Raw genomic sequence first — 288358 nt, 5'->3', positions numbered from 1 at the left:
ACCTTTGAAGAAACTATTAAAGAGGAAAGCTTTAAAGAGGAAACTTTCATTTATTCTTATTTCCTAAACTTACATACTTTTTTTTAAACGGAGTCTTGCTCTGTCACCCAGGCTGGAGTGCAGTGGTACAATCTCAGCTCATTGCAACCTCCACCTCCCATGTTCCAGCTAGTCTTCTGCCTCAACCTCCTGAGTAGCTGGGATTACAGGCCCATGCCACCTCTCCTGACAAATTTTTGTATTTTTAGTAGAGACAGGGTTTCACCATGTTGGCCAGGCTGGCCTTGAACTCCTGAACTCAAGTGATCCACCTGCTTCAGCCTCCCAAAGTGCTGAGATTACAGGTGTGAGCCACTGTGCCCGGCCCATACTCTTTTAAATTAAAAGACTTTTTTTTTTTATATTTAAGAAAAATTATTGTAAAATCACCTTTCTTCCCCCCAAATATTGAATTGCATTGATTTTAACTTTTACAAGTTCATAAAGAAATGAAATGTATAAGCTGGGTATGGTGGCTCACACGGCCTATAATTACCTGGTGACTTGTAATCCCAGCACTTTGGGAGGCCAAGGCAGGTGGATCACCTGAGGTTGGGAGTTCGAGACCAGCCTGACCAACATGGAAAAATCCTGTCTCTACTGAAAATACAAAATTAGCCAGGCATGGTGGTGCATGCCTGTAATCCCAGCTACTTGGGAGATTGAGGCAGGAGAATCACTTGAACTCGGGAGGTTGGAGGTTGCAGTGAGCCGAGATCTCACTATTGCACTCCAGCCTGGGCAGCAAGAGTTAAACTCTGTCTCGGAAAAGAAAAAAAAAGAAATAAAATGTATATTCATGAATACCTGAGTGACTTTTCTATCAATTTTTTTTTTGAGATAGGATCTCCCTGTGTTGCCCAGGTTGGAGTATAGTGGTGCGATCAGGCCCACTGCAGCCTTGATCTCCCAGGCCCAAGTGATCTTCCCACCTAAGCCTCCTGAGTGGCTGGGACTACAGGTGTATGCTGTCACACCTGGCTAATTTTTTTTTTTTTTTTTTTTTGAGACAGAGTCTCGCTCTGTTGCCAGGCACCAGGCTGGAGTGCAGTGACGTGATCTCGGCTCACTGCAACCTCCACTTCCCGGGTTCAAGTAAGTCTCCTGCCTCAGCCTCCCAAGTAGCTGGGACCACAGGTGTGCGCCAACATGCCCAGCTAATTTTTGTATTTTTTAATAGAGATGGGGTTTACCATGGTCTTGATCTCTTGACCTCATGATCCGCCTGCCTCAGCCTCCCAAAGTTCTGGGATTACAGGCTTGAGCTACCGCTCCCGGCGATTTTTGTATTTTTTGTAGAAACCACCACTGTACTCCAGCCTGGGCAACAGAAAAAGATCCTGTCACTATGTTGCCCAGGCTGGTCTCAAACTCCTGGGCTCAAGCAATCATCTTACCTTGGCCTTTCAAAGTGCTGAGATTCTAGGGACGAGCCACCATGACAGGCCCCTTGTATCCTAATGTAAACCAAAAACTGTCTGAGATGGATCTCAATTGATTTTGAGGTTTATTTTGCCAAGATTAAGGATGTGCCTGGGAAGAAGAAACACAAATTCAGTAGTATTTGTGGCCTGTGCTTTTTCCAGAGGGTTTTGAGAACTTCATTATTTAATGGGGAAAGAGTGAGCAGGAGGGGAAGATGGGGGGAAAAAATGGGAAAGGGCAGATAATGAGGTGAATCTTCATTTTTGTAAGGCTTTGAATAGTGCTCACTGAATCCAAGTTTTACATATGAAAGAAGGGAATAGAGGAACAGTCAATTATGCATTTGTCTCTGCTCAGTAAATCTGCATTTTACATAACATAAAGCAAACAGAGTAGAGGAAGAAGTCAAATATTCATTTGTCTCAGGGTAGGCAACAGGATGATTTCTAGTCTTGCATTTGTCTTGCACCTGTGAAGATAAGCTGTTAATTTACATTGTCAGGGTAAGACTCAAACAGAACTCTGTTTTTTGTTTTCAGATGGAGTCTTACTCTGTCATCCAGGCTGGAGTGCAGTGGTGTGGTCTCGGCTCACTGCAACCTCCACCTCCAGGATTCAAGCGGTTCTCCTGCCTCAGCCTCCCAAGTAGCTGGGACTACAGGTGCACATCACCACACCTGGCTAAGTTTTTTGTATTTTTAATTGAGACAGGGTTTCACTATGTTGGCCAGACTGGTCTTGACCTCCTGACCTAGTGATCTGCCTGCCTCGGCCTCCCAAAGTGCTGGGATTACAGGTGTGAGCCACTGCACCCGCAAATTTTTTGTGTGTGTGTGTGTGTTTTTGAGACAGAGTCTCACTCTGTCACACAGGCTGGAGTGCAGTGGTGCAATCTCAGCTCACTGCAACCTCTGTCTCCAGCTGGGTTCAAGTGATTCTCCTGCCTTGGCCTCCCAAGTAGCTGGGATACAGGCGTGTGCCACCATGCCTAGCTAGACTAGTCTTAAAGCTTGTTGTTGTTGTTTTGAGACGGAGTCTTGCTCTTGTTGCCCAGGCTGGAGTGCAGTGGCGCGATCTTGGCTCACTGCAACCTCCCTCTCCTGGTTTCAAGCAATTCTCCTGCCTCAGCCTCCCAAGTAGCTGGGATTACAGGCATGCACCACCATGCCTGGACAATTTTTGTATTTTTAATAGAGACAGGGTTTCTCTATGTTGATCAGGTTGGTCTCAAACTCTCAACCTCAGGTGATCCACCTGCCTCAACCTCCCAAAGTGCTGGGATTACAGGTGTGAGCCACCATGCTCAGCCTAGTCTTAAAGTTTAAAAGGAGATATTACAGTCCTCAGACCCTCATCTTCACAGTGTCCATGGACCTTGTGGACAGAGTGAGAGTGGATCAATTCTCACCAAAAACAGAAGTGCTATTTCTAGAAAAAAAGGAAAATGTTAAGAGGGAAAAAAAATGTTCAATAAAGTTTGTTCCTTGGCTGCACGCCCCCTCTGCCATCACCCATACTCATAAGCATACCCTTTATCCCATACATACAGTTTCAAAAATGTCCTTGTCTAGTGACCATGTGGACACCTATATTCTTGTCCCAGCTCCAGAATCTTTATGTCATGTCAATTCATGGTGAGGATGGATGAATTTCCTTACTTCCTTACAACCTACAAAGAAACAGTAAATCTGAATATCCTCAATGCACCAACATATACAATGCTGGAGAAAAAAATAAGCATTACTTAAAAAGGAATGTCCAAAAGGGGAAAACGGAAAGCTGCACTGAGAGTGTAGACCACTTCTTTCTGGAGAGGGATAGCATGTATTTTGTACACTCACTCAGAGCACTCAACCTTCGAGATAATTTTGTAGAGGGTACGTAGAGGGTACGATTAAGGTTCTAAATGTCTACAAATATCCCAGTTGAATGGGAAGAATCACAAATTTATAAATAGGTTACAGCTGCTGCAGTTTCCATGTGGTGACTTTTTGAGCTCCAAATTTTTCAGAGGCTGCTTGGACATTACTAAATCCAGTGTCATTTAAATTAAGTGGAGATTAGAAAAGTAAAGGAAAAAAGTGAAGGAAAGAAAGAAGACAGGAAGAAAAGACAGATCCAAAAAAGGAAACAATAACAATCACTTGTTATCTTTTACAATGGGCATCTTGACTTTTTTAATAACAAAGTATGCAATATTTTAAGCAAAGTTAAGTACAGGGTAAATAAACTTCTATTTTATGTATTTAGTTCTTAATTTGCTTTGCTAAAGTGGAGTCTCACTCTGTTGCCCAGGCTGCTGTGGAACTCCTAGGCTCAAGCAATCCTCCCACCTCCACCTTCCAAAGTGCTGGGATTACAAGCATGAGCCACTGCACCCGGCCTAAAGAAACTTCTAAAAGAAAAATAGGAAATATTTTTTATCAAGGAAATTCCTTTGTATTCTTTATTTTTTATGAAGTAACAAATATAAAAAATTGTTAGTATGAATATTGACCAAAAAAAAAAACACAAATCCTTGAAATAGTCATTATCTAAAGAGCATCTTGAAGAAAAGGAGACAGGTTAAGGTGGCAGCAAAGGCAAGCAGATGAACATCACAGTCTATTATTTCTTTCTAGACTGGCCCCTTTGGTTTTTAGATATAAGTTCAGTGGGTTCATTCCAAGCCAGAGCAACCAGCTGAAGGGGTGTTGGACCATACTTAACCCAGAGATTCCTGCCGTTAGAGAAGTATCTGTCCAAACTAAAGAACTGGGGTAGAGGGAGGGGACTGGAAACAACTACCCAAGTGTCCTCAGTAAACAAGCATGTTGAGTAATTTCTTATTTAGAATTCCAGGGTCAATGGATTCATAAATCATAGTAACTTGCACAGAGCATCATGAGATGGCAAACCTATTACATAAAATTCAAAAATACTAAAATTTTATGAAAGTTAACTTTATATAACTCAGAAAATACTTTGTTTTTCAAATAAAGTTGAATACTATATTATTCACATATAATTCATTCAAATTGGCCAGGTGCAGTAGCTCACGCCTGTAATCCTGGCACTTTGGGAGGCCAAGGTGGGCGGATCACCTGAGGTCAGGGGTTTGAGACCAGTCTGGCCAACATAGCAAAACCCCATCTCTACTAAAAATACAAAAATTAGTCGGGTGTGGTGGTGCATGCCTGTAATCCCGCCTACTCGGGAAGACTGAGGCAGGAGAATCGCTGGAACCCTGGAGGCGGAGATTGCAGTGAGCTGAGGTTGCGTCACTGCACTCCAGCCTGGGTGACAGAGTAAGACTTCATTTCAAATAATAATAATCTGGCTGGACACGGTGGCTTACGCCTGTAATCCCAGCTCTTTGGGAGGCTGGGGTGGGCGGATCACCTAAGGTCAGGAGTTTGAGACCAGCCTGACCAACATGGAGAAACCCCATCTCTACTAAAAATACAAAATTAGCCAGGTGTGATGGTGCATGCCTGTAATCCCAGCTACTCGGGAGGCTGAGGAGGAGAATCACTTGAACCTGGGAGGTGGAGGTTATGATGAGCCAAGATCGAGCCATTGCACTCCAGCCTGGGCAACAAGAGCGAAACTCCATCTCAGAAAAACAACAACAACAATAAAACAAATAATAATAATGATCCATTCAATTCTGGGCATTAAATTGTAGTGAAAATTAAAAATTTGGGCCGGGCGCAGTGGCTCAAGCCTACAATCCCAGCACTTTGGGAGGTCGAGGTGGGTGGATCACGAGGTCAAGAGATCGAGACCATCCTGGTCAACAAGGTGAAACCCCGTCTCTACTAAAAATACAAAAATTATCTGGGCATGGTGGTGCATGCCTGTAGTCCCAGCTACTCGGGAGACTGAGGCAGGAGAATTGCTTCAACCCAGGAGGCGGAGGTTGCGGTGAGCCGAGATCGCGCCGTTGCACTCCAGTCTGGGTAACAACAGCGAAACTCCGCCTCAAAAAAAAAAGTAAAAATTTAATTGGATTTATTTTTAAAAGTTTACTGGAATGTTGGTGCCAATTTTTTTTAATTGCATTTTAGGTTTTGGGGTACATGTGAAGAACATGCAAGATTGTTGCATAGGTACACACATAGCAGCGCGCCAATTTTTAAAAGTCTGACTATTGTAGCCTCATTTGTATTTATTTATTTATTTAAGAAGAGAAGAATGTAACCAAATGCAAGTCGGTTGCTCACCACTTAGAAGTCAATACACAAGAAGTAAGATAAATTGAAAGGAAATCAGCTTTATTATCCATATGCCAGCAGATGAGAAACGGCCAGGCTGATGCCTCTGAATGACCATTTCAAGTGTTAGGCTGAGGGAATGGGTTAAACAGGCAAGCCTTCATATGGGAAACATTCGAGAGTAATACAGGATACACGTCGGCATGTCTTATTCTAATGGCTATCCTGAGTTGTGGTCTACCTGGAGCCATCTCCACGTGACCAGACTGTAGATTACCCATCTTGTGAGGCAGTCGTTTTTTTTTTTTTTTTCCACCTTCACTCCTCTCCGTGAAGCAGTCTTTAAGTGGGAGCAAATTCCGCAGCTGGGCCTTCATGCCAGCTTCATTTAAAAATTTTTAAATTTCTTTTTTTTTTTTTTGAGACGGAGTTTCGCTCTTGTTACCCAGGCTGGAGTGCAATGGCGCGATCTCGGCTCACCGCAACCTCCGCCTCCTGGGTTCAGGCAATTCTCCTGCCTCAGCCTCCTGAGTAGCTGGGATTACAGGCACGCACCACCATGCCCAGCTAATTTTTTGTATTTTTAGTAGAGGCGGGGTTTCACCGTGCTGACCAGGATGGTCTCGATCTCTTGACCTCGAGATCCACCCGCCTCGGCCTCCCAAAGTGCTGGGATTACAGGCGTGAGCCACCGCGCCCGGCCAAAAATTTTTAAATTTCTTAACAAGCATACAGTTAGATAAGTGTACACAGTACAAGGGAATGTATGCGGGCAAAGGGAGGGACGTGGAACTTCAAAGTACACTTTATCTATAAATCTATTTATCTACCTATCTATCTATGTGTGTGTGTGTGTGTGTATATATATATATATATATATATATTTTTTTTTTTTTTTTTTGAGACAGAGTTTCGCTCTCGTTACCCAGGCTGGAGTGCAATGGCGCGATCTCGGCTCACCGCAACCTCTGCCTCCTGGGTTCAAGGAATTCTCCTGCCTCAGTCTCCTGAGTAGCTGGGATTACAGGCACGCACCACCATGCCCAGCTAATTTTTGTATTTTTAGTGGAGACGGGGTTCTCGATCTCTTGACCTCGTGATCCACCCGCCTCGGCCTCCCAAAGTGCTGGGATTATAGGCGTGAGCCACCGCGCCCAGCCTCTATGTATATTTTTAAACAGAGTCTTGCTCTGTTGCCCAGGCTAAAATGCAGTGGAGTGATTGCTGCTCAATACAACCTCCACCTCCAGGTTCAAGCAATTCTCCTGCCTCAGCCTCCTGAGTAACTGGGATTACAGGAATGCACCAACATGCCCTGCTAATTTTTGTATTTTTAGTAGAGACGAGGTTTCACCATGTTGGCCATGCTGGTCTCGAACTCCTGACCTCAAATGATCTTCCTCCCTTGGCCTCGCAAAGTGCTGGGATTACAGGCATGAGCCACTGTGCCTGGCTTTTTTCTTTTCACTTCTTTTCCTTTTTTTTTTTTTTTTTGAGATAGAGTCTCACTCTGTCACCCAGGCTGGAGTGCAGAGGTGCAATCTTGGCTCACTGCAACCTCAGCCTCCTAGTCTCAAGCAATTCTCATGCCTCAGCCTCCAGAGTAGCTGGGATTACAGGCAGGTACTACCACGCCTGGCTAATTTTTGTATTTTTAGTAGAGACGGGATTTCTCCTTGTTGGCCAGGCTGGTCTCAAGTCCTGGCCTCAAATGAGCCGCCCACCTCAGCCTCCCAAAGTGCTGGGATTACAGGCATGAGCCACTGTACCCGGACTTTATGGCTATATTTTCAGACTAAGGGAAAAAAGTTTCCATAGTTTGCTTCAAGGTTACATCTTGAGACTAGAGAGAAAGGAACAATAATTTTAAATGGATTTTGAAGCTATGCTACTAGGTTACTAGAATAGAGAAAACTGTAGCAGGTAAAAGAAAATTTGCAGCATTATGTTGATCTTTATGGAGAAATGTGCATTATAGCATTGTCACTATAAAATATGTTTAATATTTATAAAATTAATGTAAATCACTTATAATTTTTTTCTTGTACTTCTGTTTTTGGTCTATAAAACAACTGCTATTCCTCAGACACCAACCAGCCTCTCAGATTTTTACTCTTAGAGCTTTTGAATATTATGTCTATTGCAATTCTTAAAGACACTGTACAAATGACTTCCCTGATCTCCAAATATACATATCAAAAGTAGTTTAGTGATTTTGTTGAAAATGAAAATAAAATTACTTTCACGTTGAAACTTTCCTTTCTTATTCTTATATTCAAAGGCCGGTAGGGGTGGGGAATCTGTAAAAATTCGGAGTAGAAAGGATATTCAGTAATTTTAGTAACTGTTAAATTATTTTAAAAGTTAACATAAAATTGGGATTATTTAAATTAGATGGCTGCGCAGCTTAGACATATGATTAAATTTGCCACTTAACTGGTTGCATATTTTTCCATGACCAAAAAATAATGTTCTGGACCCGTGATGTCCACTGGCAACTTAGCCATATGTGGCTTCTGAGCACTTTCAATGTAGCTTGTTCAAATTGAGATGTGCTGTAAGAGTAAAATACTCCATATTTCAAAGACTTAGTACTAAAAAAGAAGGTAAAATAACTTAATAATAACTGTTCATTGATAACTTGATATCAGGTAATTTTTTTTTTTTTTTTTTGAGGCAGAGTCTCGCTCTATCACCCAGGTTGGAGCACAGTGGTGCGATCTTGGCTCACTACAATCTCCGCCTCCTGGATGCAAGGGATTCTCCTGCCTCAGCCTCCCGAGTAGCTGGGACTACAGGTGCACGCCACCACACTGAGCTAATTTTCATATTTTTAGTAGAGACAGGGTTTCACCGTGTTGGCCAGGCTGGTCTGGAACTCCTGACCTTGTGATCTGCCCACCTCGGCCTCCCAAAGTGCTGGGATTACAGGCATGAGCCACTGCGCCCGGCTGATATCAAGAAATGTCTTGAATTACTGAGTAAAGTAAAATACATTTTAAAAGTTAATTTCATCTCTTTCTTTTTACAAATGTAAAAAATGTTTTAAAAAATGTAGGCCAGGTGCAGTGGCTCACACCTGTAATCCCAACACTTTGGGAAACCGAGGCAGGCAGATCATGGGGTCAGGAGTTCAAGACCAGCCTGGCCAACATAGTGAAACCCCATCTCTACTAAAAATACAATAAATTAGCTGGGCATAGTGGTGCACACCTGTAATCCCAGCTACTTAAGAGGCTGAGGCAGCAGAACCATTGGAAACCAGGAGGCGGAGGTTGCAGTTAGCCGAGATCACACCATTGCACTCCAGCCCAGGCAACAGTGCAAGACTCCATCTCAAAAAAATAAAAAATAAAACATGTGACGACTAAAACATTGAAAATTACCCACAGAGTTGGCACTCTATTTCTGCTGGACAGTGCTGCTCTGAACAGGCTTTCTTACAGTAGGAAGAGCTTAGCCTTTGTTCAAATGTCCTGCAATGGGGAACAGTGTGGGCAGTTCACTCAGAGAAGGAAAATCTCAGGTGTAAAAATAAAATTATTTTTACAGTAGGATATTGAAATATTTGTTTTGAACTGTATGACCCTAAAATTTGTTCCGTCATTTTATGAAGTTTTACTTGATAGATTTAACCAGAAAAACTAAATTCCCTGACCCTCCTCCCAATAATTTACCTACAATATTTGAAAAGTAATTTTCCAATGTAGAAACATAAATAAACTACGATATTTTTCCTTCTAGAATTTTATAAAATTTATTGAAAGACTTTCATGTTAAAAAAAAATTAAGGACCGGGCGCGGTGGCTCACGCCTGTAATCCCAGCACTTTGGGAGGCCGAGGCAGGTGGATCACAAGGTCAAGAGATCGAGACCATCCTGGTCAACATCGTGAAACCCCGTCTCTACTAAAAATATAAAAAATTAGCTGGGCGTGGTGGCGCGTGCCTGTAATCCCAGCTACTCAGGAGGCTGAGGCAGGAGAATTGCCTGAACCCGGGAGGCGTAGGTTGAGGTGAGCTGAGATCGCGCCGTTGCACTCCAGCCTGGGTAACAACAGCGAGACTCCGTCTCAAAAAAAATAAAAAATAAAAAAATAAATAAATAAAAATAAAAAAATTAAAAAAAATTAAAATGGAAGGAAGTGTCAGTAAAACCAAAACTATTTGCTCCTCATAGTCCAGCCTTTTTGTCCATTTATTTAGAAAATGAAACACAGAGCTGGGTGCAGTGGCTCACACCTATAATCTCAGCACTTTGGGAGGCCAAGGCAGGTGGATCACTTGAGGTCAGGAGTTCGAGGCCAGACTGGCCAACATGGTAAAACCCCATCTCTACTAAAAATACAAAAATTAGCTGGGTGTGGTGATGTGCACCTGTAATGCCAGCTACTCAGGAGGCTGAGGCAGGAGAATCACTTGAACCCGAGAACCAGAGATTGTGTTGAGTGGAGATTGCACCACTGCATTGCAGCCTGGGCAACAAAGCAAGACTCCGTCTCAAAAAAAAGAAAGGAAGGAAGGAAAAGAAAGAAAAGAAACACAGAAAGGACCTTTTTCAATTACTTGTTTTCTTTGTTTACACTTGGCACGTATATTTGTGTACAGTCTACCTCTTTCAGCCCTCTCAAGTTGACCTCTCCTTTGCAACATCACTCACAAATTCTGAAACCCTCCCTTATGCAGCAAATCCCAGTTGCTTTCCAGCGTGGAAAGAGAAATCACACGAAAATTCACTTCCTGACTTGCAGTTTTCCGTTACAAATTACAATTGAGTTTGTTTGTAAATCCCCATCAATCAATTGTCCCTCTATCCTTTTGCTTCATTTTTCTCCCTCTCCCTCCCCTTCACTCCCGTCTTCTCTCTCCCTTCCCCTCCCTCTGGTGAGCTCCGTGTTTGAAGCTCTCTGACTTGGTGCCCTCTTCTGTTTAAATCTTTCAGTACACACCTAGGCAAGTTATTCTCAAGCAGCCTGAAAGAGCTTGAAACTGTGGGGGAAAAATCTGGTGGAATTCAAAAAGACTTCATTTTTATTACTCTGACAACAGCATGTCTGAAAATTAGATTTGTTACGGCCCGGGGCGGTGGCTCACGCCTGTAATCCTAGCACTTTGGGAGACCGAGGTGGGCAGATTGCCCAAGCTCAGGAGTTCGAGATCAGCCTGGGCAACACGGTGAAACCCTGTCTCTACCAAAATGCAAAAAATTACCTGGGCGTGGCGGCCTGTGCCTGTAGTCCCAGCTACTCGGGAGACTGAAGCAGAATTGCTTGAACCTGGGAGGCAGAGGTTTCAGTGAACTGAAATGGCGCCACTGCATTCCAGCCCAGGAGACAGAGTGAGACTTCGTTTCAAAAAAAAGAAAAAGAAAGGTTGGGCGCAGTGGCTCACACCTGTAATTCCAGCACTTTGGGAGGCCGAGGCAGGAGGATTGCCTGATTCAGGAGTTCGAGACCAGCCTGGTCAATGTGGTGAAACCCATCTCCACTAAAAATGGAAAAAATTAGGCGAGTGCGGTGGCGGGCGCCTGTAATCCCAGCTACTCTGGAGGCTGAGGCTGGAGAATCGGTTGAACCCGGAAGGCAGAGGTTGCAGTGAGCCCGGAGTGGAGATCACTGCCCTCCAGCCTGGGCAACAAGAGTGAAACTCCATCTCGAAAAAAAACAAAAAGAAAATATATATATATGTTTAAAAAAAAAAAAAAGACACGGCGTGGTGGTTCACGCTTGTAATCTCAGCACTTTGGGAAGCCGAGGGGAGTGGATCACCTGAGGTTGGGAGTTCAAGACCAGCCTGACCAACATGGAGAAACCCCGTCTCTGCTAAAAATACAAAAAATTAGCGGGCATGGTGGCACATGCCTGTAATCCCAGCTACTTAGGAGACTGAGGCAGGAGAATTCACTTCAACCTGGGAGGCGGAGGTTGCAGTGATCCGAGATTGCGCCACTTCATTCCAGCCTGGGCAACAAGTATGAAACTCCATCTCAAAAAAAAAAAATTGATTTGTCTCATTCTCCTTTTCCAATACCTTTTAAATTCCTAATATTTCTGATTTAGTGACTATCAACACTCTTTTATAGGTCAACAAAACCAAGTTTGCTTGCTTTCTCATTAGACAGGGTGTACACTAATGTTGAAATTTTTAAAAGTTGTTCTGACAAAGGAGAATGCTTGATTAAATTTGTACTGTGTCTTTGATGACAGTCCCATTGCCTTCTCTGTTTATCTGTTGCAGTGGTGGAGAGGAACAGTGGAAAACATAGTTCCTTCTAATGGGACTATAACTGGGTGGGAAGGGGGAAAAGTGCTAGTTCAGAAACGTGGGGCAGAGACACTCATACAATAGGGAATAGAAGTGCTGTCAAGGACACACTGTGAATGGCCGCTCAGAGTTCCTTCCCCAGCATGCCCTTGACTTCACTTCTGTCCTCCATTACCCAGACTCAAATGGGCAAAGCTGACTCCCAGAAGAGACACTCTGTGCTGTGGAAGTGAAGGTAAAGTAGCCATCACTTTATAGGTTTCAGTTTGTAAAGTGTCCTTGACACTTGACCAAATTGAACTATGTTGCCAACAGTGGAACCAAGGTGTTATGTCTCATACCCAAAAAGTGGTGATTCCTATAGATAATGTCAACCTAAATAGCAGAGAGAAGCTCTCTAAAAGAAAATGATGTTTATTCAGGAATAGGACATTCCAGTGGGAATATGCATGCCATAGTAAACAATGTGCGTATTCATGGAAGTAAAGTATATTAGTCAGGTTCTCCAGAGGGGCAGAACAAATAGGATATATGTATGTATAAAAGGGAGTTTATTAGGGAGAACTGGCTCACACAATTAAAAGGCAAAGTCCCACAATAGGCCCTCTGTAAGCTGGGGAAAGAGGAAAGCTGGTAGTGTGGCTCAGTCCAAGTCTGAAAGCCTCAAAACCAGGGAAGCCAAGAGTGCAGCTCTCAGTCTGCAGCCTAAAAGGCCCAAGAGCCCCTGCGAGACCATTGGTGCAAGTCCCAGAGTCTAAAGGCGAAGAACTGTCCAAGGGTAGGAGGAGAGGAAGCAAATATCTGGCATGGGAAGGGAGAGAGAGAGAGAAACACAGAGAGAGAAACAGAGAGAGAGCTCAGCAAGTTGATATCCCTTCTCCTGCCTGCTTTGTTCTAGCCGTGCTGGCAGTGGATTGGATGGTGCCCACCCACATTGAGGGCGGGTGGGCGTGCACAACCCTCTGCCAGTTCACTGACTCACATGTCAATCTCCTCTGAAAACACCCTTACAGAAATAATGCTTTACCAGCCATTTAGGCATCTCTCAATCCAGTCAAGTTGACACCTAATATTAACCATCACATAAAGAAAAACAAAGGTTTTTAAAGAAAACATGAGAAGGATTACATAATTGTTTTGAGATGATTATCCTTGGCTACAAAGATCAATGACAAGGGTGACGTCAATCCAAGGTTGGACAGGCAGTTGCTGAGCAGATGTCCTCACAGAACATCTGCATGATGGCCTTTGTGCAAGATTGTGGTTTCTGCAGAGTCTTTTGTAATAGTTTCTATCATTCAGCATTTATTCATGAGAAAACACTCCCTTCATAGCCTTTCCCAGCTCTATTTGTCAGGGTTTGGTTTTTTTTTTTTTGGTGGTTGTTTTTATTGTTTTCCTTCCTTCCTTCCTTTCTTTTTTTCTTTCTTTCTTTTCTTCACAGTGACTCCATTTTGATTCTGACAGTTTTCACAATAGGATTCTCATGGTTAAGAGATAAGTTTGCGGGCCGGGTGAGGTGGCTCACGCCTGTAATCCCAACAGTTTGGGAGGCTGAGGTGATCATCCAAAGTCAGGAGTTTGGAGCACCCAAAGTCAGGAGTTCGAGACCAGCCTGGCCAACATGGCGAAACCCCGTCTCTACTAAAAATACAAAAAAAATTAGCCGGGTGTAGTGGCAGGCACCTGTAATCCCAGCTACTTGGGAGGCTGAGGCAGGAGAATTATTTGAACCCGGGAGGTGAAGGCTGCAGTGAGCCGAGATTGTGCCATTGCACTCTGCCTAAGACTCCTTCAAAAAACAAACAAACAAACAAACAGCGACAACAAAAAACCCTTCTGAAGACAATGCTTTCACTCAAAAGACTGGCTACACAATTTATAGTGCCTAAGGCAAAATGAAATGCAGGGCCCCTTGTGTACTAACTCAAAAATTATTAAGAATGTTAAGATGGCAACCGCAGAACACTAAACAAAGTACAGGGCCCTTCTAAGCATTGGGACATGAGCATCCACACAAGTTGCACATCTATGAGGCCAGTTCTGCTGAGGAGTGATGTCAAGTTGGAATGTCATGCAATATGGCAGGTCATTACAAAAGATGGTTTGGATGGGTAGTTCTTTTGCCATCTGTTAAATTATATCACATAGGCAAGTCTCTGTTTAAACAACTTATAAAACTGTTTATTGCCAGGCATGGTGGCTCACACCTGTAATCCCAGCACTTTGGGAGGCTTAGGCAGGCAGATCACCTGAGGTCAGGAGTTTGAGACTAGCCTTGCCAACTTGGTGAAACCCTATCTCTATCACTCTCTTTTTTTTTATTTTTATGGCCCAGCCCTCATGCCCGCCGCCGCTGGGAGAGCAGCGCACCAGGACCCAGCACCCTGTCTCTACTAAAAATACAAGAATCAGCCAGGTGTGGTGGTGGGCACCTGTAGTTACAGCTAATAGGGAGGCTGAGGCAGGAGAATCCCTTGAACCCAGGAGGTAGAGGTTGCAGTGAGCCGAGACTGCACCATTCATTGTACTCCGGCCTGGGTGACAGAGTGAGACTCTATCTCATGAAAAAAAAAAACAACCCTGTGTTTACCAGGGTAGAGAAAAGAGTATAACTCTCTGGAGATGACTACAATGTAGGATGAAAGAAGAATCAAACAATAATAGAACACAGAGAGGTTAACTTGCCCAAAGTTACATATTCAATATGTATTTGAGCTAAGACTACAGAACCCCTGTTCACTTTTCTCCACCTCCTGCCTGCCTCCAGCACTATAGTGTCCACAAGGCTTGAAAATACAAGGAAAATCTTACATTTATTTTGGTTTGTTCAGATTAATGTTTGTACCTATTGCTTTAAATGTAGAGGTCTTTTACCTGAAATGCTATCTGGAGGTTGAAAAACATATATTGAGTCCAGGCACAGTGGCTAACGCCTGTAATCCCAACACTTTGGGAAGCTGAGGCAGGTGGATCACAAGGTCAGGAGACTGAGATCATCCTGGCCAACATGGTGAAACCCTGTCTCTACTAAAAATACAAAAATTAGCTGGGTGTGGTGGTGCTCGCCTCTAATCCCAGCTACTTGGCTGAGGCAGGAGAATCCCTTGAATCCAGGAAGTAGAGGTTGCAGTGAGCCAAGATCTTGCCACTGCACTCCAGCCTGATGACAGAGTGACTCCGTCTCAGGGAAAAAAAATGAAAAAAATATATTGAGAATATTATTTGAAGATGTAAATTACCTGCTGGTCATTACAAAAGATGGTTTGGATGGGTAGTTCTTTTGCCATCTGTTAAATTGTATCACATAGGCAAGTCTCTGTTAAAACAACTTATAAAACTGTTTACCACCAGGTGTGGTGGCTTATTTAAAAATAAGTTGATCTTAGTGTTGATGGTTGCACAACATTATGAATGTACTGAATGAACTGTTTACCTAAAAAATGACTAAAATGATAAACTTTAGGTTATGAATATTTTACCACAGTTTTTAAAATAAAATAAATTTATTTCAGATTTCCTAACTTTTTAGACACCCAGTACATGTTTGACAGTGTAAGACATCCGATGTATGTTATTGCATGAAGAACCATATTATTTCAAACTGTGGATAGAATGTATCTTTTTTTTGAGATGGAGTTTTACTCTGTTGCCCAGGCTGGAGTGCAGTTGCAAGATCTCGGCTCGCTGCAATCATTGTGCCCTGGGTTCAAGTGATTTGCCTGCCTCAGCCTCCTGAGTAGCTGAGATTATAGGGACCCACCACCACACCTGGCTAATTTTTGTGTTTTTAGTAGAGAAAAGATTTCACCATGTTGGCTGGGCTGGTCTTGAGCTCCTGACCTCAAGTGATACGCCTGCCTTGGGCTCCCAAAGCTCTGGGATTACAGGCGTGAGCCACTGCGCCCAGCCAGAATGTATCATTTTTATGTAAGAATACTAAAACAGAGAGTAGAAAGGAGCAGATCATCTCTTTAGTTCAAATACTTTTGCATTATTTTAATTGTTTACAGGGAGCATATATACTACTTTAAAAATCATTTTTGAAAATATATTTCTATTTTGGAGGTGGAAAAAATGAATAAACAAATACATTAGAAACAGGTCTCATAGTTAGGAGACAGCCTGGATCAGTGGGTGTCAGGCTGCCTCACTGGCCGCTGTTGGCTACTCTGAGATCCGCTTCAGTATTGTGAACAGAGACCAACGCCCTGCATTCAAAGGCATGCTCTAACCAAAAAGTCAGGTTCTGGTGAAGGCTCTCTTCCTGGCTTATAGATGTCTGCCTGCTTGGTGTGTCCTCATATGGCCTTGTCTCTGGGTGCATGGGAAGAAGCAGAGCTCAGGTTTCTCTTCCTCTTTTTATAAGGACACCAGTCCCATCAGATTAGGGCCCCACCTTCCGACCTCATCTAACCTTATTTACCTCTTTAAAGGCCCTGTCTCCAAATATAGTCACACTGGGGGTTAGGGCTGCAACAAATGAATTTATGAGGGGTGGTAGGGGGACGCAATTCCGTTCACAGCAATACCTTTTATCAAATTGTCTTTCAGAAAGATTTTACAAATTTATACTTCCTTTAACAGTGTTTGAGAGTGGCTATCCTGCACTCTCAACAAAGATTTTAACATTTTAAAATTCTGATTATTTTGAAAATGGATTTTGAGGACCTCCAAAATTGGACAAATGTTCATAGCTGTACAAATAGGAGGCCTGGCTAAGTGACTTGGGTCAGAATAAACATTTCAATATTAAATACTTCAGAGACTCTCAGATTCATTTCCCTGCCTGTGAGTTACATAACACTAAGAACCTTGGTTCATCTTTGAGCCTAGGAGGTACCCATGCCTTATAACTTGGAGAAAGCTTACCTGTGCACCTACATACTTTGCTAAAACCTGTTGGAAGCAGTGCCCTAGTGCAAGGTTTAGAGAAAATGGAAATGAGTGGCTGAGAAAGGAACTAAAAAGTGTTCTGGTAAATGAATTGGGTGGAATGTTGAAAAAATGTGAAGGGAGAAGTCATCTTGAGTACTGGGATCAAGAGGAATTCTTTGATATTGAGTTCCATAGCCTTTGGGTACTTATTTGATCACAGCTGCTTTTCTAATCCCTAGTGGTAGCTGAGCCCTAGGGAAACATTATTTTACTCAAATCAACCAGGGAAATGATGACCCCTTTCTCTGTGTATCTCCCTGTTAGGCAGGAATAGGCCACATCTTCCAAACTTCCAAACAAGAAGAAAACATTAGATTTTTTTAATGTGTGTGTATAGTAAAGTCCTACTACAGACTGCAGAAGCTCAACTGTTTGCAAAAGAGGAAGACGTACAACCATGCTCTGGTCTTGTCTTGCCTTCTAGGTGCAATGATTTCATAAACTTCTTTGCTAATAGACAGAGTCCAGGGGGAATTAGAACAAAAAAGAGCTTGATTTTTTTTTATCATTTATGTCAAAGCATAGCTTTAGTTTTGTTTGTTTGTTTGGTTTTTAATGATACATGCCCATTTAAACCAATCTAAATACAGAAAAGTATAAAGTACAAAGCAAAAATCACCTAGAGTATTATAACTCAGAGACAGTCATGGTCATAACCGCAGATACAGTAAAATGATTTTATATAAATGAGCTCATATATACATTCTGTAACCAATTTTACTCAACCACAAGCATGAAATTTTTCTGCCAATAAATATGAAGGAATATCATTATTCATGATTTCATAGAATAACTCTAAATCTGTGTATCATAATTCACTTAGCCAGTCCTCAATTAGGTCATTTGCAATTTGTGAAGCTACTATAAGCAACGCTGAGATAAACATCTTTCTGAATATATTTTTTACCACTTTTAGAAATATTTGTATAAGCATGTCTAATGTCTTTGGGACTAACAAGACATTAAAAATCATGAAGTCACACTTAGAAATTGAAAATATCTCAGATGAAAGCATGAAATTTTGAAAAAGGAAATATGTATAGCTTCTTTATTTCTACCTCTAAAAAGTAGTTATCACTACCCCTCTTGTAGAATATAGGGCCTTGAAATTCACTAACTTGACCATCCTTCTTCCTCTCTCCTGTCTTATAAGATATTGTGTTCAGAATTTGAGGTTTATATTGTTGTCATTTTTGTTGCTGTTTTACTTTGATTTTATTTGAAAAATTTCAAGCCCACAAGAAAGTGAAAGACTAGTTTAAAGAACACTTGTTTACACCTCATTTAATTTTAACAATTTTCAATTGTTAATATTCAATTTTCAATTATTATTAACAATCCAAATTGTTAATAATAATTTTCTTCTTCTTTTTTTTTTTTTTTTGAGACAGAGTTTCACTCTTGCTGCTCAGGCTGGAGTGCAATGGCACAATCTAGGCTCACCGCAACCTTCACCTTCTGGTTTAAGTGATTCTTCTGTGTCAGCCTCTGGAGTAGCTGGGATTACAAGCATGCACCGCCATGCCTGGCTAAGTTTGTATTTTTTTAGTAGAGACAGGGTTTCTCCATGTTGGTGAGGCTGGTCTTGAACTCCCAACCTCAGGTGATCCCCCCGCCTTGGCCTCCCAAAGTGCTGGAATTACAGGCATGAGCCACTGTACCTGGCCAATAATAATAATTTTCAATTGTTAATGTTCTCTCTTCTTTCTCTTACACCTCCTTTCCCTTACAGATATTTCTTTCTTTTGCAAAAGTTCAGCTATATATTTTTTAAAAAGTTGGCTGAATGCAGTGGCTCATGTCTGCAGTCCCAACACTTTGGGAAGTTAAGGAGGGAGGAATGCTTGAGCCCAGGAGTTCAAGACCAGCCTGGGCAACATGGCAAAACTCCATCTCTACAAAAATTTAAAAATACTAGCCAGGCGTAGTGGCACATATCTGTGGTCCCAGCTACCCAGGAGATTGAGGAAGGAGGATCACTTGAACCCAGTAGGTTGAGGCTGCAGTCAGCTGTGTTCATTCACACCACTGCACTCCAGCCTGGATGACAGAGCAAGACCTTGTCTCAAAAAACAAACAAGCAAATAAAAACTCCACCACATGTATTATATTTTCTAGATTTTTTAAAATTTTAAAGTTTTTAATTTTTTTTTTAAAACAGAGTTTCACTCTTGTTACCCAGGCTAGAGTGCAATGGTGCGATCTCGGCTCACCGCAACCTCCGCCTCCTGGGTTCAGGCAATTCTCCTGCCTCAGCCTCCTGAGTAGCTGTGATTACAGGCACACGCCACCATGCCCAGCTAATTTTTTGTATTTTTAGTAGAGACGGGGTTTCACCATGTTGACCAGGATGGTCTCGATCTCTTGACCTCGTGATCCACCCGCCTCGGCCTCCCCAAGTGCTGGGATTACAGGTGTGAGCCACCGCGCCCGACAACTACATGGAAAAGCAGAGCAGATTGTGTACCCTGCAGACAGGCAATACTCAAAGAGAAAAGGAGGAAGAACCTGAGTGTGCCCAGCTCCTTCTCCCAAACTCTCCATTCAAATCCTTTATGGACCAGTAAGTGAAGGAGGTGGAGAAAGGCCAGGAATATTAGACACGGAGCCAGGGGAAAGGAGATTTCTCTGTTCCCCAAATGGTATGCAACAGTCAGTGTCAAGGCTAATAATTGCTACTCAGGGTATATGAAAACATCGATTTCCTCAATACAGCCAACCCTGTTAATCTTCTTCACTCTATCATTCCTTTCTTGACAGAACCTGGACAATGAGTCCACTTGCAGTATCAGCTTTAGGCCCAGGTAAGTGGTGGCCTCTGCCTTGGGCCCTGCACTTTAGACAGTCACATATATCACATATCACAGACACGTGTATTTGTTAAAGAACCCAAGAGTACCTCTGGCACTTGGGATCCAGTGTTCACTGCACTAGAACCCAGGCCCTAAATATCCATTCTTCTGACCAACAGCGTTCAGGCCACAGGACCCATTCTGGCCCTATTCTGCATCTCTTGTACCATGTCCTTAAAACAAGACAACTGCCTCTAAATGCTGACAGATTGGCTGGCTGTGGTGGCTCATGCCTGTAATCCCAGCACTTTGGGAGGCCGAGGCAGGAAGATCACAAAGTCAAAAGATCGAGACCATCTTGGCCAACATGGTGAAATCCTGTCTCTACTAAAAATACAAAAATTAGCTGGGAGTGGTGGCGAGCACCTGTAGTTCCAGCTACTCAGGAGACTGAGGCAGGAGAATCGCTTGAACTCGGGAGTCAGAGGTTGCAGTGAGCTGAGATTGTGTCACTACACTCCAGCCTGGTGACAGAGCAAGACTCTATCTCAAAGAAAAAAAAAATACTGACAGATTTATGTGGTTCTGCTGCTGACATTGGAGAGAAATGATGCTCTGTAGTGTGGGGAGGATTTGAGTGACAAAAGTTTTTAAGTAGAAGAAAAGAAAAATTAATTTACTTTTCAGATATTTTTTCTCAACAGCATGAATGCAGTAAATTCTTTCACTAAAAAAGCATTGGTTCTCAATAGAATAAAAATGTATTTTTCATTTTACTCATGTTTCAGTGTGTGGCTCTGGAGCTATTCATGAATTGGTGTTTTTTTGCAGTAGTTGCAATGGCAGCTGAGAAACATTTTGCAATGAAAAGAAATTCATTTTACTCTTATATATGAATATGTGTGAGTTATGTTCACTATCTAATGTTGCATAACAAAATCATCCTGTAACCTAGTGTCCTAAAACATCAATAATCATTTATTATCTCTCACCATTTCTGATCATCAGAAATTCAGGAGTCGTTTGGCTGCACTATTCTGGTTTTAAATGTCTCATGAGGTTGTAATCAGATGTCAACTAAGTCTACAGTTATCTGAAAGTTTGAGGCTGGAAAATCTACTTCCAAAATCACTCACTGACATATCTGGCAAGTTGGTGCTGGGTGTTGGCAGGAAGCCTCTTTTCCTCTCCATGTGGGCCTCTCTTCCTGAGCTATTTGAATATTTCATGTCATGCTTGCCAGCTTCCTACAAAGCAGGCAATCTCAGATTAAGAGAGAAGCTTCAATGAGTTCTATGATCTTGATCTGGAAGTCATGCAGCATCTTTTCCACCATATTCTTACTGGTCATACAGAACAGCTCTGATTCAATATGGCAGTAGACTACACAATGGTAGGAATACCAGGAGGTAAGGACAATTAGAAGCCATCTTAGAAGCTGGTGTATTAGTCGGAGTTCTCTAGAGGGACAGAACTAATAGGATAGATGTATATATGAAGGGGAGTTTATTAAGGAGTTACTATTGACTCATGATCACAAGATGAAGTTTCACAATAGGCCACCTGCAAGCTGAGCAGAAAGGAAGCCAGTCGGAGTCCCAAAACATCAAAAGTAAGGAAGCCAACAGTGCAGCCTTCAGTCTTTGGCTAAAGGCCCGAGAGCCCCTGGAAAACCACTGTTGTCAGTCCGAGAGTCCAAGAGCTGAAGAACTTGGACTCTGAGGGCAGGAAGCATCCAGCACGGGAGAAAGATGGAGGCCAGAAGGCTCAGCAAGTCAAGTCCTTCCAGCTTCTGCCTGCTTTATCCTAGCTGCACTGGCAGCTGATTAGATGGTGCCCACACAGATTGAGGGTGGGTCTGCCTATCCCAGCCCACTGACTCAATGTTAATCTCCTTTGGCAACACCCTCACAGACACACCCAGAAACAATACTCTTCATCCTTCAATCCAATCAAGTTGATATGCAGTGTTAACCATCATAGCTGGCTACTGCATAGGTTTAGATACAATGCATATTAACCATGACGATTTTTAAAAAATCTTTTAGAGATGGGGTCTTGCCATATTGCCCAGGCTGGAATGCAGTGGCTATTCACAAGTGCAATCATAATGCACTACAGCCTCAAATTCCTAGCTTCAAGTGATCCTCCATCTTCAGCCTACCAAGCAGCTAAGACTATAGGTGCATGCCACTATGCCTGGCCTGACATCAATTTTTTTATATGGGAAAATAGATATTGCATACAATAATGCAAAATATTAGCTGAGCCTGGTGCATGCACCTGTAGTCTCTGCTACTCTAGAGGCTGAGGTAGGAGGATTGCTTGAGCCCTGGATTTTGAGGCTGCATGAGCTGTGATTGTGCCACTGAAGTCCAGCCTGGGTGACAGAGCAAGACTCTGACTAAAACAACAACGATAATAATAAATAATTGATGATTTGCTGAAATGAACACCAGAAAATAAATATATAAAATATATGAATTATTATTGTTTTTATTATATCACTCCTGGATTCAAGTGATCATCCTGCCTCACCCTCCCAAAGTGCTGGGATGAGCACTTTGAGTGCATGAGATTGCCTGTACTTGAAGTTGTATTTGTATATTTAATTTATAACTGTTGATTCAAATATACTCAAATTTTGTATACTTTCAATGCAGTTACATTTTATTTTGAATCTTTTTTTTTTTGAGACCGAGTCTTGCTCTGTCTCCCAAGCTGCAATGATGTGATCTCGGCTCATCGCAACTTCCACTTCCTAGGTTCATGTGATTCTTCTGCCTCAGCCTCCCGAGTAGCTGGTCCTACAGGTGTGTGCCACCACACCCAGCTAATTTTTTTTTTCTGTCTTTAGTAGAGACAGGGTTTCACCGTGTTAGCCAGGATGGTCATTATAAAATGATTTTTTTTTTCTTTTTAGAGGCAGGGTTTCACCATGTTAGCCAGGATGTTCTCAATCTCTTGACCTCGTGATCCACTCACCTCGGCCTCCCAAAGTGCTGAGATTACAGTCGTGAGTCACCGTGCCCAGCCTTTTTTTTTTTTTCCCTCGAAACAGGGTCTTGCTCTGTCACCCAGGGTGGAGTGCAGTGGTGCAATCTTGGCTCACTGCAACCTCTGCCTCCTGGGTTCAAGTGATTCTCATGCCTCAGCCTCCATAGTAGCTGGGATTATAGGCACTCACCACCACGCCTGGCTTATTTTTATATTTTTAGTAGAGACAGGTTTTCACCATATTGGCCAGGCAGGTCTTGATTTCCTGACCTCAGGTGATCCGCCCGCCTCAGCCTCCTAAAGTGCTCGGATTACAGGCATGTGCCATCGTGCCCGGCCTTATTTTTGAATATTTTAGATCATGGTTATCATTAGTACACAAATTTTTAAAAATCTTGATTATAACAACATAATTGGCTGGGCACAGTGACTGATGCCTGTAATCCTAACACATTGGGAGGCTTAAGCAGGAAGATTGCTTGAGACCAGGAGTTCAAGACCAGTCTAGGCAACACAGAAAGACCCCATCTCTATAAAAAATACAAAATATTACCTGGGTATGGTAGCATGTGCCTGTAGTCTCTGCTTCTCAGGAAGCTGAGGCAAGAGGATTGCTTAAGCATGGGAGTTTGAGGCTACAGTCAAGTGAGCTATGATTGTGCCACTGCACTCCAGCTTAGGTGACAGAGCAAGACCCTGTCTCTAAATAAAACAATGAAAAATAATTGGTGATTTGCTGAAATGAATCTCACGAAATTAATGTATAAAAATGTATGCATTATTATTGTCTTTATTATATCACTCATCAATAGAATACCCAGACAATAGCAATTAAATGACAAATGTGCAATAATAACTAAATTCAGTCATCTTTAATAATTTGCCAATCTGTGCTCTTATGAAAAACCACAACTTTACATACATTTTCATTTTATTGCTCTGAAGGTCTATTTTTCTTTTTTTTTATTTAAAAAAATTTTTTTAATTCTTCTTTTTTTTTTTAAACAAGATGGGGTTTCACCATGATGGCCAGGCTGGTCTTGAACTCCTAACCACAGGTGATCCACCCACCTCGGCCTCCTAAAGTGCTAGGATTACAGGCATGAGCCACCGTGCCTGGCGAAGGTCTATTTTTTATGGAAGAAGGATAGAATAGATTTTATTAAACAGTCTGTTACCTTGCTTTATAATTTACGCATATGTAGATAAATAGTATGTGGGCATATGTTTGAATTCTTGTGCTGCTTATGTGACTTGGAGCCCTCTTGGGGTAAGGGATGGAGGATTAGAGCCTTTTCTGGACAGTTTACCATGTGTGAACACTTGTGGAAGTAGAGGGCTAGGAGAGGAAATAGACGTATTACCTGTTTTTGTGGCAAAATAAAATTTGCTCCATGGAATTTGGCCAATCGCATATGTCTAAATTGAGGGAGCATAAGCCCCCACAATTCCCAAGGAATTTTAGTCTGACAGGCAGGGCATATCAACAGGCGTCTCCTGGCAGGAAGATGTTATTCAGAGTTAGGTAAATGGCAGTACTGGGTGGTCTATCTAGCTCCAACAGAACGCAGATAAATTATACAGGATGAAGACTCAGTCCAACAGCAGGGATAGAAAAGTAGCAAAACTTAAGCATATAATGAATATCCACATTCGATTAAGTTCAGAGTCAGGAAAGATTCTACTTCCTGCAGAGGATCCTGGTGCCTAAAGTAGACACTGCAGCAAAAGTCTAGGGACAGACAGACCTGTGCATGCACAGCAGGTTATGAGAAGGATGAAGCTTAGAGAGGTGGGGATACCAGGGTCCGAAAGCTAGCACAAAAATGTAGAAGTGGCGGAAGTATAGGGCTGCTAGTCGATTTAATCTCAGACACCACCTGTGGGTAAAAATAGGTTCTTGGTGAGGGCTGTCTCCAAAACTGGGGAGCAGTGGTTACAGGGCTCTGGAAACGCAGACTGTCAAGCTTCAATAGTTGCCTAGGAAGGAGCTATTTTTGAGTAGAAAGTCTTTCAGCACCCATCACATACAGCATCCGAATAACCCACTCACACAAAATACTAATTTTTGTTTTTGTTTTTTGAGACAGGGACTTGCTCTGTTGCCCAAGCCTAGAGTGCAGTGGTGCCATCATGGCTCACTGCAGCCTCAACCTCCCAGGCTCAAGAAATCCTTCCACCTTAGCCTCCCAAGGAGCTGGGACAAAAGGTGTGCGCCACCGTGTCACATTACTTTTTTTATTTTTTGTAGTGTAGTGATCTCACTCCATGTCCAGGCTGGTCTTCAATTCCTGAGTTCAAGAGATTCTCCCACCTCAGCTACCCAAAGTGCTGGGATTACAGGCATCAGCCTCTACACCTGGCCAAAACATTAGTTTTAAGCAGAAACAAATTCTGGTTTGTGTTTTTAGAATACAAATTTTTTAAATACTAAGATTGCTGAATGACAGTATGCTGTAGGGGTAGCAGTGGTACTGTTCTGGGAGTTCCATGTATCTTAAAGTATTTAATGCTCACAACAACCCCATAAAACAGATATTATTATCATCCTCATCTTACAAAAGACACTTACCTGCTGAGTAAGGCCCATAACTAGCAAGTAACAGAATTAAGATTTGAATGTGGGCAATTTGGTATCATATCTTGAGCTCTTAACCACTATTTTAAATCCCTCTATATGGAGCGGCTGGTGGATTCCGCAGCGGGAAGAATCACAGAGAATGATAAATTATGCCTCCCAAAAAATTTACTTTATTAAAGGCTTCCAATAATCAGAAAGGAAATATCTTTCATGTAAAAACTCCAAGTGTAATGCCTCTCAGTAGCACTTGAAGAATCTGGGATGCTTTCTAACATAATATACGGTGCTCTTTTTGTCCTGGCCACTAGGGGGAAGAGTGGGATGTCAAAAAATTTAAATCTCCTCCACAGATTCACAATAGTTGATAACTGGTTTTAGTTCTTTCTCTATACCAGAATATAAGTTATTTTGTAATTTTTGTGAGAGATTATTTCAGATCAATTTGTTAAGTATCAATAAACATTTCCTCTAGTTTCTTTTTAAAAATAAGTGGATTATGCTGAGGGAAAGAAGGCAGACAAGAAATCTCTACTGTATGATTTCACTTATATGAAATGTTCAGAAAAGACAAATCTAAAGAGACAAAAAAAAATTTAGTAATTGTCTAGGGGAGAGGCTTAAGAGAACAGGGGTTCATAGTAAATGTGTATGAAGGATCTTACTGAGTGACAAAAATATTCTAAACTGATTTGGCAATGGTTGCACATGTAAAATAGAATAAATGTACTAAAAATTGTTGAATTGTACACTTGAAACAGCAAATTATATGATATGTAAAATAAGCCTCAATAACGTTGTCAAAAAACAAGAAATTTAATATTTTATTAATCAAACAAAAAGTCTATTTATTCAAAAAGAGAGAAAATATGTTTAATAGATATGTAAAACTGTCTAGAGGATAGTCTCTATTACCAGTGATTAACTCTCAGAAATGCTACTGTGGGGGAAACTGGGAAACTTTCTACACTATATATCTTTCTATATGATTATTTTGGCGATAATGAAAAATTAAAAATGTAATCAAAAACTAATTTTTGGCCCAGTGTGGTGGCTTACTCCTGTAATCCCAGCACTTTGGGAGGCCAAGGCGGGCAGACCACGAAGTCAGGAGTTTGAGACAATGCCTGACCAATATAGTGAAACACTCTATCTTTACTAAAAATACAAAATTGGCAGGGCATGGTGTTACATGCCTGTAATCCCAACTACTTGGAAGGCTGAGGCAAGAGAATCGCTTGAATCCGGGAGGTGGAGGTTGCAGTGAGCCCCGATCACGCCATTGCACTCCAGCCTGGGTAACAAGAGTGAAACTCTATCTCAAAAACAAACAAAAACCCACTAATTCTTAACAGATGGGAAATTAAGACATGTAAAACGCAATGAGATTTGTAAGTATTACCTTTAGATGACAGAACATGGCTTATATTTTTTGTTTTTCTCAGTTTCTTTTTTTTCCCAATTTTATTTATTTTTTTACTTTAAAAAATTTTAAATTGACACATGATAAACTTATGGGATACACAGTGATGTTGTCACACATGTATGTATAGTAGTTAGCATATCCACCATCTCAAACACTTACATTTCTTTGTGTTGAAACTTTCAATACCCTCCATCTAGCTGTTTGAAACTGTATAATATATAACTGTTTTTTTTGTTTGTTTTGTTTTTTTTTTTTTTTTTTTTTTTTTTTTTTTTTTTTTTTTGAGACGGAGTTTCACTCTTGTTACCCAGGCTGGAGTGCAATGGCGCGATCTCGGCTCACCGCAACCTCTGCCTCCTGGGTTCAGGCAATTCTCCTGCCTCAGCCTCCTGAGTAGCTGGGATTACAGGCACGCGCCACCATGCCCAGCTAATTTTTTTGTATTAGTAGAGACGGGGTTTCACAATGTTGACCAGGATGGTCTCGATCTCTTGACCTCGTGATCCACCCGCCCCGGCCTCCCAAAGTGCTGGGATTACAGGCTTGAGCCACCGCGCCCGGCCCAATATATAACTGTTAACTATAGTCATCCTATAGTGCTACAGGAAAATATGGAAGACTTCACAAATTGGCACGTCATTCATACTAATCTTCTCTGTATCATTCCAATTTTAGTGTTTGTGCTGCTGAAGTGAGCACATTTGCCAATTTAAAAATGATTATATATTACTTTTCCAACTGAATGGGTTGAATTTAAAATAGAAGTTCAGGAAACATTTGAAAAGGTTTTTGTTTTTGTTTTGTTTGAGACAGTCTCTCTCTGTTGCCCAGGCTGGAGTGCAGTGGCTCAATCATGACTCCCTGAAGCCTCAATTTCCCAGGCTTAAGCAATCCTCCCACCTTAGCCTCCCCAGTAGCTAGTGCCCACCATAAAGCCCAGTTCTTTTTGTATTTTTTGTAGAGACAAGTTTTTGTCATGTTGCTCAGGCTGGTCTCGAATTCTTAGGTTCAAGTGATCTGTTTGTCTCAGCCTCCCAAAATACCGAGATTACAGGAATGAGCTACCACGCCCGGCCTTGAATCATTTTATTTTTGAGACAAAGTCTTGCCTTGTATCATTTTTAAAAAGTCAACTTTAGCACAATATTTATGGTATTTCACAGATAATAGAACTTTTTTTTGAGGAGGAGTCTCTCTCATGCCCACAGTGGCAAGGAGATCTCAGCTCAAGCAATTCTCCTGCCTCAGTTCTCCCAGGTTCAAGCAATTCTCCTGCCTCAGCCTTCCAAGTAGCTGGAACTATAGGCATGCACCACCACAGATGGCTAATTTTTGTATTTTTAGTAGAAACTGGGTTTCACCATGTTACCCAGGTTGGTCTCAAATTCCTAAGCTCAAAGGGATCCACCTGCCTTGGCCCTACAGGTATGAGCCACCAGCCCAGCCAACAGCTGGACCTTTTTTTTTTTTTTTTTTTTTTACCTCAAGAAAGACCTGTGGCTTAGACACTTAGACAAAAAGAAGTAACATCTACTGGCATTTAATCTTAAATGCTGTCTAGTGAAGCTGGAGGGTATTTCTTTTTTTTTCTGAGACAGGGTCTCACTCTGTTGCCCAGCCTGGAGTACAGTGGTCTGATCACAGCTCACTGTAGCCTCAACCTCCCAGGCTCAAGGGATCCTCCTACCTCAGCCTCTGGAGTAGCTGGGACTACAGGTGCATGCCATTACGCCCGGTTAAGTTTTTGTATTTCCTGTAGAGACAGGATTTCACTATATTGCCCAGGCTGGTCTCACACTCCTGGGCTCAAGTGATTCACCCACCTGGGCCTCTCAAAGTGCTGAAATTGCAGGCCTGAGCCACTGAACCTGGCCAGGTATTTTTTTTCTCATTTTCATTTGCATCTACAAATTTATACAGGATGGGAGGGAAAAAATTGATGAGATTAGAAACTGGGATCTTTATTTTAAGATTCAAGTTCATTAGCACATGTCTGATGACAAATGTGGCCAAAGAGAGCCTGGTAGGAACAAGATCGTTAAAATGATAATGGAGATGGAGTAGGGGTGAAATACCTAACAGGAAATTTACCCTAAGGGAGGGATCTGAATGGATGACCCAGACCTTTCTGCAGGACCTGAATCATTGAAGGCAGATGTTACCTTGAGGTGCAACATGTAGTTGAACTAGAAATTTCTCCCTACTTAGATACTATACAACGTCTTGAAGAAAATGTCTGTATTTGATGAGTTCGAAGTGCTGTACTGAGAAAGCCACTTCTAAGAGTGACACTGGAGCAAGTACCTGAAAGAAATGCTGAGCCCCAGCTGTACTGGCAGAGACCTGTTTCAACTGCCCTAAAAACAGAGAGCAAGGCACCAGTGTTAAGGGTGAAGGGTCTCCAGGTTCTTGGCATCTTGAACAAAGAATTGGGCAAAATGCATAAAACAAGGAAGAAATAAAGGATTTATTGAAAATGAAAGTATGTTCCACAGTGTGGGAGCAGGCCAGAACATAGGGGCTCAAGGGCCCCATTACAGAATTTTGGGGAGCTGAAATACCTCTACTTGGGATACACTCTATGTAAATGGAGAGGATGAAGTAAAGCCCCATGGAGAGGATATTTCCTGTCATAGCGGAAGTATGAATTGGCCTTATGTTCCCTGCCTCCAGACCCTGTTTTCCTGCCTCATCTTCCCACTGAGAGATGCGATCCTCATAAATCTTTATGGGAGGCAGAGGGACCTGTGGTCTTTTTTCTGTAAGTGCTTTATGCTGACTTGGGGCATAGTTCCTACCTATTGGGGATTATGGAATTCTTACCCTGCTCTGTTCAGTGGAGGCAAGGTAGCTTCTTGATGGTGAGGGGTGGTGTCTTCACCTGGAACTGGCTGAAACCCTTGTTGCATGATCATCTGGAGCTTGATGGTCTCTAGGCGAGAGAAAATGAATTTGGTTAAAAGATTTAATGGGTCGGGCATGGTGACTCACACCTGTAATCCCAGCACTTTGGGAGGCTGAGGTGGGTGGATCACGAGGTCAAGAGATTGAGACCATCCTGGCTAACATGGTGAAACCCCGACTCTACTAAAAAATACAAAAATTAGCTGGGCGTGGTGGCGCATGCCTGTAGTCCCAGCTACACAGGAGGCTGAGGCAGGAGAATTGCTTGAACCCGGGAGGTGGAAGTTGCAGTGAGCCGAGATTGAGCCACTGCACTCCAGCCTGGCAACATAGCGAGACTCCGTCTCAATTAAAAAAAAAAAAAAGATTTAATGAAAATCTGTTATATGTAAATTTTTGGTGTTGCAAAAGAAGTAGCACTTGAATATAAATTTTCTCTCAGCAGGGTAACAAGGCAACTTTACTTTCTGCAGAAAGGGTACACTTGCTGGTCGTTTGCCACGAGAGTACAAAGAAAAGGTAGACATATTTATCCCTTACAAACTGGCCCCTACTGCTGTGCCCTGCCTCCATTGGCTGGAACTGGGCCTCACAATCTAAACTATGTTGATTGGCTAATAACTCAAAACTTTTCCTAAAAGGGTAAAGGCAAGAGAGAACAAAGGAAAAGAGGAAGTCATTATGAAAGACTTAAAGAAGCAGTAACACTTCCAAATAAGGAAGGAGAATTAACTATGGGCTGAGGTCTCCCTGGGCTTGTCCAGACATGTCAGGGCAGATATCTGGCCTACAGTATAAGAACTAGAAACACAGAACATACCTATTTCTTTATTATAACTAACAGCTACTTAGGATTATTAACAAAAGGCTTTAGAGTAAACCAACCTTTGAAGAAGCTATTATTCATCCTTAATAAGCTAAGAAGAAAGCTTTGAAGAGGAACGTCTATTTACTTTTATTTTCTACGAACCTCTCTCAGGGGGTGGATACCTATGCTATCAAGAATGTTTGTTATAGAGATTTGCAAAAGAAAAAACAAAACCTGATCTGTTCCAGAATTCATGTGTTTCCTTAAAGTCTTAGCACAAATGACTTCATTTTTATTTGGTTTAGTCCGTTGGGGCCTAGTGCATGAGCTTAGTCCAAAACGATGGCCTCCCAGAAGTTTGTTTACCAAAATTCCTCCTTTTTGGTCACGTTCTCACTTAGGTGAGAGTGTGACCAAAAGTTAAGGCCTCAGTGCCACTCTCAGTTACCATCATTTTGGGTTTCCAGTTGCAGCACGTCATTTATAGGTTACAGTGTCCTCATGGTTGCACATTTCCTTCAGCTCCAGTTATTCCAGTTGAAGAGAGACCATATGACATTCTAGAGATGGCTGCATGCAAGCGTGTAAAACCTTTGAGAATACAGTGCACCAGGGAGACTATTTTTATAACTGTTGACTATTGGGAGGGCAATAGCAAGAGTTGGAGTAAGCTCCTTACCCAAGGTCCTCCATAAACCAAACCTCCAAAAATCAAATAGATCAAAGAATGAGCTACAGAAAGAGTTTACTCACTTAACTAGGCAGTCTCTTTGTTAATCCCCTACCACTGGATTTCTGTAATCTTCATTCGATATATTTCCCCATAGGCCATAAGTGCCAGCAGCTGCACAGATACTTCTTTGTTCAGCCAATTCTATCATGACTTTCACAAAAGAATTTTAAGTCTGTTGTGTAACTGTAGCCTTTACAGTAGAGTTTGCTATATAGCCTATCTGAGGGATACATTTCTTTTTTTTTTTTTTGAGACAGAGTCTCACTCTATTGCCCAGGGTGGAGTGCAGTGGCACAATCTTGGCTCACTGCAAGCTTTGCCTCCCAGGTTCAAGTGATTCTCCTGCCTCAGTCTCTGAAGTAGCTGGGATTATAGGCTCCCATCATGACACCTGACTAATTTTTGTATTTTTAGTAGAGATGGGGTTTCACTATGTTGGCCAGGCTGGTCTTGAACTCCTGACCTCAGGTGATCCGCCCACCTCAGACTCGCAAAATGCTGTGATTATAAGCATGACCCACTGTACCCAGCCTGAGGGATACGTTTCTAATCATTGGTTCTTTTACTTTAACCCACAGAAAAAGGACCTAACAAATGATGCCCTGTTAGAAGAGAGAAGGCCTTCTGGCAGTGTTTTCTTTAACCCACAATGTGGGTTAAAAGGAGTGAACAAACGTCTTGTTTTTGACTGATTAGGAGGCAATGTATGTATAATTAAAGTTTCTTACCTACATTGGGCCTTCATCTTTTATCTATCAAAGTGTACCCTTATACTGTATAAGGCTGTCTGCAAACTCCTTCACAATAAAAGTATATCCCATTAAGGCACATAACAGACCCGTTTTCCACTTCTATTGTTCATAGAGTCATACGAAAAAATATTCAAAGATAAGAGTTTCATGACAGTTGAAGTCTTATCTGTGAATTTGGGAAAAGCTGTTCATATTATGAATGCCGTCTGCTTCTTGGGAGACATTTCCCTGGTTAGCCTTACCTCAAGGGCTCCAATGAGCACACAGTTCCAAAAGTGTGGAGGGATCCAGGACCCTTCTCAGTTGTGTGAGACCGTGATCCCAAAGCCCTGGGTTCTGAAGTTTTCTTGTAGTGTGGATGACAAGGATAGTCTTTCTCTGATGTTTCTATAAGATCCAAACCATAAAAAAGCTTGTTTTCACCTGGTGAAAATACACTGTAGCATGATAATCTACTGTCACAAGATCCGCTCTCTTGCATGGGAAAGTTTTTATACAACCAGAAAACATACATTGAAAATAACAATTGAATGAATCCCTTTATAAAATGTTTAAATGGCCCACCAGGTGGCCAGATTTAATTGTCTTCCCAGGAATATGGAACCAAGCATGGGTTATAAAATGTTTGTTGTTATTGTTGTTGTTGTTTGTTTTGAAATGGAGTTTCTCTCTTTTTGCCCAGGCTGGAGTGCAATGGCACAATCTTGGCTCACTGCAACCTCCGCTTCCCAGGTTCAAGCTGTTCTCCTGCCTCAGCCTCTCCTATAGCTAGGATTATAGGCGCGCGTTACCACACCCAGCTAATTTTGTATTTTTAGTAGAGATGGGGTTTCACCATGTTGACCAGGCTGGTCTTGAACTCCTAACCTCCAGTAATCCACCCGCCTTGGCCCCCCAAAGTGCTGGGATTATAGGCGTGAGCCACCGCACCTGGCTGGTTATAAGATGTTTTAAACAATTTTAGTATCAGCTGATTTAATATGAAAATCTGACAGTATTTTCTTGGTATTTAATTAATTTTTGTTCTACTCAGGTTAGTAGCTTTTTACAAGGAAATTTGGTTATTTCTGTGGTTTACAATAACAATGTAATAACCATAATTATATTTGATAGCATATACTATTTTAGAAATCTCATACAATTTTGGAACATATGTTCATATTATTCACAAAAATATAACCTAAAGAAAACTGAACATTATTTTGGCAATCCCATTTACCTAAACATGTCAAATAATCCTGTTTACCTCTTTTCTGAATGTTTTCAGGACCCTTTTATCCATTCAAAAATCCAGGGATTAGGAAAAACAATTTTGAAACTGAAGTTTGATTTTAGAATTCCAGATTAGCATAAATTATTTATTTTGCCAAAATGATGACTCAGAAATTTTAAACTAGTAAAAACCTTTCATAACTTTTACAAACACACACACTTGACTGTTCTTACACACTTTGTATGTAAAACTTTCCAGTAGTCTTTTTTTTTTTTTTTTTGCGACAGAGTCTCGCTCTTGTTGCCCAGGCTGGAGTGCAATGGCACGATCTCGGCTCACTGCAACCTCTGCCTACTTGGTTCAAGCAATTCTCCTGCCTCAGTCTTCTGAGTAGCTGGGATTACAGGTGCCCACTACCATGCCTGGCAAATTTTTGTATTTTTAGTAGAGATGGGGTTTTGCCATGTTGGCCAGGCTGGTCTCAAACTCCTGACTTCATGATCTGCCCACCTCAGCCTCCCAAAGTACTGGGATTACAGGCATGAGCCACTGTGCCCGGTCTCTAGTAGTCTCAATTGCATGTTACAATGGCAACTCTTAGCAATTTTAACTTTAATGTAAAACCTGGTAAGTTATGTTCTAATAAGGTTTGACTATTTCTAGCATAGTTAGGGCGTGGCTAATTCCACACATCCCCAGGCCTTACCTAGTATAGGGTCCAGCCCTAAAGGGTCCTGTGAGCCCCTCCCTGCTGGTGTGGAGATGAGAAACTGTGAAAATAAAGACACAAGACACAGAGATAGAGAAAAGAGAGTTTGGACCCAGGGGTCCACTGCCAACCAAAATGTGGAGTCCAGCAGTGGCCCTGAGTGCCTGGACACTCTGACCTTTATTGAGTACAAAGCAGGGGGAAGGGTAGACAGGGTGAGGTAATGGTGGTCAGTGATAGGGTCAGGTAAATCACGTGTCTTGGTGACAGGGGCTCAGGATTTTCAAGAAGCCAAGGCAAGGAGAAAACAAGGCATTAGCACTTTTTTCATACTTGTCAAGAAATAACAAGGTCACTTAGATTTATGTTACTATTACTAATTCTCATCTTTTGAGAAAGAAAGGAACCAGGTGCAGAAGCAGAACATGAAAGTAGACATGGAACATGACGGCTGAAGCACAGCATCACAGAGACAATTAACCCCCAGATGTCTGCAGGCCTCCCTGACAGCTGCCAGGCCTACGATAAGAATTTGGAAGAGCGGAGTTTTCTCTTAATTCCCCCAAGGAAGGAGACATCTCGGCCATCTTGGACGTCTCCTTCCCTAGCTGGCTAAACAGCAGGTGCTTTCACAGCGCTGGTGCTGCTGCACAACTGAGGTGTCCTCCAGCAGCCCTTATGTGGGCGTGACAGAGGACTTAGAGCATCTTGCCTTAGGGTTACCTCTTTTTCCAATGCCACTTCAGTCCCATGCTTCTTGACCTGAGACTTATTAGTAAGATTAAAGATTATATGATTATGTATATGTATATATTTATGATTACCTGTGAATAGCTATGTGATTATTTATGATTAGATATAGGAATAACTACGTAACTATATCTCTAATTCTTTTCTAATTTTATATTTACATGAGAGCAGACTGAGGCCTCAGACCCTTGCCTCGGCTCCTGTGGGGTTTCCTCCCACACCTAGCTGGAAAGCAGGCAAGTTAAAGAATTTTCAAAAACCAAAGAAGCAGCTTATGACCTTAAAGCATTTAGCAAACCTAATATTTGAACATAACTTAGACCACGTTTGCATTTTGAAAACATTGTATTTTACCAATAATCTTTAAAACCATCTTTATTTCCCAAAGATTGCTAAAGTCATGTGAACTAAAAGGCATTACACTTTCTACTTTTCTGACAAAACACTTGATTTAAGTTCTTCTTATTATTACTGTCATTTTGTTTGAGAGAGTCTGGCTCTGTAGTTCAGGCTGGAGTGCTATGGCTCAATCTTGGCTCACTGCAACCTCCACCTCAGGGCTCAAGTGATTCTCTTGCCTCAGCTTCCCAAGTGGTTGGGATTACAGGTGCCTGTCACCACACCCAACTAATTTTTGTATTTTTAGTGGAGACGGGGTTTCACCATGCTGGCCAGGCTGGTCTTGAACTCCCAATCTCAGGCTATCTATCTGCCCACCTCAGACTCCCAAAGTTCTGGGATTATAGAGGTGAGCCACTTCGCCTGGTCTAATCTCTTATTATTATTAAACCAATTAATTAAAAACTTTACGTGGGAGATAAACAGTGACTTCTACTTTATGCACTTTCTCTCAGTTTGCAGAGAGAGAGAGACTAGAGACTGACTGGTAAGAAATTCTTGCCCTTTTGCCAGCCTGCCAGGTTTCTGGGTTCCCTCTTCCTGAGAGGCCCTAGCCACCCTGTTTGACTGTATGCAAACAGACACATTGCTATGAATTAAGAATATTCATAGGTAGTTTACATATTTTGGAGAAACTAGGAAGAGAGAGAAATATGACTCAAATTCTATTTGGGAGTGTATATACAACAAACTTAAAATATCAGGCAGCCTAAAATCCAAAAAGTTAGTCTAAGGATAGAATGCTGGTGTTCTCCATTACATCAATTCCTGCAGGCCCGACAAAGGTAGCTTAGGAATTCCAGATAAATGGAACCAATGATGACTTGTTAAAAATGCATAGGAAACAAAATAACTATTCACAGAACCTAATAAAAGCCTTCCACTAAAAACTAAAAAGCATCATGGTTTTATATATGTGGATATGCAGCAAAGTCAGAGGTGCATTAACAGCAAATGAATTAAAAACTAGAAGTAAAAACAAACAAACAGGAAACCAACTCTAAATTTTCCCACTTGATTTACCTTGGAAGCTGCAGTGTTACCTAGGGCCCCCCAAAACCCACATAATGAATGTTTTATTTCTGATACACAATTCAATATCCCTACATTCACCAATATTATTTTACACTCTGTGCAGTCAAGAAATCCACTTCAGGCATATGACGAATAAGTCCTCTAGCACTATCCACACAAAACAGTAAACATACAGTGAAGCAATGCAAGCATGTATGTGAAATTTGGCTTTATGCTAAATACAGCTTCATGTTTAACTATATTAAAAAAAAAAGTGGAGAGAGATCCAAGATGGCTGATGATTAGCAGCTCGGGCATGTACCTCCCAGTGAAAGCGCAAAGAACGAGAGGACGCCACACTTTCAGACGAATATTTGTTGCTCACGGACCAGGAGATTCCCAGTGGAGGAGCCCCACGGGTCGCCAGGGCGACTCTTGTGGCCGGCGTGGTGGTTTTGCTGGTGCCTTAGCACGCCAGTTCTTGGTGCAGAGTCCGGAGATTCCCGGGCAGAAAAGCACCATCAATCTTAACACCACTGTTTTGGCCGGCTCAGTGGATTGCTCAGATCTCGGCGCAGGGAATCAACAAGTTGGACGTCAGAGACCCAGTTAGAAAGCCGGTAATTATAAAGACGACAGACGGACAAATATATAATGAAGGGAAGAAACCAGCGTAAAAAGGTAGAGAATACTCAAAATCAGAATGCCTCTCCCTCTACAGGGGATTGCAATTCCTCATCAGTAATGGAACAAGGCTTAATAGATTACACGTGTGTTCCAATAACAGAAGCAGGTTTCAAAACGTGGGTGATAAGAAACTTCTGTGAATTAAAAGAACTTGTTCTAACCCAATGCAAAGAAACTAAGAACCTTGAAAAAAGGTTTGACGAACTGTTAACGAGAATGGACAATTTAGAGAAGAATATAAGTGAATTGATGGAGCTGAAAAACACAACACGAGAACTTCGCGAAGCATGCACAAGTTTAAACAGTCGAATTGATCAAGCAGAAGGAAGGATATCAGAAGTCGAGGACCAGCTCAGTGAAATGAAACGAGAAGACAAGAATGCAGAAAAAAGGATGAAAAGGAATGAGCAAAGTCTCCAGGAAATATGGGACTATGTGAAAAGACCTAATTTACGTTTGATAGGTGTACCTGAATGTGATGAAGAGAATGAATCCAAGTTGGAAAATACTCTTCAGGATATCATTCAGGAAAATTTTCCCGACCTGGCAAGGCAGGGTAATATTCAACTCCAGGTAATACAGAGAACACCACAAAGATATTATTCAAGAAGACCAACCCCAAGACACATAATCGCCAGATTTATTAGGGTTGAAATGAAGGAGAAAATACTAAGGGCAGTCAGAGAGAAAGGTCAGGTTACCCATAAAGGGAAACCTATCAGACTTACAGCAGATCTCTCAGCAGAAACCCTACAAGCCAGAAAAGAGTGGGGACCAATATTTAACATCCTTAAAGAAAAGAACTTTCAACCCAGAATTTCCTATCCAGCCAAACTAATCTTTATGAGCGAAGGAAAAATTAAATCTTTTGCGAACAAACAAGTACTTAGAGAGTTCACCACCACCAGGCCTGCTTTACAAGAGCTTCTGAAAGAAGCACTATACATATAAAGGAACAACCAATATCAGCCTTTCCAAAAATATATCAAAAAGCAAAGAACTTTAACACAATAAAAAATTTACATCAACTAATGGGCAAAACAGCCAGCTAGCATCAAACGCTGGTATTAAACCTATATATATTTTAATTGGATAAAAAGCCAAAACCCATCGGTATGCTGCATCCGGGCCCATCTTACATGCAACAATACACAAAGACTCAGAGAGAAGGAGGAAGATTTACCAATCAAACAGAGAGTAAAAATAAACTAATAAACAAAAAGCAGGAGATGCAATTCTCACCTCTGATAAAGTAGACTTTAAAGCAACAAAGAACAAAAGAGGCGAGGAATGACATTACATAATGGCAAAAGGATCAATGTAACAAGAAGAGCTAACGATTCTATAGATCAACGAGATAGAAAATTAACAAGGATATTCAGAACTTGAACTCAGACCCGGAACAAGTAAACTTAATAAACATTTATAGAACTCTCCACTTCAAATACACAAAACATACATTACCACCTCACACCTATTCCAAAGGTGACTATATAATTGGAAGTAAATCACTCCTCAGTAATCGCATAGCATTTCATAGGTTTAAATTAAATATTGGTTGGCTGTTTGTTTGTTATCTTCTTCCCTTATTCCTTCCTGACTACATCATTAAGTATAATTATCAGTATAAAAGAGGTTTTCAATACCCATTACTAAATTGCATTCTAGCCTGGGCAAGAAAGCAATACTCCCATTCTCTCTCCCTCTTTCTTTTCCTTCTCCCTCCTCCCCATTCTCTCTCTCTCTTTCTCTTCCTTTTTCCTCCTTCCTATTCTCTCTCAAAAAAAAAAAAAAAAAAAAAAAGAAATGTATTGCTCTTTCAAGCCCCATGTTCAGTCTAGGTGAATTGACGTTTCAGCTCCAGGTTTCCATTGACTGAGCTGTTACTAACTATACACTGCCGATTATCATGGCAGAATAGACAGAGCAGACAGACTACACAACAGTTCTTAAAAATCCCACCAGAAGTGACATAGGTCCATCCTGATCGTATTTCCCTAGCCAGAACCAGTCACTAGGTCAGATCCAGCTTCATGGGGTTAGGGAAGGGCAGTCCTACAAGACGCCTGGGAAGAGAATTGGAAATATTTGGCAATTAGCAATAATGACTGCCTCAAAGAAAAAAAAAAAAAAAAAAAAAAAAAAAAAAAAGTGGCCAGGCGCAGTGGCTCACACCTGTAATCTGAGCACTTTGGGAGGCTGAGGCGGGCAGATAACAAGGTCAGGAGATCGAGACCATCCTGGCTAACATGGTGAAACTCTGTTTCTACTAAAAATACAAAAATTGGCTGGGTGTGGTGGCACACACCTGTAGTCCCAGCTACTTGGGAAGCTGAGGCAGGAGAATTGCTTGAATCTGGGAGGAGGAGGTTTCAGTGAGCCGAGAAGCCACTGAACCCCAGTGTGGTGACAGAGTGAGACTCCATCTCAAAAAAAAAAAAAAGAATTGCCAAACTGCCAATGAATGTTTTACAACACTTCTTATTTTACTTTAATCCAGACTGAGAGCTTTAACTATAAAAATGCTAATTAGCCAAATATCTCCAATTATTTATCAAGTTTTAAACAATATTATTTAAACTTTTTCCACATCTTCCTCCTCTACTTAATGGTTCCTTACTACATTGTTTCATAAATAACTTTTTCAAATCTATAATTTGAACTAACTTTTAGATAACTTCTGAATTAGACAAAATTATTCTTTTTTCCACTAATAACTATTTCTGGCACATTTTGTATACAGAATTATGTGTTAACTAGAATTTTTATCTTTAGTAACCTAAAACTTTAGTGAAACCCTAAAAAGCAAGAAATCCTGAACTATCAGATATGGACACTTATAGATAAGAACAGTTCCACAATTTCAGAAACATATTTTCCTATATTACAATGCTTTCTTACTTGGAATGTTAGAAACAAGTGCCCAGTGCTGCAAAGAAAACAAGCAGGTAGGCAGAAAATTCTTCAGCATGGCATGTTTTCTTCTGCAGAAGGGTGCAGCTTGCACCAGTCACAATCACAAGAGAACACTGAATGGGAAAGGGCAGGGGTTTTTATCCCTAATGCAGTTACTAGCACTTCCGTGTCCTTTCCCCATTGGCTGGGGTTGGACCTCGAAATCTAAGCTAACTCAATTGGCTAAGGTTTAAAATTGAATAGGGGCTATTAGGCAGGAAGGAAGAGGGACTGTCTGTTACTAGGTTGGGAGGCATATTTGGACTTGTCTGGGTCTGGCAATGGCAGGAACGTTGTTTACAGAACAGGTATCTAGAAGACAAGGAAGTACAAGGAAGTTGGTCTTAAGAAACAAAGAACAGGAACTAAAGCTTTTTGAAGAGGAATTGATCATCTCTGACAGAAATGACTCAGATATTAAATGGGCATTAAAAACAACTTTAAGATTTTAATTTACTGGTAGGGTGCGGTGGCTCATGGCTGTAATATGCATTTATCTCAGTGATACTTTGAATAGAATGGGAGGCAGTCTTCACCCCAAGCAGCTCCCAGCTTGAATTAACACTGACATTTAAAAATATCTAGCAAAGACACACATAACCCCAGCCCTTCAGGAGGCCGAGGCAGGCGAATCACGAGGTCAGATTTGAGACCATCCTGGCCAACATGGTGAAACCCCATGTCTACTAAACATACAAAAATTAGCTGGGCGTGGTGATGCATGCCTGTAATCTCATCTACTTGGGAGGCTGAGGCAGGATAATCACTTGAACCAGGTGGTCGAAGGTTTTGGTTAGCTGAGTTCACACCACTGCACTCCAGCCTGGCAACAGAGCAGGACTCCGTCTCAAAAAAAATTAATTTACACAAAAACTATTGGTTTGGTCCAGAAAGGCAAGACAACTTGAGGTGAGGAGGGAGCTTGGGGGGTTTCAGATCACAGGCCAACAGTTGCATTCTTTTGAGTTTCTGATTAACCATTCCCAAGGAAGCAATCAGATATGCATTGATCTCAGTGAGACTTTGAATAGAATGGGAGGCAGGCTCTCCCCAAGCAGCTCCGGCTTGAATTAACACTGACATTTAAAAATATCTAGCAAAGACAAACATATAATTCAGACAAAATGTATGCTGACAATTCTAAAGGCATTTCTATTTTTATTCCACCAATAATTTTGAAGCTAGCTTGTTTAGTAAAGTTATACTTTAAATCATGTGAACTTGAAGACTGCTTAGACATATTTACTTAATTTATGAGCACTTTTTCACTTATAAGCCAATTTTGGTAGACACAAAATATAAGAACAAGTGTACATACAAATAAACACATCTAGACATGTATACACACACATAGATGAAGATCCAGTAGCTTGGAACCTTAGCCATGAGATAGCAGCAATACAAGCTTGCCCCAGTAGATCACTCAGTTAAGGCTGTGACCAATATTTCAGTTAAAGCAGTTTCCATGGCAGTTTGATTTTTAAAGGCCAAATCTTCCCCGACTCCAAAGAACACTGGGGCAAAACTGTACCAAAGGAGGGTGTCACACATTAACCAGGTGTGCTTAGAACCACAGCACAAAAGCCTGGATACATGCAGTGTCATTTCACTTTCCCATTAGACAGTAGACTGCAGATTCCCAACAATGTTGGGGCCAAACAGCATGGCAGCTGCCAGAGAAAATTCTAAGAACGGTTTAGTACTAGACCTCAGAGCCTCTGCCAAGAGCATCCCCTTTTGAGGAAAGAGACCCAAGCATCTAGGATCACCTCCCCCTTGACTTCCACACTGCATTTTAATAGAAGTAAAGGCTGGCTAACCAGCGCCTCCTTAATCGCCTTCCTATAGATAGCAGGCATAGGATGGGGGAATCTTTCCAGAAGGCACTGTTTTTACTTAAACAAGATCAAACCCCCACCCTGTAGCAGAATCGGCCTTGAGAAACAGAGCTCCCGAACACCAAATGGGAAAGGAAAGGTTTATTATCACAGCCGGGAGCTGAGGAAATGACCTGTCTAAATTCAGCTCATCTAACAAAGGAAGGTTCTGTCTTTATATAGGCTTATACTTCAGATATTACACGTGGAAGAATCTTAGGTTTATAGCTTTAGAAATCACATATGAAAAGGGTCTAGGTTTACAGCTTCAGGAATCACATATGAAAGGGTTCCGGTTTACAGTTTTAGGACTCACACGTGAAAAGGTTTCTGTTTACAGTTTCAGGAGTCACATATGAAAGGGTTCCAGTTCACAGTTTTAGGACTCATACGTGAAAAGGTTTCTGGTTTGATTTTGTTTTAAGTGAAAATAGTGCCTTCCGGAGAGTTTCCCAAGACCAGGCCTGCCACCTACAGGAAGGTGAAACAGGAGGCGCCAGTCGGTCAGCCTTTTCTTCTATTGAAATGCAGTGTGATAGTCAAAGGGAAATTTGATCTCAGATGCCTGGGTCTCCCTCTTCAAACCCACACCTACTCCATGGACCAAGACCCTTTCACATGTAATTTCTAAAACTATAAACCCAAGACCCTTTCACATGTAATTTCTAAGGCTATAAACCCAAGATCCTTTCACGTGTAATATCTAGAGTTGTAAGTCTATATAAAGGCAGAACTTCTCTTTGTTAGAGGAGCTTGGCTGTTAGACAACCATGTTGCTTGCTCCCAGCTGAATAAATCACCTCTTCCTTCCTAGTTTGGTGTCTAAGAGGTCTGTTTCTCATGGCCACTCCTGCTTCACTTTGGGCTGAGGTCCACAGGTGTTGGAAACAGGTTTATAATATCAGGAAAAATCCACTCTGAGACAATGGATGACTCAGCAAGGCTAGTTTACTTCCTGCAGGAAGGGTGCAACTCGCCGGCAATCTTGCCACCAGAGCACACCTGAACAAGGGAGACAGGGACATTTCTAACCTTCATAACCTGATGCAATTGCCTTACTGCTGAGTCCAGTTTCCATTGGTTAGAACAGGACCTCACAGTCTATGCTTGACCAGATTTGCTAAAAACTTGGAAATTTCCTGAAAAGATAAGGAGAAAGAAGACAAGGAAGAAGAGGAAGCTAGTCAGAAGAAGGTCAGGAGGGTTTCCAAATAAGGAATGGCATGCACCAGGGTTTGGAGCGTGCCCAGTTCTGTTCAGACATGCCAGAGCAAGTCAAGGTAGCTGATTGAAGATGTAGCTGATTTAGAGAATATACATGGGTATATGTTTATGCTAAAGGGGATAATGGCCCCGTTGCAGAGTCTTTGGGAGTTTAAATACCCTCTACTTGGGGTACACCCTATGTAAATAGAGAGGATGAAGTAAAGTTACAAGTCATTTACTTGTCCTGTGCCCTCTGGAGAGAGTATTTCCTGTCATAGCTGAAGTGTGATTCGGCCTTATGTTCCCTGCCTCCAGACCCTATTTTCCTGCCTCACCAAGGCTAATGGAAATGTACCTTAGAATAGAAGACTGTCGAAAACTAAGATTGTCTATTTTGGTGTCTGCTTAGAATAGTGCCTGGCTGGGAGGATCACGAGGTCAGGTGATGGAGACCATTCTGGCAACACAGTGAAACACCATCTCTACTAAAAATACAAAACACCAGGCATAGTGGCGGGCACCTGTAATCCCAACTACTCCAGAGGCTGAGGAAGGAGAATCGCTTGAACCCAGGAGGCGGAGGTTGCAGTGAGCTGAGATCGCACCACTGCACTCCAGCCTGAGAGCGAGACTCCAACTCAAAAAAAAAAAAAGAATAGTGCCTGACATGTACAAGGCACTCAATAAATACTTGTGGAGAGGATGAATGTATGAGTGAGAACCCAGCCAAGCCCTTGGTCTGTGGTTTTCTCTGGGTTTCAGCACCACAGCAGCTCTCCTGGCAGGTAGGCAGAGCCCCTGGGGCCACAGGGCAGGGCAGGCAAGATCTGGAAGTCAGTGATCAATGAGACTAGAATGATTTATTTACCCACAAAAGGAAAACTTTTCACTAACTCATTTAGAAAGTGAAGAGTGAGGGTGTTCTGTCACCCCACTGATGACCAAGAGTGATTTAACTGAGCCTCCTGCTCCATGTTTGCCAATCTGGAGCCGTGACTCTGGTCCAAGAGCGTGACCTTTCCACACACAAATAGAGAGTGTTCTAGACAGACCATATGCTGGGTTTCAGAAACAGAAATAATCACTTTGTGTGGTCCTGAAACACAGCGTAGTCTTGCTTAGAGTGGCTTTTTTTCTTTGTTTGCTTGTTTTGTTTTTCAGGGGGACAGGTGTCAGGAATTCGACTTTATAATAATGACATTAAAATTTTTTATTCTCTTAAATGGGTCATACTTAGAATCTAATGATTAGGCTGTAGATGTGTGGGTTATTCTTCCTGATAAATGAAGCTTCAAACTCAAAAACCTAACACAATTCCATATATATTTTTCTCTTATGAACCAAGAAAATGCCCAAGAATGTCATAATTGTCAGAATGTTTTATTACCTTAGAAAAAAAGCAATTGACTGGGAGTGGTGGCTCACACCTGTAATCCCAGCACTTTGGGAGGATGAGGCAGGCGGATTACCTGAGATCAGGAGTTCCAGACCAGCCTGACCAACATAGAGAAACCCCATCTCTACTAAAGATACAAAATTAGCCATATGTGGTGGCACAGGCCTGTAGTCCCAGCTACTCTGGAGGCTGAGGCAGGAGAATTGCTTGAACCCGGGATGCAGAGGTTGCAGTGAACTGAGATCGTGCCATTGCACTCCAGCCTGGGCAACAAGAGTGAAACTTCGTCTCAAAAAAAAGGGAGGGGGGGCAACTTGGCTGGGCCTGGTGGCTCACTCCTGTAATCCCAGCACTTTGGGAGGCTGAGGCGGGCAGATAACAAGGTCAAGACATCAAGACCATCCTGGCCAACATGGTGAAATCCCATCTCTCTACTAAAAATACAAAAATTAGCTGGGTGTGGTGGTGCATGCCTGTAGTCGCAGCTACTTGGGAGGCTGAGGCAGGAGAATCACTTGAATCCAGGAGGTGGAGGTTGCAGTGAGCTGAGATTGTGCCATTGCACTCCAGCCTGGCAACAGAGCGAGACTCCATCTCACACACACAAAAAAAAAAAGTAAAAGAAAAAGAAAAAAGAAAAAGGACAACTTTCCATGATTGCAAAGTAATACAATGCAATCCAGATGGGTTCCCTGAGACTAACAGTAGTCAATAAAATACTTGATTAATAGCATAAGAGTTGCCTCTGGGTACTGGTGCTCTGATTACATAATATCTACATTTAAAAAAAAATCTAGTTCATGTGAAAGCATGGAAATGCTTTAGGCACTGAGGCAGCAGTACCTGTAATAGGAACAGTAAGGCAATTGCCCTGTCCAAACATGTCCATACTCTGTGATTCATTATGGTTATGTTCCAAAGGGTTAGAGCTCTAGGTAGCACTGAAACTCAATCAGCAGAAACTCTCCAATAATCAGAAACTCTAATTTTTTGTTTGTTTAGATGTGGGTCTCACTGTCACCCAGGCTAGAGTGCAGTGACTCACTGCAGCCTCAAATTCCAGGCAATCCTCCAGGCTCCAGGCAATCCTCCTGCCTTGGCCTCTCAAACTGCTGGGATTACAGCCTTGAGCCACTGCATCCAGCCATGAAACTCTGATTAAAATAGCAGGCCAGGCACAGTGGCTCATGCTTGTAATCCTAACACCTAGGGAGACCAAGGCAGAAGGATTGCTTGGGCCCAGGACCTCAAGACCAGCCTGGGCAACATCACAGGACCCTGTCTCTACAAAAAATTCAAATTAGCTGGGCGTGGTGGCACTCACCTTCAGTCTTAGCTACTCATGAGGCTAAGGGAGGAGGATGGCTTGCGCACAGGACAGCGAGACTGCAGTGAGCCTTGAAATTTAAGATGTAGTTGATTTAGAGAATACATGGGTATTCTGGGTGACAGAGTGAGGCCTTGTCTTAAATAAAATAATTGTAGTAGTGTCCACAAGAATCACCTGCAGACCCCAAAGATCTTAGACTTTGAATGCTCACCCTGACTGTTCCCTTTACCTAGAATGTCCACTGATCTTACATCAGTCTAACTCCCACCTCTCCATTTGACTACCCCAAAACCCAGGTAAGATTTTCTCCTCAGCCAGGAGCCCTCTTTGATGATAATTCACGTCCTCACTTCTCCTATAAGCTCCCATAGCATCTTTCAAACTTCTGTGTACTTAACACATTACATGGCATATTTTGTTTGCCTTTCCCTCTGCCCAGAATGTAAGCTTCTCAGTCTATTCATGCACCTAGTATAATGCAATTACCATAGTAGGCAGCTCAACAAATGTACATTTAGAAATCTTATTCATCTCTCTCCGCTGCATGACTCCAAGATGACAAAGAAAAGAAGGAAGAAGGGTCATGTCAAAAAGGGCCGAGGTCGTGTTCAGCCTATTCACTGCACGAATTGTGTACTATGCATGCCCAAGGACAAGGCCATTAAGACATTTGTCATTCGAAACATAGTGGAGGCCACAGCAGTCAGGGACATTTCTGAAGCGAGCGTCCTTGATGCTTATGTACTTCCCAAGCTCTATGTGAAGCTACATTACTGTGTGAGTTGTGCAATTCACAGCAAAGTAGTCAGGAATTGAGCTCATGAAGTCCGCAAGGACCGAACACCCCGACTCCGATTTAGACCTGCGGGTGCTGCCCCACGACTCCCAACAAAACCCATGTAAGGAGCGGAGTCCTTAAAAGACTGAAGGCAACTATTCTCTGGAGAAAAATAAAATGGAAATTGTACTTAAAAAAAAAAAAAGAAATGTTATTCAGTCTTAAAAAGTGTGAATTGGCCAGGCACTGTGGCTCACGCCTGTAATCCCAGCAATTTGGGAGGCTGAGGCAGGCGGATCACCTGAGGTCAGGAGTTCGAAACCAGCCTGACCAACGTGGTGAAACCCCATCTCTACTAAAAATATAAAAAATTAGCTGGGTGCAGTGGCGCCCACCTGTAATCCCAGCTCCTCAGGAGGCTGAGGCAGGAGAATCGCTTGAACCAGGGAGGCGGAGGTTGCTGTGAGCCGAGATCATGCCACTGCACTCCAGCCTGGGCAACAGAGCAAGACTTCATCTCAAATAATAATAATAATAAAGAATGAATGATGCCTTTCTTTTTATGCTCAGAAAAATTTCAGAATGAAAACAATCACCTTTATTTTCATTTTCAGCACGGGTTCTTGTTGTGTGACTGTGAAAATGACTGACAGAGATTACAACCAGGCACTGACTACTCTTTACTCTGTCTTTCTCTTCCAGGTTCCAGATGGCACATTCCTAATTCCCTCTTGACCACAAAAAGTGAAGATGCGGCCTCAAATCTGCAACTCTTGTGTCTAAGAAAAAAAATTGTTTTAAAACTTCCATTTAACAGAAATACGGATGCAGAGCCATATAATCATTGGTCTTTGATCACTCAGCAAATCACAGAACAAGAAACAAATCCTAGAGGGGATGGATGACAGGGAAGTTCTTGACACTATAGCCCAGCAACCTCACCACGAAGCTGGAACCCTTTCCTACACTAATCGCAGGGCAAGCAAGTGACAGATTTTTACTTTTTTCTTTCTTTTTTTTTTTTTTTTTGAGACAAAGTTTCACTCTTGTTGCCCAGGCTTGAGTGCAATGGCACGATCTTGGTTCACTGCAGCCTCCACCTCCCATGTTCAAATGATTCTCCTGCCTCAGCCTCCCCAGTAGCTAGGATTACAGGCATTTGTCACCATGCCTGGCTAATTTTATATTTTTAGTAGAGATGGGGTTTCTGCATGTTGGTCAGGCTGGTCTCAAACTCCTGACCTCAGGTGATCCACCCACCTCAGCCTCCCAAAGTTCTGGGATTACAGACACAAGCCACCATGCCCGGCCTAGATTTTTACTTTTTAGTCCAATCTTTTTTAATCAATTATAAAAGATGACAAACATATACGTCTCTTAGGATACTTTAGATAGGGCCTTATGTAAGTATTATGTGTCCAAAAGTCAGGCAGATCCTTCTTTCTCTTTTTTGAGATGGAGTCTTGCTCTGCTGCCCAGGCTGGAGTGCAGTGGCACAATCTCAGCTCACTGCAACCTCCGCCTCCTGGGTTCAAGCGATTCTCCTGCCTCAGCCTCCTGAGTAGCTGGGAGTACAGGCGCACACCATCATGCCTGGCTAATTTTTGTATTTTTAGTAGAGGCGGGGTTTCACCACGTTGGTCAGGCTGGTTTTGAACTCCTGACCTTGTGATCTGCTTGCCTTGGCCTCCCAAAGTGCTGGGATTACAGGGGTAAGCCACCGCACCAGCCTGGCAGATCTTTCTTTATCTCCATTCCATATTTTGCATTTCTGAAAGCAAAATAGGAAATTACTTCAAGAAAATGACTGGAAGAAAGACAAATCTTTTCAAACTATTCACAAGAATGGAATTTTTCAAAAATTAAAACTTGCCAAAGGGAGCCAGGCATGGTGGGTCACACCTGGAACTTCAGTACTTTGAAGCCAGTGGTTTGAGACCAGCCTGGGCAACATAGCGAGACTCTGTCTCTATAAAAAATAAAAAAAATTAGCCGGGCCTGGTGGTGCATGCCTGCAGTCCCAGCCACTCCAAAGGCTGAGGTGGGAGGATCACTTGAGCCGAACAGTTTGAGGCTGAAGTGAGCTATAATCACGCCACTGCACTCCAGCCTGGACAACAGAGAGATCTCTTAAAAAGAAAAAAAAAGAAAAAAATTGCCAAAGGGGAAAAAAAAGCAAGTAATGTCTAATTATTTAAAAGCCAAAGGGAGGAAAAAAATAGCTGTTATTCCACTATTATACTCTCATATTTGGACACCCCATTCATTGGGTTATTACTATTCGTATCTGGGAATACACTCAGACCTTCTCTGATCGCCTGTGTACCAGCAGTCCAAAGGCGGGGGATAGCCAGCTGCTTCTCCTTGTCTGCATCGTCTGGCTATGGAGAATGCTTTGGCTGTCACCTGCAGCTCGGCTTCCAAGTCTGTAGTGAAAGTGTCTAGCTGGTTTTATCTTTTCTAGATGCAGAGGATGCAGCAGGGAACCAGAAATGCCTTTCTGAAAACGCCATTTGTTTGTATTATCTGGGTCTCTTACAGCGTCTCTGGATTCATGCAGAGACAGAAAAGGACACTCTCTTTCTCTCTATGACTTTTATTAAATCCTAAGATTTTGAAATGTAGTAACTGGGACTCATTAAGATCTTAGTTGAATGAATTCTTATTACTGTATTTCTTTTCCATGTTAAAGAAATTTAATATTTGTGCTTCCTTAAAACTAAAATTACAACTGAAATCAGTATAGTGAGTGGTTCACTTAACAGTGGAAGGTTTAAAACACTAGAATATTTATTTATTTTATATTTTATATTTATTTATTTTATATTTAATAAAATTACTCACTTGGCCCGGTGTGGTAATCCCAGCACTTTGGGAGGCTGAGGCAGGTGGATCACCTGAGATCAGGAGTTTGAGACCAGCCAGAGCAACATGGTAAAACCTGGTTTCTACTAAAAATGTAACAAAAATTAGCTAGGCATGGAGGCAGGTGCCTGTAATCCCAGCTACTTAGGAGGCTGAAGCAGGAGAATCACTTGAACTTGGGAGGCAGAGGTTGCAGTGAGCCAAGATTGTGCTATTGCACTCCAGCCTGGGCAACAGAGCAAGACTCCTTCTCAAAAAAAAAAAAAAAATACTCATAAAGAATTACTCATAATTGCCTCCTCCTTCTGCCTGGTTTTACATTTTCCTATATCCATTTTCACAGAGTGTGAATGTGATTTATTGCAAGTTACTGCCAATACCTTTTGAAGTCCAGATGGGTAAATATTATAAGTAAGTAACTAGTATAAAACATTTTTTTTTCTTTTTTAGAGATGGTGTCTTTCTCTGTCACCCAGGCTGGAGTACAGTGGTGTAATTACAGCTTGTAGCACCTTCAACCTCCTGGGCTCAAGCAATCTTCCTGCTTCCACCTCCCAAGTAGCTGAGACCACAGGCACATGTCACCATGCCTGGCTAAATTTTTTTTTTTTTTTAAGAAACAGGGTCTTACTCTGTTGCCCAGCCTGGTCTTGATCTCCTGGGCTTAAGTGATCCTCTTGCTTCAGTCTCCCAAAGTGCTGGAATTACATGCATGAGCCACCACGCCTGGCCTAAAACATTTTCTTAATCATCGCTAACTAACTCTGAGTGCTTATATGTTCTAGCACTGATCTGTACGCTGTGGAGAAAGGTTAACAAGATATTTTGGGTCCTTTATTTATTTATTTTTTATGCTGAAGCCAATTGTTCTGAATATTTTGGGTCCTTATGTAGATTGTAACCCAGAGGCCCAGATAAGGAGTGATACCTTATTTACACTATTTATCCACAAGTCAGACATTACCTTTGAAATATTTTTCTAGTAGTACTGATGATCTTATGCTGCACCAACCAGTTTCTTTTTAGTGGCCTCTTCTTTCACTCATGCATACATTTTCTAGAAGTCTTACAGTGGGGACTATAGGTTTTGTTCTTGAAACAAAACAGAGATAACCGGAACACACAGTTTCTAATTCCCAAGCCTGACCTGATTTCTATCATCCTCTAACCTGCTAATCACATTTCCACGAAGAAGGAAGCCAAGTGCAGAGAGGAACATGTTTCCCAGTTTTAATTGCGACAATTATGTATCAGCATGTGACACCAAGCTCTAATAAACTGACAAAAATAAAATCAACCAATACATGACATGATATATGATGATAAATGATAAATATATAATGCAAGTTTATTTTATTTCTCTTGGGATAATGCTGAAAGGAAGAACAGAGATAATTAAAGGGAGAAAGTAATTTGTTTGCAAATATTCAGAGCATCTTCTGAAAAGGCCAAGAGGCAAAAATGAAATGACTGTGGAAATGATCTATGAAAAATAAAGAAGCAAAAGTACCTGATGGACTTATAGACTGTAAATCAGCAAAGAAATGAAGAGTAATGAAGGCAGACACAACTAACGGGGCTGGGTGCGGTGGCTCACACCTGTAATCCCGGCACTTTGGGAGACCGAGGCAGGTGGATCATGAGGTCAGGAGTTTGAGACCAGCCTGGCCAACATGGTGAAACCCCATCTCTACCAAGATAGAAAAAATTAGCCAGGCATGGTAGCATGCCTGTAATTTCAGATATGTGGGAGGCTGAGGCAGGAGAGTCACTTGAACCCAGGAGGCAGAGGTTGCAGTGAGCCAAGATCGTGCCATTGCACTCCAGCCTCAAAAAGAAAACAAAAAGAAAGACAGAACTAACTGGTGGAAAGTGCTGGAGCCTGCAGTCAATATTTTTAACTTTATTTAGAAGGTTGCTGTAGAATTTTTGAAGCCTAATAGACCACAGAAGTGGCATTTGAGAGAAGGATTTTAAGATCATTAAGAGAACAAACAATCTAGAATCAGCCAGATTGATAAGGAAGGATAATGTTCTGTTTGTGGCAGAAGAGCGATGAGAAGTTCAGAGAAAAAAATAACAGTATAATTTAGATATTAACTATAGGGACAAGGGGCAGAAAATAAGACTCAACATTCCTAAAAGATGAAGTTCATGATGTGCCTCACTCTTTGGTAGGATTTATAGGCATTGCCGCATTACGGTTTTCACATCATAGCCAGCGTCTGCCTTCACGGCGAACACGGGTTCCCAAGTCTCCTGGCAGCTATTTAGCCTCAGAATAGGTCTCTTAATGGCAGCACAGATTTTTTTCTTCCATCCATTCTCACAGGTACAGTAGTAATCTCAACTTTTTAGAATCAAGGAAACTCAGAAGACACTCTAGTTCAACCTTCTCATTTTACAGGTTAGAGAGGATATGTGATGTGTTCAAGGTCTTACAGTTAGTTTAGTGCTGAAGGAGAGTAAAACTCAAGCCTTACAAGTTCTCAATAATGCTGCCAAATGTATTTTTTTCTATTTCAAATATGCCAAATACATGTTTCTTCTATTTTAAAAGGACCAGTTAGCTAATTATTATTCTAGTTTTTGAAAAAATTATGAAGTACCATATTAAACATAAAACAGTGATGTTATACCACTTTTTTTTTTAATTAAAAAAGATAGAAGTCAGGCACAGTGGCTCATGCCTGTAATCCCAGCACTTTGGGAGGCCAAGGTAGGTGAATCAATTGAGGTCAGGAGTTTGCGACCAGCCTGGCCAACATGATGAAACCCCGTCTCCACTAAAAAATACAGAAATTAGCTGGGCATGGTGTCAGGTGCCTGTAAATCCAGCTACTTGGGAGGCTAAGGCAGGAGGATTGCTTGAACCCAAGGCGTGGAGGTTGCAGTGAGCAGAGATCACACCACTGCACTCCAGCTTGGGCAACAGAGTGGGACTTCATCTCCAAAAAAAAAAAAAAGAGAGAGAGAGATGGGTCGCACTCCATTGTCCAGGCTGGTCTTGAACTCCCGGGCTCAGGCTATCCACCTGCCTCAGCCTCCCAAAGTGCTGGGATTATAGACGTGAGCCACTGAACTCCTGTCTCTCTCTCTCTCTTCTTTCCTTCCTTCTTTCTCTCTTTCTTTCTTTCCCTCCCTCCTTTCTTCTGTTCTTTCTTTCTTTCTTTCCTTCCTTCCTTCCTTCCCTTTCCTTCTTTCTTTCTCTTTCTTTCTCTCTCTCTTTTCTTTTCTCTCTCTCTCTCTTTTCTTTTCCTTCCTTCCTTCCTTTCTTTCCTGAGTCTCACTCCCTTGCCTAGGATGAGTGCAGTGGCATGATTACAGGCATGACCCATCATACCCAGCTTTATCTCACTTTTTTGTGTGTGTGAGATGGAGTTTCACTCTTGTTGCCTAGGCTGCAGTGCAATGGCATGTTCTGGGCTCACTGCAATGTCAACCTCTCTGGGTCAAGTGATTCTCCTGCCTCAGTCTCCTGAGTAGCTGGGATTACAGGCGCTTGCCACCACACCCAGCTAATTTTCTTTGTATTTTTAGTAGAGAAGGGGTTTCACCATGTTGGCCAGGCTAGTCTCAAACTCCTGACCTCAGGTGATCCACTGACCTCAGGTGATCTGCCGGCCTCGGCCTCCCAAAATGCTGGGATTATAGGTGTGAGCCACTTCACCTGGCCTAGCTCACTTTTATCTAACATTCTTATTTCAAAATATTTCAGACATACAGAAAAAGATATAGTATAATAAATACATATGTACATACCATCTTGCTTGAAAATATCCTAACATTTTGCTATTTTTTTGCTTCGCATCATCCAAAATAAATAATGCAATAAAAATACAGGCAAAGTTTCTCTGTATTCCTTCCCATCTCATTCCCCTCTCTTCCTTCCTTCTCAGAGGTAATCGCTATCCTAAAGTACATATCATTGCCCTGCATATTTTTATACTTTTATAATACACATAGGTATCTACAAACAACAGATAACATTTTTCTTATTTTTAAGTATAAGGCATCATACTCGACATATTTTTTCTTTTACAAGTTGCTTTTTCCATTCAACATTAAAATTTTGAGATTTATCCATGGGAAATAATTTTTCAGAAACAGTGAAGCTGAAGCAAAACTGAAATTGTAGGTCCTAAATTTCATTCCAATGACACAATGAAAAGTGTTAAGAAGTCATCAAAATGAGATTTTTAGAGTGTCAAACACAAGATTAACAATTATCTTTTGTTTATAAAGAACAACAAGGCTGAATATTATATTCGCATACCAGTTACCACAAAATTTAAGTGAAATCTATATGGTTTTTCTATCTCAGCAACAGGAAATTGCTTTTCTAAGCCTATTTATTAAAAACAAAACAAAACAATTTTTCTATAACCTCAAAAGTTTTATTTTAGTTCAACAAGAATAATTTTGTATTACAGGTAATTATATTGGTTATAATGATTGCCATTGCAAGTTTGTTAAGGCCGGGCGAAGTGGCTCATGCCTGTAATCCCAGCACTTTGGGAGGCCCAGATAGGCAGATCGCCTGAGGTTGGGAGTTTGAGACCGGCCTGACTGACATGGAGAAAACCCGTCTCTACTAAAAATATAAAATTAGCTTGGTGTAGTGGTGTATGCCTGTAATCCCAACTACTTGGAAGGTTGAGGCAGGAGAATCGCTTGAAATCTGGGAGGTGGAGGTTGCGGTGAGCAGAGATCACACCATTGTAATCCAGCCTGGGCAGCAAGAGCAAAACTCCATCTCAAAAAAAAAAAAAAAGAAAGAAAGAAAGAAAGTTTGTTTACTCTAAGTTTAAATTATAAACTGTGTGTCAGCACTATCCTTGGTACAAGAAGGAAAAAAATGTAGAAAAAAAATTATAGACTGTGTTTGACCTGAGAGGTTGGCTTTTCTCAGTAATGTTATTATAATTAAACCAAAAGTTTCTTATTAATTTAGATGTACAATTGATATATAGTGCTTATAAGAGTATTTAAGTAAGTTGCTTTCCTAGAAAAATAAATAAAAGATTTAAACAGATTAAAATCCATGCAGAATCTGACTTTTCCAGGACACAGTTGTATCAACAAACCATAAATTATTTCTCCATTTTCTATTGATATTAATTTCATTCATTTCTAATTTTTTGCTATTACAGTGTTTCCAGTGCTGTTCTGGTATATATCATCTTGAGCACATGTGACAGTCTCCATAGAGTACATACCTAGAAATGAAATGTTAGGTCATAGGGTATGTGTATCCTCATCTTTACTAGATATTGTCAAATTCCCTTTCAAATCAGCTCTACCAATAAGCACTATACATATGCATTGCTTGGCATTGTTAGATTTTTGAAATTTTTGTAAAGATAATGGGTATAAAATGTTTACATATTATTTTTTGTTTGCATTGTCCTGGTTACCAGCATAGTTGAAGATCTTTTCACATATATATATATTAGCTGTTCAGCATTCTTCTTGTATGAATTCTTATTCTTTGTGAATTTTCATTTAGAGTGTTTCTCTTTTCCTTGTCCATTGGTAGAAATAGTTCAAATATTCTGAATCTTAGTCTTTTGCTAGTTTTATATCTTGCATATATCTTCTACCTATGGCTTATTTTTTCACTTTTATTATGGTGACTTTTGTTGTATAAAAGTTGTTTACCAGCTGGATGCAGTGGCTCATGTCTGTAAAATCAGCATGCTGGGAGGTCAAAGAGGGCAGATCATGAGGTCAACAGATTAAGACCATCGTGGCCAACATGGTGAAACCCTGTCTCTACTAAAAATACAAAAATTAGCCGGGCATGGTGGCACGTGCCTGTAGTCCCAACTACTCTGGAGGCTGAGACAGGAGAATCACTTGAACCAGGGAAGTGGAGGTTGCAGTGAGCTGAGATTGCACCATTGCACTCCAGCCTGAGCAACAGAGCAAGAGGCCATCTAAAAAAACAAAACAAAACAAAAAAGTTGTTTACCTGTAATCCCAGTATTTTGGGGGCCGAGATAGGCAGATCACCTGAAGTGGGGAGTGTGAGGCCAGCCTGACCAACATGGAGAAACCCTGTCTCTAGTAAAAATGCAAAATTAGCCAGGTGCGGTGGCTCCCACCTGTAATCCCAGCTACTCTGGAGGCTGAGGCAGGAGAATCGCTTGAACCCAGGAGGCGGAGGTTGTGGTGAGCCGAGATTGCGCCATTGCACTTCAGCCTGGGCAACGAAAGAGAAACTCCGTCTCAAAAAAACCCAAAAGGTGTTTATATCTTTATACTTCAATTTATCAATTGGTTCCTTCTGTTTTGTAATTTTGTGTCTTGAGGTATCCCTCCTTATCTGAAGTCACTAAAGTATTTTCTTTCAAAAATTTTAGAATTTTTCTTTGTATTTTTAAATTGTTAATTCATTTGCAATTTTTTCAGCTTATATTATGAGGTAAGAGGCTAACTTTATTTTCTTTTTCCATATGGGTATCCAGTAGTTTCCACATCTCTTACTGAAGAGCCCATAATTTCCTCCCTGGTTTGTAAACAGTCAGATACTAATTTACAAATACGTGTGAGCATTTATCTCAGGGCCATATTCTTTTCTGTTAAGTATTTGTCCGCTACCAACTATCTTAATTGTTAATAGCTTTTAGTCTTTATATTTAGTAGGGTAAGTCACCCCCCTATACACACATCCTTTCCTTCCTTTTTTTTTTTTTTTTTTAATACGGAGTTTCACCCTTGTTGCCCAGGCTGGAGTGCAATGGCACATCTCAGCTCACTGCAACCTCCACCTCCCTGGTTCGAGTGATTCTTCTGCCTCAGCCTCCTGGGTAGCTGGGATTATAGGCATGTGCTACCATGACCAGCTAATTTTGTATTTTTAGTAGAGACAGGGTTTCTCCATTTTGGTCAGGCTGGTCTCGAACTCCGACCTCAGGTGATCCACCCACCTCGGCCTCCCAAAGTGCTGGGATTTCACTCATGAGACACCGTGCCTGGGTCCTTCAGTTTTTTTTTTTTTTTTTTTTTAAGCAAGATCTATGAGTATGAGAACAGGTCCTTCAGTTTTTAATGGTATATTTTTAGCACTATATTTTTATTAGACTTCAAACTATGGGAACTTGACTAGACAAAAAATTCATTCATGCGAAGAAATTGCAGACAGTCCAGATGATGGCCAACTATGTGTGCTGGCAAAAATATGAGAAACTCTGCCTCCAATTAATACTGAGTTCTGAGGAAACAGGAAATTGAACTGTAGGGAGAAGCAGGAAATATTACTGCAACCAAACAGCCAACAGGTAAAAGGGACTTAAGATGGTCCTGGAACCCTGCTTCATTACTATTGTTTCCTGAATAAGTCTTTTGAAGTGAGATATGATTGGACAAAAAATGTCTTTGCAAGAACTTATATAAGCTCTCATATCAACTTTATTTATTTTATTTTATTTTTATTATTTTAGAGAAAAAAGTTTATTGGCAGATGGCTGAGCAAGAAGACAGAAGATGGGTTCAAATCTGCTCCCCTCCTCAGCTCACAAGCATTATATTTAAGGACACCACTGTGTCCTTTTTAGAGCGCTCATATCAACTTTGTTATACCGACTTGATTCCTGAGTGGGTTTTAAGGAATACTGTGAGGATATTGAGTATTTGTTAACTTTCAGTTTAGGAGAAAGTTAGTTGCTCTTATATGAAGAGTCAGGTTTGAATACTTGGGAAACAATCTCTTCGGGAGCAGTGGAGCTAAAATAATGTGAGATGGCACATGTAATTGCACTGGAATCTGCCTGCAGCAACAGTTCTCTGATTGCTGCAGTTACAATCAGTAAACTGATTAATGTGGTGATGCTTGTTCCAAAGCTCAAAAGGCTTCCCAGAGCGATGTTAAACCCCAGTCCTATGCTTGGGCCTGTCTAGTTTGTTACGAAAGGCAACAGTCTAGAGGGAAACCTGAGCAAGATATCAATAAATAGGATGCTCCTTCCTCACCTCCCCACCACCACCTCCCCAGCAAAGAAAAAAAAGTACAAACGGAATGAACATTCTATTCAGCATTACAAGTGGGCTTTGTACTGAGAAATGAAAAACAGGCTGATTTTTTTTAGATGGGCGGCCTTACCGTGTTGCCCAGGCTGGCCTCAAACTCCTAGGCTCAACTGATCCTCTCACCTCAGTCTTCCTAGTAGCTGGGACTACAGTGTTCGTCACTGCATCCAGCTTAGCCTGATTGATTTTTTTTCCTTTTTTTTTTTTTGAGACAGAGTCTCGCACTGTCACCCAGGCTGTAGTGCAGTGGTGCAATCTCGCTCACTGCAATCTCCACCTCCTGGGTTCAAGCAACTCTCCTGCCTCAGCCTCCCTAGTAGCTGGGACTACAGGCGCACACCGCCACTCCCAGCTAATTTTTATTGTATTTTTAGTACAGATGGGGTTTCACCATGTTGGCCAGGATGGTTTTGATATCCTGACCTTGTGATCCGCCCGCCTTGGCCTCCCAAAGTGCTGGGATTACAGGATTGAGCCACGGCACCTGGCCCTAGCCTGATTTCTTTAAGGAAAAGAAATTCTATGTGAGAAATGTTTTAGCTGAGTTTCTATGTAATCTGAGAAATGTTCGCATTTATATCAGAAGTTATAATTATTATTTTATTTAATTAATTTATTTTTTTGAGACAGTCTCGATCTGTCGCCAGGCTGGAGTACAATGGCATGATCTCGGCTCACTGCAGCCTCTGCCTCCTGGGTTCAAGCAATTCTCCTGCCTCAGCCTCCCGAGTACCTGGGACTACAGGCACATGCTGCTATGCCCAGCTAATTTTTGTATTTTTAGTAGATATGAGTTCACCACATTGGCCAGGATGGGCATGGTCTCTTGACCTTGTGATCCACCCACCTTGGCTTCCCAAAGTGCTGCGATTACAAGCATGAACCACCGCACCCAGCCAGATGTTAGACTTATTTTAGTGAAGTTAAACAATCTGAACTTTTCTCAAGATTTGCCTTTTGGTTTTGTTTACCTCCGCCTACCCAGTTCAAGCAATTCTCCTGCCTCAGCCTCCCCAGTAGCTGGGATTACAAGTGCCCACCACCATGCCTGGCTAATTTTTGAATTTTTAGTAGAGACAGGGTTTCACCATGTGGACCAGGCTGGTCTTGAACTCCTGACCTCAGGTAATCCACCTGCCGTAAGTACTGGTGTTACAGGCATGAACCACCGCATCTGGCCAAGATTTACCTTTTGGAATATAGTTAGGTTGCAACCTATGAAATGGCTGTTTTGGTAGATCAGAAATGGCCAAATACCAGCAGATTCATAGGGTTCAGCTCTATAAAACAGGCCACAGCTCCACAAGCCTCACAGTTTCATTCAGCAAATTATCGAAGGCCCTAATGTATTCTTTGCTTTCAGGCAACATTCATTCCAGTGAGGGATTCCAAAATATAAACAAATAATTGCAAATCAGAATGATAAATGCAATAATAAAGGCACAGGATAGCACAGAGGAAGTTGTCATCAGGTCAGCTCAGTCAGACGAAGAAAGACTTTACAAAGCAGGTAATGTTTAGTTGAGTAATTAGAAAGGAGTTGGGTTGGTTGAGGGATGGATAGTGTCTTTCTAGATGGCGTGAATCACCTGTGTAAGATCTTTGAGGCACAAAACAGGATGACAAGTTCAAGGAATGCTGTTAAATCATTTAGGATGTCTGGATCTATAGGGGAGGGAAGGTAGCTGGAGGCTGTAGGAAAATAGGAGTAAGGACAGAAAATAAGTCTGGAGAGAGATTAAACAGGTATGGATTGTGGAATTAGCAGCTATAGGTTGCCTTCAATGTCATACTATAAGAATTTTGACTGTAAAGACATACAATTTTTTTTTTTTTTTTTGAGACAAAGTTTCACTCTTGTTGCCCAGGCTGGAGTGCAATGGCGCAACGTCAGCTCATTGCAACCTCCGCCTCCCAGGTTCAAGTGATTCTCCTGCCTCAGCCTCCTGAGTAGCTGGGATTATAAGTGTGCCACCATACCTGGCTAATTTTTGTATTTTTAGTAGAGATGGGGTTTCATTATGTTGGCCAGGCTGGTCTCAAACTCTTGATCTCAGGTGATCCACCTGCCTCGGGCCTCCCAAAGTTCTGGGGTTACAGGTTTGAGCCCCTGTGCTGGGAGGGATATAACAAATTAAATGTCTTCATTCAGATTATGGTAGGCTAGTGAAGTTTTAGCTGGGAGTTAACACGGTCAATTTACCATTTTAGAAGTTAAGTAATTCTGTGAACTTACTAGTAGGGAGACTTGCTTAGAGTTTATAGGTATGAAGAAGTGAACTAAGGTAACAATCTGGAGATTCAGGGAATGGGAAGGAATGAGAGATGTGAGAAGTAAAATTGAAAGGCTCAGAATACTTTGCTACTCCTTGAGTTCTTTTGAAAAATGTGACGTATTTTCTTTATCGAAAGTTCTGTATGACTAAAATATCTGCATTGTGACTTTAACACCTGTTATTCTGGACATTTTAATAACAATAAAATCACTGCATTGTGAATTTAATTAATTACCACCTAATCTCAAAATGAATTTTAAAACTTCAGTTAATTTTTCATTCTATTTGTTTTCTGTTAGAGACATTATAGATATAACCACAATCTTCATAGAATCTTCTACTGCAAAGGAACATTCCTTGTCCTAGTTCTGAATGAAAGCATTTCTGATATGTGAAGAATTCTCGTTCCTAAAGGAGAAGTAGTAATGCCCATAATCTTCTCATCATCTTGCCACTTGATAAAGGAAACAGCTAATTTAATTATTTTGTATTTTTAAAAACATAGAGTGTTTCACGAATTTGCCTGTCAACATCTTGCAGAGACTATGCTATTCTTTGTATCATTCCAATTTTAGTATATGTGCTGCCGAAGTGAGCCGCTAATATACTCTTAATCCATTTTTTCCCCTGGAAATCACTATCCATATGAAATAATGTCATAAAATAAGTTTTTTATTAATTATTAAACTGAGCAATGATTATTTAAAATTATATATCCATATGTGAAATTCAAATAATAATATTTAACTTTCATAATTCTTCCAACTTGTTCACTAAAATCTTACCCTAAAAGCTAAATTAAATACTTTTTTTTTCTAGAAATTTCTTTAGTGATTCTATTCGCTGGGGAAAAACATTATATAATGTGTTTTATTATACTGGACAGTGTTGTTTCTAGTCAATGAATGCTATCCAACAGGACAAATAGTTGGCACCAAAACCACTAACACATTCAGAATCTAATCTCCCCTGAATCCAGCTTGAACTCTCAAAAACTGGCTGGGGAGTATGCTGTACTTTGTAGAAAATTCATGCTTTAAAAAATGGACAAAAATAGTTATCTCTCCTCCATTGTTAAAGACTGCTTCATACATTTTTTTCACAATTAAGGTAATATTTATTTATTTATCTGTTTATTTGAGACAGGGTCTTGCTCTGTTTCCCAGGCCTGAGTAAAGTGATATGACCTATTCATGGTAGACTTGAATTCCTAGTTTCAAATGATCTTCCTGACTCAGCCTCCTGAGTAGCCAGGCATGGTGACATGTGCCTGTGGTCTCAGCTACTTAGGAGGCTGAAGCAGAAAGATTGCTTGAGCCCAGGAGGTTGAAGGTGCCACACTTGGCACTTTTTTTTTTTTTTTTTTTTTGGTAAAGACAGAGTCTTTGTTGCTCAAGCTGGTCTTGAACTCCTGGCCTCAAGCAATCCTCCCACCTCAGCCTTCCAAAGCACTGTTTTACAGGCATTTGCCACCATGCCCAGCCATTAATACATTAATATTTAAATTTTATGGTCATGTCAGTGCTTGGAAAATGTGTTACATTTTCTATTTTAGACTTCCATTATATCTCTTGTCTACATGGAAGAGAAGTAACTGAACTACTTGATTCTGTGTCAATTTTTATCTTTTGCAATAATTTCATATTCTATACCTCACACTCTATCTCACTTTGACTTTTTCAATATATAATACTTTTTATTATGTTAAGATCAATCAGGCCATGCACTGTTGCTCATGCCTGTAATTCCAGCACTTTGGGAGGCCAAGGCAGGTAGATCACCTAAGGTCAAGCTGGAGTTTGAGACCAGCCTGGCCAATATGGCAAAACCACGTCTCTACTGAAAATACAAAAGTTAGCCGGGCATGGTGGCGAGTGCCTGTAGTTCTAGCTACTCAGCAGGATAGGGCAAGAGAATCACTTAAGTCCAGGAGGTGGAGGTTGCAGTGAGCCAAGATCACACCACTGCACTCTAATCTGGGCAACAGAGCCAGACAGCATCTCAAAAAAAAAAAAAAGCAGTCAATGATATAATAGTAAAAATGCTTTTTATGGACTATTGTTGCTAAACCTTCATTATACTGGTTGTTAAACTCGAAAAAAAATCAATAAAACACAGGTTGTTTTTGGACTTGATAGCTGCTGTTTTAAAGGGTCATTTTATTTTATCTTATTTTATTTTAAGACAGGGTCTTGCTCTGTTGCCCAGGCTAGAGTGCAGTGGCACTATCATAGGTCACTACAGCCTCGAACTCCTGGTCTCAAGTGATCCTCTCACCTCAGCCTCCTGAGTAGCTGGAACTACAGCACATGCCACCATGCCTAGTTAATTTTTAATTTTTTTGTAGAGATGAGGTCTTGCTATGTTGCTCAGGCTGGTCTTGAACTCTTGGCCTTGAGTGATCCTCCTGCCTCAACGTTTTAAATAATACTGAATTTTAAAATGGAAAAAATAATTTTTCCGTATGCGGTCACATTTCAGCCTTTAGCAGCTCTGAAAAGAATTTCAGAAAAGGTACCAATTGGCTGGAAGGCTAAGTCAGACAAATTCTGTTTCTGGTAGGCACAGCTAGTTCTTTCTTCAGTCCCATTAAGCAATGTGAAAAGTCATAACACTAAATCTAAAAAAAGAAAAAAAGGTGTGAAATTCAAATTGTTTTATTTCCTAGTATTTTTTTTCTTTTTCTTTTTTTTTGAGATGGAGTTTTACTCTTGTCACCCAGGCTGGAATGCAATGACATGATCTGGGCTCACTGCAACCTCTGCCTCCTAGGTTCAAGCGATTCTCCTGCCTCAGCCTCCCTAGTAGCTGAGATTACAGGTGTCCGCCACCACGCCCAACTAATTTTTGCATTTCTAATAGAGACAAGGTTTTGCCATGTTGGCAGGCTGGTCTCAAACTCTTGACCTCAGTTAATCCACCTGCCTCGGCCTCCCAAAGTGCTGGGATTACAGGAGTGAGCCACCATGCCTAGTCTGTTTCCTAAGTATTTTAATTACATATTGCTACTTAACAAAGTAGCCCAACTTCATGGCTTAGAACATAACCATCTTATTTGCTCACAATTTAGCAGGTCAGCAATTTGGTCTGTGTTCAGCTGGGTGGTTCTTTTCTGGTCTCCGCTGTGGTCATTCATGTAACTACTGGAGTCATCTGGCATGGTGCTGGAGCTGGATGGTTTTGGATAGCCTCACGCATCTGGAATTAGTGTTAGCTGTAGGTGGGGCTTCTCTTTCCATATGATCTCTCATTCTCCTGGAGCATAGCTCAGGCTTCTCACATGGTAGTCTCAGGATTTCAAGAGGGTGAGAACTCAGAAAGCCACTTCCATAGCATTCTGTTGGTCAAAACAAAGTACAAGGGCAGCCAAAATTCAAGGGAATGAAGAAAGTCTCTATCTTTTTCTTTTCTTTTTTTTTTTTTTTTTTTTGAGACAGAGTCTCGCTCTGTTGCCAGGCGCCAGACTGGAGTGCAGTGACCGATCTCAGCTCACTGCAACCTCCGCCTCCCAGGTTCAAGCAATTCTCCTGCCTCAGTCTCCGGAGTAGCTGGGACTACAGGTGTGCACCACCATGCCCAGCTAATTTTTGTATTTTTTGGTAGAGATGGGGTTTCACTATGTTGGCCAAGATGATCTCAATCCCTTGACCTTGTGATCCGCCCACCTTGGCCTCCCAAAGTGCTGGGATTACAGGCGTAAGCCACCGCACTCAGCCCAGTCTCTATCTTTTGATAGGAAGAGATGTAAAGCCACACTTCTTTTTAATTTTTTATTAAAAAAAATTTTTTTTAAATAAGAAAAAAACATTTTTGAAGTAGAGACAAAGTCTTGCTGTATTGCCCAGGCTGGTCTCAAGTTCCTGGGCTCAAGTGATCCTCCCACCTTGGCCTCCCAAAGTGTTGTAACTACAGGCCTGAGCCACCATGCCTGGCCTAAAGTTACATTTAACAGGAGTGTATACAAAAGTGTGGGAAGAATTTATGACTTTTTTTTTCAATCTACTATGTTAACAATGGCTCAAAATTCAGAAACAATACATAAAACGATTGATCAATTTGATTACACTGAGATTTAAAAAAAATCTTATACTACAAAAATACCATAAGTAAAAAAGTAAAACAATAAATCACAAACTTGGAAGAATATTTGTAATTTATATTAGAGATAAAAGTTTAATGTCCATAGCATATAAACAGCTTCTAAAAAATGGAAGGAAGGACTGACACACTACAGGAAAATGCACTAGAGATATAAAAAGACAGTTTGCAGAAAAAGAAATGCATATGGTCCTTAACTTAAAAAAAAAAAAACTGTTCAGGCCAGGCATGGTAGCTCATTCCTGTAATCCCAGCCTTGTGGGAGGCTGAGGCGGGAGGATCTCTTGAGGCCAGGAGTTCGAGACCAGCCTAGGGAACATAGTGACACCCTGTAGCTACAAAAGAGTATATTAAAACATTTTTTTAAATCACGCCTGTAATCCCAGCACTTTGAGAGGCCAAGGCAGGTGGATCATGAGGTCAAAAGATTGAGACCATCCTGGCCATCATGGTGAAACTCTGTCTCTACTAAAATTTCAAATAAATTAGCTGGCTGTAGTGGTACACACCTGTAGTCCCATCTACTTGGGAGACTGAGCCAGGAGAATCACTTGAACCCGGAGGTTGCAGTGAGCCGAGATCATACCACTGCACTCTAGCCTGGCGACAGAGTGAGACTCCATCTCAAAAATAAAATAAAAAAAATTAATGTCCAACCTCACTCTTTTTTTCTGTTTTTTTTTTTTTTTTTTTTTTTTTTTGAAACAGGGACTCACTCTCACTCAAGCTGGAATGCAGTGATATGATCATGACTCACTGCAGCCTTGACCTCCCAGGCTTAAGCAATCCTCCCATCTCACCCTCCTGAGTAGCTGGGACTACAGGTGCACACCATCGTGCCCTGCTAATGTTTCATATTTTTTGTAGAGACATGGTTTCATCACATTGCCCAGGCTGGGCTCCAACTCCTGGGCTCAAATGATCTGCCAACCTCAGCCTCTCAGAGTTCTGGGATTATAGCCATGAGCCACTGGGCCCAGCCCGACCTCACTCTTAATAAGGTAAACACAAATTTAAACTCCACTGAGATATTTTTTCATCTATCAGATGAGCAAAAACCCAAACCCAAATGTTAGGGAACTCACATACATTGCTGTTTCTGCATGTAAAACAGGAAGCAGGCACTCAAACGTTGTTGTTTTGGGGATGTAAAATAGTAGCCCTCCTATGAAAGTACTTTTGTAATAGCAGCAAAATTACATATGTATTTGACCTAGTAATTCCTCTTTTAGAAATCTATGCCATTGATACAGTAGCAAAAATATATATGCATGAAATTGTTCATTGCAGCACTATTTGTAATAGCAAATACTAGAAACCAGCCAAATGTCCATCAACAGGGGACTGGTTGAATAAACTATCCATGGTACCCACACAATGTAGTTCTATGCAACCATGAAAAGCAATGAGAAATATTACTATCGGCTGGGCGCGGTGGCTCACACCTGTAATCCCAGCACTTTGGGAGGCCGAGGCGGGTGGATCACAAGGTCAAGAGATCGAGACCATCCTGGTCAACACGGTGAAACCCCGTCTCTACTAAAAGTACAAAAAATTAGCTGGGCATGGTGGCGCGTTCCTGTAATCCCAGCTACACAGGAGGCTGAGGCAGGAGAATTGCCTGAACCCAGGAAGCGGAGGTTGCAGTGAGCCGAGATCGCGCCATTGCACTCCAGCCTGGGTAACAAGAGTGAAACTCCGTCTCAAAGAAAAGAAAAAGAAAAAAGCAAGGTAAAAAAATGTACATGTATAGTATACTACTGCTTATCTAAGAAAAAAATAACAATATATATGTAATATATATAGGTTATGTATGTATAGGTTATATATTATACATATAAAAGCTGGGAAGAATTCGTGACTAAATTCTTATATATATGTATAAATAAATAAGCTCTGTCTATATGTAAAGCTAAGAAAGAAGGATTTAGGCTTATCTTTCTTTTCATTTTTTATTTGTATAAGCCACATATATATATATGCTGTATATAACATATATATTATATATGCTGTATATAACATATATACAGCATATATAAAGAAAAAGTGGAAAGAATGATAAGCCAGAATGAACCCATATTGGGAAGTGGAAGAAATAGTTGGAAGGAATATAGAGAAAGGGTATCACCATTTAACAACTCCTAATAAAATAATGAATCAATGACTTCTATCGTCACGAAGAGAAAAGCACCAAATATTATACACCTCCTGATGGATGTATGAACATGTCCTACAAATAATTCCTGCCAAAGCCAGGCACAGTGGCTCACCCCTGTAATCCCAGCACTTTTAGAGGCTGAGGTGGGAGAATCACTTGAAACCAGGAGTTCAAGGTCAGCCTGGGCAACATAGACAGACTTTATCCCTATAAAAAATTTTTAAAAATTAGTGTGTGCCTGTAGTCCCAGCCACCTGGGAGGCTGAGGTTGGAGGATTGCTTCAGCCCAGGAGTTGGAGGCTGCAGTGAGCTTTGGTAGTTCCACTGCACTCTTGCCTGGGCAACAGAGCAAGACCGTGTTCCTACAACAAATAAATAAATAGAAATTTGATCAAACCTCTAGATCTAAATACCAATTTATAGGCAGTATGGGGGAGAGGAACATGTTAAACAGAACAAACACATGTGGTTGCAATAAGCAAAGTCCAGACTGAAAAATTCTACAAATCAAATGAGTCACTTTATTAAAACCATAAATTGCAAAGAAAAGTAGAAGAGAGATAGAGGAGCAACCTATAGAAAAAGAGACTTAAAGATGTATTTACCATTTGTGGACTTTTTTTTTTTTTTGGAGTCTGGCTCTGTCGCCCAGGCTGGAGTGCAATGGCACGATTTCGGCTTACTGCAATTTCCACCTCCCGGATTCAAACAATTCTCCCTCCTCAGGCTCTCAAGTAGCTGGGATTATAGGCACCCACCATTATGACAGGATAATTTTTGTATTTTTGTAGAGCTCATGCCTGTACTCCCAGCCCTGTGGGAGGCTGAGGCGGGAGGATCTCTTGAGGCCAGGAGTTCGAGACCAGCCTAGGGAACATAGTGACACCCTGTAGCTACAAAAGAGTATATTAAAAAAAAATTTTAAATCACGCTTGTAATCCTCAGACGGGGTTTCTCTATGTTGGCCACTGAGGTGTGGGCCACCTCTCTATGTTGGCCAGGCTGGTCTTGAACTCCTAACCTCAGGTGATCTGCCTGCCTCAGCTTCCCAAAGGGCTGAGATTACAGGCATGAACCACAGTACCTGGCTGCCCACTCGTGGACTTTAATTGGATTCTGACTTAAGAAACAAACTGAAGGGAGAGAGAAATCCTTTATGAAGCAGTTGAGAAAAATTTGATCATTGACTAGATAATTAATAATGGTAAATAATTGTTATTATTATTTTACAGACATATATCCAGTATCATAGATTTGACTTCATAACCTTACTCACATGTCTTGGATTAGTGTTAGCTGTAGGTGGGCCCTCAGTTGTGGTGATTGAAGGTAATGGATAGGAATATGAATACAAGATTTGCCATTAGTTGATAATTCGTAAATCTGGGTGTAGCGCACATGAGGATTCATTATACTATTCTCTCTACTTGTGTTTGAAACTTTCTATAACAAAACATTAAAACAAAACAGAAGATTTTTTTAAGATAAGGAAATTCTTTTTTTTTTTTTAACACTCCTAGTAAGCTCTATAAAATACCTAGAGTTGTGGTGATTCATCCTGTAATTACGAGAGGGATAAAGCCAAAACATTATTTTTTTTATTGAGACAGGGTCTTGCTCTGTCTCCTAGGCTGGAGTGCAGTGGCATGAACATGACTCGCTGCAGCCTCGACTTCCTGGGTTCAAGTGATCTTCCTGCCTCAGCCTCCCGTGTGGCTGGGACCACAGGCATTCACCACCACACTTGGCTAATTTTTTAAAATTTTTTTGTAGAGATGGGGTTCTCACTTTGTTGCCCAGGCTGGTCTCAAACTCCTGGCTTCAAGTGATCCTCCCGCCTTGACCTCTCAAAGTGCTGCGAATACAGGTGTGGGCCACTGTGCCTGGCCCAAAACATTCTTGATAGAGCATGACAACAGGTACTACCAGGGTCTTGACGACTGAGCCACGGAATAAGCCAAGCTTGGATATCTAGTTATATAATAACTATCCATCCAGTTATATAATAACAATCTCTGTTGTTTAATCCCTTTTGAGTATGTTTCTGTTATTTATAGTAGAAAATGGAGGAAAATGCATTTGTATGTGTGTGCAAGGTCTCGTTGCCCTCTAGCTGAAGAGTGATACAACTCCAGAATCCTATTCTTAGAGCCTGTTTCCTAGGATCACATCCAGTACCAATGATCTAAAGTGACGTTCCCTAGAAACAGGGATTCTTCTGCAAGTCATTTATGAGAGGAGTGTTCCCAGGAGAAGAGAGGCAGGAAAGCAGAAAAGAACAGGGGGAAGAGCTAAGCAGGGAAGTCATCTCAGCTGCAGACCAGCTTCAATCTGCCCCTTGGGGTGGGCTGGAGCATGAGCTGTTCAGTTGTACCGCAGCGTCGGCGCCCCTTTTCTATGGCAGTCAGTTCTTGGTTGTGAACTGCCTATGGTGAAGGTGGGGTGTGGAGTGTAACGTTTACAGCAGCTGGGGATAAATTTACTCAGTTAAGGGGCCCAATTAATGGGATCTAGGCAGAGCATCAGCAATGTCCACTACAATTTCCCAACTTACTCCGTAGCCGAAACCTTACATGACAGTGCATGATCTAGCCCACCCCGCCTGCCTACTCCCTTTCTCTCTGAGACCATCTCTGGGTACTCTCCCTCTTTTTCACTCCACTTTAGCCACACTGGCCACCTCACAATTCCTTGAATTCCCAGCATATTCCTGTTTAAGATCCTTTGCCCTTTTCTGTTCCCTTACCTGGTTGATCCCCAATAACTCCAACCATGAGATGGTCCCTTATATATCTTTCAGGTCTCTATGCAAAAGACACCTTCCTAGTAAGGTCTCTTTTGGCCATCCCATCTAAAATTACAACTTCCACCTCGAACTAACACAATCTTTTTATTTTCATTACTTTATCCTTAGCACTTGTCAGTATCTAACATAGTATATCATTTTCTCATTTGTCTTATTACCCTGTTCCACTCTATAATATAAACTCGGGAGCACTTAAAACAATACGTATTATGTTGTAAGTGCTCAGCTAATACTTGCTGAACACGTGAATGAATGAATGAATGAATGATTCCTGGCACAAAGTGTTAATCTTCAATAAATATTGAACTGAACTGAAACCAAAAGGATCTCCACGTCCCCTATGTAAGTACTATAGATAGGAGAGGGTACACATATTGTTATATGCAGGCTTCTCCATAGATTATATGCTCTTTCTTCAATAATATTATGAAAGCTTAAATTTCTTTATGTGATGTTATGTATGTGTATGTTAATATATATTATTCGTACATGTAAATATTAGTGAAAAAAGTAGAAACACCAAAGTTTTTCTAATTTTATTTGACTCAAACTGTATTTTGGATCTACATACTATACTATAAAGTAAGCTGAAGGCATAGCAAAATTAAAGTGAATACAGGTTGTGTGGATAGCTCAATTTCTCTAATAAAAATATAAATTCAAAGACGACTGTGATAAAAGAAAAATGTCTAGGAAAAAAACCAAAGGTGAAACTATTTAAGCTCTTTACTGCAATGCCATATTCTGATCTCAGACAGTAGAAGAGTAATAAGAAATGTACAATCTCAAGTCTCTCAATCCTAAAATCTATTAGTGGATGCCAAAAATCTTCAAGACACATTAACGTTTTCTAGAAAATGTCTTTTTTTTTTTTTTTAAACTAAGTGTACTAAAAACGCAAAAGCACTTATCAGACACTCTATGGCATTTGTTGCTGAAACTTCTACTAGCAGATTAGCCTTGAGCTGAAGCAGCCTCGGAGCCAACACTGGCTTCCTCCTGTAAATCATCTCCAGCAGAGGACTCTGACTCAGCTGGAGAATTTTCTTCTTCTAGTTCAGCACATTCATCAGAGCTTCGATTCTCTGTTGTATCTTTATCATCATCGATGGTGACAGCTTCATCCAGAGCTGCATTTGTAACCTCGGGGGTTGTTTCAGGGTTGACTTCTGCGGTTTCCCCCGCGGCCGCTGCATCTGTGACCTCTGGCCCAGTTTCAGCGCTGACTGCTGTGGTCTCCGGAGCAGCCTCCACGTGACCTGGACAGGCAGATGTTTCTTTTATGACTACAGCTGTAGCACTTGGACTTTCTTCAGCATCCACCACCTCAGCTTCCACTATAAGTACTTCTGGGGCTTCTGAACTTGCTTTCTCAGTTTCTGCAACATTCTCCTTTTCGCCTTTAAGAATTAGTCATTAAGCAAGGTATTAATTTAAAGATAATGGGAAGGCAATGAAACACGGCAGTCATTTAAACACATAAGACAGATCTACATGCACTGATATGTGATAGTCTTCAAGGCAGACTCTCAATGAAACAGCAAAAAAGAACAACGTATATAGTATGCTACTATTGTGCTAGGACAAAATGGTGGGGGAGCGGAAAGGGGTAAGTTGTATGCCTAGATAATTGCATTTGCAAAAACTCTCCAGGAGGATTCAAAGAAACTGATTTTATTGGTTGCCTCTTGAAGGGAAAACGGGGGATCTGCTTTTCTGTAAACACTTTGAACTTAAAAAAAAAAAAAACGTGAATATATTACTTAGCCAAATATGAAGAATACCAAAATAAGTAGCTACCCTATTCATTTTCCATGAGATAGCATGGAAGAGTAGCCAAGTTCCTAGCTGATAACTCAGAAATCACTAATCCTCTCTCAAACTCATTTCTGTCATCTGTAAAATAGGGATATTGATACTATCTACTGTACAGGGCTATTTTAAAGATTAATCGAAATATTGTATATGAAAAGGGGATTAATATAAAAAGTTCTATGCAAATGCTTATTTTGTTAGCATTATAAACAACTACATGATTATATTCAATAATATGTATTGATGACATTCTGTTTTTTATTATTGTCATGACAGGTTAAAACTGGTTCATGAGCAGCTAATATCTCTGAGTAGTGATCATAGTAATTGATAATAATAGCATGGAAAAAAAGTATGGTTTAAAGCAAGAAGTGGCTAGGCATAATGGCTTATGCCTGTAATCCCAGCACTTTGGGAGGTTGAGGCAGGAGGGGATCATATGAGTCCAGGAGTTCAAGACCAGCATGGGCAACATAGTGAGACCCTGTCTCTGCAAAAAATAAAAAATAAATTTGCTGGGTGTAGTGGTGCATGCTTGCAGTTTAGCTGCTGAAATGGGAGGATTCCTGGAGTCCAGGAGTTCAAGGCTGCAGTAGGCTATGATTGCACGACTGCACTCCAGCCTGGTTGACAGAGAGAGAGCCCATAGAGGGAAAGGGGAAGGGAAGGGGGAAGGGAAGGAAGGAAAAGAGAAAGGGAGGAAGGGAGAGGGGGAGGAAGGGAGAAAGGGAGGAAGGGAGGGAGGGAGGGAGGGAGGAAGGAAGAAAGAAAGGAAGGAAGGGAGGGAGGAAGGGAGGGAAGGAAGAGAAGGAAGGAAAGAAGAAAAAGAAATGTAGGAAGGAAAGAAAGGCTGAAAAGATAAAGTTTCTGTTCCCATGGTCACTATTTGATCAACTGAAGGACTCGATATATACACAACTGATACTATTATGTCATATGTACCTTATTTGCACAAAAGCACACAAGTGGTCTTAGCCCAAACTGGAAGATAAATTAGTTTTATTATTATTTTTAAATAATGAGGAAAATGAAAGATCAACCTGCTGAGAGAGACAGATACTAAAATTATGCCTGAATGAGTGAATGTCTGAGTAGGGGAAAAATAATATTACCACACAAAGGAGTCAAAAGTCACTGGTCAGCAATATGAATGTAAAATGTTCATTTGTCAAATGCACTCATCCAAAAGGTATAAGAATATTCTTTAGGTTTCAGTTTAGCTTTTCCTTTCTAAATGAACTTCTACCCAGAGTCATTTTGGATTAAGCTAGAAAAGAAGCCAAAAGCAAATAGTGTTCATTGCTAGACTAAGTAGATGGAAATTAGTGCCTCAAAAAATAAATAAAAATAAAAAATTAATAAATTCATTTACCTTGAAATGGACGTATCTCCGCTTTTGTTTTTTCTTTCAAATTTGTTATCTGTTCCGTGTGTTTAGCTTGGTCTGATGTGATTGTCTTGTAAGCCTGAAAGTAAATGTATGCTTAGGTTTATTCTTGAGCTTTAAGATTCATCATGTCACATCCAAAGGTACACTCAATTCTCTGTGTAATCATCATTAGAAGTTTAAACCATAATCCCAATGTAGCAAAGAAGAGAAATCAATGCACACCACTTACTCTTTTACTTCCCTTTTGGAAACCTTGTTATTAAATAGAATGCTTTAAAAAGGAAGAAGGGTGAGAGGAGGGTAGGAAGAGAAAAACTCCCTATTGAGTACCATACTTACTACCTGGGTGACAAAACGATCTCTACATCAAACCCCCATGACACACAATTTACCTATTAACAAACCTGTACATGTACCCCTCAACCTAAAATAAATTTTTTTAAAAAGGGAAGGAAATAGATGCTCTATCTTAGCTAAAGATAACTAACAACAAGGAAGAAAAAAATAAATTATGCTACAACCAGAATATCCTGACAGGCATTTACAAATATTCTCTAGCATTTATCCTAGAGAAATGGAAATCTAGGTTCACATAAAAACCTGTACACAAATGTTCATGGTACCTTTATTTGTAATAGTCAAAAACAGAAATCAGGCCAGGTGTGGTGGCTCACACCTTTAATCCCAGCACTTTGGGAGGCCGAGGCAGGCAGATCACCTGAGGTCAGGAGTTTGAGACCAGCCTGGCCAACATGATGAAACCCTGTCTCTACTAAAAATACAAAAGAAGCCAGGTGAGGTGGCTCATGCCTGTAATCCCAGTACTTTGAGAGGCCGAGGCGGGCAGATTGTGAGGTTAGGTGTTCAAGAACAGCCTGACCAACATGGTGAAACCCCAACTCTACTAAAAATATAAAAATTAGCCAGGCATGTGGACATGCACCTGTAGTCCCAGCTACTCAGGAGACTGAGGCAGAAGAATTGCTTGAACCCGGGAGGCAGAGGTTGCAGTGAGCCGAGACTGCACCACTGCACTCCAGCCTGGGTGGTGGAGTGAGACTCCATCTCAAAAAAAAAAAAAAAATTTCCAGGCATGGTAGTGCACACCTGCAGTCCCAGCTACTCAGGAGGCTGAGGTGGGAGAATCGCTTGAACCTGGGAGGCGGAGGTTGCAGTGAGCCAAGATGGTGTCACTGCACTCCAGCCTGGGAGACAGAGGGAGACTCTGTCTCAAAAAAAAAAAAAAAGAAAAGACAAAAGAAAGAAAGAAACAGTATTGGCAGTATTGAAAAGAAAGCTATTTTAATCATAGAAAAATGTGCTGGCTTCCTTTTATTCTATATTTAAGTAGTCTTCTTTGGCCTGTATTCACATTAGAAAATGATATTAAAAAATGAAAATCTCATTATTTAGTTACTATTGTTTGTACTAATTTAGCTTTTAAGAAAATGTTGGTAGTGGTTTAACATTTATTTATTTATTTTTATACATTTTTTTTTTTTCTTTTGAAACAGAGTTTTGATCCTGTTGCCCAGGCTGGAGTTTAATGGCGGGATCTTGGCTCACTACAACCTCTGCCTCCTGGGTTCAAGTGATTCTCCTGCCTCAGCCTCCCGAGTAGCTGGGATTACAGAAGCCCACCACCACATCCAGCTAACTTTTTGTATTTTTAGTAGAGACGGGGTTTTACTATGTTGGCCAGGCTGATCTCAAACTCCTGACTTCAGGTGATCCACCCGCGTCAGCCTCCCAAAGTGCTGAGATTACAGGCATGAGCCACCATGCCTGGTCAGTAGTGATTTAACTTTTAATGATAAGATGATAGATTTATAAAATTTATTTATATATAGTGTCTTCTAAATTTTTAATAATCAGGAACCAAGCACATTATTTAAAAATTATGCTACTTAATTACAAACTATTTTACAGTATAAAAATTATGCTGTAAAAATAGAAAATCTGTAATGTTGGCGCCGGGCATGGTGGCTCATGCCTGTAATCCCAGCACTTTGGGAGGCCGAGGCGGGCAGATCACCTGAAGTCGAGACCAGCCTGATCAACGTGGAGAAATCCCATCTCTGCTGAAAATACAAAATCAGCCAGGTGTGCTGATGCATGCCTGTAATCCCAGCTACTCGGGAGGCTGGGGCAGGAGAATCAGTTGAACCCAGAAGGCAGAGGTTGTGGTGAGATTGCGCCATTGTACTCCAGCCTGGGCAACAACAGTGAAACTCCGTCTCAAAAAAAAAAAAAAGAAAAGAAAAGAAAGAAAATCTGTAATGTCAGGGTAGAAGTGATGCAAAGTAACCCTTTTATAACAAACTTCTCTTAGTGAACTCAAACCTGAATCATTTGGCTTTGAAACATACAGAGCAACTATGATATCATATCAGCAGGAATGATAATCAACATTTTCTTTATAAAAACAAGGAATATTTTCCATGTTGGGTGTATGCTCCTGACACCTTACAGGACCAATATGACAAATCAGTATCCTCAGTTCTCAGTACACTAAAATAAAACCGGTAAACATGTTCACATCCCTGAAATGATCATCCCAGAAACAACATTCCAAGGGGCATTAGTCTCATTGCTCAAGGGGCTGAAACACAAGGCAAGAAAAAAAGACTAACTTTAGGCATGACTGAAGAGATACAATGCTAGAATAATTCACCCTAATGTGTGGCCCAAAGACTCTAGGTTTTCCAAAACCAGCACAGCTAAGCACAAAGTAGAATAAAGGCCTATTAGAAGAGAGGGTCTCAAATTTAGATGTTGGCAGTTATTTACAAATGATATTAACTATTTATTAAGTATAAGCATTTAAATATACTCTAATTTTAATAAGCCAGTCTTGTACTACTTTTTAATTTTTTATTTTAAGACGGAGTCTCATTCTGTTGCCCAGGCCGGAGTGCAGTGGAGCAATCTCGGCTCAATGCAACCTCCACCTCCTCGGTTCAAGCAATTCTCCTGCCTCAGTCCCCCTGAGTAGCTGGGATTACAGGCATGTGCCACCGTGCCCAACTAATTTTTATATTTTTAGTGGAGATGGGGTTTCACCATATTGGTCAGGCTTGTCTTGAACTCCTGACCTCATGATCCACCTGCCTGGGTCTCCTAAAGTGCTGGGATTACAGGCATGAGCCACCACCACCTGGTCGGTACTACTTTTAAAGTATACCCAGACCCTCAAAAAACCTGAGGTGATCTGGGGCTCTTTCAGATTCCAATGACCCATAATAGAAGAGGATTTTGCTTGGAAATGGAAAACTGCTTTTGGCTACTAAGCATCTGTGGGGTCAATTCATAAAAATCTAATATAGAGATTATTTTGGTACAGGACATGGAAGGGAGGGAAGAACTAGTATACAGGTTTCGGAGTGCCTCACATTCAGCATTTCTTCCTGAAAGTAGCCTAAGATTCTTGGGAATTAAGACTTCCAACATTTGAGATAAAAATCACATAATCTTAGAAATGGAAGGGAACAACTTTCATCCTTATTGTGAGAGAATAAGGCCAAAAAGGTTCTCAGGGATAGCTGGTTTATAAGTTTATAAGGTTTTTTTGTTTGTTTGTTTGTTTGTTTTTGTTTTTTTCTTTTTGAGATGGAGTCTCATTCTGTTGCTAGACTGCAGTGCAGTGGTGCGATCTCAGCTCACTGCAACTTCCACCTCCCAGGTTCAAACGATTCTCCTGCCTAAGCCTCCCGAGCAGCTGAGGCTACAGGCGTGCACCACCAAGCCCAGCTTTTTTGTATTTTTAGTAGAGACGGGGTATCACCATGTTGGCCAGGATGAGCGCAATCTCTTGACCTTGTGCTCCACCAGCCTCAGCCTCCCGAAGTGCTGGAATTACAGGTGTGAGCCATCACGCCTGGCCTAACCTTTTAGTTTAAGATTCCTTTTTGCAAAAATGAGTTAGCAGTCTGGAAAGGTTTGTGCTTAGCACTGGTCAATATTAATATAATTAGGGATACAGTGATGTCCAAATGCAATTCAGTCTTCTAGCTTCCCAGCCCATCACATGGCCTAGTCTCAATCTCTGTTTTTTTTTTTTTTGGTGACCTACATACAACTAGAGTGGCTCTGAGCAATGAATTAAACATTAAGCAGTAGAAAAATGACAGAAACAAAGGAATCTGGGCATAAGTGAGAGCTAGCAGATCAGTAGAGGACAATATAAGTGACAGGTTTGCAGTTTCCTGACTACTTGAGGCTCTCAAAATTCTGAAGGTTATGACTAGCCTTAAAAAAATTTCTGAGGATTAGAATACGTATTTTGGTTTGGCCATCTTACATAGTCCTTTGAAACTGCTTCTAGTTATGACTAAACATCCCTTTATTCATATTTCTTTTCTTTTCTTTCTTTCTTTTTTTTTTTTTGACATGGAGGCTAGCTCTGTTGCCCAGGCTGGAGTGCAATGGCACGATCTCGGCTCACTGCAACCTCCACCTCCCAGGTTCAAGCGATTCTCCTGCCTCAGCCTCCCGAGTAGCTGGGATTACAGGCATGCGACACCACGCCTGGCTAATTTTGTACTTTTTTTGTTTTTTGAGATGGAATTTTGCTCTTATTGCCCAGGCTGGAGTGCAGTGGCACAATCTCAGCTCACTGCAACCTCCACCTCCTGGGTTCAAGCGATTCTCCTGCCTCGGCATCCCGGGTAGCTGGGATTATAGGTGCTTGCCACCACATCCAGCTAATTTTTGTATTTTTAGAAGAGACAGGGTTTCACCATCTTGGCCAGGCTGGTTTTGAACTCCTGACCTCATGATCCACCAGCCGCGGCCTTCCAAAGTGCTGGGATTACAGGTGTGAGCCACCGTTCCTGGCCCCCTTTATTCATATTTCTGTAGAGCTAAACCAAAATATAGTGACTGTGTACTCTTATAGTTTACAAAGAACTTCTGCTTATTCTACTTTTATTCTTTCTTAAAATTTTTTGTAGAGATGGGGTCTCACTATGTTGGCCAGGCTAGTCTCAAACTCCTGACCTCAAGCAATTTTCCTGCCTTGGCTTCCAAAGTGCTGTGATTACAGGTGTGAGCCACCACTCTAGGCTCTATTTTTTTTTTTTTTTTTTTTTGAGACAGGGTCTTATTCTGTTGCCCAGGCTGGAGTGCAGTGGTGCAGTCTCAGCTCACTGAAGCTTTAACCTCCCAGGCTAAAGTGATCCTCCCATCTCAGCCTCCCGAGTATCTAGAATCACAGGCACACACCACCTCACCAGGCTAATTTTTAAATTTTTTGGTGGAAATTAGGTCTCACTATGTTGCCCAGGCTGGTCTCAAGCTCCTGGACTCAAGCCTCCCAAAGTGTTGGGATTACAGGCATGAGTCACTGCTCTACTTTTATTCTTTTTTTGAGATGGAGCTTGGGTCTGTTGCCCAGGCTGGACTGCAGTGGCACAATCTCGACTCACTGTGACCTCCGTCTCCTGGGTTCAAGAGATTCCCCTGCCTCAGTCTCCCAAGTAGCTGGGATTATGGGTGCCTGTCACCACACCTGGCTAATTTTTGTATTTTAGTACAGATGAGGTTTTGCCATGTTGGCCAGGCTGGTCTTGAACTCCTGACCTCAGGCGATCCACCCACCTTGGCCTCCCAAAGTGCTGGGATTACAGGCGTGAGCCACTGTGCCCGGCCTACTTTTATTTTTAATAAAGATTAGATTTTGATTTAGAAACTTTATGACAAAATAGTGAATGTCTCAACAGGCTTATCTTACTCAACTCAAAAATGTCTGTTATTTTAGTCCCAAAATCTCACTATTAAAACTGTCTTACAGTGGTTACCTGGAGGGAATGGACATGGGGACTGGGAAGGAAAATACACTTTTCATCTTATATATGTCTATGTTGAATTTTTTAAAAACTTATGAACAAATACGACTTTTTCAAATAATAAAACTGTGAAAATGTAAAACTAATAATAATTATGGAGACAGTAAAAAGATTGGGAGAAGAGAGGGAGAAATGAGTAGGTGGAGTAGAGGGATTTTTAGGGTGATGCAACTACTTTGCATGATACTGTAATTTATTATGTATGATACCGTAATTTACTCTGTATGATACTGTATTTTATTCTGTATGATACTATAATTTATTCTGTATAATACTATAGTCTATTTATAAAAACAGATAGAACGATAGAACATACAACACAAAGAATGAATCCTAATGTAAACCCTGGACTTTAGTTAATAATAATATATTAATATTGGCTTGTCAATTTTAATTTTCCAGATCAATGCAAGATGTTAATAGGGGAAAGGAAGAGGGTGTGCAAGGGGGGTATATGGAATTTTCTGTACTTTCTGCTCATCATTCTGTAAACCTAAAACTGCTCCAAAAAAAGCAGTTTTAATTTTTTTTTTTTTTTTTTTTGAGATGGAGTTTCGCTCTTGATACCCAGGCTGGAGTGCAATGGCGCGATCTCGGCTCACCGCAACCTCCGCCTCCTGGGTTCAGGCAATTCTCCTGCCTCAGCCTCCTAGTTTTAATTTTTAAAATTAAAATAGTTTTTTAATTTTAAAAATTAAAAACTATTGATTTTTAAAATAGTTATATTATTATTATTTTTTGAGACAGAGTCTCACTTTGTTGCTCAGGCTTGGAGTGCCATGGCGCAATCTCAGTTTGCTGCAATCTCAGCCTCTCAGGTTCAAGCGATTCTCCTGCCTTAGCTTCCCAAGTAGCTGGGATTACAGGCTCGTAAAACCATGTCCAGCTAATGTTTGTATTTTTAGTAGAGATAGGGTTGCACCATGTTGGCTAGGCTGGTTTCGAATGCCTTACCTCAGGTGATCCACCTGCCTGAGCCTCCCAAAGTGCTAGGATTACAGGTGTGAGCCACTGAGCCCAGCACCTATATTAATTTTTAAGTTAATCTTTCAAAATAGTTCTTTTAAAATGTTAATAATAATGCCTACTTGATAGAATTGTTGTAATTATTAAATGATCCAGGAGTCTGGCATATGATAAACACTCAAGTATCAGCTCTCATTATTAGTATTTATAATAAAACTGTTTTACTAAAACCATCCATATTAATGGTATTAAGAAATGTTGAGTTTACACATACAAAATTCTTCATAATTTAGAAAGCTGGGATTCAAATGAAATGAAACTAAAAAATAAAGAAGAAAAATCTTCATAATAGTCTAGTTAATATATTCTTATGAAAACCCTGAATTTCTAATGATTGCAAGGTATTTTTCATATGTGTATGCTTAATGACACTTAAATCTATTGCTCTGTTTTATATTTAATTAATCCCATGTCCTGATATTGACATTGCTTTGAGCTTTACCACGAGTTGTAAAATACATGAATTCTTGAGCACTGCGGTTATATAATCACTTACATAATATCCACCAGCACTGACTGTGACGCCTACAACCAGATAATAAATCATATTCGATCCAGATGATCCAGGGAATCTGATAGACGACATCCGGCGCAGAGATGCTAGGAAAACAACGTGTAAACACAGTTAGCTTCACTACTTAAGCAAAACTATTTTAAATAATTACATCTTTTAAATTTTTTCTCTTCAGTGAACCTACAATCTATTAATATCAAGTGATTTTAGCTTAAGGGAATACAGTATTACAAGGCTGGGTAATAATTCCTCTTGACATTCTCCCAATATAATTTGATAAACACTCATGAAACCTGTCATCTTGATGCTGAGCATCATGCCTTCTTGCGAGGGGTGCAGGTGTGGGTAAGGAGAAATGACAAAAGCACTAAACAATTTTAACAGCCAAATGAAGTGCACATTAGCAAGAAAAAGCCACATACTCCACTACAGAATTCAAAGAAAATGATTATGTTTTAAGAAATGATTGTTTTAAAAAAATTGTTTTTTAAAAAATGAATTCAGTATGCTTATACTTAAAATGTAATAAAATTGTATTTATATGTTAAATCAAGCATTTATGTTGAAATCCAACATATTTCTATAACTCTATAATACAAATGTAGATATAGGAAGAAATCTCAATTTTTCTCTTATAAAGCAAAAATGGGCAGATAAAAGGCTTTTAAGCCAAGTGTTGCAATCAGGTTGTATCTGAAATAGAAGTACAATTCTGTATAAACTAATAGAAACATATAAAAGTACTATATTATTATGTTTAAATATATTTGTTTTGTAGTACTAAAATTTGTATATCCCATAATGCCCTGGAATTGAAATTTTTAAAATAAACTCAAAGTTGGAAGGAGCTTAAAGTATATACAACTCAAATTCTTTATTTTAAAGATGTAGAGACATTTATGTATGCTTTCAACTAACACAGCTGAGCATCTATTATGTATTTGGAATTGTTAGAAGCATTAAGAATACAACCGTGAACAAGACAGACAAGGTTCCTCGCCTCAAGCCACTCACAGTCTAGAAGGAGGGTATGAACATACAGACAAATAATTGTGATGCAGTATGACAAATGTAATAAGTGTTAAGCCAAGCTATATGCAGAGAAAAAACTCAGCTGGTTGGCCACGGTAGCTGCCCTAATAGAAGAGACCTGAGTTTTGAAGGAAAATAAGTTTGTCAGATAAGTAAGGGAAGGAGGAATGGCACTGGAGGCAGAAGGTGTAATGTGTAAAAGAATGAGAGTTTCGTGACCTTGAAGGTGCAAAGTACAGGTTGAATATCCCTTATCTTAAATGCTAGGGGTGGGTGTGGTGGTTCACGCCTGTAATCCCAACATTTTGGGAGGTAGAGATGGAAGGATCGCTTGAGTCCAGGATTTCAAGAGCAGCCTGGGCAATGTAGTGACCCTCATCTCTATACAATTTTTTTATAATATTAGCTGGGAGTGGTGGTATGTGCCTGTAGTCACAGCTACTTTGGGAGGCCAAGGAAGGAGGATAACTTGAGCCCTGCAGTGAGCTGTGATTGTACCACTGCACTCCAGCCTGGGAGACAGAATAAGATTCTGTCTCAAAAAAGTAATTAAAATAAAACAAAATGCTTGGGACCAGAAGTGTTTCGGGTTTTGGATATTTTTTATTTTGGAAATATGGATACATATAATGAGATATCTTGAGAATGGGACCCAAGTCTAAACACAAAATTAATTTATGTTTCATATACACTTTACATGCATAGACTGAAGGTAATTTTATACAATATTTTGAGTAATTTTGTGCATGAAACAAAGTTTGTGTTAAGTTCTTATGTGTGGAATTTTCTCCTTGTGGCATCATGTCAGTGCTCAAATTGTTCTAATTTTGGAGCATTTTGGATTTCAGTTTTTCAGATTAAGCATGTCCAACCTGTAGTTTGATGGGCCTAACATAAAGTGTAGGGGTGCAGGGACTAGTGGAAGATTATGATTTGCACAGGGAAAATCTTAAGACATTTGCACTGCTTACAAACCTTCACAGTAGCAAAATCACAACGATCTCTGTTTATGTTCTTAGTTTGGCTATAAATGACCATTTCTTGTAAAAACTTGTTTTCCTTCAAATGTGCCCAAAAGGTTATGAGAAGAGGTTACGGCCTTGACTTGTGGTGGGACTTCTGTTAGCTTAAAAATACCTCTGTGATCAAACAGGGAATACATAGCCTTCATATTTCTCAAACAGACAAAAATATCAGAAATATTTTTTAAATGAAAGAACTAAAATTATCAGAGATTTAAGTAGACTTGAATACAAATACAGTGATGGATAAGTTACTTAAAAAGACAATGAAATGAGAAATTTTCGGTAAGGATTAATTAGACCAATTTTAGCAGATTCATACAATGTGAAACAAATAGACATAACTTTTGCAGAACAATATTTACTTACAATGAGAAAATATTTACAATGTTTTAGGTGAAAAGTCATAGCAAAATACTCTGTATGCGACTATCCCAGATTTGTGAAAATAATGTGCATAAGGAAGGAATGAGAAACAAAAGGTCTGGAAAACTAAACATACTAAAATGCAATTAGTTGTGTTCATTGAGTGGTAGAATTACAGGTGAATTCTATTTTCTATTTTACCTGTTTTTCCCCAATTATCTATCATACACCTAAATTATTTATTCATTAAAAAGTTACCCTTTTAAGAACGGGTATGGTGGCTCACTGCCTGTAGTCTTAGCACTATAGGAGGCTGAGGCGGGTAGATTACCTGCGGTTGGGAGTTGGAGACCAGCCTGACTAATATGGAGAATCCCCATCTCTACCAAAAATACAAAATTAGCCGGGCGTGGTGGTGCATGCCTGTAATCCCAGCAACTCTAGAGGCTGAGGCAGGAGAATCACTTGAACCCGGGAGGCAGAGGTTGCGGTGAGCCGAGAGCACGCCATCGCACTCCAGCCTGGGCAACGAGAGCAAAAAAAAAAAAAAAAAAAAAGTTGCCCTTTTAAAAGCAAAAAAGAAGAGAACAAAATGTGATGAGACAGTTAAAAAATTTTCCTTCAATGAAACTGAAAAAATTTTATTTTTCATCAAAGTAGAAAATATCGACAAAAGGTTAATGTCCACGACTGAAGACAAATTTGTTTCCAGTCAATAATAGTTCTTAAATACATTTTAAGTGCTGGAAAAATAGTAGTTAGTTGAAAATTAGAGAAAGACCAGTACTTCTACAAGCAGCATTGCTAGATACGTATTTAAAATTTTTAAACTACTTCTATTTTGCCCCAAATTGGGAAGAAAAGTATTTGAAATTTGTTCAGCTACAAAAAGAGGTGCGTGTGTGTGCGCACGTGCACGTGCGCGTGATGTCGGTGGGGGATGCAGGCAAACAGATAAAGCGAAAGGCCACGGTCAGAGAACTAATCTTTCTCCCCATTCCCATCAGAACAGCTCGTTATCTTCAGAGGTTTAAAATAAATGGCTTCTCCCTGTTTCATCAATATATATATTTAAAAGTTCTATGTTATTTGGTATAAAGGTCTAGAAAAATAAAGACAATAAAGATATAGGAAAGCGAAGAAGTCTTATTGCTGATACTTGAGGGGTAACTTCCTCCCACCAGCATTTTAGAAGAAAAACAAAACGAGTTGATTAGACCTCCCTCCTTCCCTCCCACCACCACCAACAGAGGCCTAATAAATGTGAAAAAAAATCGGCCCATGGAATTTTCCGCGCGCGTCTTTCTCTCCCTCTGGAATCCACCCTCTGGGCTCGAAAGCCTCAGAAAATGAGGCGAAGTGAAGAGAGCATTAAGAACCCTTCAAGATGTGTCTAAGAGCCGTCCCCCAGTCCGGAGGGGAAGATGGGGACTAGGGAAGAGCGGCTGGGGCATAACCGCCCGGGAGCGCAAGCCTGGTCCTAGAGCCTCAGGCTGCTGGGAAGAAAAACAATCCTCCTTGCTCCCACCTATTAAGCACCTACTGTATTCCAGGCACTATACGAGGCACTTTCCCATACGTCCATTTTTATTTAATGAGCTTCCAGTTCACACTGGAACTCCCCCTTTAGTTAATTTCTGAGTATGCTGCTCTTCCTCGCGCACCACCAGATCCAAAGGTGTCGATATTTGGACGACAGAGCCAAGTTGGACGACCTGCAACCTCAAAGGAAAGTGCCTCGAAGGCCGCTTCTTTTTTGGAGGGTGTGGATCTCGGAGTCAGGCGCTCGCGGGGTTCAGGCTGCTGAGACCCGGCCAAGGGTTAGGTTTATTCACCCCACGAGCATTCGTCCAGCGTCCACTGAGCAGGCACTGCCTCTGCCTCCCATCGCTTGCCGGGGCCAGCTCGCTGATCGGCTCCCACCTTCCCACCCTTCCTCTGCTTCCTCAGGAGGTTGGAGAGCGAATGGTGCCTCTAACAATAAAAGTGGTAAGCTACAACTATGTCAGTCAGGTAAGTTTTAAGTGCTTTTAACCATGCATAACTCATTTAAACGCAAAACCATGATCGCCCTCATTTTACAGATGAGAAAACAGGTTAAGCCATTTGTCCAAGATTAGGATGCGAACCCAGATAGTCTGGACTCGGCGGCACATTGGAAAAGTTCCCTACTTCGGGACATCTTCTGGGGACTCTCCCCCATTATCCTCGACCTCCAATCCAGACTTCTGCTGCTCCGGGTCGGGTTTGGCCAACTAGGTGCCGGCCAGTACCCGGGCGCAGGCGAAATCTGCACCCGAGGCGCCTGTCCTCCCCTTCGGGCTAGACGTCTTTACTCACCGTCCTTCCCGAGCGGCGCGGGGTTGGGGGGCGCCCTCAGCGGCAGCGCCAGAGTCTTGGAGACCGCCCTGCGGAGATACATCGCGCCCGCCGTCTGCGGCGCTGCAGCCTCGGTACCCAGGCGCAGGCTGCCCTTCCACAGAGAGGCTGAGAGCCTGGCAGCGCCCCACCCGGAGGAGGCACGTAGACCTTCATCCAGCCCCGCCCCCGCGGTCCCCGGGAGGTGGGGAGACCTCTGTAGTCCTCGCCATCCTCCCCAAACCCATCTCCAACTCTGTTGCTTTCCCTGAGGTCTCTCAGAAAAGGGACGAGGGACCTAGAAGTCGCTGTCGCCTGCCTGACTCATTGTGTACCACTGAATGTAACTCCTCACAGTAGGTTGGAAATGTTTTGGGAATCGCACGAGATTAAGTCAAGGACACAGTTTATCATACTGGATGTAATCTGAACTACTTTATCTCATGCACTCTGTTCGCTTTCCGAGGAGAGGGAAGGATAGTGGGAAGTTTTTTACAAATGTAAAGAGCGGTCCGGATAACGACTACAGCTTCCGCTGTCGGTGCCGGCCTTCTTGGTGTAAGGGGATCTGCCGGACCCTTGCAAATTCAATTTCTTTCCCATTCCGGGCCCTTCTCTATCGTCGCCTCCTTCACCTTGGATCATATTCAAGAAATTTGATTAAAAAGAAAAGAATTTGATTAAAAAGAAAATGTGTCCAACTGCATCCAGTTGAAAACCTCAGTTATTAAGGGTATTAAGAATCAATTGATAGAGCAATTTCCAGGTATTGAACCTTGGCTTAATCAGATCATGCCTAAGAAAGAGCCTGTCAAAATAGTCCGATGTCATGAATATATAGAAATTCTTACAGTAAATGGAGAATTACTATTTTTTTGAGAATTACTATTTTTTAGACAAAGAGAAGGGCCTTTTTATCCAACCGTAAGGTTACTTCACAAATATCCTTTTATCCTGCCACACCGGCAGGTTGATAAAGTAGCCATCAGATTTGTACTCAATGGCTTAACTTCTCCTGGAGCTAAGCTTTACCCTGCTGCAGTAGATGCCATTGTTGCTACCATGGCAGAAGGAAAACAGCATGCTCTATGTCTTGGAGTCATGAAGATGTCTGCAGAAGATACTGAGAAAGTCAACAAAGGAGTTGGCATTGAAAATATCGCCTGTAATCCCAGCACTTTGATCACGAGGTCAGGAGTTCAAGACCAGCCTGGTCAACACGGTGAAACTCCGTCTCTACCAAAAATACAAAAACTAGCTGGGTGTGGTGGCCGCCACCGGTAATCCAAGTGACTTGGGAGGCTGAGGCAGGAGAATCGCTTAAACCCAGGAGGCAGAAGTTGCAGTGAGCCAAGATTGCACCACTGCACTCCAGCCTGGGCGACAGAGCCGGACTCTGTCTCAAAGAAAAAAAAATTCATTATTTAAATGATGGGCTGTGGCATATGAAGACATATAAGTGAACTTCAAAAGGAATGCACTTGGGCTAAATATGGATATTGTGCTGTGTCTGTGTTTATGTCTGTGTGTGAAAGCATAAAGATAATGCCTGTGGTTATGCTGAATAAATTCACCAGATGCTAAAAAAAAAAAAAAGTAAAGAGCAAAGGGGTAGCCTCAGCCTTCCATTAATGCACTGGAAGAAGCTCAGAATCGTAAGAAAATCTCCAGACAATGGTTGAATTTCTAGGTTGAATTTCTAGACATTCACTTTTACAATGACTTTAAAATATAAACTCCAAAAACACTGTATATTCCTCTATGGGATGTGAAATTAATATTTCCACATAATGTCCGGGCACAGCGGCTCACATCTATAATCCCAGCACTCTGGGAGGCTGAGGCAGGTGAATCACTTCAGGTCAAGAGTTGAAGACCAGCCTGAGCAACATGGTGATACCCCTTCTCTACTAAAAATACAAAAATTACCCAAATGGTAATGTATGCCTGTAGTCCCAGCTACTAGGGAGGCTGGGGCAGGAGAATCACTTCAACCGGGGAGGCGGAAGTTACAGCAAGCCGAAATGGCTTGTCACTGAGCCTGGGTGACAGAGCGAAACCCTGTCTCAAAACAAACAAATAAACAAACAAACAAAACCACATCAACTGAAAATTCTAAATTATTAGTTTCTTCTGCCTCATCATGGCTACAAAAACTTGTCATGGGTTGAATATGGAAACCAATAATTGATCACATTTATAACATTGTCTGAATGATTACTCTTTGGAAGACACCATTTCCTACTATAATAATCCCGTATGTGTGTTTGGCACTTGACAGATTATAAAGCACTTTCACATTTACTATCTCTTTTAATTTTCACTGCAACCCTCTGAGGGAGGTGGCAATTACTCCCTTTAGCAAATGACACTACCAGGTGGTAGGTGAGAATGTCCAAGGATTTACTGGTGGTCAAGAATTAAAAAAACAAAAAGGACATGAACATAATACTTCTAGCTTAAAGTTCTGTTGACATGTAACAGGCACAATATCTGTTCATTTGCTATGTAAATAAACATTTCTCAGAAGTTATAGTCCTGAACCCAATTATAATTATATTTAACATATATGAAGAATACAAGCCAATGATTCGATTGATTTTTTGATAGAAAGAGAGTTAACTATCCCTAGTGATTAAACACTTAACAAGGGCAATGAAGTGATCTGTAGTTAATGAAGGGTCAAGTTGAGACTTCCAAGCAGCACAAGAAGGGGCTAGATACCCAGACCCTTCACCAAGAAGTTGGTAGTCCTGGAAATAGCAAAACACAGATTATTTGAATGTTTGCTACATTTGACCAGCATCAAGTACACATCCTCTGGCAACTAACGATTAGCTATCCCACTGCTGATGTAGAGTGTTTAATGAACTACTAGCAGCTAGGACAAATTGACAAACTACATCTGTCTGCCTACTATGGCTCATTCTTTTTTTGGTGCACTTAGGACTTTTACTTGGTTGCCATGGACAGAAAATAGTCAAAGGCAGTAAATGTACTTAAATGAATGAATGGATGCATCATATTGTTATTTAATATGTTATAAGCATTACATTCTAAAGCAGGGTTAAAGAAAGTATTCTTTCTGAGTAAACACTTGTAAATGGTGATGGCTCCCAAAACACTGTTTTAGACATTCCTTCAGAATTCAGTTGTAGACTCAGGGCCTGGTATAGTCTGAGGTCTCTGGATCACCCTCAGGTTCCATAGCAGCCACCCAACCTCAGTCAAACTGTATAAGAATCTTAAAATGTTTACAAAGAGGCTGGACAAAACATACCTGTAATCCCAGCACTTTGGGAGGCTGAGGTGGGCAGACCACCTGAGGTCAGGAGTTTGAGACCAGCCTGGCCAACATAGTGAAACCCCATTTCTACTAAAAATACAAAAAAAATTATCCAGGCGTGCTGGTGGGCACCCATAATTCCAGGTACTAGGGAGGCTGAGGCAGGAGAATCACTTCAACTTGGGAGGTGGAGGTTGCAGTGAGCTGAGATTATGCCACTGCACTCCAACCTGGGCAACAGAGCGAGACCCTGTCTCAAAAAAAAAAAAAAAAATGCCGCACACAGTGGCTCACACCTGTAATCCCAGCACTTTGGGAGGTGGAGGCAGGAGGATTGCTTGAGCCCAGGAGTTTGAGACCACCCTGGCCAACATGGCAAAATCCTGTCTCTACAAAAAACAAAAATTAGCCAGGCATGGAGGTGCACACCTGTGGTCCCAGTACTTGGGAGGCTGAGGGGGAAAGATCACTTGAGCCCCGGAAGTCTAGGCTGCAGTAAGTGGATATTGTGCTATCACACTCCAGCCTGAGCGACACAGCAAATCCAGTCTCAAACAAAAAGGATAGAAACTGTGATAGATGATGGAGATTCATTATAATTTATCTCACAAATATGTATCAATATCTATTATGTGCTAGGCACTGTTTTAGAGGTTCTACAACGAGCAAAATCAGATTTCTGCTATCACAGAGGTTATAGTTTCAGGTTAAAGAGACATGGAACCAACATCTTTTCTCAGGTCTAGCTGGCAAGCCTGTCATTGAGGTTAGTGATCACAAATACATCTCTCATCAGATATAAATAATAAATGTAATAAGGGCTTTGGCCAAAATCAAATTGGTTTAATGTAAAAATAACATACATATATATAGGACTTTAAAAACTTTTCCCAAAGCATTGTCACTTTTCTTTACCAATTTTTTTTCTTTTTCTTTTTTTTTTTTGAGACAGAGTCTCTCTCTGTCACCCAGGCTGGAGTGCAGTGGTGCAACCTCTCGGCTCACTGCAACCTATGCCTCCTGGGTTCAAGTGATTCTCCTGCCTCAGCTTCCCAAGTAGCTGGGACTACAGACACCATGCCACCACACTTGGCTAATTTTTTGTATTTTTAGTAGAGATGGGGTTTCACTGTGTTAGCCAGGATGGTCTCCATTTCCTGACCTTGTGATATGCCAGCCTTGGCCTCTCAAAGTGCTGAGATTACAGGTGTGAGTCACTGCACCTGGCTACTTACCAGTTCTTAAGAGTAGGTGAATGGAATGCTGATTATCCCTATATTACATATGAAAAAAATTGACGTAGGAGAATACTGTGGTTAAGGGTATGCATCTGGAAATCATATACCTGATCTGATTTGCTGGACTGACTAAAATGTGAATAATTCATTTATTCATAGGGTAGATGAAACCTTTAAAGCACATTAGGAGCTGCCCATGGTGGCTCATGCCTGTAATCCCAACACTTTGGAAGGCTGAGGCAGGAAGATGGCTTGAGCCTAGGAGTTCAAGACCAGCATGGACAACATAGTGAAATCCCATCTCTACAAAAAAAAAAAGTTTAATTATCCAGGTATGGTGGCATGCACCTGTAGTCTCTGCCACTTGGAGGCTGAGGTGGGAAGATTGCTTGAGCCCAGGATTTCAAGGTTGCAGTGAGCTATGATAGAGCCACTGCATTCCAGCCTGGATGACAGAGTAAGACCCTGTCTCTCAAAAAGAAAAGGAAAAAAAAAAAAAAGGCTGGGTGTGGCGGCTCACACCTGTAATCCCAGCACTTTGGGAGGTGGAGGTGGGTGGATCACTTGAGATCAGGAGTTGGAGACCATCCTGGCCAACATGGTGAAATCCTGTTTCTACTAAAAACACAAAAATTGGCCGAGCGTGGTGGCTCACGCCTGTAATCCCAGCACTTTGGAAGGCCGAGGCGGGTGGATCACGAAGTCAAGAAATCGAGACCATCCTGGTCAACATGGTGAAACCCCGTCTCTACTAAAAATACAAAAAATTAGCTGGGCATGGTGGTGCGTGCCTGTAATCCCAGCTACTCAGGAGGCTGAGGCAGGAGAATTGCCTGAACCCAGGAGGTGGAGGTTGCGGTGAGCCGAGATGGCGCCATTGCACTCCAGCCTGGGTAACAAGAGCGAAACTCTGTCTCAAAAAAAAAAACAACAACAACAACAACAAAAAAAAAAACAAAAAAATTAGCCAGTTTTCATGGTGCATGCCTGTAGTCCCAGCTATTCCAGAGGCTGAGGCATGAGAACTGCTTAAACCCAGGAGGTGAGGGTTGCAATGAGCCAAGATCGCACCACTGCACTCCAGTCAGGGCAACAGAGCAAGACTCTGTCTCAAAAATAATAATAAAATCTGTTTCTTTTTTGAAAAAAAGAAGGCACATTAGATATGAAATGTAAAAAATAAAGTAAAACAATAAAAAGGATATGAAATGTGCTCAGCAAGTTGGAGGAGGCAGTGCTAGATTCTGACTTCCAGCCTAAGGTGAAGCTCAAGCCTCTCCTGATACACTCTGCTGCCTTTCAGTGTAGCACATGGTGAGATTCATTGTATCCCGCCATCTCTTATCAGACGGTAAGGTCCAGGGGGAGCTTATCACGCTCTCTAGGTTGAATGTGGCCATACCAGCTGGGATATAAAATAACTATGAGATAAATAGTGCCACTTCTCCAGATTATTTTCCTTAGTTAAAAGCTCGTGCCTTTCAAGTTGAAGAGAATTTCTATCTACTCATTTGCTCCTGTGGCTTTCCATTTGGATAGCAAATTCTTTTCAAATCTTGAGGAAATATTTTCCAAGAGAGGACATGCCCTTGAGTTGTCAAATTCACTCCATAGCAAGCTGTTTCTCCCAAACCCCAGATAAATTTAATGGATCTTTGCTATGGAATACTCTGTAAGGCTCAGCCAATAGTTTCCTATTAGTCATACTGTTCATAATGCTGCCCTTGAGCTCATCTTGAAATTTTTCTTCATTTTGTTGGAAAAACAAGAATTTAGGGTCAGAGATAACTCGGCTTACCTTAGATGACCTCCATCTAACTGTGATTATTGACAAAGATTATATTAGTCTTGAAAACATTATATTAATTATACTCTCAAGGCTTAAGTGCTATATAACTAAAATAAATTTTCAAAGTCTAAGTGGTTTCCTAGATTTCACAGAAAAATCAGCTCAGTTTTTCTGAGCACTCAGTTCTTAGGCTATTGTCTATACAGTTGAGAGATAAATACTGACACAAACTGAAACAATTTAGAGGAGTAATTAGGAGGACAAATTGGCAAGCGGTTAAGAAAGTCCTGATAAGCATCTTTTTCATAGCTTAAACTTCTTAACATGAAGGAGAAAAGATAATCAAGATAGCCATTTCTCAGGGTATTCTTGAAAGTCACTCAGTACTCTCCCCATCTATTAACTATCTCTTCCATAGCAAAATAAACATCAGATTTCCTAACACTTCTGTAATATTTTCCCAAGGATACAAACTTGGATGGTTTGAAACAATTTATTCTCTAACAGTTTTCTGGAGCGTAGAAGTCTGAAATGAAGATGTTGGCAGGGCCATTCCCTCTCTGAAACCCATAAGGGATAGAAACTAAAAATAAAATCCTGAGCTCCCTGCCAACTGAATAGAGCTCCTCTTGGCCAAGGGGACCCCAGAAAAATCTTAAAAACTGAGTTCCTGGCCATGATGGGATGGGACGTCAGATATCCCTGGTTATACCCACTCCCTTTTGCACTTTAGATATAGTAACTGGCCAGGATAAATGTTAAAATAGAGATCCTAAAACTGATGGAATAGACTTTTTGTGGCAATAAGATACCAAATTATAAACAGGAGTTAAGGTCATGCTAGGCAAGGGTTAAGTCACTCACGCTTACGCTTAAAAGAATAAGCTATGTTCTAACTTCCATAAGGTGTTTTTTTTTTTTCTCTAGCAGCTAAACAAGCACTGGTCTCCAGATAAGGAATATTAAAACAATTGTAGCTCATCACCAGACACTAACTGACCCCCTGTTTCACAAGCCATAACTACAGCTTTAATTGGATGAGAGACTGATTTCAATAACTTTCTCCTGATAAAATCACCAGGCTAGCACGGTGGCTCATGCCTGTAATCCCAGCACTTTGGGAGGCCAAGGCAGGAGGATCACTTGAGCCCAAAAGTTCAAGGCTAGCCTGGGCAAGATGTCAAGACTGCCTCTCTGTTGAAAAAAAAAAGAAGAAGAAGGCCGGGCATGGTGGTTCATGCCTGTAATCCCAGCACTTTGGGAGGCTGAGGCAGGCCGATCACGAGGTCAAGAGATCGAGACTATCCTGGCCAACATGGTGAAACCCTGTCTCTACTAAAATACAAAAAATTAGCCAGGCGTGGTGGTACGTGCCTGTAGTCCCAGCTATTCGGGAGGCTGAGGCAGGGGAATCGCTTGAACCTGGGAGGTGGAGATTGCAGTGAGCTAAGATCCTCCCATTGCACTCCAGCCTAGGCATCAGAGCAAGACTCTGTCAAAAAAAAAAAAAAAAAAGAAAGAAAAAAAGGAAAAGAAAAAGAAAAAAAATTGGCAGGGTGTGGTAGCACCCACCTGTAGTGAGTTAAGAATCCCTTGACCCCAGGAGTTCAAGGATGCAGTAAGCTGATTGCACCACTGCAATGCAAGGCCAAATTTCTTTGGAAGAAAAAAAAAAAGACCACCTAGCAAGGACTGGGTCTGGCCTGTTTACAGATGCTGAGCACCTCAGTGCGTTCATATCCTAAAAAGATCTTTTGACATTTAGGGCCTAATTATAATACATTTAAATGTTCTTTTTTTTTTTTTTTTAAACAGGGTTTCACCATGTTGGTCAGACTGGTCTTGAACTCCCGACCTCAGGTGATCCACCCGCCTTGGCCTCCAAAGTGCTTGGATTACAGGTGTGAGCCATCACACCCAGCAATACATTTAAATGTCAAGTCTCCACTCCAAAGTGAATGTAAGTTGTATGTTACATGCATGTTTGGTCAATATGCATGCATCAGGACTACTGATATCATTTGGCTCTGTGTCCCCACCCAAATCTCATGTTGAATTGTAATCTCCAATGTTGGGGAAGGGACCTGGTGGGAGGTGATTGTATCATGGGGGTGGGTTTCCCCCTTGCTGTTTTCATGATAGTGAGTTCTCACAAGATTTGGATGTTTGAAAGCCTGTAGCACCTTTCCCTTCTCTCTCTCTCTCTCTCTCTCTCTCTCCTGCTGGCCATGTAAAGAACTGCTTGTTTCCCCTTTGCCTTCCACCGTAATTGTTAAGTTTCTTGAGGCCTCTCTCGAAGCAGAATCATGTAGAGCCTGCAGAACTGTGAGCAGATTAAACTTCTTTTCTTTATAAATCACCCAGTCACAGGTAGCTTTTTTTTTTTTTTTTTTTTTTTGAGACAGAGGTTTGCTGTGTTGCCCAGGCTGGAGTGCAATGGCGTGATCTCGGCTCACTGCAACCTCTGCCTCCCAGGTTCAAGTGATTCTCTTGCCTCAGCCTCCTGAGTAGCTGAGACTACAGGCATATGCCATGACACCCGGCTAATTTTGTATTTTTCGTAGAGATGGGGTGTCACCATGTTGTTCAGGCTCGTCTCGAACTCCCAACCTCAGGTGATCTGCCTGTGTCAGCCCCGCAAAGTGCTAGGATTACAGGTGTGAGCCACCACAACCAGCCAACAGGTAGCTCTTTATAGCAATGTGAGAACAAACTAAAACAACTACCTTTGTGAATATTCATAGCTCCTCCTGTAACCTATTGAATATGAGTGCTTAGCCAACTGTTCATAAAGCTCTACCTCAATCCCTTCTCCTCCAAAGTGCCTGTCTCTGGACTCTGCTAGAGGCTGTACTTCCCAGCCTGCAGGATGGCCACCATGTAAGCAGTAATCCTTTAAAAGAAATAGTTTCCATTTCCAAACTTGTAGATCTTGTGATATTTAAGAACAGAGAATCCTTCTTTGCCTTTTCTAGCTTCTGCTGTTTGCTGGGAATCCTTGGTCATAGATTCATCCAATCTCTGCCTCTGTCATCACATGACCATCTTCTCCTTATGTGTCTCTTTTAAATAAACTAGTCATGCTGGATTAAGGGCCCACTCTACTCTAGCATGAACTCCTCTTAACTGATTACATCTGCAATGACTCTATTTTCAATTAAGTTCACTTTTTGAGGTACTGGGGGTTGGGATCTTTTTTTTTTTTTTTTTTTTTTTTTTTGGAGATGGAGTTTCACTCTTGTTGCCCAGGCTGGAGTGCAATGGTATTATCTCAATTCACCACAACCTCCGCTGGGTTCAAGCTTCCTCCTGCCTCAGCCTCCTCAGTAGCTGGGATTATAGGCATGTGCCACCAGGCCCAGCTAATTTTGTCTTTTTAGTAGAGACAGGGTTTCTCCATGTTTGTCAGGCTGGTCTTGATCTCTGGACCTCAGGTGATTGCCCGCCTCAGCCTCCCAAAGTGCTGGGATTATGGGCATGAGCCACTATGCCCAACCTCAGGGTTGAGATCTTAACATATCTATTTTGGGGGAAACAATTTAACCCGCAACTTCTTATGCCAGAAACTTAGTTTATACACAGCCTGTTTTTTCCAAGGCAATTTAAGTGTGACTACCTCATAGACACATTAAATCTGAAGAAAGGTTTACCTGATTTTGATCTATTAAACCGACTATACTTGAAATATGATTTTGTCTGCATCTTCCTTTATGTGGAAACTTTTTTTTTTTTTTTTAAGATGGAGTCTTGCTCTGTTGCCAGGCTGGAGTGCAGTGGAGCAATCCTGGCTCACTGCAACCTCTCCCTCCCAGGTTCAAGCGATTCTCCTCCCTCAGTCTCCTGAGTAGCTGGGACTACAGGTGTGTGCCACCACACCTGGCTAATTTTTATTTTTAGTAGAGATGGGGTTTCACTGTGTTAGCTAGGATGGTCTTGATCTCCTGACCTTGTGATCTACCCGCCTTGGCCTCCCAAAGTGCTGGGATTACAGGTGTGAGCCACCGTGTCCAGCCTGGAAACTCTTTTATTAATGAAAGAATCATCCCTTGACCAGAGGTAACTCTAAATTCCTTTGTGGATTTTAGAATCAGAATGATTCTTGCTCAGTCCAGTTACTCTCTTGAATTGAGAAGTAACTCAGGAAACATTTGCTGTGGCTATCTCTTTACAATGTGGATTGAGGAAGAGAAGGTCCATGTGCCAAAAAGATAAGGCAGATGCACAGGGAGCTGAGTCAAGAGCAAGAGTCTTAATGACATTTGGGTCCCAAGCTTCAATTATTCTTGGGCTCAGGTTCACTCCTATTCTTGGGGTGAGTTGTCTATACTCACAATTGTCTATATTCACAGTTTTTTAAAAAAATATATAGTTTGAGTTAGGTTTCAATTATTTAATTTAGGAAGCATTTTTACCAGGACTGCTGTGTGGCACAACACTAGGTGGTGCTGTTCATTACAGCAGCCACCAGCCCCATCTAGCTATTTAAATGAATTAAAGTTAGGCCAGGAGCAGTGGCTCACATCTGTTCATCCAGCATTTTGTGAGGCTGAGGCAGGAGGACTGCCTGAGCCCAGGAGTTTGAGAACCAGCCTGGGCAAGATAGTGAGACACTGTCTCTACAAAACATTTTTTTCTTAAATGTAGTAACATATATATATATATATATATATATTTTTTTTTTTTTTTGAGATGGAGTTTCGCTCGTTACCCAGGCTGGAGTGCAATGGCGCAATCTCGGCTCACCGCAACCTCAGCCTCCTGGGTTCAGGCAATTCTCCTGCCTCAGCCTCCCGAGTAGCTGGGATTACAGGCACGCGCCACCGTACCCAGCTATTTTTTTGTATTTTTAGTAGAGACGGGGTTTCACCATGTTGACCAGGATGGTCTCGATCTCTTGACCTCGTGATCCACCTGCCTCGGACTCCCAAAGTGCTGGGATTACAGGCGTGAGCCACCGCACCTGGCCCAACAAATATATATTTAAAATTAATTAAGTCCAGGCGCAGTGGCTTATACCGGTAACCCCAGCACTTTGGGAGGCCGAGGTGGTCAGATCACTTAAGATCAGGAGTTCGAGATCAGCCTGGTCAATGTGGTGAAACCCCATCTCTACTAAAAATGCAAAAAATTAGCCGGGCGTGGTGGTGGGCACTTATAATTCCAGCTATTCAGGAAGCTGAGATAGGAGAATTGCTTGAATGTAGGAGACACAGGATGCAGTGAGCCGAGATTATACCACTGCACTCCAGCCTGGGTGACAGAGTGAGACTCTGCCTCAACAACAACAATAAAACAAAAACAAAAACAAAACCCACTAAAATTAAATAATACTAATAATTCAGTCACACTAATCACATTCCAAATGCTTAATAGCCACAAGGGGCTAATGGCTACTGTACTGGACAGCACAGACAGAACATTTCCATCATTGGAAAGTTCTTTTGGATAGCCCTGGTCTTCCATGAATGGCTCCCTGGAGTTAAAGGTGCATAATCAAGAGGAAAGTCCATCCTCAGTTGTGCCAAGACAAGGAAAAGAAAAAAAAAAGAAGAGGAGGTCCACACAACACACGTAGCTATATTCTCAAAGCCCATTGTACACTAAGTTCTGTTTATTAAGGTGTACTTTATTTCCACCAACTAAGGCTGTAAGTTTCCAAAATTTCAAGTCTTCTATTCCCTTTAGAGATGTGAATTTTTAAGTTTTAGTGAAAAGAGCCCTGAATTCAGTTGGTACTTACTCTGTTACTATGTGACAAATCATGTTAGCTTCACATTGTTGCTATAACAAAACTTTTTTATTGCAACAACACAAACGTATTAACTTATAGTTTTGTAGGTGAGAAAACTGATACAGGTGGGCTAAAGTCAAGGTGCTAGCAGGGTTGTGTTCCTTGTTGCAGCCTCTAGTGGGGAATTTGTTTTCTTGAGATACCTTGGCTGTTAGCTTCATCTTCAAAGAAGCAATGATAAAGAAGATTTTCACATCACATCACTCTGACACATTGTTGTGCTCCCTCTCCCACTTATAGGGACTTTGTGATTACGCTGGGCCCAACTACGTAATTCAGGATAAATGCTGACATTACAAATTAATGAAGGCAGGCAGATTGCTTGAGCCCAAAAGTTTGAGACCAGTCTGGGCATCATGGCAAGACCCTATCTCTACCAAAAACTTTAAAAAATTAGCCAGATCTGGTTAATTAGCCAGATACGGGCCTGTAGTCCCAGCTACTTGGGAGGCTGAGATGAGAGGATCACTTGAGCCCAGGAGATCCAGGCGGCAGTGAGCTGTGATCGTATCACTACACTCGAGCCTGGGCAAGAGAAGATCCAGTCTCAAAAAAAGGGAAAAGGGCTTTTCTGAGGGTCAAATGAAGTACAGTTTGCCCTTGAACAACATGAGTTTCAACTGCATGGGTCCACTTATGCATGGATCCACTTATACAGAATTTTCTTCTTCCTCTTCCACACAAGACAGAAAGACCAACTCTTCCTCTTCCTCCTCAGCCTACTCAATGTGAAGATGACGAGGATGAAGACCTTTATGATGATCCATTTCCACTTCATGAATAGTAATTATATGTTTTCCTTAAGGAGTGCAGTGGTTTCTTGGCTCAATGCAACCTCTGCTTCCCAGGCTCAAGAGATTCTCGTCTCAGCCTCACAGGTAGCTGAGACTACAGGCATTAGCCACCACGCCTGACTAATTTTTGTATTAATTTTTTTGTAGAGATGGGATTTTGCCATGTTGCCCAGGTTGGTCTTGAACTGAGCTCAAGTAATCTGCCTGCCTCAGTGTCCCAAAGTGCTACGATTACAGGGTTGAGTCACCACGGCCTGGCCCCTCAAGGATTTTTTTTTAAAGAACAATTTATTTTCTCTAATTTACTTTATTTTAAGAATACTGTATATAACACATATAGCATACAAAATATGTGTTAATCAACTGTTACTGGTAAGTTTTCCAGTCAACAATAGGATATTAATAGTTTTTTTAATTTTTTAAATTTATTTATGAGACCCAATGGTTTATATATACATACACATTTTTTTTTTTTTTTCTAAAGAGATGAGGTCTTGCTATGTTGCTAAGGCTGGAGTGTAGTGACCATTCACAGGTGTGATCCCACTAACGATTGGCATGGGTGTTTTGACCAGCTGTTTCTGATCTGGGCGGGTTCACTCCTCCTTAGGCAGCCTGCTAGTCCCCTGTTCCTGGGAGGTCACCATATGGATATCAAAATTAGTGAGGAAGCCCAATCAGCATAGTGCACTATATCCCAGAACTCCTGAGCTCAAGAGATCCTCCTGCCTCAGGTTCCCAAGTAGTTGGGACTACAGGAACACACCACAGCATCTGGTAATAGTTAAGATTTTGGGGAGTCGAAAGTTACACATGGGTTTTTTTATTGCTCAAGGGGTTGGTGCTCCTACTGAGGAAGTCAAATGTATATTTAAAATTGTCTATTAATCCTCCACCCTCTTTTTAAAAATCAAGAGTCCGGGTGAGGTGGCTTGTGTTTGTAATCCCAGCACTTTGGGAGGCTGAAGTGGGAAGATCACTTGAGTTCAAGAGTTGGAGACCAGCCTGGGCAACATAGAGAGATCTTGTCTCTACTAAAACTAAAAAAAAAATTAGCTGGGCATGGTGGCACATCCCTGTAGTTCCAGCTACTGAGGAAGCTGAGGTGAGAGAATCACTTAACCCTGAGAGCAAGCCCCTGTCTCAAAAAGAAGCCCCAAACAAACAACTCCCCTAAAAACAATCAAGAGTTAAAGTTTGCTAAATCATAGGCTTAAAGTCCTATTAGCAAAAAAGACTACAAATTTTGTGTTGCCATAACAGTGAGTAAAAGTAGTCACCCACATGAAAATCATTCAAACTCAGAGAATTAGAAAAAACTCTAGTAACAGGATTCATCCTTCCTTTCTAACTTACCAAAATGACTCCTCTAGAGAAAATAATCTTTGTGATCCTATGTATTTTGAGTATTAAGGTAATTCTGTCCTCCTAATATACTAAATAAATGTTCGGATCAGAAATTAAAAGGTGATGACCAGGTGTGGTGGCTCATGCCTGTAATCCCAGCACTTTGGGAGGCAAAGGCGGGCGGATCACAAGGTCAGCAGTTCAAGACCAGCCTGGCTAATATGGTGAAACCTTATCTCTACTAAAAATACAAAAATTAGCTGGGACGTGGTGGCAAGTGCCTGTAGTCCCAGCTACTCAGGAGCTGAGGCAGAAGAATCACGTGAACTCGGGAGGTAAAGGTTGCAGTGAGCCAATATCATGCCACTGAACTCCACCCTGGGTGACAGAGCAAGACTCTGTCTTAAAAAAAAAAAATGTCATCACCTTTGACCATTAAAAAAAAAAAAGTAAAGGGGATACAAGAGTAAATCCTGATTTTTGAATCTATGTCCTTAATTACCACTGACCTTGTTATCAGATGGTACCTTCCATATTGAAATACTTCTATTAATGTACCTTAGAATGAACATTTTCTACAAGTTGTCACGATATGCTTTATCTGAAGAATACAGAAGCATTTTTTATTTATTTTCATTTAATGATGCAAAATACAAATGCTGACTTCGTATATAGTCACATATAATCTTTTTTCTCACATTTACAATTCAACAGATGGTAAATCCAGAGAAACAGCTACGGTCACTATATGGAGCATACCTATAATGAAGAAAGAAAAAAAAGTATAGCATTAGCCAGCAGAAATAATATTAAACTATTCTGAATAATTCATCTTAGAGCATCAGAAAAAGTCTAGAAAAGAAACCCACAAAGAGTAGCAATACCTTATTTTAACAAAAAATATTTTGCCTTAACTATGAAAGAATAGCAAAAACCATCTGGTTTGCATTTAAATGCCTATTTCATTTTTACTTCTTCTTTTTTTTTTTTTTTTTTTTGGTAGAGTTCCCTGAACTCCTGGGCATATGCTATCCCACTGCCTTGGCCTCCCAAAGTACTGAGATTACAGGAATAAGCCACCAAGTCCAGCCTCATTTTTATCTCTTTTTTTTTTTTTTTTTTAGGTTTTGGGGTACATGTGAAAAACATACAAGGTTGTTGCAAAAGTGCATCATTTTTATCTCTTGATTGACTGGTTGGAGTAGTAAAATGGGCAGGGTGCTTATAGAAAAAAGGCAAAAGATTTGGAAAATCAACCATAAAGAGCTGAGTTTCAGAGTCATAAAATATGGAAAACAAAGGATAGTTTGTTGATGACTATGCTTATTATACAGCAGATATAAGTTACTTAACGTTAATCAACCCAGTCACAAAAGCTGAGATTTTTAAGTGACTTTTCACTTATAAAAGAATATAGGATTTTAAAATAAGTGTTTCAAAATACACCATATATATATATATGTATATATATATATGTGTGTGTATATATACACACACACACATACACACTATGTATGGTGCACTTATATATATATTTGATACATAGCTATTAGATATACATATATAAATACATATATTTATTATTATTTTTTGAGATGGAGTTTCACTCTTGTTGCCCAGGCTGGAGTACAATGGCACAATCTCGGCTTACTGCAACCTCCGCCTTCTGGGTTCAAGCAATTCTCCTTCCTCAGCCTCCTGAGTAGCTGGGATTACAGGTGCCTGCCACCACACCCAGTTAATTTTTTGTATTTTTAGTAGAGATGGGGTTTCACCATGTTGGCCAGGCTCGTCTTGAAATCCTGACCTCAGGTGAGCCACTCACCTCAGCCTCCCAAAGTGCTGGGATTACAGGCGTGAGCCACCATGCCTGGCCAGGTGTATATACTTTTAAATTATTTATTTATTTTTGAGACAGAGTCTCATTCTGCCACCCAGGCTGGCTGGAGTGCAGCAGCCCAATCTTGGCTCACTGCAACCTCCCAACCTCCGCTTCCTGGGTTCAAGCAATTCTTGAGCCTCAGCCTCCCAAAGTAGCTGGGACTACAGGCGTGCACCACCATGCCCAGCTATTTTTTGTGTATTTTTAGTACAGATGGGGTTTCACCATGTTGGCCAGGCTGGTCTCAAACTCCTTGCCTCAAGGCCTCTGAAAGTGTTGGGATTACAGGCATGAGCCACTACACCCAGCCAGGTGTATATATTATATATATATAAACTTTCTCTTTTAAATCCTAGACCATGCAGAATATGCTATTTTGTTCATAACTAAGTTTCTACCAGGAACTGTCCAATTGGATATTAGTTGTAGTGACAATCATAATGAAATACTCATGCAGAAAAAAATTTAAAAATCGATTGCCCTTATACATTCATCACTTCTACAAATATATATATATTTTTTGAGATGGAGTTTCGCTCTTGTTACCCAGGCTGGAGTGCAATGGCGCGATCTCGGCTCACCGCAACCTTCGCCTCCTGGGTTCAGGCAATTCTCCTGCCTCAGCTTCCTGAGTAGCTGGGATTACAGGCACGCGCCACCATGCCCAGCTAAATTTTTTTGTATTTTTAGTAGAGACGTGGTTTCACCATGTTGACCAGGATGGTCTCGATCTCTTGACCTCGTGATTCACCCGCCTCGGCCTCCCAAAGTGCTGGGATTCCAGGCGTGAGCCACTGCACCTGGCACTTCTACAAATATTAAACTCTAAATGGACAAGATGAGTAAGTTGCTGAATAAACAACAATTAATAAAACAGGTTTCTGTTCTCATAGAATTCACACTGGAGTGTGGGATATACCAAACAGATGTTAAGTAATACACACACAAAGAATAATAATTTGTTGTAAGTGCCATGAAAACAAGGTGTAAAGCACTATTAGATTTAGGAAAATAATGTGATTTTGGTTTCGTTCTTAAACATATCTTTCTTTGAACAGAGTCAAAGACTAATGATTAAAAATGATTCTGCTCTGGGCGCGGTGGTTCACGCCTATAATCCCAGCACTTTGGGAGGCCGAGGCGGGTGGATCACAAGGTCAAGAGATCGAGACCATCCTGGTCAACATGGTGAAACCCCGTCTCTACTAAAAATACAAAAATTAGCTGGGCATGGTGGTGCATGCCTGTAGTCCCAGCTGCTTGGGAGGCTGAGGCAGGGGAATTGCTTGAACCCAAGAGGTGGAGGTTGCCATGAGCTGAGATTGCGCCATTGCACTCCAGACTGGGTAACAAAAGCGAAACTTGGTCTCAAAAAAAAAAAAAAAAAAAGATTCTGCTAAAAGATTCTTGAGGCTGGCAAAAGGGCTCATGCCTATAATCCCAACACTTCGGGAAGCTGAGGAGAGAGGATCACCTGAAGCCAGGAGTTTGAGACCAGCCTAGCAAACAGGTCTACAAACAAACAAACAAAAACCCCTAAAACCCAAACCAACTGCTTGAGGCAAGGTATTACAAATTTATAAATTTGTCACAGACAGAAATATGGGTGCTAAAATGTATAAACCTAATATAAAACAAACAACAAACTTGTTTTTCAGTATTTAAAAAAGAGGTCAAGTTAATTTGCATTATCTATTCATCCAGTAAACTTGTATACTTACTGTATTAGTATTTCAAGTTTATTCCAGTTCATTTCTTCTTTTGTACTCTAAAATATATTCATTATGTTTTCTGATGAGCTACAAATAGTTAAACAGTTAAAATTAGAAATGTAGTCTTCCTGTATACTTATATTTTGTAAGATGAATAAGAATAGAAAAAATAAACAACTATTCTGGTTAGAAATAAAAGGCTAAGAGATCCAAAAGTTCAAAAACCAGGAAGGTATACACTTGATCACCACAATCTGACATACTAAATTTGAGAAGGGAGCCCTTAAAAATTTATTTATTTATTTATTTATTTAGAGATGGAGTTTTGCTCTTGTTGCCCAGGCTGGAGTGCAATGGCAAGATCTCGGCTCACTGCAACCTCCTTTTCCTGGGTTCAAGCAATTCTCCTGCCTTAATCTCCCCAGCAGCTGGGATTACAGGCACCCACCACTACGCCTGGCTAATTTTTGTATTTTTTTTTTTTTTTTTTTTTTGAGACGGAGTTTCGCTCTCGTTACCCAGGCTGGAGTGCAATGGCGCGATCTCGGCTCACCGCAACCTCCGCCTCCCGGGTTCAGGCAATTCTCCTGCCTCAGCCTCCTGAGTAGCTGGGATTACAGGCACGCGCCACCATGCCCAGCTAATTTTTTGTATTAGTAGAGACGGGGTTTCACCGTGTTGACCAGGATGGTCTCGATCTCTTGACCTAGTGATCCACCCGCCTCGGCCTCCCAAAGTGCTGGGATTACAGGCTTGAGCCACCGCGCCCGGCCTGTATTTTTAGTAGAGATGGGTTTCACCATATTGGCCAGGCTGGTCTCGAATTCCTGACCTCAGGTGATCCACCCACCTCGGCCTCCCAAAGTGCTGGGATTACAGGTGTGAACCACTATGGTTGGCCAAAAATTTAAATTCAACTACTGCCAAAAAATTTTTCTCATTTGGTGGGTAATAAATGTAATGAAATGCCTTATCAGGGGTAAATCAACATGATACAACAGAACTTGGTTATTAAATGGGATCCAGGCTGGTTGGTGGATTCGTGTTATGCTTCTAATCTTAGAAGTGATACCTTGTCGGGCATGGTGGCTCACCCCTGTAATCCCAGCATTTTGGGAGGCTGAGGCAGGTGGATCACGAGGTCAAGAGATCGAGACCATCCTGGTCAACATGGTGAAACCCCGTCTCTACTAAAAATACAAAAAAAAAAAAATTAGCTGGGAATGGTGGTGCGTGCCTGTAATCCCAGCTACTCAGGAGGCCGAGGCAGGAGAATTGCCTGAACCCAGGAGGTGAAGGTTGTGGTGAGCCGAGAACACACCATTGCACTCCAGCCTGGGTAACAAGAACGAAACTCCGTCTCAAAAAAAAAAAAAAAAAGTGTGATACCTTGATTGAATGACCAACCCCACCACAAAACTCTATGTGTATTACTTAGATGTCATGGAGGACAGTCACATTTTTTTAGAACCACTGTCTGACAGAAGATGCAACTGGAAAAATCGTTTATATACAATGACATTCATGGCAATCAAAGACCCAAGTTCAATCACTAGTGTTCTCAGCAGTAATCAAGCTTCTTGCTAGAGTAAACCTTAAATTAAGAATGTATAAAATTCATTATAAGCAATATTATTCAAAAAGACGAATTACTATTAAATTGTAAGCAACTCAAAATCTCTCACCCCTTTCCTAATCAAAAATCTGAACCACTTTAACAAGAAAAATTAAAATATCTAAGACCTGGGGGCCAGTTGAGGAAGCCCCCAAACCCATTAGATAATAAAATTTTAAATATTAATATAGCAGATAATTTAACTTTAAAAAATAATTTTATCTCTACAGAGGCAGTGTTTCACAGTGCTCTATAGGATAGTGTGGCTTCTGAAGTCAGGAGAACTGAGTTCAGTAAATTAATTTCTCCAAGTGTGTTTCTTATCTGCAACGAGTCAACAATAGTAGGTACCACATAGTGTTGCTGAAATGATTAAATACAAGTTTATGTGTGAAGCATGTGACGTGAAAAAATTTTTAAAAAGGTCGCTACACACTAAGTACAATTTCCAACAGCGTATTTAAACATTGATTAAAACCTAATGTTTTGGAAGTCTACTGGGATTCAATTTGTACACTGCTGGTTTGTACAACTTTGTAAAGCATCTGAAAAAGGTGCCTTCATAGAACTCCAATCAGCCTCAATTCTCATTAATAAAGTATAATTACTATTTAGTAAAACTGCTATTCCTTACAAAATCATATTAAGAAACAGTAACAGAAATTTCAGTCCCATCATACTTTTTCAATGTTGTTGAAATCTTAATTTCTTTTTAGTCCTTGGGATTTTCCTTGTGGAGATATATATATATATATATATATATATATATATTTTTTTTTTGAGACGGAGTTTCACTCTTGTTACCCAGGCTGGAGTGCAATGGCACGATCTCGGCTCACCGCAACCTCCGCCTCCTGGGTTCAGGCAATTCTCCTGCCTCAGCCTCCTGGGTAGCTGGGATTACAGGCACGCGCCACCATGCCCAGCTAATTTTTTGTATTTTTAGTAGAGACGGGGTTTCACGATGTTGACCAGGATGGTCTCGATCTCTTGACCCCATGATCCACCAGCCTTGGCCTCCCAAAGTGCTGAGATTACAGGCGTGAGCCACCGTGCCCGGCTCTTATGAATAATTATGTTATCAGCGATTATATAAATATCCTCCTGTTAGGAGAATTTCACTGCCATACAACAGCACCAATCTCGCAATGCTATCTCATTCCCCTACTACGTTGGCATAGTCTCACGACATCCGGTAGTGAAGTACTTACATAGACCCACAAGAAGACGCTGGTGCCCAAGGACAACCCAACTTTCAGCCAGTCAGGTTTGGCATTCGGAGGGTCTCGCACGTAGAACTTCGACCGCGCTGAAGCTGAAAGGGGATAGTGTCTGTAAATCTGTAACTTACTGACTTGTAGGGGAAAAACCCTAATATCTATGTGCGTATTATCGCATTTAACTCTCTCTCAACTCACCCGTCACCCACTTAAACAGCCAAGGAAATAGAGGTTCAGAGAGGTCAAGTAACTCGCCCAGGGCCACTGGCAGAATTAGACAGGTCTCACCAGTCCTGCCCGACGCCTTCAAAACCTCGTTTAAGGGCTTGCAGACCCTCAGACGACTCGGGAGTGCGCAAGTAGGGGGCGCCCGGGGGAGGGTGTCTCCTCTCCCTGTCTACGGGAGCGAACGTGCAGAGTTGGGAAAGGCAGGGACCCAAAGTCCATTTACAAAGGCCAAGAGTGGTCAGGTCGCACTTGGATAAGTGCTCGAGGCAGGTGATGGGAAGCAGAGAGTCCCACGTAGGGGACAGGCCTGGGCGGCTGGCAGGCGAAGGTCACTGCAGGACGAGCCCGGGCCGCTGCTGCCTCCTTCACCCGCGGGCTGGGTTCGTCTTAGGAGGGGTAATCTGAGGGTCGAGTTGGCCTGCAAGAGGAGGGACACTCACAGCGGCTCGGGAGACTGGCGGGGGCCAGCAGCCGGGAGAAGGGACGCAGCAACGCGGACGGCGCCATGTTGAGTGGCCGGCCTTAGTCTCTCCGGGAGTCGGCGTCAGAACCAGCGCCACCTGGCGGGCGGAAGTGCAGGACTCGGGAGCTCTGCAGCCAAGCTCCGTCGGGGTGTCAACGGGAATCCCAGCACGGCAAGGTTCCCCAGCACCCCGGCCTCAGCCTTCTGTCTAAAAAGTGGAATTAGGAAGAATGTAATTAAAAGAAAAAGAAAGTTTACCTATTCTCTGTCCTCTGGGGTTTTTTCATCCCATCTCTAAGGCTACTCATCAAGAAGTTTATTAAAATTTTCCTACATGAGCCAGAAAAAGGAAATGAAGTGTTGTGCTGAATAATAACTAGCGTTTGGATTGAATTTTGTGGTTCAGGCACGGTGCATTAATGTATCATATGGTTTACATTCATTGTCTTATTTCATCTTTACAACGAGCACATATCATGCCGTGATTATTAGCCTCAATTTACAGATGAAGCTCAAAGAAGACAGCTACTCACCCAAGATGACATATATTTTATAGCTGAAAAATATCGTAACACTTACCATTTACGCTCACGAACATAATGAAGCTTCACAAACCTGTAAAGTAGAATTTCCATATTTTAGAAGTGAAAGTGCCTTGGACAGGCTCAAGATCACACGGCTGGCAGAGGAGAGATACAGTTTGAGGTCTTCTGACCCCAGATCTAGTGATCCTCGTGAGCTCACCTAACAGACTTGGACAACCCTAGACCATAAGATGTAGATCAGCGTTCGAAGCCATTCTGCTTACCACTTTTTAACACTATGATTTCTAGGCAAATTACTTAACCTCTCTTTACCTAAATTTTACAACTGTAACATAAACCTTATAGGGTTGTTGAGAAGCTTAGACAAGTGTTTGGTAGTAGTAAATAATTTATTTGGTTTTGCCTATTAAAGACATTGTTTTGAGGAATAGGTTTTATCTTGCACAATTGAGCCAGATCTTTGTGCATTCAATTCAGTTCAATCTGATGTCTAAAGACCAGTAAAAATACGTACAGGTAACAGACCAATACATTTTGACCCTTTAAAAATAATCCTTTAAACCTTATGTCATTTAGGTTAATTTTAAAACCAAAATAAATGTTAGCAAATCTCCTATATTCTCTTCAGCAGTGTTACTTTAAAATCTTTTTTTAAACCAAAAATCATTGACCAAAAAGTCAATTAATTGCACTGTGTTTTCTGGCTTATTTTAACATGCATATCATGGCTAGGTGGATTGCTAAACTGTGAGTCACTTTAGTTTGTAACCTAGTTTGAGCCTCCTGGACTCAAGTTCAAGCAAATAAAGTAAACTACCTAATGAATGTGCTGAGCCAGTTGTTGGTTCTCAACTTATTGGCTTCTTGTCCACTCAGCAACCTGTCAGTTGTATATCCTTTCTACACCATCCTTTGGAAGCTTGTCCTGATGAAGCTTTTGCTAGCATCCAACAAGTTGAAACAGATGCCACATTTGGTCAGAGTATAAGAACCAGTAAGCAAATTACTAATTTCAGTACCGCTGTTGGGAAAGACTGCTTTGTTCTTTTTCAGAGCTTTGGCCCTTGTATCCTTTTACTGGGGTGTATTTTGGGAAAGTGATGAAGTATAAGCACATTTTTTTGAGCATATTACAGCTGATGGAACTGTATACTTGGAGTACCCAGATGTACGTGAAACTCCATCTTGAAAAGAATCCTGATTAAGTAATTCCAGCTAGGAACTAATACCTATGATATTTTGTTCGAAGTTGCTTCATAACATTCATGTAAGCATCTTCAGAATTTGAACACTAAAACCTCATTTATCATCCAGGTGAAAGACAGAGGATTTGAATTAGCAGCCAGAAAAGCAAAGTTTTAGTCCACGATTTTTCTACTGGGAAAAATCACATCTCTCAAGGAAGGTAAAAAAAAAAAAAAGAGCAAGAATTGAAAAACAATGCAAATGCAAAAAAAAAAAATTACCTATGTTTATTGATATAGCATGCATGAGAATACTATGTATCAAATTCAGGACTTGGGCCAGTCACAGTGGCTCACGCCTCTAATCCTAGCACTTTGGGAGACCAAGGCAAATGGATTGCTTGAGTCCTGGAGTTCAAGACTAGCCTGTGCAACATAGGTAGATACCCATTGCTACAAAATAATTAAAAAAAATAATTTGCTGGGTGTGGTAGTGCATGTCTGTGGTCCCAGCTACCTGAGAGTCTGAGGTAGGAAGATTGCTTGGGCCTGAGAGGTTGAGGCTGCAGTGAGCCAAGATTGTGCCACTGCACTCCAGCCTGGGTGACAGAGTAAGACCCAGTCACACACACATACAAAAACAAAACAAAAGAAAAAAAACCAACAATCTCCCACCTCCCGCACATCAAATTGAGGACTTGGAGAGAGATATACCTCCTGATATATTTATAAATTTTTATTTTATTTTATTTTTGAGACAGAGTTTCGCTCTTGTTGTACAGGCTAGAGTGTAATGGCGTGCTCTCAGCTCACTGCAACCTCTGCCTCCTTGGTTCAAGCAATTCTTCCACCTCAGCCTCCCAAGTAGCTAGGATTACAGGCATCTGCCACCATGCCCAGCTAATTTTTTGTATTTTTAGTAGCGATGGGGTTTCACTGTGGTTGGCCAGGCTGGTCTCAAACTCCTGACCACAGGTGATCCACCCACCTCAGCCTGCCAAAGTGCTGGGATTACAGGTGTGAGCCACCATGCCTGGCCAAATTTTTATTTTTTAAGAATCAGCAGCAGGATGGGATTTGGGGCTCATACCTGTAATCCCAGCACTTTGGAGGCTGAGGGGGGTAGATTGCCTGAGCCCAGGAGTTCAACAGTAGCCTGGGCAACATTGGGAAACTCTCTCTCTACCAAAAACAAACAAACAAGCAAACAAACAAACAAAAACCCTGAAGCAATAGCAAATTGTTAACATTTGTTAGATCTAGGTGACAAATACATGAATTTCTTTTATGTTGTTTCTTTTTTTCTTTTCTTTTCTGTTGAGACAAGGTCTCAGCTCTGTTACCCAGGCTGGAGAGCAGTGTCATCACAGCTCATTGCAGTCTCGACCTCTGGGGCCAAAGGCATCCTCCCACCTAAGCCCACCAAGCAGCTGGGACTACAGGCTCACACCACCACACCTGGCAAATTTTAAAATTTTTTTGTAGAGACAGGGTCTCACTATGTTGCCCAGGCTGGTCTCAAACTTCTGGGCTCAAGTGATCTTCCTGCCTCAGCCTCCCAAAGTGCTGGGATTATAGGCATGAGCCACTATGCCTGGCCTATGTCTTTTTTTTTTTTGACGGAGTTTCGCTCTTGTTACCCAGGCTGGAGTGCGATGGCACGATCTCGGCTCACCGCAACCTCCACCTCCTGGGTTCAAGCAATTCTCCTATCTCAGCCTCCTGAGTAGCTGGGATTACAGGCACGCGCCACCATGCCCAGCTAATTTTTTGTATTTTTAGTAGAGACGGGGTTTCACCATGTTGACCAGGATGGTCTCGATCTGTTGACCAGGATGGTCTCGATCTCTTGACCTCGTGATCCACCCACCTCGGCCTCCCAAAGTGCTGGGATTACAGGCATGAGCCACCGCGCCCGGCTGTTGTTTTTGTTTTTTTAAATAAGACCCAAAAACTTAATAAATTAGATGTAACAGTCTCAATAAAGAACATCTTACATACATAGAGAAATTTCATTCAACATATCCCTTTCATAGAATTAAAGTTTGTGTGGTAAATGATTTTATTTATTTATTTATTTTTGGTTAATATTTTTTAGAGTTGGCATTTTGAACATAGTGACATGCAAGCACATGGGGTAAGATGAATTAACTAGCAGCAGCAGCAGCCACCGCAGCATATAGCCTTGGATATGTTAACTTTCTGAAAGCATGGCTGTCACAGTGTAACTGAAATGGGATCTCTATTTGTCAAATTATGGTGATCAGAGTAAATATTTCTTTTATTGAGTTCAGGCTACTGCTATGTGGTCAGACTGTTATCTGTAGATGCATTTAAAGTAGGAAATGAATCAGTTAAATGTTGAATCAGACTAGAATTCACTGAGCCTTTAAAATTGCCATTTCTTTGTCATCACCCAAAAAGAATGTAACATTTGCCAAACTATATTTCTGGCTCATCTAATCAGGTATTCAGGTTTTGGTGGAAACTACTGATTGTTTCAAAGATCAGAAATTTTCTTCCTCTGAAAGAAAACAGAATATAATTTAGAGAACTATAGCAAATGGTATTGCTGTAGGGATTTTTGGATATGAAGCCAGAGATTTGGAAATCCAAGCTAAAATTATCAACTGCATTTAGACTATTTTTCTGTCTTTCAATAGTTCAGTTGAAAGACCTCTTGGGGCAGTGAATTTTGCAGCTTATCACTAAATAACAGCTTAAAAAATGAATTCTAAGCTTGTTCTTAGTTTTATAAAGTTAAGGTTAAAAGACTGGCCACTTTTCAAACTGCTGTGTATATGATTTTCTTAAACTTTTGAAGAGAGATTAGAGTTTAAGAAAATTCCAGGATTTAACTGTCAAAAACCTTATTTGTGACCCTGATGAAGGGAGAGGACAATCAAGATAGCAGCTAAAAAACCCAAGTTTATATAGGGAAACATATTTCTCAACTCACACTTTTCAGGGACAGTTAAGATAAGTTTGAAAATTAAAATATCTTTGTAAATAAATTTAAAATTGTAAAAAACACGCACATATCATTTTGTTTAATAATTCATGATGGAAAGAATGCTACAGAGTGAAATCAGGATTTGGAAAGAGGTAATCAATAGCCAAAGGTTAAAAATGGCTCATATGACTTGAAAATTTTTAGATCAATGGAATGTCACTTTGAAAAAGTTTTGCTGTCAGCGGTTAATGAAATGACTTACATTTTTGGAAGGGGTCCTATTCGGTATCTAGTCTGACTTCACCTACTCAAGTAGTTCTCTCAAGTATCCTTGCCAGTCTTCGGCTTCTAAGATCTGAGAATTTCTGGGGCTGAGGAGTTCGAGTCACAATAACAAGCACTAGTTTGCAGCCAGCTCTAGGGTAGTCAGTGTGTCTAACTCTCCACTACTCCACTCCAAGGTGATTTATAAGGTCGGTCCGTCAACCTTGCATTATATGGCCTCAATGAAATAAAAACACATACTTGTTAACCTCCAGAGGCTCCTTTGGCAGTGCAAATATGTCACTTCGGATCTGGCTAACTACCTTTCCAGGCTGATCTTAAGCAACATTCACCAAATTGCCGATACCCCAGACAGCCAGGCCCATTTCATCGGTCAAGCTCTTTCACGGTTTTCAGACTCTATTAAGCCCCTTCCTCTCCAGGGCTGTTAACAAGTCCCCACTGCGGTGAAGCTTTTTTCATTTTCCACTTTGTCTCTGCTCCTTAAATTAGGCACTTCGTCCATTATCTACTACAGTGGTTCTCAAACACCTGCACCTGTATTTTAGCACTTCAGGCTCAAAACGATGATCACACAGTGTGCGAGACTCTATCCAATGAATGAAGGGTCAATCTAGCAGGAAGGCGCCAGAGAGGCTATTTTCGATGAGGAGGCGGTCTGAACCGTACTCTCCTAGCCTCCGGTAGCTCCGCGAGCGCTTCGAGGGCACCGCGCACTGAAAGGATGGGCGTGGCCTGCTCCGACTCTCCCGGCCTCCACAGGAGAGCCAGCCTCCAGGTTTCCCGGCAAGCTCCGAAACCCAGAGGAGGCGGGGAAAGGAGGTCACCGCGCCTGCGTGTTAGAAGGTGTGACCCGGGTGGGAAAGCCCTCCGCGTCCGCCATTTTGGCTGCCTCTGTCGGTCTGTTCAGTTACCACGTGAACCGCCGACGGAGACCCGTAGTGGGGGAGGCGGCGGCAGCGTTAAGTGAGAAAGGGAAAAAGACAACGAAGAAAAAGGAGGTGTCCGGGTAGGGCAACGCGGCGACACCCGAGGCCTGGTGGTGGTGGCGGATCGGGATATTCAAGGCTGAAGCAGCCAGGGTACGGCAGCGGCGGCGGTCGGACAAACTGACTGACCGAGCCGGGTGGTGGCGGGAGCCGCGGGAGCAGCCGGAACGATGCCGGCCGTGAGCCTCCCGCCCAAGGAGAACGCGCTCTTCAAGCGGATCTTGGTAAGTGTGAGGCTCCGGGAAAGCAGTGGGGAGGATTTAGCCGGTAACCGGGCCTGTCACCCTTAACCTCGGCCCGGCGGGCACTGAGCCACTCCCGCCCGGGACCCCGCCTTCGTAGTCCTCGTCAGGCCGAATGCATTGCTTCGCCTCCTCTCTGTGGTTCCTACTTCGGCCCGCGCGCCGGGGACCACGGGCTTCTTCCTTCCATCCCCACGCTTGAGGCCCTGGTTCCGGACTAGGCCCCGACCTCCCGGCTTCTAGACTCCGGTTCTCATTCTCACCGATCTAGGGAAGAAGAGGCCCGGCCTTTAGCGGGCAAGTGGGCGATATACCGGCAGGAGTCGCGGCCCGGTTGGTGTAGGAACCCTGCTGGCAGGCCGGGGTGGCACCCTTGGAAGGAACAGGTGGTGCGGATGCAGCAGGCTCATTCATTGCCTAAACGCGGTCTTCCTCCATCATCTGTCCCTCCCTCTTCCTCCTCTCTTGGGATTCACCTGTCTCCGCCCTGCCCTGGGTCACCGAATGACCTGAGAGGAGGTAAGGGAGTTCAGAGAAGGAAAGAAAGCTTTTCAAACGACTACCTCTTTGTAGTTAGTTGCATACTGGCGTCTTTAGCTCCTCTGCCTCCCTTGTTCTCTCGTTTTTAGAGTTGGGATGAGGCATTTATTTCTTAGTTTCAGAGCGGGAAACAGCCCCACCCCGTCACTTTGCTCGGGGGGTGGGGCCCATTGCGATGGGGCGGATCGGTAGGAAGTCAAAAGTTGAGTCTTAAGTTGAAACGTTCCAGACCTAGACTTTTCTTACACGCTGAAGTGTACTAACACATGCAAAAACTTACCAGAGAAAAGAGAATATAAAACTTTTAAGATGGATTTTGTAGACGCTAGCTCACTTATTCCCTACATTTCAAATGTGTGCACTTCGCATTTTTTTAAACCATAAATGCATTGATGCTGGTAGGGACTGTTTACATTGTAAAGTATGTCCTGTAGCCTTGGAGCCATAATTAATACATTGTAGCACATTTTTTGTTTGGCATTTTAGTGTGTGGGTTGCCCCTTTCACGCAAACATTTCCTTATGATAGAATTAACTATGTTTGCCAAACTTAAGACTTCTAAAATTTGGGATGCGTGTATGAAAGTGTTAGCCTTTTCCCCTGCAGTTATAATTTATTTCACCTGTTTGAAAAGTAGAACAACTCTGGGGATTCAGTTTTTCTAGAAATAAATAATCATCCTGTTGAACTAACTTTGATTTTACAAAAGTGTCCATATGCCCTGCAGATTTAGTGAATTCATGTTGAAAAACATTAGAAAGTCGCATGCAGTGTCGCAAAACTGTTAGACCTTGAAATTCTTATTGGCGTTTTGTTTTGTTTTCTTCTAAGACTAAGAGTGTAGGTGGAGCTATAAAATAGTTTTAGGAAAAAAGTTACTTTTAAACCCTTAAAAAGACTAATTGGTGTGTAGGAAGGACTATAACATAGGTTTCGGATAGCAATTTATCTTTAACCTTTTCTTCACAATTCTTTATTTTGAAAAAAAAATCAAACTGAAAAGTTGAGAGAACAAGGAACACTCATAAACTCTTAACACTTGATATTTTGCCATAAATGTTTTCTCTCTCCCTATATATATTTATGTATATGTATATATTTGTATAAAAGTAAGTTGTAGACATAAAACTTCATCTATAGGCTGGGCACAGTGGCTCGTGCCTGTAATCCCAGCACTTAGGAAGGCTGAGGCAGGTAGATCATTTGAGGTCAGGAGTTCGAGACCAGCCTGGCCAACATAGGGAAATCCTGTCTCTACTAAAAATACAAACATTAGCCAGGTGTGGTGGTGTGTACCTGTAGTCCCAGCTACTAGGGAGGCTGTGGCACAAGACTCGCTTGAACCCAGGAGGTGGAGGTTGCAGTGAGCTGATATTATGCCATGGTATTCCAGCCTGGGTGACAGAGTGAGACTCTGTCTCAAAACAAAAACAAAAAACTTCATCTCTAAATACTTAAGCAAGTATATACTAAGAATAAGGACATTGTCTTTTATGCTTTTAACAATCATTCTCTAATACTGTCTAATATCTGGTTCATATTCAGATTTTCCCAATTGTTAGCACTTATAAATCAAACTTTTAATTTTGAGAAGACTGTAATAATCACATAGTTTAAGGAATAATACTTTACTCAGTTTTTCCAACACTAATACCTTGCAAAACCATGGTTCATTATTATAACATTGATACCATCTACCAATCTTACAGTCAGATTTCCCCAGTTTACTTGTACATGCGTGTGAGTGCTTATGCATGCGTGTGCAATCATCCCTTGGTATCTGTTGGGGGTTGATTTCAGGATCCTGCCAGATTACAAAATTTGCGGATGTTTGAGTCCCTTATATAAAGTGATGTAGTATTTGCATATAACCTATGTATATCCCCCGTACACTTTAAATCATCCCTAGATTACTTATAATACCTAATGCAGTATAAATGTGATGTAGTTAAACTGTATTTTTAAAATTTGTAGTTTTTTGGCCGGGCGCGGTGGCTCAAGCCTGTAATCCCAGCACTTTGGGAGGCCGAGGCGGGTGGATCAGAGATCGAGACCATCCTGGTCAACATTGTGAAACCCCGTCTCTACTAATACAAAAAAATTAGCTGGGCATGGTGGCGCGTGCCTGTAATCCCAGCTACTCAGGAGGCTGAGGCAGGAGAATTGCCTGAACCCAGGAGGCGGAGGTTGCGGTGAGCCGAGATCGCGCCATTGCACTCCAGCCTGGGTAAAAAGAGCGAAACGCCGTCTCAAAAAAAAAAAAAAAAAAAAAAAATTTGTAGCTTTTGTTTTAACACTCAAAACTTGCCATCCAGTAACAAAAATTTGTATTTTTTAATCGTTCTTTTTTTTTGAGTATTTTTTACCTATAGATGCAGACACCAAGGATAATGAGAGCTGATTGTATATATTTCTGTGCAGTGTTATCCCATATATAGACTGCACCACTACAGTTAGGCTACAGAACAGTTGCAGCAGTCCAAAGTACCTACCCCTCTGTTGCCCTTTTAGAGTCATATCCATCATCTGTCCCACCTCCTTCCCATCCCCTCCAGCAACCACTACAGGTCCTCTATTTGTATAATTTTGTCATTCCCAGTGTGTTTACTAAAAATAATCATACAGTATACAACTTTTTGGGTTTAGAGATGGCGTCTTCCTCTGTTGCCCAGGCTAGAGTGTAGTGGCTATTCACAGGCTCTGTCACTAGGGTCCTGCAACTTCAAACTCCTGGGATCAAGGAATCCTCCCTCTTCAGGCTCCAGCATAGCTGGGATGACTATAGATCTACTGCATCCAGCTAATAGTTTATTCCTCTTTATTGCTGAGTAGTATATCATGATATGGATGTACCACAATGTGTTTAACCATTCGTAGAGTAGCAATTTTTGATTAAACATCTTAAATAATTTTTTTTGTGGTAGTGTTAGTGGGGTAAAAACCTGTAAGCTCATTGCTAAAATCACAATGCTGAAGATTTATTGATAAGTTATATGTAAGAGAAATGTGAAAAGCACTAAATGAAAGAAAAGTAAAGGAGGTAAAATATCCTTTTTGTTCTCATAAATTAGGAATGAAGAAAGTATTACTGACCAAAAGTATAGTATTGATTTTTTGAAATTGCTTCTGTTTCTTGAGATTTGGTAGTAAGTTAGTGCTTTTGATTTTAAGATTTTTTTTTTTCCCTGTCTGATAAAGGAAATGTTGGACATACTGTGATGTGTGAACTGTGTGTAATTAAGCTTTGCTAGGTTGGTAACTTTTTTTTTTTTTTTTAATGAGACCGAGTTTCACTGATGTTGCCCAGGCTGGAGTGCAATGGTGTGATCTCAGCTCACCACAACAACTTCTGCCTTCTGGGTTCAAGCGATTCTCCTGCCTCAGCCTCCCTAGTAGCTGGGATTACAGGCATGCACCAGCATGCCCGGCTAATTTTGTATTTTTCGTAGAGACAGGGTTTCCCCATGTTGGTCAGGCTGGTGTCGAACTCCTGACCTCAGGTGATCTGCCCGCCTTGGCCTCCCAAAGTGCTGGGATTACAGGTGTGAGCCACCGTACCTGGCCAGTTGGTAACTTGTTAAATCATTCCTGTAGCATTCAACTTTTGAGCTGCTACTTTCTTAGTTGTACTGTACTTGTTATGATAGGTAGGAAATGATGTTAGTTTGTATTTCAAAATAATCATGCTTTTTCCTTAATTTTTTAATGGAAACCTGGTTTACACATAAGTTTGCAAGAATGAGTTTCTGCAGCAGATTTGCCTGGCTTAATCTAATCTAGTTGATAACTAAAATTCAGTTTTGTTGTATATTTTCCCTTCTTTTTTTCCAATATTACTCTACTGTTTTCTGACTAAAGCATTGTTATAAGTTAGTCAAAATGTTTGCATAATGTTTCTTGCTGATAATTTGTCTAGAAAAAGGACAGGATGAATTTAATGTGATACATACTGTGTAAGAGTTTATTTTATTTTATTTTATTTATTGAGATGGAGTCTTGCTCTGTTGCCCAGGCATTTTATTTATTTATTTATTTTATTTATTGAGACAGAGTCTTGCTGTGTCACCCAGGCATTGATTGATTGATTGATTGAGATGGAGCCTCGCTCTGTTGCCCGGGCTGGAGTGCAGTGGCATGATCTCAGCTCACTCCAACCTCCGCCTCCCTGGTTTAAGAGATTCTCCTGCCTCAGCCTCCTGAATAGCTGGGACTACAGGCACCTGCCACTACACCTGGCTAATTTTTATGTTTTTAGTAGAGATGGTGTTTCACCATGTTGGTCGGGCTGATTTTAAACTCCTGACCTTGTGATCCCCCTGCCTTAGCCTCCCAAAGTGCTGGGATCACAAGCGTGAGTCACCGTGCCTGGCCTATTTATTTTTTGAGACAGAGTTTTGCACTATAGCCCAGGCTGGAGTGCAGTGGTGCGATCGTGGCTCACTGCAACTTCTACCTCCCGAGTTCAAGTGATTCTCATGCCTCAGCGTCCCACGTAGCTGGGATTACAGGTGTCTGCCATCACACCCAGCTAATGCATTTTTTTGTATTTTTAGTATAGGTGGGATTTCACCACATTGGCCAGGCTGGTCTTGAACTAGTGACCTCAAGTGTTCTGCCCGCCTTGACCTCCAAAAGTGCTGGGATTACAGGTATGAGCCACCGTGCTCAGCCCTATGTAGGAGTTTAAGACTTACTTGTGTTTGCCAGAAGCTTTTTTTTTTTTTAATTACAAAATGTTTTAACTTCTTTGGAAAATTAAATCGTTAGAAAATTGTGGCCTTTGCCTAACGTTGATGCTATTTGTTTGTCTAAAAGTTTGAGGATGTTCCCAGATTTTTACACCACTTTGTTAGGATCTAGGTTAAGGGTAGGGAAAATGAGGTTGCCAGGGTAGAATGAAATCCACACCTTAGATTTTAACCCGCTTGGAAAAGGTGGACGTACCCTAATGCCTTCCAATGAAGTGTTGGTAGGTTGGTTGCTGTTGTTGCTGCTTCCTTCTCTTTTTTGCTCTTCAGATGTTAATAACAGTTATAAGAAAAATCTAAGTTGGGAATAGGTAAAATATTGTACATCAATACATGTAGTTTTGGACTTTAGCCTGAATGACTTACATTGTTAGTTATAAGTCTAAAGGACAGAATTTTTCTTTCGTAGAAAAGTGATGAGAGCAGTTAGCATAGCATCATGGTTATGTTTGTGATTTGTCACTATTTGCCAGGTAAAATGAGAAATCTGTCATTTGCCAGGCTCTGCTCTAGTTGCTTTACAGTAAAGCACTGCACAGTAGAATTTTCTGTGATGATGGAAATATTTGTTATCTGCTCTAATATGATAGCCATTGACCATGTGTAGTTTTTTTTTCTATTTTCTTTTCTTTCTTTTTTTTTTTTTTTGCTCACCTTCAACTGTCTTGATCAAGTTATATGTTTGTTTTTTTCCTTAAGACAGGGTCTAACTCACCCAGGCTGGAGTGCAGTGGTTTGGTCACGGTGAGCCACCGTGCCCTGCCTGGCCACATGTAGTTGTTGCACACTTGAAATATGGCTAGTGCAACTGAGGAAATGATTTTTTTAATTAATCTTGGCTGGACGTGGTGGCTAATGCCTGTCATTCCACCACTTTGGGAGGCCGAGGCTGGTGGATCACTGGATGTCAGAAGCTGGAAACCAGCCTGGCCAACATGGTGAAACCCTGTCTCTTAAAAAAAAAAAAAAAAAAAAAAAAGGAAAAGAAGAAGAAAAATTAATTTAAATTCAAATAGTCACATGTGGTGAATGGTTACCATTTTGGATACAGCATGCTCAAAACTTGTCAAGGTGGGGACATTTTTATTAAGGAAACAGACTGAGATTAAGGTCAACAGCTAGTGTTACAGTCTGGAATGAAACTTTTTTTTCTTTTCAGGGCACTTAACATCACACCTGCCTAGTGTGTAACTGTTTAGGGGAGGGGTGTAGGAGGAGGGGGAGGGAATTCTTTGTTAGGCAAAGGAGTTGTAATAATTATTAGGTGGCTGCATACATTGTATAATAGGTAAATTATTTTATGTGATTTATTGCCTTTGGGAAAGTTGCTATTTCTGCTAGTTAATGATACTTAGTTTAGCTTTAGTTGCTGATGAAATTTAGATTAGGAATTGTTAGCAAGTAGGTGAAGTAGGTGTCCATATGCACATGAAAGGTTAACTGATTTAAATTAAATTTCTTTGTGACAGAATTACAGTTTTGCAACTAAGAGTGGACAGTAACTTTGAAATTGGTTTTAATATACTTTTGCTTGTACTGTATATATTTAGACTATAACAAAAGAAAAACAAAAAATGGGAACAAAGTTTGGTCTGCTCTGAAGTCCCCTTCTGTACATAGTAGGTAATCATAAGTTTAAACTAGTATAAATTTCTCCTTAAAAGTATACTAGAAGGCCGGGCGCGGTGGCTCAAGCCTGTAATCCCAGCACTTTGGGAGGCCTAGGCGGGTGGATCATGAGGTCAAGAGATCGAGACCATCCTGGTCAATATGGTGAAACCCCGTCTCTACTAATACAAAAAATTAGCTGGGCATGGTGGTGCATGCCTGTAATCCCAGCTACTCAGGAGGCTGAGGCAGGAGAATTGCCTGAACCCAGGAGGCGGAGGTTGCGGTGAGCCGAGATCGCGCCATTGCACTCCAGCCTGGGTAACAAGAGCGAAACTCCGCCTCAAAAAAAAAAAAAAAAAAAAAAAAAAAGTATACTAGAAAACAAAATTCAGTTTTGCTATTTTATGTATGTATATGCAACGTATATATAATTCTTACAAAAATTACAAAATAATTTGTCTATCAAAATCTAGTGAGAAGTAAAAATCTTTTAATAGTGTGGTAAATTTATTCTTTGCTTGCTTTTTAAATTTATTTGTTAATTAAGCTTCATTTAAATTTAAATAGTCACATGTCGTGAACGGTTACCATTTTGGACACAGCATGCTTTATTTAGAGTCCTTTCTTTTCTTTTTTTTTTTTTTTTTTTGAGATGGAGCTTTGCTTTTGTTACCCAGGCTGGAGTGCAATGGCACGATGTCGGCTCACCGCAACCTCCGCCTCCTGGGTTCAGGCAATTCTCCTGCCTCAGCCTCCTGAGTAGCTGGGATTACAGGCACACGCCACCATGCCCAGCTAATTTTTTTTGTATTTTTAGTAGAGATGGGGTTTCACCATGTTGACCAGGATGGTCTTGATCTCTTGACCTCGTGATCCGCCCGCCTCGGCCTCCTAAAGTGCTGAGATTACAGGCGTGAGCCACAGCGCCCAGCCCTAGAGTCCTTTCTTAATTCTCAAATCTTTTCAAGGTGGGGATATTTTTATTATTTGTATGTGTTTGAGACTAGGATCTCACTGTGTTGCCCAGGCTAGGCCTGAGCTCAAGTGATCCTCCTGCTTCAGCCTCTCAGATATCTGAGATTATGGTACATGCTACTGCACCTGGCCTGTTTGCTTACTTTTTAACTTTTGCTTTTCTGGAGTGAGATGTATGAATGAACAAATAAATACATGTTTTTGTTTTAAACTGACAAAGCATGTGTTTTTAAAATTCTGTATTGTGTTAGAAACCTGAAATGTCTTTAAAAATGATTCTTTGGTTTCAAGAGTGTGGGTTAAAAATACTTGTGCAGAGTAACCACGGTTCAGTTTTCAATAGTAGTAGATGGACAGTACTGTGTTTTCAGAAAAGCAAGACTAAAGCTTAAAAGGGAACTGAATTTAATGTTCCATTCTTTAGATGTGTCAAAGCCTTGCAGTACTGGGTCATTATTGGGGCTCAGACTAGTTATTTGATAATAGAATTGCCATCCAAACTATTGCTTTCAAGCACTGGTTAAAGGACAGTTTCCAGAGAGGCAGGCATGGTGGTACTCAGTGTGATTGGAGGACTGGAGAGATACTGTCCAGCTGGCCTCAACTGAAGGGATCTCTCTCCTTAGTGTGCGGTCTTATATCCTTTAATATTTCTGCTTCTGACAATGCAGTTCTGACAGAGCATTGATTCAAATATATCTTCTTTCTTCTTCATAAAAGCATATTTGGACACAAAAAGCTAAGTCATATAAAGGATCATATGCAAAGCACTATCCAGAATTTTCTCCCCCAAATATTTTTATTTTTACTTTTAATTTTATTTTTATTATTTTTTGAGACAGAGTCTCGCTCTGTCACCCAGCCTGGTATGCAGTGGCACAATTTTAGTTTACTGCAGTCTTCACCTCCTGGGTTTAAGCGATTCTCCTACCTCAGTGTCCTGAATACCTGGGATTTCAGGTGCACACCACCATACTGGCTAATTTTTGTATTTTTAGTAGAGACAGGGTTTCACCATGTTGGCCAGTCTGGTCTCAAACTCTAGACCTTAGGGTGATCCTTCCACCTTGGCCTCCCAAAATCTTGGGATCACAGGCGTGAGCCACCGTGCATGGCCTAATTAAAAAAAAAATTTTTTTTTTTTGAGACAGGGTCTCACTCTGTTGCCCAGGCTGGAGGGCTGGAGTGCAGTAGTGTGATCTTGGCTCACTGCAACCTTTGCTTCCTGGGTTCAAGCGATTCTCCCACCTTAGCCTTCTGGGTAGCTGGGACTACAGGACATGCCACCACACTTGGCTTAAAGAGGTGTCCTTTATATGTTATTTCGAGATGTTCCTTGGCTAGCAGTTGGTCCTTCTCAACCTTATTTTCTTATTTCTTACTTTATTCTTATTTATCACCATCTGACACTTACTTGTATATTTATCGGGTACTTTCCACAATTAAAATGTAGGTTTTGTGAAGATAAGGACTTCTGTTAATGGCTGTGTTCACATTGGTTAAAATGATGTACCATAGTAGATGTATAATAAATATTTGTTATGTGAAGTGAATGTGAGAACAGTGGTTACAAGGCAAGAGAGAAAGATCTTTGGATTGTGTGCGTGCATAAATTTTTGGAGAGGGGAGTTAAGCTGGTCTTTGGCGTTGCAGAGTACATTATTATATGAAATAATTGTAGGATATTGGGCAGAGCCTGTATTATCTGGTAAGACTTTGAAGTTTAATTTATGAATGAGCCATAGTATTTGTTTACATACCCTTTCTCTCATCACAAAAGCATAATAAGAGGAAAATTTTATTATTGTTTCTTTGGTTTTGGCATTGGAGGAGAAATGGCATCAGGATTAAATGAGTTTGTTGTGAGGAGTCTGCTGCTGAATTAGAATCTTCAGGCAGTAGGGCTCAGTCATATGTCATTTCATAAAGCTTTACAACTGATTCTGAAACAAAGTCAGGGTTGATGACTGCTATATATGATATTAAGAAATACACTTATAAAGTGTAAAATATAAAATGTTAGAAGAGCTGGGCGCAGGGATGCATGCCAGCTACTCGGGAGGCTGAGGCAGCAAGATTGAGCCCAGTAGTTCAAGGCTGTAGTTTGTGATAATTGCACCTGTGAATTGCTACTGCACTCCAGCCTGGGCACCATAGGGAGATTCTGTCTCTTTAAAAACAAATTAGAAGGTAAATAATTGTAGTGTAGAGTTGCTTGGTATTTATCAGAAAATTTAAAAATCAAGTTTAATTCTTGGTATGCTGGGAAGCTGATGTGGAAGAGAGAACAAGTCATTTAACAGTGAGCTTAGCCAGCAATCAGCATTCGTATCTAAATACAACTTTGCTCTCTATTTACAGGCGATATCCTGTTGAGACAAACTTAAGATTCTTAGTGAAAAATGGTTTTGAAAAGAATGTCAGTTGCCAGTTCTTATAGTAAGAAGGGTGAGTGAAGAGACTTAAATTCAGTGATAGTTCTCAGTATAAATATTAGGGTGTGGAGGGAATTTTATGCTGTGGTTGTATTCTTGACTTTTGGAAATTTCCCTGAAATGTCAGCTGTAGGCTTAAAATCTAAGCTGTTTTATGATACATGCTGTACAAACTTGTATTAAAGTTGTAACTTTAAGAACACTAGTCCAACTTGTTGCATGGATTTTTTTCCTTCTAGGTAAGGTAGGAAATTAGATTGTTCACTACTTAATATGGCATTAAAATAATCCCTTACACTTTTAATTTAGTTAAAGCAATCTTTTCTTTCCTTGTTACTTAGAAGTAAAATAGCTTGTAATCCCATTGCTTTGGGAGGCCAGTGTGGAAGAACTCTTGAAGCCAGGAGTTCAAGACTGTCCTGGGCAACATACCAAGGGCCTGTCTCTGTAAAATATAAAAAAGTTAGCTGGGTATGTGGTGGTGGTGTAAACCTGTAGTTCCAGCTACTTGGGAGGCTGAAGTGGAGGACCTCTTGAGCCTAGGAGTTCAAGGCTACAATGAGCTATGATCATGCCACTATACTCCAGCCTGCGTGACACAATGAGACCTTGTCTGGAAAAAAAAAAAAAGTAAAATAAAAATTGCAGTTTAAGAAATAAATGATGGAGAAGTGGATGTTTTTGTTATCTGATGGGCTCTACTACACTGCAGTTTTCTTTGGTTAGTATAGTATGAACAAATCTTCAATTGAAATCATATGAAATTTCTACTAAAACCCCTTGGGGAAATAATATTATTTGAAGCCAGTAATATTTTTAATCTTAAAGAGTCCATTTGATTTTATTACAGAGGAGATTGTGTAAACATTCCTGAGTGGCATCTATAAGAGTTGTTTTATCTGATTACGTAAAACAAGAAGTGAAAGTTTGCTTTTAAAAATAATAGACCTGGGGGAAAAAGAGCCTAGCCTTGGTTGGTTGTCTGCTTTTACAGTTGGTTGCTGTTGCAATTCAAAAACTTTTTTTTCTCTCACGATAAAATGGTACTCTATTTTTCAGAGAGAACTCATTGGATGGTACAAGATTACCTTTAATTATCAATGCTTGAGGACCAAGTCAGAGTTTTTAAAAAGGGGAACATGAAGCAAAACAGTATATATTTAGTATCTATTTTGAGCCAGATTTTATGCCAGACTTTTTACATGTTTGCTGATACAAACTTTGTGATATTCCCTTCAGGAGATTATAAGTATAGCCAATACTTAATGACTGCATTGTTACAGTATGTTTCTAAATGCTATGTATACAGGTAATTCTCTTGTTCTGGACATACAGATTCCTAAAAGTCCCTGCACTTTGCAAAGTCATGCAATAAAAACCACAGGGCTTATGGGAAAAATGAGGTTGGCCACAACATTCAAAAACATTATTAGTGGCAGATCAAAAACAAAGATAATAGTAAAAATGGTAGTAGTGTTTTACATACGTTAAATGATTAACAAATACATTAATACTATGATGTAAATATTGTACTTTACCTTGGAAAAGATAGTGCTTGCTTGCAGAATTAGGTGTCTGAAGGATTACAGTTTGTGAATTATTGTGAAGTGGGGAAAGTAGGTAAACTGAAATCTGATGGAAAGTTGTAACATCATATGTGGATGGGTGTGGTTCATTGTGGCTCACAACGTACAAGGTGAACTGAGGTAGTGGTAGATGTTTGAGGTGTGTGTCTAGGTGCTGCTGTGCATGCCTCTGAGACTTGTTTTTTCTGGATGCTGTTTTCTGTGTTCATCTAGAGTTTCTAACAGATGAAATTCACAGAAGCAAACATGAAATTTAAAATACTCAAAATGCATCAGTTGTTTTGGAGCCAATGTGTGTTTTAAAAGCAAGCATTATAACAGAATTTGACTGTATGTGATTTAACTTAGAGTTGTAGAGATCATATAGCCTGTGTTTGAGTAGTTCTTAACTCTGTAGTATGGGTGTTTACTAAGAGCCCTGATCTTGCATCTAGTACCTTAGATAGTGCCACATTCTTCGAGGTCTCAGGTTGTCACTACCACTAAATGAAAACTAAGGAGACTTAAGCATCTTCCAACTGTTTCTTCGTTAGGGAAGCTTTATTTTGTTTTGTTTTTGAGATGTAGTCTCCCTGTGTCGCCAGGCTGGAGTGCAGTGGCATAATCTTGGCTCACTGTGACCTCCACCTCCCAGGTTTAAGTGATTATCCTGCCTTCAGCCTCCCAAATAGCTGGGACTACAGGTGAGCACCAACATGCCCAGCTAATTTTTGTATTTTTGGTAGAGATGGGGTTTCACCATGTTGGCCAGGATGATCTTGATCTCTTGACCACAGCCTCCCAAAGTGCCTCACCCGGTTTAGGGAAGGTTTTGATAGAGGCTAATTTATCCTAAAGATTTCTGTGGGGAGACTAAGTAACGTTTTAAAACCCAGGAAATAGGCCAGGCATGATGGCTCACGCCTGTAATCTCTGTACTTTGGGAGGCAGAAGTGGTAGGATCTTTTGAGCCCAGGAGTTTTAGGTCAGCCTGGGCAACATGGTGAAACCACATCTGTACAAAAATACAAAAATTAGGCAGGCGTGGTGCGCACCTGTAATCCCAGCTACTCGGGAGGCTGAGGTGGGGGATTGCTTGAGCCTGGGAGGTCCAGGCTTCAGTGAACAGTGTTCATGCCACTTCACTCCAGCCTGAATGACAGAGTGAGACATCATTAAAAGACAAAACAAAACTCAGTTGGCAAATCTGAGTAAAAGAGAAAAGGAATACTTCTCTAAACTCTACTTCACAGATTAGGTAGTGAGATATGTATATAAGTGCACAGTAAATGGTAAAGCACATGTATTATTAGTGCTTGCTCTTTCGTAGATGTAGTCTATTTTAAACTTTAGCTTTTCCACTGAATGATCTCATCTTTGGATTATGTTATACTTAATTCTGGGTCTTGTATTCTGTTTGATGTTTTTATTTGCTTAATTTTTTTTACTTAAGAGAGTTTATATTTTTGTTAGTTACCTTTATATTATACCTTTAAAAATCCTCTTAGTCTTTAAAAAAAATATTTAGGTTTCTTCTGTTTGGTTTATCAGCTTTAAATTAGAGCCATTTAGTTTCATTTTTTTATGTGTGAGCTCTTATTCCAGTTTTTTTTTGGTCTCTTTTCCTGTGATTTTTTTGAAATTATATTTACTTTGTGAGAGTATGCCATTTTACATACTATTCTTCCTCATCAATACCTTTGTTTTAAATTTAGTACTACAATATCATAGTTTTTTTTTTTTTTTTTTTTAAGTCCAGATTGAGTTTAATTTTTTTTTTTTGAGACAGTCTCACTCTGTCGCCCAGGCTGGAGTGCAATGGTGCAATCTCAGCTCACTGCCACCTCCGCCTCCTGGGTTCAAGCGATTCTCCTGCCTCAACCTCCTGAATAGTTGTGACTACAGGTGCTCACTAACATGTCTGGCTAATTTTTTTTTTTTTTTTTTTTTTGGTATTTTTAGTGGAGATGGGGTTTCACCATGTCGGCCAGGCTCGTCGAACTCCTGACCTCGTGATCGGATCTTTTCTTGAAGTTCTCAATCACTTTTTGGTTGGATAAAGCTCATCATCTAGTAGCTTCCTCAGGGATGCTTGTGGAACTATTTCTTAAATTTTTACATGTTTAAATTGTTTCCTGTATCCTTGATATTTGAAGGACAGGTTGGCTAGATATAAAATATTTGATTCACATCCTCTTAAGTTTCTTGAAAATATTATCCTGCTTTTATCTTGCTTGTGTCGCTGATGCCAACCTGATTTCTTAGTATATGACTTGGTTTTTTTCTTAAACATCCAAGAAACTTTCTTGAGTTACAGCTTTGAGTATTGGTAGTTTTGTTCTGTTTCATTCTTCAGATCTTTGACAGTTGGATTTTATTTGCCTCTCTTCTTTTTTTTTTGAGAGGGAATCTCGCTCTGTCTCCCAGGTTGGAGGGGAGTGGTGCTATCTCAGCTCACTACAACCTCCACCTCCCAGTTTCAAACAGTTCTCCTGCCTCAGCCTCCCAAGTAGCTGGGATTATAAGCATGTGCCACCGTGCTTGGTTAATTTTTGTATTTTTAGTAGAGACAGGGTTTCACCATGTTGGTCAGGCTGGTCTTGAACTCCTGGCTTCAAGTGATCCGCCTGCTTTAGACTCCCAAAGTTCTGGGATTACAGGTGTGAGCCACCGCACCTGTCCTCTTTCTTCTATATGTATGACTTTTCTTTGATTCTTTTCACTTTTATTTCTTTTTCATTTACATAAGAGCATTCCTATTTTCTATCTCTTTAGGGCATATCTGTTCTCTCTAGGGCATCTTCTGTAATTTAGTCTTCATTTAAGTTCAGTTTGTTTGTGTTTTGCAAGTTCCTGTTATTTGTCTACTCTGTTTAAAATTGAGTTTTTTATTTGAGGTGTTCTTTTATGTCTGCATTTGTTAATTAATTACTGCATTTGTGATGGAGTATTGTATTACATCTTTCCTCTATATAGCTAGGGTTTTTGGTGTGTATTTCCATCTGCCAAAGTTTTTTTTTTAAGATGGAGTCTTGCTCTGTTGCCCAGGCTGGAGTGCAGTGGCACGATCTTGGCTCACTGCAACCTCTGCCTCCCGGGTTCAAGCGATTCTCCTGCCTCAGCCTCCCAAGTAGCTGAGAGTATAGGTGCGCACTGCCATACCCGGCTAATTTTTGTATTTTTAGTGGAGATGGGGTTTCACCCTGTTGGCCAGGCTGTTCTCGAACTCCTGACTTTGTGATCCGCCCACCTCAGCCTCCCAAAGTGCTGGAATTACAGGTGTGAGCCACTGCACCTGGCTGTGCCCAAGTTTTTTACTTTTTATTCCTTATAAGTAATTTGGTATGAATGCTGAGTCATTTTTTCTGTTCAGGTTGTTTGTATTGGATTTTACTGGACCAACAATATTGTTATCTTATTTTGTCTTATTTTGTGATGCGGTTGGGGTGGCCTTCTCAGACTCTTAGTTCAAGAGCACTCTGATTTGTTGCCACTGTGAAATGTAGTTTTAAACATAAATTAACACCCTCCTCCCCCACCGTAGTTCTATTTTGTTTTAGTAGGCCGTTCATCCTCTGGTCACTTCCTTTTTTCCCTTTATCATAAACCCTCCAGATGACACCTCCTCCTCTCTCCCAGAAACTGCCTTGCTAAAACTGTCGCTTTTGATCTTACCTACTTTCTAAGTGTATTCTTTCTGACTTCCCAGTAGCTATTGCTCTATCATGTCTCAGATGGACTGTCAGTACTTTCTCTCAGATGGATCCCTCTCCTGAGGGTAAATCCTAGGTCATACTACATGTAATTCAGTTACCACTAAGACTCTGCTGTGTTGCTCTTGTGGACGGTTCCCATTGAAGTTTCTGGTCTTGGATGTTTATGCTCTTAACATGTGAATTGGAGTTTTTAGTTGTTTCATCTCCTTATAATGCTGTGGGGTTAGCCATGGATGATTTTATTTGCTCTCTTTCTTGGCATGTATTTTTTTTTTTCTGCTATTGACAATGTGCATTTTGAACCTGTATGGTTATTATGAGGATTTATGGAGTGTTTAGAAATTAGAGGATGGCTGTTAACCTCTAGGGACTTAATCCATGTTTTTTATGTGTTATACTTGAAAATATTTGTTTGCTTTAAAATAATTTGCAATTCATGTTTTATATAATTGGATAATTGATTATACTTCTGTTTCTGTGTCCCCATAACCATACTATTGTTCTCTCTTCAAACTCTCTTGGAAGTATTTGTCATGGAACTAATTATGAAGTTTTGTTTTATAGCTGTCTGTCAATCATGTGTATAATCCTTGTTTTGCAGACTTCTACTCATATTAAGCAGGAATCTGAAATGCCCCTTTAATGTTCTTTCTTCAAGTGACATAATTTCATGCTACAAAATAAATGAAATTAAAATCTGGCACATTTTATGATACATTAACAAGAGTATAGTATTCAGAAAGCAGATGGTGATTGTTACACTCAATTCTGCTTTCTAGTAAGACCATATCTGTAATTTTCACTTCTGGATTCAAAACAGAAGTGCAGACCAATGACACCCTAATGCTTGAACTCCACAAAAAATATTGGTGTATCCTAATACATCCTGATTGTAAAGAGAAAAAAAAAATTGATGTAAAATTCTTACAGATCTTTCTTGTCTTATTCTGAGACTATGTATTTCTTTTTAATTTTAAGATGCTTTTCTTTAGTGAAATAATAAATGCCAAAAATTTTTTAATGACTTATTTGGAAAAATAAAAATTCAGTAATTCCATTTCAGTTCCCCAGTTCGTTTGTTTGAAATGCTATTATAATAGTTTTTAAAAATATAGAGTGTTTTATTTGGCAGCACATATACTAAAATTTGAATAATACAGAGAAGATTATTAGCATGGCCCCTTCACAAAGATGACATGTAAATCATGAAATATTCTATATTTTTTAATATAAAAACAAAATATAGAAATATGGGAACAATATTATCATCAGCTTCATAGAGTGGTCTAAAATGTCAAAGGAGGCTGGGCATGGTGGCTTATGCCTGTAATCCCAGCATTTTGGGCAGTTGAGGCAGGCAGATCACCTAAGGTCAGGAGTTCGAGACCAGCCTGGCTCATAGCAAAACCGCATCTCTACTGAAAATACAAAAATTAGCTGGCGTGATGGTGTTCACCCACAATCACAGGTACTCATAAGGCTGAGGCAGGAGAATCAGTTGAACCTGGGCTGATTCAATCAGTTGAATCAGGTGAAGGTTGCAGTGAGCCAAGATTACGCCCACTGCACTCCAGTGTAGGTGATGGACCATCTCAAAAACAAAAAAAAAACCCAAAGGAGCTTAAAATTTTCATATAAGAAACAGCTGAAAGAGCAAAGATGTTTAGCTTGAATAAAAGAAAACTGAACTCTTACAGAGCTAGAATCCCTTATCCAGTTAGAGGGTGATGTTTTGGATCAGTATATTTAAAAACATTTTTGTAGATCAGGTGTGGTGGCTCACACCTGTAATCGCAGCACTTTGAGAGGCCGAGGCAGGTAGATCACCTGATGTCAGGAGTTTGAGACCAGGCTGGCCAACATGGCGAAACCTCGTCTCTACTAAAAATACAAAAAATTAGCTGGACATGGTGGTGGTCATTTGTAATCCCAGGTACTCAGGAGGCTGAGGCAGGAGAATCGCTTGAACCTGGGAGGCGGAAGTTGCAGTGAGCCAAGATTGTACCATTGCACTCCAGCCTGGGTGACAGAATGAGACTCTGTCTCAAAAATAAACAAACACATATTTGTAGTTAAACAGTGCATTGGCATCAGACATAAGCTTTGTGACTAGTTGTATCAGATGATATTTAAGATCCCTTCAGATTAAGAGACTGTAAAATAGCCTTGATTTGTTAATTCTTATTTTAATGTGTCTTATTTTTATTTGTTGTAGGAGTAAATGAAAGTATTTTAAAAAGTAAATAAAAGAAGGAAGAAAAGTCATCCTTAGGATTATTTTTCATGTTTGTAGTAGTTTGTAAAAAATCATATGGTATCAAAAGTACAACATATTGTCTGCAGATGGAAGGTCCAACTAAAATAATGTTAAGCCTGGGCATGATAGCTCATGCCAGTAATCCTAGCACTCTGGGAGGCCAAGGTGGGCAGACTGCTTGAGCCTAGGAGTTTGAGACCAGCCTGGGCAAGATGGTAAAACCCCATCTCTACAAAAAGTACAAAAATTAGCCAGGCTTGGTGGTGCATGCCTGGAGTCCTAGCTACTGGGGAGGCTGAGGTGGGAAAATCGCTTGAGCCTGGGTGGTTGAGGCTGCAGTGAGCCGATATTGTGCCATTGCACTCCAGCCTGGGTGACAGAGTGAGACTGTCCTCACCCCAAAAATAATAATAATAATTTTAGGAAAGAGAGGATAAAGATATATTATCTTTCTTGTTTGTTTGTTTTCGAGATGGAGTTTTGCTCTTGTTGCCCAGGCTGGAGTGCAATGGCGTGATCTTGGCTCACTGCAACCTCTGTCTCTCTGGTTCAAGTGATTCTCCCACCTCAGCCTCCCAAGTAGCTGGGATTACAGGCGTGTGCTAATTTTTTATTTTTTGTAGAGATGGGGTTTCACCATGTTGGCCAGGTGGTGTTGAACTCCTGATTTCAGGTGATCTACCTGCCTCGGCCTCCCAAAGTGCTGTGATTACAGGTGTAAGCCATTGCGCCCAGCCTTGTTCTATCATTTTTGACAAATGGGTACTTTTGTACAACCTATGTTCATTTTAAGATGTAGAATATTTCCTTTACCTGAATAAGTCCCCTTGTTTCCCTCAACTATATTTTAATTCAGTTTCTGCTTTTGGATTTCTTTATATTCGGTAAGGCTGGTTGAGTCTAAAGTTATCTCCGTAACCAATATTATAATGCTTTCTTTAAACATTTAATTGAGTGCTTACTTGGGTTTTTAAACTTTATTTTTATTTTTTTAAAGGCTAGTGAAGTGAAGCAGTGAGAGTGGAGAAGAGGTTTTTAAAAAATATATGTTTGCATTCAGTTCTCAACCAAATCCTGCAAGGTTGTTAATGTCTACATTTTACAGTAACACAATTGAGGCTCTACAAGGTTTACTTAGGCCAGTGGTACAAAGCTGTTTATTAAGTAGTTGCTAAGATTTGAACTCTAAACCAGTGTTGTCCTGTAGAAGTTTTTGTGATGATGGAAACAGTCTGTATTCAGGTTGTCCAGTACATTAGTTCCCATTCACATGAGGCTATTGAACACCTGAGACTGGGGAGTTTTACTGAGGAATTTAAAATTCTATTTCATTTTAATTAATTTAAATGTTAAGTAGCTATAGCTCTAGACTCTGTGTTAAGGTTGTATATGCCCTTTCTTTATACCTTTCCACCTCTGTGGGACCTACTGAGTGCCAGCCAGGCCCCTATGATTTTGACATACCTAAGACTAATTTTCTTTTTAACTTTTTTTTCCCCCATAAGTTATTGGGGTACAGGTGGTATTTGGTTACAAGGGTAAGTTCTTTAGTGATGATTTGGGAGATCCTGGTGCACCCATCACCCTAGCAGTATATACTGTACTATATATGTTGTCTTTTATCCCTCACCACCCTCCCACTCTTCCTCCAAGTCCCCAAAGCCCATCGTATCATTCTTAGGCCTTTGTGTCCTCATAGCTTATCTCCCACATGTCAGTGAGAACATACGATGTTTGGTTTTCCATTCCTGAGTTACTTCATTTGGAATAATAGTCTGCAGTCTGATCCAGGTCATTGCAAATGCTGTTAATTCATTCCTTTTTATAGCTGAGTAATATTCCATCATATGATGGAATATACACACATACATGATTCTTTATATTACTACACACACACGTGATGGAATACACACACACACACACACACACACACACACACACACACATATGATTCTTTACCCACTCATTCATTGATAGGTATTTTGCAATTATGAGTTGTGCTGCTATAAACAGGTCGTGTACTTATCTTTTTCAAATAATGATTTCTTTTCCTCTAGGTGGATACCCAGGGTGGGATTGGTGGATCAAATGGTAATTCTACTTTTATTTAAGGAATCTCCACACTGTTTTCTGTAGCGGCTGTACTAGTTTACATTCCCACCAGCAGTGTAGAAGTGTTCCCTGATCTCTGCATTCATGCCAACATCTAATGCTTTTTGATTTTTTTGATTGTGGCCATTCTTGCAGGAGTAAGGTGGTATTGAATTGTTGTTTTGATTTGCATTTCCCTGATCATTAGTGATATTGAGCATTTTTTTCATGTTTGTTGGCCATTTGTGTATCTTCTTTTGAGAATTGTCTGTTCATGTCCTTAGCCTACTTTTTGATGGGATTGTTCGTTTGTTTCTTACTGATTTGTTTGAGTTTATTGTAGATTCTAGATGTTAGTCTTTTGTCAGGTGTGTAGTTTGTGAAGATTTTCTCCCACTGTGTGGGTTGTCTGTTTACTCTGCTGACTGTTTCTTTTGCCATGCAAAAACTCTTTGGTTTAATTAGGTCCCAGCTCTTTATCTTTGTTTTTAATTGCATTTGCTTTTTGGTTTTTGGTCATGAAATCCTTGCCTAAGCCAATGTCTAGAAGGGTTTTTCCAGTGTTACCTTCTAGAGTTTTTATAGTTTCAGGTCCTAGGTTTAAGTCCTTAATAATCCCTTTTGAGTTGATTTTTATATAAGAAGAGAGACAGGATCCACTTTCATTCTCCTACATGTGGCTTGCCAGTTAACCCAGCACCATTTGTTGAAAAGAGTGTCCTTTCCCCACTTTATGTTTTTGTTTGCTTTGTCAAAGATCAGTTGGTTGTAAGTATTTGGGTTTATTTCTGGGTTCTCTATTCTGTTCCATTGGTCTCTGTGCCCATTTTTATACCAGTACCATGCTGTTTTGGTGACTATGCCCTTAGAGTATAGTTTGAAGTCAGATAGTGTAATGCCTTTAGATTTGTTCTTTTTGCTTAGTCTTGCTTTGGATATGCGGGCTTTTTCTTGGTTCCATCTGAATTTTAGAATTGATTTTTCTAACTCTGTGAAGAATGATGGTGGTATTTTGATGGTCATTGTGTTAAATTTGTAGATTGCTTTTGGCAGTATGGTCATCTTTACAATATTGATTCTACCCATCCATGAGCATGGGATGTGTTTCCATTTGTTTGTGTCATCTACGATTTCTTTCAGGAGTGTTTTTTAGTCTTCCTTTTAGGGGTCTTTTGACTCCTTTGGGGCCGGGCATGGTGCCTCACGCCTGTAATCCAAGCACTTTGGAGGCCAAGGTGGGCGGATCACCTGAAGTCGAGAGTTCAAGACTCCTTTGTTAGGTATGTTTCTAAGTATTTTATTTTTTTTGCAGTTGTCGTAAAAGGGGTTAAGTTCTTGATTTGATTCTCTACTTAGTCACTCTTGGTGTATAGAAGAGCTGCTGATTTGTGTACATTAATCTTGTATCCAGAAACTTTGCTGAAATCTTGTATCAGTTCTGAGGGCTTTCTGGAGGAGTCCTTAGGGTTTTCAAGGTAAACGATGATCTCAACAGCAAACAGGGACAGTTTGACTTCCTCTTTACCGATTCAGATGCCCTTTATTTCTTGTCTGATTGCTCTGGCTAGGACTTCCAGTACTGTATTGAAAAGGAGTGGTGAGAGTGGGCATCCTTGTCTTGTTCGCATTCTCACAGGGAATGCTTTCAATTTTTCCCCAGTCAGTATTATGTTGGTTGTGGGTTTGTCATAGATGGCTTTTATTACATTAAGGCATGTCCCTTGCATGCTGATTTTGCTGACGGTTTTAATCATAAAGGAATGCTGTATTTTGTTGAATGCTTTTTCTGCATCTTTTGAGATGATCATACAATTTTTGTTTTTCATTCTGTTTATATGGTGTATCACATTTATTGAGTTGCGCATGTTAAGCCGTCCCTGCATCCTTGGTATGAAACCCACTTGATCATGGTGGATTATTTTTTTGATATGTTTTTGGATTCAGTTAGCTAGTATTTTGTTAAGGATTTTAACATCAGTGTTCATAAAGGATATCAGTCTGTAGTTTCCTATTTTGGTTGTATCCTTTCCTGGTTTTGGTATTAGGGTGATGCTGGCTTCATAGAATGAATTAGGGTTGGTTCCTTCTTTTTAACTTTTTAATATGGAAAATTTCAAACATGTCAATATAAGGAGAATAATATAATGAACCTGTCTCCTAGTATTGACAGTATTAACTTGTGGTTCGTTCTTTTTCATCTGTGACCCCTGCACCCCTGGATATTGTTGAAGAAATTCTAGGCATCATTTCAACATGGTTGACTTTCCTTTTTCTTTTTTTTTTGAGAGGGAGGCTCACTCCATCACTCAGGCTGGAGTGAGATGGCACGATCTTGGCTTACTGCAACCCCCACCTCCTGGCTTCAAGCGATTCTCCTACCACTGGAGAGCTGAGTAGCTGGGATTACAGGCATGCACCAACATGCCCAGCTAATTTTTGCATTTTTAGTAGAGACATCGTTTCTCCATATTGGCCAGGCTGGTCTTGAACTCCTGACCTCAAGTAATCTGCTGACCTCAGCCTCCCAAAGTACTGGAATTGCAGAATGAGCCACCATGCCTGGCTTAAGACTGTATTCCTTTTAACCAGTTTCGGGGAAATGAAATATGTTTTTTGCCTTCACTGAAAGAAAATGATGGGAAGATACATTTAATACTTAAGAAAATTACCACATTATCTTAATGCCAAATCTAAATTGTATGTATTTTATTTAAAATTTTTTGTGTCACTATCTTCTATTGAAGTATTAATAAATAGCCTAGTTTCTTTATTTGCCATGTCTGAATCTTCAGGAAACTTTTTTTCTTGTAACAAGGATTTAGAAAAGGATGATGAACTTTGTTTCTGCAGTGGGTCACTTTATGGAGTTTTTTCTGTACTTTTCACAGCTTGTCTAATTGTTCTACTTTTGAAAGCAGTCAACTGTTTTGGAGATTTCTTAACCTTCTACATATTTTCATTAGTGAAATTAAAAAAAAATTCCATTTTTCTATAAAGATCAATGGAATGATCTGCAATATTTTAAGTTCTGTTTCTGGCTGGACACAGTGGCTCATGCCTGTAATCCCAGCACTCTGGGAGGCCTAGGCAGGCGGATCACTTGAGGTCAGGATTTTGAGACCAGTCTGGCTAACATGGTGAAACCCCATCTCTGTGGAAAATACAAAAATTAACCAGTGCACACCTGTAATCCCAGCTATTCAGGAGGTTGAGACAGGAAAATTGTTTAAACTCGGGAGGCAGGGGTTGCAGTGAGCTGAGATCGCGCCACTGCACTCCAGCCTAGGTGACAGCAAGACTGTGTCTCAAAAAAAAAAAAAAAGAAAGAAATATTACTTTTTTTTTTTTTCTGAGATGGAGTCTTGCTTTGTCCCCCAGGCGGAGTGCAGTGGCACGATCTCAGTCATGAGATCATGCAACCCCCACCTCCCAGGTTCAAGCAATTCTCCTGCCTCAGCCTCCTGAGCAGCTAGAATTACAGGTGTGTACCACCACACTAGGCTAATTTTTGTGTTTTTAGTAGAGACGGGGTTTCACCATGTTGGCCAGGTTGGTCTCAAACTCCTGACCTTGTGATCTGCCCACCTTGGCCTCCCAAAGTGCTGGGATTACAGGCCTGAGCTACTGTGCCTGACCAAAAGTTAGATTTCTTTTGTTTTATTTTTGCTTATTATTATTATTTTTTGAGACAGGCTCTCGCTCTTGCCCACACTGCAGTGTAGTGACATGTCATGGCTCACTGCAGCTTCAACCTCCCAGGCTCAAGTGATCCTCCCACCTCAGCCTCATGGGTGGCTGGGATTACAGGTGCGCACTACCAGGACTAGATAATTTTTGTATTTTTTTGTAGAGATGGATGGGGTTTTGCCATGTTGCCCAGGGTGGCTCAAGCAGTTTGCCCATCTTGACCTCCCAAAGTGCTGAGATTGCAGGTGTGAGCCACCACACCCGGCCAAGTTCCATTTCTTAATATTGTGGGTTTCAGATGCCATAATCTCGTGATATGATGTTTCAGCTCAGCCGTGGTGCTGATGGACTGTGCCTGACGACTGAGAATGTCTCCTTCTGGGATTTCTCTTATACCGGTTCCTAAAGCTCTGTTCATTTCTTTAAAAATCTTTCTCTCTGTTTTTCGGATTGGATAAATTTTATTGCATTCTCTTCCAGGACACTGATACTTTCATGTTGTCTTCTTTCTGCTGTTAAGTCCATACAGTGAGGTTTTTTTCTCCTTAAAAAAGGTGTTTCAGAGTGTTCACTAGTGCTTCCCTTGAGCATTTTTATGGCACCAAATAGAGTCTTAGATCTCTCTCTCAGCTCTGCATTGGTATCTGTTTCTTTTCCCAGGCAAGTTGAGATTTTCCACTTTGCATACTATTTTATTAGACTCTGGATCTTACTTAAGTCCTGTGGAAAATGTTGCTAATTTTGTTTTAATGATTTGGTTAGGTTCAAGCTTCCAAGTCCCAACTCCTTCTGTGGGATGTTGTTCTGATACCAGTTTATTTTCAACATCTTTGCAGTCCTATTTGGGTCTGTTCCATGTATGTGCTGCCTCATAGCCAGTCTGGTGCCTGAAGAGAGTATCTGTTACTTCAGTTCTCAAAATCTTTAATATTGTGAGTAGGATCATATTCTTGCATGTATAGGTTAGGGGGCAAACCTAGGTGTTCATAAACAACTATGTGGTGTTGCTTTTCCCAGTTCCTTCTCTGTGATCTTCTTGAATGTTTCCCTGGTGTTTTTTGTTTTTGGTAGAGACTGGGTCTCATCGTTTTGCCCAGGCTGATCTTGAACTCCTAGCTTCAAGCAGTCCTCCTGCCTTGGCCTCCCAAAGTGTTGAGGTTACTGGTGCGAGCCACCTTGCCTAGCCACCTGTTCTTATCCTCTGCGAGAAAGCTGGGACTTTAGTAAGCTGTTTTGTGCTGTGCACTTTTGTGTCTGTGTCTGGCTAGGTATTTATTCATTTTTTTGATCTCACAGAACCAGCTTTGATTTCACGAATTTCCTGTTTTTCTTTTTTCTTTCTTTTTTTTTTTTTTTTTTTTTTGGCCAAAGCCAAATATTTATAAATTTTTGCTTTTTCTTTTTATTTATTTATTTTTTTTGAGATGAAGTTTCGCTCTTGTTGGCCAGGTTGGAGTGCAATGGCACGATCTTGGCTCACTGCAACCTCCGCCTTCTAGGTTCAAGCAGTTCTCCTGCCTCAGCCTACCGAGTAGCTGGGATTACAGGCATGCACCACCACACCTGGCTAATTTTATATGTTGGCCAGGTTGGTCTAGAACTCCTAACCTCAGGTGATTCGCCCACCTTGGCCTCCCAGAGTGCTGGGATTACAGGTGTGAGCCACAGCCCTGACCAAATTTTTTCTATTTAATCAATTCTGCTTTAATTTTTATTATTTTCTTCTGCTTACTTTGGGTTTAATTTGCTCTTATTTTTCTAATTTCTTAAGGTAACTTCTATTAAAAGTTTCAATTTAAAAAAGTTTCCATTTCTTCATTTTGATTTTGTTTCTTCTTTTAAAAAAAAATTCACAGCCTTTTATTTATTTTTTTCTAGAGATGGGTCTCACTGCGTTGCCCATGCTACTCTCAAATTTCTGGCCTCAAGTGATCCTCCTGCCTCAGCCCCCAGAAGCAGTGGGATTACAAATTTGAGTCATAGTTCCTGGCCCTTACTTGTTTTTGTTTGTTGTTGTTGTGTTCATGTTTTGCTTTAAATTCTTTAGTGTTACATAATAGTAACTTGTTTAAACTCTCAGCTACTTCTGTCATTGTTACTAATATTTCTGACTCTGTTTTTATTTATTGATTTCTTTCCCCTGTAGGTCATGGGTCACAGCTTACTGCTTGGAATTTATAGTTACTTTCCTCCCATAAATTTGCATAGTATGGACCCTAGGATATTTGTCTAGGTCCCCTTGCCTTTTTTTTTTCTCTTTTAATTTTTTTTTTTCCAAGTCCTCTTGATGGCATCCTCTTACCTTTCTTAATAGAGTTTTGTTTTGGCAGACAGTTAATTTGCTTGTGCATCAGCTTGTTCTTTTTGAGGCTTGTTTTTAAGTTTTTTTTTGAGACGGAGTTTCGCTCTTGTTACCCAGGCTGGAGTGCAATGGCGCGATATCGGCTCACCGCAACCTCCGCCTCTTGGGTTCAGGCAATTCTCCTGCCTCAGCCTCCTGAGTAGCTGGGATTACAGGCACGCGCCACCATGCCCAGCTAATTTTTTGTATTTTTAGTAGAGACGGGGTTTCACCATGTTGACCAGGATGGTCTTGATCTCTTGACCTCGTGATCCGCCCGCCTCGGCCTCCCAAAGTGCTAGGATTACAGGTGTGAGCCACCACGCCCAGCCTGTTTTTAAGTTTTAATAAAGATGGGCTGATATGGTTTGGCCATGTCCCCACCCAAATCTTATCTTGAATTCCCACATGTTGTGGGAGGGACCTGGCAGGAGGTAATTGAATCATGGGGGCAGGTCTTTCCTGTGCGCTATTCTCATGATAGCAAATAAGTCTTATGAGATCTGACAGTTTTAAAAAGGGGAATTTCCGTGCACAAGCTCTCTTGTCTGTTGCCACGTAAGACTTGCCTTTCACCTTCTGCCATTATTGTGAGGCTTCTCTAGCCTCTTTCTTTTATAAATTGCCCAGTCTCAGATATGTCTTTATCAGCAGCATGAAAATGGATTAATACATTGGTCTAGATTAATCTTATTCCTAAGATATGAGCTTTCTGGATCTCTGCTGAATTCTGCAGTGTTTAATGTAGTCTCTTAACTTGATACTTGGAATTCAAATGTCTGCTAGCCATGCATGAGCACCAATAGTTGTTAGGCTCATGCTACTTGGTAATTGTTCTTTGCCTAGCTTTCATAGACCTTTGCTGTATACCTGTTCAGCTTAGAGTGTGTGTGTGTGTTTTTGAGACCAAGTCTTGCTCTGTTGCCCAGGCTGGAGTGCAGTGGCACAATCTCAGTTCACTACAACCTCCACCTCCTGGGTCAAGTGATTCTTGTGCCTCAACCTCCCGAGTAGCTGGGATTACAGGCGTGCACCACTACACCTGGCTAATTTTTGTATTTTTAATAGAGATGGGATTTCACCATGTTGGCCAGGCTGGTCTCGAACTCCTGACCTCAAGCGACCCACCCATCTTGTCCTCTCAAAGTGCTGGGATTGCAGGCATGAGCCACCATGCCGAGCTTCAGCTTAATGTTTGACAAAGGATTCCTGTGGCAGATTTCTTTCTTCCTTTCTTTCTTTCTTTTGAGATGGAGTTTTGCCCTTGTCACCTAGGCTGGAGTGCAGTGGTGCAATCTCGGCTCACTGCAACCTCTGCCTTCTGGGTTTGAACGATTCTCCTGCCTCAGCCTTCTGAGGAGCTGGAATTAGAGGCGCCTGCCACCACACCTGGCTAATTTTTGTATTTTTAGTAGAGAAGGGATTTCACCATGTTGGCCAGGCTGGTCTTGAACTACTGACTTCAGGTGATCCGCATGCCCTGGCCTCTTAAAGTACTGGGATTACAGGTGTGTGCCACTATGCTTGGCTAATTTTTGTATTTTTAGTAGACAAGGGGTTTTGCCATGTTCACCAGGCTGGCCTTGAACTCCTGACCTCAAGTGATCTGCCTGCCTCAGCCTCCCAAAATGTGGGGATTACAGGCATGAGCCACAGCGTCCAACTCCTGTGGCAGATTTCTGAAGCCTCTTCTCTACATAGTTCTCTCTGGCACCCTGCCCCATAAATTCCAGGTGTCCTAGCAGTTTCTAACTCTCTTTTGTACGCAAATCAGTGAGACTGCTAAGCTCTGTTTAAGTTCCCACCCACAATCCCTCACCTTGAACACCTAATCTGCAATCTAGAAGATGCTTCTAGACAGAAATGGGGATTTTTCTTGGGATTTACCCTGCTTCTCTTCTGAAACCATAATCCTGTGTTGGCTTTTGTCCAACAGCTGAAAACAGTTATTTCATGTTTACTTTCCAGTTTTATAGTTGGCAGGAACCTCATCTAGTTTCGGTTATTCTTATATATTTAGGAACAGAAGTCTCAGAGTGTATGGTCCCAGAATTTAGCACATGCAATTTTATTATCTATTAGAACAATTCATTTTCTTTTATTTTTATATTTAGGAACAGAAGTCTCAGAGTGTATGGTGCCAGAATTTAGCACATGCAGTTTTATTATCTATTAGAACAATTCATTTTCTTTTATTTTTTGAGACAGGTCTTGCTGTGTTTCTCAGGCTACAGTGCAGCAGCCTTGTCCTCCCAGATTCAAGCAATCCTCCCACCCCAGCCTTCTCAGTAGCTGAGATTACAGGCATACACAACGAGGTCCAGCTAATTTTTATATTTTTTGTAGAGACAGGGTTTCACTATGTTGCCCAGCGTCGTCTGGAACTCCTGCTCAGCAGTCTGCCCACCTCCACCTCCCAAAGTGCTACGATTACAGGTGTGAGCCACTACCACCTGGCCCAGTCTGTTATAATTATATCCTGGTTTGTTTCTTTGCTTCGTTGTTTCTGTAGCACAGTGTTAATATTTTAAATGTTAATTCCTGGTGAAAACAATTGCCTATAGTAGTATTTTTGAAACTATTAACGTTAAATTTTGAACTAACATATTTAGGTGTTATAAGCAGGAGGACAAATAGATACTCCAGCATTCCTTCCATAGCAAGGGAAATCCTTATTCACAGTTTTGAAATTTCAAGAACTCCCCAAACAAAAGAGTTTCAGATGAGGGACTGTAGACTTATATTTCAATTTAATACAATAATTCTTTTGTGGAGAACTGAAAATGTCTGTTTACTGTGTCATTTTATAAAACCTGTTTTAAGTGAATTGAATGTGAAACATGTTGAAAAGTATACTGTATGTAGTATTTTGCATTTCACTTTCCCTAAATAAAAGTAAAGTAAATTCCCTGAAAAGTTAGTTTAGGGCCAGGCATGGTGGCTTACACCTGTAATCCCAGCACTTTGGGAGGCTGAGACAGGCGGATCACCTGAGGTTGGGAGTTAGAGATCAACCTGACCAACATGGAAAAACCCCGTCTCTACTGAAAAATCCAAATGTAGCCAGGCATGCATGCCTGTAACCTCTGTTACTTGAGAGGCTGAGGCAGGAGAATCACTTGAACCCAGGAGGTGGAGGTTGTAATGAGCCAAGATCGTGCCATTGCACTTCAGCTTGGGCAATGAGAACAAAACTCCGTCTCAAAAAAACGTTAGTTGAGGCGACCCGAGGGCCGAGGGTGCGGAGCTGGCAGAGGTTAAACCCTTTAAGATGAGAAAAATTGAACTCTGTCTGAGCTCTGAAGGGTCCAAAGTGATTTTAGCTACATCAAGTGATGAAAAACACCCACCTGAAAATATCATTGATGGGAATCCAGACACATTTTGGGCCACTACAGGAATGTTTCCCCAGGAGTTCATTATTTGTTTCCACAAACATGTAAGGATTGAAAGGCTTGTAATCCAAACTTACTTTGTACAGACCTTGAAGATTGAAAAGAGCACATCTAAAGAGCCAGTTATTTTGAGCAATGGATTGAAAAAGATTTGGTACACACAGAGGGACAGCTTCAAAATGAAGAAATTATGGCACAGTGGCTCACACCTGTAATCCCAGCACTTTGGGAGGCCGAGGCACGTGATGGCTCCACTACTTACTTGAGATTCATTATTGTATCAGCCTTTGATAATTTTGCATCTGTACATAGTGTTTCTGCAGAGGGAACAGTAGTGTCAAATCTTTCCTAGTAATTATTACAAAATGCTCTTACATGATTTTTTAACAACATATTTATTTAAACAGGAAGCTGTCATTGATATACTTTATTAAAAGGATTTGTATCAAAAAAAAAAAAGTTAGTTTAGACCTGTTGGTTTAGTTGAGAAGACAATGTTAAGAATCTCATTACTGGCTGGTCATGGTGGCTCACACCTATAATCTCCCGGCACTTTGGGAGGCCAGAGTGGGAGGATCATTTGCACCCAGGAGTTTGAGATCAGCCTAGGTAACATAATGAGACCTTGTATCTACAAAAAATTTTAAAAGTTAGCTAGGTCTGTTGGCACGCACCTGTAGTCTCAGTTACTCAGGGTGGCTAAGACAGGAGTATCACTTGAGCCTAGGAGTTTGGGGCTTTAATGAGCTATGACCGAGCCACTGCACTCCAGCCTGGGCAGCAAAGTAAGATCCTGTCTCTAGCAGGGGGGGCGACAACAACAACAAAAATAATACATTTCCTCTGGTATAGTTTATGTAGAATGAACTTCAGTAGTAGTGTTACATGGGATTTTTAAAAAGCAACTAGACTTTTTTCCCCATTATCTCAGCCGTTTCAAAGTTACAGTTCAATGATAGAAGTACATTCATACTGTATAACCGTCAGCACCATCCATTTCCAGAACTTTTTTCATTTTGCAAAAAAAATGGGAGGTTGGGGGATCACTTGAGGCCAGGATTTCGGTTCAAGACCAGCTCGGGCCATATAACTGAGACTCTGTCTCTACAGAAATTAAAAAAAAAATTAGCTGGGTGTTGTGGTGCGTGCCTGTAGGCTTAGCTACTCAGGAGGCTGAGGCAGGAGGATTGCTTGAGCCCAGGAGGTAGAGGTTACAATGAGCTATGATTACGCTGTTGTACTCCAGCCTGAGTGACAGATCAGGACCCTGTTTCCAAGAAAAGAGAACAAGTGGAATCATTCTGTGTTTTTCTTTTTGTGTCTGGATTATTTCACTTAGCATAACGTCATCAAGGTTCATTCATGTTGTAGCATATTGCAGAATTTCCTTCCTTTTTTTTCCTTTTGCTTTTTTTGAAGCAGGGTCCCACTTTTCATTTGCTCTTTAACCACTTGTATATCTTTGGAGATACCTATTCAAAGTCTTGCCCATTTTTTAATGGATTTTTTTTTTGTTGTTGATTTAGGGAATTCTTTATGTGTTCTGGATATTAGTCCCTTGTAAGATATGACTTGCAAATATTTTCTCTCATTCTGTAGGTTGTCTTTGTACTCTGTTGATAGTGTGTATACCACCAACACAAAATTTTATGCCAGATGTTTTAATTTTCATGGTCAGATTTGTCTGTTCTTTTATTACTTGTGCCATTAGTGTCATATCCAAGAAATCATTGCCAAATTCATTGTTATAAAGCTTTTGGCCTATGTTTTTTTCTAAGACTATTATAGTTTTAGGCCTCACATTTAGGTATTAATCTATTTGGAGTTAATTATCATATGTGGTGTTAGATAAGGGTCCATCTTCATTTTTCTTTCTTTTTTCCCTGCCCTGCCCCTCCTCTTCCCCACCCTCCTCCTCCCTCCTTTCCCCCTCCCCTTCCCTCTTCTCCCCTCTCCTCCCCTCCTTTCCTACAGAATCTTGCTCTGTTGCCCAGGCTGAAGTGCAGTGGTGCAATCTCTGGTCACTGCAGTCTCTGCCTCCAGAGTTCAGGTGATTCTTGTGCCTCAGCCTCCTCAGCAGCTGAGACTATAGGCATGCACCACCACGCCTGGTTAATTTTTGTATTTTTAGTAGAGACAGGGTTCACCATGTTGGTCAGGCTGGTCTCAAACTCCTGACCTCAAGTGATCCACCCACCTCAGTCTCCCAAAGTGCTGGGATTACAGGTGTGAGCCACCACTCCTGGCCCATCTTCATTCTTTTGCATACAGATACACAGTTTTCCCAGCACCATTTGTTGAAAACATTGTCCTTTCTCCCATTGAGTGATTTTGGCACCCTTGCTGAAAATCATTTAACCATGTATGCTAGTATTTATTTCTAGACTTTCTATTTCTTTGATCTATATGTCTGTCTTTATGCTAGTATCACACAGTTTTAACTACTGTAGCTTTTAGTAAGTTTGAAATCAGGAAGTGTGAGTGCTCCAGCTTTGTTTTTTGCAGGATTGTTTTGGATATTTGGGGTCCCTTCATATTCCATATACATTTTAAGATGGGCTTTTCTATTTCTGCAAAAAAAGTAATAGAGATTTTGGTAGGGATTGCATTAAATTTGTAGGTCACTTTGGGTAGTATTGACATTTTAACAGTATTAAGTCTTCCAATCCATAAACTTAATATGTCTTTCTATTTACTGTATTATATCTTTAATTTCTTTCAGAAATGTTATTGTAGTTTCATTGTACAAGTTCTTTACCTCCTTGGTTAATTCCTCACTACTTTATTCTTTTTGATAGTATTTTAAATGGAATTGTTTTTTAAAATTTTCTTTATGAATTGTTCATTTTTAGTGTATAGAAATGGCAACTGAACTTGTTGAGTTTTATATACTGCTACTTTGTTGAATTCCTTTATTAGTCCTAACAGATTTCTTTTTTGTGTGTGGAATCTTTTAGGGTTTTCTACATACAAGATCATGTTATCTGCAGAGATAATTTTATTTCTTCCCTTCGATTTGGATGCTTTTTATTTCTTTTTCTTGCTTAATTGCTCTGGCTAGCACTTCCAGTACTGTGGTGAGTAAAAGTGGCAATAAAGGGCATCCTTGTTGTGTTCTGGATCCCAAGGAAAAGCTTTCAGTCTTTTACCATTGAATATGATTTTTGCTTTGGGATTTCCATATATAGTTTTTGCTATGTTGAGGTAATTTAATTTAGTCTTAAGTTTATTGAGCATTGCTTTTTTTATCAAGAAGAGGTGATGTTTCTTCAAGCATTTTTTGTATATCAATTGGGATGATTTTGTGCGTTTTTTCCCCCTTCATTTTCTTAATGTGGTATATTGGTCAGTTTTCATAGTTGAATCATCTTTGCATTCCAGCCAGAGATTCCACTTGGTAATATGCCGCTGAGTTCAGTTTGCTAGTATTTTGATGACAATTTATCATTAATTATTGTCTATTATATTTTAAGACTCCCTTTAGTTTTTATTCATTTTAGATACAATCTGTTAAAGCTAAATTCTATATGTATATGTGTGTGTGTATATATATATACACACACACACATATATATACACACACACACACACACACATATTATATATATGTATATATATCTAGCCCTCTGTATAATAAATCTTGTGGGGGAAAGGGAAACTTTCCTGTGAATATGATGCATGTTTTCTGTTTTTCTTGTTAACCTTTATTTGCTACTAAAGTTTATTAACAGGTAAGAGCAGAAGCGTTAAGAGAAATTTATGGGATTTCCCATACATTGGATATTTTTTGTTACTTTTTCTTTTCTACTCTCATTTGTAATAAGTGACCTATTATAGAAGTAGTACTTTTGGCAGAAAAAATTGAGATCTATTTACTTAAATGCATGTTGGTTCTTTTTGAGGAGAAATGAATAATTGTAGTTATTTGGAGGGGGTATGCCATTCTGAATTATTTTTACATCTCACACTGACAGGAGGTAATTGAAATAATGGCATGGAATATAATTTCAATATGGACATTGCTGAATTTCATTAACTGAGAACATAATCATTAGGATCCAAAACTTAATTACTATTCTAAGTACGATAAAATAAAAAGCCAAGTGCTATAATATAAACATATCTCATTCAAAGAGAGAGGCTTTAGTTTTTAATTTTCATGTCAGTTATTTGGAGGGGATTATCTAGTTTGTTTTGTGTGTTCATTTCTCATTTTATTTTGGGCATTTTTATTGTCCATTTGATTACCAGACTGAGTAAGCAGTATAACAGTTGAATTTGTTGATTAGAAGATCTTTTAAAAAATAAAAATTTTAGCTTTAATAACTTTTATGTTAACATTTAACAAAAATTCTGTATGTGATGGAAAGAGGTTTCAGCCAGGAGTCAGAGAGCCTAGATTGTAGTCTTAAATTTTGCCTCTAGCTAGGTGTGTAGTCTAGAGTAGGTTATTCGTTTTCGAAATTTTACCTCTACGATAAGGATTAAACCTTTTGTGCTTATAGGATTATCATGCTGATTAAATGTCACTGAGAAATATTTTTGAAAAACATACTGTAAATAAATAAAGATATTTTCAGTCATACTACACAAAAAAAAAACCACTGGAATCCTGAATATTTAAAAAATCAGCTACACAAAATAAAGTCACATTGTGCATATCAAATAAGGATATCAATTTTATTTACTAATTTTTTAAGCGACAACATCTTGCTCTGTTGCTCAGGTTGGAGTGCATTGGCACCATCATGGCTCACTGCAGCCTTGGACTCCTGGGCTCAAGCCATCTTCCCACTTCAGCCTCATGAGTAGTGGGGACTATAGGCATGCCACTATGCCTGGATAATTTTTAAATTTTTTGTAGAGACAGCTGGTCTCAAACTCCTGCCTCAAGCAATCCTCTTGCCTCAGTCCCCCAAAGTGTTGGGGTTACAGGTGCGAGCCATCATTGACTGTGTTTTTATGTGCTAGTTTGAATTATATTTGTATAGGTTCACATTTGTATTGTAGAATAGTAAACTGTTTCATAAGTTTTGGGTGAAAACTTTCTTGTTAAAATCAGAATGTTTAATAGCAGTTGTGTGTGCAATGAGATAATGGATTGATTTTCTTTTATCATTTTTAAAAAGCTTTCTACAATGGCTATTACTTGTGTTAGGAGTTTTATGTTTTTTGTAAAATGTTCTAGGCACTATAGTAGGAAGTAATTATAATGGTTAAGTGTTATGGTTCTGTATCTGGATTGTCTGGGTTCAGATTTTTTTCCATCACTTAATAGCAGTGTGACCTTGGCCAAATCATATAACCTTCTGAACTTCAGTTATCTCATGTAAAATGAAGATAGTAAGACTACCTGCTTCGTTAAGATTAAATAAAATTTCCCTGTGAATCACTTAGCACTGTGGCTGGGACTTAGTAAATGCTCAGTAAGCATTAGCTGTTATTTATTGCTAAGTGTTTTACATGTTTTTTTCTCATAATTGCTCTCCATGAGTTAAGGATTCTTTTTGATACTCAGCAAAATACTACATAAGATTACATAACTGAAGTCTAGAATCACTGTTTGTTTGTTTTTGAGACAGAGTCTCACATTGTCGCCCAGGCTATAGTGCAGTGTCGCAGTCTCAGCTCACTGCAGTCTCCGCCTCCTAGGTTCAAGCAATTCTCCTGTCTTAGCCTCCTGAGTAGCTGGGACTACAGGTGTGTGCCACCATGTCCAGCTAATTTTTTTGTATTTTTGTATTTTAGAGATAGGGTTTCACCATGTTGGCCAGGATGGTCTTGATCTCCAGACCTTGTGATCCGCCCGCCTTGGCCTCCCAAAGTGCTGGGATTATAGGTGTGAGCCACCTCACCAGGCCTAGAGTCAGTGTTTGAAACCAGAGCTATTCGATTCCAAAGGTGGCCCTTTTCACTACTTCGTTATTTCCTCAAAGTAAATTTTCCAGTTCATAATGTTTCTATTATATAAAAATTACCTTGGAATGCAATGCTAGGATTATGACAGAGTGGTGATGCTTTATCAATTGTATACTTTTAACGGATAAGACCTAGATTTCCTTTTATATCATATTTACTGTATTAGTTTTGGTAAATTTAAGCCTGTGGCATAAAGGCCATTAATACAAAGTCAATTAAAAGAGATTTTTACTTAGTCTCTTAGTTAAAAGAGACTTTAAGTTAGTAGTTTTAGTTTAGGTATGTCATTAATTTTGGTTGTCCTTTTGTCATTTTAATTTTTGTTTTTTTAATCAGTTACTAATCTTTTTTCCATTTTTTGAGACAGGATCTCTCTGTCTTGCCCAGGCTGGGTTGCAGTGGTATGACCATAGTTTACTGCAGCCTCAACCTCCTAGGCTCAAGGAATCCTCCTGCCTCAGCCTCTTGAGTAGTTGATCCTAAAGGCACATGCCACCATGCCTGGATAATTTTTTGATTTTTTTTTTTTTTTTTTTTTTTTTTTTGTAGAGACAAGGTCTCACTATGTCATCTAGGCTGGTTTTGAACTCCCTCCTGGACTTAAGCAATCCTCCTGTCTTGGCCTTCCAAAGTGCTGGGATTACAGACGTGAGCCATGGTGCCCACCCAGTAAGTCTTTGTTTGAGGCAGAGTTTCGCTCTTGTTGCCCAGTCTGGAGTGCAGTGGTGCAGTTTCGGCTCACCACAACCTCTGCCTCCCGGCTTCAAGCAATTCTCCTGCCTCCTCCCCAGTAGCTGGGATTACAGGCATGTGCCACCACACCTGGCTAATTTTGTATTTTTGGAAGAGATGGGGTTTCTCCATGTTGGTCAGGCTGGTCTCGAACTCCCGACCTCAGGTGATCTGCCCGCCTCAGCCTCCCAAAGTGCTGGGATTACAGGCATGAACCACTGCACCCAGCCTCTTTTTCCTATCTTATAATGAATATATGTTTCTGTTTCTGTTGGGTGTACACCTAGGTTGAAAGGGTTGGATCAGATAGTATGCGTATTTCTTTTTGTTTAGTTTAGTTTAGTTTAGTTTTGTTTTGTTTTGAGTCTGCCCAGGCTGGAGTACAGTGGTGTGAACATGGCTTAGTGCAGCCTTGACCTCCCTGGCTCAAGCAGTTCTCCTGCCTCAGCCTCCTAAGTAGCTGGGACTACAGGTGCTTGCTACCATGCCTGGCTATTTTATTTTTTGTAGAGATGAGGTCTCACTGTATTGCCTGGGCTGGTCTCAAATTTCTCTGCTCAAGTGATCTCCCACCTTGGCCTCCCAAAGTGCTAAGATTATAGGCATGGGAGAATAAACACCTGGCTGTTTACTATTTTTATTAGATAACTGCTAACAGTATTTTTAAAATACTTTTTATGCTATAAAAGTCCTGCCAACTGTTTTGCAAAGTGGTCAAACCGTTTTTTTTTTAATCCTACCAGCAATGTAGAGTTCACAGTTGCTTTGCAACTTCTGCAACCATTGATACTGTCTAATTTAATGATACTGCATTTTGTTAAATGTAATTAAGTACATTTTAATATGTTTATTATGTATTAGGACATCCTTTCTTGGGTGTGTTTAAGACTGTTGCTAGTTGGGCTGTTTGCCTTACTGTTACTGATTTTTAAGAATTTTTAAGATTTTTTGTTTGTTTGTTTGTTTTGTTTGAGATGGAGTCTTGCTCTGTCGCCTAGGCTGGAGTGCACTGGTGCAGTCTCAGCTCATTCTGGATATAAGATCCTTTGTTGGACATACATATTCATTGTAAATACCTTTTTCCTGGCTTCTGTTTTTTCAGACTCTTATGTTAAACTTTTTATTTAAGGGATCTTACCTACCTCAATGTAATGAAGATATTTTTGTATATTTTCTTCTAGAGCAAGACCAGACACAGTCTTGCTCTGTTGCCCAGGCTGGAGTGTAGTGACACAATCTCGGCTCACTGTGACCTCTGCCTCCTGGGTTTAAGTGATTCTCCTGACTCCGCCTCCCTAGTAGCTGGAATTAGAGGTGTGTACCACCACACCTTGCTAATTTTGTATTTTTACTAGAGACAGGGTTTGCCATGTTGGCCAGGCTGCTCTTGAACTCCTGACTTCAGGTGACCCACCCGTCTCAGCCTCCCAAAGTGCTGGTATTACAGAGGTTCTAGAAGCTTTTTCATTTTAACTTAAACATTTAGATCTACAGTGCTTTTAGGAGTTTTTTAGTTGTGAAGAAAAGTCACTGTAGTTCCACTAATTATTTTTTCTACATTATCTTTTCTCTCTCTTACGTTGAACTGGTTTCTGTTGCTATGTCTGCCTTTTAGTCCACTGATTTTTTCTTTCTTCTAAAGTGTCATAAAATCTGCTTTACTTTTATCTGGGAAAGGTTTCGTTTCATTTTATTTTTTTAATTTAAATTTAATTTCCTTATTTTTTGGGGGCAAGAGTTGCTCTGTTGCCCCGGCCTGAGTACAGTGGCACGATCTCGACTTACTGCAACCTCCACCTACCGGGTTCAAGCAATTCTGCCTCTGCCTCCCAAGTAGCTGGGATTACAGGTGTCCGCCACCACGCCCAGCTAATTTTTATATTTTTAGTAGAGACAGGAGTTTCACCATGTTGGCCACGCTTGTCTCGGACTCCTTACCTCTAGTGATTCACCTGCCTCGGCCTCCCAAAGTGCTGGGATTACTGGTGTGAGCCACCACAGCCAGCTGGTTTCATGTTAAATTCTGTATTTTCTTTTTTATTTTCTTTCTTTCTTTCTTTTTTTTTTTTTTTTTGAGACAGAGTCTTGCTCTGTTGCCCAGGCTGGAGTGCAGTGGTATATCTTGGCTTACTGAAACCTCCACCTCCCAGATTCAAATGATTTTTCTGCCTCAGCCTCCTGAGTAGCTGGGATTATAGGCACATACCACCATGCCTGGCTGATTTTTTTTTTTTTTTTTTTTTTTTTTTTTTTGTATTTTTAGTAGAGATGGAGTTTTGCCACGTTGGCCAGGCTGGTCTCAAACTCCTGGTCTCAAGTGATCCTTCCGTCTTGGTCTTCCGAAGTGCTGGGATTATAGGCGTGAACCACTGTGCCTGGCCTAAATACTGTATTTTCATCTTTATAAATTCTGTTTGGTTTTTAAGACAGTATTCCATTTTCCTCTTCATTTGTTTATTCATTGCTTTAAATTTTGAGCACATTTATATTAGTTGTTTTAACTTCTTTATCATAATTCTATCATGTTTTTGATTTCTCCTGGTTACGGATCATATTTTCCTGCTCATAGCTTGTCTGAATATTTTCTACTGGATGTTAGACATTATAGGTTTTATATTATTTTACTAAATTTAACTGTCTTTAAAGAGTGTTGGATTTGTGGTGCACAGTGAAGATGCTTGTCTGTCAATCTGATCCTTTTGAGGCTTTGTTAGGATGAGTCTACAGTAATACTCTAGGGCTAGTGTATGTCTGCTACTAAGGATGACCTTTTTGCAATATTTACTGAATTCTACAGCTGTTTGTTGACACTCCATTCTGGCAGGTCAGAACTCTCACTACCATGAGGGCCATGAAAATTGTTAAACTTAATGTTTCCTGATCATTCTTTGTCTGGCCTTGTTATGTTTCACCTTACATAGGCAAAACTTAGTACTCAACAGTTTTCAACCACAGACACATGGGGACCTTCTGTAGATTTTTGGATCTCTTTATCGGGGGTAGTTCCCTCATTTTCAGTACTGTTCTTGCAGGGTACCTCAGCCTCATTGAACATGAGTCTTTGTTTCTTAACTCTGTGGACTCCTGTAGTTTGCTTAGGATCCTTCTTCCTGTATGTGATCTAGAAAGTGCCTCCAGGTGTAAAGCGATGGCATTTCTAGAGCTCATCATGTTCGTTTCCCTTCCTCATGGTTCACAGTCTTGTGCCACCTGTTGGCACCACCTATTGAACCTGTTATTTCATATATTTTGTCCAGTTTCGTTTATGATGAAAGAACAAGTTCAGCTTCACTTACTCCATCATGCCAAAAGTGAAAGTCACCTAACTACATTTTTATAAATGTAAAATTTCAGAAAGCTGATGGTTTTATGAACAATAACACTTAACCCTCTTCTTTATAGGTATGTAGTTTTCATAAACAGCAAGAAGTCAAGAACATTCCTTTTAATTATGTTAGTCTTTACATCATAGCTTCCTTTAGTGCTTTTTACTCTTGTTATAAGAAAAACAAGTTACTTTTAGGCTTTCTGCTAAGTAAATGGGAACACTTAATTTAGTTACTTAGTCTTATGTTTTTTCAGCTACATGTTATTAATGATAGCTCTCAAGTAACTGCTTCTGCTTTCTCCTCTTTTTATCCCTGAAATCACTGTGCCTGCTGACTGCATAGTTGATTGTGGGAGGCAGAGAAGATATGCAACCATTTAAGCTATTGCGAAAAAACTGGGGCTGATGGAACCTACTAGAGGACAAAAGTAGTAGGAAGGAGAAGCACCAAAGATGATTAGATTTTTTGCATGATTATCTGGTTAATTGAGTTGAAGGGAGGGCATCAACTCAATCTTTAGGATGGTGAAGACTTGGTGCAGAATAAATTTTGGGCAAGAAAATCAGTTGTCTTTGGATATATTAGGTTTCAGATGCGATACAACAGCTTTGGAAGGCTGAGGCAGGAGGATTGCTTGAGTCCAGGAGTTTGAGGTTGCAGTGAGCTATGACTCAGCCACTGTACTCCAGTCTGGGCCACAGAGTGAGACCCTGTCTCAAAACAACAACAACAAAGTGGAGATGATGGGTATATAGTTGGTTGTAAAATGACTTTAGTGTGCTGTAGTGTTAGCTTAACTAATTGATTTCTTGATGTTAAAATGTAAAATTTTACATTTTTATTTTTCTGTGTCTATGCATTTTCTACTATGATTTTTGTGATCACTTGCATTAACTTTCTTTCCAGATTTTAAATATATTGCTTCAAAAATTGTGAGCAAAATGTTTAAAATTTATGTCAGTGAATTCTGGCATGAATTATATCTTTTAGATGCACATTTTTTTTCCTGTAACAAATACAGTACTTTAAAAATAAATTTTATGTGAAAGCGTATGTTGATATCTAAGTCAACTAGCACTAAAAGATGTATGATGAAAGAAATATGCCCCTTATTTTCTCCCATTCCCTTGCTTTCCCACTCCAGAATCAAGCAACTTCAGTTATTTATTTTGTCTAGTGTTTGCCTTCTTGTTGCTTAGTAATTTATCACTGTATTTTATTGATACATAACTTTTAAATATTTGTTGACCTCTGGTTTTTCAAAATGAGGACTCAGCTTACTCATTCACACATTTGCCCACTTTCATTTTCCTCATTCCTCAACATATTTATATCACAAGTTTTGCTTTTTTTGTTTCTTTTCTTTTCTTTTCTTTTTCTTTGAGACAGAGTCTTGCTCTGTTGCCCAGGATGGAGTGCAGTGGCGTGATCTTGGCTCACTGCAGCCTCTGCCTCCCAGGTTCCAGTGATTCTCCTGCCTCAGCTTCCCAAGTAGTGGGGATTACAGGCACATGCCATCATGCCCTGGTAATTTATTTATTTATTTTTTATTTTTAGTAGAGATGGAGTTTCATCATGTTGGCCAGGTTGGTCTCAAACTCTTGACCTTAAGTGATCCGCTTGCCTCGGCTGCTCAAAGTACTGGGATCACAGACATAAGCTACCTTGCCTGGCCATATCACAAGTTTTTTGTAAACTAATACTGAACGTTTACATTTTTATAACTATGCATATATTGTTCAGTATTAAACCAAATTTATACTAAATCCAAGTCTTATTTTTTCTGGCATTAATACCTATTTCATTTAGGCAGTTGCCTGGTTTTCTGTAGACCTATTGCTCATTTTCTGCAAATGTGCCTATATTTCTGTCATGAGCTTATGATTAACATTTTCCATATTAGCAAGCACACTAGTTCCATTTTTGCTCTTGCTGGAAACCTATTCCATAGCAATTTTTGACTTCTCTTCAATTTGGAGTGACTGTTCTCTGGCTCTTTTTTTCTATATTAGATTCTTTATTTACTAAGTCCCATAGTGCCTTTTAAAATTTTATTTTAACTTCTTTTAATGGCTTCCTAAGGAAGAGTACATCAACACAAAAGTTTAGCTTTTCACAAAGCTTTTTTGGTTTTTTTTAGACAGTCTCTCTTTGTGCCCAGGCTGGAGTGCAATGGCATGGTCTTGGCTCACTGCAACCTCTGCCTCCTGGCTTCAAGTGATTCTCCTGCCTCAGCCTCCCGAGTAGCTGGGACTACAGGTGCCCGCCGCCATGCCCAGCTAATTTTTGTATTTTTAGTAGAGACAGGGTTCACCATATTGGCCAGGCTGATCTTGAACTCCTGAACTTGTGATCTGCCCACCTCAGCCTCCCAAAGTGTTGGGATTACAGATGTAAGCCACTGCGCCCGGGCTTCACAAAGCTTTAAAATGTCATTTTGCTTTTATACAGTCTTGGGTTTTTTTTTTTTTTTTTTTGAGATGGAGTCTCGCTCTGTTGCCCAAGGTGGAGTGTGGTGGCATGATCTCTGCTCACTGTAACCTCTGCCTCCTGAGTTCAAGTGATTCTCCTGCCTCAGCCTCCTGTGTAGCTGGGATTACAGGCTGCACCACCATGCCTGGCTAATTTTTGTATTTTTAGTAGAGACGGTGTTTTGCGTTTGAAACCAGCCTAGGCAACATAATGAGACCCTGTCTCTACAAAAAATAAAAATATTAGCCAAGCGTGGTGGTATGTGCCTGTAGTCCTAGCTACTTGGGAGGCTGAGATAGAAGCATTCCTTGAGCCCAGGTGGATAAGGCCACTGTGAGCTATGATCATGCTACTGTGCCCAGCCTGGGTGACAGAGTGAGTCTCAGTCTTAAAAATAATAATAATAATAAAAATAAATTCTATACCTTTTATTTTTCTGCTCTCTTTCTGCATCACTCAGTTGTTGGACTTTTTGGAGCGAGCTTATGCTTTTCTTATTTTTACTAATCTATATTCTATTCTTCTGTCTTTCTTTTACTTTCTGTCTTTGAACCTTCTGTATTTTTTATTGGCATTTTACTGGGATTTAGAAGCATATGGAAATAACATTTTGTTGTATTTAACAGAATAGAAATTTAGCGTTGAATTTAAAGTTGTTTGAGATTCCTTGCTAAACTTAAATTTTTCTTTTTTGTTTTGACAGAGGTGTTATGAACATAAACAGTATAGGAATGGACTGAAATTCTGTAAACAAATACTTTCTAATCCCAAATTTGCAGAGCATGGAGGTAAGTGCAAGTAGATAAGGCTTTACTATGTACTTGTCTGGCTTCTCTTACTGGATTGTATTATTTCCATTTGCCTTAACTATTTTCCAGAGAGAGCAGACCCCCTCATCTTTGACTTCTGTGAGAAGGTGAAATTTAATACAGAATTTGAATTTAATATTAAGAAAATGATAACACATTCTACTTGAGTTCTGATTTATTTTTAGTTTGATACTAGCTCTGTAGGAAAAGAGGAAGAACTTAATAGGGTAGAATGCTAAAATTCCCTTTAGAACTTTGGTTGAGCTGGATAAATTTTATGCTTTATAGTAAGCTTATTCAGAGAGTGACCATTTGGTCCTTTGCTCGTGAACTAACTTTTTAATTTACGTTTTTCAGTTTCTCAAGACTGAGTCATGTTTAAGACATGGTTTGTATATTGTAATGTTCTGAAAGTTTACTAGCTTTTGCCTGTATGAAGTTAGATTATTGGATGATGAGATATTTGTAGAGCAAAGGGAGAGTGTGTGGCTAAACTTGTGAGGAGGTAAAGGAAAAATAAGTTTCGCAGGTCTGATTTGTACAGAGATAAGAAATATGGCTCTTTAGTAACTTAATAATGTACTCTTAGTATTGAAGAGGAGGGGAAGAGTAATAATTCTCCATTAGATTCCTTGCCTTTTTTTTAAACCTATATTTATAGTAATTCTCACTTTCTTTGACTGCATTTCACTTTATACTTTCTTTTTAAATGTAATTATTTGGAGATGGAAAACCGTGGAGATAGAAGTATCTAAATTTATCTCTCCCCTTGGTGCTGTGGCTCACTCCTATAATCCCAGCACTGTGGGAGACTGAGGCGGTAGGATTGCTTGAGGCCAGAAATTCAAGATCAGCCTGGGCAACATAGCGGGACCCTTTTTAATTATAACAAAAAATATATTCTAAAAAACGTAAATAAATAGAAATAAATTTATCTGTTTTACCATATTAAAAATTATTTTTGCTTATCAGCTGGGCATTAGGTTGTTTGATATTCATTTCTAAAGTAAGCTTACTAATAATGTGTTTAATACAGAAAAGTATCAGATTTTATTCTTTCTAAAATTCAGTTTTCCCTATATTATTTCACTGTCGTCTTCTTGTTGTTGTTCTTTTCTTCCTTCTTCCTTCTTCCTTCTTCCTTCTTTCTTCTTTCTTCTTTCTTCTTCTTCCTCTTTTTTTAAATTAGAGTTTGATTCTGTTGTCCAGGCTGGAGTGCAGTGGCACAATCTCAGTTCACTGCAACCTCTACTTCCTGGATTCAAGCTATTCTCCTACCCTCCGCCTCCCAAGTAGCTGGGATTACTGGCATGTGCCGCTACGCCAGGCTAATTTTTTTATTTTTAGTAGAGGTGAGGTCTCACCATGTTGACCAGGCTGGTCTGAAACTTCTGACCCCAGGTGATCCACCCACCTCGGCCTCCCAAAGTGCTGGGATTACGATGAGCCACTGTGCCCAGCCTGTTTCATTGTTTCTAAAATGTGATTCTCCAACTCCCTACCCCACCACTGTAACATATCTGAACAGGTTGCATAAAAATTGTCATAATTTCATTGAAAGTTTTATTGTTAGGTTTTTTTGTTTTGTTTTGAGATGGAGTCTTGCTCTGTTGCACAAGCTGGAGTGCAGTGGCACAATTTTGGCTCACTGCAACCTCTGCCTCAGCCTTTCGAGTAGCTGGGATTACAGGTGCCCGCCACCATGCCTGGCTAACTTTTGTATTTTTAGTAGAGATGGGATTTCACCATGCTGGCCATGCTGGCCCTGACTTCAAGTGATCTGCCCACCTTGGCCTCCCAAAGTGTTGAAATTACAGGCGTGAGGCACCGTGGCTGGCTGAAAGGATTTTTAAACAGTACATGTTGATTATTCCTCAGGATTTTATCTTTAATACTTATCATTTGTGCCTAATTAATTTCTCTCTAAAGTGTAAAAAGTTAGGCAAATCCATCAAACAAATGAAAAAGTTAAGCAAATAATATTCTTGATTCCTTTAGGCTTCATAGGATACACATAAAATTAGAGTTTATTTTTCCTCTTTTCTGAAAACTTAATATTTCTTTTAACTCTCTTAATTTTTTGGTTGCTAATGACAGATTTCTGACATCTTCTTTTTCCTATACTCTTAATAGTAATCTCAAAGAATCATTTTAAAGTAAATTTAGGAAAATCAAAAATGTAGGAAATTTATTTGTGTTTTTTTTAATAACTGAAGAATGAATTTAACCCTTATATAACCTAGGTTCACAGAAGTAAAGTGTGTTTTCACGATAAAGTTTTTTATATTTTAATGAAATAGATATGTAAGGTTGTCCCATGGAATTCCCCTGAAAAATGAGTTACTAGATTATCTTTCTAGTCAAATAGCATGCATTTTGTATCTTTTTATCTAAAAAAAAATAAAAATAGGAGAGCCTCCTTCCAAGAATAGTCTGGAAATCTGTGTTTACTTGGATTGTCAGTGTTAAAAAATATTTTAAATCTTCAAGAAAGTGGAAAGTATCTGAGTGATCGATCTCCTTTAAATTTTTAATTCTTAGGCCAATGTAGCATTTGTTCTTGAGATTATGGTTTTGTTGTTATTTTCAATATTTAATTTCTGTTTTTTATGTTACTTTTCTTCTTTGTTTTTAACAATAGAAACCCTGGCAATGAAAGGATTAACACTGAACTGTTTGGGGAAAAAGGAAGAAGCTTATGAATTGGTTCGTAGAGGTTTGAGAAATGACTTGAAGAGTCATGTGTGTATCCTTTTTGAGATATATTTAAGATTTGAGTGGGGTGTTTTGAGCTAAGGCAGCAATTTGAGAGTCAGAGTTTTAGATCTCTCTTATTGTGCAATTTCAGAGGAAATTATTATTATTTTTTTAATTAAAAAAATTTTTTTTAATTAAAAAAATAAATAAATAAATAAAATGGCTTGCCCCCTAGCACTTCCACCTCCAATCTGAAAGAAATTGATCCTTTAGCACTTGAAGTAGCTTTTAGATGGGATACTTTAGAAGTTTTAAGTTCTCGTACTTTGGCCCAGAACTAGCTCACGGCTGGGCAGACGCCACACTGAGTCCCCTCACCTAGTTTTCAAGGCAGGCCAACATGTCCCACACAGCTTCCCCGTTCAGCAGGCTGAGCCGCACTCCAGGCCTCTGGTTCTCCCGCTTCCCAGGCCAGCTGCATCAAGTGGCCAGGTGCATATCAACTTCCTCAGGTTCCCATTGTGCACATTTAGGCTTTATTTGCTTCTTCTAAGCCTTCTGCATGTTTGAGCATAATACTGGGTCCCTCCAGCTTAGCTTTACTGCATTTTTTTTTAAAATAGTATAACAGCGACTACCCTCATTCAGGGAACATTTTTATATACCTACCATGTTTTAACATTCTCTTATCTCACAGATAAATGGGACTTGCCTTTAAAAATATCTATGAAAGCTTTTCTCACTCTTAAAAGGGGGCATTGCTATGGTCTGAATATTTGTGTGGCACTCCCCTACCTCCCTTGTTGAAACCTAATCACCAATGTGATAGTGGTAGATGGTGGGTCTCAAAAAGAAAAAGGATATAAAATAAGAAATATTAAAGAGACTTTATAATACCCTGGTTTAGAGTACAAGCTTTTGGAGTGTAGGCTTAGAATGTGCTTCACTTAGATTCAAAACCCAGTTCCAGCTTCCTTCTAACTATTCTTAGGGCTCACTTTCTTCGTGTATAAAATGGAGATAATCATACCCACCTCACTGTGTTGGATTAAAGATTTAGTGATGAAATATATAACATAGTTCCTGATAATGCTAAGTATCATATTGGATAAAGATTAAGGGAGAGTGAGAGCAAATAGAAATATCTGAGGGAGGATAGAGAAAAAATTGTGGGTTGTTATTTTTAAGATAGACTTTACCAAATATTTCTGTACCAACTTTGTGGGCTGACACAATTTTAAGTACTGAAATATTTAGCAAATTTTCAGATGTTGACTAGGCCCTTAACTTAGTACAGACAAAAGATAACAGATTTTGCTCTCAAAGAACTTACAGTCTGGTGAAGGCAAATACTGAACATGTATGAGTATTACATAAAATGTTACGGTTTACTCACATAATTGTCACTAACCCAGTAAAGCAGAAGTATGTGAATTGAGAGGGACTAGAGGACTAGAAAGATAAACAAAGGCTTAATTATTAAGACCATTGTGTATAAATGTCTTTCCATAATTGTTAATGATTGTTTAGTGTTCTACTAATGTCTTTATTGTGATTGATTTTAGTTCTTCTTGATGGACATAATTTTCTTTAAATTTTTGGCAATGTTAAACTCAATCAGGATGGAATTCTTAGGAGGTGAAGATGAGAGGCAGTGACGTGGCTGTGGTAATATTTAAGAGAGTTAAAGGGTATTAGTGATAGAAACGGGAGGGAGTGCGAAGATAGGTATGGGAGCTACATTTTAATGGGTAGTGTTTCTTAGTTTGTAAAACCAGGATCCAACCAGCTGAGAGGATTTGAGTCATTTGTACTTTGTCATTTACATTACAGAAACCAAGATTATTTTTCAAATAAAGTGTGTAATATTTGACTTGCTTTCAAAATGTATAATATTAAATATGTGTTTTTATTTCATACATGCCATTCTAAACATTCTGGGTTTGTTTGTTTTTGAGACGAAGTTTCACTCGTCACCCAGGCTGGAGTGCAATGGCATGATCTTAGCTCACTGCAACCTCTGCCTCCCAGGTTCAAGTGATTCTCCTGCCTCAGCCTCCAGAGTAGCTGGGATTACAGGCGCGTGCCACCACACCGGGCTAATTTTTGTATTTTTATTAGAGACAGGGTTTCATCATATTGTCCAGGCTGGTCTCAAACTCCTGACCTTAAGCCATCCACCCACCTCAGCCTCCCAAAGTGCTGGGATTACAGATGTGAGCCACCATAACCAGCCAACATACTGTATTTTATTGCTATTGAGGATCTCTGACCTAAAAGTTGTTAGATTGAAGGTTTTTTTTCTTTTTTGAGACAAGAGTTTTACTCTGTCACCCAGGCTGGAGTGCAGTGGTGTGATCTTGGCTTACTGCAACCTCTGCCTCCCATGTTCAAGTAATTCTCTTGCCTCAGCCACCATGCCCAGATGTTTTTTGTATTTTTAGTAGAGACAAGATTTTGCAATGTTGGCCAGGCTGGTCTTGAACTCCTGACCTGAAGTGATCTGCCCATCTCTGCCTTCCATAATGCTGGTATTATAGGTATGAGTCACTGTACCTGGCCAGATTGGAGTTTGAACTTGATCTCAGAAAGAAACATTGTAAGTTTCTGGAAAGGGAATTCAACTCCCTTTTTCCTTTTGATTGTGTTTTAGAAGGATTATTTTGGGCCAGCCACAGTGACTCATGTTGGTAATCCCAGCACTTTGGGAGGCTGAGGCAGGAGGATCACTTGAGGCCAGGAGTTCAAGACTGGTCTAGGCATTATAGTGAGACCTTGTCTCTATAGAAATAAAAAAATTAGCTGCATGTGGTGGTGGTGGCACCACGCCTGCGGTCCTAGCTGCTCTGGAAGCTGTGGTAGAAGGATTGTTTGAGCCCAGGAGTTTGAGGCTACTGTGAGCTATGAGCATGCCACTGCACTGTAGCCTAGGTGAGAGAGCAAGACCCTGTCTCTTTTAAAAAACACAACAAAACAAAATCGAGTTACTTTGGTAGGAGAATGAAAGAAAGACTGAAGATAGGTGGATTGGGTAACTGGTATAGTAATTAAGAAAAGTGAGGGCCGGGCGCGGTGGCTCATGCCTGTAATCCTAGCACTTTGGGAGGCCGAGGCGGGTGGATCACGAGGTCAAGAGATCAAGACCATCCTGGTCAACATGGTGAAACCCCGTCTCTACTAAAAATACAAAAAATTAGCTGGGCATGGTGGCGTGTGCCTGTAATCCCAGCTACTCAGGAGGCTGAGGCAGGAGAATTGCCTGAACCTAGGAGGCGGAGGTTGCGGTGAGCCGAGATCACGCCATTGCACTCCAGCCTGGGTAACAAGAGCGAAACTCCGTCTCAAAAAAAAAAAAGAAAAGTGAAAAAGGTCTGTGTTGGGGAAGTAGAATATTTCCCTCCCTTATAGCAGTTTTTACAATCTACTTTAATTTTGCTTACTTGTCTGTCCTTTTCTAGAGTTTAAGATCTTTGAATATATTGAACTATTTTGATGACCTACATCTTAGTTACTAAGAAGTTTTAGGCTGGGTGTGGGGGCTCACACCTGTAATCCTAGCACCATTTGAGAGGCCAAGGTGGGTGTATTGCTTGAGCTTAGGAGTTTGAGACCATCTTGGGCAACATGGTCAGATCCCATCTCTACCAAAAGTACAAAAAATAGCCGGCATGCTGGTGAGCGCCTGTAGTCACAGCTACTTAGGAGGCTGAGGTGGGAGGATCACTTGAGTGCAGGGAGTGGAGGTTGCAGTGAGCAGAGGTCATGCCACGACACTCCAAACTGGGTGACAGAACAAGACCCTGTCTCAAAAAAAAGCAAAAAGTTTAAATGATTACTGGTTAAATGAGTGAAATGTTTTTATTTTATATGTGGCTGAGTTTTAAAAACTTTGTATTACACTAAGGATTGTGGCTTTTAGAAACTTTATATTATACTATGGGTTGTGGCTGAGTTTTAGAAAGTTTGTATTACACTAAAGGTTATCCTAAGGCCTTGTTAGTTCAAGAAAATAAAATCTTTATGACTTTACATAATTATATTCCATGAAGACCCATTCCTTCTTTTTCCTTATACTATTAGTAATATAGTAACTGCTTACATAGATATATGTATTGACTTTGTGCCAGCCAATGAGCCCTTTATATATGCTATCCCACTAAGTTGTCACCAGTATGATTTGCTGCATAGACGATTTCTGTTTACATTTTATAAATGAGGAAACTTACTGAGACTGATTTGTCCAAGGTTATAGAGCTGATAAGACTGGCTAGACCTAATTTTCTCTGGCTCCAAAAGCTGTGCTCTTTTCCACTGTATTAAACTGCTTTGTAGCTTTGAAGTCTCTCCTTCTCCCTCTTTTTAAGCTTGTAATTTTATAAATGGCTGTAGTTCTCCAAGTTTTTTGGGAAGCCATTTGGAATAGTAATTTTTGGCTTGTAGGTTGTATCCTTAACTACATTCTTTAGGTTGGCATGTTTATGGCCTTCTTCAGAGGTCAGACAAGAAGTATGATGAAGCCATTAAGTGTTACAGAAATGCACTAAAATGGGATAAAGACAATCTTCAAATCTTAAGGGACCTTTCCTTACTACAAATTCAAATGCGAGATCTTGAGGGTTACAGAGTAAGTAAAATAGAGATTTTTTTTTTTATTATTCCAAGGGGAAAATATGTACAACTTTCAGTACTTTCTGATACAGAAATTGTTTATTTTATTTTGAAGAGAATTTAATTGAATACCGTTTTTCCTCCTGCCATAGTGGTTGTGTTTATGATTGGAATAATCAGATCTTTAAAAATAAATTATTTTATGGTGAGGCAGATTTGGACTACTGTATAGGGTTGACTTAATCTGTTAAAAATTGACATCAGTACTCCTCAAACAATGCCTCTGTCTGGTATTGACGTGTAACTCTTAACATTTACTTCACACATTTTTCTGGAAAGCAATTTTTTTTTTTTTTTTTAGACATTAGAGTCTTGCTCTGTTGCCCAGGTGGAGTGCAGTGGTACGCTCTCAACTTAGTGGAACTTCCACATCCTGGGTTCAAGCAGTTCTTGTGCCTCAGCCCCCTGAGTAGCTGGTACTACAGGCATGTTCCACCATGCCCAGCTCATTTTTTATATTCTAGTAGAGACAAGGTTTCACCATGTTGCTCAGGCTGGTCTCAAACTCCAGAGCTCAGGCAGTCCACCCGCTTCAGCCTCCCCAAATGCTAGGATTATGGGCATGAGCCACCACACCTGGCAAAAGCAAATGTTTTGTTTCTTCTTTCTACCTCCACTGAGTCTAATATGTTTTTGTAGTGTCAGTTTTAACCCTTAAATCAGTGTTAGATCTATTTAGTTCCTCTTCTATATTCTTTCCTTTTTTATATGATAATATCTGCTGAATTATTCTCCAAATATATCTTAACTCTGTAGTCGGACACTTAATTTTTAAAAGAATTTTTGAATATTTTTCCTTTGTACCATCTTTTCTATCCTGTCTCTTTTCTTGGAGTAAGCAGATCAAGAAATAAAGAAGGGTATCTGGTCTTAAGTTTAAAAAAAAAAATCTAAGATTAGCTTGGAGGCTTCATTATGTTCTTAACAAATATTTCTTTGCCTCCATAAAACGATACAATATAGATGTTTGAACTATTTTTTGTTATTGTTCCCACCATTGTGTTGTAAAATGCTGAGGGTTGTGGGATAAATTAATAATGATCTTTTAAAGGAGCACTTGCTGTAACTGAAAGCCTAAGAAAAAGTGTTTATTTTCTTTTCTTTTAAAGGAAACGAGATATCAATTACTTCAGCTTCGACCTGCACAGAGAGCATCATGGATTGGTTATGCTATTGCTTACCATTTATTAGAAGATTATGAAATGGCAGCAAAGATTTTAGAAGAATTTAGGAAAACACAACAGGTAGTAACTAGAAGCCATTTTACTAAGTCTGATTCTAAGTATAACTAAAAAAAGTGTGCATAGTCTGGCTTTTAGTTTTGAAATAGTTTCAAACCTATAGAAAAGTTGCAAAAATAGCACAAAGAATTCTACATAGGGGTTCATTCATGTTAAACTAATTGTTAATATTTGGTGCATTTCCTTTAAAAATTTGTGTATCTGTTTATTTTAATTTTCTTCCTTAAACATTTCAGACTAATTGCAAGATGTCATACTCTTTTACCTCTAAATGCTTTAGTGTGTATCTTCTAAAAATAACTGTATAGTCAGTTCTCTAGATAGTATTATATGGATAGATTATGGAAATTAGGACATTTAACATTGATAGACTGTTATCTAATCCCCAGCCCATATTCAGAATTTACTAATTGTCCTAGTTATAGCCTTTCTAGTGATTTGATTTCATTGCAGGATCCAAATTAAGAATCTTACCTTGTGGCTGGGCACAGTGGATTATGCCTGTAATCCCAGCACTTTGGGAGGCCGAGGCGGGCGGATCACGAGGTCAGGAGTTCAAGACCAGCCTGATCAATATGGTGAAACCCCGTCTCTACTAAAAAAAAAAACAAAAACAAAAATTAGCCAGGCATGGTGGCACACACCTGTAGTCCCAGCTACTTGGGAAGTTGAGGCAGGAGAATCGCTTGAACCCGGGAGGTTGCAGTGAGCCAAGATCATGCCACTGCACTACAGCCTGGGTGACAGAGTGAGACTCTATCTCGGGGAAAAAAAAAAAAAAAGAATCATATCTTGCATTTAGTTATCATTTCAGCCTCTTTTAATCTGAGCTAAGTTTTGACAACTTCCTTTGTATTTTATGACATAGACATTTTTGAAGAAGACTGTGCTTTTGTAGGATGTCCCTCAATTTGGATTTGTGTGATGGTTCCTCATTGTTAGATAGAGTTTTATAATCTAGGCAGGAAACCAGAGAAGCGATGTTGGGTCCTTCTCAGTTCATCCCATCAAGAGGCACATGCCATCAGTTCATTCCATTTAATTACATGGTGAAAGTTGTATTTGCAACTGTAAACTTATTTTTTTCTCTTTGTGTTTAATATGTAGTCTGAAACTGAATAGCCTGTTCAAACTTTCACCATCTAGTTTTAGCATTCATTGATTATGATTTTTGCCTGAATCAACTATTATCATGATAGTTGCAAAATGGTGACTTTCTTAATTCTTGTCATTCCTCGTAGGTTTATTATTTGGCATTCTACTGCTGAGTAAGATCTTTCCCTTCTTCCCCATATTTATTGTATATAAGGACTTAATGTATTATTACTTTATTCAACCTGTTATATCCTAATATTGTCATTATTTACTTGGTTGCTCCATAGACAGAGCCTTGAGAATTTTTTAAAAATTAGTTTTATTAACCGGATGTTAAACAATTTTCTGATATGAAAATAAAATTCTTACTGTCATTATTCCTTATATCCATATACAGACATCCCCTGATAAGGTGGACTATGAATATAGTGAACTACTTCTATATCAGAATCAAGTTCTTCGGGAAGCAGGTCTCTATAGAGAAGCTTTGGAACATCTTTGTACCTATGAAAAGCAGATTTGTGATAAACTTGCTGTAGAAGAAACCAAAGGTATTTTTAAAAGAATGTCATTTATTCTAATATTGAAATATGACAAAGAGCAAAGCTGAAAAATCTAGTTGCTGCTGACAGTTGCATATAATTCAGCTTTTTGATGATGGAAAATCTATTTCTTGTATACTTTGAATAATTCGTAATGTGGGAAAATATTAAACAATATTATAGATAGAGGAGAAAGATAATTGTGAACAATAAAAAGGAGTTGAATGAAATGACTCATATAGCATTCTTTCTTTAAATTAAGTATCTTTGTATTGACAATATTATGGAATTTGATCAAAACTCAAGAGACAATTACTTAGTTTTATAAGACAGAGGATTAAATTTCTTATAAACAGTTTATTAACAAACAACAGTATATGTAGTATGTGCCAGATTTATTGCTAGTGATATATATTGATGAATAAGTCTTTACTAAAATACATATATGATATTTCTGAGAGTCTTTATGGTTAATCTCAATGTCTTCAATGACATTGAACGAATATAAATTCTGAAAGAAAGAGAGATGAGATATTTGGGTTCACATGTGTAGATTGTGATAGGAGGGGTAGATCCCTCTTATCAGAGAGCTGAGAAAAACAAGTCTTAACAGTTTTAGAAATTGAGGGTGTGATTATAGAAAATGAAAGAAGAATAACAAGTAATGAAAGGACAAGTACTTTTTAAAAAATTACCTTTGGAAATGCTGCTTTGTCCTTGCTAGTGTAGAGAACTGAACTTTGCTGGTTTCAGATTCCGTTGGCTCACCTTGAGGTTGAACACTGGAAAAGTGTAATACATATCCATGTGTGTAATAGGTATAGCCATTGTTTGCCAGATGAACTTTCATCAGAGGATAACTCTACTGACAAGAAAAACTGGAAGTCTGAGGCTCCTGGAGGGAGCTCTCGTGAACTGCAGATCCAAGGCAACCTTCCTTCATTTGAAGTAGTCATCCTTTAGTAGTCTATTAATCATAAAGGAAGGAGATTTCTGACTTAATGAAAAGATCACAAATCTGGGAAACACTTGCTTCATTGACCACTAAGTAGCTCTATGACCAGAGTCAAGGCTTGGGCCTTGTTTCTTTATGGAAATAAATGACAAATTATTTTCATTTGATCCCTCTGATAATTTTATTAATGAAGGAGAGTGGCAGATAAGTCAAGTTAGATAAAGGACTCAGAACTGATCAGTGGATTTTTAGCATTTAGAAGTCATTGGTGACCTAACAGAAGCACTTTCTGAGCCTCTGGAAGAAGGATGGTAAAAGCCCAAGTCCATTTAAAAGATATCTGCAAGACCCTTACTTAGCAAGTTTACTTGAGTCCTCTCAGTTTTAAAGTGATGAAAATAATAGTAACCTATCTCATAAAGTTCTGAGAATTGAATTAGTTAATGCATATGAAATGTGTAAAAGTCACTGGTGTCCGGGTATGATGACTCATGCCTATAATCCCAGCACTTTGGCAGACCAAGGTGAGTGGATTACTTGAGCCTAGGAGTTCGAGACCAGCCTGGGCAACACGGCAAAAACCCATCTCTACAAAACATAAAAAATTAGCCAGGCATGGTGGCACATGCCTGTAGTTCTAGCTACTAGTGAGACTAGTAGCTAGGCTACTAGAGGTGGTAGGCTCGCTTGAGCCCAGGAGGTCAAGTTTGCAGTGAGCTGTGATTGATTGCACCACTGCACGCCAGCTGGGGTGACAGAGTGAGACTGTGTCTCAGTGAAAAAAAAAGGTCACTGGCACATAAGTACTCAATAAGTGTTCATTTTTATTATCAAATGAGTGTGAAAGATGCAACAGAAAGGGAAGGATGCAAGGGTGAAGTAGTGGCTTAAAATCATACCTTGGATGAAGGGAATCACATTAAAGAGAGGAAAAAGGAATCCTGAGTATTCGAAGCCTATATGACTTTGGAGCTCATATATAATAGTGAAACCACTGTCTCTTTCTTCATCTGGCTTGTTTCCTTCCATGAGAAAATGTGGAGCAAATAAACAATTGGGATGATCTGGACTTTAAAATTAGTAAACAAAAGAGCCTAGGTTTTAAGATTGATTTTGATAATTGGGGCTCCTAATATCATTCAGGGATGTGATTGGTCATGCAGCCTAGGGAACGCAAGCAGTGAGTTGACAAGTTGCTGATAGGCTGATAGTTTTTTCTCTGTAGTTGAATAGTAGGATTAGTGAGACAAAAGGAAATAAAGGACAGTTAAGCTTAAAATAGGGTGCTTATTTGCTTCTTGGAAGACATTAAAAGGTAAAGTCTAGGTGGTTTTGAATGTGGCCAGATCAAGGGCTGCTACAGCAGAATTGTTTTATAGATGATTAAGGGATTATAAGGTTAGGATATTGGATTGAGTCATTAATTTGGATGCTGAAGTTACTAATATGATATCAGGAATAATTGAGGAATAGAAGATTGCCTGGTGACAATGTGTTCAGTGAATGTGGGAAACTGGCTTGGCAATGGACAGATTTTCTGAATAAATTGAGGATGTGAAGAGGATGGCATTTCTACATAATGTGAACTTCAAAAAAGGAAGGAGATGACAAAACAACTTGGTAAATGATCTTAAGGGAACTGGGAACTCAGGAGGACACCAGATCTGTTCACTTAGCACATTGATTTATAATGAGATTTTAAGAGAAAATTTGAGGAAAAGTTAAAATTAGAAGATTTTCTCAGATATTTAATTTTTTTTTTCCTGCTTTTAATCAGGGGAACTTCTGTTACAACTGTGTCGTTTGGAAGATGCTGCAGATGTTTATAGAGGATTACAAGAGAGAAATCCTGAAAACTGGGCCTATTACAAAGGCTTGGAAAAAGCACTCAAGCCAGGTAGTATTGTTTAAAACTTACTAAGTTTTATTGCTTCTTTTGTTAATGTATCTTTTATTTACTCACTGAAAAGCACAACTAGAATAATTGTGGTTAAGAATTGGTTCAAAATCTGAATACAGGCCAGGTGCAGCGGCTCACGCCTGTCATCCCAGCACTTTAGGAGGCTGAGGTGGGCAGATTGCCTCAGCTCAGGAGTTTGAGACCTGCCTGGGCAACATGGTGAAACCCTGTCTCTACTAAAATACAAAAAATTAGCCTGGCGCAGTGGTGTGCACCTGCAGTTCCAGCTACTCGGGAGGCTGAGGCACAAGAATTGCTTGAACCCAGGAAGTGGAGGTTGCAATGAGCTAACATAGTGCCACAGCACTCCAGACTGGACAATAGAGTGAGACTCTCTCCAAAAAAAAAAAAAAGAAAAAAAAAAAAATTGGAATACAAAAGTACATTTTCAAACTTCCATTTAATATGACAGATTGAACATGTTCTGAAATCTCTCTTCTGCAAATTTATAGAGTGGTTGAGAAAATGATTTTAGAAACAAATTTAGAAAAAAATTCACAAATGTATAGTAGCATCAAAAACATGAAAGGACGCCAGGTGTAGGGGCTCACACTTGTGATCCCAGCACTTTGCGAGGCTGAGGCAGGAGGATTGCTCTAGCCCAGGAGTTTGAGCTCCACATGGGCAACATGGAGACTCTGTCTTTTTAGAAAAAACGAAGTTTCCACTGACAGAAATGGAGGTATATTCCTAAAAGCAAGCATAAGCTCTGTGGTAAGATGTGGCTGCATCAGAGTGACCTGCCAGGGTCACATAAATGTAGCCAAGCTGAATGAGCATCACTGTTCCTTTTTGGGAAGAGGTTTTAAATTTCTGTCACTCAAACTTACATTCAGACTCTCTCTGCTCCCCCACTCACCCTTTCCCATAAATGGGGTCCACTTGTGGGAACAGGCACAAAAACAAATAGGCAGGATCCTCAGCAGAGATTATCTGATTTGTTTCCTTCAAGGCTGTTTGTGAGCCATTGAAATATACAAGAGAAACCTCTTGTTGCAGATTACTTTGTAACAAAGATTCTTAGACTGTTTTAGGAACACCAGCAAGGAAGGTAATCACAATTGTCTGCAAAAGGAAGAGTAGAGATGATGGAGGAATCTAAGATAGAGAGAATTGCTGCCGTGAAACATGAATAGTTAGAAGTACCGATTAGGAATCTGAAATGAAAAACCTACTTACTGAAATAAAAATTTTAATTGAATGGAAGGGAGGCCATGGCCAAAATCAGAGGAGAAGAGTTAGAGGAAGAGATTAATAGGAGAAGCAATATATGGAAACATGATAAGCAAGGCCTTTTCAGAACTAAAGGAGTTCTCAGGTTTTAAAAACCTACCTAAAGCAGAACAGGATAAAGATAATTATGTATTTAAGATTAAAAAATTGAAAAGAAATAGTCTAAAATGATTGTTGAAATATTAGGTATAAGCTTACAAATAATTCCAATTTTTTTTAAATATTAGCATTTTAATATACTTTGAGAAATTTGTAATTTTTCAGGAAAAAATATACAATTTATAATTACATATAACAAAGAATTTTTTTTTTTGTCTGCAGCTAATATGTTAGAACGGCTAAAAATTTACGAGGAGGCCTGGACTAAATATCCCAGGGGACTGGTGCCACGAAGGCTGCCATTAAACTTTTTATCTGGTGAGAATAATTGCAAAGGAATAAAAATGCTTTTATGATTTAGTTTCTTTTCTTGGTTTTAAGTATGAGTATGCCTATTAAGGTTGAACTATACATTGTTACAGTTGTCTAACAACTCTACCAAATGTAAGTTGGTAAATATAAGTACATACTTGATAAATATAAGCCAAAAGTATTTTTCTCTTCCAAGGTGAGAAGTTTAAAGAATGTTTGGATAAGTTCCTAAGGATGAATTTCAGCAAGGGTTGCCCACCAGTCTTCAATACTTTAAGATCATTATACAAAGATAAAGAAAAGGTAAAGTGAAATACGGTATTTTCTTTTGGCTACCATTTCTTTACTCAGTATTTGGAATTATTGATTCTTGATTATCCGTGCCCAGTAGTACATGTTTTGTGAATCCTGTGTCAGGCCTCCCAGTTTGCAACTTAAATGCTTTCTAATTCCTCTGTTTACCATTTCGCCCTCTTTTTAGCCCAGTAACTTAGTGCTTATTTGTTTTCTGTTTCCTTTCTGCTAATAAACTTTTGATGAGTCACTGTAGGTTATGAAAAGTTGATAAGGTAATGATTTCGTCACCATTTTCTCTAATCCTGTTCATAGTCAGAGCCAGAAGTGTTTTGGTTTTGTTTTTTTTAACTTAAATTTCAGCTTAGTAATCTTTCTCCATTTTTTATTTGGTAGACAGAAAGTTCTGTCAGAAGAGTTTGTTTGATGTTCTAGTAAGTCAGCTTACTCTTTCAGCTACATGTTAATGATATTCACAATGCTTCTTTAGAGAGTATTTTAGTTAGTTTTTTTTTTTGAGACTGAATCTTGCTCTGTTGCCCAGGCTGGCATGCAGTGGTGCAACCTGGGCCCACTGCAACCTCTGCTTTCTGGGTTCAAGTAATTCTCGTGCCTCAGCTTCCCAAGTAGCTGAGATTACAGGTGCGTGCCACCATACCTGGCTAATTTTTGTATTTTTAGTCGAGACAGGGTTTCACCATGTTGGCCAGGCTGGTCTCGAATTCCTGACCTCAAATGATCTGCCTCCCTCAGCCTCTCAAAGTGCTGGGATTATAGGCGTGAGCCACCATGCCCAGCCAAGGGTATTTTAATCTTAATTTAGATGATTTTGCTTATAAGTACAGTTTCATCAAGACATATTGATTAGATTCTAAAAAATCAGTTACATTGAAGAGTCAAAGATGGAACAAATGAAACATACTAAACACTTTAACCAGAATTACGTAATGTGCATTTATTTGCCAGTCTTCTGTTGGTGGCCCAATGTATGGCCTTTTTTGATTGCTCTTTAACTTTTTTTTCTTGCATAAATCACATCCATAAAATATGATCTTTTTTTTGAGGTGGAGTTTAGCTCTTGTCGCCCAGGCCAGAGTTTAATGGCATGATCTTGGCTCACTGCAACCTCTGCCTTCCAGGTTCTAGTGATTCTCCTGCCTCTGCCTCCCAAGTAGCTGGGATTACACGCACTTTGCCACCACACCAAGCTAATTGTTGTATTTTTAGTAGAGACGGAGTTTTGCCATGTTGGCCAAGGCTGGTCTTGAACTCCTGACGTCAGGTGATTCGCCTGCCTTGGCCTCCTAAAGTGCTGGGATTACAAGCTTGAGCCACCATGCCTGGCCAAGTATGATCTGTTATATCCAGTTTTGAAAGAGTCAGACTTTGATGCTTATGAAGTGGTCTTAAGTATGGAATCTTATATTTTTATGATTTTCTTTTACTTACGATATTTTGATTTAGATCTAAACTGGTTATAAATACCTAATTTATCTTTTTAGTTTTTCTTTGGTATTCAACTTTTAGGGAACAATGCTTTTTGTTCTCATTTCTTAAGTTTACACAATACTGAATTCTCTCATTAGGATAATAAATGCAACTGATTCAAAGAGGTTTGAGAAAACAAAACAGTCTTAGTAGGTTTGTAGCTCAACTTGAGGGAGGGAACATGGGTGCACCAGAATAACCTAGCTGCAATCATTAGTCCTCACGATTTACTGAGGTTTTGGGGAGAGCTCATATTAGTCTGTTGAGTCAGTTAAGTTGAGATCATTCAAGAAAGCCGTAATAGTAATAGAAATCCATTAAACATGGATTAAACGAACAGTAGTAAATAAAAAGTGCTCAAAGATCTCTCAGGAAGCTAGGAGCAAGTAGTATAGTCAAGACTCAAGAGAAACCAAACCTGGATGGCCACTCATTCTGGATCTCAGAAACTCTAAACTTTGAGTTTTACTGATGTTTTCCCCTGGATTATGAAATTGAAGGTTGATTACTGTCATCTACTTAGGGAATTTCTCTTTTCACATAGCGTTTAATTCTTGAGTGCAAATGTTTGCCTTGGGTGTTATTTTATGCTATTTTTGATAAAGAATCAAGATATAAATCGTCCACAACATTGCCTCTTTGTCCAACTCTTTCCTGGTTTCTTGTTCAGCTGATGCTTTATTTTCTAGCAGTTTTAAGAAGTTCTAGCAGTTTTTAGAAGTTTCTAAAAACTTCTAACCAATAAGTTTTTAGAAAATTATATCTTTTTTTTTTTTTTTTTTTTTGAGACGGAGTTTCGCTCTTGTTACCCAGGCTGGAGTGCAATGGCGCGATCTCGGCTCACCGCAACCTCCGCCTCCCGGGATCAGGCAATTCTCCTGCTTCAGCCTCCTGAGTAGCTGGGATTACAGGCACGCACCACCATGCCCAGCTAATTTTTTGTATTTTTAGTAGAGATGGGGTTTCACCATGTTGACCAGGATGGTCTCGATCTCTTGACCTCGTGATCCTCCCGCCTCGGCCTCCCAAAGTGCTGGGATTACAGGCTTGAGCCACCGCGCCTGGCCAGAAAATTACATCTTAATTAGCACACCTGTGCAAAAGTATGATGTATTTTAAAATTTTTGTCTAGAGGTTAAGATATTTAAAAGGACAGTGTGTGTATTGGAGTGTTTCAGTGTTTTAGTAGAAAATAACGCATTTTGCATAAGAATAGTAACTTTTTTCTACTAAAGTGTGTTTGTGTGTTTGTACTCTAGGTGGCAATCATAGAAGAGTTAGTAGTAGGTTATGAAACCTCTCTAAAAAGCTGCCGGTTATTTAACCCCAATGGTAAGTGCTCAAGTTTTATGTTTTAAAAAATCTTGAAAAATTTTAATATATTGTGAAATTCTTAATCAGAAGGTCAGTATTATTAATTACTTAGGCAGTAAGCACTAGTGCATTAAATTTTTTTTCCCTTTAAGATGGAGATCCATTAATTTGCACATTGTGTGATGATATTTGGTTAGAAGAGAATTACGTTATATTTGTTTTTTGTGTTTTGGGTATTTTTTGAGACATGGTCTTGCTCTGTTCCCCAGGCTGGAGTGTAGTGGTGTGAACACAGCACACTGCAGCCTTGACCTTCTGGGCTCAAGCAATCCTCCTGCCTTCTGTGTAGCTGGGAACACAGACATGCACCACCATGCAAGGCTAATTTTTCAATTTTTTGTAGACATAAGGTCTCACTTTGTTGCGCAGGCTGGTCTTAATCTCCTGGACTCAAGTGATCCTCTTGCATTGGCCTCTTAAAGTGTTGGGATTATAGGCATGGGCCACTGTGTCCAGCCTCATTTATTGCAAAGAATGTTATTTAAAAGTTTAAAAATATTTATAAAACCAAAATGTATCAGTATAATGATCTTCTCTTTACCCAGCACTCAGTTTCAATAATTTTTAATTTATATTGAATTTATTTATAGCCTCTCCTACTTTTCTCTACTCCCATATTATTCTGAAGCAGATTATAAATATCACATCATTTTATCCATGGATGTTTCAGTATGTCTAAAGAGAAGGACTTAACCTAAAACATAACCTAATACCACTCTCATGCCTGAAAATTATTACTATTATTATTATTATTTTTTGAGATGGAGTCATGCTCTGTCATCCAGAATGGAGTGCAGTGGCACGATCTCAGTTCACTGCAGCTTCCGCCTCCCATGGGCAAGTGATTCTCCTTCCTCAGCCTCCCGAGTAGCTGAGATTACAGGTGCCCACCACCATGCCTGGCTAATTTTTGTGTTTTTCGCAGAGATGGGGTCTCACCATGTTGGGCAGGCCAGGCTGGTCTCAAACTCCTGACCTCAAGTGCTTCAGCCTCCCAAAGTGCTGAGATACAGGTGTGAGCCACCATGCCGGGCAAAAATTAATACTTCCTTAACTATTCAGTGTTTACATTTCCAGTTATATTATAAATGTCATTGTTTTTTTCTTGTCTTTCCTTTTTTGAAGTTTGTTTGAATGAAGATCCAGATAAGATTTGTACTTTGAATTTGGTTAATACGTCTCTTAAACTCTTTTAATCTGTGGGTTTCTGTCCCATCCTTTTTCCAGCAATTTATTTGTTGAAGACTTTTTTTTTTCAGTTTTCCCAGTCTAGAATTTGCTCACTGTACCCCATGTGTTGCTTAACACATTATTCCTTGCCTTCTGAATTTCCTATAAACTGGTAGTTGGATGTAGAAGTTTGTTGCTAGTTATATAGCCAGTAGCACGGTGGCTAATTAAAATTTTAAAAAAATTAAATAAATTCCATTCCTCAGTTGCAATAGCCACATTTTAAGTGCTACTCAATAGCTATACATAGCTAATGCCTACCATGTTGGACAGGGAAAATATAGGACACTTCTGTCATGACAGAATTTTCTAATGGACAGGTCCAACTAGAGATTTGATGAGATTCAATATTGTTTTGATGGCTTTGCTTTTGCTTTTGTTTTTGTTTTTTAAACAGAGGAGTGAGCAAGAGTCTTACAGGTGGTAGCATATTCTATTTATAGGCATATAGTTTGTGTTTTATATGTTAGCAACGGTTGAGAATTACCAACTGGTGATATTCTATTATTCTTTATTATCTTAAAAGAGAAAATTTTCTTCCTCTATTGTCTGTTTATACAAAAATGTTTCAATTTGCATAGGAAAAGCATGATAAATGGATTTTCTTTCCCGCAACCTGCTTTTTAAAATTTCTTTATCAGTTTTCAAAATAATAAATTGTTGGTTCAGTAGCATCCTTCAAAGACAGCAAATACATTTTTAAAAAGTATTACAAATTCATGGGTTTAAGCATATTTGATGTTTTAAATCTCAAATGGTCCCATTCTTTACATACCATAGTAGTAGTTGATAGCTTCTTGGGTGTTAATAAGACAAGATATTCCAGTTTATTGCTGCCACTGCAGATCTGGAATCAATTGTTTTTCCTAGGAGTTCTCGTTCCTATAGTGGGAAAGCCCAGTATGGGACCCTGGGTGCATATTGCTATTGGGTTGGTCATTGTTTCAAGATCTCAGATTAATTTTAATAGTACTTTTTGAAAAGGTGTTACCATGGTTTCATTGGTTAATCATCCTGATGTTCCTTTGATTATCAGCATTTTCCTACATATTTTACAAATGTGGAAGAGGTTCTATGACATGCCCAAGAATATGCAGCACTTTTGTTGCAGATCTATCAGATGGGGAGTTGGTGAGTTCCACTCCTATTATTTGTCCACTGAGCCATCCTGCTTTTACTAGGGAAAAAAAAAAGCAATCCATTGCTTTCTTTGAAAGCATGTAACAGTTCTCAGATTTTAGAAATTTGTATTAAAAAAGAATTTTTTTATGTGTGGGTTGTATATTTAACTTACACATTTTCTTGTGAGTATATTAAAATTAAATCATAAACTGCAATATAAAGTTTTTTTACTTGTCATCTCATTTTTAGGGTATAATTTTTATTTGACTTAAGTTATGCATCTTTGCATATTCAGCATGATATTAAAATATGTTAAGAATATAATCACCAAATTCAAAACAACCACATTACAAGTATATTTACATACAGTTTGATGCATTAGCTAGAAACTCAGTTAAGCAGTCAGGGCCTTTTTTTTTTCACCTCACATGAACGGAGAAAATTTTTAATTTTTTCCCCCTTTATAAATAACATCCTGATCAGTACGCTCTCATAGTTCTAGTACAGCTTGTCTCCCCACTGCCTGTTTCAGTTTTCTTTCTAGGTAGATAGACCTTATTTATTTCCCATGTTTGTTTCATGAAGTTATTATGCAAGACATTGTGATAGGGGTTTTAAGGATGCAGAACAGAAAACATGGACCTTTCCAAAGATCTTACAGACTTAGGGGAGTTTTATAGCTAGATATATAAATAAACTCCTTTCATAGTGCCTCCCTTATTAATAAACATTAATAGGAACCATTTTGGGGGGTGCTCTTAATATATGTAATGCCTCATCTTAGTTTCTTCTCCCTCTCTCCCTCTTCCCCTAAGATGATGGAAAGGAGGAACCACCAACCACATTACTTTGGGTCCAGTACTACTTGGCACAACATTATGACAAAATTGGTCAGCCATCTATTGCTCTGGAGTACATAAATACTGCTATTGAAAGTACACCTACATTAATAGAACTCTTTCTTGTGAAAGCTAAAATCTATAAGGTAAAAATCTTTTTTTTCTATTTTCTTATAAGGGAATGAGACTTGACAAGAATTTTTTTCCCTGTACTTTATAGATTCTAAATGTAGGAAAACGACTTTTGATAACTCAAAAAACATGAAATAACAGGTTTAGTACATTTCTCAGTCTAATTACTTTGAGACTTGTCATTGTTATACTAATATGATCATTCATCTCACACACACACACACACACATATATTAATGTATATATATTCACATATAACAGGTAATTCTCTTGGGACTGGGGAGTAAGAGTATATAGGTCATCCAAAAGTAATTATATTTGCTGTTAAATGTGTATTCCTGTTAACATTTGAGTATAACATATCAGTATCTGGCAATGTTAATGAGATGAAACTGAAGATTCTATTGTAAATTCTACAAGTTATCTTTTGACTTCTCAACTCCTGGGCCTTGCTTGAGAATTTTTAGTCATATGTTTTAGTATCATCTTAAAATAAAGTTGGCTCTTCTCTATCTTATTGCAAATAAAATTTAGTAATGAAAACTCCTGAAGAACTGATAGTAAGCCAGTAATTTATTTAGCAAGAAAATAATGAAATTAAGTAATATTTAAGAAGCTTTGTTTTTTTTTTGTTTTGTTTTGTTTTGTTTTGTTTTGTTTTGTTTTTGAGAGAGAGTGTTACCCAGGCTGGAGTGCAGTGGCACAATCTTGGCTGACTGCGACGTCTGCCTCCTGGGTTGAAGCAATTCTCATGCCTCAGCCTCCAGAGTGGTAGCTGGAATTATAGGCATGCACCACCATGCCCAGCTAATTTTTGTATTATTTGTAGAGATGAAGTTTTGCCATGTTGACCAGGTTGGTCTTGAACTCCTGGCCTCAAGTGATCTACCACCCTCTTCGGCCTCCCAGAGTGCTGAGATTATAGACATGAGCCACCTCACCTGGCTAAAGGAGCACTTTTTAAAGGCAGATTGTGGCTCATTGGTTTTAAGGCTTTGCCAAATAGGCTAGTTAGGTAACTTAAAATGAGGATCACTGGGGAATGTCTACTAATGGTCCTAATGAGTAATGTTTCCATGGTTTCTTTAAGGTAGAGCTTTGGCCATCCATTTGCCTTTTATGACTTTCACATTGAATTATGTTTTGACTTAAACATTTCTATTATTATTTTTATTCCTTTTTATGGAGATGGAGAGTGCAGCGGCATGATCTCAGTTCACTGCAACCTCCATCTCCTGGGTTCAAGCGATTCCCCTATTACAGGCACACACCACTATGCCCAGTTAATTTCTGTATTTTTGGTAGAGACAGGGTTTCACCATGTTGGCCAGACTGGACTCAAATTCCTGATCTCAGGTGATCCACCTGCCTCAGCCTCCCAAAGTGCTGTGATTACAGGCTTGAGCCATCACACCTGGTCTTATTTATTCTTTAACAATTGTTTTTGAGTATTTTTACTATGTGCCAGGCAGTTTTTTTAGGCAGTGAAGATATAACAGTAGACAGAACTATTAAAATAAGTCTTTACTGTTAGACAGCTTATATTCTAGATGGCTGGAAAAAGGAATCAGTACTTGTATTATGGAAGAATGCATTCTTCTATGTTGACTAGCATCTAAGAGTCAGAAGAATGCCTTTACTTTTGTTTTTAAATTATTTATCAACAGGTAATGAATTACTTGCACAGGAAACTTAGCATACTAACCGGTTTATTTTGCTTTTGTACCTTTTAAGCACGCTGGAAATATTAAAGAAGCTGCAAGGTGGATGGATGAGGCCCAGGCCTTGGACACAGCAGACAGATTTATCAACTCCAAATGTGCAAAATACATGCTAAAAGCCAATCTGATTAAAGAAGCTGAAGAAATGTGCTCAAAGTTTACAAGGGTTTGTATAGCTAGTGTTCTTAATTATGAATACAGAAGACATGAACCAGTTCATACTTGTATACCATGCTTATTTTTTAAAGTTTATTTTTAATATTTTCAACACCAAAACAGCCAAGATTTTAATTAAATCCCTAAATCAGAAGACACTGGAGTCAACATTGGTATAAAGGATTTTCCTTTTAGAGGGTTGTGCAATGGACTTTTAAACTGGTTTATATTGGTGTATTTTAGATGAATTTTTTTAGGGGCCAAGGGAACTAACTAATATTTATTGAATACCTGCTATGTATTGGTATTCTTTTTCTTAAGTTAATCTCTACCCTTAATTATGTAGACCTTTTGTTTAATCACTTGTGAACTACAAATTATTTTTAGTGGTTAGAGAATTTCAATTGCTTTCACATGTTAACTATTCTCTTTTACTCTAAGAATGTTGTTAAAATTTTTTTGAAAGAGTTCAAATCAGCTGAACATCTTTTTTTTTTTTTAATCCTGTGGTAGAATGATGTCTGATAAAAAATGATTTTGAATATTTTTGATTTTTGTATAGGAAGGAACATCAGCAGTAGAGAATTTGAATGAAATGCAGTGTATGTGGTTCCAAACAGAATGTGCTCAGGCTTATAAAGCAATGAATAAATTTGGTGAAGCACTTAAGAAATGTCATGAGATTGAGAGAGTAAGTACCTTCTACATAAAAGTTTCTTTTTTTATTCTGTTGATGGTTGTGGACAAATTTTATAGTTTTTATAATTCATAATAGGTGCTTTTTAAAATCAGTATTCACTTTTTTCAGTTTTTATGATGGAAATATAGACTACATTTTCAGCCAGTGTTTCTATTGTCTATTCTTTCTGTAAGGATTCTTTTTTAAAAACTTTATGGAAATTTTTAAAATTTGGCGTTTTTTATTGATTTTTGAACCTTTCTTTCAAATTGCTGCTGTCTCTTTAGTAGTACGTACAAAGCTCATTAAGGTACTCCTAGGACCCTGTTTTTTTGTAGAGTATATTGATGATGCCACATACCTTTGGTAAGATATAAATGTTAAAGACTTTTCACAATATTCCTTCTATAGTTTATGTAATTTCATGTTTTTTGATAAAATCATTGTTTTTTTTACTCCTCTTCACTTTTGACTAATTTCCATGATTAGTGGTTGTTTTTCTTTTTTGTGTTTTTCACAGATAAACATAGTTTTTATAACTGATTTCACATTTGTAATATTGCCAGGTATAGAATACCAAAGCTTAGTTGAAATGCATTAAGTTCCTGGTTGCTTGACTTACTTGCTAATTGATTTCTTTTCCGCATACCAGCATCACGTTGCATAGGATTCAGAATTGTATCCTCAAAAAAAGTTACCAAATACATACTATAATCCTTTGCAAATTATTCTGAATATAAAAACTCAGTGTTTAACATGTGAATCTACTTTATTGCGCTACTATGTCTGCTAATAAATTATGTTTGATATTGTCACAATAGCTTTAAGTGTAATTAAGGAAGAGATAATGAATAAATATATTTTTAAAGCTTCCCTTTTCAATAAATGATTCAGTGCCTGCAGTGTGTGCCATATCTTGTGCTACACAATGGCTAACTGTATTTGCTTATTTGAAATGCAAAATATTCCTGTTGAATAATTATAGTTCTTTATTTCTTTTTATTTTACTAGTTTTTTTTAATGCCAAAGTAACAAGTATTCCAAGGCTTTTATTTTATAGTTTTCTTAGCCATTGCTGTACTTCAGTATAATAATAAAAAGATAATTTTGTTAGCATTTTATAGAAATCACTGATGACCAGTTTGACTTTCATACATACTGTATGAGGAAGATTACCCTTAGATCATATGTGGACTTATTAAAATTAGAAGATGTACTTCGGCAGCATCCATTTTACTTCAAGGCAGCAAGAATTGCTATAGAGATCTATTTGAAGCTTCATGACAACCCCCTTACAGATGAGAATAAAGAACATGAAGCTGATACAGGTATAATGTTTAGAGTTCTTCTTGTGTTCTGGTGTGTGTATGTGTATTTATGTTTTTCAGTAATACATATTTTTCTTGAGCACCACGTGGGAAGATATTATCCAAGGTTCTCTAAGCAACAAAAGAAAAATGTTTACTTTTCTACTTCCAAAGTTTAACAGGGATTTAATTTGCAGTTATTCATTAGCGTTTAAGAAGTTTGTATGTCATGAATTTTACATTTAATAGCTGGTTTACCCAAAATTATAAATTGCTAACTATTTTACAGGTACTAGACTGCTAATTACATAATTAGTATTATAATTCTACATAAGTGTTGGCTATTAGTATTACTAGTTATTTTTTTTGAGATAGAGTCTCGCTCTGTCTCCCAGGCTGGAGTGCAGTGCCGTGACCTCGGCTCACTGCAACCTCCACTTCCCAGGTTCAAGTGATTCTCCTTCCTCACCCTCCTAAGTAGCTAAGATTACAGGTGCCCACCACCATGCCTGGCTAATTTTGTGTTTTTAGTAGAAACTGGGTTTCATCGTGTTGTCCAGGCTGGTCTCAAACTCCTGACCTGAAGTGATCTGCCCGCCTCAGCCTCCCAGAGTGCTGGGATTGGCCTCCTAAAGTGCTGGGATTACAGGCATGGCATGAGCCACGGTTCCTAACCTATTCCTCTTTTTAATAGTAATTTATAATTAACTTACTAAAAATTAATATTGCTTGAACATTAAAAACCAGCTTGGGATAAAGCTAGGAAAATTGCCCAGTGACTTATCATTTGACCCATTTTTAATGTACTGTTTTTATAGCAGGGTATCAGAATGACTAGGGAGAAGTCTTCCCTAGACGGTTATTTGGGGAAGAACCTGAGAATGAGTGATCTCATATGTAGAAAAATATAAATTAATTATATGTCCAAAATTTTGTGACTTACTCGTGGCAAAAAAAAAAAAATGTTGCAGGAATTGGGGCATAAAAAGTATGTTCGATTTTCTTTTTTTCTTCTGAGCTTATTCCTTTTTTGAGGATATTTTTGGCTACTTTCTATATCCTTCTTCCTGCCAAAGAGCTTTTGAATTATTTTGCTAATTTGTCATAAATTGGTACTTCCTGTTGCCAAAGGACAGTATAGGAATTTCTGAGGTCACACACTGAAGCCCTTGTACAGATATCACTTGAATCTCTTTCTACCAGTTGGTGCTGCTTCAACTTAGAAGAAAACTGCAGTAAGAAGAAACTGTTGGACAATTTACAGTTAACATTGAGAGCTATGACCCTCTGACATCTTTTGTTTTTCTTTGTTTTTCTTCTTCTGCCTTCCTCCTCCTCTTCTTCAAATTATACAAATAATGTACAATGAACTTTTCAAAGCTGAGACAATACAGAAATATACTTAGTAAATATGAAGATCCCCTTTCACTTTTCTCCCACCCATTCTTCATTTCAACCATTATCCCCGTGAAAGGATCAATTCCCTTTATGCACAACTACAATTTCCAAAGTTCTGTGTGTACATATACACATTCATTTCAGGATGGTTCTTTGCAGGGTTTCTTGTTTGTTTTACTGTTCTTTAGTCCATAAATGGGTTTATATCATACCCAGTGTTCTGCAACTTGGACTTTTTACCTCATTTAATAGTATTGCTCCATGTATGCATGTCATAATTATTGTTTTCACCATTAACATTTTAATGACTATGTAGGAATCTGTGTGAATTTTTTCACCATTATAGTACTATAGTAAATGTCCTTGTACATAATTATGTGCATATTTATTTAACATGGATTATTAGAAGTGGAAATTGGTGGGTCAAAGGGTATGAGAATTTGAGATAAAGGGTTCATCAGCTTTTATTACCACCAGCATGGTATTGAGAATTTCTTTTATTTTACATTATCGCCAGTTCTAAAAGTCCTTATATTTTTGCATGTTGGGCAAAATATCTGGTTTCCAATTTCTATATTTTGTTTTTTTGCTTTGTTTGAGACAGGATCTCATTCTATTGCCCAGTCTGGAGTCCACTAATGTGATCATAGCTCACTGCAGCCTTAGAACTCCTGAGCTCAGACAGTTTTTCCACCTCAGCCTCCTGAGTAGCTGGGACTACAGGTGCGTGCCACTGCACCCAGCTAATTTATTTTTGTAGATACATGGTCTTGCCATGTTGCCTAGGCTTGTCTTGAACCCCTTGGCTCAAGTGATTCTCCTGCTTTGGTCTCCCAAATTGTTGGGATTACAGGCATGAACCACTATGTTTGGCCAATTTCTAGATTTTTAATGGAGTGGATTATATATTTTCTTTTTTTCACTTAGGTTTTAACCTTTAAGATGAATATCTTTCATCATATTAAAGTTTTAATTTTTAATATTTAGTCTTTTTTTGTGGCTTCTAGGTCTTGCTTAGAAAGGCCTTTTCTACTTAAAAATTTAAATATATTTATGAATATCATCTGTTTTTCTTCTAATACTTCTGCTTTGCAATTTTTAGATTCTGCTCTTTAAACATCTGGAATTAATTTTTACATATATTGTAAGGTGGAGGGTGGCTTTCCACCTCCCTTCCTCCTCAAAATAAACTACTAATCCTTCAGTAATATTTACTGAATAGGTTTTTGTATTCCCCACTGATTTCAAATGCTACCTTTATCATGCTAAAGTAGGCATGGTTTCTTGGTCTAACATATATTAAAGATATAATTAAAACTACATGGTATTGACATCAATACACAGATAGGTTTCTGTTATTATGATCCATTTTTCTCAGTCTAACACTATGTCTTTAGAATTTTCGTGGTTTTACATGCAGAGTTTTGCTTTTGTATACATGGTAGAATTGGCTTGTCTTCCAGAAAGTTTCTGATATTAGGTTGAGTAATTTTTTAGTTGATTTTTAAAAGTTTTCTATGTAGGCCATTATGTTAATCTGTAAATGTCAGTAGTTTTATTTCTTTCAATGTTTATACCTTTTCCCCCATGTCTTATTGTATGATTAGAGTTGTGGTGATTAGTAGGAACAAAAGTGTACTTGCTGCCTTTTTTTCTATAGAAGTAGTACTTCTGATGGTAAAATTTAATTATGTATTTATTTATTTTTTTTTGAGACAGAGTTTCACTCTTGTCACCCAGGCTGGAGTGCAGTGGTGCAATCTCGACTCACTTCAGCCTCTGCCTCCTGGGTTTAAGCAATTCTCCTGCCGCAGCCTCCAGAGCAGCTGGGATTACAGGCACCCACCACCATGCCTGGCTAATTTTTGTATTTTTAGTAGAGACGGAGTTTCAACATGTTGGCCGGGCTGGTTTTGAACTCCTGACCTCAGACGATCTGCCTGCCTTGGCCTCCCAAAGTACTAGAATTACAGGCGTGAGCCACCACCCCTGGCAAGTTTAATATTTATAATAAACATCTGGTAGTTAGCCTTTATTTCTTCAGAAGTTACTTTTCTTGTATTTTTATCATTTCAAGTCTTTATATGTCCAGATTTCTTCTGCCCTGCTATGTTGATGTTAGTTTGACTGGTTATAGTTGTCTAGGCTCGGATGTTATTTTCTCTGTATATGTTTATATATACATACATAGTTTTAAAAAAAGATGGTGCAATATTATCTTCTAGCAGAGTAAAATTTTCCTCTAGTTTCTTCTAAGGTAAAAATCTTTTTTTCTTTTTTGAGACAGGATCTTGCTGTGTTACCCAGGCTGGAGTACGGTGGCATGATCACAGCTCACTGCAGCCCTAACCTCCCAGACTCCAGTGATCTATGCACCTCAGCCTCCTTATTAGCTGGGACTATAGACACATATCACTACACTTGGCTAATTTCTTTTTTATTTTTTCTTTATTTCTTGTTCTTCTAGAGCAGAATGAATAATTTTAAAAAACATTTTTTGTGGGGGTAGAGATGGAGTTCTCCCTGTGTTGCCCAGGCTGGTCCTGAACTCCCCAGTTCAAGCAGTCCTCCTGCCTTGACCTCCCAAAGTGCTGGAATTACAGGCATGAGCCACTGCACCCAGCCCTAAGCTAAAATTCTGAGCCTCTTATGCTCATGGAAGTAATAGCTAATATATGTAAAGTTGAGAATTATAGCACTTCTCTAGATAATTAGTGCTAATAAGTGAAACAGGATTTGAACTGTTATTAATTCTTCATTAATTACATATGTGGTGGTTGTTTTCTCTGGTTTTTTTGTGTGTGTGTGTGGCATTTCTGTGGTGAACTGATGAGACCTTTTAAGGCATGCAGTATAGAATAGTGCTGAAAGTACAGCTCTTAGGTTAAATCCATAGTTCAGTCTGTTTTGGTAAATAGAATTTTATTGGAATAAACAAAACCAAGCCCATTGGTTTTCATATTCTCTACGGCTGCTGTTGTGCTACAGTAGCTAAGTTAATTTCGACAGAGACCTATGGCTTACAATGTTGAAATTACTAAGCATCTGGTTCATTACAGAAAAACGTTTGCTGACTTTTGTTTGGTATGACATTAGAAAAGGCCTTAGACTTTGGAGTCTCTTTTTGTAATTTTTACATTTGACTTTTTTTTGTTGTTGACACAGAGTCTCACTTTGTCACCCAGGCTGGAGTGCAGTGGCGTGATCTTGGCTCACTGCAGCCTCCACTTTTCGGGTTCCAGCAATTCTCCTGCCTCAGCCTACTGGGTAGCTGGGATTACAGGCACATGCCACCACGCCCAGCAAATTTTTGTTTTTAGTAGAGATGGGGTTCCACCATGTTGGCCAGGCTGGTCTTGAACTCTGGACCTTAGGTGATCCACCTGCCTCAGCCTCCCAAAATGCTGGGATTACTGGCGTGAGCCACCATGCCCACGTATATTTGGATTTTTAATCACCTGGAGTTTAGTATAGCATAGAAGAAGCCTAGACTTTGGAGTCCAAGTGAAGTAGATTTACATCCTTGTTCTACCTTTTACCATCACTTTGCGTTATTTTCCTCTGAAACCTCAGTTTTCTTATAAAATATTATTCTCTAATTCATGAGGTTGTCAAACGAAATACAATGTATGGGGTATGGGCTGGGTGCCATGGCACACACCTGTAATCCCAGCACTTTTGGAGGCCAAGGCAGGTGGATCATTTGAGTCCAGGAGTCTGAGACCAGCCTGGGCAACATAGTGCAACTCTGTCTCTACAAATACAAACAGCAACAACAAAAACAAGCATGGTGATGAGCATCTGTTCTAGCTATAATAGTTCTAGCTTTTCAGGAGGTAGATATGGAAGGATCATTTGAGCCCTGGTAGTCAGAGCTGCAGTGAACCATGATCACCCCTACACTCCAGCCTGGGTGACAAAGTAAGACCCTGTCTCAAAGAAAAGAAAGAAAGAAAAAATATAAGGTATGCATTATATCTATCATGTAGCAAGAATGCAAGTGGTAGCAATTATTTTACCAGTCGTTAAAAAGGTAGTGCTTATGTTGCCATCCATTCATAGTCTTGTGTTTCCAAAATGTAATTTTTTTGGTCTCTTAGAAATTTTTTTTGCATTTTGTTTTTAGTGTACTTGCTCAAGTACACTAAAGAGAAATAGATAAAGTGTTTGTTTCCGTTGGCTATATGTTATCTATTGCTGCATAATAAATTAATCCCTAAATTTAGCAGCTTAAGAGAAAGGAAGAAGCAACAACAACTTTTTAGAGTTCTCTTTTCCTGACGTCACACCATTATTTCCTTCACATTCTAATTGGTCAGAAGAGAGTCGGGCCGGGCGCGGTGGCTCACGCCTGTAATCCCAGCACTTTGGGAGGCCGAGGCAGGCGGATCATGAGGTCAAGAGATCGAGACCATCCTGGTCAACATGGTGAAACCCTGTCTCTACTAAAAATACAAAAAATTAGCTGGGCACGGTGGTGCATGCCTGTAATCCCAGCTACTCAGGAGGCTGAGGCAGGAGAATTGCCTGAACCCGGGAGGCGGAGGTTGCGGTGAGCCGAGATCATGCCATTGCACTCCAGCCTGGGTAATTAGAGTGAAACTCCGTCTCAAAAAAAAAAAAAAAAGAAGAGAGTCAACAAGCGCAACCTACATTTGAGGGGAGGAGAACTGAAGAATTTGTAGACATAATTTTAACTGCCATGGTCTGCATTTTGTTTACAAATTATTTACATTATCATTTTTGGTGTTTGTTTTTAATTTTTGAGACAGGGTTGCAGTGCAGTGACTCAGTCATAACTCATTGCAGCCTCATACTCTGGGCTCAACTATTTTCCCCACCTCAACCTACCACGTAGATAGGACTACAGGCACATGCCACCGTGCCCAACTAATTTTAAAATTTTTGTAGAGGTGGGGTCTTGCTGTGTTGCACAGCCAGTTCTCAAACTCCTGAGCTCAAATGATCCTCCTGCCTCAGACTACCAAAGTGCTGGGATTACAAGCATGAGCCACCATGCCCAGCTTATATTATTCTTATGCAGAAAATATATTTAGCCTTTCCAAGGCCTTCAGAAGATTTATCTTATTATAAATTAGCTTAAAGTTCAGAATCTTGTCATGTATATTAGGTTCAGGTGCTGATACAGCTCCTTGAGCATAGGGTTTAAAAAAAATTTTTTTTAACCTTAAGTGTGACTTTTCAATTATAGTTCTTTTAATATGAAATCCTGTGAACTAAAATTGCAAGTTACCTATCAACTACATACCCAATATAAAATGAGGCACACGTAGGACAACCACTGTAGACATTCTTAGGAGGCACACAGCAGGAGTGTTACCACGTCCATTCTCAAGTCCATGGCTTAATAGTTCTTTGATTAGGACCTAAGACTGCAATAATTTTCTGTGGCTCTTGACCTTGCCCTCTGGGTTCCTGGTTCCACTTTCTGAATTATCCTTTTTTTCTTTTGGAAGTTAACAATTGTTTGCAATTGAGTAGTTCTTCATATTCTTCTGGCCAGTAAAATTTTGAGAGTCTGAAGGCCTCTTTTCATTTTGTGCTGTCTCTGTTCTTTTCCATCCAAATTTACTATTTCTGCCCATAGAATAAACATCATGAATCTTTTGTGAATCTTATTGGAATCCACATGTATCGAGCTTATATGGAGGGGAGAACGCCCTTAAGTTTCTTAGATGTTTTATTGTTTGAGAGAATCTGTGAGTCATAGAGAGAGCCTTTCTTCAGACTAAGTAGTGAGACACCACCATATTCTGAGTTCTGGATCTTAACAAAAGATTGTAACGCCAAGCCCTTTGCCTTTTCTCTTGACATATTTTCCTGACAATTGCCTGGATTTGATCTTTGCCTAGCAAGCCATTTCTGGAGAGGCTGAGAGTTTTCAAAATCATCAAGCCCGTCCCTTTCTTTAGTTTCTTTCTCCTCTTGCATTTCTCTTGGGCACTTTGCCTGAAAATCCCCTCTTAGTTAGCTCTCTGAGTTCATTTCACACATTTTATAACACTGTTGCCAAACTTTCTGCTACTTTATGGCTGTAACATAGCCTTCACTTCATTTTAAGGACTCACCTACCGCCTTCTCCAAGTCTAGACTTATATGAATAGTCCAAGGCTCTTCAAACTTCCACTAAAGCCCTACTCAAAGTCCGTCCACCTTTTGCCACTCCCTGGTTCCACAGTTACTCCCACATTTTAGGTTTTTGTTACAGCAGTATCTCCTGTCCAGGTACCAAAATCTATGTTGTTTATTGCTGCAAAACAAATTACTCAAAAACATAGCAGCTTTAAACAGCAACCATTTATTATCTGACAGTTACGTGTCAGGAACAGAAGTCACTTAGCTGTATGTTTCTGAAGACTCTGGGTCTCTCAGGAGGTTGATATTAAGATGTTGGCTGGGCGTGGTGGTTCATTCCTGTAGTCCTAATGCTTTGGGAAGCTGAGGCTGGTGGGTTGCTTGAATCTAGGAGTTCGAGACCAGCTTCATCAACATAGTGAGGCCCTGTCTCTATTTATATTTTAAAATTAAAAAACAGAGTTGCCAGCTGGAGCATCTGAAGGATCAACTTGGCTTAGAGGATCTCCTTCCATGATGGCTTACTCTTATGGCCAGAGACATCAATTCTTTGCCACACATTGGTCTTTCCATAAGACTGATTGAGTTTCCTTATAATATAGGAGCTAGCTTCCTCTGAATGATCCAAAAAAAAAAAGCAAGGAGGAACCTATAGTCCTTTTTTGTCCTTATATTAGTGTTACATACTGTGGTGTATAGTACGTTATTCCTTACACATGAATCACTAAATATAGCTCACATTTAAGGGGAAGGGGAAATAAGGTCTGCCTTTTGAAAGGTAGAACTTGTGGGCATATGTTGAAATCACAGTGGTAGTGTATTTTGGAATGGCATTTTTCATTTCTCAATATTAACAGATGTTATCCAAATAAATACTGGATGAGCCTGTAGCTTTCAAATTTGTTCTTTGAAATCAAAACAATATAAATTTTTCACTATATTGTAGCATATTTGTCAGTGATTTCTAGTCTTTTGAGACATTCAGGGGTTTTATAGTTCTAGGGATGTGGTTAATTTTCAATATTAAATTTTTAATTTACTATAGAGTTATTCATTTATTCTGTTAACAAATATTTGAGTGTTGTCTGTATGTTTTGGCAGGCTGCTAGGCCCTGAAAATAAAAAGGTTACAAATGAGACAGGATCTTCTTTACCAAAGAGCTCATAGTTTAAAAGAGAGACAGCTGTATAAACAAACTATTGTGACAAGCAAAATGTATTAGCTGTAGTGGCAGCACAGAGAGAATGAATAATTGTTTGGCCAGGTTAGAGAAGACATAACTAAGAGAGCGTAGTCCTCTGAAGCCACAGAGATATGCGATATGCAACAGTTTGTTTTATTCATAGATTGCAAATAGTTTAATATTGATGTTTAACTTGTATGTTTTGCTGTGGTCATTTGTTTACATGCATACCCCATGTAGTTTCAAAAAAGTTTTTGAATTTGTTCTATTGTTTGCTATCTAATGTTGAACCATTAAAAGGCTAGGTACATATAGGGATGTTTACATCCATACCATGCAGTATTTTTTTTTTATTTGTTTTTTTGAGACAAGAGTTTTGATCTTGTTGCCCAGGCTGGAATGCAGTGGTGTGATCTCGGTTCGCTGCAGCCTCCGTCTCCTGGGTTCAAGCAATTCTGCTGCCTTAGCTTCCTGAGTAGGCAAGGAATACAGGTGTGCACCACCATGCTCAGCTAATTTTTGTATTTTTAGTAGAGGTGGGGTTTCACCATGTTGACCAGACTGGTCTTAAACTCCTGACCTCAGGTGATCTGCCTGCCTCGGCCTCCCAAAGTGCTGGGATTACAGGCATGAGACACCGTGCCCAGCCTCATGCAATATTTTTTAATGGGAGTTTGGTAATATTACATAATGATAATTACTAATCTGATTAACATACTTGTTAATTTTATTAATTAACTTATTGCCTACAGCAAACATGTCTGACAAAGAGCTAAAGAAGCTACGTAATAAACAAAGAAGAGCTCAAAAGAAAGCCCAGATAGAAGAAGAGAAAAAAAATGCAGAAAAAGAAAAGCAGCAGAGAAATCAGAAAAAGAAGAAGGATGATGATGATGAGGAAATTGGAGGTCCAAAAGAAGAACTTATTCCAGAGAAACTGGCCAAGGTACTTAATAATAGTGTTTAGCAAAATTGAGTGAAATTTTATAACCAGCTGTTGTCATTTTTATACTGTCTTATTTGACCAATGTGATTATAGATTTTAGAGCCAAAAATGATTTTATTTTTTAGTATTTTTTCTTTAATATTTTGTTTCTGATCGTGTTTCGTGTTTAAAACTTGAAATAATAATCCTGTTCCAAAGTCATGTCGTATAGTATGGTGGAAAAATTTTGGCTTTTGAGTCATTCTGATCTGGGTTCAGATATTACCTCTTACATTTTCACTGTGTGCCTTTGGACACTTTGTCTAACCTCTCTGATTGTTTTCTCATCTATAAAATGGAGCTAAGAAAATCTTTATTTAGGGCTAGAGAAAATATATATGTAAAGCATCTAGTGTCTGTTACAAGTGGTAATATGCAAGTTTCTATGTCTAGGCTAAATAGAGTTTATGTTATAAACTGAGGACTGTATATGTATCTCCCACTTACCTATGTTGTCAGTTTACATTATTGTTTTTCTAGCATAAGGCCATAAATATTTTCCCCAGGTAAAATCTGACCTGCTGGTTTTAACTGTTAAGTTGAAAACAAGATATTCGTTGTCACATGAACCATTTTGATTAATAACGTTCCTGTGTCCTTTCTTTTGACCCTAGACATCTTCCTACTTTGTATGAAAATAGTTGCATAGTTTGTTATATTAAAGCAATATAGTAAGCAATCGGCCCAGACTTTAATTTTTGCCTCACTAGTAAGAAAAGGCTCCAAATCATTTCTTCACTGCTTTATAACCAAGCAAAATTAAAATACCAAACAGATGGAATTGGAGAATATGCTTAGAATTCTGTCCACCAGAGCAGGTAGACACTAATATCACGTAGACATAGTAATATTGCTATGAGAAATATAGCCACCTGCCTGTAGTTCCAACTATGTAGGAGGCTGAGGTGGGAGGATCACTTGAGTCTAGGAGTTCAAGGCTGCAGTACACTGTGAGCTATGATCATGCCTGTGACTAGCCATTGCACTCCAGCCTGGGAGATATATAGCATGCACGTACGCGTGCACATACACACACGCACGAAACATAGAAAAATCCAATTGGATTTCACAAAGATATATGGATATCTTTTTTACAAATAGTTCCGTACCTGCTAGGAACAAACACAATACCTTTTTATTGTTGGGCGTTTATTGGAAGACTACACAGGGAAGCAAGAAGGCACAGAAAATGGACCTTTTAAACCTCTTGGAGAATTTCAGTTATTCAGGGCATAACTTAAACTCTAGACCTTCCATCTTTATGCCTCCACTTTCTTTATTACTACTACTTTTACCACCTTCATTGCCCGCCTACTGCCATCATCACTTTGTCTGTTTGCTTTTCCCTTTATCCCATGAGTTTCCTTAATGACATTTTTCTTTATAACTCTTCATGTTTTCATATATTTCTTAAGGAGAGGAAGGATTTCTTTTGATTATTTAGTTACTGTTTAATAAAGAGTATACCTACGGAGCAGAATTCTTATACTAGGTTTCCTTAAAGACTTAGGTTTTCCTTGCGTCCAGGCTATCATGATTGCCTTCAGGCTAGATAACAACCTGTGGTCTAATTATTGATAGTCAGGATTGTAGAGTCTCAGAGCAAATAATGGCTACAAAAGGTGCTTCTGACTGCTTTGGTTGGAAGCTTAGTGAAAGGCACCCTTTTTCATGAACTGCTCCTCAGTACATATTCTTACCTATTAGGTACATAAGACCCTTATATTCCTCAGCTAACTTCCTCCAAGATGCCCCTCTCTGAAAGCATCTGTATTTACCAAGATCTCCGATGTGATGATAATGTCAAATTATACCAACCCATCATAACTAGGAGTGACTTTGTAGGTTATTTTAAAGCTGCCTGCCAAGTCTGGCTCTACAGTCTATAGTGTCTCCTTCCCCCGCTCCCCCCTTTTTTGGTGATCTTGTGTTTCAGCTTCTATGTGTTAAATTGCAAATTTAGTGTCACCGGTTCAGAATAATATACAGTCATGCATCATTTAACAGGGATACATTCTGAGAAATGCATGCTTGGGTGATTTTGTTGCTTTGTTTTGTTTTTTGTTTTCTTTTGAGACAGGGTCTCGCTCTGTCACCCAGGCTGGAGTGCAGTGGCATGATCTTGGCTCACTGTAGCCTCTACCTCCTGGCCTCAAGTGATCCTCTCACCTCAGCCTCCGGAGTAGCTGGGACTACAGGTGCGCGCCACCATGCCTGGCTAATTTATTTTTATTTTTATTTTTATTTTTATGGAGATGGGATTCTGCCATGTTGCCCAGGCTGGTCTTGAACTCTTGGGCTTAAGGGATCCACCCACCTCAGCCTCGAAAAGTGCTGGGATTACAGGTGTGAGCCATCATACCCGGCTTGGGTGATTTTATTGTTGTGTGAACATCATAGAGTGTACATACACAAACCTAGATGGTAAAGTCTACTACACACCTAGGCTATATGGTATAGCTGATGCTTCTAGGCAACAAACCTGTATAGCATGTTACTGTAATGAATACTATAGGCAATTGTAATACATGGTAAGTAGTTGTGTTTCTAAACATAGAAAAGGTAACAGTAAAAATAGGGCATTATAATCTTACGGAACCACTTATGCAGTCCATTGTTGACCAGAAACATAGTTATGTGGCACATGACTGTATATAAAATAAAAACAAAGCATTATTAAATTAGCAATAATTCCAGTAAAGAAGGAGAAAAGGAAAATGAGAATAGGTTCATTTAGTAAGGTCAATACTCAGTCAACTGAGTATAAATCTGAGGTCTTGGCAGAAGCTCTGTCACTTGATTCTCCAATTTACCATGAGGCATTAGTTGGTATTTATGCCCTTTTGTACCACTCATTTTATGTTCCTCCTTGCCTTCACTCAGCACTTTTTTTTTTTTTTTTGAGACAAAAGTCTCACTCTGTTTCCCAGACTGAAGTGCAGCAGCATGTTCTCGGCTCACTGCAACCTCTGCCTCCCAGGTTCAAGTGATTCTCCTGCCTCAGCCTCCCCAATAGCTTGGACTACAGACATGCGCCACCATGCCCACTAATTGTTTTGTTTTGTATTTTTAGTAGAGATGGAATTTCAACATATTGGCCAGGCTGGTCTTGAACTCCTGACTTCAGGTGATCTACCGGCTTCGGCCTCCCAAAGTGCTGAGATTACAGGTGTGAGCCACTGCGCCCCACCTAGCATTTTTTCCCCCATTGTATCTACACTTCCCTTCCATAGACTATGATTTCTTACTACAGTAAAAAATTTAATCATGTTAAACTTTTTGTTGCTGTGCTGGGAGTTGCTATGCTAGAGAGATATACTCCTTTATAATATATCTTAATATGAGGATTAGATATCAAGTCAGTTTATAAATTTAAAAATTGCATATGATTAAAATTGCCCTTACAAGTGTCAAATTGCCTGTAAGTGCAGTCCAGTCTCATCCTATATGCATTTAATCTAGGTGAATTCAACTCTTCGTGACTGGATGTAATTTTTTCTTTAAGGGAGACACAGAATAATATTTATAATGATGGTTAATTCTATTTAATATTTCCCACAGTGAACACTGGACCCCAACTGAGTATGAGATGGGAGGCATGACTGCCATAGTCCATTTCAGTTCTTGTGTGCCTATCGTGGTGTAAACATCTTACAATAATGATTGTTACTTTGATATTGAAAACATGGTTTTCATACACATAATACAAAGTATTTATATTTTTATATCTGCCTGCCTTCAGCTTAAAGGATTTTCAAGGGATATTTTGACTTTTTTTTCCCTGAAACACTGATTTTAGACTTGTGTTTCTGATTACATGCTTTCATGTATATATAAAACCTTGTTCTGCACTATGTATGAGTAAATATATAGTGTAGTTAGATTTATTGTGGCTATCTATGTATATTTAAACACTTAGATTTACCCTGAGAGGTAACAGAAACTGAGACTACATATGAGAACATCAAACTGAGGTCTCCTTTGGGGGAATATATTCTTGTTTATTAAAGTTTGAGACAGAATTAATTTCTCTGTCTCTTCTCTCCAAGTTCAAGTACTTGCTTTAACTAAATCCAATGTATTGATTCACCTGTCCTGTAGTCCTTATTGCCCTCTGTAATAGCAGCCATATCTCTCTGATAGTGAATTACCCTGGTCAGTACACTGACCCTCATTTCAATCTATACCCTAGAGGCATGCAAGGCATGATACAGCTAGGTGGCAGGTTCAGTTTCCAGTTCTTTGCCTATCTCTGATACAAATATTTCTCCCCTTGTACCACAAATTCCAATCTAGTAGAATATGGAGTTATGGGAGCAAGAAGTAAAATATGTACAAATGTGTGGAGAAGTCATACCTATGAGGGCCTTTATTTTCTCCTCTATCTCTTGGTTCCTGAATCCACATTTATTAGAGATTTCTGGTTCTGGTTTAGAACTTGTGTCCTTCAAAAGTAAACATTCCGGCACTTGAACTGTATTGTGTTATTGTCCTGCAAGGCCAACTGCTTTATCCACTAGGATATGGTAAATCCCACAGAATTCACTCCATTGCTTTTTTTTTTTCTTTTTTTTAATGCAGTGAAACAATTTTCTTGGCCAGAACCTGTTTTGGTGAAACCACAATTACTGTACTGACAGAAGCATGTTGAACAGATACGGCAAATCCGTTTTCCATTAGGGTTAATTGTTCTTGCCTCTGTGATGAGAGAAGGCAAATACAGAATCCAGATGTCCAGTGCCCTTCTGATAAATATGGTGGTGGTCTCCAGCTCCACCTCAGATAAGACAGGGAATAGTGTTGTCTTAATATTCAGTCCAGGAGTAGAATAGTAGCACAATTGCATTATGCCTGCCTAGTAATGATTACAAGTATGTAATTACTATGACATTTATGTAATTAATAAAAAGTTGTAGGAACACAGTTCTATAAATATTAATATTTTTAAATGCCACCTTACTGTTAATATGTCATTTGAATAAGTATGAATTTCTATAGAATTTATAGAACAAAGCAAGACAGAATGGACAGTGTACTGTTTTGAATAGCTTGATTATACTTCTCGTTGTTTGAATTATAAAGAACATTCACTCATTCTGTCATGGTCTCTATAGTTTCCTTTGTACTTCTCCTTATCCTTGTTCACATCTCTTTTTTTCCCCCTTGGCTTTCTGACCTGTTTCTCTTACTGTCTTTTCCTGGTTCTATTTTATCTACTTCCTTCTTTTTGGATAGTTCCTATCCAGCAATAATATAATATCTAGGGTTAAAAATCAGTGAAGAATTCTAGAATTCAAAATCCCCTTTGTTTAGATTATGGGAGGTTAAAATATGAGTGTTTTTCTGGGTGACTGGTAAGTGATTTTATTTTTTAAAAATAAGAATTTTTAGTAGAATAAAATCACATTCCCCAGGAACCTGACATCCATTTGGTAATGTCTTTTATTTTTGTTAGGTTGAAACTCCATTGGAAGAAGCTATTAAATTTTTAACACCGTTGAAGAACTTGGTGAAGAACAAGATAGAGACTCATCTTTTTGCCTTTGAGATTTACTTTAGGAAAGGTAGGCAATTAGGGTATAGTGGCCCTGATAAAACTGATCACTGTATTTCTTAGGTATAGTCGCCCAACACCGATAGCTTCACTATTGTATGATTATTTAGCAAATGCCAGTGCAGCTTTCTCACAGACATGCCTGCTATGAACAGAATGTACATAGATATAATGATTCAATTACTTCTTTTAGGATATTAGAATCATAGCTAGAATTCAGGTCAGATATAATTACCATGTATATGGTTCAAAGAACTGATGATCACGTGGATAAAGTTAGTTAATACACAGAGCTTAGACTAGTACCCGGTATACAGTAAGCATTAAATAAATGTTAGCTATTATTAGCTATTGTTGTAAATAGAAGATAAAATTTTGGGGCTGGATCTTGAAGGATAGATTATATTTCTAAAGGAAAAGATACATAGAAGGGAAAAGTATCTGTTAAAACACAGGAGTATGTAAATAATATTGAAGTTGTCTGAACTGCCTGAAGCAGGTAAAAGATCAATGAAGAGTGTCTTGGTTTTCAGGTTTAGAATGCTTATAATATATATATATATTTTCGAGAGAGAGAGAGAGTAAATAATAAGATTTTAGAGTACTGAGTTAATACTATCCAAATGGTACATTGAAAAAAGTTTGTCACAAAGGTGATGCATATTAAAGGGAAGAGAAACTGTTTAGTGAGATTAAAGAGAAGGTTGTTGCTCTAAACTGTGTACCTACTAAAGAAAATTTGAATAACATGGTACTTCTCTATATGAGGATCCATTTAAAAAGTCATGTTTGGCTAGGTGCAGTGGCTCACACCTGTAATCCCAGCACTTTGGGAGGCCGAGGTGGGGGATCACCTGAGGTCAGGAGTTGGACACTAGCCTGACCAACATGAAGAAACCCTGTCTCTACTAAAAATACAAAAAGTTAGCCAGGCGTGGCGGTGCATGCCTGTAATCCCAGCTACTCGGGAGGCTGAGGCAGGAGAATCGCTTGAACCTGGGAGGTGAAGGATGCAGTGAGTCAAGATTATGCCATTGTACTCCACCCTGGGCAACAAGAAGGAAACTCTGTCTCAAAAAAAAAAAAAAGTCATATTTATCAAAAGTAATTGATGTTGGGGAAAAGTTGCTATGTTATATTATTCCAAAGTAGGATACAGAACTGCCTATAAATTGAAATTTTATTAATATATTTACATAGGTATACAATATAGAAGTGGCTGGGAAGAAATAGATCAAAAGATAATAGATTGTCTTGATAGAATTTTGAGTGATTAAAATATTTACTATATTTTCTACTTCCCACAATTATTATAATGTGGAAAATAAGTTTTAATAGTCCAGTAATTTTCAAACTTTTAACAGTTAATACAATGCCCCCTTTTTAAAAAATTCTTAAATGGAACCCCAAAGTATAAAATACAAAAGCTGCTCTGCTTAAAGTGGCGAAGGGCAGTCTACCCCATTCAGTTGGCTTCTTGGCTGTGTTCTAACCTCTAAAGAACCCCAGCATCTGGAATCCCCTGCAGTTGTGTGAAATTGGGAATGACAAAGGCATGGCAGTATGTTTGGCTTTTTTAGGATTGGGGACAAGGGAAGGGAATTAGAAGAGACTGGGGTTTTGAACTTTGCTATTGGGAAAATGGTACCAAATTAGGAAAGTCTTATCAAAGAGGTGGTTATAGTTAAAACTTGGAAGTAGACTGAGTATTCAAGTGCAAATTTCCATTTAACAGTGGAGATACTACTGAATCTTGGGAAATACAGGGAATGGGAGTGGGGATAGATTAGAGAATGACTGAAAAGATAACCTTGGTAACTATTCTACCTTTAGAGGGGAAAGGAGGAGTCACGGATTAACAGGAAAGGAACAAACAGAAGGGAAGCTGTTTCACATGTCACAAAATAAAAGAATACCTTCAAACATACACAATGAAATTTTCTAAGTAGGGGGAAAGGTTTATTTTGAAATAAAGGAGGTTAGGAAATGAAAGAACTTCAAATTTTCTTAGCTTATATGTCATTAGTTTAAATATTGCTGAATGCCACCTAAATTTTCTACATTTCACAAACCTTTTTTCTTACAGTATGTTATATGAAAAATATTAACTAATGTTGCTAAGGTTGAGGAAAATCGTTTGCCTCAATCCTATGTTTGTGGTTCTGATGTGATTGACTCTAAATTTACTTTTTCTATTTGTGAAGTCTTGGCCCTCCAAAGGAAGCCTCTTATCACATGATCAAAATATATCTTTCTCTTTTTATAGAAAAGTTTCTTTTGATGCTACAATCAGTAAAGAGGGCATTTGCTATTGATTCTAGTCATCCCTGGCTTCATGAGTGTATGATTCGACTCTTTAGTACTGGTATGTTTTTGTTTTTCATTACTTAATATTTGATACAGTGGCTGTTAGTGACTGTGTAAGTGGTCTGTACAAGTTTATCATAAACCCAATGATTTTAAAGCTATTGCTTTAAAATCTGTTGCGTATTAAATTAGCTAAGGGAAAAGCTAATTTATAGTGACTGTATAAGTGGTCTGTACAAGTTTACCATAAACCCAATGATTTTAAAGCTATTGCTTTAAAATTTAAAGCATTGTATACCTATGTAAAATTTAAAGCTATTGCTTTAAAATCTGTTACATATTAAATTAGCTAAGGGAAAAGCTAATTTATAGTGACTGTATAAGTGGTCTGTACAAGTTTGTCATAAACCCAATGATTTTTTTTTTTTTTTTTTGAGACGGAGTCTCGCTCTTGTTACCCAGGCTGGAGTGCAATGGCGCGATCTCGGCTCACCGCAACCTCCGCCTCCTGGGTTCAGGCAATTCTCCTGCCTCAGCCTCCTGAGTAGCTGGGATTACAGGCACGCGCCACCGTGCCCAGCTAATTTTTTTTTTGTATTAATAGAGACGGGGTTTCACAATGTTGACCAGGATGGTCTCGATCTCTCGACCTCGTGATCCACCCGCCTCGGCCTCCCAAAGTGCTGGGATTACAGGCTTGAGCCACCGCGCCCGGCCTTTTTTTTTTTTTTTTTGAGACGGAGTTTCGCTCTTGTTACCCAGGCTGGAGTGCAGTGGCGCGATCTCGGCTCACCGCAACCTCCGCCTCCCGGGTTCAGGCAATTCTCCTGCCTCAGCCTCCCGAGTAGCTGGGATTACAGGCACGCGCCACCATGCCCAGCTAATTTTTTGTATTTTTAGTAGAGACGGGGTTTCACCATGTTGACCAGGATGGTCTCGATCTCTTGACCTCGTGATCCACCTTACAGGCGTGAGCCAAACCCAATGATTTTTAAAGCTGTTCCTTTAAAATTTGTTGTGTATTAAATTAGCTGTTGTGTATTAGCTAAGGGAAAAGCAGAGCTTTTTTTCTTTATGATGAAGGTTTTTATTTTAAGACTACAAGTACTACCTGATTTTGACATAGACTTGTTCAGTCCAGATATTTGAGAATCACCTTTGTTTCTGTTTCTAAAAAGTTACATGTAAGTTGAAATTTTGACCACATTTCATTATATAAAACTTCTTAGTAAATTGTTTTAAAATTGAAAAATCTCTTTGAAATTGACTGTTTTTGTTTTCTCCTTATTTATCTGTATTGTAGATGTGAATTTGCATGAATTACATTTTCTAAGTACGGTTCTTTGAGTCATAAAATTTTTTTGTTACTTTAAAACAATTATCTGTGTTTTCAAATACTTTGACAATCAGATCAATTAGTTTTATATTAGTTTTAATGTGAAGTAGAACTACAGAATTTTAGACTCCAAAAGGTAGAATTTTATAGTAATTATCTCTCATTTCATAGTGGGAAAAATCTGAGACCTTAAAATACTACTTATTCTAGGTATCATAGATAGAAAGTTAGTAATGCAACAGTGGCTAGAGCCAACATCTTCATATTCTTTCTACTGTAAGAACTGTAAATTTGTAATAAGGTGCTCCTGTAGTCATGTATTGTTACTGTTGTTTGGATTTTTAAGTGACTGGGGGGAAATACAACCTTTAACAGAATAATCTATAGAATTTGGAAATAATATTAGCTATCTCATTGCCAACTCCATACATTTAAAACTGATGAAATTAAATCAGGCATCCCAATCACGAAAAAATGCTAAATTGTTCCAATTAAGAACATCATTTTGGCTGGGGCAGTGTGCGTCACACGTGTAATCCCAGCACTTTGGGAGGCTGAGGCGGGCAGATCACTTGAGGCCAGGAGTTCAAGATCAGCCTGGCCAACGTGGCGAAACCCCGTCTCTACCAAAAAATACAAAAATTAGCTGGCCATGGTGGCACACACCTGTAGTCCCAGCTGTTCAAGAGGCTGAGGTGAGAGAATTGCTTGAACCTGGAAGGCAGAGGTTGCAGTGAGCCAAGATCGTGCCACTGCACTCTACCCGGCCACAGAGCGAGACTCCATCTCAAAAAATAAAAAATAAAAAAGAACATTATTTTGACTTTCAAGAAAAATTAGACTTGAATTATACTTGTACAAAAAATAATTCGTGCTACAGAAACTGAATTGTAGAAGTGTTTTTCCTCAATTTAAAAAAATTATGAAAGTAACAACATAACCACATTATAGAACGTGAAGGAGAGAATTGCTGTATTTAGTAATTTCTCTTTAGCTTTTTTTGGGAGTGAAGTATGAAAAATAACTTTGCAATCATGAGTCATAAAATTAAGGCTAGAAATAATAGTTTTAATTTATTCTCAGTTAAGGTGGAGTATATGTAAAGTATTTTCAAAATGAAGTATTTTCAAAAATAATATACACACTGTTATATGCTTTATACAGATTTTCCTGAAAGGTATTAAAATAACCTAAATTTTATTGAGTTAGATGCTTGCTTTTGAAATACAAATTAAAAGCGACATTTTTAAATGTATTTGCTTATAATCAGTATGTAGGTTGGTTAACATGAGTGTTTTCTTTCAACAGTTGGTTTCAGAAAATTAAAACACACATGGACTTAGAATGATTCATAATAAGTTAGAATTACTGAGTATACTGGCTATTCCTCTTACTTTATGTGTTCAGCTGAAATGATCATTACTTTACAAAGTGATCTAATTTTGACTGACTTTAGGCAATGAAATTAAGTTGTCTTTAATTACAGTGGTAAAGACTTGTCATTGTGTCTTAAAAAAGCCTGTAAGAAGTTGGGTAGACTGCTTCATTGTCTTTGTTGAAAACAGGGCTGTACTATAAAGGTATATGCGAAACTACAGATAGCTGTTATACCCCAAGGGTTTCTTTAAGTAAAATATTTGGTACTTTAAAAAAATATTTAATTTATAATTAGTTTTTCAGGGATACATTTGTCATGTTAAGATACATTGTTGTAACTGCTTCTTTACAAAGAAACCCTCAAAGACACTTTTCTGGAGAGTATGGAGGAAAATAGTGTCTCCAGACCTATTTCATCAGTTTTGGAAACTTTGCTGAGTGAAGGTGGATTTTACTGTGGTTACTGGCACCCTCCAAATCTCTAGGATATGTTGTCATACTAACAATGTTATTACTAAATGCCACATACGGTTATTTACTATATAGGAGTACTGTCTTTTTATTATTATTAGGATGATTTAATACCCTTTTAAAGTGTTTTTTATGATTTTAAATGTTAAAATTGTAGGACCTAAAACAATTAAATTACATTTCTGGTCAGTGCTAAGTAAAAGGATTACTTATATATTCTGTCTTCTTCTTTTCTTATGTGTTTATATTCTCCTAAGTGCTGCCTTGATGTACAGTGAAACTTATGTCTTTTTCCTCTCCCATTTGCACACTCATTTTTCTTTTATCTGCAGAGATTTTTTTATACTTATGTCTCTCTCCCCCAACCTTCTTTAATATTCTAATTTATTATTATTTAAACCTTGTTTAATAATAATTTAATTAATTTTTTAAAAGCGTTGTTTGATCTCATTTATGTTGCCATTTTGAGTTGTAATCACTTACTAAGTTGTATTGTAACCTAGTAGTGAACGGTCATTACCTCACACAAAATAAGAATATTTTCTACCCAAATTATTAACAATGCCAGCTAGCCTGAGAACCCTGTGCAATCCCTTTTGCTAAGAATCAGCCACCTTTTCATTGTGTGTTTTAACCACTGGTGCTTGCTTAATTTATTCATTCTGTTACTAAGCTAACAGCATGAACCAAACATTCCAGTTTAAGATGTCAAAGGACCCAAATCAAAGCCTCTTATAAAAGGTTTTATTCCCCTTCTCACCCATCAGTTATTACTTGTCCTTGATTCTCAAGACTTATTACCCTGCTGTGGAAGGTAATTGGGTAGTAAGAGGTTTTCTACTTCCTGAGGCCTTGATGTTTTTTGGTCAGTTTTATCATTTTCAAAGTCTTCTTAGAGTTTTTCCCCTGTCCACTATTCTTTAGCAGTAATAGGACATCTGATTTTTGTGTCAAATCTGTGACATTTGAGGTTGCTCCTTTTCTTAAAGGTACAGGTAAAGTTTCATTACACAAAATTCCATAGGACATTCTGGGGTTTACTTCAGTAGAATTTTTTTCCTTTTTGTAATTGATAATTTCCTGGAAATTATAGTTCTAGTTTTCTGGAAGTGTAATTTCCAGGGAAATATCCAGAAAAGTTTAGAAGAAAACTAAGTGTGCCTCATCGTTTTTGGAATCAGCTATTAGTGAAGTTATTTGCTTCTAATTTTGTAGAACTTTTTTTAGCAGTTTTAATTTTTCTGGGAGACCATTTAATCTGATTAAAACAAATTTAAAAAGATAATGAAAACCATGAAGACCCTTTGCCTGCCCCTCTTTCTATCAACTATGATACAAACTATGCAGATACTTTCTACATGTAAAGTATCCCGAAAGCATTTCAGGCAAAACAACAAAGCCTATGTAAGTAATTTTTATTTTTCAGAAGATACATATTTTTTTGAGATATTTAATGTTCATTGCAGTTGGCTGTAACCTATTTTAATAACTTTTTTCCCCTGTTCTCTCTCTATTCCTGCTTCTCCTCTGAAAAACAAGCATTGATAAATTACCAAAACCAAGTTGAAAGTACAGCCATGATGGAGGTTAAGCTAAAGTATTTCACTAGTAACTCATTTATTTTGAGCCACTTAGTTTTATAGAATAATAGAAGAAATGCTATTTAACCAACAAAGAGCATGTTGGTGAATTATTGAGCTAATATTTATGTGTAGAATATTTCACTTAGATAATGCTTCCTCCTGAGTTCAGTATATTTTTTAAACTTAGACTAATGATCCTTTAGCAGGATAGTGAACTGAGTTAATAGTGGGTCATTACTAGCATTTGAAAACCCAAAATAGAAATGGAATAGGGTAGAAAAGATCAGCATATGTTGTGCACAGTGAGTGTTCTGTGAAACTTTTGTTTTACTTAAGTTACAGAAATGGAATATATATTTGTCACAGTACAAATAACCTGATTGAAGTGAAAATTTGAAAGCCATCACCATAGTCGCCAGCCATAAGGAAAATTGACTTACGTTTTCATACTATGATAAAAATAGTAACTAAGATTTATTGTCTACCTGTTACATAAGTAGCAATTTTACACAGTAGCTTTTCCTTACTGTAAACCTTCTAGATTAGGTATCACCCAGTTTTATAGATCCAGAAGTAGGTTCAAAGAGGTTATGACTTACCCAAGCCTGGATCCATACCCAAGTCTCTCTGGCTTCAAAGCTCCAGACTCTCTCTTTATACCAAAATGATAATGAAACAAAACATAACTTGGATACAATCCAGAGGAATTGGGGTCTGCTTTTTCATCTCCAAATCCCAAGGCCTGGGAATATGATGACAACGGTGTGTGTATGTATGTATGTATTTATTTATTTAGAGACAGTCTTGCTCTGTCACCTAGACTGGAATGCAGTGGCATGATCTTGGCTCACTGCAACCTCCACCTCCCAGATTCAAGCTATTCTCCTGCCTCAGCCTCCTGAGTAGCTGGGACCACAGGTGCACACCATCATGACAGGCTAACTTTTTTGTTTTTAGTAGAGACAGGTTTTCCCCATGTTGGCCAGGCTGGTCTCAAACTCCTGACCTCAAGTGATCCACCTGCCTTGGCCTCCCAAAGTGTTGGGTTTACAGGCACGAGCTACGGTGCCCAGCCTATTAACAGGAAAATGCTTGGTGGTCCTTGGGAGTTTATTATATAGTGATAGCTGAATTTATATAGTTTCTAAAATAAAGGTCAATGACATCAGCCATGTTTTGTTTTGTTCTGTTTTTAATTGAAACATGTGCCTTACTTGGATATAGAAGATAGGGAGGGTGAGGAAAATTTGTTGTCTTCAGCACTACCTAGTTGCTGTGTTACTATTTACTAGGTAGGTGTTCTCAAGTCGCTGCTTTGCAGACCATAAGGCTGAGGGGAGCAGCTCTTGGGGTTTAGTAGGCTGTGAAACTACATGTTTTGTCATCTACTTTGCTTACAGTTCCTTTTTGGAAACGAATCTTGTGTTAATGAAATTCTTTAAATGCCTTTAGAACATTAGATTGTTCTGCTCACATATATTCTTTTAAATGTATATTGCTGGGCATGATGGCTCATGCCTGTAATCCCAACACTTTGGGAGGCTGAGGCGAGCAGACTGCTTGAGCCCAGGAGTTTGAGACCTGCCTGGGCAACATGGCAAAACCCTGTCTCTACAAAAAATAGTAAAATTAGCTATGCCTGGTAGCTTGCACCTGTGGTCCAGCTACTCAGGAGGCTGAGGTGGGAGGATCACAGAAGCCTGGGGAGGTTGAGGCTGCAGTGAGCCATGATTGTGCCACTGCAGTCCATCCAGCTGGGCAGCAGCAAGACCATGTCTGTCTCAATCAATCAATATAGGTAAGCTCTTTTTGCAAATATTAAATTATCAGTAGGTTTTATCTTGTCTTTGTATATAATTGCCATGTTTCATTGGCCTCATCATTAGGTAATTTAACTCCTACAGGCCAGGCATGGTGGTGCACATCTGAAGTCCCAGCTACTTGCGGGAGCAGAAGTGGGAGGATTGGTTGATCCTGGAAGGTTGAGGCTACAATGAGCCATGATTGTGCCACTATACTCCAGCCTGGGTGATAGAGCAAGACCCTATGTCAAACACAAAGAAAAACAAACTTCTGTAAACTTTATCAGAGTATTTAACTGCTAAGGTTTTATTTTTAATTTATTCAGCAGTGTGTGAAAGTAAAGATTTACCTGATACAGTTAGAACAGTATTAAAACAAGAAATGAATCGTCTTTTTGGAGCAACGAATCCAAAGAATTTTAATGAAACTTTTCTGAAAAGGAATTCTGATTCATTGCCACACAGATTATCAGGTAATCACTTTATTTTATTGTTTCTTACCCTTCTAAAACAACTTCAGTCTTTATTTTAATGAATCAACAATAATATAAGGTACACATTTTTAGAATGGAAGAGGCAATGTGTATATGTTATATTGTGATCCTTTGAAAACAGGCAACTTAAATAAGTGGGCACAGTGGCACATACCAGTAGTCCTAGCTACTCAGGAGGCTTGAGGCAGAAGGATCACTTGAGCCCAGGAGTTTGAGACCAGTCTGGGCAACATAATGAGATCCTGTTTCAAATCAAAACAAAAACAAACATAGATATATGCTTCCTACACATTTTTAAATTTCTTACGGCAAAATAATCACTATACATCAAGGTCAGTAGTCTCTTCTGGTTCAGCATTGGCATTACAAAGAAGCAGCTGTAACTGAACTTAAATGTATATCATAAAATGAAGATAGAGCTTTTTTTTATTTCTTCTTTCATCATTGGGCTCTTAATATTCACTCAGATATGACCATCCTTTTCCATTTCTCATTCTTATGTAGGTATCAGACTTGACAATGCTAAACACCTGAAATTATCTTCCGAGTTTGTGAGAAATCTAAGGCAAGGGTCTGATCTGAGCCACTGAACCAAAATCTGGACTTTATGGGACCATGTGGGTAGTACTTTTCAAATACCTGGCTTAAGCCCACCAGCTTTGTATACCTTTGTGGAATCCTGAATTCAGCATTTTGGCTCGTACTGTCAAGATTGGATAGTCCCCAAACCCCCAAATTATTCTGCTTATTTCAGAAAGAAGACTATCATGGTCCCACCACAAAAAGACAAGTATTACTAGAATGCTTGTGTTTCTTCATAGTCTCCTTTACTGTGCATGTTTTTCATATACATTCTATTTTATTGGGTAGATATATGTGGTATACCTTAATTGTTCTCTTACTTTGTTTGGATGGTTAAACTAATCTCAGAATTTTTTTTTTTAAAAACAACAGTGTCTCCAGTAGCTGTTCCCATTTTTCTAATAAAGTGCCACACCCTCTGTGCACATATATCTTGTTTGCATTTTATATCTAAATAAGTAGAGGATAAGATGTTGGTTTTACCTTGAAATAAATTTCCCGTTTCCCTCTCATTTAGCTGCCAAAATGGTATATTATTTAGAGCCTTCTAGTCAGAAGCGAGCAATAGAGTTGGCAACAACACTTGATGAGTCTCTTACTAACAGAAACCTCCAGGTAAAGAGTTTTTCATTATCTCTCTGTAAGAATACTGAACTTTTTCTTTTTTCACCAAGAGAAATAATTTGTTACTTATACACACTGTTCTTTAAATCATTATGAATCTGTGTCAAAAACAACTTGTCTTAAAATGTATTTAGAGTTTTGTGTGTGTACATATGCACACCAGGCTCCTTGGCATTCAGTAACTAGTTTCACATCTGTAGCTTGGAATAACTTTTTAAGAAATATGTTTTAATAAAATCATATACACATTCCATAGTCATTTTTGGGTTTCACCTCATATCTGTGCATTTCTGAGCATGCAGTGGTCTTAGTGAAGATTCTGATGTGTTTAAGATGTTTTTCAACTAGGCGTTGTGGTTCATAGCCTGTAATCCCAGCACTTTGGTAGGCTGAAGCAGGCAGATCGCTTGAGCTCATGAGTTCGAGACAAGCCAGGGAAACATAGTAAGACCCCATGTCTTAAAAAAAAAAATCAGATATGGTGGCACTGTATTCCCGGCTACTTGGGGGACTGAGATGGGAGGATCACTTGAGCCTGAGAGGTTGGCTGCAGTGAGCTGTGATTGTGTCACTGTATTCCAGTATGGACAACATGTCAAGGCCCTGTCTCAAAAAAATATGTTTACTAGGGGCTAAATAAAAATACCCATTTCCTAACTTGTAATACAGTATGAGATTAAGTTAAGCAAAAGTTGATATGGGTGTATTGCAAAATGCTATAGTTTAAACTAGAAACAAATGGATACCTACCTCATGTTATGATTTGCTAGATAAATGTGCGTATGCTGACAGTTATTAATATATTTAATAGCAAATGAAGGCAGTATCTTTAAGAAAGAAAAATTAGACTTGTTAATTGTACCATTTAGATTAGAACCTGGATTTCAATTTCTAATGTAGGTCCTTTGTAACCTGGATTTAAGTTGCTTTGTAACCTGGCAAAGTTTGTAGGGTTTTTTATATCTGGAAACTAAGTAATGTTTTCTAAGTGAAGATATTAAGAAAGCAAACATGAGAAATGCAAGTCAACATGAATCAACAAAAAAGATTAGAAGCAGACTTACTTAAGAGTTTGGTTGAAAGAATTACTCATTTACATGAACTAGGTTTTCTTCCAAATAATCACTTCATATTTAAGACACTCTTTTTTGCTTAGTTATTGGATGTGGCTTAGGATGCTCTTTAATTTGAACACAAGGTTGAATACAGTGTTTGATTATGCTGGCTGGCTCTAAGCTTTCAAAAATATTAAAAGGCATATGTGCAGTAATTGATACTGGCATTGTCAGTCTAGATGTTTATACCCAGGGCCAGGCTAGACCGAGGTAACATTGCTGCCTAAGGTACGCTTGCTGAGAGTGAGTGCCTCTTTAAATAAAGCACCCTGTATACCTTGCTTGCCTCACTGAAGTCCCATTCCTGTTTCTATAGTCGTCCCTGTTTAGCCTTTTGTATAAACCTTGCAATTCTGGAGAAATGGTTAAATTAGGCCTCGAAGAAAATCCTAATGGAATGTATATGCAGGAGTAAACAGCTTTGTTTTCCTTAAATATGTGTATTTATTTCTTATTGTAGAAATCCCTTGCTGTTGAAATGTCTAATAAATTCAAAGTAAGAACTTTTTTTAACCAGTTATAACATGACTTTTTTTCTTTCCTTAGACATGTATGGAGGTATTGGAAGCCTTGTGTGATGGTAGCCTAGGAGACTGTAAAGAAGCTGCTGAAGGTTATAGAGCAAATTGTCATAAGCTTTTCCCTTATGCTTTGGCTTTCATGCCTCCTGGATATGAAGAGGATATGAAGATCACAGTTAATGGAGATAGTTCTGCAGAAGCTGAAGAACTGGCCAATGAAATTTGAACATCATTAAACAAGCAAATGGAATGACTTTGGACCATATCTAGTATATAATATTTTTGTCACGCACCTGCTGCATTGCTCTAACTTACACAGAATGAGAGGAGTAAATGTTCTTGCCTTCAAATAGTGTTTTACGTTTTTTATCCTGCTGAAAAAGTATATATAAAATATCTAACATTACAGGATAGAGGTTCAGTTTCTTAAAAAATTAAAGCTGCTAAAATTGAGTGGTTAAAAAAGATACCTTATCCTATTCCTACCCACCCACCCATGTTTTTAAACTAATTTATATAAAATCTGGAGGCTGTTACAGCTAACAAAGCAGGTGTGTGGCAGAAATATTACCTTAAATTTGTCTTGTGAGATTTTACTATATCTCAGACAGCATAAATGCTGTTTTAGCACTGGATTCTTTCACTGAGCACAAAGAGTTGTTGGGGCTTTAGCATCTGACTGATTTTGTTACGGGGTTGATTCTGACCATAGAAAGTATGCAATGTGAATCACTATTTACAGAGAAATCTACAACAGATGCTTGATGTTGTAGAAACTGGGACATATAGATACCAAGCAAAATTATAAGAAACCTATAAGGTGTTCAATATGCTTGTTTTTCCAAAATTCACTGTACATGATCAGTTTGGTGTTCTTGTACCACAGTTTTTAACTGAAGGAACCAGTCATAACAGTCTCAATTTTAACTAAAACTTGAAGAACTAAAACAACAATGCAAACCTTTCAGCATTGTTTGGCCAAACTTGTTAAAACTGTAATGCAAGAACCAAATGCACTGTGATGTGGCACCAACTAATTAGCAAGCATGAATTTTTCACCCAAGAGTGAAAAAAGGAAAATCTACCATGGCTTGAAGTTAAAGAGCAGAACTCCTGACTACCATTCTATGACTGATCAAAAGACTAATAGTTAAAAACCTCAGCAGGCCTTGTTCACGATATGCAGAAAAAAAAAGTGCTGCAGTTTAGATACCTCTGGAATTTTTCCACAGTGTCACAGGTTTGTAATACTTGAAGCCCTACATTTCTAAGAATATATTTCTTGCTCAGTCGTTTCAGGCAAGCCCAAGACTTTGTAATTTTTAAAGGGCCCAAGTTTTTTTGTTTTTTTTTTTTTTTTTTCAAATAACAGACCAGCTTCTTTTTCTTGCAGTTACAGATGTAATTTCCTTTTTGTTGTCAAACATAAGGTACCAAATATGATGCAATAAATTGTTTTGAAAAACAGTTGTGTGAATATTTCAACTAATCTGTGTTGGGCTTCTGTGAAATACACAGGTGGAAACAGAGGTGCAAGCCAGAGGCAATGTCATATGCTGTAAGGCTAATACAGGTGGGAGCTTTTTAGAAGGGACTAAGTGCTGGTGTCAGGGAAATTCCATAATGAAGTAGAATGCTGCTCCTGCATTAAGATTTCATTGAGGGCAAGGATGGTGGCAGGTACTATGAATGTAATTAATAATTTAAAAGGAATACTAAAAACTATTTCGATTGAGTAAATGAGCCTTAATATGTTAAATACACTAAAAACTCGCCTCAGGCTTAATATTCTGATTGCATTTGCAAGATCTGAGCAAATAAGATTAAGTAAAATGAATCAATTGTATGTAAAATTGACCTTTTTATGGAACATGTAGTTTACAGAAAGAGTACCCTAAAGGGAATCTGCCGAAGATCTTTTACTGATTGAACAGTTGTGCTACAATCAACCTTTCATAGTACATGACCTGCATTCCACATCCCAGTCTAACAGTTTAGTAGTGATGCAAAGAGAAGTACAAATTGAACTCCAGTGCTTTGTTATGTTTTATTAACTGGCCCTGTCTCAGGAACATCTTAACAGATGGCAAAAAAAAACACAAAAACTTATTTTCAACTCCTATGAGTGGCAACTGAAGTTCTTATTGTTGGGAAAGAACACTAGTCCTACCTCTGCCACTAATGAGGTGTTTGGAGGAGGCACCAGCCATATAATAGGGGGTGTATGTGTGAATTTTGTTTAAACTCTACTGTATATTGAAATGAAATTCATCTATTTGTCTTGACAATGTTCAAATGATGTAGATTGTCTTAGAATGAATATTCATACGTACTCAGAACTCTTAAGATGCAGATGCCACCAGTGAGGAGCTAAATTCCTAATATGTATATTGTATTCCAACCCAATTTTACTGGAACTATTGAATAAATCTTTTATTTTCTTTCAGGTTTACTTGATAGTGGATACATTGGTGTCAGAGGACCTTGACTGGGTTCATTTTATGTGCAGACATCACCCATGAAACACTGTACTGTACTGTCTTGCTCTGAGTAGTATCAACTGGATCATCTCATATTTGCCTCATTCATCCTATTAATTTCAAATGATACTGTGGGGGAAAAACAGGGTTAGAAAAACAAGTGGAAAAAATGCAGTGATGTTGTAATCTAAACAAGTGCCTTATGTTTATTGCTAAGAACTGGTGTTACCAACCCTTTTGAGAAGAAAGGGTCTCTTGACCTGTATTAACATAGGAAAGTAAAGTTCTTTTTGTTTTTCTTTATATTCAGCTACTCGTCATTTCTCGTTGAAAAACTAAAATCTGACTAGGTTAGTTTACTCAGCTTTAATTAGATAGTTGAGTCATATATTTTCAACATCTTTCTGTATCTTATTTATTCACAAAAATAAAGTGTGAACTCTAACAGCATGGCTAAAGGTAATGCCAATATCAGTGAATAGCTTTCCTGTGGGCTTAATCAGGCCCTTGTTTTTCACAGTGTTGTTTGTACTCCATGGTGTATTGCTATTAGAGCAGTGAAATGAAAGCTGTGACTTTATGAAGAGATCAAAAAAGTGTAGTCCAGATTCAGGTAGGTTGTGATAAGTTCAGGGAAGTCTTTTGTACAATTTCTAAGAATATTTCGGTTACCATGTGTAGTATTTGTTTGAGAAAAGCTGTAATGTAAAATGTTGGATTTTGATGCAAGATAGGTATATACTTGTGTTAGATAATTAAAGCCTTAAATTTTGAAATTATTCTTTGAGAATTCAAAGAAAGACCTTTCAGATACAAGGCAATCTTTTTATTCTAGCTCATGCCCCACTTCTTTAAATTATAGACAAAATTTCATGATGCCGTTCTGCTGTCATCTAAACTTTGCTGAACTCTACTGCCAACCTACATTAAAAACAAAGTCCCATGAAATGGCTGTGTTACACCATAGTGAGCAGAAACTTAAATTATGTTCTAATTTTGATGGTTGAAAAGTTTCAACCTGTAGCAATAAAACATTTTGGAAAAGATTACTGAATTGCACTTTTACCTTTCAGTATGCAACCTGAGATGGATGCTGAAATTAAAATATTGGTAGTGTGCAGGAAATTCTGGAGAAAATAATGCTGTTTTAATAAATCACAGTATCTTTTATGTATTCTCTTGGTTATATGGCATATTCAAACTTGCTGTCTTCATCAGGACACACCCCCTCTTTTGTTGCTGATGTTTTGTTGTAGAGACGGATCTCACTATGTTGTCCAGACTGATTGATCGAGAACTCTTGGCTTCAAGCAATCCTCCCACCTCAGCCTCCCGAACAGCTGCGATTATAGGAACAAGATACCATGCCCAGCTTAGGACACACTCCCTTTTATGAAGATATGTTAAAAGTAGGGAGAGGGAGCAGCATATTATAGGAAAGAAGATCTAAAAGTTTCCAGCACCTCAGTTTATCCAGTTGCCTTTCAAACAATGTTGTCTTGGGATTGTAGCCAGAAGAAAGAAAAAAACTGGTACTATATAAATTACAACTTTTACTAACTTGTAGTCTTTATAGAATTCTATGTGCCAAAACCAGAATACAGACTTGATTCAAGGGTGCTTGTACCAAAAGTAAAGTTGATACTTGGCAATCTAACAAAACTATACTGTGGTTCTTAACATTTTAAAAATTAGGCCTTTGTCCCTGTTTAAGGGTCTGCATTATATTATAAAAGTGGTGTAATTCTTCCTGACTGAAAAAAAAACTGCTGGTAGTGAAGATGTGATGGAGAATTTTCTGTGATATAAAGGTTTATGCTGTTGCTAAATCTTCAACTAGGTCTCAATAAGTACAAATTATCCTCTCAATTAGGAACAAGGTAGGAAGGGAAAAGATTTTTGGAGTATGTTCTGGATCCCAAGGCTTGCTTTCTGCTAATAATTACATTTATCTTCTAATTTAGTTATCTGTGCATTGTCTAACAAAAACAAGAAGCCTCTCTTCTTATCATTCTCTGGCGATTTTCCCAATCTACCATGGTTTCCTAATTTTGGGTTTTTATAAGTACCACTTGTTTACTTTGATCTGCAAGTTTACCAGGTTTACTGTCCAGTGCGTCATGCCTCATCACAGATGGGATAGGAACTGGGTCCTTTCTAAAGTGTTCTTCCAAAGCTATCGATATTTCTTTAATCAGTAGTGAAAAATTAAATTGGCTGCCACTTCTCATCTCTTTTTGAACTACTTGTTTGCCTTCAAGTAGTCATACTGTCACTTGATATCTTTAAAAATGCAAAGGGAACCATTTAAAGAAGTAGATAATAACAAACCTGTCTCTTAGATTCTTCCCTTTCCTTTCAAGTTCTGAACTCTGGAGTACTAAATACTAATTCATTCCTTCAGTAACTTAATAAATTTACTATGCATTAACAATAAAAGTATTTAGAAACATGCATTAACTAGCATTATTGTACAGCTAACATTTGTTCGGGAGTTCATAGAAAACCTAAGAATAAGCCAGTTGCTTCACTTTACTTTTTTATAACTTAATAGTTTTAGTTAAAAAGCCTATTTGGTATTTCAAGCATTCCATTTCATGTAGCATTTTTCATTCACCTGCCAGGATGCTTTTTATTTGAGAGAAATGTCCAGTTACGATATGAAATTAAGTGTTTCAGACTCATCCATTTTTAATGTGATGTATGAAATCTTAAGGGTTGATACTGGATATGTTGTGGTATAAAGGTATAGTGACTACATACAGATTGTATAATAGCGATAAAAGACAATTAACTTTTAGATCACCTGCCAAGGCCACAATTTTTTATCTACATCTGTTGTAGAATATTCCCATTCATCATCATCTTGTCTTTCTCTGTTGTTTAGGGAATACCTCCAAAATACTATAGATCCATTGTAGTCTATTTATGCTAAGAATATATTTCTCACATCTTAATTTTGCTTTTTTCCTGTAGTTTGTCAGAGGAATGGTTGTGAATGGATGCCTGGAAGGACCGTCCTCTAATTTTCTCAGTTGCCTGTTCATTGTGGCCTTAGTTGTCAGTGAATCTACTCATCCTTTATGTCTTTAGCAACCAGCCACCCAGGTAACATCATGCCATTGGAATTAAGTTACTACAAGGATTGTCACTCCGTTTTTTCAAGCGGTATAAGGATATTGGTAGCATAAACACCTACTGGAAGGGTCTGTTTTTCATAGTCCAGTATGTCCACTTTTAATCATTACAAATCGAAGACAAAAGGTATGGTTCTTTCTGGACACTTGACCCACAGTCTGTCCTTCACAACCAACGGCTATGGCCCACAGTTAATCTCTACTGAGGACAGGCAGTTGAATCCTTTAAGTCTTAAATTTAACATTGGTTGTATGTTGGAATCTGAGGTAAACTGTAGAAAACAAACCTTAATGCCCAGGTTCACTAGCAAAGATTCTGATTTAAATGATGTGGAGTCAGGACTAGGCATTAGTCCTCCTTCCTTTTCTGTCCTCTCTTTTCCTCCCATCCTCTACTTCCTTTCTCTCTTCCCCAGTGATTCTAAGATACATCTAAAATTGAGAGCTACTCTCTGATGAAGAAGTTTAGAAATATTTTATACTATTGGTTTTTCTCCTCAAAATGATCAGAGGACAAACAACTATGGAAATGCAAAGAGATTATCTTTCTCCTGTTTTACATTAAGTAAGATTGGAACTTTTCTGTCAAGCACTTTCTGGGCATTTTTAAAGTCCATGAAATCATGCTGTGACTATACTATGTGAGATGCTAGTAGTCAGAGAAAAACATCACCTCTTAAGTTTTGTTAGATATAATGGAAACTTAACCTCTGTTGAAACAGCTTTTAAAGTAATAGTTTCCACAGATAGGTGCTTGAGTTTTTAAGTGGGTATCAGAGCAAGGCAGAGTCAGCAGACTTTTTTTTTTTTTTTTTTTTTTTGAGTCAGCAGACTTTTAAATAAGGATCAGTGGTAGATGTTACCCTCTGAAAATACAGACATATCCCACCCCCAAATACATATTTGCTTGTCCCTACAAGACTGCATTTTCCATAAATCAATGAATTACTATTAAAATCTTAAACATGAAAGGGTCCATAATTCTGGGACAGAATTCAAGCTGAACATGTTGGCCTGATAGTGTTGAACCTGGAAAGGAGATTTATTTGCTACAGAATCATGTATCAAGCTACAATTTACCTCATGAGATTTGTTGAAATAACATTCTAGATAGAACTCCCAAATCTGTCCAATCTAGTTTGTTTCTTACTGGTTAAAGAATATTTGATAATGAGTCAGCCTATGTTGATACTGTTGGTCACCATTCTTGAGTTTATAGACACTGACGATTTTCTCTCATTTTACAAACTGGGAGGTCTACATTTTTTAGTCTGTCTGCACATCGATGCCATGCCTTATGCTTGCTTTAGTATCTTCTTTGATCCTTATGACTCAGCTGCTAAACATCTAGTACAAATACTTGGTGGTGTGGGCAACAGTAGTATAAGGTAGTTAAAAATAAGCTGTTAGGTCAGAACAGGTCAAATTTTGCCTTTTTAATTTTTTAGTACAATCATACCTTGGAGATACTGTGGGCTCAGTTCCAGACCACTACAATAAAGTGAATGTTTTAATAAAGTGAATACCACATTAAAGCAAGTCACACAACTTTTTTGGTTTCCCAGTGCATATAAAAGTTATGTTTATACCTATTCCATAGTCTGTTAATTGTGTGATCATATTATGTCTAATAAAACATTATACATACCTTAATTTAAAAATACTGCTAAGAAAGGCTGATGATTGAGCCTCCAGCAAGTCATCTTTTTGCTGTTGGAGGGTCTTGTCTCCATGTTGATGGCTGCTGACTGATGAGGGTGGTGGTTGCTAAAGGTTAGGGTGGCTGTAGCAATTAATTAACACAGCTAACTTCTTTGTTGTTTTATATTAAGTAGGAGTCTCTAGTATATGATGCTGTTTGATAGCATTTTACCTGCAGTAGAACTTTCACAGTTAGAGTCAGTCCTCCCAAATGCTGCAACTGCTTTATCAACCAAGTTTATGTAATATTCTAAATCCTTTGTCATTTCAACAGTGTTCACAGCATCCTCACCAAGAGTAAATTTCATGTCAGTAAACCACTTTGTTCATCATAAGAAATAACTCTTTACTAGTTCAAGTTCCATAATGAGATTGCAGCAATTCTGTTGCATCTTTACGCTCACTTTTTTTTTTTTTTTGGAGGCAGAGTCTTGCTCTGTCACCCTGGCTAGAGTGTAGTGGCGCCATCTTGGCTCACTGCAACCTCCACCTCCCAGGTTCAAGTGATTCTCGTGCCTCAGCCTCTCAAATACTTGGAATTACAGGTATGTGCCACCATGCCTGGCTAATTTTTGTATTTTTAGTAGTGACAGGGTTTTGCCAGGCTGGTCTCAAACTCCTGGCCTCAAAGTGATCCACCTACCTCGGCCTCCCAAAGTGCCGGGACTACAGCCATGAGCTACCGTTCCCATCCATTTTCCACCTCTAATTCTAGGGTTTTTTTTCTGTCTTTATTTTTTTGTTTGTTTTGGGTTTTTTTTTTTTTTTTGAGACGGAGTCTTGCTCTGTCACCCAGGCTGGAGTGTAGTAGTGTGATCTCAGCTCACTGCAGCCTCCGCCTCACGGGTTCAAGCAGTTTTCCTGCCTCAGCCTCCTGAGTAGCTGGGATTACAGGCATGCACCACCACACCAGGCTAATTTCTGTATTTTTAGTAGAGATGGGGTTTACCATGTTGGTCAGGCTGGTCTTGAACTCCTGACCTCATGATTCACCCACCTTGGCCTCCCAAAATGCTGGGATTACAGGCGTGAGCCACCGTGCCTGGCCTCTCTCTCCCCCACCTTTTTTTTTTTTTTTAAACTGAGACAGGGTCTCGCTCTGTTGCCCACGGTGGAGTACAGTGGCACAATCTTGGTACAGTGCAAACTGCCTCGTGGGCTCAAGTGATCCTCCCACCTCAGCCTCCCAAGACCTAGGACTACAGGTTCATGCCACTATGCCCGGCTAATCTTTGTATGTTTAGTAGAGACAGAATTTTGCCATGTTGTTCAGGATGGTCTTGAACTGAGGTCAAACGGTCCTCTCGCCTTGCCCTCCCAAAGTGTTGGAATTAATACAGGCATGAGCCACCACACCTGGCCTTTTCTTTTTGAGAGCCTTGCTCTGCCCCCTGGCTGGAGTGCATGGCACCATCACAGTTCACTGCAGCCTCTTGGCCTCTGGCGATCCTTCCACTTTAGCCTCTTGAGTAGCTGGGACTGCAAGTACATGCCACCAAGCCTGGCTAATTTGTTGTATTTTTTAGAGACAGGGTTTCACCCCAGGCTGGTCTTAAACTCCTGGCCTTAAGCAATTTGCCCACCTGCCCTCCCAAAGTGCTGGGATTATAGGCCTGAGCCACCACACCCAGCCTAATTCTAGTTCTCTTGCAATTTCTACCACATCTGCAGTTATTTCATCCATTGAAGTCTTGAACCCTTAAAAGTAATCTATGAGGATTGGAAACAACTTCTAAACTCTTGTAAATGATATTTTGACCTCCTCCCATGAATCACGAATGTTCTTAATGATACCTAGAATGGTGAATCCTTTCCAGAAAGTTTTCAATTTACTTTGCACAGATCCATCAGAGAAATGACTATGGCACGGATAGCTTTAGACAATGTATTTCTTAAATCACAAGACTTGAAAGTTGAAATTGCTCCTTGGTCTATGAGCTATAGAATGGATATTGTGTTAGCAGGCATGAAAGCAGCATGAATCTTCTTGTACATCTCCATCAGAGTTCTTGGGGTATGAGATGATTGTTAATGAGCAGCAATATTTTGAAAGGAATCTTTTTGTGCAGTAGATCTCAACAGTTGGCTTAAAATATTCAGTAAACCATGCTGTAAATGGATGTGCTATCTTCCAGGCTTTGTTCCATTTATAGAGCACAGGCTAATTCTTAAGGACCCTACAATTTTCGGAATGGCAAATGAGCATTGGCTTCAATGTAAAGTCACCAGCAGCATTAGCTTCTAATGAGTCAGTACTGTTCTTGGCAGATTTGAAGCCAGGCATTGACTTCTCCTCTGTAGCTGTGAAAGTCTAAGGTGGCGTCTTACAATAAAAGGCTTGTTACATCTGTTATTTTAACAAAAAGATTTTTTCACCTTTAACAGTGTGATCTTAGCTGGATCTGGATAACTTTGTGCAGCTTCTACATGAGCACTTTCTGCTTCATCTTGCACTTTTATGTTATGGAGATGACTTCTTTCTTTAAACCTCATAAACCCACCTCTGCAAGCTTCAAACATCTGTAGCTTCCTTACCTCTCAGTCTTCACAGAATTGAAGTTAGAACATTGCTCTAGATTAAGCTTTGGCCTAAGAGAATGTTGTGGCTGGTTTGAGTTTCTATCCAGACCACTAAAACCTTCTCCATATCAGCAATAAGGTTTTGTTAGGTGTTCACTGGAGTAACACTTCTAATTTCTTTCAGGAATTAATGGTTCGGCACAAGAGCCTAGCTTTTAGCCTGTCTTGGCTTTTGACATCCCTTCTTCATTAGGCTTAACCATTTCTAGCTTTTGATTGACAATGAGAGATGTGCAAGTCTTCCTTTAACTTGAACACTGGGAGGCCATTGCAGGGTGATTAATTGGCGTGATTTCAGTATTGTGTTTCTCAGGGACTAGGGAGGTTCGAGGAGAGGGAGAAAGATGGGGGGATGGCCAGTTGGTAGAGCAGTCTGAACACACACAGCATTTATTAAGTTTGTTGATGTTACATGGCCACGGTTTGTGGTGCCCACAGACGGCTAAAATAGTAACATCAAAGATCACTGATCACAGATCACTATAACAGAAATAATAAAAAAGTTAGAAATATTATCAGAATTACCAAAACGTGACACAGAGACACAAAACGAGCACATGATTTTGGGATGGTTAACAGACTTGTTGAACAGAGGGTTGCCATAAACTTTAATTTGTAAAAAATGGAGTATCTGCAAAAAAAAAAGATATCTGCAAAATACAGTAAAGCAAAATGCAATAAAATTAGGTTTGCCTGTGTTTTTACTTGGTAGTGCTTTTTACTATTTTGCCTTCCCACTGTTGAGAAAATCACCTATAATATCTACATCTGCCACCGTTTTGACATTCATTGAAACCTTTAGTACTGTTAACAAACTTGGCAAACTTCATAATGCCTCCATCCATCCAGTCAGTAGTTATGGAATGCCTGCTACCTCCAGGTGCTATGCTTCACCCTGGGGGTACATGACATTGTCCTTGTCTCACATTTTTCACAAGCTCCTAAAGGAGACAACTCAAGAAGTGAATGCAACAGCAGTATCTAAACTCCTGGGAGTCAGTACTCATTTCTGTTTGGATAGACAAGGAAGAGCTTCAGAGAATGCTGGGTGATAGAAATGAGACCTGCCTACAAACGAAACAAAACAAAACTAAGTTTTTGAAATACTTCTGCTAGTAATGTGATGGTGGGGGGAAGGAGAGCAAGATTGGAGGCATCAAGACTAATCGAGAGACTTAATAGTTGATCTAATAGATAACTATCACTGTCGTTCACTGAGCTCTTACTATGTGCCAGGCAAACATTCTGCATGTTAGCACATTTAATCCTTGCAAAAAAAAAAAACACATGGACAACAACAAAAATAAAAAATAAAAAACATGAAGTAGGTACTGTTGCCCTTGAAAGGAAAACTGAGGGTCAAAGAAGTCAGGTTGGTAACTGCCAACGGTCACACAGGTTTTAAGGAACAAAATCTGAATTCAAACCTAGGTGTGTCTAACTCCAAAACTGCTTGCTTCTAAAAACTGGACAATCTAGATAGCCTCAGGCAAGAAATGGTAAAGATAACAATAGTAAATATGGAGAAGAAAGCAATTATACAAGGGATGTTAAGGTGGAACAGATCGGCTGACTCAGGGAAAGAGGGTGGTGAATGGAGAAGGGTTAATTAACAATGATGTCCAGGGTTCTGACTTAAATTGTTTTGTCTTTAAACAGAGTAAGAATTGGGTAGAAGAAATTGAGGGAAGAAGAGAGCTCCATTTCAGACATGAATTTTAGGAGTTTATAAGATATCTAAGTGAAGATGTCTAGTAGGCAGAACAAGACTACACAGAATGAACAGAGATGACGACTCTGGCAAATACCAAAAGAAGTGAGTAGAGGAAGAATTTAGCAAGAGATCAAGAGATTGTAGTCAAAAAGCTAAGAGAAGTAGAAGATAACAGTATTGAGCAACTGAAGAGTTTCAAGCCTTCAAAATCAAGATGAGATAATTAACACCTATCAAGTTGGTAACATTTTAACAGTCTGAATATCAAATGTTGGTGAGGATGTTGTAAAATACCACAGCAGTTCTCAGGCACTGTCTTCAGGGGTATAATTGGTATAGTTGTTATGAGGGCTAGTGGCAATATTCGTTTAGTAAAATGAAACATGCCTATCCTGTGAACCAATAATTCCACTCAGGTATATGCCCTGTAAACATTCCCACACATTTGCCAGAATGACGTGTGCAAGAATGTTTAGTGCAGCATTGTTCATAATACAATCTGGAAATAAAATGTCAACATAAGAATGGATAGATTGTACTATGTTCATCTAATGTGCAGTTAAGTTTAACTGCATTAAGTTAGCATTAAGGGAATCAAGGATTACCTTCCGAAACAGTGGTGTTGCCCAAAGGCAAGTTAAATGGCATTTTATTATACATCCTTTATATAAATTTTTAAAAATGCAAAACAATAGTAGGAATGGTTTATAAATATATTCACATAAAGTAAAACTTTAAAAACAGGCTCGGGAATTATAAACAAAATTCAGAGCAATGGTTATCTTTAAAGGAGGAGGGACACGTCAGTGGCTTTACCTCTATAATCTTATTTCTTAAATATTTGAGGCAAGTGTGGCAAAATTTTGAGATTTTTTTCTCTGTTAATTTGGGGTCTGTTTGGGATTTTTTTTAAACTTAAATCTTGCATTCCCCACTGACAGTGTGGGTGGACAAAAATAGTGGATAATACAAATTTACTCAGAAAGCAGGGAAACTATAATTGAAACAAATGATTACTTGGTTTCTATACATTCCCAAAAGGTCAAGGATACTTTTACTGATTTATCAAGAATGGCCAGAAAATGAAAACAGAATTTTAAAAAGCATGAAGGAGGGTTACTAGGGTTACACAAATTGTGTAACATAATTTGTCAGGAGGAAAAGAGGCTCAAATAATATCTAAAATGTTACTTTCCTTTGTATTTTCCAAGGTAGTCATGTGTAGGAATTATTATCCTTTCCTTATAGATACATGTCTCAGAAATGTTCAGTAACTTGTTAAGGGGTGTGCAGACAGCCAGGTCAAAGGATCCATCCACACACACACACTAATTTTTCCCTGTTGCTCCTCCCGTTATCAGCTGGTTGTTCAAGGTCACTGAACTGTAGATGTCAGAGCAGGAACTTGAAGCCAGGTTTTCAGTTTCAGGCAAAGTAAACTGCATTTTGTTCCTGGGTCCCATTATTTTGCCTAGGGAACTATGACTGAAGTTAAATGTGCTTATGCTATTAAGGGCTTCCTTAGAAGAAAAAAATGTTGATATTTTAAATATCAGTATTTTTAAAATTACATATTGCACAGTGTTTATCCACTTTGATATACAAGCTGACAAGGTGAAGGTTGCAGGCAGTGTTTGACCTATCTTTGTAAGGGTGTCTTTAGATCCATGGTGTAGTGGTAATTGCTGGATCCTTGCAAGAGCTGCTGTGCAGAATGGTAACTGGTAGTATTTTGCTTAATCTTCCTTATGGTTTAAGTCATGGAGCCATTTACTTGATATACATTCTGGTATACATGGCATGTAACCCCAGGAGATAAAACCCCAAAATTTTCTCTACAGGACTGCACCGTGTTTAGCATAAAGATTAGCATCTGTGCCTTATATAAGATGCAATCCCTTTTTTCCTCTTTTGTTAAAGATAGATTTCATTCACCAGTCTGTCATAGAGAGTATGATATAATAGAAAAAAAGCATGGACTCATACAGAACCAGGTCTGAATCCTGGAAGCTTCTTGGACAATTCACTTAAATTTTCTGAGTCTTAATATATCTCAATAGACCTTGTTCATAAAGTGTCTAGAACACAGAAAGTACTCAATAAATTTTTCCTATTATTAGTTATTAAATAAGAGTGTTAAGAAAGACTATCTGCCAAGCACTGTTGTAAGTCCTGGGAATCCAAATATGAATATGACATGATGCTTGTCCTAAGATCCTTGTAGTTTAGTAGAAGGAGAGAGAAAGATAAGTATATTCAATGACATAAGGGATGCCTTGGTAGATGCAGAGATGGAAAACAGTGGGAGCCCAAGGGGGCAACAGTAAGTTCTGCCTGCCTGCCCGAGGTGGAGTGAGAAGGCAGGGAGCCTCCTTAACCATTCCTTCTCAATTTTCTCTGCTCTTCTTTCTTCCACTCTATGTGCATATCTTTTTTAAGTCTAGGCACATTTCCTGAAATAGATTCAGCATGCCTTATGTCTACCCCAATGTGTCAGTGATAATGTATGTGCTGAAGCATCCAGATCTCTATAGTGAGCATCACACCATATATTCAGTTGTCAAATAGATGGTTTGTTCTTAGATACACCATAAGTGCCTCTAGCTCAACAGGAGTAAAAGTAAATTTTATTCTCTCAAAACCTGCTCCTCCACGTTTTGGACACCACCTTACATTCAGTTGTCAAGTCAGAAACATGGAAGTCATCTTTGGTGTTTCCATTTCCCTAATTCTCCACAGTTGGCTTTTAGCAAGTCACGTTTATTTTATCTGCAAAACATCTTTCAAATCCTCCAACTTCTCTCCATTTCCATGTTTATAATCCTAGTTTAGTGCCATCATCTCTTGCTTAAATTACTATAACAGCCTCTCTTCCTGCCTGTAATCTTACTAATCTTATCTCCTTTTTCTCCATACTGAAACCAGAATATGATTTCTAACATACAAATCCAATTACTTCATTTCCTTGCTTAAGATCTTTCAAAAAGTTTAAAGCTTTCCATTGCTTTTAGAATAAAATAGCTTACAGGACACTGCAGATCTCATCTCCTTTTACCCACTGCTTTCATTTTAGATAAATTTCCCACTAATTTTCCCTAAACCTTTAACTCCTGCTGGTACTTTCTGGAGCTTATATATTTCCTGTACTTCTGCTCTTGTAGTGCCCACTGCACTGTATTCAAATGCTTAGTTGTATGCTTCCCTGACTAGGCTAATCTCTATAGTGCAGGGATCGAGCAGATTGTTTTATTTTTGTTTTTGAATGTGAGTGTGTGTGTGTGATATGGAAGAGTCTTGAGCATGAGGTAGTCACAGAATACATAGTCATCTGCTTGGGTTGAGGCATGTAACTACCAGGGGCAGCATGGGCTGCACTATGGCAGTCATATACACACTCCTAGGAAGGAGATGTAATTGATCAGGGGCTTCTGTGTGTTCCTTGTAAGTCTACCAAATAGAGAAATAGAACATTGTGAAGAATGTTTCGACAATATACTCAGTATTCAACAACTAGATGGCAATGTTGTTTCTACAGTTTACATCTAAATGAACAAGTTGATTAGGTTTACTCTCAGTGAGTTGCCTGTTTTTACATTATTGTCTCAGGTAGTATATTAATGCATTCTCACACTGCTATAAAGAAATATCTGACACTGGGTAATTTATAAGAAAGGTTTAATTGGCTCGTGGTTCTGCAGGCTATATAGAAAGCATGGCAACATCTGCTTCTGGGGAGGCCTCAGAGAACTTTCAATCATGGTGGAAAGCAAAGGGAGAACAAGGCACCTCACATGGTAGGAGCAAGAGAGAAGGGGGAGGTGCCACACGCTTTTTTTTTTTTCGACGGAGTACTGCTCTTGTTGCCCAGGCTGGAGTGCAATGGCATGACCTCAGCTCCTCCGCTTCCACAGTTCAAGAGATTCTCCTACCTCAGCCTCCCAAGTAGCTGGGATTACAGGCATACACCATCATGCCCAGCTAATTTTGCATTTTTTAGTACAGACAGGGTTTCACCATGTTGGTCAGGTTGGTCTCAAACTCCTGACCTTAAGTGATCAGCCTCCCAAAGTGCTGGGATTACTGACGTGAGAGCCACTGTGCCCGGCCACTACACACTTTTAAACAACCAGATCTCAAGAGAATTCACCATCGCAATGACAGCACCAGGGGGTGATGGTGTTAAACCATGAGAAACCACCCCCATGATCCAATCATCTCCCACTAGGCCCCACCTCCAGCATTGGGAATTACATTTCAACATAAGTTTTGGGTAGGGACAGAGATCCAAACCATATCAGGTAACAGGACTGTTTATTCCATTATTTACTTATAATCTGAATTTAAATGTTTCCTAATTATAAAAATTGAATTATTAATTTTAGAGACAGGATCACACTTTGTCACACAGGTTGAAGTGCAGTGTTGTGACTACAACTCACTGCAACCTTGAACTCCAGGCCTCAGCCTCTTGAGTAGCTAGTAGGTTAGTGAGTGCCACTACACTTGGATACATTTTTTATTTTTAAATTCTTTGTAGAGATGTGCTCTTGCTATGTTGCCCAAGCTGGTCTTCAACTCCTCGCCTCAAGGCATTCTCTCGCTTCAGCTTCCCAAAGCATTGGGCTTACCGGTGTAAGTCAACATGCCCTCTAATCCATTATTCTCTAATAAAGTTGAGCAATTTCAATCTATAGGAATAAAATAATCATTTTACCTTATGCAAGGTGCTTAGTCATTTAACTGTGATAGATTTTAAGTAAAGACACATACGTGCTCTGATCTTACTAAAATTTTACACTGATCTTTTACTTAGGTTCAACGTAATATGGTATAAAAGACAAAGGTGAGACACTTAGAAGTGTTTTTTGTTTAAAAAACCAACTTTATAGGGTAGAATTTACATAAAACAAGTTGTTCATATTTAAAATATGCCACTGACATGTACAGAGTTGCAATCTCATCCTCACAATCAAAGGAGTAAACATATCTATCACCCCAAAAGGTTTCCTCATGCCTCTCTGTAATCCCTCCCTCCTACCCTTCCCACTACCTGCCCTCAGCTTTCTATATGTGTAGATTAGTCTGCATTTTCTAGAGTCTTATATAAATGAGATCATATAGAATTTACTTTTTTAGGGGGTCTGGTTTCTTTCAGCATAATTACTTTGAGATTCATCTGTGTTGTTGCATGTATCAATGATTAATTACTTTTTATTTTTGAGTAGTATTCCTCTAGTGTTGTAGAAAAACCAATTCTGAGCTTCCTCCTGCTAGTAGAAGAAATTACTACGATTTGGGACTTCTGTCTCTTAAACATTTAAATGGGCCTTTTTCATCAAAATAGGTTGATACTAATCTATATTAATATCATGCCTGTGTGCGTTCATTGTTGCTAATGCTAAAGAAAACTTCAGGGTTAACCCTACAAATTGTGTGGTCAAAAGGATCACACAGAGGCTGTTTGTTAAATATACATTTTTTGAAAGACAAAAGAAAGAGCTACTTTCATTGCTGTACAGTCTCTTTCTCAAGTGGAACACTGGCATTATCATAAAGACTGGAAATCAGGTTTCCATCCATCTGTAAACAAACAAGAACCGGGTTATTCTAATCCTTTCCCATGCCAAGCCTTTTCTTGTACCTTTCACTCTGGCTGAAATATCATTTCCTCTCTTATCAACTGAGCAAATTCTGCCCACTCTTAAAAGATTTTCTCAGCTGAATAGTTATTTCTTCTCTGATCATTCATAACACATTATATCTTTCTTTTAGTCATTTTTATATGTAGTATTAAACTTTTTTATTTGTCTTATTTTTATATTATAAGCTCTTTAAGGGAAAGTATCTGCCAAATACATAGTAGGTACTCAAATATTTGCTGCATGAGTGAATAAACCTACCAATAAGAAGCAAGAAAATTATAGATAGTTCCATTTTTAGCCTACATCAGAATAGTGACAAGATTTCAAAGGGAACATATCCATTGAACACTTGAATACATTTGGAGCCATAGGAGCTTTACATAAAACACCTAACCAACATTAAAGATAAGAGGATAAGAGAATTTTTACCTATACAATGCTAGGTACAGGGCTGGGAAGTAAATGATTATATTGTTATATTGTATACTGGCTGGATTCATTTTATATTGGATGATTTTCTTTTTTCATCTTAGATGCCCCTGCCATATAAAAAGTACATACTCTAATACTTAGGCCACAAACTTGGAATGTGGTGGATCACAGTATCATGGTAAAACCCAGGCCGAATTTGAGCCAGGTGAATGAGAGCACAGAAGAGTGAGGTTGTTTATGGAAAGTTGGATCATGAAACCTAGATCATGCATCTAGGCTGATTTAAGGAAGGAAGTGGCAGAAGAGGGCATTTAGCAAGAAAATGGATGAGCTAAAGGAATGAAAGAGATTGAAATTTAGGATTTAAGAGGTAATAAACCACCTGGTTTGTAACAAACTTAGATTTAGTTATAGAATAGACCAAAGAACAGAATAAAGTTGTGACAAACCATTTAATGGTGGCAAACGTAGATATAGTCATAGTATAGACCAAGTGCAATGTGTTAAATGGTATCAAATTGAGAGGATTCAAGGAAATGGAGGTTAGGCCTGTTCACATGGACAGTGAAGTAATCTCAGATGATGGTGGGACCCACAATCATTATGGTGGGACCATAAACCAGAGAGGAGTAACTAGTAGCTTCGTAGATGACAGTAGCAAGCAGGAGTAGACGGATGGTTGAAAATAAAAGCTTGAGGCTGGGTGCGGTGGCTCATGCCTGTAATCCCAGCACTTCGGGAGGCCGAGCCGGGTGGATCACTTGAGATCAGGGGTTCAAAACCAGCCTGGCCAACATGGCGAGACCTCATCTCTACAAAAAATACAAAAATTAGCCGGGTGTGGTGGTGGGCACCTGTTATCCCAGCTACCCAGGAGGCTGAGGCTGGAGAATTGCTTGAACCAAGGAGGTGAAGGTTGCAGTGAGCCAAGATCATGCATTGCTTTCCAGTCTGGGTGACAATAGTGAAACTCCATCTCAATCAATCAATCAATCAATCAATAAAAGCTTGAAAGGAGAGGGTTTTCCACAAGGGTGAGACAAATTAACAACTTCCACCCGAGATGGCAGTAGGAAGACAATTTTTCTAATGGAAAACAGGTTTCTATTTCAGGTGAGAGATAGAATATTCTGTTAAAAGGATGAAAATATGGCTAGGCATAGTGCTTATGCCTTTAATTCCAGCACTTTGGGAGGCCAAGGCAGGCGGATTGCTTGAGTTCGGGACCAGCCTGGCCGACATGGGGAAACCCCGTCTCTACCGAAAACACAAAAATTAGCCAGGCATGGTGGTGCATACCTGTAGTCCCAGCTAATTGGGAAGCCGAGAATCGCTTGAACTCAGGAGGTTGCAGCGAGCCTAGATGGTGCCTCTGGGTGACAGAGAGGGACTCTGTCTCAAAAAAAAAAAAAAAAAAAAAAAAAAAGGATGAAAATATAGGTGAAATTTGTTTTGAATAAGCTGGAGTTTTAGAAAGCCCTGGGAAAAGGAGGACAGCAGTAAGCGGAAGGGTTTGGGAGGACTTGCAAAGCTCTCTGGGAGAGGAGAGCCACCTGGAGAGGCTCTTGGAGCCACTTGGAGAAGTGCTGACTATGATAGGGAATTGAAGATTAACTGGCCTTAGAGATCTCATGAAATGCCTATGAAAAGATGTTTCAGAACTGGCCCAGGCAGAGGCATCAGAATTGTGAGGAAGAGGACAGTTGGCAAGTAGGTCTGGGATGCATTTCTTTCTGCTCTAGCTGGTATTAGAGACATACAGTATTAGCAACCTTTGTTTAAGGTTTTTTCATTTACTTAACATAGAGTGATTGAGCATCTCTTCTATGCCAGGCACTGTGCTGGATTCTGGGAATGGAGTTACAATGGTAAAAGAGATACAGCCCTTCCCCAAAGGAAACATGAAATACAGTGTGGGATATAGACCACTAAACAGATAATTACAATATGTTGTATTCTGATGGGGGTGTGCAGGGTGTGATGGGAATACAGGCAATGAGGGTGGGACATATACCCAGATTTAGGAAGAGTGAGGAATGCTTCTTGGAGGAAGTATTGAATAAACTGGGACCTAAAGTATTATTGTGAATTAGCCAGTTAAGGAAAGGGTCAAGGAACACGGGAAAAGAAAGTAGACTGTTTCAGGCAGAGAGCTGTGTGAACAGCATGAGCAAAATCCTGGAGGTGAGAGAAAGAAAGGCTGAGACATCGAAAGAAACCTGTTTTCTATCTTATGTGCGATTTAGGCTTTAGAATAGTGGCTGGCACAGAGTAAGTGCTGAGAAATATCAGAAATTATTGCTGTGTCTGGAGCATAGAATTGAGGGTGAGTGGGGAAGAAAAGGCTACACAAGTAAGCAGAAGCCAAATTACAAAGTCCTATAAACCAAGATACTAGGCATTTAGACTTAAACCAAGTCACTGGCAAACCACTCACAGATTTTAAATAGTGGAATGAATTTTGTGTATTTCAGAGGGATAGGCTGAGACTAGCAGCAGGGAGATGAGGCAGGAGATTACTGTAATCATAGTCTTAATTTGTTAGAGACAGTGATGGTAGAGAAACACAGATGGACTTCAGAGCTATTTAGAAGGTAGAAAATCAGTTTCCTATGACTACCATAACAGATTACTACAAACTTCATGTCTTAGAATTTATTCTCTTACAGTTGTGGAGGCCAGAAGTCTGAAATCAGGGTGTCAGCAGGGTTGGAAATTCTTGTTCTTTGGCCTGTAGCAGCGTCACTCCAGTCTCTCTCTCCAGCTTTATAGGGATCTCCACGTGGCATTCTCCACATGGGATTCTCCCCGTGTCTGTGTCTCACATTGCCCTCTCCTTTCTTGTTTAAGGACACCAGTCATTGGATTTGGGACCCTCCCTAATCCGGGAAAATCACCTCTCAAGATCCCGAATCACATCTACAGAGACCCTACTTTCTAGTAAGATCACATTCACAAGCAGTGGGGGCTGGGACTTTGACATATCTTCTTGGGCGGATACAATTTCTGTCACAGTAATAGAATTTTTTTTTTTTTTTTTTTTTTTGAGATGGAGTCTTGCTCTGTCGCTACGGCTGGAGTGCAATGGCACGATCTCGGCTCACTGCAACCTCTGCCCTCCGCCTCCCGGGTTCAAGTGATTTTCTTGCCTCAGCCTCCGGAGAAGCTGGGATTATAGGCGCCCGCCACCACACCTGGCTAATTTTTGTATTTTTAGTAGAGACGGAGTTTCGCCATGTTGACCAGGCTGGTATTGAACTCCTGACCTCAGGTGATCTGTCTGCCTCAGCCTCCCAAAGTGCTGGGATTATAGGTGTGAGCCACCGCACTCAGCCCCTCACTGTAATAGAATTAACGGAAGCCAATGGTTGGCTAGATGGGAGAAGGGGGCTGAAGAAGAAGGATAAATCAAGGACAATATCCATGTTTTCTACTTGAGCAACTGAATGATGGTACCATGCACTAAAATAAGTTAACCTGGAGGAGAATCAAGTTTGGAGATGGAAGAGGGTATCTTCATTTTGAGGTGCTTGTGGAAATCAAGGTGAAGATCAAGTAGGCACTAGGTCAAATAAGTCATGAGCTTAGAACAGAGAGATGTGGGCTGGGCATCTAGGTTTGGGTGGTAACTAAAGCAATGGATGTGGTAAGATTGACAAGGGAGAATCTGGAGAACACAAAGAACCTGTATCAGAACCCTGTGAGACACAAAATTTGAGGGAGGGATAGGAAAAGTAGCAATCAGGGAAGTAACATAAAAAAACAATAAGTGAGTAGTATCTTAGAAGAGCTCAGGAAAGAAACTGTTTTATACAGGACTGAGCAGTTCCTATGGGTTTGGAGAAACTAGAATGAAAGAGAAGTGAGGCAATGCAAAGAGTATAAATAAATATTTCACAAGTTTGGCTGTTAAGAGCAGGAGAGAGAGACTAGCAGCTGACAGGCGATGCACAGAGATTTTTTCTTTTTTTAAATTTAAGATGGGAGAGATGTGTGCTTGCCAGAAAACAAAAAGTGTAGCCAGGGAGAAATGAAAATAGAAGATAGGCAATATTAAGGAATGCTGAGGAGGCAGGACACAGGAGACACATTATAATCTCGGACAGGAAGAAAAACATCTCTTACTTAAAAGGAGGGAGAGGGGAAAGGATGGCTGTGGAAGCAGGTAAGTTTGCTGATTGGATAGCAGTAAGTTAAAGTTTGCTCACTTACTTATTCAACAAATACTTTTGAGTGCCTGGCAGATGTAAATGCTGATAATACAAAGTGAACAAAACAAAGTCTTGAACCTATATTTCAGATGGGAAACATATTTCAGGTGGCACTGTATGTATAGTTAGGTGTGGTGGTGTGTGCCTACAGTCCCAGCTACTTGGGAGGCTGAGGTACGAGAAGAGCCTGGGCAACATAGTGAGACCCCTAAAAGAAAGAGAGCGAGCAAGAGTGAGAGCGAGAGAGAGAGAGAGAAAAGAAAGAAAAGGAAGGAAAGAAGGAAAAGAAAAAGAAAAAGAAAGGAAGAGAGAAAGAGGAAGGAAGGAAAGAAAATATATATCTCAATATCATTGTGGGGTAAGTGCTATGAGGAAAATAAGCATAAGGAAAGAAAGCCTTGCAGGGGTAGTATCTGTTTAAAATGAGGTACCTAGGTTCAGCCTCTCTGAGGTGGAAAATGAGAAAGTAAGTCATTAAAGATCTAGAAAGAGCATTCCAGGCAGAAGGAACAACAGATGTAAAGGGCCTGAGGCAGGAGTATGCTTGGTACCATCAAAGAACAGCAAGGACTGCTGGGCGCAGTGGCTCACACCTGTAATCCCAACACTTTTGGAGGCTGATGGATCACCTGAGGTCAGGAGTTCAAGACCAGTCTGGCCAACATGGTGAAACCCCTTCTCTGCTAAAAATAGAAAAAAATAGCTGGCCATGGCAGCGGGTGTCTGTAATCCCAGCTACTTGGGAGGCTGAGGCAGGAGCATTGCTTAAACCTAGGAGGCAAAGGTTGCAGTGAGCCAAGATCATGCCATTTGGAAAAAAAAAAAAAAAAAGGAAGGAGGCCAGTGCTGCTGGAGCAGAGTAAGGGAGCAGGAGAGAGGTTTGAAGTCAGAATGATAGGCTGGGGTTAAATCACAGAGGTCTGGTAGATTTTGGTAAGGACTTTAGATATTTAGTCTAAAAGTCATGGGGAGCTCTTGGAAGGTTTTGAGCAGAGAAGTGACATGATCTAATTTATGAAAGAATAACTTTGGCTGCTATGTGAATAATAAATGGTAAGCAGCAAGAGTGGAAGTTGGGAGTCTAGTTAGGAAGTGACTACAGTAGTCCAGATGAAAAATGATGATGGCCTGGGCCAGGGTGGTGTTTGTGGAGGAGTAGGAAATCACTGAATTATGAATCTAGTCTGAAAGCAGAGCTCGAAGTAGGTAATGAGAGATCGAAAGTGGGATGTGAAAGAAAAAAGTGGAGAGCCTCAAATACCTCAAATAGAACACTGGCTAAGATAGAATTGGTTCCTTCAGAGAAATTCTAGCCCATGTGGATAAGTATATAACAAGGGAGAAGGGGAGGAAATGTGTACTTGTTAGATGCCTGTGTCCCAGTTTTATGTGTCATCCCATTAAATCCTCTCCACTACCTTTGGTGACATGATTATTCTTTATTTTAGAAATCATAAAATTAAGTAATTAAAATTTAATTAATGTAATAGTTTCCTCATCACAGCTAATATGTGAATTTTAACTCAAAACTGTCTAACAGTTAAGTTCTTTTCACTAACACTGTTCTCCAAAAAATACAGCTGAAAAAGAGGAAATAACACTCTTATAATACTAGTACAAATAAAAAAAATTATTTTGAAGCAAACTAATACTTGAAAAAAAGCAGCTTTAATTAGACAATAAAACAAAGGTATGTATTCATTTTGGGACCAGTTCTGAATAAGACTTTTGGGGTTTTCAAGGGCTTCAGAGGCTAACTGCACTAGTTATTTCAGATTTCTAATTTCACTTTTAAATGAGATTTATTCCCAGTACAACTTTCACACTTATTAACGTTGATGCCATTTGTTTTTTCTCTTGTAAATTGAGGTAATATATATCATCTTTACCATTTAAAGTGTACAGTTCAGTGGTAATAAATACACTCATATACTTTTTCCCCCTTCATCCCCTACTCCATCCCCTCCTTTCTGGCCTCTGGTAACCAGCAATCTACTCGGTGTCATCATAACATCCATGTATTTAGTTCTCATGTATGACTGGTAACATGCAGTATTTGTCTTTATGTACTTGGCTTATTTAACATAGTGGTCTCCAATACCATCCATGTTGCTGCAAATAAGAGGATTTAATTACTTTTTATGGCCGATTAATATTTCATTGTGCTTATATGCCACACTTTATCCATTCATCCATTGATGGGCACTTAGGTTGATTCCATACTTTGGCATACAGTGCTACAATAAACATGGGAGTGCAGATATCTTTTTGATATGCAGATTTCTTTTGGATATTCAGTAGTGAAATTGCTAGATCATATGTTAATTCTATTTTTAGTTTTTTGAAGAACCTCCATACTGTTCTTCAGAGTGGTTGTACTAGTTTACATTTCCACCAACAGTGTATGAGGGTTCTCTTTTCTCCAGATCCTCACTAGCATCTGTTTTATCTGTTTTTTTAAATACAAATCATTTTAACTGGGGTGAAATAACACGCTTTAATTTACATTTCTCTAATGATTAGTCATGTTGGACATTTTTTCATATACCTGTTGGCCATTTTTGTCTTCCTTTGAGAAATGTTTGTTCAGATCTTTTGCCCACTTTTCAGATTATTTGTTTTTTGGGGTTTTTTTTTTGATTATTTGTTTTTTGTTTTTTGTTTTGCTATTAAATTGTTTGAGCTCTTTACTTATTCTGGTCATTAATCCCTTGTTGGATGGAAAGTTTGAAAATATTTTCTCCCATTCCATGGGTTGTCTCCCCCACTCTGTTGATTATTTTCTCTGCTGTGCAGAAACTTTTTAGCTTAATGTAATCTCATTTGTTTATTTTTGCTTTGTTGTCTGTGCTTCTGAGGTCTTACACAAAAATAATCTTTTGCCAAGACCAAGGTCCTGGAGCACTTCCCCAGTGTATTCTTCTACTAGTTTCGTAGTTTCAGGTCTTAGATTTAGGTCTTTAATCCATTTTGATTTGATTTTTGTGTATGGTGAGAGAGAGGAATCTTGTTTCATTCTTCTGCATATAGTTATCCAGTTTCCCCACATCATTTATTAAAAAGACCATCCTTTCCTCATTCTATGTTCTTGGCACCTTTGTTAAAGATGAGTTGGTATATTCGGATTCTCTATTCTGTTTCATTGGTCTATGTATCTATTTTTTTTTTATTCCAGCACCATGTTGTTTGAGGTATTAAAGCTTTGTAGTAAATTTTGAAGTCTGGTAGTATGATGCTTCCAGTTTTGTTCTTTTTGCTCAGGGTTGCTTGGTTATTTGGGGCTTTTATGGTTCCACATATATTTTAGAATGATGCCCTTTGTGTTTGATCCACAAAAAAGGAGACATCCAGAGCTGAACACAGTTTTCCCTGAGAATTTTGTCAAGAGCTAGAAGAGAAAGGGGAAGAAGTACATGAACAACTGCATATAGTGATATTCCCTCTACACTCTGCTATACAGAAACTTAGGAGGGGGATTATAGAGTGGAGCTGGGAACTCAAGGAAGCCTATTCATAGTTCCATATCGCTGATGTAAGATTCTTAGTATACGGACACTTGAACAATTCAGTATGTTAATAAGTCTAAGTTTCTATCTGGACAAGGGTCTTGGGGTAATTACGGAGCCAGGGGAAAGATTATTTTGTTTCCTTGTACTTCTCTCAGTAAATGTTTATACCATCTTTTCTTTTCTTTTCTTTTCTTTTTTGGAGACAGAGTCTTGCTCTATCTCCTGGCTGGAGCGCAGTAGCACGATCTCGGCTCACTGCAATAACCTCTGCCTTCAGGTTCAAGCAATTCTCATGCCTCAGCCTCCCGAGTAGCTGGGATTACCTCAGTAGAGATGAGGTTTTGCCATGTTGGCCAGGCTGGTCTCAAACTCCTGACCTTGGCCTCCCAAAGTGTTGGGATTACAGGCGTGGGCTACCGCACCTGGCCTATACTGTCTTTTCAACCATGAGAAACATAACCCAAAGACTGGGCATATGATAAGAGTTGTCGGCAAAACATTGAAGGAAGGGACAAGGAAAGGGCAAGGGCACTTAGTGGAAAGGGCAGAGGCAATTAATGGGCTAAGAAGGTACAGTACAGAGATTCAGGAGAGGGAGGTGAAACCAGAATGACTGGCTGTATTTCAAGTATACAGCCTTGGATAAGTTGCTTACTTTTCCTGAATCTCAGGATCCTCATCTTGTAAATGGGGATAATTGAGAGTAAAAATAGGACCAACCTCATAGACTCCTGTGATGATAAAATGATATAATCCATTTGAAGTACATAGCAAAAGGGCTCAACAAATGTTTGCTACTATTATTAAATTTCACTAATAGTGAAACTTTAGACAAGTGGCTTAAAGTATTTGCTCTTTATTTCTTCAGCTACAAAATGATGGGTAGAACCAGGTGATACTGAAGATTTCTTTATTACTTTAATTATGTTTTGTGTGTTGTACTCAAGGTGGTAGAAAAGAAATTAGGAATCTCCCTTGGTTGCCACCAGGTGGCAGTAATGAGGAGTTTAACGGCCATCCCATTTTGGGGAAAGCTTACCAGTTTTTCAGTGTACAGGTGCAGAACTATTGTTAACATTTTGATATATAATCTTCCATCTAGATCTTTTTTCACATGTATATGCCAATTTTTATATTACAAAAATGTGGCTACTATTAGACATAATGTTTTGTAATCAGCTAAAACACAATATATGGCGATCACCTTCCATATCAATTAATGTAGTTCTACAACATCATGCTTAAGAGCTTCGTGGTATTCCACAGGAATTTATTTAAACCATATTTTGTTAAATCATCCTCTACTTGTTAAACAATAAATGTTTTTAATTGGTTTGGTATTGGGCAATGTTTCAATAAACATCTTTGCCATATTATCTAGTTATTTCTCAGGGAAATTTTCCAGAAGCGGAATGTCTGGGCAAAGCGTATGTACTTAAAAAAAAAAAAAAACAACTTTTTTTTAAATGGTATTACCATTTGTCTTTTCCTATATAGGTTTTTGTGTTTAATAGAGCAAGGTCCCTTATCTCTCTCTCTCTCTCTTTTTTTTTTTTTGCAAGGTCCCTTATCAATGCCTTTCTTCAGAATAAGAATTGACTATTCTGAAGCATTTATTCTTCATGGTGAAATCTGCAATCATTTTGTCAAATTTGCCACTTCCTTTCCTCTAAAAATTCCACTGGAATTTTGATTGCTATTGTGTCCACTTTACAGATTAACTTGAAGATAATTTGCATTATTACGACATTATGTCTTTCCATCCAGCAGCATGGTACTCTCCTCCATTCATCCATTTCCTCTGTTGGTAAAATTTGAGTATTATTTACCAGTTAGTTTACTTCTGGATATTTCATATTCTTTATTACTATTAATACATTTTTTTCTATACTTTTCGAATGGTTTTTGCTGGTACATAGAAACACTATTAATTTTAGAATTACTGATTTTTTAATTTTTTGAGACAGGGTATCAATTTTTCACCCAGGCTGGAGTGCAGTGGCACGATCTCGGCTCACTGTAACCGCTGCCTCTTGGATTCAAGTGATTCTCCTGCTTTAGCCTCCCAAGTAGCTGGGATTACAGGTGCATGCCACCACACCCAGCTAATTTTTATATTTTTAGTAGAGACGGGTTTCACCTTATTGGCCAGACTGGTCTCTAATTCCTAACTTCAGATGACCCTTGCCCCTCAGCCTCCCAAAGTGCTGGAATTACAGGCGTGAGCCACCATGCCTGGCAGAATTACTGATTTTTTAATTGGTAATTAATTACCAAACTTGCTTAATGGTTCTAATATTCTTCAGTTTATCTATCCATTCATCCACTCTACAAATATTTACTGAGTATGTACAATGTGCCAAATGCTAATCTGGGTCCTGGAAATAGCAGTAAAAAATCTGTTCTCGGCCGGGCATGGTGGCTCATGTCTGTAATCCCCGCACTTTGGGAGGCTGAGGCGGGCGGATCACGAGGTCAAGAGATCGAGACCATCCTGGTCAACAAGGTGAAACCCCGTCTCTACTAAAAATACAAAAATTAGCTGGGCATGGTGGTGCGCGCCTGTAATCCCAGCTACTCGGGAGGCTGGGGCAGGAGAATTGATTGAACCCAGGAGGCGGAGGGTGCAGTGAGCCGAGATTGTGCCATTGCACTCCAGTCTGGGAAACAACAGCGAAACTTCGCCTCAAAAAAAAAAAAAAAAAAAAAAAAAACTTTTTCTAAAATCGGAATCTAAAAAATCTGTTCTCAAGGTCTTTATATCCTCCTGAGAGGAAATACTAGAGAGAGAAATATATGACAGGTGGTGATAAGTGCTAAGGAGGTGGTGGGGGCGGGGAAGCATAGAAAGGAGGATGGAAAGTGACCAGGAAAGATACTCTCTCAGATAGTGTATTCAAATAAGCCCCCTCTGATGAGCTGAAGTTTGAGGAGACACCCAAAGTGATGTTGCTTTTCTTGGGTTTTCCAGGTAGATATTTATATCACTATGCTCTTTTCCAGTCACAGCAGGATTTCCAAGCTCCTGGAGATTGCCTGTCCAGTGGCAGCAACACCAAAGACTTAGACTGTAAAGAAAGCCTCTAAAATTCCCAGTGTTCCTGGGTTTAAATAACACATCCAAAGTTCCTCCCAGTCACAACTCCAGCTGGATTTTAGAGGCACACAGAGTTGAGTGTGATCCTGGTAAATCTATCCGTGATGCCATTGAAATATCCACCCGCTTTATAAACTGCCTAAGAGAATAATTCTAAGAGATTATAATTACAAGCTATAAACCGCTTAAAAGAACAATGCCAAGAGGCTATAATGAGACCTTCTTTTAAAAAAAAAAATAGAAATAACCCCATCATACCTCATTTGCCTATTTGCATCTTTTAGAGTCAATTGTATAGAATTGTGACACCATCATGCTTTGCTCTAATATAGCCTAATTTCCCACTCCTTTTTTTTTTCTTTTTTTTTGAGGCAGCGTCTCTCTGTTGCCAAGGCTGGAATGCAGTGGCATGATCTCGGCTCACTCAACCTCCATCTGCCGGGTTCAAGCAATTCTCCTGTATCAGCCTCCAGAGTATCTAGGATTACAGGTGTGCGCCACCACACTCAGCTAATTTTTGTATTTTAGTAGAGATGGGGTTTCACCATGTTGGCCAGGCTGGTCTTGAACTCCTGACCTCAGGTGATCTGCCTGCCTCAACTCCCAAGATGCTGGGCTTACAAATATGAGCCGCCCGGCCTCCAACTCCTCAATCTGTGTTGACCCTTCCACTGAATTGTCATTAGTCAAATCTCCTAATCCTTAACACCTTTTCTAAACATTCTTTTCATTTTCTTACTCTAACCAAAACCTAACCATCTCCTAATAATATTGCTTTCCCTACAATACTCTCAAATTGTGTCTCCTTTTAAAAATCACTCAACTCACTTACCAAAGGGGCCTAGAGATGAGGTAGGTGTCCTGCTTATTGTACAATCATCTACTGTGCTCCTAGTCTCTCACCTTCATCACAGAAGAGCTTAGCATGCAGTGTCTTGTTTTCCTTTCCAATGCTACTGCTGTCATTATTCTTAACATTAACAATCCATCTATTACCTCAACTATGGATGGTGCTACATGATTTGCCTTGCCTGCTTCTTCACCTTCACATCCTGCCACTCTCCCCTGTTAAGTCAGAAACTGTGAAGTGTCTTAGATTTTATCCTTCTTGCAAGCTAATAGGTTAGCTTGTCACAGTTTCATATACATATATTGGCAGAGAACACCAGACTGTTGGGCTAGTGCCATAAAAGATTTGTTACTCAAAGCACAAAGCATTTACAACACCTTATGTAGTTTCCCCATACCTCATTTCCCATAAGCCAACAGATGTTTCCTGTGCAGTGGGTTCCATCACAGGTGACGAATCTTAAATCTGGAAGACTCCAATATTTAAGATTGAATGGTGACCTATCCATTCCTCCCACTCAGGAGAGATATTACTCATTATCTTGAAATGTAAGTGAATTTCCTCTGGGGAAGAGGAAGAAGGCCTCTCTAGGTTTATTACTCTGGAATTTAGTACATATTGGGGTTTTGGAGGTGGATATTAATATCATTATGTGCTTTCTCACCTGCAGAAGACTAGTCTGAACTTGTGGCTGGAACCTATACAGCTTGATAGCTTGCTAAAACAAAAATATCAACAGTCTTAGTAGGATTTAAATAAGATCTAGCATCTCAAAACAGAATATTCAAAATGTCCATGATACAGTCCAAAATTACAAAGCATATTAAAAAAAAACGGGAAAAATCTCAATTTATATAGGGGAAAAAAGGACAATGTTGAGATAACACAGATGATAAAATTATCTGATGAAGGCTTTAAAGCAACTATTAAAATTTGTTAGGAGACTATTCTCCACTGGTCTCTTTCATTTCTGCATGTGTTCTAGGCAAAAGCATTAACAGCTTTTTCTCTGAACTATCTTTTTGGGCTGTTTGTATAGCAAACGTCCTTGGAAGATAGAATGTCTTCCTTTGCGACCAAGGACAGATGTTTTTGCTTTCCAGGATAAAAAAAGATAATGTCTGTCTTCAGGGCAAGGCTGGGCTTTATTAAAGACTGGTGTTTCCCACAGAGTTCTTCTATAACAAAATCCACTACATATACAGGTATCACCAGGTTGTCATAGCATCACTGTGTGGGAACTGAGGCTTAGAAAACTGGGTTAAATGCTGATACTCTGCCTCCTGCTATTCGTGTGGCTAATAAACTGTCCTTTGTCTCTGACCCAGGAGTCTCATGTCTTCTGTCACTATTCATAAAATTGTGGCAGCCTAACTTGTTAACTCGCAAGTAAGGTAAAAATCTCAGGCCCTTCAAAGTTCTTGACTTTGTTATAACAATTCTCCTACAAGAAATCACAAGCATTTTTGAAACCAATAAAAAAATAGAAAGTATCAGCAAAGAAATAGAAGACATAAAGAAGACTCAAATATACCAAGGTAAACATGACAAAGTCAATGAATTTGTAAATAGAGGAATAAAAATTAAGCAATCTGAACAACAGAGAGAAAAAAGATTAGAAAAAACAATGACTAGAATTTCCAAGACCTCTTGGATATGATAAAAGGTGCTGAAAATTTTAGAATAATGTAAGAAAAGGTCCCAAATTCGGCAAAAGACAAATCTACAGATTCAAGAAGTTCAACAAACCCCAAGCAGGATGAACACATAAATTTATAGCCAAACACATCATAATCAAAATGCTGAAAAATGAAGACAAAGAAAAAAATCTTGGAAGCAGCTAGAGAAATTCAAAGTACTACCTACACAGAAACAATCTGAATCACAGCAAATCTTTCAGCAGGATCCATGCAAACCACAGAAGTGGCACAATATTTTTAAAGTGCTGAAAGAAAATAATTGTCAACATAGAATACTACATCCAGTGAAAATATCCATCAGGAATTCAGGGGAAATAATGGCATTCTCATAATGAAGACAAACTAAAAGAATTCATTTCTAGCAGAGCTGTTCTAAAAGAATTGCTAAAGAAAATTCTTCAGAGAGAAATGATACCAGAAGGAAACCTGAAACATCAGGAATGAAGGAAGAGCACCAGAAACAGTAAATATCTGTGTAAAAATAGTAGCCTATTCTCCTTTTAAGTTCTTTTTTTTTTTTTTTTTTTAAATTATACCCTAAGTTCTGGGATACATGTGCAGAAGTGCAGGTTTGTTACGTAGGTATACATGTGCCATGGTGGTTTGCTGCACCCATCAACCCTTCACCTACATTAGTTTTTCTCCTAATGCTATGCTTCCCCTACACCCCTACCCACTGACAGGCCCCGGTGGGTGATGTTCCCCTCCCTGTTTGTGTGTTCTCATTGTTCAACTCCCACTTATGAGTGAAAACATGTGGTGTTTGGTTTTCTGTTCCTGTGTTAGTTTACTGAGAATAATGGTTTCCAGCTTCATCCATGTCCCTGCAAAGGACATGAACCCATCCTTTTTTATGGCTGCACAGTATTCCATGGTGTATGTGTGCCACATTTTCTTTATCTAGTCTATCATTGATGGGCATTAAGTTTTTTAAAAATATATTAGACGTGGCAGATTAGCATCCTCAAAAAAAAAAAAAAAAGAAAATACAAAAATATATTGGACAGTTGAAAACAAAAATTGTACCATTGTCTGATGGGGTTTTCAACATATGTAGATGTAGTTTATGACAACTCTAATGTAAAGCGTAGAGGATAAGTGCACCTGTATGGTAGTAAGGTTTCTACATTCTACTTAAAATGGGGGGAAAAGACATTCTAAGCAGATTCAAAAAATCTAAATATGTGTATTTGCATCATGTGAAACTCATTTTTGCCTCAAGGTCTTTCCAGTAGCTTTTCTTTTTGTCTGAAAAAATGTTCCCCAATATGTATGCATCATTTGCTCTCTAAACTAGTTCATGTGTCTGTGTAAATGCCACCTCCTCAAGGAAGCCTTCCTTTAACCACCCTCATAAAATAACAACCTCTTTCCATCAGATTCTACCTTTATATTTGGTTTTATTTTCTTCATTCATCATTATCCAAAATTTCATATTTTTGTTAATTTATCGTCCCACTAGTATGCAAGTGATGGTCTGCCTGTTCACTTCTGTATTCCCAGGGCCTAGACCAATGCACTGGTTTTTGTTGGCTTAACCTATCAAGAACTGAGAGAGTCGCAGAGAAATTTGCTACTTGCTGTAGTGCTAACATTTTGCTGTATATAGCTTAAGTCCATTTTATTAGTTACAAACAGGATTAGAATTATTCTATTTTTCTGGTGAATTCAATCTTTTATCAGTAGGTAATGATATTTTTATTCTGATAATCTTTTTTGGCTTAAAATCTATCTTTTTTCTGGTATTATTATATGTATGTGAATTCTTTGTATTAGGATCTGCCTGGTATATGTTTTTCTATCTCTTATTTTCTACTGTTTTGTGTCTGGATGTTTTAAAATTCCTGTATATGTCATACAGCTAGATTTTTATATTTATTTCAGTCTGACAAACTTTGTCTTTTAATTGGTAAATTTCATACATTTATGTTTATTGTGATTCTTGATATAGTTGGATTTGTTTATACATCTTACTTTTTTGTTTATATATGCCTTGTGTTTTCTGAGCAACTATTTTTATAGCCCCAATGTTTTTGCATTTTAAAAAAAGTGATTTTATGGTTAGATTTTTAAAATTTCATTTTTCCTCCATTGAACTGGAATGCATATCTCTATATTTATTCCTTTTCTTACAACTGTCCCTGCACTTTATGTGTCTAACTTAATAAAATGTAAAAGCAAACATATCTTAACCTTCCTTCCAAACAAAACAATGATCTTAGAATAATTTTAATTACATTGACCTACCCCAAATACCTATCTGCTATTGTTATTTTGAAGGCATTAGTTCAAAACTTCACAAATCAGACCTTATTTTTCTAGACTGATAATGTTTGTTTGGATTGAGAAGATTGTTCACCATTTTATTCACTCACCATTTTATTTTGTACTTCAGACCATTCTTCTATAATTTCCTTTTTTAAAGCTCTGACTTAACAAAGCACTTATATTCCAGGTTTGGTTCTAAGCGCTTTATTTTACATTAGTTTGTTTAATCCTCATAACAATTCCACAAAGTAAATGCAATTATTGTCAAAATTTTACAAGTGAGAAAAAAAAAAAAAAAACAACTGAAGCACAGAGGTGTTAACTCACTTGTCCAGTGTTCCACAGCTAGCAAATAGTAGAACAGGGATTCACACCTATGGAATCTCCAAAGTGCATATTCTTAACCCCTACGAAATGCTGCTTCTCAACTACAGTCACACGTCACTTAATGATAGGATACATTCTGAGAAAGGTGAAAGGTGTCCTTAAGTGATTTCATCATTGTGCAAAACCATAGAGTGTACCTACACAAACCTAGATGGCATAACCTACTACATACCTAGATTATATGGCATGGCCTATTGCTCCTAGGCTACCAACTTGTACAACATATTGTACTGAATAGGCAACTGTAATATAAGAGTATTTGTGTATTTAAACATACCTAAACATAGAAAAGGTACAGTAAAAATACAATATTACAGGTTGAGTATCCCTAATCTTAAATGCTTAGGACAAGAATATTTTGGTTTTGAATTTTTTTATTTCGGAATAATTGCATGATACTTAGTGTTGAGCATCCCTAACCTGAAAATCCAAAGTCCAAAATGTTCCAAGGAGCATTTCCTCTGAGCATTATGTTGGCACTGAAGAAGTTTCAAATTTTGGAGTATTTTGGATTTCAGATTTTTGGATTAGCAACACTCAGCCAATAATCTTATGGGACCACCATTGTATACGTGGTCTGTTATTGACCAAAATTTTGTCATGCACGGCATGACTGTATGTCATTTAGGAGTTTCATGCATGTTTCTGAGCTAAACTCTCAATTATCATTTATCTTTAAATGTCTCTTTTTCACTCTTCTTCTTTAGAGGTAGTTTGGCCAAGTACAAAATTCTAGCTGACCATTACCTTCTTTTGGTACTTGAAAGATATTATTCCATTAACTCCTGGCTTCCATTGATGCTGAGAAATCCACTGTCATTTTCACTGCTATTCTTTTGCAAGTGATCTGCCCTTTTTAGTTGCTTGTAAGATCTTACCAGTTCTGTAGTTTCCTTATACAATATGTCATTACACATTTCTATTTATGTATCCTCCTTTCATTATGTTGTGATTCCTAGATCTGTAGATTCATTTTTTTTCATCATTTCTGCAAAAATCACAGCACTATTTATCTAAATGATACCTCTCATTAGAACACTTCTTACTAGTGGGAGGTAGAGGGCAGGGACTGACTAGCAAAAGGCATAAGGGAACTTTCTGAAGTGCTGTATGTTATATTTTTTGATAGTTTGTGTAACACAGGTGTATGCACTTGTAAAAATTTACCAAATATTGCACTTAAGATTTGTGCCTTTTATTGTATGTAAATTTTAAATAGAAAAATGCTATAAAACAATATTTAATACTAATGATGAACATACTGTTTACTGGTGATGTCTACAACTTACTCTGAAATGCATTAAAAAACAGAATGGATTGATGGATGGATAAGTGGATATCTATATGATACAGTAAATGTAACAAAATGTTCTAGAATTAATTGGTAAACATAAAACTTCATTCTATAATTCTTTCAACTTTTTTGTATGTTTGAAAAATTTCACAAAATATTGGGGGGCGGGGAATACTGCCTTTTCTTTTTTTCTTCTTTTCTATCTTTCTGAGATTTCAGTTAGTCATATGTGTGACTTTTTTTTACTTCCTGTAAAATAAAATATTGATTTGAAATATGTGTGACTTTCTTATCCAAGCTTCCATCTCTTAATATTGTTTTCATATTTGTACTTCCTTGTCTCTCTTTAGTATACTCTGGGTAATTTTAAGAGGTATATTCTCATTTATTTTATTTTTTTAAGAGACAAGGTCTCACTCTGTCACCCAAGCTGGAGTACAGTGGCATAATCATAGTGCACTGAAGCCTCAAACTCCTGGGGCCAAGTGATGCTCTGCCTTAGCTTCCTGAGTAGCTAAAACTACAGGCATGCACTACCATGCCTAGCTAATTTTTATTTTTTTTGGTAAAGACAGGGTCTCACCATATTGTCCATGTTGTCCTTGAACTCCTGGCCTCAAGTGATTGTCTCACCTCGGCCTCCCAAAGTGCTGGAATTACAGGCATGAGCCCCTGCACTGGCTTCATTTATTAATTCTCTCTTCATTTGTACCAAATTGCTCTTTAACCTTTCCACTGAGTTTTGTTATTCTAACAATTGTATTTTGTATTTCTAGAGCATCTCCCCTTCTCCCACCTACCTTCCAACCTGACTGTTTATTCCTGGTAATCTCTAGCTCTTCTTTATAACATACTTTACCTTTTAAAACATTTGGAACACAGAAATTATATACTTCATATCTGTCAATTCCACTATCTATGGTCCTTAGAGTTACGTATCTATTAAAGGTTATTTCTGCAGACACTCATAGCAGTTTGGCTTGTTGGTCTATTTTTCCCTGTGTGTTGCAGCTTGAATAGCTTCTATTGCTATGTCTTCAAGGTCACCAATCTTTTCTTCTGCAGTAAATTTGCTTTAAACTCCTACAGTTATTTAATTTTTTTTCAGATATTGCATTACATAGGTCTAAAAGTTGCATTTCATTGTTTTTCATATCTTTAATTTTTCTCATGTTCATACTTTCTTGTAAATTCTTGATTATATTAGTAATAGCTTTAATTTTTTTTTTTTTTTTTTTGCTAATTTCATGATCTCTGTCATTTCTTTTTTTTTTTTTTTTTTTTTTTTTTTTTTTTTTTGAGACGGAGTTTCGCTCTTGTTATCCAGGCTGGAGCGCAATGGCGCGATCTCGGCTCACCGCAATCTCCGCCTCCTGGGTTCAGGCAATTCTCCTGCCTCAGCCTCCTGAGTAGCTGGGATTACAGGCACGCGCCACCGTGCCCAGCTCATTTTTTGTATTAGTAGAGACGGGGTTTCACCATGTTGACCAGGATGGTCTCGATCTCTTGACCTCGTGATCCACCCGCCTCGGCCTCCCAAAGTGCTGGGATTACAGGCTTGAGCCACCGCGCCCGGCCTGTCATTTCTGATTCTGTTTCTATTGACTGATATTTCTTCTGGTATGCATCACATTTTGTTGAATCTTGATGTGTCTAGTAATTTTTTATTGTATAATGGTAATTGTTACATTGCTTAGTATCTTGGTGTTGTGAGGTTGTTTCCTTCTTCTTTAACACAGTGTTGAATCCTGTTTTGGCAGGTAGGTTTTTTTTTTTTTTTTAAACAGAAGTAATCACTGGTGACACGCCAGAAGCCACAAATGGTGGCATTCTGCCTCACATATGTCTTGACCAGCCCGTGCACCTTCTCAGCTCTCCAGTAGGTCAGGTGAGTCAGCAGGTCTGCGATGTAGGTCCCCATTGTGTCAGGCCCCTGCCGCCAATGAGCTTGTCACAGCAGGCTGCCTGAGTAGATGGAGGTGTCGCAGATCATCACCACTCCTGCATAGTGCTCCAAGACTGGTTGCTTCAAGTGCACATAAAGGCAGGCAGGAAATGCAGCACATTCCCCACCAGGCTCATCAGCTGCAGGCAGTAGCACAAGGCCATCACCATCTGGAATGCATCCACTGATATTGCTGCCTTCTTGCAAACCACATTCTTCCCAATACCCTGATGGACTGTGTATTAGTCCATTCTCACCCTGCTATTAAAAAAATACCTGAGCCTGGATAATTTATTATTTTTTTGAGATGGAAACTTGCTCTGTTTACTAGGCTGGAGTGCAGTGGTGTGATCTCAGCTCACTGCAACCTCTGCCTCCCAAGTTCAAGTGATTTTCCTGCTTCAGCCTCTTGAGTAGCTGGGACTACAGGCAAGTGATACCATGCCAGCTAATTTTTGTATTTTTAGTAAAGACAGGGTCTCACCATATTGGTCAAGTTGGTCTTGAACTCCTGACCTCATGATCTGCCCACCTTGGCCTCCCAAAGTGCTGGGATTACAGGCATGAGCCACTGTGCCTGGCTGAGACTGGGTAATTTATAAAAGAAAGAAGTTTAATTGACTCAGTTCCACATGGCTAGGGAGGCCTCAAGAAACTTACAATCATGGCCAGAAAGTGATGGGGAAGCTAGGACCTTCTTTACATGGTGGCATGAGAGAGAAGTGCAAGCAGGGGAAATGCCAGACACTTATAAATCCATCAAATCTCATGAAATTCACTATCATGAGAAAAGCATGGGAGAAACTGCCCCCATGATCCAATTGCCTCCCACTGGGTCCCTCCCTTGACACATGTGGATTATGGGAATTACAATTCAAGGAGAGATGTGGGTGGGGACAGAGACCCAAACCATATCAGACAGAGATGGATTTTGTTCACACAGGCTCAGGAGGGAAACTCATCTGGCCAGCTTGCAGCAAAAACAATTGTAGACACAGACGATAAATCTAGAGCCTTGACAGGTATCTGCTGGGTGAGTGGAGGGGGGAATGCTGATGCACACCAGATCCACATCTTGATGCAGCAAGATGTCATCAGTCTGGCTGATACAGAAGATGATGTTTATCTCCTCAGCAAGCTGCTTTGCTTCCTCAGTCTTCCTCCAAAGGGCATCACTAGTGAACCCTTCTTCCCTTGGCAGCGGGAGCAGAGCCCAGGCAGAGATGCCAGTCCCAAACAGGCACACTCCTGGAGACATCTTCATCCCAGCCTCTCTCTTCACCAACTCATCTCCTCACAAGAACCTCTAGCATGGCTATGACATTCCCAGAGTTCTGGTCAAACATAGTTCTTGGAACACTGGCATCACCCACCCTGCAGATGGGTCCAGATGGGTCTCTGTGGCCACACATCTGCCTTCAGGGAGGCTGGTGGGGATGTCAGAGCCTGGAATCCAGTGTGCTACCACCGAGAATATGTATCCTGGTTTCTAAAGAATGGGAAGCTCTGGAAAGGGTGCCACCTATTTTTGTATGTTGATTTGTATCCTGCAACTTTATGTAAATTGTTTATCAGTTCTAATAGTTTCCTTGTGGAGTCTTTAGGTTTTCCCAAATACAAAATCATATCAGAAAACAACAATAATTTGGCTTCTTCCTTTCAAATTTGGATGCCCTTTCTTTCTCTTGTGTGATTGCTCTATCTAGGATGTACAGTACTGTGTTAAATAACAGTGGTGACAGTGGACATTCATGTTGTGTTCCAGATCTTAGAAGAAAGGCTTTCAGTTTTTCCTCATTCAATATGACATTAGCTATGGGTCTGTCATATATGGCATTTATTGTTGAGGTATGTTCCCTCTATACCCAGGTTTTTTATCATGAAGGGAAGTTGAATTTTATAAAACACTTTTTTGGTATCAATTAAAATGACCATATGGTTTTTGTTTTTCATTCTGTTGATATGATGTTATCACATATATCACATAATTGATTTGCATTTGTTGAAACACCCTTGCATTCCAAGGATGACTCCCACTTGATCATGATGAATATTTTTTAAAATGTGTTGTTGAATATGGTTTGCTAGTATTTTATTGAAGACTTTTGCATCAATGTTCATCACGGATATTGGCCTGTAGTTTTCTTTTTTGGATTCATCTTTGATTTTGCTATCAGGGTAATACTGGCCTCACAGAATGAGTTTGGAAGTATTCCCTCCTCCTCTATTTTTTGGAACAGTTTGAGCAGGACTGGTAATAGTTCTTTAAACGTTTGGTAAAATTTTGCAGTGAAGACATCAGGTCCCAGGCTTTTTTTTTTTTTTGAGGTGGAGTCTCACTCTGTCACCCAGGCTGGAGTGCAGTGGCATGATCTTTGCTCACTGTAACCTCTGCCTCCTGGGTTCAAGCAATTCTCCTGCCTCAGCCTCCTGAGTAGCTGGGATTACAGGTGCCTGCCACCACACCTAGCTAATTTTTTGTATTTTTAGTAGAGACGGGGTTTCACCACGTTGGTCAGGCTGGTCTTGAACTCCTGACCTTAGGTGATCCACCTGCCACCACCTCCCCAAGTACTGGGATTACAGACGTGAGCCACAGCACCCAGCCTGATTGATTCATTTTTATCATTTTACTTAAGATATGAGTTATTGGCCAGGTGCAGTAGCTCATGCCTGTAATCCCAGCACTTCGGGAGGCCAAGGCAGGTGGATCACAAGGTTAGGAGATCAAGAACATCTTGGCCAAATGGTGAAAACCTGTCTCTAATAAAAATATGAAAATTAGGTAGGCATGTGGTGCGTGCCTGTAGTACAGATACTCAGGAGGCTGAGGCAGGAGAATCACTTGTACCCGGGAGGTGGAGGCTGCAGTGAACTGAGATCGTGCCACTGCACTCCAGCCTGGGAAAGAAGATATGAGTCATTTACACACCCAAAATTACAGTTATAGTAATCTGTATTTTTCTGTGTACTTACTGTTGCCAGTGAGTTTTGTACCTTCATATGATTTTTTAATTGCTTATTAACATCATTTTCTTTCAGATTGAACTCCTTTTGGCATTTCTTGTAAGACAGGTCTGGTGTTGATGAAATCCCTCAGCTTTCGTCTGTCTGGGAAAGTATTTCTCTTTCATGTTTGAAGGACATTTTTGCTAGATATACTATTTGAAGGTAAAAGTTTTTTCTCCTTCAGCACTTGAAATATTTCAATGCCATGCCATCAATGTCATGCCATTCCCTCCTGGCCTAAAAGGTTTCCACTGAAAAGTCTGTTGTCAGCCCTATTGGAGTTCTATTGTACGTGGGTTTTGTTTTGTTTTTTTTGTTTGTTTTTGAGACAGAGTCTCACTCTGTCACCAGGCTGTGGTGCAGTGGCACAATCCTGGCTCACTGCAAACTTTGCCTCCCATGTTCCAAGAATTCTCGTGCCTCAGCCTCCCGAGTAGCTGGATTATAGGCACACACAACCATGCCCAGCTAATTTTTTTATCTTTAGTAGAGACAGGGCTTTGCCATGTTGGCCAGGCTGGTCTTTAACTCCTGACCTCAAGTGATCCACTTGCCTCAGCCTCCCAAAGTGCCGGATTACAGGCGTGAGCCACCATGCATGGCCTCCATTGTATGTTATTTGTTTCTTTTCTCTTGATGTTTTTAGGACTCTTTTTTTATTCTTGACCTTTGGGAGTTTGATTATTAAATACCTTGAGGTAGTCTTCTTTGGGTTAAATTTGCTTGGTGTTTCATAAGCTTCTTGTACTTGAATATTGATATCTTTTTTAAGTTTGGGTTGGTGTCTCACTAGGTCACATGGCCCCCAAGTCCACTGGTTCTGAGCCCAGCACAACATTAGAACTTCCTAGGAGGTGCAGTCCTTGTGGCCTAGACTGTCTTTCAGGTTTATTTAGCACTGTAGGGCACATTAGCCCATGGTGGCAAAGTTTGCTGAAACTCATGTTCTGACCACTGGGATGGGCAAATTCCCTCTGGCTAGGGCTGGTCTAAATGCTCCCTCTGTGGGTGCTGGCTGAGTTCTGCCCAGTGTTGCTCTTAGCTGCAACAGGGGAGCACTAAATTCCAACGCAGTCCCACAATCACTGCAATCTCCCTCCTTCAAATGCAGAGTCTCTCTGTGCCATGTGACCACTGCTGAGGGCTGGGGGAGGGGAGGTGTCCACAATTCAAGACTGTTTTTCCTACCCTCCTCAGTGTGCTTCTTTCAGTGATATGAAGTCAAAACCAGGTACTGTAAGTGCTCACCTGATTTTTTTTTTTTAATTTTTTTATTTCCATAGGTTTTTGAGGAATAGTTGGAACTGTTTTGAGGAATAGGAACCTACATAAATAAGTTCTTTAGTGGTGATTTGTAAGATTCTGGTGAGCCCATCACCTGAGCAGTATACACCAAACCTGATTTGTAGTCCTTTATCCCTCACCCCATTCCCACCCTTCTCCCCAGGTCCCCAAAGTCTGTTGTGCCATTCTTACACCTTTGCATGCACATAGCTTAGCTCCCACTTATGAGTGAGAACATATGATGTTTGGTTTTCCATTCCTGAGTTACTTCACTTAGAATAATGGTCTCCAATCCCATCCAGGTTGCTGCAAATGTTGTTAATTTATTCCTTTTTATAGCTAAGTAGTATTCCAACACACACACACACACACACACACACACACACACACACACATATATATATCAGTTTATTTTTTAATTTTTATATGGGGTACATATGCAAAATGTGCAGGTTTGTTAAATACGTATACACATGCCATAGTGGTTGGCTGACCCCGTCATCTACATAAGGTATTTTTCCTAATGCTATCCCTCCCTTAGCCCCCTACCTCCCAACAGGCCCCAACATGTGATGTTCCCCTCCCTGTGTCCATGTGTTCACATTGTTCCACTCCCATTTATGAGTGAGAAAGTGATGTTTGGGTTTCTGTTCTTGTGTTAGTTTGCTGAGAATGATGGTTTCCAGCTTCATCCATGTCCCTGAAAAGGATATGAACTCATCCTTTTTTATGGCTGTGCAGTATTCCATGGTGTAAATGTGCCACATTTTCTTTATCCAGTCTATCACTGATGGGCATTTGGGTTGGTTGCTATTGTGAACAGAGCCACAATAAACATACGTGTGCATGTGTCTTTATAATAGAACGATTTATACTCCTTTGGTTATATACCCAGTAATGGGGTTACTGGGTTAAATGGTATTTCTAGTTCTAGATCCTTGAGGAATCACCACACTGTCACAATGGTTGAACTACTTTACACTCCCACCAACAGTGTAAAAGCATTCCTGTTTCTCCACATCCTCTCCAGCATCTGTCTCCTGACTTTTTAATGATCGCCATTCTAATTGGCGTGAGATGGTATCACATTGTGGATTTGATTTGTTTTTCTCTAATGACCAGTGATGATGAGCTTCTTTTCATGTTTGTTGGCTGCATAAATGTCTCCTTTTGAGAAGTGTCTGTTCATATTGTTTGCCCACTTTTTGAGGGAGTTGTTTTTTTCTTGTAAATTTGTTTAAGTTCTTTGTAGATTTCGGATATTAGCCCTTTGTTAGACAGAGAGATTGCAAAAATTTTCTCCCATTCTGTAGGTTGCCTTTTCACTCTGATGATAGTTTCTTTTGCTGTGCAGAAGCTCTTTAGTTTAATTAGATCTCATTTATCAATTTCGGCTTTTGTTTCCATTGCTTTTGGTGTTTTAGTCATGAAGTCTTTGTCCATGCCTATGTCCCGGTATTGCCTAGGTTTTCTTCTAGGGTTTTTATGATTTTAGGTCTTACGTTTAAGTCTTTAATCCATCTCAAGTTAATTTTTGTATATGGTGTAAGGAAGGGATCCAGTTTCAGCTTTCTGCATATGGCTAGCCAGTTTTCCCAACACCATTTATTAAATAAGGAATCCTTTCCCCATTGCTTTTGTCAGGTTTGTCAAAGATCAGATGGCTGTTGATGTGTGGCATTATTTCTGAGGCCTCTGTTTTGTTTCATTGGCCTATATATCTGTTTTGGTACCAGTACTATGCTGTTTTGATTACTATAGACTTGTAGTATAGTTTGAAGTCAGGTAGTGTGATGCCTCCATTTTTTTTTTTGCTTAGGGTTGTCTTGGTTTATGTGGGCTCTTTTTTGGTTCCATATGAAATTTAAAGTAGTTTTTTCCAATTCTGTGAAGAAAATCAATGGTAGCTTGATGGGGATAGCATTCAATCTATATATTACTTTGGGCAGTATGGCCATTTTCACAATATTGATTTTTCCTAACCATGAGCATGGAATGTTTTTCCCTGTTTGTGTCCTCTCTTATTTCCTTGAGCAGCAGTTTGTAGTTCTCCTTGAAGAGGTCCTTCACATCCCTTATAAGTTGCATTCCTAGGTATTTTATTCTCTTTGTAGCAATTATGAATGGGAGTTCACTCATGGTTTGGCTCTCTGCTTGTTTGTTATTGGTGTATAGAAATGCTTGTGACTTTTGCACTTTGATTTTGTATACTGAGACTTTGCTGAAGTTGCTTATCAGCTTAAGGAGATCTTGGGTTGAGACAATGGGGTCTTCTAAATATATGATCATGTCATCTGCACATAGGGACAATTTGACTTCCTCCTTTCCTAATTGAATACCCTTTATTTCTTTCTCTTGCCTGACTGCTCTGGCCAGAACTTCTGATACTATGTTGAACAGGAGTGGTGAGAGAGGACATCCTCGTCTTGTGCTGGTTTTCAAAGGGAATCCTTCCAGCTTTTGCCCATTCAATATAAGTTGACTGTGGGTTTGTCATAAATAGCTCTTTTATTTTGAGATAGGTTCCATCAATACCTGGTTTATTGAGAGTTTTTAGCATGAAGAGCTGTTGGATTTTGTCGAAGGCCTTCTCTGCATCTATTGAGATAATCATGTGGTTTTTGTCATTGGTTCTATTTATGTGATGGATTACATTTATTGATTGTATGTTGAACCAGACTTGCATCCCAGGAATGAAGCCGACTTGAACATGGTGGATAAGCTTTTTGATGTGCTGCTGGATTTGGTTTGCCAGGATTTTATTGAGGATTTTCACATTGATGTTCATCAGGGATATTGGCCTGAAATTTTCTTTTGTTATTGTTGTCTCTGCCAGGTTTTGGTATCAGGATGATGTTAGCCTCATAAAATGAGTTAGTGAGGATTCCCTCTTTTTCCATTGTTTGGAATTGTTTCAGAAGGAATGGTACCAGCTCTTCTTTGTACCTCTGGTGGAATTCAGCTGTGAAACCATCTGGTGGTCCTGGACTTTTTTTGGTTGGTAGGCTACTAAATGCTGCCTCAATTTCAGAACTTGTAATTGGTCTATTCAGGGATTTGACTTCTTCCTGGTTTAGTTTTGGGAGGGTGTAAGTGTTCAGGAATGTATCCATTTCTTCTAGGTTTTCTGGTTTATTTGCATAGAGGTGTGTTTATAGTACTCTCTGATAGTAGTTTGTATTTCTGTGAGATTGGTGGTGATATCCCCTTTATCATTTTTTATTGCATCTATTTGATTATTCTCTTTTCTTCTTTATTAGTCTGGCTAGTGGTCTATCTATTTTATCTTTTCAAAAAGACAGCTCCTAGATTCACTGATTTTTTGAAGGGTTTTTTTGTGTCTCTGTCTCCTTCAGTTCTGCTCTGATCTTAGCTATTTCTTGTCTTCTGCTAGCTTTTGAATTTGTTTGCTCTTTCTTCTCTAGTTCTTTTAATTGTGATGTTAGGGTGTCAATTTTAGATCTTTCCTGCTTTCTCTTGTTGGGATTTAGTTCTATAAATTTCCCTTTACACACTGCTTTAAATGTGTCCTAGAGATTCTGGTACATTGTGTCTTCATTCTCATCGGTTTCAAAGAACATCTTTATTTCTGCCTTAATTTCATTATCCAGTAGTCATTCAGGAACAGGTTGTTTAGTTTCCATGTAGCTGTGGGGTTCTGAGTGTGTTTCTTAATCCTGAGTTCTAATTTGATTGGACTGTGGTCTGAGAGATGGTTTGTTAAGATTTCTGTTCTTTTGCATTTGCTGAGGAGTGTTTTACTTCCAATTATGCGGTCAATTCCAGAATAGGTGTGATGTGGTTCTGAGAAGAATGTATAATCTGTTGATTTGGAGTGGAGAGTTCTGTAGATGTCTGTTAGGTCTTCTTGATCTGGAGTTGAGTTCAAGTTCTGAATATCCTTGTTAATTTTTTGTCTCGTTCATTTGTCTAATATTGACAGTGGGGTGTAAAGTCTTCCACTATTATTGTGTGGGAGTCTAAGTCTCTTTGTAGGTCATTAAGAACTTGCTTTATGAATCTGGGAGTGCTCCTATATCGGGTGCATATATATTTAAGATAGTTAGCTCTTCTTGTTGCACTGACCCCTTTACCATTATGTAATGCCCTTCTTTGTCTCTTGATCTTTGTTGGTTTAAAGTCTGTTTCATCAGAGACTAGGATTGCAACCTCTGCAGTTTTTTTTTTTTGCTTTCCATTTGCTTGGTAAATATTCCTCCATCCCTTTATTTTGAGCCTATGTGTGTCTTTGCACGTGAGATGGGTCTCCTGAATACAGCACACTGATGAGTCTCGACTCTATCAAACTTGCCAGTCTGTGTCTTTTCATTGGGCATTTAGCCCATTTACATTTAAGGTTAATATTGTTATGTGTGAATTTGATCCTGCCATTATTTTAGCTGGTTATTTTACCCATTAGTTGATGCAGTTTCTTCACAGCATTGACAGTCTTTACAATTTGATATGTTTTTGCAGTGGCTGGTACTGGTTGTTCGTTTCCACATTTAGTGCTTCCTTCAGGAGCTCTTGTAAGGCAGGCCTGGTTGTGACAAAAATGTCTCAGCATTTGCTTGTTTGTGAAGGATTTTATTTCTCCTTCACTTATGAAGCTTAGTTTGGCCGGTTATGAAATTCTGGGCTGAAAATTCTTTTCTTTAAGAATGTTGAATACTGGTCCCCACTGTCTTCTGGCTTGGAGGGCTTCTGCTGAGAGATAAGCTGTTAGTCTGATGGGCTTCCCTTTGTGGGTAACCTGACCTTTCTCTCTGGCTGCCCTTAGCATTTTTTCCTTTATTTCAACCTTGGTGAATCTGATCATTACGTGTCTTGGGGTTGCTATTCTTGAGGAGTATCTTTGTGGTGTTCTCTGTATTTCCTGAATTTGAATGTTGGCCTGCCTTGCTAGGTTGAAGAAGTTCTCCCGGATAATATCCTGAAGAGTGTTTTCCAACTTGGTTTCATTCTCCCTGTCACTTTCAGGTATACTGATCAAATGTAGATTTGGTCTTTTCACATAATCCCATATTTCTTGGAGGCTTTGTCCTTTTCGTTCTTTTTTCTCTAATCCTGTTTTGCTTTATTTCATTGAGTTGATCTTCAATCTCTGATATCCTTTCTTCCATTTGATTGATTTGGCTATTGAAACTTGTGTATGCTTCACGAAGTTCTAGTGTTGTGTTTTTCAGCTCCATCAGGTCATTCATGTTCTTCTCTACACTGGTTACTCTAGTTAGCAATTCATCTAACCTTTTTTCAAGATTCTTAGCTTCCTTGCATTGGTTAGAACATGCTCCTTTAGCTTGGAAGCATTTGGTATTACCCACCTTCTGAAGCCTACTTCTTTCAATTTGTTAAACTCATTCTCCATCCAGTTTTGTTCCCTTGCAGGCAAGGAGTTGTGATCCCTTGGAGAAGATGCGTTCTGGTTTTTGGAATTTTCAGCCTTTTTGGGCTGGTTTCTCCCCATCTTTGTGGATTTACCTACCTTTGGTCTGTGAAGTCAGTGACCTTTGGATGGTGTCTCTGAGTGAACATCCTTTTTGTTGATGTTTAAACTATTCCTTCTGTTTGTTAGTTTTCCTTCCAACAGTCAGGACCCTCTGCTGCAGGTCTGCTGAAGTTTGCTTGAGGTCTACACCAGATGCTGCTTGCCTGGGTATCACTGGCAGAGGTTGCAGAACAACAAATATTGTTACTTGTTCCTTCCTCTGGTAGCTTCATCTCAGAGAGGTACCTGCCAGATGCCAGCCAGAACTCTCCTGTATGAGGTATCTTTTGGTCCCTACTGGGAGGTATCTCCCAGTCAGGATACATGAGTGTCAGGGATCCACTTGAGAAGGAAGTCTGTCTGTCATCAGAGCTCACATACTGTGCTGGGAGATCTACTGGTCTCTTCAGAGCTTCCAGGCAGGGACGTTTAAGTCTGCTGAAGCTCTGCTCACAATCACCTCTTTGCCCAGGTGTTCTGTCCCAGGAAGGAGGGGGCTTTATTTATAAGTCCCTGACGGGCTGTTGCCTTTTTTCAGAGATGCCCTGCCCAGTTCAAACCTCCATGCAGCTTTGTTCATAATTTAAGGTTAAAACTGCCTACTCGAGCCTCAACAATGGCGGACACCCCTCCCCGCACCAAGCTTGTGCATCCCAGGCCCAGCTCAGACTTCTATGCTGGCTGCAAGAATTTCAAGCCAGTGGATCTTAGCTTGCTGGTATCTGTGGGGGTGAGACTCGCCAAGCCAGACCGCTTGGCCCCCTTTCCTGGGGAGTGAATGTTTCTGTCTCACTGGGGTTCCAGGCATCACTGGGGTATGAAAAAACAAAATTGCTGTGGCTAACTCAGTGTCTGTCCAAATGTCTGCTCAGTTTTGTGCTGGAAACTCAGGGCCCTGGTGGTGGTATAGGTACCAGAGGGAATCTCCTGGCCTGCAGGTTGTGAAGACCGTGGGAAGAGTGCAGTATCTGGACTGGAGTGCAGGGTACAGACCCTAATGGCGTCTCTTGGCTAGGACAGGGAGTTCCCTGACCCCTTGCACTTCCTGGGTGAGGCAACACCCCTCCCTGCTTCTGTTTGCCCTCCTTGGGCTGCACCTACTGTCCAACCAGTCCCAATGAGATGAACCAGGTACCTCAGTTGGAAATGCAGAAATGACCTGCCCTCTGTGTCAATCTCACTGGGGGCTGCACACTGAAGCTGTTCTTATTTGGCCATCTTGCCAGCAATCCCTGATTTTTGGTTCTTATGAAGATGTTTTTTTATACAGATAGTGGTTAAATTTGATGTCCCTGTCAGGAGACACCTCCACAATTGGTGGAGGCTTCTATTTAGCTGTCTTGCTCTGCCTCCTTTTGTTTTTCTTTTCTTTTTTTGAGACAGACTCTTGCCCAGGTTGGAGTGCAGTGGCACAAAAATGGGTCACTGAAGCCTCGACCTCTGGGACTCAAGCAATCCTTCCTCCTAAGCCTACTGAGTAGCTGGGATTACATGTGTGTATCATCATGCTCAGCTCATTTGTGTTTTTAATTTTTTTGTAGAGCTGAGGTCTTACTATGTTGCCCAAGCTGTTCCCAATGTCCTGGGCTCAAGGGATCCTCTGGCCTCAGCCTCCCAAAAGTACCAGGATTACAGGCATAATCTGTTATTGTTTATGAACTGTGTGCTCCTTACAATTTTCTCGTTGCAAACATTCACTCTTTGATTTAACTCACCATTACTACAACCACTGCCACTCACAGATTTGCCAGAAATTATGTAAATATTTTACTGGTTTTTATTAATCTTTCTTAAATGTACAAGTAGCTTGCATTTATTTCAATGTTTAATACTGGAGATGTTTTGGGTCTTTCTTTAGAACTTTGATGATGTTTTGTTACCAAAAACATGCTAACATGCTGTAGGAACTTAATTCTTGTTTACATAAATTAGCTTTTTTTTTTTTTTTTTTGAGACACAGTCTTCCTCTGTTGGTCAGGCGAGAGCACAGTGGCTCAACCTCAGCTCACTGCAATCTCTACCTCCTGGGTTCAAGTGATCCTTCTACCTCAGCCTCCCAAGTAGTAGGACTGCAGGTTTTTTGTTGTTGTTTTTTTTTTGGTGGAGACTAAAAACACTGTATTGCCCAGGCTGGACTTGAACTCCTGAGCTCATGCAAACCTCCCACCTCAGCCTCCCAAAGTGCTGGGATTACAGGCATGAGGCATTGTGCCTGGTAGGACTATGACAAAATTGGCTTCCTGATATATCATTTCACTTAAAGTTACAGTTTCCAGGTACCTATCAACATTAAGTGATGACTTACTATACAATCCTATAACTATACTGCTGAATTCCATTTGCAAGTACCTTTCTGAGGACGTTTGCATCAGTCTTCATAAGGGATACTAGTCTGTAGTTTTCCCGTAACGCCTTTACTGGCCTTGGTATTAGGTTAATGCTGGCCTTACAGAATGAGTTAAGAGTATTCTCTTATCTTTAATTTTTTGAAAGTCTGAAATGATTGATGCAGCTCTTTTTTAAATGCTTGGTAGAATTCATCAGTGAAGCCATCACGTTTAGAGCTCTTTGGCAAGAGATGTTTGATTATTGATTGACTCTCTTTAGTAGTTACAAATCTACTTTTTAAAAATTTTATTATATATATATATTTTTAAAGGCTAGTCAAGTGAAGCAGTGGGAGTGGAGAAGGACAAGGAAATATCTGCAATTGGTTGTGACCAATTAGTTGTAAACACCACTGCACATGGACCAGCCTCTTTTTTTTTTTTTAATTTATTCATGGCTTAGCCTGGTAGGTTTAGTGTTTCTAGGAATTTGTCCATTTCATTTGGGTTATCCAATTTGTTGGCATACAATTGCTCATAGAACTCTCTATAACCCTTTTTATTTCTGTAGAATTGGTAGTAATGTTCTCATTTTCGTCTCTGATTTGTCTCCTTTGTTGTGTGTAGATCTAGCTACAGATTTGGAAAGTTTTTTGGTCTTTGAATAACCAATTTTTGGTTTCATTTTGATTTTTCTGTATTATTTTTCTAGTTTTTATTTCACTTATATCTATTCTAATCTTTACTACTTTCTTTCTACTGCTAGCTTTGGGTTTAGTTTACTCTTCCTTTTCAGTTCCTTAAATTGGAAAGTCAAGGTTGGTGATTTGATATTATTTTTCTTATTTTTTTTTTAATTGCATTTTAGGTTTTGGGGTACATGTGAAGAACATGCAAGATTGTTTATTTTTCTTATTTTTAAAATTATTTTTAATTTTTGCTTTCTTCAAACTAGACTCTTATTTTTTAATGTAAGACTTTATAGCTAGAAACTTCTCCCTTGGTACTGCTTTTGCTGTGTCTCATAAGTTTTGGCAGGCTGTGTTTTCATTTTCACTTGTCTTTATAAGTATTTTATTATTTGTCTTGTGATTTTTTTTGATCTACTGGTTAAGAGTGTGTTTGTTTCCATGACTTTTTGAATTTTCCAGTTTTCTTTTTGTTATTGATTTCTAACTTCATCCCACTGTGGTCAGTGAAGATACTCGGCTGTCTTTTAAAATCAATTCAGACTTAATTTATGGCCTGTCTTGGAATTTATCCTATGTATACTTGAGAAGAATGTGTATTTCATTGTTGGGTGGAGTGTTCTGTGTATGGTTGTTAGATCTAGTTGGTTTATTGTGTTGTGAAAGTCCTGTATTTCCTTGCTTAGATTTTGATGGTTCTATCCACTATTGAGATTGGGATATTAAAGTCTCCAACTATTAAACATTGCCCAGGCTGTCTCCAACTCCTAGTCTCAAGACACACTCACCTTGGTCTCCCAAAGTGCTGAGATTACATGCATGAGACAACGTGCTCATCCTAAACCATTTTTAGTATATAATGTCCTTCTTTGTCTTCAGTAACCTTTTTTGCTTTGAAGTTTATTTTGTCGGATACTAATATCACCATCCCTAATATTTGGCTATTATTTCATGGAATATCCTTTCCTATCTCTTCACTTTCAACCTGTTTTTGTCTTTGGATCTTACGTCTTACAAATGGCATATTCAGTCATGTATCATTTATGTATGGGTATATGTTCTTAGAAATGCATTGTTATGCAATTTCATCATCATGCAAATATAATAGAAGGTACCTACACAAAACTAGATGGTATGGTATAGCCTATCGCTCCTAGGCTACAAAGCTGTACAGCATGTTACTATACTAAATACTGTAGGCAACCATAACCCAATGGTGTTTGTGTATCTAAACATAGACAATACATAGTAAAAATATGGTATTCTAATCTTACTATTATATTACCATCCTATGTGCATTCCATCATTGACTGAAATGTTATGTGGCATGGGAGTCTTGAATCATGGTTTTTAAAACCATTCTTTTAATCTCTGTCTTTTCATTGATGTTTAACCCATTTACATTTAAAATAATTACTGATGAGGAAATTCTGTCATTTTGCTATTTTCTATATATTTCAGCTTTTTTTGTTCTTCATTTGTTACCTATCTTCTTTTGTGTTTAGTTGACTTTTGTAATGAAACTTTTAACTTCCTTTCTTATCTTCTTTTAGCTATTTTCTTTGTGGTTATCATGGGATTACATTTAACATTCTAAATAAGGATAAATTTATAGCAGCTTAACTTGTAAAACATACAAAAACTGCTCCTAAACCTCTCTGTCCCCACCCCTTTCAGTGATTGATATCTCATAATTACATCTCTATACAACGTGTGTCCAAAACAAACTAATCTATTAGTTCCTTAAATTAAGTAGAAAACAAAATGTGGAGTTACAAACCTGTTGTGAAAATGTTTTCTGGGTACATGACCACAAAGTGCATTGTAGGATGCAGTGACCTAAAAATGCATACCAGTGCTAATATAACTGCTGCTGTCTGTAACATCCCTCCTCCCCTTAGGAGTGTTGACCAGATTCTACAAAACCTAAACAGTTCCTGCAAGCAGAGAATAAACAGATTAAGAAAACAACCAGATGGTTTAACACACCATTATTGACTTTTCCTCCCTTCCTTTCTCTCTTCATGATATAAAAGACTAGATAGGCATGCACTATAAGCACAGAAATCTACCTTGTCTCACTGCTGCCCAAGACTGCCTTGTAAATTTTCCCTGAATAAATCTTTGAGTACTACCAACCTGAAATCATCTGCCTCTTTATTTGGTATGAGCTTGCCTCCACTTGTAGAGGGCAGTTCTCAGTTCTGGCAGGGAATTTTCCCAACAAAACCAAAGTTACAATAATACTAGCTTTTAGACTAATCGTTGGTTTTTGTTAATGCATTAGTCTCAAGTCATGCAGTAAACAAGAAGTGGAGTTACATACCATTGTTACAATAATGCTTTTATAATTGCCCACATATTTGCCTTTACTTACCTTTATTTCTTTATACAGGTTCAGTTACTGTCTAGTGTCCTTTCAACTTGCAGGACTCTATTTAGCATTTCTTATAGAGCAGGTCCAGTGGTAATTAAGTCCTTCAACTTTTGTTTATCTGGAAAGTCTTATCTTCTACTTCAATTTCGAAGGACAGGTTTTGCCAGATATGGGATTCTTGACTGATAAATTTTTTTCTTTTACCACTTTGACTATATTAGCTCATTGTCTTCTGGTCTCTAAAGTTTTTGATAAGAGATCTGCTGATAATCTTATTGAGGATCATTTGTATGTGAAGAGTCATTTCTCTTTTGCTAATTTCAAAATTCTCTTTTGATAGTTTAATTATAATGTATCTCAGTATGGGTTTCTTTGAGTTCATCTTACTTGAAGTTCATTGAACTCCTTGGATATTTATATTCATGTTTTTCATCAAACATGGTAAGTTGTTGGTTGTCATTTAAGTTGTTGGTCATTATTTCTTAAAATATACCAAACTTTTCTCTCTCTTCTCCTGTAATTATCACACTGTGTACGTTGATCTGTTTGAGGTATCCCATAGGTTCCTTAGGCTCCTTTCATGTTTCTTCAATCTCTTTTCTTTCTGTTCCTCAGACTCAATAATTTCCATTATCCTATCTTCAAGTTTCCTGACTCTTTCTTCTAACTGTGCAAATGTGCCTTTGAATCCCTGTTGTGAATTTTTCATTTCAGTTATTGTACTTTTTAGCTCCAGAATTTTATTTTGGTTTCTTTTAGGTTTCCTATCTCTTTTTGATATTTCTATTTTGTTCATACATCATTTTCTTGACTTTCAATTCCTTTTGTTTTTTGAATCTCTTTAGATTTCATTTGACTGGGTTTTACTTTCTGTTTCTTTGTATTCTTTGTGATATTTTTGCTGAAAATCAGACAAGTATTTACTAATGTGCTAACTCTGGAAATCAGATTTTTCCTCTTCCCCAGGGTTTGCTGTTTTTGTTACTTTTTTATTATTTTGTTTTTTGATGGTTGTAAAACCTCTTTGCCTAGGACTGGCCTGAAGTATAAATCTAAGGTCTTCTCAGGTCTTTTCTGAGCCTGCACCTTCTCCTGGGCATGTGCCATGACTTTCTTATTTCTTTCATATATGCAGTTGTGTTAATGTCTGGCTCCCAAAAGGGGAAAAAGAGAAAAATGAATGGGAGTAAAAAGGGAAGCACAGCTCTTTAATTTTCCTGGAAGTCACTTCAACCAGAAGGTGAGGGGCTTGCAACAATGGAAGTGCAACAATAGCTACTGACTCTGCACCTCTGTGATCACAAGTAGCAGTTAGGAATCAGAGCACAGATCTAATGTTTTGAGGACAGTATCCTTTTTGCCCACCCTAGTTCCTATAAGTTGTGTGCAAACCACTCTAGGAACATGTGTACAGCTGCCTGGCATGAGATTCAGTGGTAGGAGATGGTTAGTTGCTACTGTGCTAAGAGTGGACATTGACTTTTTTTTTTTTTTTGAGACAGAGTTTCACTCTGTCACCTAGGCTGGAGTGAAGTGGCGTGATCTCGTCTCACTGCAACCTCTGCCTCCTGGGTTCAAATGGTTCTCCTGCCTCAGCCTTCCAAGTAGCTGGGACTACAGGCATTCACCACCATGCTTGGCTAATTTTGTATTTTTAGTTGAGACAGATTTTGTCATGTTGGCCAGGCTAGTCTTGAACTCCTGACCTCCAGTAATCCACCTGCCTCGGCCTCCCAAAGTGCTAGGATTACAGGCATGAGCCACTGTGTCCCATCTCTCTTTTTTTTTTTGTCTTAAAACAACATGCATTTATTTGGGTCACAATGCTATAGATTGGATATTTGAGCTGGGCTCTGCTGGGCAATTCTTCTGGTCTCTGCTGTACTCACTCATGCAGTTTTTTCCCAGTTGCTAGGTTGGCTAAGTGTTGGCTAGTCTAAGACAGATGGCTCATTGCTGCTCTGCATGACCCCATCCCCTAATAGGCTAGCCCAAGTTTATTCTGTAGCAGCTGAGCAGGATCCCAAAAAAGCAAGTGGAAGCATGAAAGTCCTCTTAAATGCTAAGCTTAAAACAATCATATGATCACTTTCACCACATTCCATTAGGAAAACTTCATAACAAGGCTAGCTTGGACTCTAGGGGTAAGGAAATAGATTCCACCCCTTAATGAAGGGAGTTACAGAGACACATTGCAAATGAATAAATACAGGGAAGAAGAGAGAACTGGAGACATTTTTGCAATCCTCTTCAAAGCATTAGCATATACATTTTGCCTTAGGTTTTATATTCTAAGGGACTCAGGCTATGACAGTGTCCATTACACTAATTTTTTTTTAAAGAAATTGATCAAAATTAACCACAATGTGTTGTCTAAGTCTTACCCTGGAAGCTGCAAGCTTCAATAGATTCTACAGTTCTAAAATACAGTTGTTCTTTGACTTATGATGGAATTGTATCCCAGATAAACCCATCACAAGTTGAAAATATCTTAAGTTAAAAACACACTTTCGACACATTATTTTTAACTTACAATGGGTTTATTTGGGACATAATTTCATTGTAAGTCAAAAAGCATATTAAAATGTAAAACATTTTTGCACTATTGTAAAGTTGAAAAATCTAAGTGAAAGTTTCATCATAAGGTGGAACTGTATGTACATAAGACAGATGCTGCCAGTGTAATTTTTGTCTAGGTGGAGAGACAGATTTCTCGTGCTTCCTATTCTGCCATTTTCCTAAGAGCCTCTCCTATTTGTTTCATTTTCATTCATTCTACATTGGTTAATATTAAACATCTAATATTGTGATTTTACTTTATATATTACTGTGGCTGAACTCTTATGTTTCTATTTTTTTGTTCTCATTGTGATTAATTTCTAAATAGTTTGTAAATCTGCAATTTTGGTTGTGATTTTCTCCTTAACCCAGAATTATTTAAGGCATTTTCCCTTTAGCTTCTGATTGGGTAAATTTCCTTTTATCTTTTTATCTAAAAAATTATTTTTAGTGCTCTGTTATCAGAGCATGTAACTTAAAATAGAGATGTTTTTGGTGTAGTTTAATTTTAAAAATCCATTTTTACAAATGTTTCCTGGTCATTAAAGGTAACTTCTCTATCTGTAAGTTATGAAGGTTAATACAACTGTTAAATCTTGTATTGCTACTTAGGTTCTTTTCAAAATTATTGTCCAACTACTTCCCTGCTGAGGTTTCAAATACAAAGAATGGTATATAATCAAACAATCTAAAGGTGAGGAGAAAGAGAATGTAATGGTTAATACTGAGTGTCAACTTGATTGGATGGAAGGATGCAAAGTATTGATCCTGTGTGTGTCTGTGAGGGTGTTGCCAAAGGAGATTAACATTTGAATCAGTGGGCTGGGAAAGGCACACCCACCCTCACTCTGCGGGGGTACCATCTAATCAGCTGCCAGCATGACCAGAATATAAAGCAGGCAGAAAAAAAAAAAATCTGAAAAGACTAGACTGGCTTAGCCTCCCAGCCTGTATCTTTCTCTTGTGCTGGATGCTTCTTGCCCTCAAACTTCAGACTCCAAGTGCTTCAGCTCTGGGACTGGCTTCCTTTCTCCTCAGCTTGCAGATGGCCTATTGTGGGACCTTGTGATGGTGTAAGCTAATACTACTTAATAAATTCCCTTTTTTATAGGTATTTTTTCCATTAGTTCTGTCCCTCTAGAGAACCCTAACATACAGAATTTGGTACCAGGAGTGATTCTAGAGGAACAGAATATTAAGGATGGAGTTCATTTGTTGGTTTTGGGGTTTCTGGAGTTGACTGCTTAATATGATTAGGCCCCAAAATGCTAAGGACTCTAATAATATGGAGAATACTGATAGTCGTTGGCATGAACTTTTCAGAGACTTAAGCAAAATAAATGTGTGTGATTCTCCTGATTCACCACTTGTGAGATGCAAGGAGTTTAGTGACTCTATATATGATACCTTTGACTATATGTGGAGAACCAAGGAACATAATTGTTTGGTTGCTCCTAAGTTCACTGGACAAAGTGATGAAAGAAAATAATGAACTCAGGGATTCTAACTCTTGGCTTCAGAAGCAGATATTGAGCCTCCAATCTACTAAAATTATCCTGATTGAGGCTTATCTCCTGAAGAGAAAGAGCTGAAATTGTGGAAAAACAGACACAAGGTCTTATCATGCTAGTGGCTGACCTGCAACAAAATATGCATGCACAGCCTCACCAGATGTCTACTGTTAAAGTGATGGCATTGATTGGAAAGTAATGGGACTCTGAAACTTGGAATGGGGACATGTGGGAGGACCCTGATGAAGTTGGAGACACTGAGCTTGTAAACTCTGACAAGCCTTTTTTGCTAGAAGAAACAGCTTCTCCATCCCCAGTAGTGGCCACATCACCTCCCTGACCCACACTGTCATCAGCCTTTCTACCTTTGTCTGAGGATATAAACCCTGCTCTGCCTGAGGCAACAGTGATGGCCTCCTCTGAGGCAGCTGCCAGGCAAGATAACATTGATTCTCCTCAGGAGCCACCCCCAACACCCTTGTTTGCTTCCAGACCTATAACTAGACTCAAGTCCTGGCAGGCTCCTAGAGGTGAGGTTCAGAGTGTGACCCATGAGGAGGTGCATGCCAATCAAAAATAACTGCTTGAATTTTCTAGTTTATATAAGCAGAAATCTGGAGAAGAGGCATGGGAATGGATATTAAGAGTGTGAGATAATGGTGGAAGGAACACAAAGTTGGATCAGGCTGAATTTATTAATTTGGGCTAAGTGGGGATTCTGCATTTAATGTTGTAGCTCGGGGAGTTAAAAAAGGTTCCAACAGTTTATTTGGTTAACTGAAATATGGATTAAAAGATGGCTCACCATGAGTGAGCTGGAAATGTCTGATCTCCCTTGGTTTAATGTAGAAGAAATGATCCAAAGGCTTAGGGAGATTGGGATGGTGGAGTGGATTAGTCACTTTAGACCTACTCATCCTATCTGGGAGGGTCCAGAAGACAGACCCAGAACCCCTTGAAATGAAGGAGAGGTCAGGTCCCCTTGAGGAAGGACCCCACTACATTACCAACAATTTATGCAGTGAATCTTCTATCCTTCCCCAAGGAGACCTCTGGCCTTTTACCAAGGTAACTGTGCATTGGGGAAATGGAAATGATATAAGACATTTGAGGGACTACTGGACATTGGCTCTGAACTGACGTTGATTCCAAGGGACCCAAAATGTCATTGTGGTCCTCCAGTTAACATAGGGGCTTATAGAGGTCAGGTAATTAATGAAGTTTTAGCTCAAGTCTGACTTACAATGGGTCCAGTGGGTCCCTGGACTCATCCTGTGGTCATTTTCCCAGTGCCAGAATGCATAACTGGAATAGACATACTTAGCAGCTGGCAAACCCCCCACACTGGCTCCCTGACTAGTAGGGTGAGGGCCATTATGGTGGGAAAGGCCAAATGGAAGCCATTAGAGCTGCCTCTACCTAGAAAAATAGTAAATCAAAACCAATATTGTGTCCCTGGGGGGACTGCAGAGATTAGTATCACCATCAAGAACTTGAAAGACATAGGGGTGGTGATTCCCACTACATCTCTGTTCAACTTTCCCATTTGGCCTGTACAGAAGAAAGATGGATCTTGGAGAATGACAGTGGATTATCATAAGCTTAACCAAGTTGTGACTCCAGTTGCAGCTGCTGTACCAGATGTGGTTTCATTGCTTGAGCAAATTAACACATTTCCTGATACCTGGTATGCAGCCATTGACTTGGCAAATGCTTTTTTTTCCATTCCTGTCCATACGGCCCACCAGAAGCAATATGCCCTCACCTGGCAAGGCCAGCATATACCTTTACTGTCCTACCTCAGGGGTATATATGACATTATGCTGATTGGATCCAGTGAGCAAGAAGTAGCAAACACACTGGACTTACTCGTGACACAGAAGATGGGAAATAAATCTGACTAAAATTCAGAGACCTTCTACCTCAGCAAAATTTCTAGGGGTCCACTGGTGTGGGTCCTGTCGAGATATTTCTTCTAAGGTGAAGGATAAGTTGCTGCATTTGGCCTCTGCTACAACCAAGAAAGAGGAACTACGCCTAGTGGGCCTATTTGGATTTTGGAAGCAACACATTCCTCACTTGGGTGTGTTACTCCAGCCCATTTATTGATTGACCTGAAAGGCTGCCAGTTTTGAGTGGGGTCCAGGAGAAAGCTCTGCAACAGGTCCAGGCTGCTGTACAGGTTGCTCTGCCACTTGGGCCATATGACCCAGTAGATCCAATGGTGCTTGAGATGTCAGTGGCAGATAGAGATGCTGTTTGGAGCCTTTGGCAGGCCTCCATAGGTGAATCACAGAAGAGGCTTCTAGGATTTTGGAGCAAGGCCCTGCCATCTTGTGCAAATAACTACTCTCCTTCTGAGAGACAGCTCTTGGTCTGTTACTGGGCTTTGGTGGAAACTGAACATCTGACTATGGGTCATCAAGTCACCATGCAACCTGAACTACCTATCATGAACTGGGTGCTTTCTTACCTATCTAGCCATAAAGTGAGTCTTGCACAGCAGCATTCCATCATCAAATGGAAGTGGTATATACGTGATCAGCTAGAGCAGGTCCTGAAGGCACAAGTAAGTTACACGAGGAAGTGGCTCAAATGCTCATGGTCTTCACTCCTGCCACCCTGACTTCTCTCCCCAAGCCTGCACCGAAGGACTCATGGGGAGTTCCCTATGATCAGTTGACAGAGGAAGAGAAAACTAGGGCCTGGTTCACAGTTCTGCACGATATGTAGGCACTACCCAAAAGTTAACAGCTGCAGCACTACAGCCCCTTCCTAGGACATCCCCAAAGGACAGCAGTGAAAGGAAATCCTCCCAGTGGGCAAAACTTTGAGCAGTGCACCTGGTTGTGAACTTTGCATGGAAGGAGAAATGGCCAGATGTGCAAGTATATACTGATTCATAGGCTGTAGCTAATGGTTTGGCTGGATGCTCAGGGACTTGGAAGAAGCATGATTGGAAAACTGGTGACAAAGAAGTCTGGGCAAGAGGTATGTGGATGGGCCTCTCTGAGTTATCAAAAACTGTGAAGATATTTGTGTCCCATGTGAGTGCTCACCAATGGGTAACCTCAGCAGAGAATTCTGATAACCAAGTGGATAGGATGACCCCTTCTGTGCACACCACTCAGCCTTTTTCCCCAGCCATCCCGTCATTGCCCAATGGGCCCATGATCAAAGTGGCCATGGTGGCAGGGATGGAGGTTGCATATAGGCTCAATAACAGGAACTTCTACTCACCAAGGCTGACCTGGCTATGGCCACTGCTGAATGCCCAATTTGCCAGCAGCAGAGACCAACACTGAGTCCTTAATATGGCACCATTCCTTGGGGTGACCAGCCAGCTACCTAATGGCATGTTGATTATACTGGACCTCTTCCATCATGGAAAGGGCAGAGGTTTATCCTCACTGGAATAAATACTTAATACAGATATAGGTTTGCCTATCCTGCATACAATGCTTCTGCCAAGACTATTATCTGTGGACTCACAGAATGCCTTATCCACCATCATGGTATTCTATACAGCATTGCCTCTGACCAAGGCACTCACTTTATGGCTAAAGAAGTGTGGCAGTGGGCTTATGCTCATGGAAGTCACCATATTCCCCATTATCCTGAAGCAGATGGATTGATAGAATGGAATAGCCTTTTAAGTCACAATTACAACATCAACCAGGTAACAAAACTTTGCAGGGCTGGGGCAAAGTTCTCCAGAAGGCCATGAATGCTCTGAATCAGTGTCCAATATATGGTACTATTTCTCCCATAGCCAGGATTCACAGGTCCAGGAATCAAGGGGTGGAAGTGAAAGTGGCACCACTCATCATCACCCTTAGTGATTCACTAGCAAAATGTTTGCTTCCTGTTCCCATGACATTACGTTGTGCTGGCCTAGAGGTCTTAGTTTGTGAGGGAGGAATGCTGCCATAAGGTGACATAACAGCAATTTCATAAAACTGGAAGATTGCCACCTGGACACTTGGGGCTCCTCTTAGCTTTAAGTCAACAGTCTAAGAAGGGAGTTACAGTGTTGGCTGGGGCAACTGACCCAGACTACCAAGATGAAATCAGTCTACTACTCCACAACGAAGGTAAGAGAGAGTATGCATGGAATACAGGAGATCCATTAGGGCATCTCTTAATATTACCATGCTCTGTGGTTGAAGTCAGTAGGAAACTACAAAAGCCCAATCCAGGCAGGACTACAAATGACCCAGACCCTTCAGGAATGAAGGTTTGGGTCACTCCACCAGGAAAATAACCATGACCTGCTAACGTGCTTGCTGAAGGCAAAGGGAATATAGAATGGGGAGTAGAAGGCAGCTAGTCATCTATACTAGCTACAATCAAGTGACCAGTTGCAGAAATGAGGACTGTAATTGTCATTATTTCCTCCTTTTGTTAAAAACATGTTTGTGCATATATACACTTGTACTAAGAAAATATCTTCATTTTATTTTCTTTTTGCTTTATCATGTGACATAGACTGACTTCATATCATCATTTAAGTCTTATTAACTTTATGTAATAGCATTTGGGTTGGGGATTGGTGCATTTCTGGTTGTACAAAGGATAGTTGTATTACGTTAGGTGTAATTATGACCTTATTACTGTCTTTATTTGAAGATTATGAATGATCTCAGGAGATGTGTATGTGTTCAAGTTGATAAGGGGTAGACTTGTGATGGTTAATACTGTCAATTTGATTGGATTAAAGGATGCAAAGTATTGATCTTGAGTGTGCCTGTGACAGTGTTGCCGAAGGAGATTAACCTTTGAGTCAGTGGGCTAGGAAAGGCAGACCCACCCTTAATGGGGGTGGGCACCATCTAATCAGCTGCCAGCACAGCCAGAATATAAAGTAGGCAGAAAAACATGAAAAGACTAGACTAGCTTAGCCTCTCAGCCTACAGCTTTCTCCTGTGTTGGATGCTTCCTGCCCTTGAACATTGGACTCCAAGTTCTTCAGCTTTGAAACTCAGAATGGCTTCCTTTCTCCTCAGCTTGCAGATGCCTATTGTGGGACCTTGTGATCATGTGTGTTAATACTATTTAATAAACTCCCTTTATATATAGTTCTATCCCTCTAGAGAACCCAGACTAATAAAGAGAATGAGATAGAGGAGGAGAGAACAGAAGCCATGATTGCACTTTTTACATGTATCAAATATTTGCAAGTCTTGCTAATTCACAATCTGGGTTTATTAGCTAGAAGAATCCCATTACCACAGACATATTCATCTTGAGTTTATTGTCCAATACAGAAGGTCTGCCATCCTAGCTTCCTGTCTGCCTACAAATGGGCAGAGCCATTTTTAACACTTCTTACCCTGAACATACTTCAATTCATTTAGAATTCTTGAAGTCCAGGCCAAGCACCTCTAAGATAAAATTTAGCATTCTATTTTGTCCAAGTGTTCACTAATGGTTCCATATTAACTTGCTTCTGCAGACAGATTATAAATTCCTTGTGGGCTAAAATCACACCTTATTTTGTATCTTCCCCTTGCCCCAACCACAAGCGTAGTACTGAGTACATAGTTCAAATTCCATTAACTCCACAATGATCCTACATATGAAGATATGATTTGAAGAATTCTGAAACTCAGTAAGCTAACCTATAAAAGAATACTAGTTTACTATTTATGTACTGAAATTAATGCCCTAGTATGATGTCTGGGGTTACTAAACACAGTGATATGGTAATTTGGTGAGAGACAGGAAGGCCAATGCCACACTTCTCGGGGCAACTGGAATTGTGCCTTCAAAGGAGAAGTAATTCCCACTATCAACTGGGATGAACAGGATACCAGAATTGTGAGAAGAGCCCTTCTGTAGGCTCAAGGAGTGTGAGTAGCATTCAAAGAGGAGGGAGGGAGGGAGGATTTTTGTCCCCAAGTGGCATTTGGCAACATTTTGAGACAGTTTTGGTCAGTGGTGAGGTGCTACTGGCATTTACTGGGTAGAAGCTGGGGATGCTGATAAAATAAACATCCTACAACGCACAAGACAACCTTTCACAACAAAGAATTATCTGGCTTAAAATGTCAATAGTACCAAGGTTGAGAAACTCTTTCTTTTACAGGCAAGGGAATTCTTTGTCCTCCATGCTCAGACCTGAATTTAAAGAGTAAAATTATCTAAAAGCTGTTTCTGAGTAAGACAAGTTAGAAAATGGGCACTGTCACCAGGAGGTGGTATCTCTAGTTAAAAAAAAAAAAAAAAAAGCTAAAACTGAGTAGTCCTATTTTGTATATAAGATTATCCTTATGCTATTCTATTTTTTACTTTTATGTTTTAGAGCTGGGAGTCTCTCTGTGTTACCCAGGCTGGAGTACAGTGGTAAAGTCATAGCTCACTGCAGCCTTGAACTCCTGGGCTCAAGAGATCCTCCAACCTCAGCCTCCTGAGTAGCAGGAACTAGAGGTGTACACAACCACACTCACATATTTTTTTTTTTTTGAAATAGGGTTTCATTCTGTTGCTCAGGCTGGAGTGCAGTTTCACAATCTCAGCTCACTGCAAACTCCACCTCTCTGGTTCAAGCGATTCTCCTGTCTCAGCTTCCCGAGCAGCTGGGATTACAGGCACCCGCCATCATACCCGGCTAATTTTTGTACTTTAGTAGAGACAGGATTTCATCATGTTGGCCAGGCTGGTCTTGAACTCCTGACATCAGGTGATCTAGCTACCTCGGCCTCCCAAAGTGCTAGGATTACACTTTCATCTTATTTCTATAAACTAGGTGAGTAAACTTTTTTTTTTCCTAGCAAACATAACTTGGTATATTAGTGACTGTAGAAAGTCTTTTTACAGCAACAGAAATTACCCTATATCAAGGCTTTTGCAAATTCCTGGCATCTCCGGGCATGTTTAGGTTTTACCACTCATGTGAAATGTTCTGACTACATTTTCATTTCATCTGATGGAATAAGCAGCTTCTCTCTCCTTTCCTAGAACTTTTAGTGCTCTATTGTCCTCCTCACTTTAGTTAAGGCCTGCCATGTTCTCCTCTTCGACAGTCCTTGACTTTCCCAACAGCATATCCATCTGCTCAAACAGATGTCACTGCAAAACAAAACAAACTTTTAACAAAAAGCAATCTGTTTGTGTATTTGGGACCTTTTATATTACAATATAGCATGTGTTTTCTCAGAAGAATTCACGGAGATTCTTTAGGTTTGGGGGTTTAATCTATTGATATTATCCTTAGGTAGACAAAGACAACCTCTAAGTGCGTCAATCTTTAACCACGACATTATCATCACCCAGGCACTAAGACATAACTAGGGCATAACGAGTTTTATTTCTACCAGAGGCGCCTAGTAATTCCCTTCAATGCCCCCAGGTGGCCGACATGTGATGTGCTCTACTTTTTGGGCTGGGGACATTAGCCCAACAAGTTTTGGCCACAAGGATCACGTGGATATTCTTGGGGACTTGGGGATGCCTAGCGAAATGTGCTGCACCTAGGCAGTGGGAGGCCTCGAACTCCCGCCTGCTCTCCGGCAGCCCACAGCAATGCGCCTGCCAAGACCTTAGGCTGCAAAACTCAGCGCGGCCCAGAGCTAGCCTCCAAGTGCACCTCGCGCAGGGCAGGCTTTCGGTGACGTCTCGCGTCCCACCCATTCAGCCCTGGACTCTATCCCAACTCCCGCAGTTCACAGAGACGGCGGCGGCGGTAAGTGCAGCCGATGCCACATCCCTAGCGGCAGGCTGAGGGAACCTGCCTCCTCTCCGGGGCGACCCAACGATACGTCGATGCCGGAACCGAACCCGACGCCGGAGTCCGGCGACGTCCTTACCGTTGCTCGCCAGGCACACGCCCCTGTCAGAGGCGACTCTGCGGCCCTCTCGCGAGAGAGCGCCGGTGGTACCTCCTTCCTCTCAGCTGTCTTTCTCTCCCCGCCCCCGGAGTGATTGCGCGGCTTCCTCCAGAGGGCGGGAACCTTGGACGTGGCGGGGCTGGGTCAGCCAGGGCGCTGGGCCTGGGGAGCTCGGCGCAGCCTCTTGGCAGGCTGGCCTTCCGCGCCGCCGTCAAGCCCCCGACAGACCCCACGCCTGCCGGGTAGACCGGCGCCAGCCCTAGTGACGCCGGGCGTGGGACCGCGGGCGCGCGGCTCAGTGCGGCAGGGCGGGCGGGCGCCACACCTGTGCAAGCGAGGGCGGGGCGAGAAGGTGCGCAGGCGCGCTTGGGGCAGGCGGGCGGTGGCTCCTGGAACGTTGCGCAGCCAAAGTGGCCGGCTGGGCGCGCGCGCTCGCGGTGGCGTAATCTCTCAGCCTCTCTGTGTCTCCTTTCCTCCGCCTCAGTTTGGGGCGGGTCGGGGAAATGGCTGAGGAGATGGAGTCCTCGCTTGAGGCAAGCTTTTCGTCCAGCGGGGCGGTGTCAGGGGCCTCAGGGTTTCTGCCTCCTGCCCGCTCCCGCATCTTCAAGATAATCGTGATCGGCGACTCCAATGTGGGCAAGACGTGCCTGACCTACCGCTTCTGCGCTGGCCGCTTCCCCGACCGCACCGAGGCCACGATAGGGGTGGATTTCCGAGAACGAGCAGTGGAGATTGATGGGGAGCGCATCAAGGTGAGCGGATGGGGGACTGTCGGGAAGAACGGGATGACAGGTGTCCCAGCCCGACCGTGGGCTGGTCGCTGGCCCTGTGCATACTGTTTGCTCCATTTTTTTCTCACGCTGATGAAATTGGAGTTGGGGATTGGAAGGATTAGAATACAGCAAACTTCTAAGGCATTGTTTGTGAAACTTCAGCGTGCATGTGATTTACCTGGGGATCTTGTTGAAAACGCAGGTTATGATTTGATAATCTCGCGGATGATGCAGGTGCAGCTAGTCTGTGGACCACACTTTGAGTTCAGGAGTGTAGGGCGTATCTACCGACGCATTGACTGTGTCTCGTGTGCTGGGACTCAATGAAATATGAACGGAGGAAAAACGGTGAAATTTCGCGAGCATGGAAAATTCATTTAATCAGTAATAGTTATTAAACATTCATTCGAGCGGTGCCTTAGGTGTTGTGGAAGTAAAGCCCATTGCCTTTGAGGAAGTACTTAGGTATTCTCTTGCATACAGTTTTCTATAATAGTTTCTGTATGATACTGATTTCAGAAAAATCTGTTTTCCTGCAGAAACGTTCTATATGTGATAGTTCCTACTCGGGTTGCCAAAAGCATTTCTTAGGATGCCACCTCAGACGCACTCTCAATTCTTTATTCCCTTTAAGTCGTTATTGGTGGCCTCAGACTGGGGACACTGAGTGACAGTAATAGTGAAGAAGGTAGTATAGGCCCCAGGCCAGGTTTGAGATTCTGAGGGATTGGAATGTAACAGTGGAATGAGGATCAATGACAAGGTATAGGCCTCCTGATGGTATAAACCTTAGACACACTTTCATTGCAAGCCACCACTAAATGCTACCTGTTGGTACCACCCCTTAAAACATGGGTGGAACTACCCTGCCTTATACTACTGCTTTAAATCAGTGATCATCTTTATCTCAGTCTCTTGATGGGGCGGGGGAGTGGTGGGAAGAACAGGCTTGCTTCAGACATTCCTACGCATATCTTTGAGGCAAGAACAGTTTATTTTTCCGTTCCCTAATCATCGCCCCCCACCCCAAGGGGTTATACTGCTTATGGTGGTAGAGGAGAAGTAAGCTGAATTAAAAGAAATTAACCCTTCTTTGGTGCTTTTGTCTTTTAATTTTTCACGTTAATATTTTATGTCCCATATGAGCTGTCAGTGGTGGTTTTGGGGGTGCTTTGTATTAGGGAGTTAAGAAAGATTTGTTTTCTTGGAGAAGAAAAGATAGAATGAGAGACTAAACATTTTTCACCAGAATTAGATTTGGCCCAGAAGCCTTTGGAGTGAAAAAACAGTGGAGCTTCTGAAGTTCCAAGGGAGTTCAGTTTGGGAGAAGCAGGAATCTGGGAAGTGCATGGGCTTTGGAACCCAACTAACCTAGATTCAAATCTGAACCTACGAAAGGGTAAGGATGGGCTATGTGTCCTTAATAGGGTGACCAACTTTGCCAAGACTGTCCAGGTTTTAAAACTGAGTCTCACATCCCAGGAACCACCTGTCTTGGGCACACTGAAATAGTTGGTCACCCTGGACCTTAGGCAGATTCTTCAACCTCTCAGAGTCTGCTTTTTTCTTCTGAAAAACTGGGATTGTAATACTTTCATCAGGCTGTTATGAGGATCAGATGAGAACATATATGAAGCACCTGGTTCATATTTGGTACCTTTAAAAAATTCTTTGTTTTTCCTGGTGGCTTAACATTATTTTTCCTGTTTGCCACCATTAGTTCTGCAGTTGTACACCCAAAGTGGAAAGCAGTGATAGAGGAGGGCATAGGTAAACAGCCAAGGGGAGAGAAATTTAAAAAACAAAAACAAAAAAAAGGAAGTAGGAAATTCTTTCAAAAGTGGAGAGAATCAGGGTGGGGGAGGAGTTGGGATTTGAGGGCCCTTTCTCTGTTCCTGGTTTGCCCTTTATTAGAGATCACAAACGAATCAGGTGCAAATTTAAGAGATAATAGTATTGAAAAAATATAAAGCATGTGCAGTGTATAAAGTCAATTAACTACTAAGGTGAGTGTTAACAGTGATAGGAAAGACAGACTCACCGGAATCATGAATCTGGGTGCACAGAGTTGACCATTCTGGTTGAGAAGAGCAAGGAGAAAATATTTTGGGGGGATATTATTTCTACTGAACTTTAGCCTAATTTGTTATAGTGATGTGCACTTGGACACTGAGATTGTTTTTCTTCTAAGGCCCTAGCCATTGACTTGTGCCACCAATGGTGAGACTTGAGAAAGATGTTTATTGTGGTTGAAATGACTACAGACATGTTCTCAGATTTCAGGAAAAGATATAGCTATGTTAGGCATTTTTTTTTTAAACCAGAGAGCTTAATTTTTTTAGTGCCCTTTTTTCTGAAATGGAAAAGTGATATAAAGAGCTTTATTCGATGGGCTGCTTCTGCTGCTTTTTTTGTTAACCTGTAATACATCTTAAGTGCTTCTGAAATGTTCACATTATGTCTTTGGAAATTGTGAGCCTGATCTAAAATGACATTTTTCCTAATTTTTCTTCTTAAAGCTGGAAAGCTCTATGTTACTTAACTAGTAAAATGCCATTCTAGATAGTATTTGTTTGATAAAAATGAGATACTGCATTGAATGTTTTGATAATCGTGGACTAGAAAATTTTCAGAGGCATGACTTAACAGCAGTACCCTTTCAGAATACATTAAAATGTTTTATGAAATTTAAGAATGTCTTTCTCTGCTAATCCATTCCTAAGCAGTATATGTGTGCAATTGAAAGAGGAAAATCTTGTTTGCAAAATTTTGGAAGTCGAATAAAATTATAAAATTGAATTACTTAAATAAAAATACATTTGGCTTTTAAATTGAGACTCCTGACTCTAATCCTTATGCTCCTTCCTCTTTTGTGTATCTCCTTCATGACTAACTGTATTCATTTCGCACAGTCATTTTCCAATGGCAGACGCACCAACTCATTAAAGCCTGGTCTTGTATTTAATCCAGCCTCCCATTAGAGGTCAGCAGTTCCTACTTGAACATTTCAGTCACTTTTTTGTAGCGGTAGAAATGAAATGTTCCCATGTTAAGTGCAAAATGTTAGTATTAACTAAAGGAAAATAATCAGGACCTCTCCTCACACTGGTAAATCAAATATTTATTGAGTAATTGCACACAGGAGAAATAATTATGCATATGAAGTTGAAGTTTGAAAGCGCAGGTAGAACAAAATGTAACATGCCTAGAGAGAAGAGTGGAAATTTTATTAAAATTTTGTTGTTGTGTTTTTTTTTTTTTTTGAGATGGAGTCTCGCTCTGTCACCCAGGCTGGAGTGCAGTGGTGTGATCTTGGCTCACTGCAACCTCTGCCTCCCAGGTTCATGCAGTTCTCCTGCCTCAGCTCCCCAAGTATCTGGATCTATAGGCACGTGCCACCATGCTTGGCTAATTTTTTGTATTTTTAGTAGAGATGGGGTTTCACTGTGTTAACCAGGATCATATCGATCTCCTAATCTCATGATTAGCCTGCCTCAGCCTCCCAAAGTGCTGGGATTACGGGTGTGAGCCACTGTGCCTGGCCTAAATTTTTTTATAGCATGATGAGGATGCCATTCAGTAACTACTGTATAAATATAAAATATAAAGTCGGTTATTTATCCTAATTATTGTTCTGTGTTGATATTCGTTAAAAGTAAATTAATGTTTATAAGTCAAAAAATATTTTATATGAAGTCACCTTATACTCTACCTTAAATCAAATTGATAGTTCTTAAAATGTGGTATTGGTGGTTGGAGAGATACCAAATTGGTTCTCTTGATTTGATTGATTTGCATTGAAATTCAGTGAATGAGAATATTAGCAGTTAAGGTATCCTAAGAATACTCAGGAATCTTGTGATCCCTTATCTCAGAAGCTTTTGGGCAGTTTGGGTCTGGTCTGACAGACTTTCAGTTGCTGGGATTTGGTCCTGGGGCTGGCATGGTATAAGTAATACACATTTTCACAGACCCAAGCTTTCCTGTTATCTGAAGGATCCCAGGAACCAGGTCAGAATTCCTGTTGTTCTTCCAGTCTGATTTCAGAAGCCTGTGATTCTCTTTTACTACTTCTTACGAAGATGGCAGAATTGGAGTGTACATTCAGAAGTGGTGAGAAGAGAGAATTCCTTACTTCTCTGGAATCAGTGGTCAAGATCTTTTGCTTTGGAGACTGTGTTAGGACACTAAAAAAATTAGTTTAAGCAAAAGGGGAATTTATTGTTTCATATAACTAAAACATCTAGAAGTAAATTTCTCTGCCAGTTCCAAGAACAGCCCTACATGCCCATTCCTAAACCATGGTAGTGCGTGGGTGCAATGGTCTGATTGGTCAGACCTAGGTCAGACACCCTGCCTGGGAACCAGTGGTTCATGTGAATTGAAAGCAGGGAGGGCTGATTCCCAAGGAAAACGGGGTGCTATTAATAGAAGGGAGAATGAGGGTGAGGCTAGAGAAAACAACGTGCATTCTCTACAGAATCAGCTAGTCTAGGTTTAAATTCTGGCCTTAAGACTTACTTGTTTTATGGCCTAGGGTGAATTACTTAAACCTCAATTTCCTCATTTGAAGATTGAGTATTGCATACGGTTCCATATATTAAACAAGTGCATGTAAAGGACTTAGCAGAGTGCCTAGAGAGTACTTGGAATGTGCTAAGCCCCAAATCAATATTCAAGAGTAAATGCTTATTCCTTCAGGAGAGAGATGGTAATGGAAAAAAAAAGGGGGGCAGTGGAAGAATAGGAAGAAAGGATAGATAACTAAGATTACTGTTCCATATTTTTTCCTCTAAGGCAATAACTAATTGGGAAAAAAAAAAGATGAGCCCATAATGTTGCATAAGTTTGCCCAGTTTTAAGATTAAAACACCCTCTTGAAAGGCTAAATGACTGGATCAAAGTTATATAAGTTGGCGACAGTACTGGGAATACAGGTCTTGTCTCTGTGTCCTTTTTCTCACCACTTGCTCTCTTCCTTACCACCTTTATTATTCTGTAATTAAATTCTTCATTCTTCATTTCATTTTTGTGTTTTTTGTAGAGATGGGATTTCTCCATGTTGCCCAGGCTGTCTCGAACTGATCTGCCTGTCTCAGCCTCCCAAAGTGCTGGGATTACATGTGTGAGCCATGGCACCCAGCCCAAATTCTTCATTTTAAAAGCAGTATTTCTTTCAGATAGTCACAAAATTTGTTACTTGTCTTCTTAGGAAGCTAAAATTTATTTATTTTTTTTTAAATTTTAACTGGTTTAAGTGAACACAGACCAATACATGAATTGGCAGTACTCAGAACCAGTGGAGGTTGAGAGAGATCCCAGGAAGCCAAAATTTATTTCAAAGATTTGCCATTTGATTCTGTACACCAGATACACACATTTCTACTTCACATACAAAAAGCAAAAAGTATTCTCTTGAGATGTTACTAATACCAGTTATGATGTTGTTTTACAACTTAAATTATTAATAGAAGCTCTTACGTAGTTCTTATGTAGATCATCTTTTATGTGAAAGAATAAAAATATGTTCTTTGAAAAAATAGGGGAAAAGGAAATTTGATAGCTAATCAGGGATGGAAAATTTGGATTAAAATCTTTAACATTTTAGGTCAAGCAAAAACAGTATTAAATCAATTTAAAGTCAGATCATTTCTCATTTGGATAATAAAACTACCAAAAGAGCTGTCATGAACAACAGGAATCTACCATTAGGATTTAGCAGTAGCTGGGTTGCCATTTTTGTTAAAACTTGATATAGGAATTTAAGTAGAGATTCATGAAGCATAATATAAAGTAAGTATGTATACATATATAATATATATATATAGCAGTTTTTCTTTTTTTGAGATTGAGTCTCGCTCTGTTGCCCAGGCTGGAGTGCAGTAGCATGATGTCAGCTCACTGCAGCCTCCGCCTCCCAGGTTCAAGCAATGATGGGCATGAGCCACCGCACTGGGCCAAAATTTTTTTGAAATGAAGGGAAAAAAACCCCAAAAATTAGCTGGGTGTGGTGACACACTCCTGTAGTCCCAGCTACTCAGGAGACTGAGGTGGGAGGATTACTTGAACATGGCAGATGGAGGTTACAGTGAGCCAGGATTGTGCCACTGTACTCCAGGCTGGGTGAGAATGACACCCTGTCATAAAAAATAATAACATATATATATTTAGACAGAGTCTTGCTCTGTTGCCAGGCTGGAGTGCAGTGGTGCAATGTAGGCTCACTGCAACCTCTGCCTCCCAGGTTCAAGTGATTCTCCTGCCTTAGCCTCTCCAATAGCTAGGATTAAAGGTATGCACTACCACGCCTGGCTATTTTTTTTGTATTTTTAGTAGAGACAGGGTCTCACCATGTTGCCCAGGCTGGTCTCGAACTCCTGACCTCAAGTGATCCATCTGCCTTGGCACCCCAAAGTGCTGGGATTATAGGCGTGAGCCCCCACACCTGGGCTAGTATGTTTTATGTTGTTTTATAAGGTTTAAAATGGGAATAAGATTTGTGTGAGCACATATTAGTCATTTTTCTTAAGATATTTAAGAAATTGGGAAAAATTACTCTGAAAATATTTCCTAATTTAACATTTACCAGATGAAAGCATCTCACTTCCTTGGGTCCAAAAGTGTCATCCTCTCTTCTTTTTTAAACATCATGAACCATTCCACTCATAGCTAAGCCTCAAGAGTTTTCTAGGCTTTGCTTTTCACCTAATGTCTGTCTGTCTGTCTGTCTGTCTGTCTGTCTGTCTGTCTCCTTCAAAGTTTTCTCTAGCCTTTTATAGCCAACAGTTTTTAATCAGTTGTCCTGTCGTTTATTGACTGGATCTCTTGCTGCTCCTTTCCTGTCTCCTTGCCTTCTCATCTCAGTGTGTAGGCCTGGAAAGCAGCAGGCAGCAGTAGCCCTAAGCCTTCACATGATTTAGTTGTTCTGTGAGAGAAATTTTGAAGCTTCTTTTTAGATATTCCTTTGTAAAGGCCTCATTAACTTATTAGTTACTTTTATGGCTCTCCAGTAAAGTGTAAAGAGTTATTTCAGGCTGGGCACAATGGCTCCTGCCTGTAATCCCAAAGCCAAGGCAGGAGGATCACTTGAGCTCAGGAGTTTGAGACCAGCCTGGGCAACATAGTGAGATACCCATCTCTACAAAAAATATAAAACTTAGCTGGGCTTGGTGATGCACACCTGTGGTCCCAGCTACTCGGGAGGCTGAGGCAGGAGGATTGAGCCTGGTAGGTCGAGGCTGCAGTGATCCATGATTACACCACTGCATTCCAGCCTCAGGGACTGAGACCCTGTCTCAAACAAAAAAAGGGTGGGGGTTATTTCATACCTCTGTGTTCTGGAAAACTTGATATGATTAGAAAGCATAGAATTTTGAACAGGATCAATGGGAAGAGGAATATTGTTTAGTCAGTCTCATCTAAAAACAAAGGGTTTTCTTAGGGTTAAAACTTTTTTTTTTTTGGAGACAACATCTCGCTCTGTCGCTCAGACTGGAGTACAGTGGCATAAGTATGGTTCACTGCAGCTTTGATCTCCTGGACTCAAGTGATCCTCCCACCTCAGCGTCCCATGTAACTGGAAGCACAGGTGCATGCCACCATGCCCAGCTCATTTTTTAAAAAATTATTTTTGGTAGAGACAAGGTCTCACTATGTTGCCCAAGCTGGTTTCAAACTCCTGAACTCAAGTAATCCTACCACTTCAGGCTCCCAAAGTGCTGGAATTACAGGTGTGAGTCATTGCATCCAGCCTGGAGTTAAAATTTATCATTACCACTTACATTTGTTGAGGACATCCACAGTTCTTTGAGGCAGGTCTAAACTCTGTAACCATGTTTTTTTTTTTTTTTTTAGTTTAGTTTGTTTTCATAAAAGACATGCATGTTTGGGAAAGAAAATATAAAAGTAGAAATAAAGGGAGAACTTACCTTGGAGACAACCATTGTTAATATTTTGGTGTGTTTCCTTTTTGTGTGCTTTTTATTTTTTATCTTGTGAATATACTTTGTTTAAAACACTATAAGTCATTTTTCATTGATGAAGTGATGCTTGAACATCTGAGTTACAGAAAATGTTACTAAAAGAAAAAAAAATCAGCTCTAGTTCCCTTGGACAGCTTTTATATAGGTCCTCCAATTTATTACCAAAATATCTTTTTAAATGCTAAAGATAGAATTTCAAAGTTTTTTTTTTTTTTTCTTTTTTTTGGAGACAGTCTTGCTCTGTCACCCAGGCTGGAATGCAGTGACGAGATCTCAGCTCACTGCAACCTCCACCTCCCAGGTTCAAGTTCAAGTGATTCTTGTCCCTCAAACGCCTGAGTAGCTAAGACTACAGGCGTGTGCCACCATGACCCACTAATTTTTTGTATTTTTGGTAGAGACAGGGTTTTGCCATGTTGGCCAGGCTGGTTTCGAACTCCTGAGCTCAAGCAATCTGCCTGCCTTGGCCTCCCAAAGTGCTGGGATTACAGGGGTCCTCATGTCTGACCTCAGATTATTTGCAGGTTTTTTCTCCCATTCTGTGAGTTGTCTCTTCATTTTGATAGTGTCCTTAGAAGCACAAACTTTTTTTTTTTTTATTTTTTGAGACAGGGTCTTGCTCTGTCACCCAGGCTGGACTGCAGTGGCATGATCTCAGCTCACTGCAGCCTCTGTCTCCCAGGCTGAAGTGATTCTCCCACCTCAACCTCCCAAGTAGTTGGGACTACAGACTCCTGCCACCATACCTGGCTAATTTTTGTATTATTAGGAGAGATGGGGTATCGCCATGTTGGACAGGCAGGTTACGAACTCCTGGACTCATGTGATCTGCCTGCCTTAGTCTCCCAAAGTGCTGGAATTATGGGGATGAGCCACTGTGCCTGGCCCCTCACTGCCCCCTGCTTTTTTAAATTTTATTTTAAAGAGACAGGGTCTCCCTATGTTGTCTTTTTCCCTCCCTCCCTCCCTTCCTTCCTTCCTTCATTCCTTTTAATGGAAAAACATTTTGGTTTCTTTTTTTCTTTTTTTTTTTTAATTTTTGTAAGTTTTTGTGGGCTGGGCGTGGTGGCTCATGTCTGTAATCCCAGCACTTTGGGAGGCTGAGGCGGGCGGATCACAATGTCAGGAGTTTCAGACCAGCCTGACCAATATGGTGAAACCCTGTCTCTACTAAAAATACAAAAATTAGCCAAGCACGGTGGTGCACGCCTGTAGTCCCAGGGAAACTCCCCTTTTCAAAACTGTCAGCTCTCTTGAGACTTATTCACTATCACGAGAACAGCATGGGAAATACCTACCCTGATGATTCAATTACCTCCCACAGGGTCCCTCCCACCCACAACATGTGGAAATTCAAGATGAGATTTGGTGGGGACACAGCCAAACCACATCAGCTGATAATAAGTTAACACTCTTTACATAAACAAACAGAAAAAAAACACATAAACTGTATGCCTTAACTTTATCCTTCCAACTTTTTAACTTTTTCTCATTTCTATTTATATCTTACTGTATTGATTATGTCTTGAAAAGTTATTGTAGTTATTTTTGATGGGTTCATCATTTTAGTCTTTCTGCTTAGGATAAGAGTAGTTTACATACCGCACTTATAGTTACAGTGTTAGAATATTATGTGTTTTTCTATGTACTTATTACCAGTGAATTTTTTTATCTTTGGGTGATTATGTGTTGCTTATTAATATCCTTTTCTTTCTGACTGAAGTGCTGCCTTTAGCATTTCTTGTAGCAGAGGTCTGCTATTGATCAAACCCCTCAACTTTTGTTTGTCTGGGAGTCTTTATTTCTCCTTCATGTTTGAATGATATTTTTGCCAGATATACTATTCCAGGGTAAAAGTTTTTTTCCTTCAGCACTTGAAATACATCACTCTCTCCTGGCCTGTAAGGTTTCCACTGAAAAATCTGCTGCTAGACCTGTTGGAGCGCCACTGTATGTTATTTGTTTCTTTTCTCTTGCTGCTTTTAGGATCCTTTCTTTATTCTTGACCTTTGGGAGTTTGATTATTAAATGTCTTCAGGTAGTCTTCTTTGGGTTAAATCTGCTTAGTGTTCTGTAACCTTCTTATATTTGAATATTGATATCTTCATCTAGGTTTGGGAAGTTTTCTGTATTATCCCTTTTAATACATTTTGTATCCTGTCCTTTTTCTCTACCTTCTCTTTAAGGCCAATAGCTCTTAGATTAGCCCTTTTGAGGCCATTTTCTAGATCCTGTAGGCATACTTCCTTGTTTTTTATTCTTTTTACTTTAGTCTCCTCTGATGGTGTATTTTCAATTAGCCTGTCTTCAACTTGCTTATTCTTCTGCTTAATCAAGTCTGCTGTTAAAGGACTCTGATGTGTTCTTCAATATGCCCATTGCATTTTTCAGCTCCAGCATTTCTGCTTGATTCTTATTAATTATTCAGTCTTTTTCTTGAATTTATCTGGCGGTATTCTGAATTCCTTCTCTGTATTATCTTGAGTTTCTTCAAAACAGCTGTTTTGAATTCTCCTCTGAAAGGTCACATATGTCTGCTTCTCCAGGATTGGTCCCTTTTGCCTTATTTAGTTCATTTGGTGAGATCATATTTTCCTGGATGGTGTTGATGCTAGTAGATGTTCTGTGTCCCAACATTGAAGGGTTAGGTATTTATTGTGGTCTTCACTGTCTGGGCTTATTTGTAGCTGTCCTTCTTGGGAAGGATTTTCAGATATCTGAAAGGACTTGAGTGTTGTGATCTCAACTGTATCTGCCTTAAGGGACACCCTAAGCCCAATAGCACTGTGGTCTTGCAGACTCGTAGAGGTACCACCTTGATGGTCTTGGACAAGATCCAGGAGAATTGTCTGGATTGCCGGGTAGAGACTCTTGCTCCCTTCCCTTACTTTCTTCCAAACATACAGAGTCTTTCTCTCTCTCTCTCTCTCTCTCTCTCTCTCTCTGTCTCTCTCTCTCCATTCTAAGCCACCTAATACTGAGTGGAGTGACGCGAGCACCCCTGTGACCACCACCACTGTGACCACCACCACTGTGACTGCTCTAGGTTAGACCTAAAGCCAGCACAACACTGTATCTCACCCAAGGCTGTAACTTTGACTGTAACCACTCCCTGGCTACTACCTATGTTCACTCAAGGCCCTGGGACTCTACAATCAGCAAGTGGCAAAGCCAGCCAGACCTGTGTCCTTCTCTTCAGGGTGGCAAGGTCCCCTAAGCCTTGGGTTGGTCCAGAAGTGCCTTCCAGGAGTCAGGGACTAGAGTTAAATCTTAGAAGTTTACTTGGTGTTCCATTGTACCGTGGCTGAGCTGGCACTCAAACCAAATGACACAGTCCTTCTACTCTTCTCTTCTTTCCAAAGGAGAGGAGCTTCTCACTTGTAGCCACTTCCACCCCAGGCCATGAGGAGTACTGCCAGACTACCACCAATGTTCCCTTAAGGCCCAAGGTTCTTAAGTCAGCTTGTCATGAATGCTGCCTGGCCTGGACCTCATCCTTCAGAGTAGTAGGGTCCCCTCTGGCCCAGGGCAGGTCCAAAAATGCCATCCAAGAGTCAAGTCCTGAAATCTGGGACTCCAAGAGCCCTCTTGGTGCTCCACCCCACTGTGGCCATGCTGGTACCTAAGGTACAAGACAAAGTCCCCTTTACTTTTGCCTCTGCTTTTCTCAAGCAGAAGGTGTTTTGCCCTATAGCCACCACAGCTAATTATGTGCCGAGTCTCACTTTCAGCCAGCAAGTCTCAGAGGTTTACCCAAGTTTGTCAGTGTAGTGCCTGGGTATGGCTGCTGGTTTTTCGGGGTCCAAGGGCTCTTCAATTAGCAGTGATGAATGCTGCAAGGACTGGGTTTTTTCCTTCAAGGCAGCAGATTCCTTTCTGCCCAAGGTGTATCTAGAAATGTTATCTAGGAGCTAAGGCCTGGAATGGGGGCTTCACAACTCTGACCAGTGCCCTATCCTGCTGTGGCTGAGCTGGTATCCAAGATCAAGACAGTGTCCTCCCCACTCTTCCCTCTTCTTTCCTCTCCCCAAATGGAAGGAAGTGGTTTTTTTTGGAAGTTGTGAGCTGTGCAGACTGGGGTTAGGGGAGGGATGATGGCAGCACTCCCTTGGCTGCCCCAGCTAGAGTCTCAGTATGTCTTTTGCCTGCACCAGTCCACTGTCTCTTGGCCTAGTTCAGCACTAGGACTCGCCTCAGAGTTGCAATCCTTGTGGCCTAGACTGCCTTTCAAGTTTACTTGGAGACACATAGCACTGTAGCTGGGGGTGGCAAGGTTTGTGGGAACTCATGTTTGGACTGCCAGGATTGGTGATTCCCCTCTGGCTGGGGCTGGGTTAAATGTTCCCTCTGTGGGTAGACATCAGCTGAGTTTGGTCTGGTTTTCCTTTCTGCTCTAACAGGACAGTACTGAGTTCAGTGCCTCACAATTGCTGTGTTCTCCTTTTCTTGGTGCCAAGAGAAGCTTTCCATACCACACTGCTGCTGCTGGGTGTGTGTGTGTGTGTGGGGGGGTGCACTGGCAATTCAGGACTGTGTTTTCTATCTCTTCAGTTCCTCTTTCAGCAATATGAAGTTAAAACCAGGTACTATGAGTGCTCACCTGATTTTTGGTTCTTAAGAAGTTGTTTTTTTCTGTGTAGTTATTAACTTGGTGTACTTGCAAGGGGGGTTGGGGTGTGATAGGTGGAGCTTTCTATTCTGCCATCTTGCTCCACCCTCCAATTTTATTTGTTCAAACTAGTATTGAACTCTGGGGTTCAAGACCCTGCTGCCTTGGACTCCTAAAGTGCTGAGCCACTGTGCCTGGCTGTACAAATATTTTTAATTTTGATGAAGTCCAGTTTATCTATTGTTTTCTTCAGTTGCTTGTGCTTTAGGTATCATATCTAAGAAATCATTGCCTAATCCAGGGTTACAAACAGTTACAATTTTAGCTCTTACATTTAGGTCTTTGATATATTTTGAGTTCATTTTTATATATGGTGTGAGGTAGGGATCCAGCCTCATTTTTTGCATGTTGTCCAGCACCATTTATTGAAATGGCTAATCTTTCCTGCTGTTGAATTGTCTTGGTACTCTTGTTAAAAATGACCATAGATATATGGGTTTATTTCTGGATCTTCAGTTCTGTTCCATCGATCTGTGTGTCTCATCTTTGGCCAATTTCACACAATCTTGATTACTGTAGCTTTGTAGTAAATTTTGACATTTATAGTTTTAAGCATTTTAATTGTATGTTGAATGTTTTTATTCTTGCTTTTTTTCTAGCCTTCTTAAATTTTCAAGGGATCTGGATTTCATAGACATACATATACATGTATATGTTTGTTTGGTGACTCAACCTCATAACAATTAACATCTTTCCTAGATTTAATATTTTAAATTAGACTAGTGTTAGGTAGAGAGGAGCATTAAGTAACCAAATTTACAGGAATTAAATGCTTAACATGATTAACACCTGATATATTTTTCTCGACATTTTAAAATAAATTTTGAGGTATAATTTTATTTAAACAAATTGAATTTACAAAATTTAGAAAATGCTGTATTGAAATATTTGTTGCAACATTTATTTTATAATTTAATTATGAGGTAACTGGTATTATGAAGTCTGGATCCCATAGGTAACATTGAAAAAGTATTATGGAAGGGAGAAATCAAAATATTTTAAGTGAAGAGGTAGTAAAGACAATGCAAGATGATGAATTTCTTGATATGTATAATTAGAATAAGATTTTCAGTTTTCCTCTTTTTCTTCTCATTTTCAGATCCAGTTATGGGACACAGCAGGACAAGAACGATTCAGAAAGAGCATGGTTCAGCACTACTACAGAAATGTACATGCTGTTGTCTTCGTGTATGATATGACCAATATGGCTAGTTTTCATAGCCTACCATCTTGGATAGAGGAATGCAAACAACATTTGCTAGCCAACGATATACCACGGATTCTTGTTGGAAATAAATGTGACTTGAGAAGTGCCATTCAGGTGCCCACAGACTTGGCACAGAAATTTGCTGACACACACAGTATGCCTTTGTTTGAAACCTCCGCTAAAAACCCCAATGATAATGACCATGTGGAAGCTATATTTATGACCTTGGCTCATAAGCTTAAGAGCCACAAACCATTAATGCTTAGTCAACCCCCTGATAATGGAATTATCCTGAAGTCTGAACCAAAGCCTGCAATGTCGTGCTGGTGCTAAATAACAGTCTTTATTATATTATCTAATTTTGACTAAAGAAATACTTCTGAAGTATGACAGTAATAAGTCATAAGATTTAATCTCAGCTATATTGGGTCATCTTGACACTTTGCTGTTTATCATTGTCACACTTTTGTATTTTGTATCTACTTAAGTTTGTCACTGTGACAGCACAAGGAAAAGTTGGTTTTCAGGTGAAATTGAAAATGAAGCAAAGATAGAATGAATCAGAACATCTCTCCATCTAGAGCCCAATGAAGTAGGCTTAAAATGAGAACATGCTGCAATTTAAAGGGTCAGAAACCATTCAATCTTGTGTTCCTAGGATTGGAAAAATGTGTTAATGGTTTAGCACACACCTAATGATATGTCCTTTGAATGGGAAGTGTTCTTAATAGGATGAAAACTGGTATTAGCCTCTACCCAGAGTTCTTTTTTTGTTTTTTGTTAGAGACTGGGTCTTGCTGTGTTGCCCAGGCTGGCCTTGAGCTCCTGGGCTCAAGCAATTCTCCCACCTCAGCCTCCCAAGTAACAGGGACTACAGGTGCTCACCACTGCATCCGGCTTTTCTTTGTTTTATTAGCATATTTAATTTTGTTATCGGTATGTTTTACAGCCAAGACTTTAGTTTCAGTGGGATAAGAAGGCATAGAATGTCTTCTGGTTCCCAGTCCATAAAGAATGACTTTCCCAAGAGTTCTAGGTGTTTGATTTTCTAATTAATATTAATCAGATCTACAGAAATCATTGTTACTTTTAAAAAGAGTTGTTTGAGTTGCTTTCTTACTAAATCTCATTAAAATATGCAAAAATAAGTCAGATTTTAAGGCAAATGATGTGACATTGTAAGGTGCTTTTTATTTTATTTTGATATCTTTAAACAGTGAAAAACTAACCAAAAGCATATGAAGAGTTGTAACTTGGGGGAAAATAGGTAAACATAGCTCCTAGCTAACACAGGAGACCTTTTCTTACTTAGCTTTTAGTAATTTCAAGCAGTGTATCTGGTACCATATCACTTGCTCTCCTGTCACCTCCAATAAATTTAATGACTAAATGCCAGGTTAACAAATCAACTTCAATTTGGATTGTAGCTGTGAAGGCACAACTCTAATTGCTACTAGTCCATATGTATTTCTGTAATAGTATTGTGTCATATCAGTTTTTAAGATGTCTAAATTTTATGGTCACAACAAGCTATTCCTCATCAGTATGAAAAATAAATTAGATATTGAAAAATATCTTTTCTATCCTTCAGTGATGGAAAGAATATTTCAAAAGTTTTTTAACCTAAATACTTTTATTTTGAATTTAAGTCTTTGCACATAAAATATAGCAAGCTTACATATTAAACTGCTTACATAAGTGGAATGTAAGCCATGACTTTAACTGAAGTGTTCACATTCACTAATTCTGATAGATTACTGTCCTTAATAATTTTGGAGGAAATTAAGCCAAAAGATTATTGTACTTAAAATATTTTCAGAATGTGGGAAATCAACTAAAAATGTAATCTAATCTAGTTTAAGATTTTTGTTGATCATGGTGGTCCTAACTGGACAATTTAACTATAAAGACAAGATAATTCTATTAAATGAGCTAACTGAGAATAGTAATTATAGGAAGTGATTATTCCATTTTCAGTATTAGAGCTTTATTGCATATAAATTGGCTTTATTTGAATATAGAGAGATCATTTTTCTTAATCATGCTGGAATTAAAAATTAAAAATTGTTTTACTTGTATCTAAATCTTGATTTATAACTATTTTTGTAATAAAACTGACAGCTGTAGTAATTGTGGTGGGTGTAACAACTTTTTTTTAAAGAAGGGACTCTGTTTATTGCTTTTCAAAGTATTTTCTAAAGTTGGGGAAGAAAGTTTATATAGACTTTCCAAACACATTTATGGTTTTTTTATTGCCATTATTATGGTTTTAAAAAGAGTAACTTTATTTCTTTTTGTAAGGAGTTAGTAGTATCCTTTACAGTTCTGTGAAAGGACTTATTTTTTAACTTTAATATTTATTTTAAAATATTTGTATCTCATTTGTAACAATTTATTGTTTTAATTTTTTATATGTATGTTTTTATTTTTGAAAAGAACATACTTACCAGTTGAATGGGGATAAAGCTTTTAATATTTTAAAATATTTATAAAACATTTCATTGACTCTTGAAAATCACTTCCAAAATGATAGCTATCAACAACTAATTATTAATTTGTAAAGCACAAATCACACATTTTAAAAATCTGTGGAATTTAACTCTGACCTTTAATTGAAAACAAATAATTGAAATATCAGATATGTTTTGGAAAAGTCTTAATCTGAGAGCACTAAAGGAAATTACCCCAGAATCTGATATAGTTAGCTATTAGTAACAATGCATTGTTAAAAGTATATTGCAAATACGTTTCCTCATGAAATCTGAAGTTAAATAATTTTGTTGTGGAATAGTGTCACTGTTATATTTCCCCCATAAAGTTCAATAAACCAGCTTAGCCACAAAGAAATTGTGTCTTATTTCTTCAGTTTGGTTACGGGTAGAGTATAAAACAAAACAATCCCTTTTTTCTGCTGGTTTCCAGATAATATTATATATATTAAACACTTTTAAAAACAACAAAAAACCCCCAACCCATTGGAAATTTATTTTCTTGTATACATTTGAGGTTAAAGAACACTTCAGGAAAAAAACTCAACTAAGTATTAAAATTAGCTGATAACTTTTGTGTTTGCTTGGTTTAGTAATCCAATTTGTTTTAGAATAATTCAGTTCAAAAAGCAAATGGTACAAGAGGGGTTGATGTGAATTTAGACATAAAAGCATTTAGCAGAATGAATAAC

At 39.6% G+C, this 288358-nt stretch overlaps 4 protein-coding genes, 2 long non-coding RNA genes, 2 other non-coding genes and 4 pseudogenes across 10 annotated transcripts; 6 read left to right on the top strand and 6 right to left on the bottom strand.

The window, feature by feature from the left end:
• Positions 1–27259: 27259 nt before the first annotated feature.
• LOC135277851 (U6 spliceosomal RNA) lies at positions 27260–27353 on the bottom strand (annotated as a pseudogene).
• Positions 27354–45942: 18589 nt separating this feature from the next.
• Positions 45943–46290, top strand: LOC135277737 (small ribosomal subunit protein eS26-like; annotated as a pseudogene).
• Positions 46291–59832: 13542 nt separating this feature from the next.
• Positions 59833–59934, bottom strand: LOC135277850 (U6 spliceosomal RNA). The gene has a single exon (XR_010345429.1). It is a non-coding gene; the product is annotated as a U6 spliceosomal RNA (small nuclear RNA).
• An 8986-nt stretch (positions 59935–68920) lies between these two features.
• On the bottom strand, positions 68921–83899 carry MGARP (mitochondria localized glutamic acid rich protein). The gene is made up of 4 exons (XM_021670329.2): positions 83751–83899; positions 78973–79076; positions 71587–71680; positions 68921–69799 (listed from the first exon to the last, which is right to left on the bottom strand). Exons 1-4 carry the CDS (start codon positions 83830–83832, stop codon positions 69354–69356), a joined length of 726 nt encoding a protein of 241 aa, XP_021526004.2. The 5' UTR covers positions 83833–83899; the 3' UTR covers positions 68921–69353.
• Positions 83900–84434: 535 nt separating this feature from the next.
• LOC135277736 (malignant T-cell-amplified sequence 1-like) lies at positions 84435–85231 on the top strand (annotated as a pseudogene).
• Positions 85232–98606: 13375 nt separating this feature from the next.
• Positions 98607–112032, bottom strand: NDUFC1 (NADH:ubiquinone oxidoreductase subunit C1). Its single transcript, XM_012443219.2, has 6 exons — positions 111895–112032; positions 105713–105748; positions 105111–105341; positions 104434–104537; positions 101617–101694; positions 98607–98772 (listed from the first exon to the last, which is right to left on the bottom strand). The coding sequence occupies exons 3-5, from the start codon at positions 105175–105177 to the stop codon at positions 101635–101637; spliced, it is 231 nt and encodes a 76-aa protein (XP_012298642.1). The 5' UTR covers positions 105178–105341; positions 105713–105748; positions 111895–112032; the 3' UTR covers positions 98607–98772; positions 101617–101634.
• On the top strand, positions 110976–209309 carry NAA15 (N-alpha-acetyltransferase 15, NatA auxiliary subunit). Of its 3 annotated transcripts, none has more exons than XM_021670327.2 (20): positions 110985–111313; positions 153848–153932; positions 156595–156699; positions 161117–161274; positions 162428–162562; positions 164052–164205; positions 166929–167048; positions 168666–168761; positions 168952–169058; positions 171797–171869; positions 175079–175248; positions 176969–177121; positions 177674–177802; positions 178905–179118; positions 188528–188721; positions 194216–194324; positions 196581–196679; positions 203520–203663; positions 204784–204881; positions 206552–209309. In XM_021670327.2, the coding sequence occupies exons 1-20, from the start codon at positions 111260–111262 to the stop codon at positions 206750–206752; spliced, it is 2598 nt and encodes an 865-aa protein (XP_021526002.2). In that variant the 5' UTR covers positions 110985–111259; the 3' UTR covers positions 206753–209309. The 3 variants fall into 3 exon arrangements, with proteins under 3 accessions (XP_064239933.1, XP_021526002.2, XP_021526001.2); XM_021670326.2 differs by having other exon boundaries at positions 110986–111313; positions 203517–203663; XM_064383863.1 differs by lacking the exons at positions 175079–175248; positions 176969–177121; positions 177674–177802; ... (5 more) ...; positions 204784–204881; positions 206552–209309 and adding an exon at positions 174178–174380 and having other exon boundaries at positions 110976–111313.
• Positions 128038–128146, top strand: LOC135277842 (U6 spliceosomal RNA). Its single transcript, XR_010345423.1, has one exon. It is a non-coding gene; the product is annotated as a U6 spliceosomal RNA (small nuclear RNA).
• LOC135277735 (intraflagellar transport protein 25 homolog) lies at positions 140422–148166 on the top strand (annotated as a pseudogene).
• A 20766-nt stretch (positions 209310–230075) lies between the features above and the next one.
• Positions 230076–270613, bottom strand: LOC135277788 (uncharacterized). Its single transcript, XR_010345375.1, has 2 exons — positions 270526–270613; positions 230076–231811 (listed from the first exon to the last, which is right to left on the bottom strand). It is a non-coding gene; the product is annotated as an uncharacterized LOC135277788 (long non-coding RNA).
• LOC135277787 (uncharacterized) lies at positions 242743–245935 on the bottom strand. Its single transcript, XR_010345374.1, has 2 exons — positions 243106–245935; positions 242743–242782 (listed from the first exon to the last, which is right to left on the bottom strand). It is a non-coding gene; the product is annotated as an uncharacterized LOC135277787 (long non-coding RNA).
• A 320-nt stretch (positions 270614–270933) lies between the features above and the next one.
• Positions 270934–288024, top strand: RAB33B (RAB33B, member RAS oncogene family). The gene is made up of 2 exons (XM_012443218.2): positions 270934–271298; positions 285070–288024. Exons 1-2 carry the CDS (start codon positions 271050–271052, stop codon positions 285508–285510), a joined length of 690 nt encoding a protein of 229 aa, XP_012298641.1. The 5' UTR covers positions 270934–271049; the 3' UTR covers positions 285511–288024.
• The last annotated feature ends 334 nt before the right edge of the window (positions 288025–288358 follow it).

This window comes from Aotus nancymaae, unplaced genomic scaffold (assembly GCF_030222135.1).
Source record: "Aotus nancymaae isolate 86718 unplaced genomic scaffold, 86718_ANA_hifiasm-v0.15.2.pri h1tg000033l, whole genome shotgun sequence".
In the NCBI taxonomy this organism is placed as follows: domain Eukaryota; kingdom Metazoa; phylum Chordata; class Mammalia; order Primates; family Aotidae; genus Aotus; species Aotus nancymaae.
This window is presented reverse-complemented; position numbering and strand designations above follow the sequence as displayed.

What these genes read in the sequence shown, in the direction of transcription:
- MGARP (XM_021670329.2), bottom strand. Translation starts at nt 83,832, where the DNA reads ATGTATCTCCGCAGGGCGGTCTCCAAGACTCTGGCGCTGCCGCTGAGG. An exon ending in CGCGCCGCTCGGGAAGGACG is followed by an intron (nt 79,077 to 83,750) that starts GTGAGTAAAGAC and finishes TTGTTTTCCTAG; the next exon opens with CATCTCTGCGCCGGATGTCG. An exon ending in GGAGATACGTCCATTTCAAG is followed by an intron (nt 69,800 to 71,586) that starts GTAAATGAATTT and finishes TAATTCTTAAAG; the next exon opens with GCGAAAAGGAGAATGTTGCA.
- NDUFC1 (XM_012443219.2), bottom strand. Translation starts at nt 105,177, where the DNA reads ATGGCGCCGTCCGCGTTGCTGCGTCCCTTCTCCCGGCTGCTGGCCCCC. An exon ending in CGCCAGTCTCCCGAGCCGCT is followed by an intron (nt 104,538 to 105,110) that starts GTGAGTGTCCCT and finishes ATCCCCTTTCAG; the next exon opens with CTTCAGCGCGGTCGAAGTTC. An exon ending in GCGTCTTCTTGTGGGTCTAT is followed by an intron (nt 101,695 to 104,433) that starts GTAAGTACTTCA and finishes AACTATTTGTAG; the next exon opens with CTCATCAGAAAACATAATGA.
- NAA15 (XM_021670326.2), top strand. Translation starts at nt 111,260, where the DNA reads ATGCCGGCCGTGAGCCTCCCGCCCAAGGAGAACGCGCTCTTCAAGCGG. An exon ending in CAAATTTGCAGAGCATGGAG is followed by an intron (nt 153,933 to 156,594) that starts GTAAGTGCAAGT and finishes TTTTAACAATAG; the next exon opens with AAACCCTGGCAATGAAAGGA. An exon ending in TGAAAGCTAAAATCTATAAG is followed by an intron (nt 175,249 to 176,968) that starts GTAAAAATCTTT and finishes GTACCTTTTAAG; the next exon opens with CACGCTGGAAATATTAAAGA.
- RAB33B (XM_012443218.2), top strand. Translation starts at nt 271,050, where the DNA reads ATGGCTGAGGAGATGGAGTCCTCGCTTGAGGCAAGCTTTTCGTCCAGC. An exon ending in TTGATGGGGAGCGCATCAAG is followed by an intron (nt 271,299 to 285,069) that starts GTGAGCGGATGG and finishes TCTCATTTTCAG; the next exon opens with ATCCAGTTATGGGACACAGC.